This window comes from Agelaius tricolor, unplaced genomic scaffold (genome assembly GCF_023055355.1).
Source record: "Agelaius tricolor isolate 1412-34295 unplaced genomic scaffold, bAgeTri1.0.p SCAF_3, whole genome shotgun sequence".
Classification (NCBI taxonomy): Eukaryota; Metazoa; Chordata; class Aves; order Passeriformes; family Icteridae; genus Agelaius; species Agelaius tricolor.
In genome coordinates, this window is record NW_027269263.1 from 14,726,515 (window position 1) to 14,959,453 (window position 232,939).

The following is a 232,939-nucleotide window of genomic DNA, read 5'->3' on the forward strand; positions in this document are numbered from 1 at the left end:
GTACATGCACAGGGTTATGAGTGGTTTTATCTAGCCCTCTCAAGCATCAGGTTCCTCCTTTTTTTGAAATGTCCTAAAGCTGTGAAATATTTCAGTGTTGTGGTAATGAATGAGTGGTAAAACTGATGTGGCCAAGAACTGAAATGTCTCCAGTTCATCATTGCTCCAAGTCTGATGAGCCCACATGTCCCTAAATGACAAAAGATTTACCTTCACCTGATGCACCCGGGAGTAGAATTTCCCTTGAAGGGTTTCTGTGAAATCCCTATTTATTTTAATGTTACAAATGAAGTGTCTTGTCTAAGTTTATGGCTATTTAATAAAGACAGCCTGCAAAATGTTGGATGCAGCATGAGTGCTCAGAGTGTTTGGGAAGTTAGGGCCCCTTGGTGTCTGGATGCTGAGAATTTAGGAACCTCATCCTGGGCTTCTGTGTAGTTCTAATGAAACTCAATTGCAGGATTGTCTCAGTCTCTCTGCGAGCCTCTCAGGAGCCCTGGGCCAGTCCCGAGTCGGCAGACACGGGGGGGCAGCCCCGACACAGCCACAGCGGGGAGACACTCTCTGTGTGTGCCCCGAGGGTACTGAGGGCACCTGGGCTGGCAGGGAGACACTGTCTGTGTGTGCCCCGAGGGTACTGAGGGCACCTGGGCTGACAGGGAGACACTGTCTGTGTGTGCCCCGAGGGTACTGAGGGCACCTGGGCTGGCAGGGAGACACTGTCTGTGTGTGCCCCGAGGGTACTGAGGGCACCTGGGCTGGCAGGGAGACACTGTCTGTGTGTGCCCCGAGGGTACTGAGGGCACCTGGGCTGGGAGGGAGACACTCTCTGTGTGTGCCCCGAGGGTACTGAGGGCACCTGGGCTGGGGGGAGACACTGTCTGTGTGTGCCCCGAGGGTACTGAGGGCACCTGGGCTGGCAGGGAGACACTCTCTGTGTGTGCCCCGAGGGTACTGAGGGCACCTGGGCTGGCAGGGAGACACTCTCTGTGTGTGCCCCGAGGGTACTGAGGGCACCTGGGCTGACAGCGGGGAGACACTCTCTGTGTGTGCCCCGAGGGTACTGAGGGCACCTGGGCTGGCAGGGAGACACTCTCTGTGCCCCGAGGGTGCTGAGGACACCTGGGCTGGCAGGGAGACACTGTCTGTGTGTGCCCCGAGGGTGCTGAGGGCACCTGGGCTGACAGCAGGGAGACACTCTCTGTGTGTGCCCCGAGGGTACTGAGGGCACCTGGGCTGACAGCAGGGAGACACTCTCTGTGTGTGCCCCGAGGGTGCTGAGGGCACCTGGCCTGGCAGGGAGACACTCTCTGTGTGTGCCCCGAGGGTGCTGAGGGCACCTGGGCTGGCAGGGAGACACTCTCTGTGCCCCGAGGGTGCTGAGGGCACCTGGGCTGGGCGCCTTTGCAGCACAAGAGACACCAGAGACATCGGTAGAAGATAAAGGCCGACTCTTAGCAGGGGTTAATCCAAGGTTTTATTAGGAGTCCCAAAGGAGCTCCTGCACCTCAGGGGCCTCCTGCCGAGAGCCCCGGGAGATGTGCCAAGGTCACATTTAAAGGGAGGTGGAAACCAAAAGTAGATAACATTTTACCAACCAATGAGTGACCCTAAGGGATGGGTACTGGGGGATAGACATATAGGACAGCGTATGGGGCAAGGCTTGGGGGGCTGACCCCTGGCCTCTGGCTCATCACTCGACGACTTGGACCGAAACTTCTGGATGGAGGGATGGGATGCTGAGTGATTGACAGAGAGCCAGGGTGGGGGTTTGGGGATGATCTCATCCCGGGAGAGGGATAACACAGGTAAAGGGAGGGGGGTACAGTTTGGGATAAACCATTTGGGAAAAACATGGGGATACAAAACAAAACTACTTCAAAGTATTACAAAGTATAAAAACGCACTACAACACAGGATGGGTGTAGGGCTGCCCACAACACATCAAGACTCTGCCTCAGTGTACTCTGAGCTGGTCCCAGCTATCAGGGTGTGTGACTTAGCCAAGGCTGCTTTACTGGAATGGGCTGACTGGATCCCTGTACAACTTCCAACTTCCAACAGCAGTTCTCTTCCTGGTAGAGCTTCCCTGCAGCGTCTGAGTGCTCTCAGCAAAGCCTCTCCTCATTAACTTGTATCTCAGCCCTAATCAAGAGCTATGAGTTGACAGCTCTGATTTCAGAAGTCTCTGACTCCACAGGTACTGCTGTCTGAGGCTCTGGAGGAAGTCAGCCCTGTGTGCCGGCAGTGTTTATGGCATGGCAGATGATAAAGTTCCCTGACCTCCCTCCATCCCTCTTAGCACAAAGGGTTGCCCGTGGACATTTCATGCCTCATGCACAGCTGATACAGCTAATTAGAGTGAATGACAACAGTGCCACTGCTGCCAGCAGAGCCCTGCCTTGGCAGAGGGTGGCAGGTCAGTGCCACCTCTGAGCTCACTGCTGTCTCCCCAGCTCCTGCCCTGCAACTGCACATGAGCACACCTCTGGGGGGTGAGCACACACAGAATGAGCACATGAAGGGGAGGCAGGGGGACAAGAGGCCAGAAAAGGAAATCAAATGAGGATTTTAACCTACCCTGGTCCAAAAAATAATGATGCTGTGTGCATGCAGGGGGCCTAAACCAGGTAAGCCCTCTCCCTTGTCTGTCAGGGTGGGGTTGCCTAGTGGCATTCCTGGGAATCCAGAGAGAGAGGACAGGCCATGGAGGCCTAATTAATTTTCTGCTTATCTTTATCGGCTAATTGGCACAGGAATTAATTACAAAAACTAATGGGTCGCCTTGTAATTGCTGGTGCACAAGCACTTAAAATGGCTCTAGGAACTTCACTGGTGACTTGAAATGGTTTCAACTTCTTCTGATTTGTTAGTGTAACTGGATAGAAATATTTTGAAGCACATAAGCAATAATAGGCTAAAGTATTCTATGGGGAGCCAGAAAAATTCCAGAAAGAAAAGCCTTTGATGTGTGTGTTTTTCAGAGATCTACGCCATGTGGACCCTCACTGCACACAACAAAAAGGTCTGATAGCAAATGCTATCCTGATGGTCCACACACTGCCTTTAAATTCAGCATCTAGCTGGACACAGCTACATCTTTATATTATCCCTGATTTCAAGGTTCTTTAAGGTCTCTCAGTCCCAAGTTATTAGACATGAGCTGTAAAATGCTACAGGAAAATCAGGAGGTGATAGAGAGGAGCTGGGAAGCACCGGGAAGAAAGTTGACTTTTTCCCAGACAGCACCAGTACAGCTCAATCTTGTCCAAAACTGTTAGTCACTCCTGGACTGTCAAATTAATTCCAAAGTCTAAAAGGAAGTTATTTGGCCAGTATTTATAGCAGCTTTCTGTGATTTGTGATGGGAACAGCAATCAAAACTCAGGCCAGATCCAGACTGGATAAGTGAAACATAAATTTCCTATCAATTCTCTGCCTTTGTGTCATTCAGTGGCTGGGTAATATTCTGCAAAGTTTATATTTCTTCTCTCTTGTTATGAGTTGGGGTTTCTTTCATACATTCCTGTGTTGCATGAACTCCTTAGGCATAGATGTCTTTAACAGGAAAGAGAATTCCTACTGCACACTTGTCCTCTCTGGCAGAGCTGGGATGTAGCTCAGAACAAGGCAAGAACAAATCAGGATTCTCTGCCACACAGTATTTTAGTCTTAATATTGGATAGAGTGAAAAAAAAACCTCAGCTTTTTTATGGTTCTAAAGGAAGCTTTCAAACAGATGTTGTACAGCTGTCCAGCCCTTTTCCTGGGATGGAGCACAGCTCATAACTCCTCCCATCATTGGAGATAGAATTTTGGTTTAGACTAAAAGGTACAAATGGCTCCATAGCCCCTGGAGTGGAACCACAAGTCTAACACAAACTGTAATTTCATGCAGTTGCACCTGATCAGATATCAACAGCCTGTTGCACAGAGCTGTATTTTTCATCTAGTCATGTTTGAAGTCGTCATTCAAAAGGACAAGGAAGTCACTTGGGCCATTCCCTTCCTGGTAGCTAATTATTGTCAGTTATACTCTGTGTCTCACTGCTAATTTAGAAAAGAGATTTTTCCAAATGGCAACAGTCATGAATCAACCTACCTTGTTTTTTCTGTGCCTTTCTGGGAGGTGCTGAAATGTAAATGGCTTAAAAGCCATCATTTGTCTTACCTGGACTTTCTGTGCACACTCATCCTAAGAGAAAGTATGACAAGATTTACAACATACAGAGTAGAAGACTCAGTGGGTCCCAGTCTCTTTGGAATTTGTTTCCACTATAACTCTTGCAACAAGCTGGGACAAAGGGGGAGGATGACTGTGGGTTTGGGCAGCAGAATGACATGAGGAGTGGGCTGCTGGCTGTCCAGCTCCAGGGGCTAAATACCTGCTGCTTTCAGAGACCCCAGGTGTGATCAGGATCCTGCTGGGCTAACACAGCACACAAGCCAAGACTGGCACAGTCTGTCTGTGCACTGTCCATGACAGAATTACACTGGGAATTACTGCCTGGAATGTGTCCAAAGAGGCTGGAAGATGTCCAAAGAAGGGCAATGAAGCTGCTGAAGAGCACAAGTCCCATGAAAAGGAGGGAATAGCCTTTTCTCTTTTAGTCTGGAGAAAAGGAAGCTCAGGGCGACCTTGCTCTCTAAACACCCATAAAAGGAGGTTGTAGCCAGGTGGGGATCGGTCTCTTCTCCCAGGTAAGAAGTGTCAGGACAAGAGGAAGTGGCTTCAATTTGCAGCAGGGGTGATTTAGATTAGATAATAGGCAAATTTTTTTCATGGAACAGCTTATTGAGTACTAGAAGAAGAACAGACTGCCAAAGGAGATGGTGGAGTCAGCATCCTGGAGTGCTCAAAAAACGTGGATATGGCACTTGAGGACATGGTCACTGACAAACATGGTGGTGGTGCTGGGTTGATGGCTGGACTTGATGATGCTAGAGGTCCTTTCCATGAGTCCAGGAACCAGGCTGATTTTAGGCCAGCTCAGCTCCTCTCTGAGTTGACACGTTCATGGTTGTAATCTGCAGGTTTAACAGCCCTTTTTCTCTAACAGGTGTCTGAAATTGGGAAGGAACATTAAGTTGAATCCAACTAATTAACCCCTTCTGTCTGGTTATTAGATACTGTTTCCATTTATGAATCTATATTTATATAATATATAAATTCATTTAAACACCAAGTCCAGTAGCTATTTTGTGCATTTGAGTTTTTCCCTCAAAAGAGACACCCCAACAATCCCACCCATCCTGTGCATCTCCTGGAGCTCTGGCAGCCTTGGGGCTGTGACCATTCCTGGGGAGCCTGCTCAGTGCCCCAGCACCCTCTGGGGAAAGAACCTTTTCCTGATATCCACCCTAACCCTCCCCTGACACAGCTCCAGCCATTCCCTCAGGTCCTGTCCCTGGTCACCAGAGAGAAGAAATCAGTGACAACTTCAGTAAAATAAATGGAGATAAAATATTGGTGGGGTAACAGCCACTGCAAGTGGTGTTTCTGAGTGGGTGTTAAGTGTAAAATTTCCACCCAAATAAGAAATAAGAGAACAATCACTCCAAAACCAACTACTGCTCCACCTAGGTAATTTTTTTTCATTAACAATTCCATTTTTCTTCTGCAGAGTATACAAGAAAATGCCAAAAGTTAACTGATGCAGAGTGGAGTGTCTTCCCTGTTACCACTAATGAATTATTTCAGCCCTGAAAGTCTTGGATAAGGCCTCCAACACCTTTGTAACTTTTAGAATATAATTAAGGAGCAATGTCTTGTATGCAACCACATCACAAATGTCATGATGTAACTCAGCTGAAATAATGATCCTTGTTTTACATTATTGAGAAAGCAGGATCCCATCGAGATTAACAAGGCTAAAAGCCTTTAAAGACTGCTGGGCCAACATCCACATCAACCTTTAAATTCATGGATTTACATTTGGATGTTCTAGATGTCATCCAGGTCCCCAAGATTAATATTTCACATTGGCTGTCTCTGTTTTTCCAGAGTTATCTTGCTGTAATAAATTGTCTGATTAAGGTGTAATACGGGATTATCTGTGTTTTCTTCTTTTTTTTTTTCAACTTGTTGACTCACTGGCTTTCATGCAGCCAGTTCCAGGAACTTCCATTCACAACAGAAACACCTCATTTACCTGCCTGAGTGCATAATTTCTTCAGATGCACTTCAACCAGCAAACTTCTGCAAAATTCTCTCTTGCTGTCAGCTCAGTAACAACTTCATGAGTTTGTTGTTTAGGGTTATTTTCCCTGAAGAAATGAAAATGCTTCTGAAGACCAACAGGTTAAATGCAAAATTGAGCTAGTTAGTGCCAGCATTAGAAATCTGGAATTCTGGCTGCTTTTCACAAAATTGTCCTCAATTTTCTGCATTTTCAGATCCTTATTTCTTATACTCGTACCATTCTGTTATCATTATTGTACAAAGAGAAAGAAAATGGAGCTGGCTGAGGGATAAAAAGAAAAGTTAATGGAAGAGAAAGAACATGTAGTTCATTTCTGCATATTGGATTGCAGTCAGATTCCTAAAATTATCCTTACGATAAAATAAAATACAGACAGCAAATATAAATACCAAAATACAGCCTCATATTTCTTCAGAGTTTCAAGTGTATCCAGCATTTTCCCTCAAATCCTTACACCTAATTAAAAAAAGATTTCTTCCTTTCTTGCATGAATGTAACTCTAGGCTCAGTCCTGTGTTTTGTCCTTAGAAAATTGGAAATAACACTGAATTTATTGGGAGTAGTGTGTTTAGCATGGATGGCAGGGTCTGGATTTTTCTTTACTATGTCTGACTGATAGAAAAATAGGTGGGTTTTATGATAGGAATAAAAATATTAAATGTTACCAGTTGCAGTAATGTCACTTTGCAACAATTGTTGATGGCTGAATAGAACATGAAATAATTATGTGCAAGACTTCTTTAAATGTGTATGCAGAAGTCACAAACATCAATGAAGACATGACTTTAGAATGGGGAAATGAACATATGAATATATGAAATGAATCGATGTAAATGTAATCTGGATTTTCTTTTATTCTGAAAATCAGAGAGATGGTCAAATAAATATTTATGATTTGTGCAAACACCTTACAGAGTTAGTAGGTCTATTTCCTTTATTTAAGCTTGTAAAATGATTTATCCTGATGACAGTGAAGGATCTGGCAGGACAGCTCTGCCCTCGTTATCTGGAAGCACAAGCAGTGGCTACATCACTCAACTGATGAAGATGGATTCAAATCTCCAAGATATTTTTCAATTCTTTTTGATGAAATGTAAAAGAGAAGTGCAGCAGAAAAATGGTGCAGCCAGCCAGTATCATGCACCTTCATGCAAAATAAATGCTTAATAATTTTTGAGACATAAATCTAGAGGTGTGCCTTTTGTGCTGGACATTTTGCCACTGTTTGGCTTTAAGTGAGTAGATAACACTTTGATTGACTTCAATTAATTTCTAAATAGCCCCTAAGGTATATGTATGGTATTTATTTGCTTAGTGAACAGAGGCCAGTTCTATCATAAAGGCATATTTCTGCTGACCAGCAACAAATAGTATAACAGACATTCCTTCTTTAATAAATGTATAAAATGTGGTGTGGCAAACATTAGGGTTGAATGCAATTCCTAATCTCTCCATTTCGAGCTCTGGAATGTGATGATCCTGGGTTTAGATAACAATAGAAATACCAAGTAATATGAATAAGAAAGTCAATTTAAATTCTTGAACATGTGTTTGTCTTCTGAAGCTGAGGAAGTGAAGTTCTGCCTCTGACTGACACTTCCTGCTGCTGTAGAGGCAGATCAGAGCCAGAGGGTTGTTAGATGATGCAAAATCAGGCACTTCAGCTGCTACATCTCTCCTCTTTCACTCAGCACCTCTGAAAGTCCTTGTGCTCTTTCATGTGAGGAAAGGAATGAGAGCTGCAAGCCCCAGGGATGTACAAGACGATTATAACTTGTCTGGAGGTCTTGGAGAAGTGTCCAAGGCCCCAAGGATAAGTCCCTTTATCTATTTACAGATGAGCAGGTGCAGAGTCAGTGAGATCTCCGTGGACATACACAGCACAAGCAGGCTGTGAATTTCTCCAGAGAGCAGCTCGTGTGCAGTGGGCAGTGAAAGTGGATCAGCCCATCCTCTTGTTAGCCAGGAGAACTCCAGATTTCAGATCAGCAGAGAGAGAGAGAAGGATGGTTCAGCCATAGTCCTGCTTTGGAGAGATGCTTCCATTCCCTTCCTTACACTTGAGACCTTCCCCACCAGTGTATGCAGGATTCCGGTTTCAGATCCATCAGTAGTTTTCCCCTGTCACTCTCCTGTCCACACCAACCTCAGCCACACCTCTGCTATTCTCCCCTCTCTTTCTGATTAGCTGCAGTCCTCATAATCCTCAGCTCTTCTTTTTCCTGAACCGTTTGCCAATAAATGTACACTGGTATGAATTCCATTATTTAAAAGCTACTTCAAGTTTTGCATAATTGAAGGAATCTGGACCTGACAGCATTTATGACCCTCTCAAACAATACTGACAGAGGCAGCCTGTGGCTTCCTCTGTCAGGTTCCTACTTATCACCTCAGTGTTCCCTATGTGCAATTTAGATTTGATAACACGACATAGTCCTTTACACTATTCAAATCATAGGAAAAAAAGCCTTACCAAAAGCATCTTAAAATGTCTTCCTGCACACATTCAGTGTGGGCATTTTGAACAGAATGTGTCTGTCTTGGTTTTGAAAGACCAGTATCTGCTAAGGAAGGTAGAAACCTCCCTCAAAATGGAAAATGTAAACCTCCTCCTTCCAAATTGTTATAAATTTTAAATTAAGGGGCTCTCAGGCAAAAAATATGGGAGCAGAAAATAACAGTTCTTTAATAGGGAAGAAAATAAAAAGATAAAATAAAAAATGCAGTAAACCAAAACAACACTGACAGAATCAGAACACAACCTGACACCCTGTTGGTCAGGGTGTTGGTAGCAGTCCAATTGGAATTGTGGCTGCAGCCCTCCTGGAGTGTCAGGTATGGTTCCGTTGGAGCAGGGATCCTGTAGAAAGGTGTAGTCTTCCTCTGAAGATCCAGTGGAAGGGGCAGCTGTTCCTCTGGGAAAATCCAGTGGAGAAGCAGTGCTGGTGTTCCAGAACCTCAAGATTATATCCAGTTAGGAATGCTTGGCTCTTCCCTCTGGGTGGAGCATCTCCCAGTGGGATGCTGTAGTTCTTATCAGTCATGCAGTGACATTCAATAGCCTGTTATCAGCAGATGTCTCCCCAGAGGGAGGAGTGGTTGTGGAAGAGATAAGGAAAACTGCCCACTGAACAGAAGACAACTTGTTTGCCATACAAATGGCAAATGGAATACAATTGGCTTGGATATCCAGGACAGTGTCCAGACAGCTTCAGACTTTTTTAGTGTCACTATGTTGGTACTGCCCTGAATGTGAAGGGTTAACTATGCAGCAAATGAGAAAATTGTGACTGTCTTAGATTTGGGGATCATTATTAAAACTCTAGAGAATGAGAAACATTGACAAATGCTTTGTTTCATTTTTCAACCCAGTAAAAACCCTAATTTAAATGACACCATTTTTAGCTTTACTCTATAATCCATTATTATGCAAGCAAACTTCAAGAGAATGAAGGATTTAAAACACTTGGAATCAATATTTAAATTGTATTTTTGTCATACACTGAAAATATAAATGATGGTGCCCTGTAGTACAGGATCATAGGCAGGATGATTTTGTGCTTGAAAAGAGGAAGAAGCTTTTAGGACCTAAGTCCTGTATCATCTTCTGGAGTATGCTGCAGCTGCTAGCTAGAAGATCAATCACTTGACTTGTATTTGATTTGACAGCTATGAATGCTTTTAGAAGCGGAGTCTGGTGGGCTTAGAATGGTATCCTTAAAAGTGAAACATCAAACATCAGTGTAAGCTTAGGATAATTGCATGAATCAGAATTTACAGGGAACTAAAAGAAAAATGTTTCATACTGGGTAAGTGGGTTTATTTGAAAAAATGAGAAAAAAAACCAAAGTTAAATGTTGCAGACATCTTTTATGGAAAATCCTTTCCTTAGGATTTTTCCTCCTGAGAAGCTGAGAGGCCTCAGGAACAAAATGTAAATATTGATTATCTGCTGCTGTGGAATGCAGCAGGTGGATCTTTGATTGGCCCATGTTGGATGTTTGTAATTACTGGCCAATCACAGCACAGCTGGCTCGGACAGAGGGCCTGAGCCACAAACCTTTGTTATCATTCTTTCTTATTCTATTCTTAGCCAGCCTTCTGATGAAATCCTTTCTTCTATTCTTTTAGTATAGTTTTAATGTAATATATATGATAAAATAATAAATCAAGCCTTCTGAAACATGGAGTCAGATCTTCCCTCATCGTAAGACCCCTGTGAACACTGTCACAGTTAAATATTGAAGAGTAGAAATACCAATACCTGAGTTACTACTTCTTTCAAATTAGAGCAAAAGGCACCACGGTGAGATCAGACTCAGCAATCCAAATTCCTTGCTCTGGAAGGTTGTTTTGCTATTAATGTTTGTTTGTTTGTTTTCAGGGGGCTCCATTTGTTTTCTTGCTTGTCTGAAATGCAATAAAAGCTTTTTGAAAAGCTGACTGGTGACCTGCACTAGGCAGATCTCCAAAGCAGATGCATCTTCTAAAGCCTACTGAAATGAAAAAAAAAAAAAACGCCCTCATATTCATTTGATTCATTGGAAATATAGATCTGTTTCTCTTTTATTTGGAGATCACCCCCTATAATTCACTGACTCAGGCTGACCAGTCCTTTAAGTGCTCAGTCCAAATAACCTTAATTCTCTTCCCACACAATCTGAATAGTGGTCTCCCTTCATCCATCCATGGCAGGCCTATCTCTGCCTCCAGAAAGAAAGTAAATCTCCTTTTCACTGACATCAGTTCAGGCACCAAGAGATGTCCAGCTAGCCACCAGGGTAACTGAGCCAGCTGTCTGACATATTATTGACATAACATATATTTTAGTCATCAGTTATCTTGAATTATTTCTACCTGAATGTCTAACTTCAGGCATGTCTTGTGCAAAGCTTCTTTCTGAGCTAACTGGCATTGGGCTGATGGCATTGACTGATGCCATTAGCACATGAGCCAAATGAGCACCAGGCCAGTTGAATTATTCAGCCTGGCATCCAAAGGCATACACATGGATAAAACAAGCTGCTGGCTGCCCAATGCTCTGCCTGGCATCCTTGTTTCCCGAGCTACCTGTCTCTGAGAAGTGCTTCTCAGAAAGCAGCTCAGCTGAGGGGATAGGTGAGAAAGACAATCAGTTTTCTTCCACTTGAGCCCATTGGGGGAAATCATGGAGGCTGGGCCTTTGCAAACACTTTGTTTGCCATGGTTACTCCCTAGACTAAAGCTTATAGATTTTCTGAGATATCTGCTTTACCCCTTCAAAATATTCCCTGGCTGCCCACACAGCAGATTGTGCTTTGAGGCATCCAGCAAGTGCCAAAGAAGCTGGGAAATTTTTATTTCCCATCTATCCATCTCCTGCAGAAACAAAGGTTTTAGCAGGAAAACCACTTAGCATTTAAAATATTAATTCAGATTCTCTTCTGTGTGAGCCTGAAGCATTTTGCAGGCTGTGGATTTTACTGGACTCATGCTCAGGGCTCTCAGGTTCAGTCCTTGACTCAGGAGAAGCTGGATCTTTGTGGCCTTTTCCCCTGTTTGCACAGCAGAGGTGACACAGGGATATCAGCACAGAACTTCTCAGTCAAAAGATCTCAAGTCAGAAGGATCAGGTGTTATTCACTTCAAAGCAGTGGTTCATGGCACCTTATTATGGCCTTTCACAGACAAAGCTGAATTTGGGGAGTTTATTTGGCAGGTGGATGTTTATTTCCATAACACTAGTTGGAGAGCTTTGAAGTCCTCGCTCTCTTCCCCTTTCCCTACTCCTACTTTTAGAAGGCTGTGTGTATTTTAACTAGATGTGGTATTGATCTGGTAAGATACAGAATAAAACCCTAGCAAAACAATCAAGTGGAGAGAAGAAAAAGGAAAAAAAGAAGTGGTCTGAAATTGCTTATAAGTGCTTGTCATATTTCTAATGCTTTTCAGTAACCCAAAGGACAATCTTGTCTTTTTTTTTTCTCTTGCATTTTTTTTCAATGTGCAGGAAAGGATGCATGTATTTGGCATAAATCAGTTATCTAAATATCATTTTTAGCTAAAGCCAGGCCAAGGTGAGAAGAAGCCAAAGCATTTCTGAAAAGCAAACAAGGCAGTTTGCAAACACTCCTTAAAACAGGAACAAACAGCCAGACACACTGAGTTCATCTTGCCCAACTTTAGTGTCCAAGGGGACACTAAAGCTCCCTCTGTGATAACTGGGAACAGCCTGCAAGGTGTGTACAGAGGAGATCCAGCAGGGTCACTCTCAGCAGACTTTGACCAGTAATGACAAAGGCTTTAAGGATACAGCTCACTTAACTTAGAAATCAACAAAAGACTGAGATATATTGTGCTCTATAAATGCTAATTTCTTTTTGCTGACCACAACTTGGGGAATAGTTCAAATAAGGACTGAGTTTAGATTAGATATTTGCAAGAAATTATTCAGTTTAAAGAGTGTGGAGGCCCTGGCACAGGTTGCCCAGAGCAGGTGTGACTGCCTTATCCCTGGAAGTGTCCAAGGCCAGGCTGGATGGGGCTCTGAGCATTCCCCACTCCATCTGCTCCACATCTTTAGTAAAACAGGGCATATCTATCCTAAAGGCAGGTAAGACATGTACTCCATAGTCCCTGATTGCCCATCTGGAAACATATTTGTATTTACAGATTTTCGGGACATCAGACTTGTTGCACACCCTTGTTCCCAGAAGGGATGGGACTACCTGTGTAGCTGAGGAGATAGATAGATTATTTTAATCTATAGGTGTAAATACAGAGGGAAAGTCTGCAGTTTGTGCTGTCCAAGAGTCTCAGCTATTATTTGTCCAGAAACTCCAAGCCTTCTCCCTATGAAATCACATAGGATACCAGTACTTTGCCTCCTGCTCTTCTCCTGCAGAGGAGGGAGGGGTAAATTCAAATCTGCATCCATATGAGGGCATGGAAAACCAGACTGGAGTCTGGTTTTAGATGCTACAAAAGTCCCAGACAGGGTAGTCACCTCAGACTAGAAAGTTGCTAATTTTCCTCTGTGCTTAGAAATCTCTGGGAGCAGTTTCCCTGAAGAAGCAAGATCAGCTTCCTGCTATCAGCAGAGGGGACCTTGACCACTCTGCATGAAACAACCACATCACAACCCAGATAGGCAAGACAGTGCATTTTCAGTTAATTCCTTTCCTTCAGGAGGCCCTTTACGTTTTGTGTTGTTCACCTTGTACAAACAGAATGAAGTAAAACCCTGTGTCCTAAATAGGGGTGGATTTCAGAGGCATCACATTTACTGAAGCTCAAAAGGAGAATCACAAATCAAGGGGGCTGTGCTGACCTGTGGGTGCTCTATAGTTATGAAAGCATTGTCCTTGCATCACCAGAGAAATGAACTGTGTCTTTACCTGTTGCCATCTGACACATATAGCTCAACCATAAATAACTAACTGATGCACCCATTGAACTGCTGGTTTCAGGTCAGAGTTTCTTTCTGTGCCCCCAAGAAAAGCAACATCAGCATCATTTCCCAGACTCACGGGAAAAGTTAATCGACTGTACCCCATAGTTGTTCTCCTGTATCTTTATTTCTTCATTTCACTCGGTGTGTGGACCCTCCTGTGGTCTGAATTGCAGTAGAAAGCACAGGAGTGACACCACTGAAGCTGTAACATGAGCCTGGATAGGGACAGTATATTTTTCCCCTTGTGATGGCCTTCATGGATGAGCTTGCAGTGAATTTGTTTGACCCTGAGCTCTGACTTTTCAGGATTCATGGACACTGGCATATGCAGTCATTTCAAATTGGCTGGTCGGCTTAAAGCTCACTTCATTCATCTCTAGCTATATAAAACTGCACTTTTTTTCATTATTTTGCACTAACTGCTGTCTTGCTTTTTGGGGACTATCCCAGGCAACTCTAGTTCTTGCTTTCCTTTGTGTTATGTGGCTGAATCAAGGGAATTAGCACAACTTGTGGAATTAGCACAACATGCGGCACTGCTTCAGTATCAGTCACTGAAAGGAAAAGCTTGGTTTCTTCAACAGCCTGTGTTCTCTGCAGCTTTTAGGAGGAGCATTTAAAAACAGGGTTTGCCAAAGCCTTTCTGGTCTCACTCACACCATGTGTCTGCAAGGGTGGTTGGGGGAAAATTTTATTTAAAAGTTCAAGCTAAAGCAGTGGAGAAAAGGAAAGAAGGCAGAAAGCAAGGGACTGTCCTTGTCCTAACATATGGAAAAATCTAAAAGTAATTTGGTGAGGTTGGAGTGGAAGGAACTGTCCAGGAAGGTGATGGAGTCACTGTCTCAGGAGGTGTTTAAAGAAAGACTGGACACGGCACTTACTGCCATGGTCTGGTTGATAGGGTGGTGATCAGTCACAGGTTGGACTGGATGGTCTCAGAGGCCCTTTCCAACCAAATGATCCTGTAACTGCTAAACTAGGGCTGACCCAAACAACTGGAATTACACCAGGACCCATAAGTAGGACTCAAGACCCTGACTGAAATTATATACATGTGATGATTTATTAGTTATCATTGGTTAGTATAGAAAAAAAAGATGGTGTAGAAAGCAGGTGGAGGAGGCACATGCTCATGGAGACTTAGAAGCAACTGTAGATCAAAATTTTCCTTCAGCAGACCCAAGGTGGGACCCTAATTTACCTGGGCTGGAGAGCACTTAGCAAGGTACCACTGATGGGTATCATTTGGTGTGAAGCATGCTAGACTGAAAGCCATGAACTGCTCAAAACTGTGTGAGATAAAACAGGACAGGACTGCGACTTTCATCAAATGATGGAAGGTAACTGCCAGAAAATACACTAATCTGGATCCTGAGAATCTAGAGGAGGCTGTGCAGTTAGAAACTATCTTTATAGTTCTATAAAGATTGAAATAGTTTCTATATATAGAAATATAATTTATTTATAGCACAGTCGGCCGGAGATATTAGAAGCAAACTCCAGAAAATGGAAGGACTGGAGTGGTGTGACTCAGGAAAGTTGATAGATGAAGCTTGGAAAGCATATTAAAACAGGGATAGGTCGGGAAAAGGAAATGTGACAGGCTGGAAAGGAAAAGTAGAGACACAAAAACCTACTTGGAACTCTAGAGGGTGCTAAGGGACCGCCCAACAGGGCAGGAGAAAGAGGAAGGCGAGGCCGAAGAAGGGGAAGGGGAGGCGGGAGGCTCCCATCGCCTCCCGGCCAACGATTAGAGGAAAACCAGAGCGCACTTGTAAGGAAAAGGGGCCTTGGAAGCGGGAATGACCGCAGGCTGGGGACCCTGCCTTACAGGCTGTTGACAAAGAAGATGAAGATTGAGGGGAAACGAGGGTTTCTACCCCAGCTGAACCCCTGTGGCTGGGGAAAGAAGAAGTGGAATTTTGGATAAGCACAGGGGCAACTTATTCTGTATTGAATGCATGTAAAGGAAAGCTTAGTAAGGATGTGGTAAATGTAAATTGGTAAATTGTAAATTGAAAATTGCTGATAGTTAAATGTAAATTGGTACATGTGGTAAATATAACTGGTGCTACAGAGAAAAGTGAAACTTGGTCATTTTTACAGCCCATGAAATTTAAATTAGGAAAGAACTGCACTATTCATCAGTTTCTATGCATGCTTTAATGCCCAGTCCCCTTGTTGGGGAGAGAGTTATGGGGAAAACTGGATGCTCAGATAACCTGAGGGGACCTGGGGGATCCTGATGCAGAAGTTGGGAACCTGGAGCTGTGGGCTATTTCTCCAAACAGCTGGACAACGTGAGCAGAGGATGGCCGGGATGCTTGCAAGAGATTGCTTCAACTGTTCTGCTGATCCAAGGGGCCAGGAAGCTCAGGGCTGGACAGCACATCACTGCTTTTATCCCTCACATGGTGACATCCATATTGGAGCAAAAGGAGGGGCATTGGCTGTCCCAGCAGGATGCTCAGATACCAAGTTGTGCTCTTGGAACAGAATGACGCGGAGTTAAAGATGACAGCAGCCACAAATCCAGCAGTTTTCCTTGATCCAAAGGCAGTGGGTGAGGGAGCCCTGACACAGGATAGTCTCCAAACCATGGAACAGGTATATTCCAGCAGAACCCATTTGCAGAATGAACCAATAAAGACTCCTGATTTAGAATTATTTACAGATCACAGGAGTTTCTTAAAATTGGGAAATGGATGGCAAGATAGACAGTGGTGACTGCCACTAAGCTATTAGAAGCTCAGTCTTCACCAATTAATACACCAGACCGAAAAGCAGAGATAATAGTACCAAAACAAGCATTGAACTTGGAAGTGGGCAAAAGAGTGAATATCTGGATTGATTCTAGATATGCATTTGTTGTGATTCATGCCCATTGAGCCATAAGCAAAGGAAGAGGACTGCTATTGGCTCAAGGATCATCTATTCAACACAGAGAAGAAATTTTACAACTTCTGAAAGAAGTTAAAAAAACAATGCAGTGATGCATTGTAAAGCACTTTAATCTGGACAAACTAATGTTAGATTGGGAAACCGATTGGCAGACACATCAGCTTGAGGAGCAGCTGAAAAAGGCATCCCAACCTTCTTTTTGTGTTAGCGCCACAAAAATAAATTGACATAATTGAAGGCTAATTCTGATAGTGAAGATCAATATTTAGAAAATATATAAAAGCCACTAAGATCCAAGAGGGATGGTGGGTAACAAACAGCCAGCAGGTTATAGTTGCACTTCCTGTAAGGAGGAAAGTAATGAAAAAAGAACACAACAAATCCCTCAGGGGAACTCAGTCCCTGACATCTAGTCTCCAAAACTCTGTACTTAGTGTGGGAATGACTGAAATAGAAAAATCTGCAACAGTGCAATGTCCAATTTGTTTAAAAAACAATTCCATAAGCAAGAAAAGGCCACCTCCTGGAACACTTAAAGACAAGCTTCCCAAGGCTTAAGGGGAGAATGTTGCCAGATGAAGAATTGTTTGCACCTGGTGGGTTAAGACAATGATCATTCCTGAAAAACCACTGGCCCATGGAACTGCACCATGCCCATTCTGTAGGAAGAAGAACTGGAGAGGAGCCAGCCCAGTTGTGCCAACTTTTATCCGTTCACCAGGCAGTCAGGTTTGACTTTGGGATCACCAGCCACCAGGGACCACCAGAAAGACCCCTCAGGACAGAAAAACACATCTGCAGAGAGGAGGGAAAATATGTTAATGATTTTGGGGAAATGATTATCAAATGTATGTTTATTCCAGGAAAATCAATAAATACGTGTGTAAAATAAAGCCTCTAAATAGGAGCTTTTTCTGTACTCAGCATGCACAATATTCCAGAGGATATCCCCACATGCATCCAGCCAAATAAAGAATGCCTGCTTCTTAATGCTACAGTGGGGTTAAAGAGTTTGTATTTTTACCTATTTTTGGTAACACTGGAAGCAGAGTGTTAATAGCAATGCCATAGAAATTGAAGAAGAGTAATCAATAAGTTTCAGTAAGAATTAATTATGATATCCTTTTGGAGGGGTCACTGTTTCATGTCACATGCAGCTTTTTCTTTAGGGAATTTTTTGTCACTTTTCTTGCTGTTTCTGCATTTGGATCATCCCGGAATTTGAGATTATCATATGACTGAATTTCAGCTAAAATCAAGTGATGATCTATTGAATTATCACACTGATAATAAAAAGCCCTGGAAACACTGGTGGTTTGTACTTCTTTTACACATTGAATCCCACCAGTTTCAAAAGCCATGCATACAAGAAAAGCTATTTTACAGTTCTGCTGGGACTTTTCTTCTAAGACTTCTATAATACACCAAAGAATTTAGGAGAAGGAGACCAAAAGACTGTTGGTCAATTCCTATATAAATACAATGTCAGTAGGTCATGTTTCTTTCTTTGTTATTTGTACATTAGAAACCTCCTTTCAGCAGACATACATGGATGGATGGATGGATGGATGGATGGATGGATGGATGGATGGACGGATGGATGGATAAACTACTGCTAAGGCATATTTATACTGCACCAGTACTTTTATAATTAGAGAATGGCAAATGGGTTTTAGCCTGCCTTGGGAGAAAACATTGAGTTCATGAATCCATTGGTTCTGCTCTGCAACTCTAAAATGCACGACCAGAGCTAATGATTAACCAGTTTAATGTGAAAGGGCTGTGATTGCAACAAGGGGCACCATGTCTCACTAGGTGCTGTCCTGCCTTCAACAAACATTTATGCACCAGTCCTAGGTGGTTCCCAAACACAAATAGTTACACATTACTGCAGAGTATTTTTTTCTGTCCCAGCTATTCAAAAGAGAAAGATTAGGAGAACCCAATTACATGACTGTAATAACACTGTGCACAGCCATGAGCACTAACAGAAATTTTAAGCAATTCTACAAGACAGAGAAAATTAATGGGTCATTGAATGAAGCATGTGAATATAACCAGCTGTAGGATTAATAGTATCCAGGACAGGAGAATCAACGTGTAATCCCTCTGCTGCAAGGGATTGAGGGAGATTTATCTGGCCTTGCAGGAAGTTTGGGAGTGGGACCTGTGAGTGAACAGGGACCTGTGAGTGAACAGACTCTCAGCTGCAGGAATGACATAGCAGGACATGAACAGGACATGAACAGGTAAGAGGGATGATGGCAGAGCCTTAAAATGGGAAGTACAAGAGTTGCTGCATATGAATATATATATATATATATATATGCATACATGTTGCATATATATACACATATATATGTTTATATACATGTAACTGCATATTTATTTATTTATTTATTTATTGCTGGATATAGTTATTATATGGCAAATTCTTTCACTTCCAAGTCAGTAGATTGGATGGTCAGAGGTAGGACAATGTGAGTGCAGGAGCAGAAAAGGTACTGGAGGATGGAGAGGAATCTGAACTCCAATTAAACAGGTCAGTAACATGACCTTCAACCCACACCCCTCAGGGTAGGGGCGGGGAGAGAAATAATTGGGAATGAACAAATTCAGAGACCCTTTCTGCTCATAGAAGGGAAGGGTCAGGCCCGCAGAGATCTCATGATGCCCTTCAGTGAACAAGTTAAACATCTAAAGTAAGAACTTGTAGCCACTGCTCTTCTCCTGATCTGACTGGAAGGTTTTAGAAATCCCTTCAAAAGAGGAAGAGAACTGGGCCAATAGAATAACAAAGAAAGGCAGAAAAAATCAGGAATTGCCAGTGATAAAAAGGAAAAAAGGGAAATCAAAAACCTGAAGGACAGAAAGAAGCAGAGTAGGATTCAATACAGAGCACAGAAGCTGCTCCTTCTCCTGGCCACTGGACTGGTGAGGTTGAACTGAAAGTAGAAAGGACAAGAAGACTCCAAGCAGCTTGAAACACCAAGAGGCCATAAAACTACCTTACAGGGATGCATAACTCAGACGTGATCTGCTTTGTTGTAGGGAGTTTCTTTTGGGTAAGTCATCTTTGACTTTCCTCTTCATGGGGTCTCTGCTTGGCTATGGAGTTACCTTGGAAAGATGGAGGGCCATTAGGAATAATAATTTCCCAGATATTAGAAAGAGCTGGACATTTAAAAGGCACACACAGTGAAGATAATATTTGCTACTATTGCAGGGATGGTAACTCAGACATCAGGGTACCCAAGGAAAAGGAATGAAAAGGGTAGGAGTGCTGGAGGGACAGAGCAGTTTTCAAGCCAGCGTGGGTATAATAGGAAGCAGGGTATTTCAATGTTCTTAATATTTGAGCATGGAGAAGGATCTACAGCTGGAGAATGACATGGCTTGTAGTGGAGGAAGGGAAGGTTGTGGTAATAATGAAGTTCAGAACAGTACTAAGTAAGATTTTAAGGACCACAGGAAGTTAATATATGAAACAATGCTGTTGGTAAGAGTAACTTCAAATCTACAGCAAAATATACAATAGAAACAATGGAAAACAGATAACAGTGCATCCTTACCATAGGAGATCCAGACTCATAATATGAAAGATATACAAGATGCATTTGACAAAGATTTAATTCACTCTAGCTGTGTCTTTGCTGCTTTTTTCCTTCTAGCTCCCCCATGTGAGAGGTGAGGAAGGCTGCCTTAACACTGAACTGTTAAGTATTTGTCAATCTTGCTCTTCTTTAGAGAAAAGGCAATACTGGACATGGGCATTATGACCTGATGGTTGACATTTTCCAGAAAATCTTATTTAGTTGTATTAAAAATTCATATAAAATCACCATTACTGTCACTATGAACTGTATCAATTACTATTTTTATTGATCAACATGCTGATTGTGTGGTACTGCTCCTGCTGCCTATTTGCATTACTGCAATAGTTAAGAGCCTTTTGTAATTTCAATTGACTGGGATTATGAATTTAGAATCAAACTTTCCTTGAAAAAATGGTTTGAAATATACCACTTTGCTGAATATTACTATCAGTGATATCATTTTTAAGAATAAACAAAATTATATATTGACAAAAAAGAAAAACAAACATGAATGCAGATCTCTAAAGTTTGCAAAGGGAATTGGCAAGGATAAATATCAGGAAAACAGTCAAGATATAAATCCAAGAGAAGGGGTGACCCAACAGGGATATTGATGAGGTTGGACAGCTGTGTCCTCTACAAAGCACAATGAGTATTTCATCATTGTGGCATCTGGAATCTGGACAGTAAGTGAGGAGCATGAGGGGAGAGGGAGGAGGGTACCGTAGGGATCTTTGCCTTTATTTGGTGTTCTGTGGATAACTATTTCTTGTACCCTCTTCTCTTCAGCTGTTCAGGTACAGAATGGGACCGTCTGTGGTATATCTGGTAAGATAACATGTTTACTCTAAATATCTGCATCTCTAGACAATTCCAGTAGCAAAGGATGGGATTAAATGTGACCTGCTCAAGAGTGATGCCACCCCCTCCTTTTTCCTGGAATTCTCTAAATCTCTACAAGACCAAGGCAACCCCTCAGATAGCTCACTGCCTTTAACAAAAGTTGACCCACCAGCCTCCTTTTTTATTCCACATATTTAGTCATATGAACACTATTAGTAAAGTATTCATGGCACAATATGCCTTTCAAAAGACTGATTTTTAAAGTAAATTCTGTCTGATTTCTTAGTTATTCCCACCAGGATGAGATTAAGAAGGATGGTAGTTGCTGAAAATCTGGAAGGCTGAATTGATAAGGGTATGCCAGAAGATTGCAAGATCCAATTTTTCCTCTCTGCTTGTCACTCATGACGAGATGTCTGGCATTCCTAGTTTTGGTCCCCTAGTACAAAACAGATGTTGGCAAACTGAAGCCAGTCCCCTGGAAAGCCAATAAAAAGAACCAGGTTTCTTCAGCCTGGAGGAAGCTAAGGGGATAAAGTAATTGCAGTTTTCCACTACCCAGGGGGGATCTTGAGAGAAAATAAAGACAGAGACTTCTCAGCGGTGCTCAGTAGAAGCACATGAGGCAGCTGACCAAACTGCAGACAGGAAAATTCTGATTAGACAGGAGAAAAGATGCTTCCCCTGACGATGGTGCAGCACTTGAACAGGTGCCTGGAGGGAATGATGGATCTGCATCCCTGGATACTGTCCAAACTCAGCTGGACAAAGCCCCAGGTGACTTTGTTCAGCTTTGAGGTTAGCCATGCTGCAAGCAATCAGAGATATTAGGAGGTGTCCTGTAAACAAAACCTTTCTGTCCTAATTCTGTGTGCCTTCCCGTTGCAGGCTGGTGCTGGTGCTCGGGGGGCTCCTGCTGCTGTGTGGCCTGGTCTCCGTCTGCGTCAGGTGCTGCTTCCAGTGCCAGCAGGCAGGGGACGAGGCAGGCCCCCAGCCCTACGAGGTCACCGTCATTGCCTTTGACCATGACAGCACCCTCCAGAGCACCATCACTTGTGAGTTGGCCTTGCCCCATCCTGGGGACTTCAGCACCCTGCGAAGGGAGGGGCTGCACTGTAAAGCCCAGCTGGTGACACCCCGGGGCTGGCAGAGGGAGGGAAGTTCATGGCGGGATGGAAGGGAAGCGACCTCTGTGCGTGCTGCAAGCTAAGGTGTCAGCTGTGAGACATGTTTGGGTGGAATAAGAGTTCAGTGGCATTTCAGGAGAGAGGAACTGTGGGATGCTGCTGGCGGGATTTCACACACATACTCTTTTAGGGAAAACTGAAGGAGCAGGAAAAGGAAACATTCTGGCTGTGGGAAGAGAAGATCCTATGCCCTGTGGGTATCCTTGCCCTCCTCTAACCACGTGATGCCTTCAGGGTGAGGCAAACAGCTTTGGTCTCCTCTCTTCCAGCTCTCCACTCGGTGTTCGGGCCTGCTGCCAGGAGGATTTTAGCCGTGGCACGCTCCCACAGCGCTGCCCAGGGCACCCCTCCCCTCTCTACCCCTGACACCCCTCCCGTGTACGAAGAAGCTCTGCACATGAGCAGGTTCACCGTGGCCAAGGCGGGGCAGAAGGTGCCAGACCTGGACCCCGTGCCGGAGGAAAAGCCGCAGGCGCCCGCTGAGGGCAAGGACGCCCAGCCAGCCCTCCCAGGACACTGATGGATGTCTGGTTTTACCTGATAGCAAAAAATACAGGATAGCTGCATGCAGAGACTAATTCAAGTGGGCAGGGCTTTAAGAATTTCAGATTAACTCCCTTAGTCAATTGAGAAGTGGGGGGGGGGGGGGGGGGGGGGCGGAAGAAGCAACTAAAATTCAAAATATTTTCGGATCTAGCATAGTCTAATGGCTCTCTTTGACACCTCCTAAAGATAATTTGCATTCTCCAAGCCCATTCATTACATGCACACAACACTAGAATCACACTTTGCACAAATAAGCAGGCAGCAGGATCAAGGTGTTGAGCCATTTTGTAGGCTATTGATCTGCAGGGTGCCTGCAGATGCAGTCCCATTCCTCTTGCCTTTAGCCTAAGTTTCCTCAGGATGGCAAGAGGTCTTCAAAACAGAAAAGAAAAAAAAGAAAAAATGAAAAAAAAAGACATTTGCAAAGGTCTGTTGCAACCCAATATTAACATCAAACTTCTGGGAAGTGACAATCATTTATAGTAAATTTTAAAAAAAGGAAACAATCTGCTTGTAAATGAAAGACAGCATAGATACAGACAGTATGTACACAGTGTGCTCTTAATGCCCTGCAGGATACACAGAATAAACAGAGTCTGGTTCTGAATGGGATATATAGCAATTCTGAAATGGTAGTCACAAGCTCTTATATTTGAATTTAAAAATATTATATATGTACCAACAGATTAAACAAGGGGAGGAGCAAGAACACTACCTCTGAAATAAAGCTCAATCATCTTTTCAATGCATTCATATAGTATCATTTATTAATTCCTAATGTTGGTGTCAAAACCAGATCAATTGAAATAAGACCATTTAAAACATGCAAAACATTTCTCAGACTGAATAATTTGTGAGTCTCTCCTAGTCAATACAAATATGCTGAACCATCCAGAAATATTAATGAAACTGGATGAACATAGGTATGGCCCATCTGTAAAACCTTGGACTAGGCTGTCAGGAGAAGGTGAGTGTTGAACCACATCAGTGTTGTCTCTACCCTGGATTCAGCACCTGAAAACATTAAAGCAGCACAACATTAAATATCACATGATGATTCATTCAGCCATGAATAAATTGCATGTATATGTTTATGTTGATATGAAGTTACAGGTCACATCTTTTTGAAATGCCTGCATGGCCCTTCCCACTGAAGTACCCAAATTCCCACTTTAGTTAATATGCTGGTCTCTTTTCCTGTGAAATACAGAAAATACAGTTATTTTGTAGATAAGAAGAACAAGGACAATGTTGAACAAGGTCCAACTACTAGGACTAGGTCCCAAACATGTTTAGGAACTGAACTGCTGTTGAGATTACAACCACAGAAAATTTTAGAGAAGATAGAATAAAGCTAAATTAAACAACCAAAACATCTTTGATGATGCCCTAGACCTTGTCCAGTCACTGGAATTTTGTATTTAAAGGAATTTAATGAGGGTCTTGATTTTGAGGTCACAAACTTCTTCCTTAGTTGTCTAGTCATTATTAACTGTATCAGTAGCAAGTGATAAACTGGAATGGAATAAGTAAAGAAGTGACATACAAGTTTATGTCCCTTCTGCTATTACACCTTTCTTCAGTCTTAGAATTGTAGAATGGTTTGGATTGGAGTGGACCTTAAAAATCATCGGGTTCCAACCCCCCTGCCATGGCCAGGGACACCTTTGGCTAGACCAGGTTGCTCAGAGGCCTGTCCAGCCTGGTCTTGAAATAATAATAATTAAAACTGCTTGTGGAACACCTGTTGGAGTGACCTCTTTTATTAGCTGCTCTCTGAAGTGCTGTTCAGGCCTGGCTGCACCAAGCTGCAGAACATTTCCTGGAAGGCTCTTGTTTACTCCACAGTAAAAGCCTGAAGCAAGCCGAGACATTTGAGTCTGCTGAACATATGTCAAGTACTGTCAAGCCCAGAAACTCCCTGGAAATCTTCACAGTGCTTTCCAGGGGGAACATCCAGCTCATCCTGCCTGCAAACCCGAAGCTGTCCTGGCATTTAACATGTGATGGTGACTCTGCTCTACAGGGCAGCAATTCTGCCTAGAAAGCCCAGTAGTCCCAGTGCAGGAGCAGACATTAAAGCATCTTTCAATTCCTGAAAACCTTTCCTGCAGTCAGGCTCAGCTCTCTCTTAGAAAGGGGCTCAGGATTGGACAGACAGCCTCTTTTCCTTCCTGGACTGAACTCCTTTGTCCTTGTGAAACAGTAAATATCCTGAAGCGCAAGTCCAGGTCTGAGGTGAAGCCTTTCCACATTATGTTCCCTGAGCAGCCCCAGTGCTGAGCTGCACCAGTGCCTCAGCTGCAGGACAAACTCACCCAGCTCATTGTGCCACAGGAGCCCGCAGCCACACGCTTGACACTGGGGATTCAGCCTGGACTGCAGCCAGAGCAGCACCTTTCGAGTGGCTTCCCATCCCTTCTCTTCTAATGCTAACACCATCAGATCTCTAGGCACATGCATACATTCCTTCCACTAGTCAGGAACTAATCAGGATTATTCCACAAATCAAAAAATTAAAAAAAAACCAAAAAACAACACAAACCAAAAAACCTCCCCCCCCCCAAAAAAACAACCAAAAAACCAAAGCAGCATAAGGCAGGTGGTCCATTGCCTTCCTTTTACAAAACAGCATTCTTTGCAAAATGGTATTTGTAATTTGCAGTCCCATTAACTGGTCACTTTTCACAACCATTAAGTTTATGTATTGGCCACCAATGATTACAATATTCAACAAGTTGTTTTCGTGTCAGGGGTTCATCCCTCCCAAACCCCCAACCTCTTCCAGTTCCTTAGGATACAGCCCAAAGGGGAACCTTTGGGGGGAACCTTCATAGCTCTCATGGGAGCTATGAAGATAGCCCCACTCCCATACTTACCATCTTAAGAAAAAACTTTTAAACACCTTTAAAACCTTTTACAAGCTTTCTATAACTTCTTACAATCTTTTACAACTTTTTAGAACCTTTCCCAAAAACCTCTGAGCCTCACACTGCAAACTTTCTATTAGTGAAACTTATGGGCAGGAAAAATACCTTCAAATAAATTACCTTAAGTAATGTTGTATTCTTTTTCCCAGAAAGGGTAGAGTGATCTACTCACCAGAGCAGGAAACAGGAAATTCTCCCTGAAAGTATTTTGGTGTGCACTGGAGTGCTGATGATTCCTCTGGTCCACTGAGCTGGCACCTCTTTGTCCCATCTGGGGTACCAGAAACTGGGCACCAAAAGCTGGGAAATAAACTCTTTAACCAATTTGTTAGAGTAGAAAGTCAACATAACTTTATTCAGTGTTCGGGTACATGGGGATATCTCCACAGAACATGCCAGTTATCAAACCTTTAACGATTTATACATTTGAGCAAACAAAGAAATTAGTGTTCATTGGCTTACAAGCTACAGAGTTCTTTTCATTAAGTATTCTATCACCTATTGTTATTTATTTATTGCTTCTAATGCAAATTAATCCATATTTTTAGTCTTTTTATTATTTATTTCTTTTTCCCAGATAAAGAGAATCTCAGTAATTGTCTTTGTTAGTTTCTCCCTCATCTCCAGTTTCTGTATGTGTCTTTGATTATAAATTCTGCATTCCTTGTGTCCAGGTCTCAACAACAAATTTCTCTCTCTGGTCAAAGAGCATTGAAGCACGTCAGTCCCTAAATTTGTAATTCGTTTTTCTAACACATGGGCATCACCCATAGCTTGCCTGTCATCTGTTACTCAATTCATGGATTAAATCTCCTTAAAGCAATTCCCTCCCCACACTGCTGCACAGGCTCATTTTAAAAGAAATATTAACTTGTTTGGTAACAGTGCCACCCTTAGGTTCCCCTAAAACACAGAGTACTTGAGAAAAACCGGTTTTCAGAAACATCCCACTGGCCCCACTGTTGCTGTCGCTCCTTTGTTTTCACAGGAACAATGATGCTCCTCCCCAACAGGCCACTCCCAGTCACTGGCTGGAACAAATGGATCTCAAACTCTTCTTTGCGTGTCTGGGCTGTTGTCTTTTGCTGCTGCATTTGATCATGCAGCAATTGTGATCGTGCCCCTTAATCTCCTCAGAACATCATTTGTATGCCTTTAAGCAACTTCAGCTGAAGCTGGACCATACAAGAAGTATGGTAAGAAAGAGCATCTTTTTTAATTAAAAATAATTTAAGAAATTGTAGAAAATAGAGCAGCAAGACAGCAGCCCAGCATGGACAATACTGAGTGCTTTCCTAGAGGAAAGGAAAACATTTACACAATTAGACATTGTTTACTGGGAGTGACTAACCCTGTGCCCTCATCCAAGACCAATGTGCCAATACTGGCTCTGAAGGTGCTACAGATCCAGTGCCAAGAGAAACTGGTGACCAGTCATGAGGGATACAGCAGGAACACCAGGCAAGGACTGTGCCATGGGTGGCAAGCAAGCAAATCAGAAGCATGAGTACCCTCAGGTATGCCATCTGTGATTTAATCACCATTCAGACCACAAAGCACAAATTTTCTGACAAAAGAGACTTTGATATGCAGAGTCCATAGTTAAGATTTAAAAAAAAAATTAAAAAAAAAATTAAAAAACAGTCTGTAGAGGCATAAATTACCCAGGGGGAGGTAATAATGAAATAAATATGCAAGGGAGTCCAGAGTTATAATTAGGAGGACTGTATAGTATGGCACAGGCTGCAAACCCTGCCCCCAGGTTCTGTGCAAATATTTTTGTCTCCTGCTCCTATGGCTGCAGCATTGGCAACACTTGGGAAATCCCTTGTAGAATGTACCCACATGACCTGCAGACACAGCAGTACAGTACGTGCTCAGAGCTGTGCTGATACTCTAAGTTAAGAAAAAAATATATTGTTTTGACAGTCCTTGAAGGAGCACTTTGTGCTGGCAGTCCAGGGGAGGAAAATTAGCCAACACCATTTCCAGTTCCTCCCTCTGGCAAACGAATCCAGAACGTGGGGTTTGTCACATGCCCATGGGCTGACATTTTAACAACCCTAAGTCAGATGTTTAGGTGTTTGTCACTGCTTCTGCATGTATCATCTTCCTGCCTGCTTTGCCAGTGACGTTATTGTTATTATTGAGGCTGAAGGAGAGAGCTGGGAATTCAGTGCCTGACAAAGTGGGGAAGCAGGAGGAGCGAGTCTTGGGGCTGCACATCCAGGGCTGCACATCAGGGCAGGGAGAGACTTCAGTGAGGAGAAGTCATCCAGCAATCTGCTCACAGGACCATGTCTTTGCATCAGAACAGGAAAAAAAACTGAAAAAAAAAACTTCTCTCTGATTTGTCATGAGAAACTAAAACCAGGTGTTACCTTAGCTGCCTTGGGAGCAGTCCTGGGGATAAAAACAGCAATTCACAGGAAAAGAGGAGTTTGAGATCAGTCTGTTTAAATTGCCAGAATATGTTGGTGGCTTAGGTGAAACAGGCTAGAAAACTTTCTCTCTTTTGTGCTTGAGGAAGAGGCATCACTACAGACCTTCAGTACACCTCAGCAGCTGCTGTGCTGCAGGCAGTTAGGAAGCAAGGAGGCCAACCACAGGCCTTATATAAAAGTTTAATGCCATGAAACCAGAATTTTCCTTGGATCTAGACCCTTCAATCCAAGCTATTTGCTATGGGACTGCAAATAGTTCCTTCTGACTTCCTTCTGACTCACCCCTGTGATCTCCTCTGACCTGGCAACCACAGGAGAATGTTTACATGTCCTAGGACAGACAGAAACGTGTTGATGGTGCTTCCTGTACAAACCTGAGGCACACAAATAGTGAGGGCTGGGACACACTGACTGGTGGCATTCCCGTTGAGAGCTGCTTGATCCTTAGGAGATTTGGGCATGCACCTGCTGGAACTGACCATTAGCAGGAGGTCACACTACCCCGTACTAAATAAAAGTATTTGGTATAAAAAAGGTACCAGTAATAAAAGCTTAGAATGTAAAGGACCTGCCAGAGTTTATTGCAGACACACTTCAGCCATCAAAAAGTAGGTGTCATGATTCGGGTGAGAAAAATCACACCCCAACACACCTTTTTCTACCCCTGTTCATCCTCAGGCAAGACACTGGGTTGAATTAGGAAATCTGTGTCTTTTACCTCTGCCTTTGGTGTGGCCATGGAGAATCACCTGGCTCATATTCTGCTACAACTAAAACACCTGCACAGAGAGAAGATCAGCCTTGGCAAAATTCTGCTTCCTGTAGGTAAAGGATGCAAAGAAGAAGTAATTTAACACAATCCAACTCATTGTCCCTAGGGTACCAGCAATTGATTTTTATCCTGATTTCAGCATGCTGAGCCATTCATTAATACCTGCTCTTCTGCTGATCAGTGAATAATTGTGAGTGATCTACTCCTAGGGGAAAAAAACCCGGATATTTTACACATAAAAACAGTACGTGCCAGCTGAGTAACTGGGCCGAAATTGGCTCGCTGTTTCGGCTTGTCTGCAGACCTTTGGGTGTCTGTTGTTTGCAACACGCATCTGGTGTGACACATCACATGGCACGCTTTCTGCCACCGACATGCCACTAACAAGGCAACAGCCCCGATCCAGCAGCCACGGGGACGAGAACAAGCAATTATTTTTGTGTGTGCGTGTCACACCTCGCAGCCGCGGAGAGCGCAGGTGACATTCACTCGGACCAGCGGGGGCATTCGGGCCTCGCCCGGGGAGCCCCGAGCCGCGTCCCCCAGGGCGGGTGCGGTGCCCCGGTACGGCTGGGGCCGTGTTCATAACCCTGAGTCACGCTGCGGAGGGCGGGCGGCGCTCTGCTGCCTTTAAGCTAAAAAAAAAATTAGTTTTTAAATATTTATTTGTTTGTTTGTTTGTTTACGCATTGCCGGGCAATAAATCTCTGCCCGAACGGGACCCGCCCTCCCCTGTCCCCTCACCTCTCCCCATCCCGGGCACCGCGGCGCCTCCCCATGACGTCAGAGCGCGGCTCGGCTCGGGGGGCACCTCCCCGTGACGTCAGAGCGCGGCTCGGCTCGGGGGGCATCTCCCCGTGACGTCACGGCTCGGCTCGGCGGCGGGGCCCCTCCGCGTGACGTCACCCCGCGAGGGGTCGGGGCGGTGCCTGTCCGTGACGTCAGAGCGGCGCTGTGTCGGGCGGCTCCGCGCGGGGCGGGAACGGCCGGAGCGCGGCGGGCGGCGGGGCCGGGCGGAGCTCTGTGCGCAGCGCGGCCGGGGCGGAGGCAGCGCCACAGCAGCAACCGCAGCCGCGAGCGGAGGGACAGCCCGGCGCCATGAAGTTCCAGTATAAGGAAGACCACCCGTTCGAGTACAGGAAAAAAGAAGGGGAGAAGATCCGGAAGAAATACCCCGACAGAGTCCCCGTGAGTGCGCGCTGCCAGGGCGGCCATGGCTGCGAGCCCGGGCTCGGCCGCCTTTGTTTTCCGTGCTGGCCGTCGGCTGCTGCTCGCCTTCTTTTGAAGGCGAAAGAAATGAGTTTAGTGCAGATGATGGTGATCTCGCTGCTCTGATTCAAATCCCCGGCTGCTTTTCTCCTTAGTGCGAAGCTGGGGCTATTTATGATGCGCGAAGGGCTGCAGTGTGGGTGGGGGGTGGAATACACCTTTTCCCCTGGGATCCGCAGTTCCAGTGGGAACGCTGCTGATCTTTTTCTGGCATGCGTGGGGGTGAGTGGGGAAGGAGCTCACCCTTGTTTCTGTGAAAATGGAGATCCGTGAGTGGGCTAACCGGGTACTCTTCATACTAAACATGGTCTGCATCCGGGTCATCTCATACGTCCCTGTTATTTTTATTTTTACTTCAGTTTGGCATGTCTTTTCGATATAGCCTTGCTCTTTTCCTTTGCATGAGCAAAAACATGATACTTCTCAACCCTTTCGCCCTCCTGTTTAATCATTCTGTGGAGAAAATGTCACTTGGAATGCAAGGTCATCTAGCTAAATTTTGCTTCCTCATTCTTAGGCCCCTTTGGAGTGCCTGTGGGAAACTTCTGGCTTCGTAATTCCGAATAATTATTGGGATGAAAACAAAAAGAAATGACAAATCTAATTAAGTGTAGAGTGTTTTTTCCTTTTTAATAAACATTTTGCAAGTATTCTTTTTTCCTATCCCCACTGGAGAGGTCTGCCCTAGATTTACTGCACAGGTGTACTGCATTTAAAAAAACTGGGATCGCCCTGTAAAACTAATGACAGAGGGGGAACAGTTATACTCCATGTTTTCCCTGCAGGCCAACAGCATGTTTTATCTTGGGAGGGACCCTCAAATAGACTTGAAAAAGTGTTTGGAAGTCAGTATTTGGGTGTCTTTGTTCTCTCTGTTTTTGGGAGGCCTGGCATAGCATAGGTTGAGCATGCAGCTTGAAGTGTGTGGGGTTGGGCATTTATGATGAGGGCTCTGTAGGTCGGCCGAGAGAGAAGGTGTAAATTGAGGATTAACGTGGCAGATTGCACAGCAGGCCATGACAAATGTGTCAGGAAGAACCCTGTGGGGAGCCCAGGACGAGGCCCAGTCTGGGAGGAGATAAAGGAGGTCAAGATAGGGGGGGGCATCAGCAGAACTTTGTGAAGAAAACTAGGACCAGAATAACAGGGTGTGCTGGAGCAAAGGATCATTGGAATGGTGCATGGCAAGGCCCAGATGTGAATTATTAGGGATAGCCTCTTGACAGAGCTGCATACAAAGAAATGAATGCAGCACTCTGTTCTTCACATCACTTCTGTGTCTGCCCTTCCTGACAGCAGGATCCTTGAAGATGTCATCCTTTTGGCTGCCTACACTGCAGTACCGTGATACATCTCAGCATTTTGATGAGATTTCACTGCCCTGCATTGTCACAGTCACCACTCAGCAGCAGCTCAAATGTAGATAGTCTGTATTCTGCCCTTAGGATTTTCCTAGAAGGCTTTTTTAGGTATGTGAAGGGTTTAGTGCTTCAGAAGAGACAACCTGCATTATCCAGCAAACTGACTGCAGTTGCCAGTCAGATTAGTGGAGCACCTCCATTCCTTCTGTGCGTCTTTGCAGGAAGGAGATGTTTCTTAACATCTCTTAAATCAGTGGTCATCTGATTTAAATCTTTCCTAGGGGATTATAAGCCCCAACACTCACCTTGTTCTCATAGGCATGACTTCTTTTCCTTTATTATCTAATGATCAATCTACAAGCCCTCTCCTTCCCCCCCATCTCCAGTTAGGGTAGTCACAGCAAGCAGTTTGGCTTGTCAGTAGGACTTTTTAATTGGAGGCAAGAACTAAAGGTTTCTCCCACTGCAGTTTACTGTGTTAGATACTGCTTTGTTTGGCTGTGCTGGTAAAAAGTGTGAGAAGTGCTGTTGCTGTTCAGTAAGATTGTGGTACTGTCCTTCCCTCACAGCATTTACCAGCTGCATCTTGTACAGAAATGCATGTCCTACCTCAAACTGCCTGAAGGAGCTTGAGTGTCTTGTGCTAACTCAGGTACTTGAAAATCTTGAAGTAGCTGAGGCAACCATGTTTCTATTTTAAAATCAAACCTGGAAATTTCAGGGGATTTGGCTGTGCTGGCCACATTGAAATGGAGCACGGGGAAAATGTGTCCTACTTGGTACCTCTCTGGTGTGAGATATTTTGCAGACACTCACTTGGCTCTAGAAGGATTCAGGTTAGCACAGCACCATGTCCAGGCTAAAATACTCACAATAACATTTTGTTCTGGTGTGGTGTCTCACTGGTGGGGCAACATCGTTTTGCTTCCAAAGAAGGCTTAGTCCACAGCAGTTCAACCTTTTCTCTTACACAACAGCTGTATTTGCTAATTGGGGTTGCCAAAGAACAATGGGAGCATGGAACCCTTAGAAATTAGTCCCACGGTGTTTCAGGTGGAGTATTTACTAGTATAGGGCCTAAGGGAATTAAAAAGTTTAGAAAGTTCAGAAAATCCAGGTTTAGATTTAGTGTGGGTGGTCAGAATGGCTTCTGCAGAACAGCAAGCCACATAAATTGAAACGTGATGGATCTTTTACCAGTTCAAAAATACATATCACAAAAAAACCTGCATTTTTTTTTCTGCACAAACACAGTAGTTCCAAAGGTTTCAATGGAAAAGGAGATCAGGTCACTTTGGAATAATTCCTGTTTCTGAGGTAAATATTTTGCCTAGCTCTGCTAACAAAAATTATCTTTTAGCAAAAGACCTCTTGGTCTGTTTGATCTTAAAGCTGCTGTGCTTTGTATATTTCTGTGTTGGAAGGAAACTGGTATTTTTGTCAAGAGATCTCAGTGGGTCCAGTTGCCCAGATGGTAGGCTGGTTTTAATTATTGTATGTTTACTTGACTAAGGAAATTTCCATAGCTATGTGAAATATGGATAATAAACTTAAAGGATATGAATTTCAGAGTAGATGATAACTTCTGAAGAACTGGAGATTAAAAAAAAAATCCCCAAGGAGCTGTAGTTTCTCTTTAATTCTTTGCTTCATTCTAGAGCACTTGGTGTTGGTGAAAGTAGAAATTAGGATGTGGGACTACTGGGAGTAGGGCTGATTTTGTGCAAGGCAGTTTGGAACTGTAACCTGGAAACAGTTTAACTTACTTGTGTTTGTGTATTAGCCTCCTGACAGCTTCTTCACACAAAATTAACCTGAATTGGGAACATCAAGGTGTCCTAATTATTTTTTTTCCTCAGCCATTATGGTTTATTTTTATGTCTGTTCTGGACTCTTTTTTTCACTCACCATGCTCGCTACTGCAGGCCTGGGTTCCTAGCACAGCTATTGGGAGTGATTTTAGGTTGTCTCCTGTTCCTCTTCTTTGAGTCATCTCACCTGTGTGTTCTTTAATGTTGTGTATTTGTTACAGATTACCTAAAGGCCTGGTATGAGATGGTAATATCCACTGATGCTTTTTGGACCATTTTGGTTTATGATACTCATCATCCGTTTCTTACATTCTCTCTCTCTCTTTCCAGGTAATCGTGGAAAAAGCACCCAAAGCCAGAGTACCTGACTTAGACAAAAGAAAGTATCTCGTGCCTTCTGACCTCACAGGTAACAATGCCTACCTCCTTTCTTCCTGATTTTCAGTGAGAGAGTACATAGTACTCTTGTTCTGAGGGTATTGTGTTTCCCATCATTTCCATCAGTATTAGAAGGGCTTACTCTGAGGGCTGGGAACTCCTCAGCAGTGAGACATGAAGGTTGGGGAAAGGAAGGAAAAGAAGCGCAAAGAAAATATCCAGACAGGCTCAACATCTCATTTATCTGCTGTCCTTGTTATAGTTACACGTTATAGCCTGGATGACAACATGCAGAATTCTCTGAGATCTTTTGAGGTATCTCACTGGCTTAGCTAGCGTGTCATAGCTGAGTTCTAACCATGACAACAGTGACTAACTAAATTGTGTATCATGGGCAGTGTCATGGCCAGTCAATGATGACCTAGCTGCAGAGTTGCCAGAGGCTGTACTCTTGTTGCAGGAAGAGACAAGTTCTTGCAATAGTCCCATCCTTTTTCCACCGCTGTAGTCATAGCTACAGAATTCTTTTTTCTGAATGGTCATGGTGATCTTGAGTGTGATTACATCTGTTTTTGTTTAAGAACATGCAGAAGAACAAGAACATGAGTTAAAGGAACAGCATTTCTTCTTCTTGCAGTATTTAATGGACTGTGAAAAACTTTCTTGTGCAATATAGTTCAAGTAAATAATAAGGATTTTTTTTTTCCAGGAATGATATAACCATTTACACCAAGGCTAAATTCTCTAAGGTGTATTTGATCTGTAGGATGTAAAGGTTAAGCTAGTTAAAGGTCTTCTCACCAATTCCCCTCAGTAGAGCATTTCATACATAGTAAGTGGAGTGTGGCATAGTAGTTGGAGAGGGGACGTGGCATAGGATGTGTACCTGAGAAACTACCAGCTCTGAGTGGATTGGCTGCTCATGTGGTTACAGTCATGAAGTTACTGCTTTCTTCTCTTGCTTTTTTCCTGCATTGTTCATGTTCCCCTACTTTTTATATACAGCATGTGACTTCCACCATCAAAAGAAAACAGTCATGGTTAGGGTTAAAATACAGAAATAAACAGCAACAACAACAAAAAAAACCCCCTCCAACATTCCTTCTGCATCTAAAGGCATTCTTTGTTCCTCTTCAGTTGGTCAATTCTACTTCTTAATCCGAAAGCGGATCCACCTGAGGCCGGAAGATGCTTTGTTCTTCTTCGTCAATAACACCATCCCTCCCACCAGTGCTACCATGGGCCAGCTGTATGAGGTAAGCCTGGCCCTTTTCTCTTGCCTTTCATTGGCAGGAGCAATGTCTAGAAGTGTCAGTGGTTTCAGCTTGGTCACAGATGCCTGAACACGGGCACCCTCTTGCCCTGAGCTGTATCCCATCACCTGGTCAGGGGAGTTCCATCCCCCACTTAGGAGCCTGGGGAGCCTTATCAATTCAGCTGGTTGTTTGCTGTTGAAAGGGTTGTGGCAAATACTTGCCCCAGCAATGATCTATTGTTCCTACTACTTTAACAAAGTATTGAAATAAACCACTTCCTTTTCACAGATTGGGGCTGGGGAGGGTGGCGAACATAAGTTTTGCTGTGTATACAAAAGAGATTTCCTTTTAGCCAGTAAAAGTAAGTAAAAAGCCAGTAAAAGGGCCAGTATCACTGGACATCCGTCTATGAATACTTTCTCAAGGAACACTTATTCTTTGCCTAGAATTACTTTTTCCTCGCTTGTACTGTGTAAGTGAGGATTACATAGGATGCTGCGAGCATTGCTGCCCACTATTTCTACTCAGCAGTGTTATTTGATCAATCTTAAAGGCATATTGGATGCCCATATTTCTCAGCTCTATAGCCATTATATCATGGGTGGCTTGCAGCCTGGATTGATTTCTCCTTCTGCTGGGTGTTTTAATAAAAGAGCTCTGGCGTGGTGCTGTGAGCCTTGTTTGGCCTGTCACTTTTTGACAGTAACTGGATACTTCATCAGTCTGTGTACAGATGAGGATAATAAAAGATAACACAGGCAGGGTGCTTTTCAAATCTGAACATGTCAAAGGAAAGTGTCTGACTGTCCAGAGCTGAGGTCAGATCTCTGTTGCTGGCATTCCACAGAACTTTTGTGTCAGTGTAATCACTTAACATATCAGCTCTACTGCTCATATGTAAAACAGGACTTAGAAATACAGTCACTTGTCAGAGTGTTCTGAAAAATTAAAAATACCATCTAGAGGTGACTTTTGACTTGTTAAATCCTTCCAATTCTCTCTCTCAGTCTTAAGACCACACCACTGCTGACATACTGGTGAACAGTCAGAGCTGTTTCTGTTGCATGCTTGCAACACAGCCTGGCTGTGGCTCTTCAAGTAAATTCCCTGTGTACAGAAATGTGTCCTGCCTGTGGGTAGAAGCAGAGCTTGTGGCCAGAGTTCTCTTTGGTCTTGGGAAGCAAAGCCTTCAATGTAAATGGAGAAGAGCAGTGAAAGAGAAGTTACTTGCTCATGTTACAATGATCTCTGGGTTGAGCTTTCTCACATGCAGTGAGTTCCCAGCTTTGCCTCCTCACTTTGTCCCTTTGTCCCTGGCAGGATAACCACGAGGAGGACTATTTTCTCTATGTGGCCTACAGCGACGAGAGCGTCTATGGCAAGTGAGCAGCAGCCCCCCCAGGCATGCAGGCTGGATGGACTGATGGAATGGATTGGCGGGGAGGGGGTTGCTGGAGAGGCAGGAGGAGAATGCATGAGAAGAGAAAAAGAGAACTGGAAGTGAACCACATGCACAATGTCATCAGCTTCCACGCATTAATTATCACCATTATTTTTTAAATTGAGGGGGAGTCAGGGTAGGGGGACAGGGTGAACTTGAAGACTAAGGAGAGGTTCCACACTGGGGGGTGGGGAAACTCCACTGTTCACAATTCTTCTCTTGCCACAGCTGGAAGTAGTTAGTGCTGGAGGCTGCTAGACAAGCCAGTGTAGTGAATCTCCAGGAGAGTGACTGGGCAGGATGGCCATTTTCATGTAACCCTTTCATTGGATGAAGAAGGCATGCCACGTATTGTCACTGACCTTGTCCTGTCTTGTCCATGGCCCCCATTCAGTGAGCTGTGAAATACTTCACTCTGCCCACATGAGGCTGTCCTGTGCTGACAGTCCTCCCTCCAGGTACTACCTGTGAATTGTTCTGAGGGTATTGTGTTTCCCATCATTTCCATCAGTATTAGAAGGGCTGGTAGCTCTGTCCATCAGTATTAGAAGGGCTTACTCTGAGGGCTGGGAACTCCTCAGCAGTGAGACATGAAGGTTGGGGAAAGGAAGGAAAAATTCTGCAATTTTTCTTTCCTTTGTTGCTTTAATTGCAACTGCTGGACAGAAAAATGACCCTTTTGTTCTTTTCAGTGTAGTCAACTGATAAACTCGTAAGCACAGGGCTAGAAAGGACCTCAAGAGCCCACACCAGTATCCCAAACATGCCCACCATGGCTGCTCATCAAACTTGTTCTTACTGAACTTCACTGAGGAAGATCCTGGAGGCTGCTGAGATTGTCTGTTCAGTTCCTAGCTAGCCTACAAGTGAGATTGCTTTTCCTGATACCTAACTTTAGCCACCCTTGCTGTGAATTAAGGCAACTAACTACTAGTGGTCTTGTTTTTGGTGAACACAGAAAATTATCTATCAGTGTTGTCCTTGTACCAGTCTTCTGCAGATTTGAAGATGGCAGAGTTCCTGTGGGTTTAACCTTCCCTTCCATGTCTCATCCCTGTACAGCCCTTGCACCACGTGCACAAGTGTAGGAAATCAGTCACTGCCACGTGTGTTCTGCTGGCTTTTTGTGATTGGGTAACAGTGCCTCTCTGTGCCACAGGAGAGCTTCTTTTAGACTTGAAGGGAAAAGGGAATAGATTATCTGTAGATTTTTTTTCTTATTTTCTTTTAAGCCAGTGTTGTTCTTAGGAGGGTGTCAGATGCTGTGCAAGCCTTATGCTGTCATGCCAAAGCAGTTTCCTCTCAGTGGCAGGAACAGCAGATTTTCCCGTTACTGCCGTAACTATGATGAAGGAATAGGTCTTGGAGAGTGAGCTGACTTTCAGGAAAATTCTGGGGTCTTATCTAAAAATCAGAGGAGTAGGCCTGAATTACTGTAAACATTCCTGCATTTAAAAGAGGGACCAAGAGGGAGGAAAAGAGAAGAAGGATGGAGAATACAGGTGAACTCCAAATTAAGTTGAAGGCATTTGCTCAATTTACTTACTTGTAAAGTTAGATCACCATCCCCTGTGTTCCTCAGGAATGAGAAATCAAGATGGGTGCTCCTCTGAGTGTGGGGAACAGGAAATCAGGTTTCAGTTTCTCTGACTGTTGTTACATGGAGGTGCATGAGGCAGGAGAGCTGATGTCAGGTGGGAGTTACTGGCAGAACTGTGTGAAGGTCAGGGAGGGCAGCGTGGTGGGGTGGGAGGGTTACTGCCTGTGTGGGTGGGAAGTACCAGAAGAATGGGAGAGAAGGGAGGAACCACAGAGGATGCAGACAGAGTAGTCAGAATAGGCAGACAGAAAATGAGGGTGCAGATGATGAAGTGGTTGGCATAATATCCCCAGTATTACATCCTGAACTTCAGGTTTGCTGTTCCATCCTGTGTTCATCTGGAATAAATGTGTTTGGATGAGTTGTACCTACTGCCAACTTGGATAACTGCACTGCCTGCACTGCTCAGTCCTCTCTTTTAGACTCACTCTCCTTCCACTACCAGGCTTTCTTCACATCCTTTGGGTGCAAATCTGCATCAATCTCTTATTTTAGGAAGCTCTGAATATTGTGAAGCAGAGGACAGACCCGGGAGGCTTTCTAGGATAAAAGAGAAGACACAGGCAGATGGTGTGCATCTCTCTGCTGCTGTCCCACTTGTTTATGCCAAGCACGTGGTTAAGCACACTCAGGGGAGAAAGAGTTGGCATCTGGGGTGCTTGGTTTTGTGTTCAGTCCTCCCCTCCCGCTGCTGGGTTTAAATGACACGTGGGACTAATCACAACTGTTTGTTAAGTGTAGAGTTTACAATTTAATTTAGTTCTTTTACAGTTCTTTCAACTGAATTGTGGCATTTCTGTTTTTGTGCTAGTATTGTACAAGGTAATGATGGTAATTTTTTTGTGTTGGTTAGCTGCAGGTTCTTGTAAAATAAAGTTCAGACTAGAGCTTAATCAACTTATCAATAAAGATGCATTTGAAAATCACAGATTGGTCCAAAATGGGTGACTAGCATTTCTTCCCGATGTGGGCTTGTAAATGAAGGGATGACTTTGCCAGAACTTTTGCTGCTACTTTTTCCCACAACCCCAGGTTTACTCTCTCCTGGCTACCAGGACAAGTCCCATCTCTCCTATTTTTGGTGGTATTGTCACATACACACCTATCTGTGTCTTGCTATGCCACTAGTGGGACTTTTAATTAGACCTGGATGATGTAAGAAAGTCTTAAGATACATAATGAATACACTGATGTATTTTCTGCCATTTTAAGGCCTTGATGGGCCAGTGATGGGGCCTCTGGGGCATCACCAGCCCTGCCTGTCCCTGCCAGGCACCTTGGGCCACCTGTCCCGATGCCCATGGCCAGGACTGTTTGTATCTGTCCTGGTGCTGTCCCTGTTAGCCCCTCAGGATTGTGGCCAGCTCTCCTGGCACTGTCCCTGTCAGCCCCTCAGGATTGTGGTCACCTCTCCTGGCACTGTCCCTGTCAGCCCCTCAGGATTGTGGCCACCTGTGTTGGTGCTGCTGCAGCAGGGCTGGCCTGCAGCTGCCCTCAGCCCCACACAGCCATGAGCACCCTGAGGCCCTGCCCTCAGCCCAACACAGCCATGAGCCTGCTGAGACCCTGCCCTCAGCCCTGCACAGCCATGAGCGCCCTGAGGCTGTGCCCTCAGCCCTGCACAGCCATGAGCACCCCGAGGCCATACCTTTGCCAGGCCCTGGCAGGCAGGTGGGATTCCTGCCTCATCACCAATGAATGGGGCTGGTCACCACCTCTGGCTGTGCTCCACTGCCTCTGGTGGGTGCAGTAGGATAAGTCCCATGTGCTGTGCCAGCCAAGTCCCTCATGGAGCCAGGCGTCCATCCTGTGTCACCACAGCCCAGGAGGCTGAGGTGGAACTTGCCATGGGAAGAAGTGAGAGAGGCCCAGGGTGCCTGCTATGCATCCTCTAAATGTAGGAGAGCAAAGATAAGGAAATCTGGGATTCCTTGAAAAAGAACCCTGCAGTAGTGACAAATGAGGTTGCTTCTCCTTGCGGATATCTGTGCATGAGGGGGAAGGAGTCCTGCTGGGAGCTGGCAAAACCAGCGGGTGCCATTTGTTCAGCACCATGACTCCAAGCCAGGCTCTGGCAGTGCGTGAAGAGGAAAGGGATGCATGCTGTCATCTGGAGAAGCAGTGACAGACGTGCCACTTCCTACCCCTCCCTCCCTTCTTCCATGTCACCTGTGGTTTGTGTGGATCCCTCTGGCTGAGGGGGCAGGAATGGGCCATGGCGATGCTCCAGGGGCACCATTGGCTCCAGCCCTGTGCATTGAGCGAGGGAGTTGCTTGGAGTGATAAAGTCAAGAATTACAACACTGAAATCCACAGGCATAAAACTTGCTATGCTTAATAGGACCTTCTCTTCCTGCTGCATACAGAGGGGAGCCACTGTGAGAGCTTCTGTTGCTGCTACTGAGGGAGAGAGTAATTCATCCTGCATTGGAGCCTACCCACAGCAGCAATTTCTGAGCTCATATCCACCACTGTGACTGAAACAAGCTGCCCCTGTATGGCAGAAGGGTGCTGTGACTACAGCCAGATGGGCACAGATGCAGCTAAAAGCATACGCTATTAGCTGAAATAATTAGAATTTCAGATTCAAATACAGTAAAGATTTTTCTGTGTGGATTGTGGTATTGTCTGCTGGCTCAGGTAGAAAAGTGGTATAAAGTATATCTAAGTAGTCATCTCCCACTCCCTCTCTCACCCCTTTCCAAGGAAAATGGTGCCACAGATGTTTGTACCTGCCATGCTGCTTTGCATGTTTGTATCAGTGCCATTGCTGAGAGGCACTAACACAAAATATGCAGGCCAGTACATTGCTGAATGTAATTTACCTGGTCCAAATGTGGAATATCAGCTTGTGCTCCAAGGCTGTTTTATTTATAACCTTTGTTTTGTGGGTTATAGAAATGATATTAAAGCAAGGCCTGGGGGAAATTATGAGCTCAGCTGGCTTAGAGAGGTTGAATAATTAATACTCTGCCTTGGTCACTATTGCTGCACCTGGGATCCTTTCTCCAGTCATCCTGATGCTTTCCTTTGAAGAAAATATTTTCCTGAAGCAGAGACTAACAAGTTAAGAGATCACTTATTTTGAGGCCTTACAAAATCACCATGAAGGCCATATCTGGACTAATATAAAATGTTCCAAGTTATGCTAGACACTGATGTTTTCATTTCCATAAAACAGTCATGTCTGAGATGAAATAAACACTGATTAAAACAGAAATAAGACTACCAGAGGGAGAAAGTCCAGCTCATTGTTGTCATTCAGTCTCAGATGAGTGCTTCCCCAGGGTGAGGCACAGAGAGTGACTGGAGAGCTCATTGCTGACATGGCACTTCCAGGACTGACCCAAGCACAGCACAGCTGACCACAAGCAGCAGCTGCCCCAGCCCCTGTTGCCAATCTTTAGGAGGTGTTTGTGTTCCTGGAAGCTTGCAGGCATCCCAAAGTACAGCTCAGGCCTGGATATAGATGTGTTACAGGAATTAGTTAATATTCTACTGAAAAAGCTGGATCTTGCAGCACCTTTCCCTAAAGGAAGGGTCTGATTCACCCTGATTTTGCACTCTGGCCAATGCCATCTGCATATTGTACTGTTCTTTGGGAATCAAAAGATTGTTAATGAATGCTAAAAACAGTGCTACATGGAAGCAGGGGGAGAACATAAAGGTCCTAACTTTCAAGTGAGGACATTGCTAGAACTGCAATAAGGTTGAATGTACTGAATTATTAGCTGAAGGAAAAACTGATCTGATTAATTTCCTGACCACTCTTTATTCCCCCCATATCTGGGAGGAGTCTTTGTCAGAGCTCAGGACCCTGTTTTGGCTTTTTGTCACAACCCTCTCTTTATCATTTGAGCTGCCTCCTGCAGTGTCCACACACCTTTCAGAAACCTAGAGGGCTTTCAGGAGGTTGCAGTGTTTGTGCCTCACCATCCTTGAGCCAATGGATATAACCTTTTCAGGCTGATAAAACCTTGGGTTTGATAGCTCGCTACTTGACCCCTTTACCATTTTCCATGTAGCAGCAGACCTTAAGGTCAGTGAATGTAAATTCTTACATTAATAAATCCCTACTGTTTGCAGAGGATTTAACTCTCTGCTGTTTGCTAGGGCAAAAGCATTCCCACTCAGTGTTGCCAGCACATGTGGCAAGTGTCACAGCTGCCACCAAATCTGCAGACTGTTTCCTTGCTGCTGAAAATCTGGCTTTGCTCTCCCAAATAGGATCCCTTCTGCTAGTGCTCAGCAGATATGGCTGCTGTTCCCAAGGGACTGATGGAGCACAAAGGGTGACAAGAGGGTGGCAACTGCCTGCAGAACTTGAGAGCGTTTCCTAATGTGTCAGGGAGATCAGGAGTTCATGGTGTATACACTTGTACAAAAACCCTTTACCTTTTCCTTGCCTCTTTTGTCCTCCAGTATCCTGCTATTCCTCCAGCAGCACCTGCCCTTTTCCCAGCAAGATTAGCAGGAACAGAAAGCTTTCCCCACCCTCTGGTGACCCTCCAGCCACCTTTTCTCTCAGAGATGACAGAAGGCTGAGATGTTCTCTCACGCAGCAGCCATCCCCTATCTCCATGACCTGGAGTTCAAAGACATTTTGCAGCCAGTGAGCAGGGCTGAAAATGCCTCAGATCCCACATCATTCCCACAGTGGATACACACCTGTGAACACACCCCCTCACCCACACACCAGAAGTGTGGCTGCTTCCTGTACCTTATTTCCTGTACACCACACCATGCTCATCCCAAACACACCTGGAACACAAACACATCCACCTTTTCCGCCATATTTCCCACCACAGAGTGGAAATGAACAGTGAAACACAGGGTGGAAAAAATGCATGGAGTAATACACAGTCATGGGCTTCAGGTGATTACAGAAAAACTTGCAAGTGAAAATGGAGGGAGAAAAGAACCTGTAGCTCTCAGAAAAGTCTACAGCCACTGAAGTGTCTCTCATCTGTGGAGTGCAAAGGATGCCAAGAAAGCATTGTGTCACAGGAAACCCTGAAAGAAGGAAGCCCACTACACACAGACATATTTCAGAGGTGAAGAAATATGAAATTCCGCTCTTTCCCTTTGCAACTGAAGGTGAAAATCAGAGTCTGAAAAGGCAGGACCCTTCTGACTAGGACTGAATTGTGTTGGGATGAAAAGAGGGAGGCAAAGCTGGTGTATTTTCAGTTTGTGGAGTGCAGATGGAGGTAGTAGCATGGTGCAACAAGGTGTGGGAGGGCACTGAAGACCCCTCCCAGATGAGTAAGGAGACTGCAGGATATAGATGAACCTGGCAGAATTGCATGGGAAGCCCAGCTCTGGAGTAACATATTGATTTCCAAGGCAGGAGTGAAAAGGACTTAAACTAATGCCAAAGGTATTGCAGAAAAAGCTCCTCCTGTGGTTTCTCCAACAGGCATTCAGGCTGCAGGTAAAGGACATCCTAAATGCTTTTGCCTGTTGTCACATAGAAAACTCATGGCAGGGCAAGGGAGGGAACAGCTCACACAGGGAGAACCCTTCTTTTTCTTTAGAGATGTTCTGAGCCCAAGAGCAAAATGACCATATGATTGAAGGAGTGGTATCATTATGCAGATATGCTGGCACTCTAATAAAATATTTAGGAAAGAAAAAGTAGAAAACAATGGGTAAAACAAGCTTTTTAGAATGGTAACCAAGAAAAGGCAGGAATGAAGCTGCAATTCACTATGTAAAAATGTATATAATAATGATGGAGAAGGTGATAATACAAATTACTATCTGAAATAAGTATTGCTTCACTTTCCAGTTGCTGTTCAGATGTAACATTGGAAAATTTCAGATCTCACTCACTCAGTGCATTTTTTCCAAGAAGCATACAGCAGAAAATGAGCAGTGACAGGTCTGATCGTATTTCATTAGTTTGCACGCTATTACTTCACACTTATATACAAAGTTCCATATGCCAGTCTCAGTTCTTTCAGAAATGATCTATTCAGACTCTCAGTGGCCCCATGGGGCAGCTCTCTGTCTCAGCCTGCTGCTGGGGAAATGGAGGTGCAGACATGTGGACTGGCTTGCCTCAAGGCCATACAGTGAAACAGAGTCAGAGAAAAAGCCTTGTCTCCCTGATCTCTAGAACTTCTAATAACAAGCTTCTGCTCTTTACACAGCACAATTTGAAATGTGGATTCTGTACATTCATAGATCTTTCATTAATGAAAGAAACCCCTCATTAGCTCTAGGAACACAGTGTTGTACCATTTTGATGTTCTGCCATTTGTGGACTGAAAAAGCTCTGATTTCTTTGCCAGAAGCAGCAACAATAAGGTAGTTCCTCCTCTTGACATACTGCCAAGGAAACACTGCTGAATTGTCTTTGAGCAACAGCTCTCTGCAAAGCTCATTGATACATTTATCTGTGCCTTCTTTCTCTGGAACAAAATAGAAATCACAGTGCAGGCCTGGGGAAAAAAAGGCTCATTTTCTTCTTGTAATTTAAATTTTGTTGGATTTTTGGCAACTTAAAAGTATTTGGTATCTGGTCCCCTATTTTACTATGAACATGTTTTATAAACTTTGTAAATTTTGACAGTTCCAGAAGGCAGAATGAAGTGGGTATTTGGGGCAATTTCTGAGCTCTTGAAAAATCACAAAGCCTCTGAGACAGGTTCATATTTCAGCATCTTCTTTTATTGTAATAATCTCATATTTTTCCAGAAAGCAGAGCTGTAATTTGACATGGTGCACTCACACTTCTCTTGACTCATTTGTTGTAGGCCAGTTGCTCCCATAGCTTGGACATTTTCTCTGCTTTCTGCAGTTGGTGTTGGGCTGTCCAAGCTACAAAATTACAAAAATCTCCTTTGCAAAGAATTCTGGGTCAGAGCCTGCTCCCCAGGGAGAATCTGAACATGCCACCTGGTCTAGCAGCCTATGCTTGAATAAGATAATAAAGAAACAATTCTAAAAGGAAAGTAAGCTATGTTGGACAAGTTAGATTGAGATAGAAATAAGAAAAGAACACCACTCAGTGACTTAAAATCTAAGCTTTGCTTGCTGAGGGAGATGATTTGGCTGGCAATTTCTAGCTGTGAAACACAAACACACACACAGAAATAATCCAACTCAATACTCCATTTGTGTCTGTGAGGGGTACCAGGGCAACAAGTCTGTACTGAGCAGGGTTTCTGTAGCAAGGCTGCCAGAGTGCCATGAGCAGGAGCTGCCTCAGAGTTACTTCCAGATAACTTTGGTATGGATGTGAACAGCCCAGGATGCTTCAGAAACCTCAGCCTGTCAAGGCCAGTCAGAAGATCCCCAAGAGAGAGTGTGACAGCCCTGCTCAAACAGATTTAAGAAAGAGCAACACCCAGAGCAGGGACACGCCTGAGGTACTGTGGTTTGTGGAAAACCCATATCAGAGTGGAGGAAAATGAGCCAAATGCATGGATTGGCAGAGAGAAATGACTGCATTCCAGCTCAGCCTTCTGCACTGCCCACCACATTGAAGGGACTGGGAAAGATTGAGTGTAATGCATGGGAAAAACAAGGTAAGTGGGACCAACAAGGTCTCAACCTTCTTGGGAGTGGTGTTGGACTGAAATTGAATTGGAAGGAAGAGGAAAAAAAAGGTATTTACCTAAATAATTGTTTAATATTTTAGTTTTTCTTTTTTTTCTCAAAGACCAAGTCAGTAATCAAAAATTTGCTCTAGTTGGTGATAAATTAAATTAAATTCTCCAAGTCAAGACTGCTTTGGCCATGACACGTTTCCTTACTCCACCTGGTAAAACTGTCCAAGAGCAGCCTGCTGGCACAGCTTGTTCATGTACCAGTTCCAGCTCAAGTTTAGCCTTTTGTGTGATGGGGTTCCTGACCTCAACAGCAATTGTTTTACTGCCTAATGTAGGTGGCCAGAAAGTCACCAATTTCATTATTTTCAGGCAAGGCTGCTTTAGATTTCTCCACATGTTAATTAATGGTCATTTCTGGTGTCACTAATATGTTACAGTGATGTAAGGTTGTTACCAGTTCCTCTGTGTTTCTTTCTGATCTGTACCTGAGTTATATGGAACAGCAAGGATGTAGTTCAGAGCCTTGACTGAGCTTTCCCCCCACAGCTGTTTGTGCTTTCCTTCTTTTCCCTAGGACTTACCAGATTCAGGTGTCATTTTGTCTGAGTGATAGTTCTGGGCAAGTTGCATCACATGACGAGCCTAACTTCCATTTCCAAAGGATCTCAAAGCAATCTACAGAGATTGATACTAAAATGATCGTCCTGGTTATGGAAAGGCAGCTGTTCTTCAAGCTGCAGAAAACAATCACAGATCAGCTACCTACAGGGTAGAAAAAGCATTAAAACCTCAGGGCTCTGAAGCAGGAGAGAGGGAATACTGTCTGCTGGAACTGGATCAATATTTGCAGAAATACTGAAGATAATTCATTCATGAGCATAGTTTGAAAATAATATTCTGTTTCCAAATGGCATGGTTTTGATTGGAAAAATGAAAGATGTAAGCCATGCATAATGTGAGAGTTTTGAAAGCAGTAAAAATGAAAGACTAACTTGCATAAGAAAATAGCAGAGAAAAAATATATAGGGTGGCTACAATTTGGTGATTGTGTGTTTTCTGTGGAGTTTTGTACTTCCTCTTAAAAAGTACAGAAAAAGAGATGGGTTGAACTAGTCTAACCTAGCGTGAGACAGAAAACCCCCAGTTATCCTGGTTTTCTACTTTCAACAACTATCATAAGCTTTTTTCTATTAAGAATTCATGCCTTAGTCAAAGGACTCAAATAACCAGTGCTAATGTAAATGTAATAAAGATATTTATTTGTCTGCCTGGTGGGGTGTAGGAGCTGTGAATCTTCAGAGTGTGGAGCAGAGATTTAAAAGTCATCAGATGAGACAGATTCAATAATGTTAGTGCAGGATCCAAGACCACAGCATTAAGTAGGATTCACTGCTATGAAATTTAGACAAAAGATTGTCAATCCTGTCAATTCTGTGAAAGTATTTACAGTGTAAAGGAGAATAACCATATCCTTCCAGCTAGATAACAATGACAAAGTAACTAATACACTTCTCTGGAGCAAGAAATACCAAGAGCCTTTAAAGGTTAGGAAAGAGCATCAATGGAGCCTTAAGCATTTACACTGGAAGAAAAATATTAACTGCTTGTTTCTGCTTTCATTGACATTACAGAAAAGCTCCAGTTTGGGTTTTATCAGAGCATGCTCTGCATCTAGAATCTGAGACAAGATTCTGTTCTAGGCTACATTCCTGGCACTGAGATTGGTACAGTTGCACAGTAACATTTTGCCTAGTCTATAAACACCAGCTTAAAATCTCTCCTTTCCTGGCATCAAAACAAGTAATTTGATAAAAGCAGCTTTCCTTCAAGCAATTTTTTTCCTGATGAATGTAACACTAATCAAATGCATTTCACCAAAATACTTGGGAATTTGAAAGAAAAAACAGAGCAACAAAATTAATTAGCAGGTCTGACTCACCTACATGCTTTATTGATGTCAACTGACAAGACTCCGGTCCAGAAGTAAAGAAATAAAAATTAAAAAGGAATTTAAATTAATTGAAAATATTAAAATGCACGTCTGCAGAAACATTACGTATAATTGGAAGTTTATTTCAAACATATTACTTGCTGCTAGTTAATTACTGTTGCAAAGCATATTTTAAAGGTTCAAAGTGCTAAGAACTGCCAGAACTGGCAGCATCTGCTCCTGTAGGAAGTTGATAAGACAGGGTTTTTTTACACACATGATATTTTCTTCTGCTTTCCAAACTAGCTGCATAAAATAGGACCTATTCTTAGAAGCTCTCATCTGAAAATCAGCTGAAAGTTCCACCCCAAACCACAATAGTGGAATTAATGGATATTTCACCCCTCTAATACCTAAAATACTGGCAATACAAAAGAAGTCAGATCACAGTGAAAAATTCCCTTATTCCTCCATAATTAATATTACTAAACAAAATAAACTAGAGATACAATTTTTTTTAAAAGTGCTGATTATCTAAACTTGTTTTTTTCTCCAGTTTTTTTTTTTTTATCTGACACTGTGTACACAGCAGAATTGCTTTCAATTTGCATAAAATACCATAAGAAAAAGCTTAGTCATTTAACACCCTGAAGGCAGCATAGAACAGAAAACCAACAGGGTTTTCACCAAGACAAAAAGCAAGGCAGATATATTTAATATTCTCCCTCATTTTTTCTGATGAGCAGCTCAGCAGTGTACAGTGCCTTTAAATGAAAGCTGTGCTGTAATATTTATTTTTTCTTTAAAATGTGTACACACTGATTTCATTCCATAGCCCAAATAATTTCCCACATCTCTAGTGCTGTCAGTATATTTATAAATCTAATAGTTGATTATGGAAAAGTCACAAACTTCCAGAAGTAACACAATCCTATTTCTTTCATGCCTCAGACTCTATAGGGAGAGTGGGACAAAAATTGCATGTGCACAGAAAAGACTTGTATATTCATGAGGAGCTATCATACATATTAAACAGGAGAGTGCTCCTCAGAGGCTGAAACACCCCAGGTGAGAGGAATTTAAAAACCAAGGATCCTGCCTGGTTTGCTTTACATTTTGCTAGGAAGAAATATAGAAAATAACAGAGTTTATTAAAGTATTTGGAGCACCCCTCTCCTGTTTTTCTCACATGCTCTGTTGGGTTTTGTAATTCAAAGTAATAGCTCTCATAGAAAACTAAAGAGCATAAAGAAGAAACTTTCCAAATTGTTTCTGAAGGAGTAACAATTTTAAAATAACTATGGTATTATGAGAATTAAACGTTCCTTAAGATACCTATGAAGAATGCAGGAAAGCAATAAGTTACTATTGCATAACTTTAATTAACCTTACTTTTTTTTAATACCAAAAGGGTACTAAAGATGAGATTTTCAGAAATATTCTTTAGGCAACAACTGTTTTGTCATCTAAAACATTCTGGGTGTTACACTAGCATTTAAATTTTCTTGGTAAAAACAGCTTTATTTCTGTAACAAACATACTTTTTCCATCTAATTCTAATAATTTATTTTGTGACTGCTTAGAGCAATGAACCTAACAACATAATTCACAGTATTTTAAGAAATACTGTCATAAAATACCACCAGATTGTCCCTAAAAAGTCATCACAGTCATCCTATGATGTAGTCAAGGTGCTGTTGCACAGTGCAGGACATTTTGTGATTGTGGCCTACTTGTCACTAAAATTGGAACTATATTTATCTGTCTGCTGAATCCCATGGGAAGAAGTGCTGGATGAGGGGTCTGGCAGGACTTCTTTAAGGAGAGACCTGTTCTGGAGGAAACTGAGCAGGGGACAAACAGACCCCTCAGGGGTGGTGCAGGGCACTTGAACCATGGCCAAGGTGGGCCTAAGGACAAAGGGACTGGAAGATGAAGGGCTGCACTCATTTGGCTACAGAAAAAGGTAAATTTGCCAGTCCTTAATCCCTTGGGGTAGGAGACTGTTCAGTGGCTGTGGCTGCATTTCTGCTGCAGTGTTGTTGCAAAGTATTTTACCCCACTCTCCTGATTCTGTTCCTGCCACCATTTTGCCTTTTTATAAATCAACGGATGCACTAGGCAATAATCCTGGGGAGGAAAACAGAAAAAGTGACTACTGAAGAAATTGTTAGAAGCAATTCACGTTTATTTTCAGCTCAGCAGGGTAGCAGGTTCACTCCTTGGCAGCTATTTACGCAGCAACATAACACTAGGAGCCGTGCTCCAGTTTTCTCCAGGTACAAACATAAACCACAGAAGAATTTAGGTTAGAAAGGTCCTATGGACATCATCTGATCACTTGCAAAAATAGGCCAGCTTCAAACTTCAGGCTAGCTTTCAGCCTTGGTGCATGTCACCAGTGTCACAAAAGAGGGAAATAAACTCAGAGCTTGTGTGAGCTCACAGATTACAAGCTCACCTCTCCCTAGGACTTCAGAACAGCAGTGCTCAAGTACCTCTGAAAACGACTGAGAGACTCCAAGAAATCTCTCCTCCCCCTTCTCCTCACTTTGAAGACTGTCCGTCTCTAGGGGAGGGCTATGAATGTGAACATCACCAGACTGATCCTGAATGGAGCCAGGAGCAGCACTCAGACCTCCTGTGGAAGCTGCGTTCATTCCTTGCAGTGCAGCAGGTGGCACAGGAGCAAGGAGCACAGCACTTCTCAGAGAAACTTCACAGGAATCAGACCTTAGCACAGCTGTCCAAAGAATACTTCCTCAGACAAGGTCCACAGAGGTCACTGAGCAGATTTCTCACAGATCCATGGGGCAGGGACTTGAAAGCTGGAAGCATGGATGGCACCATTCAGCAGAACAGCACGGTTCTGTACAGGGCTGGTGGACTCGACCCTGTGGGAGACAGAGCACACAAGCAGGGCAACACCACAGAGGGATACCCACTTTGGCAGGGGGAAGAACATCTCACATCTTTGGAGGGAAGAGACCAGCTGCAGTTAGACTTCATGAGCTGATGTCAGGGAGGATCCATCCTGGGACACTTGTGATGCCTGGAGCTCAATGTGAGACTGCAGTTCACCAGTCTCACACTGGGCTCTCCATTTCCTATCACTACAGAGATAAATGTTCTGTTCCACGAGGGACTTTTTGCTGTTCTACTAAAGGCATTTGGGACAGAAAGTATAAAGTATCTCAGTTAAAGTATTCAGTTAAAATCATCTCTATGCATGTGTGAAAGGTGGAAGCCTCTGCTTCATTAAGGTTATCCAATCAAGGTCTCGTTCAGTGCAAAAGAGCATAATGAGGACAAAATTATGAAAGAGAAATCCACAGACACAAACATTCAAGAAATAACAGACAAAACTGCAAAGACCAAAAGTCTTCAGCTACTAATTGATGGGCCATCAAAAGCCTCCAGGCACAGCTTTGGACAGGAGCACTCTGGGCTTTGTGATAGATAAGAAAGTTGGGATGAAAGTGAAGCAGGAGGATTTGAGTACATTCAAAGAGGGCCTCTGTAAAACTTGTTGAGGAACTTTTAGGGGACAAGGAGGAAAGAGAGGTGAGGAGGTGAAGCAAGGGATGGGTTTGAGCCTCTGGAAGCAGGTGATGATTGCAGGCACAATCACTGTGTCACAATCCTTTGCTTGCATGTATGCTGTCTCCTGTGGGACCTACAGACAGGAATGTAGCAGCTGTGTCCATTAGCCTGGGACAGAGACTCCCAGGCCTACGTGCACCTCACTGGGCTCTGGCAGATGGGCAGGAGGAAGCCCTTAACTGCATGGCCCTTAGCCATGGCCACTCTGAACATCCCTTAGCAGCCGTGTTCATTGCTGGCTGACTTCTGTTGAATACCAGGAGACTTTTCATGGCAGAGGGGGAAATAATCTAAAATTCAGGTGTTTTATCTAAGAGTACAAAGGAAGCACCATACTCTCTTTTCATCACTCACTTCTGAGCTGTCTTCCCAGGCCCAGTCCCCATGGGTCTCCCTCTGTAAACCAATCCAGTGGGATTTGGTGTGTAGTACCTGGAAGAAGTCCTAGGAGGGATGGAAAGGCAGAGAGATCAGTAGACTCAGAGAAACCAGGTCAAGTCATGGGTTTTGAAGGGTAAAGAAAGAAGCACTGTGTGAGAGACAAAACTTTGGGTCTATTTTTGAATGTGAGCACCTATTCCCTTCCTTCCTACAGGGACCTGCTTTGTGAGACTTGGCATTTCAGAGTGCCAGGCAGCTTCCCCAGCTGTGGGTTCTGAGGGCTGAACTCATGACAAACAAAACTCAGCTGAGTCAGTCAGAAACAAACAAATCTCTCTTGCAAAGTATCTAAGGGAAAGCCTTGTCTTTGCCAATGCAAAGGAGGTGGCGGGTGGGTTCCAGGAGCCTTTTACACTCTCCCTTCCTCCCAGAGGGAAGGAGCTGCCAGAACTGTGCCTGGAACTTGCTCCCACTTTGTCCTGCCCTTGCCCCTGCAAAGGCAGCCACCGTTTCACTGGTATTGCTGGTCACCAGGAGATGAGCTCCCTGTGCCCAGCAGGATTCCTGGCTGGAATTCCAGCCCTTCTTCTCCTTGGAGAAGGAGTAACACCTGCCTCTGTAGGTCACCCACTGCTCAGGGCAGCATGGACATGGGCAGCCTGAAAAAGAATCATACATGTCTCTTCCCACTCAGAGTCATGCCTAGTTCCTTACAAACACTTTTCACAAAGGCGTTCTTTCAGAAGATTATTCTCCCCAGTTACAATGATGCCATCCCTGGAGCTCTTCTGAGACTGGGAAAGAATCAGAGTCTCTGAAGGAATCTGTGAAGGGCATCCATTATCCAAATGGAAATAGGCATGAGAGCAAGTCTTTTTTTAAAGATAAGAGGTCCACGTTCTTCTTGGACCAATGAGCAGATTTCAAGAGCTCTGCTGTGCTCCCTGACAAAGTTCTACAGACAAATGAAGTATTTTCAGTGAAGGAGATTTATTTACCCTTGGTAATAAAATGCCCTGTTATTCCCAGCAATGCCATGAAGAGGATCCCTTCTGCAAAGAATCACTGCAACAATCCAGCAGGTAGTAGATTGTTGCAGCCTGAATTGCTGCTAGTAAAGTCCAGGGTAAAGAAGCAAAAAGGGCCTTTGCATAATATCCACAGATGTTTAATTCAGCCACACAGGGTGAGATGTTCAGAGTCCCAGAGCACCCACATGTTGAGAGTCCAGGTTCCTCTCTGTCCCCAGAGGGCCAGGCTGACCCATGCTCTCAGGCAGTACCAGGATGATGGCCAACAGGGGAATAGGAGGGAGTGGCTCAGGAACATAGGAACAGACATAGGAACAGGGGAGGGAGGCAGTGGGGTCTTAACAGCTTTTTGAGACGAGATTCTTGTGCCTCCTTAATTTTGGGGATGCTCCCCAGGACCTCCACAGTAGATGAAACAGAAGAACCTAACAAGAAGAAAAAGAACATAAATGTGAGAAAGGTAAGGTTTTCTTTAATGGGACCAGCTCTAAAAATACAATTCATGTCAAACTGCAGTGTCAGTTTACCTCAAGCCTGCGCTCATGTCAGAGTCCAACAATGTCTGACAGGGATCTTTTTGATATTCCACACATCGATAATTTAACCTTTAATTACAAATTTGCTTATTTGAAGATGTGATGTTTTGTGAGATTCTGATTTAGCAGAATCAACCACAGCTATGTGTTGGAAGTACAATAAAAGAGCAAACTAACAGAATGTAGCAATTTCAATAAAGACATGAATCACCATACAAATGTGATTCTTACTGACAGAATTTATATGTTCACCATTGCAACACTGGCTAGCACCAGGAAGAAATATGTATCAGGCTAATCAAGCTATATATATGTATACACACTGCCCCATTGCTGGTCTGGTTAACTTAGAAAGACATTCACACTTTTTTATTAACTCATGAATAAAAATTCACACAGCCAGCTGATATAATCAGCTGATCCACTCAACTGATACAAATGTTAATCAAAAAAATTCAGTCACAGCATATTTCATCAGTACATTGCACTTTCCTTTGAGAGTTCCTCCCTTGAGACTTACCCCATTATAGGGGCTTATTGATCAATCACAACTCAGCTTTCCATCTGAAGGGAAGTCCAAATACCATGAGTGTTTTGATATAGCACCAACAGAAGTTCTCAGATCACTCTGTTGGAGCTGCAAATCTGCAGCTTTAACCTGCCTTCAACTGCCCATCCTGCCCAATCTCAAACAGCAGGACAGAAAGGAAAACTTAGCATATAAATGCACATCTCTAATTCAGATACGAAATCTGCTAGACTGCTTATTTACTAATGCATGTATCTTTTCCATTATTAACAGACTTTACCTTTACTCTTGATGTCCCTATTCCCCTCTGTTCTTTGTATTCACTGTTGCTTGGCACTTCTGTGTTTCACATTCAGAGAGAAGTGCTCCTTTTTATCCGTCACATGCTTTTAAGTGTTGCTTTTTTAAACTTTGCTTTACTTGGAATTTAGAAGTCCCAGCTGCCACAAAGCCTGTGGATGTGGATCTGGATTTCCCTGAGTGTCGATTGAGCTTTCCTCACAGCACTTTGGAATAATTTCTAATGACAGAGCATATTATTAGCAGAAAAGTAATATACATAAGGAATGATGTCATACATCAGCTTTTTGGAATACAAAATGGTTTAAGCAATGACAATAGCTCACAAAGAGGTCGATCTTTGGTGATTAAACTGCTGCTCTGATGGATGCTCCATAAATCATTGAGGGAAACTTGCTTTGAAGGGGAGTAAAGTCATCTAGCATTCTTCACATCCCATAAATAAGCAATTAGGCTTGACCAAGATGAAAAAGGTGAGAAATTAAATTTCCTTACTTAGCAAACAGGTAATTCTAGTGGGATAATTTACAGATTACATTTCTCTTTCACTGCAAGCACCATCAATGAAAGCAATGCAGGTACGTTTCATCTGTATCAACATCCTTAATTATATCCATTTATTTATTTATATTAACAACACAGCAAAACACAAGAGTTTGTGAACTGGGACAAGAAAATTGAGGGGGGTTACCTTAACTCCACAGGAGGAAGCTGAAATGTAACAGTAGAACAGGTGGTGCCTGTGTCCTATTCTCCATATGTGACTCTGCGGGGTGGCAAAGCAACCATTCTGCCTGAAACAGGGCAACTGCAAGATGAGAAATAATTATTGTGGTGACCCACACAGGAAACTTGAATTCTTCCACTCCAGAACAAAGCTCTACCATTTCAGACTTGTAGTGACAACCATGGCAACCTGTTCCTGACATGGTTGCACCAAACTCTGAGGTATTTCTAATATCACGTTCATGGAGCAAGAGAATATATTGAAAAAGTTCAATTTGTGGAATCCATTACTAAAATCATATGCTTGTACTGCCAGCCCTTTTCCGCAACAACAGTTTCACTGACCTCTCTACCAGTATCAGCCTTTCCAATCAACTCTTTGATTTGTGTAGAAAAAAGTTGCTCACATTTGCTTAAGGCTAGGTCAGGACTTCAGACAGAAAACAGAAACTATAGTATCTTCAGAACAGAAGACTTCATGAAAAATTAATTTTGTTAATTCTGAGAATTATTAAAATCTGAAAATATAATTCTATTAAAATTTGTGTGATTATTTTTACTTTATAGGCTACCAGGAACATACATGCTTAATTTTCAAACATATAAATATTTTCTACCCCTTTGTTTAAGTTCCTTTACCTTATTTTTCTTCTTATACTCCATTTGTTTTTAAAAACACAGAGAAGAACTGGCAGTAATCATGAGATGCTGGAGTTCCTGAAAAGAAGGGAAAGATACAAAAACAAAATCACAATCAAGCCTGATCTTTAAGAGAAAAGACTTAGGTCTGCTCAGGAGTCTGTGTTCACGGGAAAAATCCCATGGCAGAGAGTCCAGTAGAGAAGATGGGACTGGTTTTCAAGGATCTGCTCCACTGAACTCAACAATGGTCTGTCCTAAAAAAGCAGGATACAAAACAAACGTGGCAGCAAATGTCTTCAAGAAGACAGGGAACTACAGGACTGTCAGCCTGACATGAGGAACTGACATTTTAAAATAAATCGTTACAATAAACCTTTAGCTACTGAAAGGAACTCCTTGGCCTTGGACAGGTTGCTCTGTCTTGTGCTGTGTGGCCTAATAAGGTCTGAAGGAGATTTTTCACATCCCAAGACCTCCTCCTCCCTCCCTCACTCCACTTTGTGTGGTGAGTGGTTTAAGGGGCTGGCAGGTCCACACCAGCTTCAGGGACAGTCCTGTAGGAGTGAGCTGCAGGATGCTGTTGACCCATTTTCATAGAATAATTCTGTGACTTTTGATATTTCAAACTCATCCAGACAGGGTAGTGATTCATGGGGCAAAACAAGCTAGTACAGTTCTTCCTAGAATCAATTGTGCACACAGCAGAAATCATACAAAGGATGAGCACTGACTGAACACAGAACTTTAGCCCTGTTTTACAAGTTTGTGGCTCGTTGTAGGCAGACTTTTGATGTAAACATCAGACTTTTCCCACTTGCCAGCAAGCTGGATCTAAATTCTGCCCCTACATTCCTGATTTCTTCCCTGTGCTGCTGCAACTGATTGTATATTCTATAAAAAAATTTAAATACAGAATGCAGGATTTAATTCAATAATATCAATAAAATGAATAATTCAGTGTAAGAGATTAAGCAACTACACTTATTAAACCTAACTCATCAAACTAAATGCTCTTCTCCAGCCTGGAGCTGAAGTACATTTATTCCAAAAATACACATTCAAAAAAAACCCTTTGATCACAGACAATTCAACTTGTATCTAGCTCATCTTTTTTTCCCACAAATTGTAAACCACAGTAAATCCACACTTTGAAAAGGTAACAGCAGCTCACAGAAAATGCTTTTTCTGAGGATATTCATTTAAACCAGGCAGGAAACATCAGCTTGTCTTGAAGACGGGCTGAAGTCAAGAGTTGAGAGCTGCAGCTCAGCTGTGGACATGCTATTGGTGTAAAGAAAAAAGCAACAATTGACCATGACCAGGCTCAGGCATAAATATCTAATTGCTCTCATTCTTGTTGCAATGATTCAGGTGGAAAGTTAAGAGATTTCTCCAGTGGCAACAGCTCTGCTATAGCCTTTCCACATCAAAATATTTTCTTCTTACCTATCCAAGCATCGTCCTTCACCTCCATGTACTGAATTTTGAAGAACTAATCACAGGAAGCTGATCAAATAAAAAAATATTTCTGCAAGGTCATATGGGAGTTGAGCACCTCCACTTCATTACAGTCACCCAATCAAGGTCCATTTAAATGCATAAGAGCATAATAAGCTACAGAGACAGAAACCTGGTGCACATAAAATAACAGAGGGAGTATTTTCCACATAATATCAGAGGATGGATGTGAAATTCTGCATTGTTTTATTTCTGAAACTGTTGTACATGAAAAGATTAGCAAAATGAAAAATCAAAACAGGCAATTTGTCTTTCATCCCTTCATGATTTATTTTGGGTTTAACATCAGCATGAACAATTCCTCTCGATGATCCTCGTGGATCCCTTCCAACTCAGGGGCACTCTATGACTCCGTGATTCCATGAAGGAAAATGCCCCTTGCAGAAGCGGGGGGGGGAGGCTGTTCAAAAAGAAGGCAAGAGGAAAACGCTAACTCACCTCCTCCTTTTATCATAGATAGAAAGACCTGTTAAACCATCCAAAAATATGAGAGTAACATGAAACTTATGTGAAAAAAGTGGCCTTTTTATATGTCTTGGACAGTTGGGGGGGATGTGTGTGGATTATTGCTATTTCTTGATGGTGCAGCACCTGCTATAAATGAAACCACAAGCTGTAGGAGGTAGCACATAAACCAGTGCACTCTCACATTCTCATGACTAAACCAAAGCCCTCACCAAAAATACAATTCTGTGAATTCAGAAAAGCAAGAGTACTGCAGTACTTCTCTTCCATGTGGCTGAAGAAGAGTCCTTTGCAACATGCCCACTGTAGCACAAAGATTTTGCAGTTCAAAGACTTTCAAAGTTCATATTGCTCATATGTGGTTTAAAAAATTCCAAGCATGGTGAAGCCAAATCATACCAGGAAAAGTTAATATCTGTGCCTCTTGTCTGTTGTCACTTTTTTCACTCTCTGCCTGGTCTGGACAGGATTTCCTCATCCTTAGGAGATCCATTGGATCTTATTCAGTCTCTCACTGAAAAGGTGATCAGATGCCTGAAGAAGACAGGTAGGAGATAAAGCTTTATGTGCAATGAAAGGTAAGCTACATTTAAGAAGAACAGAGAAACAATCCACCAGAAACTAATTAAATTATGCAGATGGCCCGGTCATCTTTGAGAAAATTAAATATAATAATAAAAAGGAAACATTTTTGATGGGAACAAAATATTCAAATTAAACAACTAAAACACTAAAAACTGAAAATCCATGATTCTCCACAAACCAACTAAAAAATTTCCACCAAGTCCTCAGTGGGTTCACTAAGGAGAAATTGATGCATGAGTCTACACTGATCCTAAAATGGAGACTGCTATGTGGAAAAGATTTCTGTATAGGCTATTTTAAAAAGCAGGGAGAGCAGTTAAATTAGGGTAACTTCACGTGAACAATTACATGATGCCAGTATAAAATTTACTATAATTTAGATTCAGTTACTTCCAAACCAACATAAATTAACCAGGGGAAGACAAATCAGAGTAAGAATGCTTACATTCTTAGAATGAATAAGGCCACATTATTGAAGGGAAATGAAATCACATCTTATCATACAGCAGGAAAAGCCTTTCTGTGGGCAAATTCATAAGCAGGGTCTTGGCACAGATTTGCTTGCAGGGGAAACCAAAGTAGACCTTTTGTTGGAGGCTGTGAGGTGCTCAGCATCTGAATTCCCATGGATTGCCTTGATCAGAGCTTTCACAACAGAAATAAAATATGAGCATTTGTGTAAAGCAGAGCATTGCTTTCTGTGCTCTGAGAACAGTGCTGCATTTGTTACCTTTAGCTCTCTGTTTAACAAGGCTCCCTATGCATTATTTGTCAGGTCTGCAGCAGCACTGGGGATGCTTTCACAGCTCTGGGATTGTATTACCTGCCACACACCCACCTTTCGCAGGCAAGACCTTTCTGAATACCCACTCTTCAGTGGGAGGTTTGAACCATTCAAATGCTTTTTTAAATGAAAAGTTTATTCACCAAAGATAACTGTGAATTTGACCTAATTTACCAGGCAGCTTTGAACCTGTTCTCAAGTGAGGGAGAGAAAAAAGGATGTTATTATTTTACCGTTTGGAAAAGAAACTATCTCAATTCTCCAGGTCAGATTTACACCAACTGGTTTATGAAGATCCAAGTGGCAATTAGCCAACACTATGGGAAAAGTCAGAAAGCTGACTGCTTCCTCCTGAATGAACTTTGCAATGTCCCAGTGTATAGTGGTGACACATGTACTGTATGAACTCATATTACATTTATTTATGGAAGCAAACATCATTTCCTACAAAGCCTAAGTGACATAGAAAGAACAACTATTTCATTCATGTCATTTTACATTAAAAATAGAAAACTTCTTACCATTGTCTTTGGAAGAAGACCAACAAGTTTTGATGGAAACGAGAATGGAAAGAGTCATGCTAAGTGGGGGGATACTGAGTGAACACTGAATCCACTCTTCACACAGAATGGTAAAATTATTCCTTTAATGTGTATTTAGTCTTTTTTCACAAGGACCTTTAATGCTCAAAGTGCCAAAATAGTAAGAGAAAAAAAACTCTAAGATACTGTCAACTTTAGAAATAGAAGTGAGAAAATTTGTTTCACAGATTGATTCTGCTTCTTTTTAAATGAAAGTAAAATAGCCACAACTTCCAGTGCATAATTTTTTATGATGTCTGTATGTCCATTAAAATCAATGATCAAAAAATTTCATATAAGCTTTGGAGTACTCACCTGACCTGCACAGAAAGCACATTCTCCATGAAGATGTATGACATTTGTGTGACAGCTTCTTGCATCTACAGACATTAAGGGTTTTGCTTGGTTTTGTTGTTGTTGGGCAGGGAGGCGTGGGGATTGGTTTTTTGTGGGTTTGTGTGTTTGAATACAGTGTCCATGCTCCCAAGGGAATCTAGAGTATAAAGCGCTGGAGAAATCCCAGAGAATTATTGAACACCATCCCAGCATGTTCCCCAGGACATCTCCTCTTTCAAATACCCAACTGATGCCAACAGATCCAACTGATCCCAAATGGTCCCATTTTCCTGGGATAGAAAAGATGGGGAAAAATTTCCAGAACCCTCATGGTGGGTTGACTGGCTGAATGGTAGGTACCCATCCAGCCACTCAGTAATTTCCTCTTCTTAACTGGACAGGGGAGAGAAAATATAACAAAAGGCCCCCAGGTCAAGATAAGGACAGTGAGAGATTGTTCACCAATTACTGCTATGGGCAAAAGAAACTCAACTTGAGAAAAATTAGTTTATTGCTAATCAAATTAGGAAGTATAATGAGAAATAAAACCAAGTTTTTCAGCACCTTCCTCCACCCTTCCCTTCTTCCCAGGCTCAGCTTCACTCCCAATTTCTCTACCTCTTCTCATCCAGCAGGGAGAATGGGGGTTGTGGTGAGTTCATCTCACATTGTCTCTGCTGCTCCTTCCTCCTCAGGGGGAGAACTCCTCACATGCTTTTCCTGCTCCAGTGTGGGCTCCCTCCAAAGAAAAGTAGGTCCTTCAAGAATTTCTCCAACATAAGTTCTTTGCAAGGGTTGTTTTAATGAAGTGCTCCAGCACGCATCCCTTTCCATGAGGTGCAGTCCTTCTCCAATGAGGGCTTCTCTCTCCACAGATTCTGCCAGGACAGTTCTGCTCCAGCACAGGCTTCCCTTGGAGTCACAGCCTCCAGACATCCCCCTGCTCTGGCATGGGCTCCTTTGGGGGCTGCAGGTGGATCTCTGCACCCTTCCTGCCCTCCAGGGACTGTACAGGCTCAGCCACCTCTCTGTGGGCTGCGCCCGGAATCTCAGGGGAATCCCAGCTCTGGAGCAACTCCTGCTCCTCCTTCTGCCCTTCCCTGGATGTTTGCAGAGCTGTTCCTCTCACATTCACACTCCTCTCTTTCACCTGCTGTTGTGCAGTATCTTTTACACTTTCTTGAATATGTAATCACTGAGGTGCTACCAGTGTTGCTGAAGGGCTCAGCCTTGACCAGCAGCAGGTCCATCGTGGAGCTGGGGGAAGCTTCTGGCATCTTCTCAGAGAAGTCACCTCTGCAGTCCACCCCATCACCAAAACCTTGCCACACAAACCTAACACTCCTTTAACTCAAGTTTCTCATTACATTTTCTACAGCTTCCTGAACACACTTTACTCCCAAATGACCACTGGCAAAATGATACCAACAGGTTGATTTAAAAATAATGATAACAGTTTCTTGTGTCTGGCATGGAGATTTTATAGATGTTTGAAGAACAAAGGGATTCCAACATATGCACCTCGTTCTGAGCTTGCAAAATACTTAGAAAGGGAAAACTCTGAGACTTTTTTCTCTTTTACCAAAACATGAAAGGACCCTTCAGAGGATTGTGTATTCCCTCACCAGGCTGTGCACATCAACACCAGCAACATCAGCATAGAGTTCAGGCACCACTGGCTCAGGCACCTGCAGCACTGTGTGCCCATTGCTGGTCTTCATGGCTGTTTTCAGGGAGCACAAGAGCTGTGCTGGGGAAGGCCGGTCAGCTGCACTCCACTGCCAGCAGGACTTCATGATGCAGTACCTGTAAATCATGAAATGATGAAATTATGCCTTCATGCAAAGAAATGTACCTTAGGTCTTCCCTTTGGATACTTTGTTCACTTCAGAGTATATCCTATCACTTAGAAGAGAAAAATTATTCCCCAGCAGTGCTGTACCTTGCAAGAAAACACTGGAGCAGCAAATGGCAAGGGCACTTAAGCAAACAGAAACAAGTGTCATTTTCAACAGAAGGGAATGGAAACAAGTGTCATTTTCAAGAGGAGGACAGAAAGGTTTTGGCCACAGAGGTTTTATGCAGCAGAACTCAGTAAGGAGATGTGGCAGACACAAATCTCCTCAGCTAACAGATTATTCTCAGTATAGTCTAGACTCAGAAATCTTGTGTAAAATCTCATTTTCTATGTCTCATTTCCATTTAGCTCTGCCAACCTCATGTTCAATTGTCCATAAAGAGAGTGGCTTACATGGCTTGCTGGCAGCTCGAGGGCTGCTTCATAATGTTCTGTTTCTGCAGGTATGATAAGATGTCAGAAGGTGGCACCTCAGGATATGGTGGAGCACCTGGAAGGGCAAAAGGAGCAATAGTAGAAAACTCTATGGCAGTGGTTACAGAGAGCAGCTTCTGTGCAAGGTTGTCTTCCTTCCCTATCAAAATCTGTTTTTTTTTCTACACAATTCACAATAACAGAAGGTCTAAAAGGAATTGACGAGACTTTGCAAATTGGAAAAAAAGAGGGTGCTTATTTAAATGGCCCAACTTTACATTCTAAAATTAGAGATTTTGGGTTTTGTTAATTTGCTGCTTCTTTATGTATTTTTTTTATTAGCATTAAATCTTCTTACCTAATGTAATCATTTCATACAGTAGAATTCCAAAAGACCATCTGCAAGAAAAGAAAACAAAGTGATGTTTTTTGCTGGCTTAAATACATTAAAACTAGGCATGGCCTGCAGACAGGAGAAAGAATGAGCTGTAAAAGTGGAGTGTTATGCTGAAACTAGATCTGCCTTCCTGTGAATTTCAGGACATGAAATGATACATAAAGGAGTAAAAGAGACAGGTGAACTTCTAGTCCCAAAATGAAGCCATACATGTCTGCCTTGATGGTAGGGGATTTGCTCAGGAGCCTCTCTGGTGCCTGCCACTTGACGGGCACTTTCCGTGTGACTGAGCTGGCACCGTGTGTGTGAGTTTCGTAGGCCAGGCCCAAACCACAGAGCTTGGCAGTGAAGTTGTGATGGAGAAGGACATTCCTGGCAGCAATGTCACCATGGAACAAGTTCTTTTCTTCGAGATAAGCCTGGGAAATTGGAAAAGAAAAAAAACAGGAAATTTAATTGATACAAATTTTCACTGAGTTTATGCTTGTCTTCAGCACTGTGGAGTTACATGTGCTCACCAACATAAAGGAAGCATATTTTCACAAAGCCTTTATTCTCAGTGCTTAGGCCAAGAAGACTTAAGCCACCACACAAACTTGTGTTGCAATCAAGTAAGAAGGAAAAAATGCAACCAACCTGAGCAGACTTACCAGAGCTGCTGCAACCTGCTGTCCAACCTCATACACCTGCTTCTCAGTGAGGTCATAGGGGACACCATCCATTGCCATTACATCCTAGATACAAAATAAGAGACATTGGTTCAAACAAATGCCACAGCAGTAGGATTGTGGGGAATGTTTCCTTCTAATCTATCTAATCTTATGCTCCTCCTTCTCACAATTGCTCATAAATTGACTGAAATGTAGGAGGACGTGGATGGGTGATGCTGAGGGTATGTTGAGTAAGATAAATATATTAGAGACACTAGTGGGCAAATTGACACATGGGGAAAAAATTAATGTTAGACAGAAATTGTCAGAATGACAGTGAAGAATGACAATCCACACAGATGAAAGATATATTATAAATTAGAATGATGAGTAGAAAACCGCATTTCTAACACATTAATTGGGCACCTGGTATGAGACTAACTGTCTATCTCTCCTACCACCCTGCCTATAACAGTGAGAGATGAGAGAGAGAATAAGGTAAACACACAATGTTCTTCCTGTGCCATTTTACAGCCCACAGATACATTCTACTTAAAAACTTCCTTAGATGGTTATGGTTTCCACATGTTCAGTAACCTTTGAAAGGTTACCTTCCATAACTGACCTAATATGAACTGTCAGTATCCACACCAGTCAGTGGCAAGACATTCCATTAGTCAAATCCTCAGATCATGAAGAATCACCTCCATTTGTTTGTTTTGAACATGACATGTACTGGCTTTATTTCCTACCACCTGGACCTTCTGCTGAACAGGACAGGAAGCAATCCTCTATTTAGAGTTTCAGATGTAGGAGAGTGATGGATTTAGACAGTAATAGCAGAGTTTTGTTTCTGTGCCTTTTGTAACAATGAGTCATAGAATCAGAATATGCTGAAGTGGAAGCGATCCACAAGGACCACTGAGTCCAACTCCTGACCCTGCACAGGACATCCCAACAACCCCACCCTGATCCCGACAGTGTTGTCCAAACACTCTTGGAGCTCAGACAGCCTTGGAGCTGTGACCATTCCCTGGAGCACCTCTTCAGTGCCCCAGCACGCTCTGTGGGAAGAATATCCTCCTGCTATCCAATCTAAACCTCCCCTGATATTTAGGCTCTTTTTTAGCTTGAGTTAACATTTTCACTGGACTCATACTATCAGACCTCATCCCACCAGATTTTACCACTCATCAGCAATGGGCAGACATGAAGCCATCATTCATATATAAGAAACTTCTTCCTGTGCATTATTTCATTTTTAACTATGCTGAATTTTATCTGTTCTTTTTATTGGCAAGTCTCTCAATCTTGGAAGATCCTTCTGCAATTCCTTTGGGTCTGCCCTTGGCTTTACTGGCTGGAATCATCAGCAAATATCCTCACGTCATTGTCATCCCATTTTTAGGTTATTAATACACGGAATGAACAGCACCATGTCCTAGATAGCTGACCTCCCTTCAGTGCAAGTGCCAACCTTTCATTCTTATATTCTATTTCCTGTCTTTACCAATTAGTTATCATCCCATGACCTTCCCCTGCGTTGTAACTGCTCTGCTTTCTTAAAAGCATTTGGAGTGAGACATGATTCAGATGGCTTTATGAATTCATTCTAATTCCAGTGCCTGTAATGCCCTTCAATGATCTGCCAAGTTGGACCTGTGTAGAACTTCTTTGGAGCATGGAAATAATTTTGATTGATATAGAGGGATGCATGGATAGATGAAAAGAAATTATAACTTATGGATAGATATGTACCTAAGGAATTTAAGAAGCTGTTCTATTATCATTTCTTTTGACTCACCTTCCGACATGTCCATAGAAATGTCAGCAGGTCACCAAGAGACACATCTTCCATGATCATATAAAGTGGGAGCTGGTCTACACAACATCCAAACAATTCAACCAAGTTCTCATGATGGCCAAGATTTTGATGGAATTTAATCCTTCCCAAGAAATCCTTTACTTTCTGGGGACTAGTTGGATCTGAGACAACAAAAGAAAACAAATTGAAAACAAAACAATAACAAATGGAAGCAGCAAAGAACAGGTTGACAGCTAAAACCAACATGGTCAGCAATCTTTAATCCTACCAAGACATTCCTACAAGAACATCTTGGACTTTCTGTACTGAACATAGCTTGTTCTTGCCCAGTATTGATGGCAACGCTCTGCCCAGCACCATGTCTGGGATACAGAGACTGTACCAAAGTGGATGCTGACCACGGCCCATACCTTGCAAGGCTTTCAACACCACAGCCTTAGTCTTCCCAGAGCTCCCAGTTTCCAACTGTGCTCTGTAGATGCTCCCATAGGCACCAAGTTTTATCAGCTGCAAGCTGTGTGGTAAGAGTTTCTCTCGTGGTATCTCTAATTCTTTCAGAGTCAAGGATGCAGAATTTAGGAGGCTCTCCACAGAGCTCTCACTCAGCTGGATGTAGCGGTTCTCTGTTGAGCAGGGTTCCTGCTGATTCTTTCTTGTCACTGACAAAAGCAAACACATATGATGCATAAAAGCAGACAGATGAACTCTTGTAATAGATGCCAGTGCTCATCCTTCCATGCTCTTTAATTTTTGCTCCACAGTGTTTCAGAAATCAGGGCAAAAAAAGGGACTGTTATTTTATCCTACTTATCCTGGCCCTTGAAGAGGACAAAGAATTTATCTCCCACTCTATTTGATGAAAAGACAGAATCAGTCTAGAAATTTCTCCCAGAGTTAACTACATAACCTTTATGGATAAGACACATTTGGACTTCATTCCAAAGTGCTCAAGCAATGAACATTTTCTTTTATTACCAGTTCTCAATTGTTTCTCTTAATATAGGCACAAGTTCTGTTTCCCTCTACATACACAAAATTAGCTCAGAACTGTATTTTCATTTCCACACAGCCACATGTGTACCAACAAACCTTTCCCTACCCCCTCACCAGTTCTACTTCACCCTGTTCTACTACCTACTACCCCCTCACCCTGTTCTACTTCATGTTATCTCCATAGGAAGAGGGTGACAGCAGCTCGAAATTAAATTTCTTAAATGGCAGTATAGAAAATGCATTAACTAGGTGTAATCTACACCAAAATTACTATCAATCATAATTACCCCCGTAAAACTCTCCTTGCAGCAGCCTCCAGGAACTGTTACATAAATACACTTTGCAGCTCTTGTGATGTTACCACAGCATGTTAAACAGCCCACATGGCATGATGCTTTAGATTTTCTCAGGTCCATCTATACTACAGCTTCCACCACTGCTGCTGCAAAATGAAGTAAATCAGTGTTCACAATTTTTCTAATGTTTACTGGATTGCTGAATACCACTCAGGATCCTCATAAATGGTTTTGCCTAACAGCTCAAGTGATGGGGAAATGGAATTGGCTTCTGGCTGTATTGGCCATATTGTATTGGCCAATACTCTTTCCTCTGGTTGAAAAGCATTTTTTTACCTGGGGTTGTGGCTGGTGCTGATTGCTCCCGCTTTGCTCGCAGGCCGCGGCAGTGGAGCCAGAGGATCACAGTGAGCACAATGACAAAAACTCCCACCAGGAGAACTGGGACAACGATCACTTCTGTTTGATGTTCACGCACAACTGCCAGCAGAGAAAGAAAATGGAAAACCAAGGAGTTGCTACATGGTTATACAGAAACAGTGTGCTGTAGCAACAATCCATTTCAGTAACTTCCAACCTCAAAAGTGTGTGTTCCATCCTCTGGAACAGCTGAACACTGTTAGTGCTGCCACCTTATTTTTCAAAGGTGCTGAGTACCTAAACAGTATGAAACCACTAAGATTCCCACACCTAACATCACTTATTTAGATGCTTTAATATGCAGGCCAGGAATTGTAGCCATTTGAAGTCACATCCACCAGTGAAACAGAAACATCACTGGCAGCAGGACAGCAGGGAGATGGGACGGGCTGGATATTGCTGTGTCATCATGTGCAACTACAGCTCCAGCTCCTTCCAGTAAAATTACAAAGAGCATTTTAAAGGAAACTAGGTGTGGTCACCTTTGGAATCTGACTGGAAGACATTGCAATTAGCAAGGCTTGTGAAGGTAACTATCTTTCTCATGTCTCCAGATTTGGAGGTGGTTGAGACCATTTTTTCTGTTCCCAAAGATGGCAGAAAGTCATGAAATCAAAATTCCACAAAACTGGTCCTTTGGGACCTCATTCGAAGTAGTAATTCACTAAAATGGCTGAAATTATGTGAGATTTATCCAGCCACAGAGGCTTCATCCCCATAAACATTTCTTCCCTGAAACACAACACAGGGAAAGCTCCATCAAATCTTTCTGTGTGGGCTGGGATGCAGTGGAGGAGAAGAAAGGGCTTGGCACACTTTTTAGTGAACCTGGCCTTCCTGCAAGCATGTGAAATCCTATTAAAGGAATGTGTGAATCTTACCACATAGCTTGTCATTGCTATTGCACTCCAGCAGCATCCGTGAGAATCTTTTCACATCCCCTGCCATGTTCAGTTACAAGCAAGCAGGCCTCCAGCCCAGACTTTCTGCACAGACATAGAGAATAATAACAAAGTTTATTGGGAGAAAGGATGATGATAAATCAAGAAGTGAAGTGAATAGGGAGCTTTCTACCCCTTACAATCAGTGGCTGCAGGGAGCAGCACTGGGATTTGAAGGCTTGCAGAATGACACAGGACATCCACTATCATATCCTATGGATGATGCACTGCATGACCAGAGAGAATTTAGGGTTAAGCTTGTTCTACAGTGCTCCACAAGCAAATGAGGACCCCCTAGTCCTGAAGGCTGGCATATGTACAAAAATCCATAGATATGAACCTAATTATATTTACAGAACATATAATACCTTCCTAGCTAACACATTTCTAAGATGCCAGAATGGCTCAGCATTTTATCTTCTGGTCTATTACAAGTGAACAGATCAGCAGCATGCAGAGAAAATGCCATTCCCGACTACAGTCCTTGCCACAACTCCTACCGTTGCTGTACAAAGATAAGGAGAAAAAAGAGTTGTCATTAGGGCTCTCTGGTACCAACTCCTGAGCACTGCCAAGTCTGTAGGTATTCTGAAGCACAACAGCTGCATCTCTTCTGCATTTGTAGCTGAAAATCCACAGCCTGTACAAGCATCCACCTTGTTTAGTCACTGCTTCTTATAAACATTGCCAAAATGTAAGACTTAACAGCTTTGCAAACAGTATTATCTAGAACATTTTATAGGAATTGTAACTTCTATCCTGTAAGCGCCTACTGTGCTTTCAGATATGAGTTTTAGGCAATTAACCTCAATGGCAAATATAGGGCATTGAGTTTATGGAATTTAGTGATGAAATATTTAACAGTTTGTTCTCATGCTTAAAATTAATAAGTGAAATTATTTGTTACCAGTTGCACGTCAGAGACAGCAGAGAGAGGCAAATGGAATATACCTGTGCTTTAAGGTATCACAAAAAGTCTGTTTCCTTTTTTTATTTAATTTCATTCTTAATGTGCTAGCAGATTTACCTGGTTCCAAGGTTGGCTATACCAGGAATCCAGTCAAAGGAGTAATAACACAGCAATAATACCAAGCTTTTCAGGTACACTCTGAAAGCAAGCATACTGAAACAACCCACCTCAGCTCTAATACACACACACACACACACACACACACACACACACACACACAAAAATAAACAGGACCAGTCCTGGCTTCCTTCATTCTCAGATACACACAGACTTCAGGACCATTAGTCAGCAATCATATTGTATAAGTCATGAACAGTCCAAGCTCCATCTTAAAACTTGCCAATGGCTCTGCACAGGTGCTTACTAGAAATGCACACTGACATTTACACACCATGCATGCACAGGCACACAAAAGCACATACACCCCCATTGGTGCTTACAAAGAGTGCAGCAAAGATCCATGGAAAAAGCTCTGACACAGCAGCCATTTCTACACTGGTCCCTCTCTGTAAAAAAGATTCCTCCCTACTCTTTATGCACCTCCCAGCAGTGATGCCAGTGGGTGGCACTCATGTTTTCCAGCCACACTCAGGGCAGAACCGTGGGATCCAGGAATGAAAACACTGGCAGTCACTGGCACTTTATTTGCCCTGGCACTCCCATGCGCTGCGGTTTCTTATGGAGGTGTAAGCACTGGAAAAGATTGATTACAGAAGCCCACTTACACTCTTTCTCTCTATCCTCTCACAATACTCACCAAGCAGAAAAAGAAGTTTTGCTCACTATGGTAATTCTGAAGTGCCTTTCAGTGCTACTTTTCAGGCCAAGACTAAATAAATTCCTGTACTAGTCTGTTTCCGCAGCTTACTTGTCTAGCAGTAACATCACTGCAGTTCTTACATTCCTATCCTCACAAGGAGAATGGTAACTCAGAAATACACAGAACTCACATTATACATTTAATATTTTTTGCAATGGGAGATACACAAAAGTTATGTGGAACTAATGTGTTCATGTGCATACTCAACACAGAACAGGACTTATTTTATTAGATGAAGACATTTTTCCAGTACCAAGACAGGATAAAGGAAACAAAATATTTTAAAAGGTTCAAAATCTGCACCTCACTGGCATTCTGATTTTCCTTGCCTGTGGGTTAACACTGTACCAAGATCAGTGCTGTCTAGATCATGTGCACATATACACTGTGTTACTTCAATTTAGAATGTGCATTAGAGAATTTGTGCAATTTTAACTAAATGTCAGCTTGTTTATTCCACTGGATTTCTTAATATTCTTTTACACAGACTGAATTCCACTCACTGAAATTCACAGAATCATAGAGATTGGAAAAGATCATTAAAATCATCAAATCAAACAGCCCAGCACCACCACCATGTTCACCACTAAAACATGCCCTCATGTGCCACACCCACAGGCTTTTTGTACATTTCCAGGCATGGTGACTCCACCAACTTCACTGGGTAGCCTATCCCAATATTTAATGAATCTCAGCAAAGAAATTTTTCCTGATCTAATATAAACATCCTCTGACACAACTTGAGGCTGTTTCCTCTCGTCCTGTCCCTTGTTCCCCGGGAGCAGAGCCCAATCCCCCCCAGCTGTCCCCTCCTGTCAGGGAGTTGTGCAGAGCCAGAAGGGCCCCCCTGAGCCTCCTTTTCTCCAGGCTGAGCCCCCCCAGCTCCCTCAGCCCCTCCTGGTGCTCCAGACCCTTCCCCAGTTCTGTTCCATTCTCTGGACACGTTCCAGCCCCTCAATGTCCATTTCTTGTCCTGAGGTTCCCAGAAGTGCCCCAGGATCTGAGGTGTGGCCCCAGCAGTGCCAGCCCAGGGGACAGTCACTGCCCTGGCCCTGCTGCCACACCATGGCTGGCACAGCCCAGGTGCCATTGGCCTCCTGCCCCCCTGGGCACACCTGGCTCCTGTCCAGCCGCTGTCCCCAGCACCCCCAGGGCCTTTCCCAGCTTTCCAGTCCCTCTGCCCCAGACTGGAGCTGCAGAGGGTTGGTGTGACCTAAGGCAGGACCCACGACCTGGCCTTGTTGAACCTCACACAACTGGCCTAAGCCCATGGATCCAGCCTGTCCAGATCCCTCTGCAGAGCCTTCTGACCCTTCTGAACCCAAATCCTGATGTCAAAGCTAAATATACAATGAAGACCACAGTACCTAAAAATAGCAGAAGCAGCTGCTCTTAGACAATGGGAAATACAAGGCAAAACCTTAGCAGAAGTTGAACTACAGTCACCTGCACTTGCAAACTGCTCCTAGCAGGCTACTTGGTGCGCGCTACACGTGGCACAGCAGTTCCACAGCCTGGCAGCAGTGACAGATTAATTAGCCCCCATCCTACACCAACACTGCCCCTCTGTGCACATTTGCCAACAGGATGAACATTTGGGGAAAAGGCAGCATTTTGTTTCCAGCTGTGTTTGCTTGCCAAGCTGTTTTGCTGCCCTGGCAATTTAGACAAAGCACAGAGGGCAACACAGCGACAGGAATAAGCAGCTAGAAGGTGGCAGGTGTGGGAGCTGCTTAAACCAGTTCAGGAAACCCAAATAGTTAATGTGAATGTAGCTGAGCTGAACTAAGTGTTCACCAATGCCAAAAGAAGGGATTATCTCCTGTCTTTGCTGTCTTCTTATTGCTTGTTTTGCTCTCAAATGTGCAATTGATCACATGGTAAATTGATTCAAACCACTAACCAAGCAGGAAAAATCCACTGCTCTTTTGCCATGGTGATTTCCTGCCATTTTAGTGGCAGGTATTAGTCAGGGGTGAATGGCTAATTCATCTAAAGCTGCAGTGTGAAACCACTCCCTGTGCCAGCACAGATCCACAAGCACTGTGTGCCAGCAGAAACCTTACCATGATTTTTCCAGTCCCCTGTCATTCATTCTCAGATGGATATTGTCCCCATAGCAATAGCAGAAGCATTCACATAATTGTAAAACCCTATAGTAATCAATCCTCTCTGACATTTTATGGCCTTGAAGTTCTCATTATGTTATTTAAAATGCCAGAACGAAGACTTAAGAAGCCTGAGTGACAAACTTTGTGGTGAAGACTGAAAAGAAATATCAAGACTTAAGACGCCCATGGAATATATGGGAACAGACAGCTTGAATACTGCCCACACAGAAGCTGCCTGCTGCTTGCTCCTGCCATGTTCAGGAGAGTTAAGTTGTCCATATTCACAGCAAATATACAGTTTTGCCCCTGAATATGTCTAATTTGTAAGCAGTTCCCATCATCAGTGCAAACATTCAAATCCTTGTGTAATGATTAGCTAAAGGTCTAAAGAAACAGCTGATTAATTAAATACAACAAAAACAAAGACTAAGATTCATCTAGATCTTTATTAGACCCTGTAAAAAATGCTATGAGCTGACATGGACTTAATGCAGTTATTTCTCCAGACATCCTGTCCCATGTTAACTGCATACCACTTTATTATAAAAATAATAATAATAATAATTGTTTTTTAATAATTGTTGTAAAAATAATAATTGTTTTTCATGCACTAGTTGGGAGGACCAGCTGTAATGTGACTACAGGCACATAAAGAACAGCTGAGTAATTCAGTAATTTTCGTCCAGCCCACTGCCTGACTGATAAAAGACAAATCCTTAAATGTTATGTCTTCTACTCAATTTCTTGCAGGGGCAAAACCTTGCTCTCCAGCTTTGACCATTACTATTTCACTGCTGCTTTTATTATTTCCTTCCTCTTTTATCTGACCTTTAAACATGGTCAACAGTCAAGGCTTTGGCAACTGCTCTGCACAAGCGCACTGTGCTGGCTGTGCAGCAGGAAGGGAGAGGAGTTACCAGGGAACTGCAGGAACCAAAACAGCAGGAAACCACAGGTGTGAGCAGTTGTGGACATTGAATGTCAGAGAAGAGGGAGGAATAAAGCACCACTGTAAAGCAAACAGTGAAAAAGAGAGGTTTTTTTCCCTGCCATGTCCACCATTTACTAAAAGCAGCATCCAAAACAAATAAAAAATGAGCCCGACAGGTTTCAGCCATCCATTTGTTAGACTGCATATTCTGTCTCTTCTGCCAGCAGAAGACCTTATAGAGACTATTTCCAACAGCCTGGCAGACCATGTCACTTTTGCAAGTTTTCCCTGGCCCACGGAGTCACCTCATCTCTCACTGCAAGGCAGCTGTGGGTCACCAAGCAGCATCTTCACCTCTGCTGAATGGGAAATTCTGACCAGCCACACCAGAGTCCCTTCTGTCCTTGAGATCAAGGACTAAAAATAATATCCTGTTGCTTGCTGTAGCAATGTCTCAGCTGTAAAGATTTAGTATTATAACTCACTTTTGAAACAGCTGGTATAACTCACTTTTGAAACACTTTTGTAACACCCTGTAAGAAAACAGTGTTTCAAAAATCAGATACAGAAACACAAGATTTTCTCTTGGTCCAAAATTAAAAGCAATACTGGAATATCAAACTTAGGCTAGCTGCTACAGAAGCATATTAAGAGAGTGGAAGAAAATTAGGCTGACCACTTTTGAAGAGCTAGATCACAGAGAAAACAGCAAATAATGAGGCCCATGCTGCTATTTGAGCAGGTGGTTACTTAGAGGAAACTTGGCTCCCTTTCAATAGAGCAGGAAAAACAGGCAAAGTTAACAGTCACTACTGCACTGAAAAATGAGTCAGGAGGACTCACTGCTGCTGTGCTTTATGCTAAAAATGTTAGCTCTAACTGGCACCATTTCAGTGGAGATATGCAAGTTCTTACGGTGCTAGGTTTTGCTTAGATCATCTACAAAAAATAATTTATTTGTGCTGCATAAGGAAATCTAAGTACAGAAGTGTGAAATGGTACAGAACCTGAATGAGGATTAAGACAAAGATATTTTTTTCTAATGCAGACATGGACTACTATAATTTCTGGAAAATTAACATATCTTGAACATTCCCAATGAACTAAGGCCACCCAAAGTAATTCCTCACAGGTAATCTGAAGAATGAGTTAAAATAATAAAAAAAACCCCATGGAGTACATTACACCGAAGCCTTTAATGAGCAGGCTATTAAAAGTCTAGAGGCCAAACTTTCAACAGTACACTATTATCTATGGCTTCCTTTTATGAAAGCAAAAATCATATACTACTTTTGAAAATCTCTCCCTGCTGACTGCGCTCTGATTTTGCTGGTAGCTGTCTGTATTAAGCCTGTATCAAACCCCAGCACAAATACAAAAATTCTGAAAAACCGTGACAGCAAAAGCTATGACAGAACATGAGAAGAATGAAGGATTTTTGTTTCAAAGGACCATGCATACATATAGCTCTTGTTGTGAAAAATCAACTGTGGGATAAAAACACTGTATGACATCACATTGCTGCTTAATGGTTTCAGAAATCCAACATAAATCTGGTTTCATAAATTCACAGCCACCTGAAGCTGTGTAGGTAACTTTAGTTTTAGTTTTCCAAGTTCTGGATGTTTCTTGGTGGATCTAACACAGATTTTGTTTGTAATTTAATCAGTAGCTCATGCACACACAGGTAAACACATAAAAATCTAGATATCTGCACCACTTTGGGTTAGAGATCACTGCATTACAATCAAGCAACAGTGATGGGAGTAAAATGGTAATTAGTTCTGAATTCAGCCCGAGGCATGTATTACTTAACTAAAGACTGGACATATTTATACACACATGCATAGCATCACCCTGTTTCAGTGAACTGAGGCTAATTTTATACAAAACTTAATTACTTTATTAATTTCTTCCTCTTTAAAAAAGGCCTATGAGCCATTTCATTCAAATCAGACAGAGTGTAGAGGACATCCCTCTTTTATTTTTTCCTCAAACCCCAACACCATTACGATCACAGAAATGGCTGTAAGTAGCTTCACTACCAGCAGTAAGCACATGCACATATGCACATGCACACACACAGACATATAGATTTTACAGTACAGCCACCTTCTAATTCAGGTCACATTTATGTTATTAAAAGTCTTTTAAGAAATTAATATTCATGGGCTGATCTTCCAGAAGTTCTTTCTCTCACTTACCTGAGTGACACCACGTCCTTTGCCCTGCGGTTGTCTTTTCCTGAAGCTCTCCGGCTGCCGGTTCCCAGTTTGTGAGGCCACTCCCAGTAACTCTGATGATTACCTTGGTAGGGTTGTAATTCTTATGATTAAGTTCCTCCTCACTGATTTTTCTACTCCAGTCCCGCCCAGGTTCAGCTCCTTGCTGCTCTAGGTCTCCCCAGCTGTCTCCCCAGGGATGTCCAACACGCAGCTGACAGGAAGGCACACACTTGCAGAACAGGTCTGTCTGGCTTCCACACACCAGCTGCTCATGGGCTGACGACAGAGACAGGCACAGCAAAGAGCCCCCCGGGCAGGCACCTGCAGTGGGGTTTGAAAGGCACACCAACACAGATCAAGAGGGACAGGTTATGTAATAAAAAGAATTCATACACTTCTGGCTACAGGTTCACATTTAAAAAGAATGGGCTCTTGGAACAGAAAATCTGTACAAAACCCCCAGGACTCCAGAGGCTGAAAAACCATTCCATCAGGAACACAGTCTGCAAATGAAGAAAGAGATAAAAGACTAATGATATCAAAATATGCTACAGCAGACAGCAGAAACACAGGGTTTTTCACATTCTGCCTTGCCCCTTGGTGTCCCTCCTGCTTGGGCTGTGCATGCATTCTGCCAGAACTTTGGAAAGGTCTGGCAGAATGCATGGACAAACAATATTCCTGAACTTCCCTGTGACCTTTTCCTGCCATGATGCCCTGGGGGTCTCCATTGTGCTCCCTGGTGTCCTCAGCAGCCGTGGGGTCTAATCTTCATCACACCTCTGCATTTTAGTTCTGGGGACTTTCTTCCCAACCAATCCATGTATGCAAGCCCCAGCTGTTGGTCTGCCCTCCCCTGTCACTGATAAATCTTGTGTTAAGAGTTTCAGATTCCTGAGTCCTGCCTATGTGAGTCTACACAAGATTATTTGCTTACCTACTTCACAGGAGTGAGAGGCAGTTGCATTTCAAGAGTAAACAACAGTTCTTGTTGAGAGACAAACTTCATTTCACACTCAGCAACTCGATGCAGGGGTGGCTTGGGGAAGATGAAGCAGATGATGTGATCTCTGCCAACTGTTTTGGCCAAACTCATCTACTCCTATTAACATTTTGTCACTGCATATAATTATGTTGTTGTGGGGAAAACTCTAGTTGTGGCACAATCAATACCTTTAGCTATCAAAAGACAATAGTTAATTTAAGAGAGACTTCTCCTTAGCATTATTCTTCCAGCTGTCATTAACCCATGTGTGCAAAATGGTGAAAAGCAGGAGTGATTTTTTCATTGCTTGATCTCTCTACAGACACTGGCAGGAGTGGGCAAAGTAGTATCAGTAAAACAGTCCTGTGATATGGATTTTTATCCCCTGAGAAACCAGGAGAGACATCTTCTAGATTGAAAATTTTCTTGAAATAGAAAGATCACTACAGCTGTAGAATGTAGGCCTAGACTCTTATTTCAGCTTTCCTCTCATTCTGGTACTAATTTGCATTGACTCTCTGTAGTGTTTTCTCCATGAAGGAGCAGGGGATCTGTCTTATACCTCATTCTCCATTAAATAGTACTAAAATGCAAATAACAGTTCCTCATTTTAATGAGTTCCTTACTGAAATGAGTTACATTCCACAGGCACCCTCCTCAAGGGCACCTATGGGAAAACCTATTCAGATTCCTGTTTAAAAATATGACAACTGAAAATCTTCCTCCTTTCAGTTTCTACACCTCTCTACTGTGGAAGAGAGTGTGAAAGGCAAAGGGTTAAATATTCAGGGTAAGCATGTGCAAAAGCAGCAATGGCTGCAGCTTTTAATTTTCCCCACCAGTGTCCCTGTTGTGCTCCCAGTCTGACTGGTTGGATAAGATATTTTAATGGTTCAGAGTTCAGGCTTCAGCCTATATAATCCTCCTCATTCATCAACAAGCCTTTCCCCCTGCTTAGTGAAGTGACAGAAGTCATTTATTGTCCTGCGAAAAACAGACTTTTCCTGCTATGTCTTGTATTGTATGTGAATCCACAAAGAAAACATTGCCTGTTTAACATCCTCTATCCTTCTCTGTTTTTTCCTTATGATTAAGCACACTGAAAGGCAGCAGACTGGCAGTTTTATTAACATAACCATCCTCTTTATCTCCAAGACAGCCGGAGCACACGTAGAAACCATCCTAACCACACACGGCTGCAGCACCATAGCCTCAAGATGGGTTCTGGGACTAAGCAGTGAACTTCTTATTTTCACTTTCTAATATAAGACGTAAAAATGTGGCTTATAGCTGACAGGCTGTGACTGATCTTTTGGTAAACATGAGCCCACAGAGGTATAGAAACTCAGAAGCTAAGGGGCTAATGTCTAAGTCTCAAACAACAACAGCCAGGCAGCTGCAGAGCCAAGCAAGGATCATTGGTAACAACACACTGTGAGAAAGAACAAGATGTGGCTGGGGAAGGGGCCATGCAGAGGAAGGACAGCACCTTTCTGGGACACACACCCTTGATGGAGTTTCTGCAGATAAGCACAACATGGCACAGCACAGGAATTATCTTAAAGCGAAAGAAAACCTCCCATCATTATCCCAAGCGTCTGCTCTGCTTCATGAGCTTTGCCTCTCAAAGTAGCAGGTTTCCTTAATCAAGAAAAATTACAAGCCTTTTTTGTTTAATGGCAATTCTGTTGTGATTTTCAGTTCAGCCCTGCAGTATTTGTTATTTGAAATTTCCAAAGGTTGCACCATATGAAAATAAATAAAGTAGAAAACTGAAATGACCTAATGATTAGGAATCAATATTCATCAGCCAGCTGAAGGTCCAGTAATTTGCTAGCACTTTCTTTATTCAGGGATTTTACTCAGCTGCTTTTGAACCCCTGCAAAACTTTAGCAACACAATGCTCTGTGATAAATTTGCATTCATGCAACTTAGGTGAATAAATACTTAATTTTACTTTGAAGATAGAGTCTCAGCTTCAAACCAGCTATTCAGCTGGCAGTGAAATGAGCGGTGATGGCAAGAGATGAGCAAGTCTGCTGCATAATGAGAACACTAATATACCAAATAATTTAAAAACAGAACTAAGTTTGTGTTTGTGAGGATGAAAAAGGATAACAAGAGACAGCCCAAACCATTAAACGTTTGGATATTGATCTGGAATGGGACATGACTTGGACCATGGACAATTCAGAAATGGGACTCTGCTATAAACCAGATAATTCCTATCTATTAACTCTTGACAAACCTTGAGTCTTGTTGCTCTTTCTCCAGAAAAAATCTAACCTGATTTTGCCTAGTTTTGCAAACACATTCTCCAGCTTTTTTGGTTTCAATGATGCAAAGATCATAGAATCACAGAACAGTTTAGAAAGGACCTTCATAGACCATGCAGTTCCAATCCCCCTGCCGTGGGCAGAGACACTTTCCACTAGTCCCTACAGCCTGACCCTGAACACTTCCAGGGATGGGCATCCACAACTTTCTCAAGACAGCCTGTTCCAACTTCTCACCACCCTCACTGGCAAGTATTTTTTCCTTATATCCAATATAAACCTACTCTCCTTAGCCGTAAACCTGCTGCTCGTTGAGCTGTCATTGCCGGCCCTGATCTGACGTCTCCCTCCATCCCGCAGGCAGGGAGAGACTCCCTGAGGAAAGCAGCAGAAGCTCCACGCAGCTTTAAACTCAGGAGTTAAGAAGTTAAGAAGTTAAGAAGTTAAGAAGTAACTTTTGCGTTACTATCAGGAGAGCCCCTGAAACCACCGCAGCCCGTTTGGCACGGCAGCTCCTGCGGCCCGCCGCGCCCGGGGGCGGGGCAGGGCCGGGCACGGGTCGGAGGGCGGCCCTGCTGCGCCGGGGCTGTGGGCACGGAGGGCGGCCCTGCTGCGCCGGGGCTGTGGACGCGGAGGGCCGCACCTCCGCTGCTCCGGGCCCGGGGATGGCACCGCGCCGGGCACGGGGCGGAGGGAGGCCGCGCGGCCCAGCACGCCCAGCCCGGTCCCGTTTGACATCCTCTGTCCTTCTCTGCTTTTTCTTTATGGTTAAGCACATTGAAAGGCAGCAGACTGGCAGTTTTATTAACATAACCATCCTCTATCTGCAGGACAGCTGTAGCACACGTAGAAACCACCCAGACCACACACCCGGCTCGGTTGGATGGATGGGCAGAGCCCAATAAGATGATATTTAATAAGTCCAAGTGCCGAGTCCTGCATTTTAGCTACAGTAACCCCCTGAAACGCCATAGGCTGGGGACAGTGTGAATGGACAGTGCCCAGGCAGAAGGGGACCTGGGGGCACTGGTCAATAGCCACCTGAACACGAGCCAGCAGTGGTGGCCAAGAAGGCCAGTGGCATCCTGGCCTGTATCGGGAATAGTGTGGCCAGCAGGAGCAGGGAGGTCATTGTTCCACTGTACTCGGCACTGGTGAGGTCACACCTTGTGTGCTGTGTCCAGTTCTGGCCACTCAGTTTAGGAAGGACGTTGGGAGGCTTGAGCACACCCAGAGAAGGGAATGAGGCTGGTGAGGGGCTTGGAACACAAGCCCTGTGAGGAACGACTGAGGAAGCTGGGGGTGTTTAGCCCGGAGAAAAGGAGACTCAGGGGGGACCTTATCACTCTCTACAGCTACTTGAAAGGTGGGTGTAGTCAGGTGGGGTTGGTCTCTTTCTCCAGGCAGCAACTGACAGAACCAGAGGACACAGGCTGTGCCAAGGGAAATATAGGTTGGATATTAGGGAAAAGTTTTTTATGGAAAGAGTGATAAAGTACTGTCATTGTCTGCTTGGGGAGGTGGTGGAGTCACCATTCCTGGACGTGTTTAAAAAAAGACTGGATGTGGCACTCGGTGTCATGGTTTACTTGAGGCGTTACGGTATGGGTTGCACTCGATGATCTTGAAGGTCTCTTCCAGCCTAGTGATTCTGTGATTCTGTCTGTGATGCCGTACAGAGCCGGCCGCGGCGGCGCTGGAAGCGATGGGCAGGCGGGACACGGAGCTGGGACACGGAGCCGGGACACTGTGCCAGGCCACAGCCACAGCCACAGCCCGGCGCCGCGGAGCGCCAACCGCGCCGCCCTCCCGGCCGCCGAGCTATCCCAAGCGATTGTGTTCGTGAAACACAGAATCAACCGAGCTCGTGCGCCCGGGCAATGAGCGGGCGGGAGGGGCGGGCACGGCTGCCGGGGGGTGTTTGGTGTCCCGTTACCGCCCGCCCCGTCCCTGAGGGCGGTAGGCGGCGCGGCCCCGGCGCACCGGGGGACGCGGCCGTGGCGGCGGCCGAAAGGTGCCCGTGGTGTGGGACAGCACCCCGGCTTGGGCTCTAAAGGGGGATGGCCGGTTAACTTCAGTTTTACTTCGTTGTACGAAGAGACACTTGGAACACTTAGCGTCCGAGGTTTGCCGCCGATTTACAATGCTGTAAGGCCACTACAAACCACCGATCGCGTTCCTTCCGCACATACCGGCAATAAACCCCGGAAAATAGATACCTACTGAGTCTGAGAAATCATGGGATAAAAACTCTGCAGTGTGATGTATAAAGTCACTACACTGAAGCTCTTCCGTCTCTTTCTTCAAAGTTCCGTCCTATCCATTGATGGTTTTCAGAAAAGGAAATTAAAGGCAATACTTTCTGTTACATTTTCGGTGAAGGTTCTAAAGGTTCTAAAACTCTATTTTTGCCCCAAGCACTTTTACATCCTAGAATTTCATTCCCTACAACTAATCAGAACTTAGGGAATCATAATCACTTATCTGCCTCTATGGTGACAGAACTTTGTGATTGTACTTAACCTGTCTGGCGCCTGCAATTGTGAAATAAATACTGGTTACAAATGGGGATTTTACAACTAACTTTGAAAATAAGGAATTGCCCTGGATCAGAGTATTTGGGAGAGAAGCTGGAAGACAACTGTAACAGGGTAATGAAGTTTGCTAGTGAAGAGTTTGACACAATGATCTTTTATTACTCATACCAAAAATCTTTATTTTGCACAAGCACAGCATATTTTAGCTTATTCTTTCTACTAATTTCAAAATGAGTCACAAGTAATATGCAGCATACAGATGACCAGTAACCTTAAAGTCAGATTCTTACTGAATTCACATGTAATCTAAAAAGTATATGCTTTTATTTTTTTATTGCTGTGTTACTTGGTCTCAACTATGAAAATCAACTCACTTTAGAGTAAAATAAAGTAGGAAATTCCTGATTTCCTTATAGATGGCTGAATCAGAATCTCAGGAAGGAAACTATTATAACTGGGGAAAGATGGTGGAGAACATTAAAACAGATATGGAGGAACTTCTGGAGGAAATGGAAAAACTAACAGGTACAGGTCTTTGTTAGGAATGATATGGATTTTTGTACTAAAAACACTGAAGATTTATTTTTATATTCATTCTGTAAACTTCTGTGTGATAGAAATGTAATTAAAACAATCACCATCAACTAATGCCCTCGTGTTCTTAATTGTGAAAAAGCATACAAATAATTTAGGTGGTTCAGATGGCTCAGAATTAAAAATCAATAGGTGATGACGCATGCTTGGTTCAGAGTGTTGGTTAAAAAAAGAAATATTACTAAGGTCTTTAATGTACAATTGTTAAAATATAGTCTATAAAATGAGACTTAATTCTAAAACATGGATACATATCACCTCTCAGATCAGTGTACTATAGTGAATTCTTGGTAAAATAAAAGGGGAAGTAAGTAAGTGTACATTAGTGCATAAGTGCTAAAACTATTTGCTCAGTTTTATCAGATACTCATTATTTCAAAATCAATTCCATTATTTAAGGTACTGATTATTTCAAGATTAATTTCATTACTTAAGTTGTCCTTAAAATATTTCATCTCTGTTGCAATCTCCTTGATCTTATTCTTCCTCACCTAACACAAGCTGTAACCGGTCTGGAGGGAGGACTCCTTATATAATATTCATATATTTTAAAACACTCTCTTGACGCTTCCCATTTGATTACCTGTTTTGTTGTCATTTTTAGATGAAGTGTCCATCCTTGTTTCATAATTTACATCAGTGTACTTTCATTATGAACTATTTTGAGACATTTATAAGAAGTAATACTGAACACTCTGTTTAATCTAGTATTACTGTAGGCAGTTTCCGTTTTATTTTCCAGCCTTCTCTGAGATCCCAACTGATAATAATTCATTTTATTAATTGAATTTGCTTATTGAATTTATTTATTGAATCAGTCATTGCTTTTTCCTGGCCAGAAAATAGTAATACGTGTTGTGTTTGCAGTGCGTGCAACCTGGATGACTTTCGACTACACGGCCATCCAGACCAACCCAGACCTGTCCAACGCCATGCAGCACTCGGAAGATGTCTTCCTGATGTGCAAAGAGCAGATGGAGAAGAAATGGCAAGAGGTGCTACTGGAATCTAGAGGTGAAGGGGAAAAAAAGGAATAAATTGAACTTGGTCATGCTGCCAGAATGACATTCCTTGGAAAATCACTTAAGTCCTTTTTTCTCCCAGCTGTGGAGGTTTCACAGGCACTGTGGGAAATGGGCTTTCCTCTTGCTAAGAACTACTTATTTGTGAATGTCTGTGGAATTATTTTAATGAGATTACACATATAGCTTCATATAGTTGAGAGTAAAAGGCAGCAATGTGTGTATTTGCATAATGCCCATCAGTAGTCCCTGTAGAGTTTGCACACACAACTGACACACCCTCTGACCTTTTCCCTGGAAGATCATACTCCATGGTCAGCATAACTGAAATTCTTAGAAACCTGAACAAACTGGGGGGATGGTGAAGCTGCTGTAGAGGACCAGCCTAATGGCATTGCACTAGCCCATGCCTTTCAAAAACTGAAGAATTGCTTACTTTCCCAAATGAAACACAGGTTAAATTCTAGATCTGCAGATAGATTTAGATGGTTTTATTTAGTATTATCATCTAGGTGTTCAATTACATAGTTTTATTATTTAGATAGATCATCTACAGTTGTTGCATCTTCTTCCATTAGATTTTAACCATTTCTTTGAACTCATTTCCACAGAAAGATTGTTCCTCTCAAACCCTCTGAAGATGGCATGAAATAAATTTTTTTACCATTATAGACTGCAGTGAGTGTGGTGGCATTGCTGCAGAAAATACTAATCATGTTATAAAAGATGCTTTTCTCCATACATTCTTACTGTAAAATATTAGAAAAGGACTAAAAAATGTCTTCTTTAGTCAGGATGTGGATTAAGAGCAGCACCTCATGGTTTCTGGTTTTACATAAATGAGTAATTTATCAGAGATGGAATTCACTGCACTAAGTTTTAAGGACCTTCCCTTTTATTAAAATCAGTCTCTTTTAACTAGAAAGTAACCATCATGCAGCAAGTGAGAGCACCTCCATCTCCTCTGAAGAGGTAATGATTTAAATCACATCTAAATATTCCCTGAAGTTTGCCAATGTTTAGGCTGTGTATTTCTTTGAGAGTGGTTGATCTAAATTCAGACAAAATGTTTATCCACTGAAGTAAAAAATATGCAGGCAATTTAACTTTGGGTGTTTGCTTTTTTTTTAATACCAAGTATTTCTAGAGATACAAATGGTAAGAACAAACTTTGAACTCTACACTTGACATTCCCATGGGTAGATCTTCACTTCTCCCCAAGATTTTCTTTGCATTTATGCGATGATTATGAGAGGAAAGGTAGGGATAGGCAGCAATGCTTATTTCTAGAAAAACTATACAGCAAGATATTTATATTTTTACTTTGCTATTTTTATCCTTTATTTATTTACTGGGTTGTTACCATCTACCCTATTTCAGCCCTCCTCGAGCCTGCAGCAGAACCCAGATAGCCCACATTGCAACACCTTTATTTCTTGTCAGAGGGGTGTGTCCATGAATTTCCAGAAAAAATTAAGTGGAGTAACAGCCCCATCTAGTGCTCACATAACTGTACCAGTAAACTAGATTGCTGTCATCTCTTAACTCCCCAGCACCCATTTTCTGTGATGTGAAGTGTCAGCAGTTGTGTGGGGTGTAACACTGCAATGCTTTCACCGTTCATGACACAGCAAAATTTACTGATCTTAGTTATGCACTGCACCTGTTGGCAGGTCAAGAGGCTGATGTCCAAGACTAACCTATCCAGGAGCCATCAAGTGGAGCCATAAATATTCTCAATACTCTGCGTTAGAGTATTGAGAATATTTTAGAGTATTGTTTCCATTAACAGTTTCTTACCAAGAAACAGATGAGACTTATACAAAGCTTCCTGTATAATTCTGATGGAAATTCTTCTGGTTCAAACTGTGCCCTTCTTTCCAGTGTAAAACAACTGAAAGAGTGCTGAAAGGAGAACATTTCACACTCAGGCATCTTGACCTTGTCAGAACGTGTCCTAAAGCTCTGTTTCGAATATTTATTTCATTTACTACTACTGCCCCCCAGATCTTTATTATAGCCCAAATTACCTCAGAAAGGCTCAAGAATACATATGAGCTGTTTTACGTTTTAGCATATGTTCAAAATTTCAGTCCACATTCTTGCAGCAATTTTTCCTGAAATTGAATCTGTAACAGATTTATTATATATATTATATATAAATATATATATAAAATTATATGTAAATATATCTATTTACACATACTATTAAAATAATCTTTTTTTTTTTCTGAACAAGAACTGTACCACAGGCACTACTGGCATGAAAATGGCAGTGTATAATTGATTAATTCTAAGGACATTCGTGGTCCTACTCAAGTCACTATTTACAAGTCAAAACTTACAGCCAAACATTGAACAATAATGTATTTTGACACTAGTCAGAAAATATCATGAAGCTCTGAGTCTTTTCTATCACATTTTAAAACCTTAAGATATCAATTACTCATCAGCTGGTGGTACTAAGTCATCAAGATCTATTTTCTGCTCAGTACATCGTTGTCCTGCTCTAGGACTCAAAATTCAGTCATAGCAGCCTTGCTCCATTATTGCAAACAGCACAAAACAGAAAGTTTAAGCTACCATTTATTTGACATGGCCTCCAAAATCTTCTCATCCCATTTACACCTGTGGAAGGATCCCACTGCCACTTGGCTCCAGCAGATGATTTTCCCTACAGCTCTGAGGACTTCAGAGCATGGACTTTCTCTCTACAGATTCTCTGCAGAACCACAGCAGTGCTGAAGGCTCATTGGTTCTCCAAAAAGCCAAACCAGCAGAAAGCAGAATGATGTCTAAGGCCATGGCTTTAAACTCGGGATCTGCAAAGAGACTCTGTTACTTGTGGATTTTTTACAGAGTCAGACATCCACAGCTGATTTCATAGGCCTCATAGCAAACTATGTAGCACAGGCTTGATTTCCAGAGCTTTTTCCAACAGAAAGTGTTTCACTTCCAAGGCACTTGTTGCACCTGTATAGTTCTCCCATGGCAGCAACACTGTCTGAGACAGAAGCTTACAGTACACCTATTTCTCTCACCAGGCTGTGAATGCCTTGTATTGCAATTATGTTCAAATGAAACCATGCACAAAGGAAGGCCTACAGAACTGTCTTCTTCCTTTCTTTATCCTCCTCAAAAGTTCACAAGCCACAGGGAATGTTTTTGCAGCACATTAGCTACTCCGCAAATTCAAAATCCTTGGAGCTAAATGTTTTTTAAAAAAATCAAACCAACACAACACAAACTTAGCTCTCATCTGAAATTCTGCTCGAGGCAAATAACCCATAGCCTTATTTACAGCACAAGCACCAGCTGCCAAGAGATATGACCCTCATTATTAAGCACCAGGTTTATATTTTTTTTTCTGGGAAATTCAGCTAAGAAGAGCCTAAGAGGCTTAGTAAAGGAACAACTTATGTACAGCCCAAGACATCTAAGATGTAAGTGCTTTAAACTTTGCTAGAGTTAAGCTTACATTTTCATAACCAGGTAACCGAGAGGGATGAAGTAGGTTATGTCAGTCACTGGCTTCTGTTTTATGCAAACATTCTTACTAGAGGCAGGAAAGAAATAACAAATAGAACTCAATGCCAGGACATTACTTGCCTCTCTCTCTCACTTTCTCCATTCATTAAAAAAAAAAAAAAAAAAGGCTAGTTAGGTACTTTTGTTAACCTGATTCAATCTGATCTACATTTTTGCAGAGATTAAGAAAATTGTCTTTAGCCTGTCAAATCTCTCAAGGAAAAACACCTATTGAAGGCAGTTAAAGTAGTTTTTATGACAAGTTCTGCAGTAACACTTCAGTATTTATGAATATCTTGCATCTCCTTATTATGGTGAAATTATCAACATCTCCCCAGTATGTCTGCACATTTAGTTTGGAGCAAAATTTAAGCCTAAAAAATTTATCCTGCTTAAGAATTTTTTTAAGGTACCATTACTTATATTTTCCTCACCTTATTGCATTTTGTGTCAAAACAGACATATTTCTTGATCTTCCAAGTGAAGATTTCTTCCTCAACCAAGCCTATGGCTTTCACTTCACAACCATTAAAAGGTTCCTAATCCCTTGCAATTCAGGCAGCTGTAAGCTTTGCAGCTCAGGCACCACTCAGCCTCTTCCCACCCTCCTTGTCCCCAAGGCAAAGGCAATAGGGTGCAAGGGCCCTTCCTCACCTCCCAGAAGCTGGAAGCAAAAACCTTTTGAGTGCAATTATGCCCTGCACTCTCCACTCAATTCCTGAAGAATAACAGGATTATTTGTTTGAGAAACAAATATGCTTATCTAGGATTTGGGCAACAGCAACTGCGAGACAGTGAGAAATGCTGGACTAGACAATGAAGGACACAAGATACGCACCCAGATTCAACACCTGGAAGACAGCCAAATTTTAGGGAGAAACATTAAAACACCACTGACATTATAAGATAGCTGAGTACTTTGCCCATTAACACAAATGTCACAGGTACAGAGATTTTACTGGCTTGAAATAGAGTGGAGAAGCCAGTCAAACATTATTCAAAACAGAAGCTTAGATAAAGTGGTAGTTACTACACAAGTGTCCTTGAGCAGAGTCTCAAAACTTGGATTCTACTGTTTACACAACACAAAAACCTAGCAAAACAGATGAGAAAAAAACATTCCAGGAACTCACTCCACATCCCCCAAACTCCTGCCACAAGACAGTAACAGGAAAACCCAACTATTAAACATCATTAGAGCGAAAGGAACAGAGGGAACACTGTAAATTATAGCTGTTTAGTACAAACTTCTGCAAAGAAATCAATATACAAAAGTATATCCACATAACCATGCTCAGGTATCATCCACCAAGACACACCAAAGAGGAAGCTCTCTTTCACATATAAGCGCTGAAGGAACAAGAACAAGATTAAAATAATGAATTATTTTATAAACAAACATGAAAAAATACTCTAAACCAGATTTTTTTTTTGGTAGTTGAAATCACTTTTATTTGTGAGGAACGTCACCCATGCTGCACAGTTTCAAATAGATCTTAACAAGGAAAGCGGAAGTTTGTCCTCCCCATGTCCTGCAGTGAACAGGACTGGCACAGAAAAAAAACTCACACTTGGGAGGTTTAGCACCAGCATCCAATACAAAAAGCATTTTATTTCAATTTTAGTTCTTTGGTTGTTTTTTGTTTTTTTTTTTTCCCTTTTCAGTTTGATACCAAAAGAAAAATTGAAAAAAATCAATACTAGCAAAACAGTGAAATTCTAGGGAAAAAAACCCCCAAAACCAAATAGCTCCACAGTTGCTGTTAAAACTAGGGAGGTGGTTCTTTCTGAATCGCTCTCTCTTTCTCTCTTCATGCATCTATCTTGTAGGCGTTCCCTGGATCTCAGCTGCTGGTAAATTTTCTTTTACATTTTGGTATTTCAAAACTTTGCTTTCGTCGTCACTGTTGACAATTTATTGCTTGTGTGTTTCTTTGGTGTTACTTTTGAGTGATACTTTAGGACACCTGTTGAAGAGCCACATGTTAAAAAAATGCAGTTTAAGTTTCACTGTCTCAATAAATAGACAAGATGTCAAATGAAAAGAATTATAACAGGCAGGATAAGCACAACTGGCTTATCCTGTCCATAATCAGGATCTTCCTAAAATAAAATAACTCATCAGCAGATGCTGTTACTATACAGACCAGAGAGCTTCCTGGAAAAAAAGAAATCAATTATAAAGTAAAACTTACTTTGTGACAAATACAGAGGCAGAGGGAAGAAAGAAGAGAAAAGCAGTATCTTGGTTTGCCTATACAGCGTTCTCAGAGCTTATCACAAATATCAAGCTCTACACAAGGCGATGTGGCCAGAATCCTAGAAACATACACACTCTGCTTTCATTGGGAAACAGAACTGTCCATATTCCTTACCTGAGCGATGGTAAAGGTGCCTGGGGAGCCGGACATTACTCAGCGCCACTCTGCTCTGTCACTGGAGCAGGATTTTCAGCAGGTGTTTCAGTTGTCTTTGCCTGAGACACAACAAACTCTTATTATAGGCAAAGGCTGACCTCCACACCCTTCCTCTCTTCAGCAGTACAGCCAGCATAATGCAGGTTTTAAAACAATCAAGAAAAATGCATCTCCAGAAAATATTTAATTTTAGTGTATTTCTTGTAATTGAGTATTACACAGCAGATTCTGTCAAGGGAATACCTGAAGTAGAGACTGAATGAGAAAATCTTTCCTCATTAAAGTAGAATCTCTGTTTGCAAACAGTTTCCTGAAATTGTCTGGTTCAAACAATTCAGGAAATGGATCTAGAGTTTTCAAATCCATCTCTCATGCTACATACAGAGTTAAGGTTTATGGAAGCAGGAAAACACAACTGTTTGCACTTCAAAAATAATTGTTACAGTCTGACCCCAATTAAGAACTATCCAGAAGCACTCCCTATCCTACTGCCTTTTAAGTTCCTTTTAAGATCAGGCACTTATTCTCAAAGAGGGTCAGAAGAAGCAGGCAAGGAAATCAGCATGTCAGATTTGGTCATCAGACTTATCCAGCACATGAATACATTTATTAAAAACTCACACAGGGCAGATCTTGGGCATTCACCCCATTAAAACCTCTGCTACATACAATCATTAAATCATTTGGGTTGGAAGGGGACCCTGAAGATCACCTCATTCCAACCCCCTGCCATGGGCAGGGACACCTTCCACTATCCCAGGCTGCTCAGAGTCCCATCCAACCTGGCCTTGAACTCTTCCAGGGATTGGGCAGCCACAGCTTACCTGGGCAACCTGTGCCAGGGCCTCACCATCCTCATGAGGGAAAAGTTTTTTCCCTCATATCCAATCTAAACCTACTCTCTTTCAGTTTTAACTCATTCCCCCTTGTCCTGTCATTTCAGACCCTTGCAACTGTCTTACCTCATCTTTCCCTTCAGGCCCTGCAAGGCCACAATGAGGTCCCCCAAAAAGCCTTCTCTTGCCCAGGCTGAGGCAGCCCAATTCCCCCAGGGTTCCCTGGCAGGGGAGTGCTCGTGCCTCTGAGCAGCACGCTGTCCATACCTCCTTGCCCTCCTGTGCCGGGGCGCTGGCTGGGCGCGGCCGGCGCCGGTAGTTGTAGGGGCGCCGGTAGCCACGGCGCAGCGGCTGCTGGCTCATGGCACTGGCCTCGTGATGGTTCTCCTTGTTTTCAGCCTCTCCAGTCGCCGGGGCAGGGCGTGGGCGAGGGGGCCCTCTGAGAGGGACAGAAAGAGGTGGTAAGAATGAAATCAAGAAAGGTTAAACTACAATAATTTTAGCCTAGCAAAACCTCCCAAAACCAAGAATCATCCTCAACTAGCAAACCATCCCTTCAGGGTTTGGCTGACGTATGGTTGGAAAGAAAAGACAAGGAAAGTGGGTGTCTCTTCACTGCTGAAGCTACATCACCATATTCTGCTGTCTATCCCACAATGAAGATGCAACTAGCCCCTCTGAATTGCAACTAGCAGAAGAAACAAGCCAGTAGTGGCCACACAGGCTGATTGCACTGAGTTAGCTTTGGCATGGCTAATTACCAGCCTAGTTCTGTTCCTAATTAATGGTGGAGTCCTTGCAATCCTCCCCACTTCTACCTGAAAACCATTCCTGGATCTTGGCTCTTTGCCTCATGTTGCCCTCTTAACCAATTAGGAAAAGCACCTATCACAGGTGAGCTGGACCTGATTAACACTAAGCTATCAAGTCCATGTTCTTGATGTATACAAGAGCATTTCACCTGATTTCTAGTATAAACAATGTTTATAAACTGTCAAAACACAGCCAAAATCCAGTTCCCATTAGCTAATCCACAGCCACCTAGTCCCAAAAGCCAATTTAACTTTTCCAAAGGAACATAACAAAAGTGCCAGTCACTGGATTGAGTGCCTGTAAACAAAAGCAATATCTGTGAACTCAAACAGAAGCATTGTGCACTGATAGGCTGTATCATTCCTCTCATAGGAAAATTGCATCAGAAAATAACAAGTTTCCATTAGTCATGGACAAGTTACTCAGCCTGTGATTCAACCCCATGACATGCAAAAGCCTCACTGGGCTTGCTATGGCACTATCTCTGACTGCCCAAAACTAATGAAGACTTTCAGGAATTAAATTTATTCAGCTTGGATGCCAACAAGCAGCAAGCATCAGTAGTATCCCATTTCCCACAGTCCTAGATAAAAGAGCCAAATTGAACATGAATATGCATAAACAGAAGAGCCCAAACTAGAGGTGGAAGGCTTGTGGTTTTATACCCAGATTCCAAAAGGATGGATCCATTGTGCATTGAACAGGCAAGTCATTACAATTAAGAACAATCTTGTTATCCCTATCAAATTGAGCATGATGCTGCTCTTGCACTGTTACGCGCCTCCTACTTTTTGTTTTTGAACAGACATGCACATGAAAAAATGGGGATTATATCATTTTTATAGTTCATCTCTAAATTCTGTATTGGAATTTGACTTCATAAGCTACTTGATAAACAAGGACAATATGATGAGGGGCAACTGAGTGAATGGCAGACAAACCAGTCTCTTGAGGACCTTTAAAGGCCATTTGTCCAACCCCCTTCAACTAGATCAGATTGCTCAGAGCACTCTCCAACCTGACCTTGTAAGGGGCTTCTATCACCTCTCTGGGCAACGTTTTCAGTAGAACACTATTTCAGTGTTCTACCACACTCATAGTAAAAAAGTATTCCTTCCATTTATACTAAATCTCTTAGTTTAAAACCATTACCCCTCATGCTAATACAACAGGCCCTCTTAAGAAGTTAATCTCCATCTTTCTTATAAGCCCCATTCAAGTACTGGGCAGTCAGCTCCCTCAGCCTGCTGGCCATGCTGCTCCTGCTGCACCCCAGGATATGGGTGGCTTTCTGGGCTGCAACTCCACATTTACCAGCTTACTCACACGAGTTTTCACCCAACAGCACCCCCAGCAGGGTCCCAGATAAAGTATAAGTTATTACTTATCCAGAAAAGTATGAGTGTTCATCTGGGAGGACATGGACACTGCAGCTCACTTCAATATGCTGCTCAGTTGTGAGAAATAATGGGATGCTAAGAATTCTTTGCCCTTTCTAGGCCATTATGGTTCCGAACATACAAGCACATGAAACAAATTTCTCCAAGTAATTAAAATGCTTCCCACTGTGCCTACCATTTGCATAAGTGCTCCCCCACTTGGAAGCCTGTAGAGAGCAGAAAAGCACCTGAATGACCGAGCAGAGGAATTGTACCCACCTGCGATAGCGGGGACGGTAGGTAGGATTCCTGTGCACTTGCTGAAGTTGTCCTCCTTCTGTGACCCCATCCTTGATTTCTCCCTCACCACCCTGCTACCAAAAGAAAACAAGTGTTGTATTTGACAGGCAGTATATTAACCATAACACTGAATGCAAGCTCAAAACAAATATATCAGTACAGAAATCCCAGCATATTGGGTAAAAAGAAGCAGCAGATTCTCAAAAGGCTTAAATTTTAGGCAAATTTAAGATGAGGACAAAACAAGAGCCATCAATGCTGCTCCTGCTCCTCAGACTAAGAAGCTGTTCTTAGAAACATTCTCTCTGAACATATTAACTGCATTTCACTACGTGGCAAGGAAGCTATTGATCAGGACAATTCTTTATTTGAAAAGCTAACAAAGACATCACACAGAAATTTGCCACAGACCACTTCACATTCTACACAGGGAACCCCACACAACAATATCAAGATGTTTTAATATAGAGTGTTTGATGTGATGTAATACAGTTTATCTTTCTACACAGTCCTTTCAATCTTTCAGAGATGCAGTGGTTATCTTCCCCTTTAGTTGTTAATTGATAAAGGTGCACATTGGTTTGGGTGTTTGTTCTGGTTTGATTTTTGTTTGTAATTTGTGTTTTAAATGCCAGCCATTGGTAATGTCTGTTTTAGAAAATGTTACATGAGTTAGAGTTTCTTGTGTATTATTCTTCCCCTCAAAAGAAGGAATTTAACAAGATACCTAGAAACAGAGGTGCACCTTCTGCATCTGATCCAGCAGGAAGCAAAAGCTGTGGCGTCCTAACAGCCCTTAGTAGTCTACCTTAAGTTTGACAGGTATCCTTGCCATTTTGCACAACCACCATGACCATACACAATTAAAAACCCTGCAATCATCTGTGATGTTCTCTCTCATGTATAAAAATGATCAGGATAACTAAGTATCCAAAAGAACTAGGATAGATAGTAGGAACAGTTAGTATCTGAGAGCAGTTGAGGTATAATTGAGAGACTAAGAACTCAAAAAAATAACACTTCTCAGTTTACAACAGCTTTATCCACTTTGCAATACCAAACTGTTCTGGTTTTGTCAAGATGCCTTGTACACCATAACTTGAAAGTTTATTAGACCTATAGACCTTTGTTGCATGATCAGAAGCGCCTCGGACAGTCAAGTAAGAAACAGCCCTGTCAGTACCGTGTGTGGCAGCAGCAATGCAGGGAAATGGAACTCACACTCCGAGGTGGGCCCCGGCGCCGGCCAAAGTAGCCCCGTCGATAGCGGCGCCGGTCTGCAGCGTAGCGGCTGCCTTCCACAGGGACTCCATCTGGACCAGTGACATTAGCTGCTTCTGCCCCCTGTAAGGGCAAAGGAAAGGTAGCCAGGGTGGTGTGAGAAAAGAACAACCAGCTACAGGGAGAAGATGAAACAGGAAAGAGGCTTATTTGCATAAGGAATCACTGTAACTTGGAACTTTCTCCTGCACAAGGCAAAAGGAGGTTTGTTATTCCCAACCCCTTAAACAAGAAAGTTATCATGAGTTAAGAGACTGAAATCCTATCCAACAGCCTGAGTTCAGAGGAGGAAGCAAGAAGGAACTGACAGTCAAAAATAAACCTCAAAAAATGTTCAGGAAAGTAGAAGCATAAGGAAATTGAAAGTTCTTCAGTTATTAAGCTATCAGACTCTAAGACAAATTGTTCAGGGCAATATAGGCCTCAGTTCATAATTACTGGGCAGGCTGTAGGCTTCCCATGTTCTCTCAAGGAACAACTGCAGATTCCAGAAGCACTAGGATGCAGTTTCCTAGTAGCTTTGATACATATCTAGAAATATGCCTTAATGACACCTTTAAAAAACAGATTTCCCCCAGAAAAGCTATATGAATGCCACCAACCCAGTGGTTAACACATCAGACAGAGACATCAAAGACACAGCTAAAGTTGTGCGATATTATCTCTGTTGGACCACACCCTGCAGCTCATGATCTCTCACCTTCTCTCCCTCAACCACATCAAATTCTACAGTCTCTCCATCACCAACGCTGCGCAGGTACTTCCGTGGATTGTTTTTCTTTATCGCCGTCTTGAAAGGAAATGCATAAAAATATATTATTTTATGTTACTTATGTTACACATTCTTAGCCCCACAGATGAGGGAAGGGCAGTATTTATCTGCTACAATTCCAACTCTACACACTAGAGCACTCACTGCACTAAGGTATTTCAAATAGACTGATGTCTCTTATTTCACAGGCCCACCAATACTCACTTCAAGGTCTCCTCTCACTATCTATAAGTTCATAAATCACCTGCTGCTCCAGGATCCGCTCTGTGCAGCACACTGGATATGGACATTATTGCAAATCTCTGCATGAACAGAGTTCATACTCAGTGCCTGATTTCCTCCAAGCTGTACCAAGGCAGCACTAGCAGCAAGTGTGATCCCTGCCTTCTCATTAGGAGAGCAGTAGACCATCTAAAGAGAACTCAAGACCCAGAGCATTTCTGTAGAGGTATTAACTATATGGTATCATGGCAAGTCACAGCAACTTAGTCATAGCAAGAAAAGAATTACTGTAACTCTGGTGTAACAAATTAGCATTTTATCTAAGCACTGTCAATGAGACCACAAATATTAGGTGAGTCTGTAATAACACAGAATAGTACCAGAACAGACAGATGGAATCTTAGCCATCTCTGCAACAGAAACCCCAAAGTAGGACAATAATAGCTATTAATGATAATACTATTATTGTTACATAAAAATAACAACATGGGTTTGGATCAAAGCCAGTTATACACCTCCTCAGACTCACAGGAAACACTCAAAACTCCTGGAGCAATTTTCAGTCAACAAATACCTTGCTTGTACTCTGTGGAGTACTTCTAGGACTCCACAAAAGGCTTTTATCAAGACAAGCCTGTGGTCTGCTCATTAGGCAAGGCTTTGCAAACTGGAAGATGCCAGGGAGAAAAGACCAAGACGTGTGCTGAACAAGCTAATCCAGTCGCTATTTTCTCACTGAAAGATTATTATCTTGCACTAGATTATTAAAGACCAATTCGCATTCCTGATGTGGGAACCTTTAGTTAGCATGAAGGAGGGAGGTGCAGAGCCAGCAAAGAGAAACACACATGGAAACACAGGGCATAAACCTGGCTTAAGAAATTGGATGTGCGGCAGAAACAGGAGAGCCAGTTGTCCTGTTCTGTCTGCAGTTCAATAAAAGCTGCAGAATGACCATCAGTGGAGCTGTTACCTTTGCATAGCAACAATATTTAGTCAACAACAGCCCCAAAATATTTCCAACTGAAGGAAAAATTTATTCAGTTTAAAGCTCATCTTGACTACTCTAGGAAACTTACTTTCCTTGCTGCTCAATACAGTCTCCTTTGTGTTTCAGGCCACAGACCAGCATGTCCTTCTGGCCATACCCTTCCCTATATCTTGAAGCATCCCTGAACAGCCTAAGGAAGGATGCAAGAGTGTACATACTATAATTGTCAAAGCAAAAATATTCCAAGAGGTTTGGAGTTTTTTAATACAGAAACAGAATGACCTGTTCAAGTCAATTCCTTTGGGAATTACTTTAGCAAGCAGAGACTCCACAATTATCCCAAACAACTTTGTTTGCTTTCTCCTGACTTTTTAGTGTAACTGTCCCACTTCTAAAAATCAGATCAAAGTGTTTGCTTTTCCATAAATTTTATTTACTACTACTAAAACCCTTAATCTGCACTGAACTTATTGATTTAGTACTATTTGTACTGAAACAAATACTATTTGACTAAAACTTCTGAACTTGTGCTTTGCATGTGACAGAGATGTCAATAACCTGTACTTCAAACTCTTCCCCCTTCTCTGTAAGTGCAGAAGAAGAAAGGACTAAAAAAAATTTCTTTTCAGCAGAGGGTATACATAAGATAGATGAAGCTCCTCAAATACCCTTCAAAAAGCATAATGAAAATAAAAGCAACAGTATTCCACATGTTTTGTTCCCAGCTTTATGGGCAGAAACTTCAAGAATCCAGATCTGCAACTGCCAGCAGAAGGTAGAGGCTGCAGTAGGCTGGAGCTTGTTTTATAAAGGCAATCAGGACAACTTTAAGTAAATCCTAGAAATCCAAGCAGAAACTCTAAAGCTTTACTACTTCAGCTGCAGATAAACATCACTGAAATAAGCCTCTAACAAGCCTAAGCTCTAAGCTTGATGAAAAGACTTTTACTCTGTGTATCCAGAGGGAAGAGAGCACTCTTCTCCCTTTTACTGTTTACCAGCATGCTGCAGGCTCCAGCTTCTCTGATTCAGAAGACAGATGTTTCATATTAACAGAAAACACTCAACAACAAAGCCTTTCCTTTCCCATGGGGACCGCTGATGAACAGGCAACCAGAAGAGCCTCCAGAGCTAGTTCAGATTCTTGTTTGAAAGAGTTCTTTCCATATGCTCATACCACCACATCATCAGCACATCCAGCCTTGTCCCAGTAACAGCCAAAATTTGTTACACTGATTCCTAGCACAGGTACTTCAGGCTGTGCATGATCAACATAATCCAGTGAAGTGAAGAGAAAGATTAACTCCTCACAGCTCATTGATTTCAACTCTACCTAATTAAATGTAACTACTCTGGCTGCTGACACTTTTCCTGTTGTTAAATTGTGAGACACACTGCAGCCCATGAGGCAGATGGATTCCTTCTGCTCACAGCACCTGTAGCTGACTGACACAGTGCCCTGGGCAGCACCTTGCACCAACCAACCAGACAGGGATGCAAAGTGAAGAGCTGCCCTTCCCAAAAACACTGCCTGGGGCCCCTGCAAGACAAAGGGTTAACTCAAAGCAAGCCATGCATGCCCTAAAAAGAAAAGCATTTTAATCTGTACTAGTTATAAATAGCATCCAATAGCCAGACACCAAGCACTAACCCCCCATTCCAATCATGAGATCGGCCGTTCCATGCAGGGGAGGCAGGGAGAAGCTGTATCTATTCAACTAGGTCAGCCTTATTCTGAAGGGATTAGGAGTGTAATCCAGCCCCTCCCAGGCACGAGGGCACTATCAGCACAGAGAGAGCTTGAAGCAGGATGTTTGCTCACAGCATGGATTTGCCTCCCTCCTCAGCCAACCTCATCAGGAGCTCTGGCCAGAATGTCCCAGGTCTGGGAGCGAGCACATCCATGTACAGGATGAGGAATATCTGACTGCTGCCAAGCCAGAGCAGCACTAGAAGCCTCTACTCTGCCATGCGCAGCCTGCCAGGAGGGTTAATCTGATGCAGGCCTGCACATGATGTGGCATTTCTGAAACAAAGCCAGTTTTGTTCACACCAAAAGGACTTCAGCCACAGGAGATGGGAAGTGCCCACCCCTCTCCAGACACTCACCAGTTTACATTTAGGGTAATAATCTCCTCTACAGGTGAACGAGACAAAACAGCACAGATAACACTACCTTTCTGTTTGGGTCTCAGCTGGCAGCCCTCCCAAGCAGAATAACACTGATCCATGTTATCTGTCATCAGCACAACAGCCATTTTCCAGGATATTGTCTCACAAGTATCAAGGAAACCTCATTTGTCTTTAAGGCAGCGCTGCCTATCCAGAAGAACACGTTTCTCTTCCAGAACTGTTCCCACCCTCCTCTGGACACAATCCCACCAGACCACAGATGTGTCAGCATGCCCACAGCACAGGCTGCTAAGGAAGGAAAATGACCATCAAAAATCCGTATATGCACTGACAGCTCTTGCTCTCAAGCCCACCTGCTGAACCAAGAACATGTACTGTGCACACTTCCCAACATCATTTTCTCTCATAACAGGCACTAGATTTATCCCCTTCCAGCTTCAGCCAGGTTCAGAAAATGGGTGTACACCCTATGACCCAGAGAAACAGTTACCACTGTTACCACAGTTACCACTATTTAGTCATCAAGACGCATGAACTAAACTAACTCTCAGTGTTGACTCACCAGCTAAGGATATATGCACATATCCTCATTCTCAGTGACCAGCTCTGGGAACAAACTTCCTGGTTACATTTGATAGAAATACTGTCACACCACAGAGAAAGCTCATGCTCTCAAAGATCACATGAGCCTGCAGACATTTTATATGGGACAAACTCCTAGGGGCAAGATTGCACTTTCCGGTGAATGATGCAAAACCAGATCTAAGCCAACTAATCATTTGACATCAGCATGGAGACAGCATCCTCTGTCTTGCCATTATTTGCCTGCAACCTGAGAGTCACAGTATAAACTTAGAACAGCCTCCTGACAGCTCAAGGAAAGTTAACCAATAATGAGCTGCTGGGCAAGCTCTCTCTGCTTGGGCATACTTGGCACACAGCCTTCCTCCTCTTCTGCTTAAGAGCAGCTGCCTTGTGCAGAAACAGCTGATGGCAACCCAGGCTGGTTAAGAGCCAGACTAGATCACTTTCTCTCCAATACCAGGGAGGGCAGACAGAACAGACCTGCAAGTGAAGAGAGTAGGAAGAAACAAAAGGCACAAGGAGCATGAGGAAACAGGGGAAGGACAGACAACAGCAGCAAGGTATTCACAGAGGAATCATCTCACCAAGAGGAGACAACCAAACAAAAAACACACCAAAAAACACCTTTAGTGTTCAAATTAGAGCAGACAAAAAGGGTTAAGAAGGGTTAAAATACCTAGCCCTTCATAGAGAAGGAAAACAACCCAACATTTCTCCCTGAAAATTTCAACATACACATCCACTCTAGTTATCTGCAGAAAATACTCTAAGGAGAAGCCAGGACAAGGTTGTGTAGCTGTTGCAGGAAGCTACATTAGAAACCTACTGTAGCACACATGTCTAAGCACAACTCCTGCTGTCTTACCTGATGAACAAACACATCTTCTTTGGTATCGTTTCTGTGAAAAGAAAATGAGAAGTCATGAGAGTTTAGACTTAAGAGACTTTAATAGAAATTCCTGGCTTTTCAAGTGAAAGCCTCCTTCTCCCAGCCTGTAGCACATGCCCTGAATTCCATACATTCTGTCTAAGCCTATGCTACCAAAACCCTGCTCTGAACTTCTATGGTCATTTGCTTGAGAACAGAAAGGGTTCCCAGGCCTTCAAAAGGGTGAGAAGACGGGGGAGGTTCGCTGTAATCTTCTGGCAAATATTCCATGTTTTCTTTTATGCAGGGTGAGCTGATGACTGGACTACTTGTTTTTCACTACTCTAACTCCCCAAAAACATTTCCAGAGGGACTGCAACCTGAGCTGTTACCCCAGAGGTCAAACAAGACTATCAACAGGACTGGCCACAGCTGTTAACAGAGATCTCCTTTCAGTGAAATTCAAAGCAAAGAGGCACAAGAGGTGTTCGGAGAGTCCACAGGAGGAGGACCCAGATATGAACGTGAGGTTTTCTGGATTAGGCCAGACACTTCAGGCTTCCACATACAAAACACAGAGATAAGTCTGAGACCTTGAATCTGTGTTCCCATACAACAAAAAAGAGCCTAAGCCCTGCCATCTGTTCCCTCAATTCCTTCTCAACAAACACAACAGGTGGGTCGAAGAGTTTGTGAAGATAATGCATAACCCCAAATTTGTTGTCCTGAATTGAAGCAATAGTAGATTTCACATTAGGAAGAAAGCTAACAAGTTGTTACACCACAACCAGGCTCTTAGATCAACTGCTATTACAGATTTTAAGAGGACTTCCTAATTAAAACTCTTCTTCTAAGCTTATGTAACACTGGATAATAACCTCCAGAGACTGAGATTAATACCACACCACGACTGGCTTCAGATCCACGAACGTGGGGTCTTCTACCCCTTTCTGCACTGTCCAACTCACCCAAATCTGCCTGATGTGTAACAGCTCAAGGACTTGCAAAGTGAAGTAACTTGTCAGGTATGTTTTTTGGAAGACAAGTGTTCAACATGCAGCAGTTTCATTCCTCAAAAAAGCACACAAAACATTTAAGCCTCTCAACCACAAAGATATTTCAGCCTTAAAAGTCAGAGTTTCCTCCAGTAAACTGGAAGCATGAGTCTTCTGCACCTAAGGTTACATATGTTCACCTAGAAATGGCCAACCTCACCTACAGCTGTTTGGATTCTCAATGCTATTAAGAGGTTTGTTTGTGCCCAGAGAAGAGGGAAAAAAACAAAAGATACAAAGAGAAAATTTCTATGAAACCCAGGCCTGGCATACTTTCAGTGAGATACTATCAGGGAATCTCAATGAGTATCCACTGGATGTATTCTGACCAAGCAGTTAACACTTAAAGTTTACCCAAAAGTACTTCCCCTCATCCTCCTACCTTTCTCAGGCCTTTGAAAAAAGCCAGGCAGTCACTAAAGAGTATGTAGCTCATTAAGAGTGTAGTGGAAGTAAACATGAGAAACAGGTAACAGACCAAATTTGTAGAGTTTGACCCTTTCTGTTTTCTCCCCATACACATAACCTTTTATTGGGGGCTGAGGTGCTTAAGAAAGTTTGCTGAGTGCCTGGCTTAAGCTGACTATCAACTGCATGAGCTTCTAGTCAGGTCCTGAGGTCTCTGTTGCAATCAGTAACACGTGGCCTATCTTGTGTACTACGAGTCTTAGTACAGCATAAATACAACTATCAGAATTTAAACATACCTGTTGATAAAGCCATATCCATTTCTGACATTGAACCACTTGACTGTGCCAAGAACTTTGGTGGCTGGAAAGAAAATTAAAGAAGTTAATCTAAAATATAAGGAAGTACAATAACGTTACATAAATACTTTTATAATTGCATATGAAGTTGCAACCAGACTTATTCTGTTCCCTTAACACTCAAAGTGTGCCTTCATCTCCCAGTTCAGCTCATTCTAATGGAGTAACAAGACACAGTACTTTAACACACTATTCTTCACTCAAGGGTTTACCACACACCACAAAACCTAGCCCTATTTTCAGAATAGAACATCTATTCCTTTTTTTTTATTCTCTATCCCAGAAATGGCCAGCAAAGCTGAAAATCCCACTGCAGTTCATCAGTTCTCTTCAGATTAGTAGCTAGACATGAAATACACCTGAAGGAAACTGTCTACAATTCCTCTCTTTTACTTACAGTTACCCTTCTTTCTTCCTTGGAAACCGGAACTGCCCAAAGTAGCAGTATCAAATACTGTGCAACCCTCTCAAGTGGAAAGGCAGCACATCCTTATTCTGGAAAAACTCCTTCTTGCATTGTCAGCATCACACTAACCAAGTAAGACCCCACAAGACTTGTTTGTTTTTTTTTTTTTATTACTCCTATTGCTAAGATGATCTGTGATTATGATGCCTTAAGTTGTAGCTTTCATCTTTTTCAGATTCCGTACTGTCTTAGTAACTCTGAAGTTCATATAAAAATGTTAGCAGCTTCTCTTCACAGCTGAATTAGACAAAACAATCCTTTTCCAGCCTGAGGACCAAGCTTCAGGTTACAGCTTCAGGCCCAAAAAGAACAAACAACAGCAAATTGATGAGAGCAGTGTGAGAGGATGGGACCTCATAACCTGAAGCTGTAATTGGACAATTAATCCCAATATGTAAATAAGACCAAAACTTATTAAAGTGTGAAAACTCGTGACCAGTCATACATCTTGGGTAGAGCCACAGCAGGATTCTTGTACTGCCCAAGGTGCATCCCTTGAAGGACTTTTAATAAATACCTGCTTTATTCCTTTAAAACTGTTTAGCCTCTGCTCCAGGTTAGCCTCTCTAGGCATCAACTGTTTAGTTACAAAGTGACCGACTTCATGTTCCATGACTTTCAGTATCAAGGCAAGCTCCTGTCTCCCCAGTAAAACAGCATTTACTTAGAAGCCACACTACAGTGTCTTATAGGACCTGGCAAAACCTGTTTCTCCAACTTGTAGGAATGTGTAGGAGGAACTCGACAGTGATGGAGGCAGTTCAACCTCTCCTTACCTCACAGCAAATGGATGGACACCACCAACTTGTACTTTTCAAACCCCTAGTTAAAGGGGAGTTCTAGCCTCTATAATTTAAGAGCTGTTACTTGTTAACACAGCTCAATTACAGCTACTTAAGCAACCCGTATACTTACTTGAAAAGGGTCTAGTCACCTACAGACAACTGCTTGCTAAAAACCTCACATACATGTTTTGGGGGTGGCAGGAACTCAAGAGGCAATAAAGGAAAACAGGCTAGAGAATCTCCAGTTTAGAAGTCCACACCACTCTGCTAGAGGCAAGAAGACACTGTAAATTGTTACCTTCATCCACTATACACCTGTATTCTTCTCTAAATATTCACAAGGAGATGACGGAGCCAGCCAGACCTTTGGTCTCACGACCCCTCAAGTAAGAGCATCTGACAACAGCAGTGCATTGTAGCACTGCTGCTGTTATTACTGTCAATAACAGGCCCTTTCTGATTGCCCTTTTAGAAGTGAAGTTTTTGGTCTTCTTTAATATACTTTTTAGTAGAAAATGTTCTTATTCAGAAGCAGTGAAGTCTTCACATGACTGAGATATCACCTAGCAAAAAAGACTCTGCCTAGTATAACATGCATTCCCAAGAATTCTTGTTTACTGGAACAGAAAAACATTCCTTCAGTGCCAAACTAGTTCAGTAAACAGTGTTCAGCACCAGTATTTATAGCTGTGCTTTTAGGTTTAGTTTCATAGGGACATCACCACATACAGACACCTCCTGCTACCACAATGGCATTGGCTACAAGAGCTCCCTGCACTCACACAAATCAACAGGAGGGGACAGGGGAACACAGAAATAGTGCCAACAGTACCTGCAGGTTTCAGCCTGCTTTGAGAAACAATGCCACTACCACTGCTTCTCTCAACATCATCCCTTCCCTCCTCTGCAAAACAGCTTTGGAATCTGTCAGCCTACTTGAACCAGATTAGGAAGAAGTCTAGGAAGCATGACAAAAACCCTCAGAGGGGTCAAGAGGCTGGGGAAGGAGAGGCTGTCAAAACTCACTCTGTGGCCAGCTAGCTGCTGCTAAGTGGAGGAGTATGCACACAGTTTAAAAGCAACATTGTTCCATGGGGGAGACTCCAATATATTCCCCCTAAAACAGTGTGCTAGCAAAATTAGACATTTACAGTCTCCCCTAAGTATCACTGTGGGCCAAAAAAACTTCAGACAAAAGCATGACACCAAACATCCATGGCACAGTCACTGGTAAGCCTGAGCAGGGAAGTCTGGCAAGGAGGAGGAGAAGCCCAGAGGAAAACACAGTAACCAGCTAAACTGATGAGTCACAGAAGGCAGTTGATGTGCTGACGTACATCCCACCAGCAAGTGGAAGCTCACATACTTCTACAAGATGCTGTCCTCTGACTCTATCAGAGGAAACAATCACCAGCCACTCCTACCCATAACAAAATAGCCTTTTAACAAGGAGAGCCAAAGCTTCCTGTGACCGAGCAAAAAGAGAAAGTTGAGTAACCTTTACCCAGATTCCTAGAAGCCAGACATTTGGATGCCTCAAGCAAGCAAAACATTTTGCTTCTAATGGGATCTTTGTAAAAGAAGGTTTAAGGGAACATAACTATACAGGTGACCATTAACAGAGACATTTGAGGTGGACTTTATTTATAAGTCAATTTTCAATTAGCATTTACAGTGATCATTTTCCTCATCATTCCTAATAAAAAGCTTGCCTAGCAATAAGGCCATTTTACAAAGCCATCACTACGGTGGTTTTCATTTTCCTACTAGTTCAGGAAAGGTACTTCTACCTTCACTTCCACTCACCCCTTCTCTCCAAGCAATAGGAATAAGTGAACAAGGTAAAAGCATTACCAGGAATGAAATAAGCCACATTAAGGCAAGAAGCAGCCAGATATACCAGCAGATATGGATGTGCTGATTCTTGTGTACTAATTACTGACAAATGAGGTAACGGGAAAAAAAAAAAAAAAATTACACAAGCTATGCCTCCAAGCTCTGCTTTGCTAGAATTCTTTTTAACTCCACTCCAGAGAAATCCTTTACCTGACTTCACTTTCTTGCAGCAAGACCTCAGTTCTCCCCTTCAGAAGAGAAGGTCCCGTGTATCCTTAAGCAAATCTGGGACTCTACACTGTAAGTCAGCTTCAACTTTGCCTTTACCAAACCCTCAGAAGTTACACAGTTAGAAACATAGTACACCCCTATCGGCAGCAGCCTACAGATTTGAAGTCCTGTCCTTTTCAACAGGTTGATCCTATTTAATCGCAATGAAAACGAGTCACACTTGCTACGCACTGGGCTTGAGCAGAGAGATGGCAAAATGACATTTCGTTTGTCTTCTCACTGATAGTAAAGTAGAAACCAAACCCCGCCCCTCCAAAAAAAGCCTCAAAACAAACAAACCCCACTAAACTTGGAAGCATTACTAAAGCAAGATTCTTTATGGATAAAAAAGTTGTTCCAGGACCTTAACATTAAGGAGAGGCACACAGAGTTTCGAGCAGCCTTTCTCGGGGGAGACGCCGCCGGCAGGTGCCGGGAAGGGGCTGAGCCGGCCGTGCCGCGCTCGCTGTCCCGCACGCTCCGGGCCGATGAGGCACACACGGGCTCCCGCCCAGCTCCCGAGCGCGTCACGGCCGGCGCCGCGCGGCTCCCCCGGCCCGCGGGGAGGAGGCGGCCCGGCCTGACTCACGGCGTGGGGCGGGGGGCAGCGCGCCGGCCCGGGCTGCGGCCGCCGGCGGACCCCGTGGCCCGCTGCAGGTGCGCCGCGAAGTTGCGAGCAGGGCCCGGTACTCACCCAGCACTTTCTTCGCCGACACGGCCGCCGCGGTTGTGGCTGCGGCGGCGGCACCGGGGGCCGCCTCAGCAACAGCCGCACTCGGCGCGGCGGCGCTGGCGGGGCTCTTGGGAGCGGCGTCCGGGACGGCGGGCGCGGGCGGCGCGGCAGCCGCGGCCGGGACGGGCGGCGCGGCGGGCGCGGGGCTGGCGGCGCTGGTCTCCGGCGCCTCGCTCATGGTGCCGGGCGGAGGTGTTGGGTGCTCGGCCGCGCTCGGTCTTACTGCCCCCAAAATGGCCCCGCCGAAGTTTTAACACAGTCAGCGGGGGCCGGCGCGGCACGCGCGCTGCCTCATTAGCATTTAAAGGGGCCGCGCCGGCAGCCAGCGGGCGGTGTTGGGTGTGCGTCCCGTGGCGGTGCGGGCATGGGCATGGGCATGGGCATGGGCATGGGCATGGGCATGGGCATGGGCATGGGCATGGGCATGGGCATGGGCATGGGCATGGGCATGGGGTGGAATAGCACTGCAGGGCACGAGGAGAGAATCTACAATCTACAGCTCATCGCGTGCAATCTACAACTTCTTCGTGAGGGGAAGCGGAGGGGCAGGCTCTGATCTCCGCTCTCTGGTGACCAGGGACAGGACCGAGGGAACGGCTGGAGCTGTGTCAGGGCAGAGTTAGGGTGGATATCAGGAAAAGGTTCTTCCCCAGAGCGTGCTGGGGCACTGAACAGGCTCCCCAGGGATGGTCACGGCCCGAAGGCTGCCAGAAGAGCTCAAGGAGCGTTTGGATAGCGCTCTCAGGGATGCACAGGGTGGGATTGTTGGGAGCGGTCTCGCGCAGAGCCGGGAGCTGGACTCGACGATCCTTGTGGGTCGTTTCCAGCGCAGGGCGTATTCCGTGATTCGGGGACATGGCATTGCACGGCGTGGGTAGGCGCTCTCCGGCCGCTTGTCCGTGCCTGTCTGTGGCCACACATAGGTGTGTGTGTCCGTGTGTCCGTGTGCGCGGTCCCTGAGGCCGCCCCGCTCGGAGCGCTGCGCGGGCGCGGCGCTGGAGGGAGATAGCGCGGGGGCGGCAGCGGGCGGGTTTGGGGTGCGGCTGCTCCGTGCGAGGTAGAGCGCGCTGCTGAGGGGCTGCGGGGCTCGCTGGGGGCTGCGAGGGGTGTGTGCATTGCCGCGGTCACCCCTATTTCTTCCCACTTTTCTCCCGTCTGCACTTTCATTCCCCCGGGTGTTCTCCAGTTCCCACCCTCCCAGGGCATTTCGTTTTCACCGCTGCTGTCCCGCTGCTGCCTCGTTTCGCTGCCACTGCCCGTATCTCTCTCTCGGCTTCTTGCCTGTGTCTTCTTCCTTTTCCCTGTCCTTCTCCCAATTTTTGTACAGCCTTCACGAGTGTAGCTTTGGTGATGTTTCTACTCTCTTTTGCAGTTTGCACTCAGCAGCACCCCATTTTAATTCCACATTCTCCCCATTTAGTCCATAATTTTCTCTCAGATGGATGCCTGAACTGGAGCATCGGGGACATGGCCTTCTCCATTTCCTCCACAGGCAAGGAAATAACGTGTTCCTGTACACACAAAGTTTTTCCTTACTTCTCTGATACCTGAACACTCAAGGGCACGGTCCTGTTTGTTTTCTCCTTTATCTGCCCTCCTGATCTCCACTTCTCAATAATTCCTTGATAGTTCTTGCAGCTAAAGAGAAGGTCTTTGGAGAGCATCCTTTGCTGAACATGCCTGAGACAGCAAAGCCCGCTGCTACTACAGTTCTCACTGCATCCCTCTGTATACATAAGAGACAAAAAATATTTTTTATCCCAATGTTGTGTTCATTACATTACTTTAAGAATATGTCACTCTGTTTCCTTTTTCATTTTTCAGGATGAAAATTTCTAAGAAGGTGCTCATTGGAATCAATTTCAAGAGGATAGTTTAATTATGTTATGGAAAATGTGTAATCAAGACACTGATGTGCACTTGATACATCAAATTTATTTTCAGTGATGTTGTTAGTTGATTTTTTCTTCCTCAAGTTAATTTTAGAGTTTACTGAAAAACCCATTCAACAAAAAAACCTACAGTATACAAGCTGTGAAATATACTGTGACAGAAAATTGACAATGTTTTCCCCTGGGTTTTTTATTTTAATATGGAAAAAAAATAGGGTAATCTTATTTTTCCTTTTCTAGCTGCCAATATATAATACATTTCCTCTGCTTCAGTATTCAAAGTCATTTCAAGAATTATATTAGAAGAAATCAATACACCAACTTAGGTAACAAAAACTTTTGCATGAGCTAAGTAATTTCTGCCTCTCTACATTCTCTGAATATTTCCCATCAACTTGTTGTAAATTACTATTTCATAGAACTTAGAGCAATACAGAATCATAGATTGGTCAAGATTGGCTTGTCCTTCATGTGTCTGGAAATCCAGGATTAGTTGCTCCATACCTTTCCCATGGATCTAGGTGAGGCTGACTTTCTTCCTAAGTAAACTGGAGGCTCAGACCCCTTGAAGTGTAGGGAAAATTACATATTTCTTAATTAGATGATCACAATGAGCTGGTTTGCCTCCTCACTTGGTATGCAATTATTCACCATCTCATGTAGCCCTCAGACTGGATGCAGAATTATTCGTTCCCTTCTTTCCCCAGAATCCTGTGGGGATTAAACCAACCCCAGTGGATTTGGAGTGCTGAGAACTGGCAAAAGCATCCCATAAGATTTCTGGATCCTGTAGGTACAGTTTATTTGAGGATTTATGGATATGAATTACTTTTTCTATTTATAAGGTGTCTCTTCAGGGGCCTCAGGCTCAGCTGAGAAATCTGAAGGGAAAAACAGGATTATGAAGGTTTTACATGGTAGGGGATATGCAAGGTGCCAGCAGGTCTGGAGCAAGACACACGGATCCCATAAGGTAATGGAAAGACAGATTGAACTTCCAGATTCTGCAATTACAAAATGTAGTGTTGATCAAAACATAAACATTTTGCAGATACAAATCAATTTCTGTAATTGTATTTCTTGGGGAAAACAAACTAACTAACAAAAGACCCCTTTCAATAAAGAAGAAAGGTTCTGTTTCAACAATTGCAAAAACTAACATTTAGAACAGCATTTCCAAATAATTTCATGTACCAAAATTTTTTCAAATAATATACAAATATTTGTATATATAATATATGTGTAATGTGTATATAATATACTAATACAAAAATAACGCCGAATTCTTTTTCTTTTCCTTTACAGTATAGTGTGTAATACATATTAATTTTATATTGTCAAGAGCTGTTTCTCAAAGAACATCTTAAATATTGGAATGGAGGCAGTTTTACAAAATCTACTGAACTGTTTAAATGTTGGTTTGGTTTTTTTTTTTTTTTTTTTGAAGACTTTCATTAAGGGGGAAAACCCCAAACCTGACACTGACTTTATTGGGAAGTATTGTGAATTCTTTAATCTAAAAAGAATCAAAATGGTTTCTAGATTAAGTATCTGCAGGGTCCAGCAGTCAAATGCAAAATGCTGCTCCACCAAGCTGAATGCTTCAGAGTAAAACATAAGGTGTAGGTAAAGGATAAAAAACATTTCCCATGAAAGCCGTGGGAGGTGATGTGGGACAAGGTAACAAAGTTACTGGCAGAGGAGCTGACAGTTACTGTCACTGTTCCTTGATTTCCATGGTGTTCTGCAAGCACCTCCCAGCCCTCTCTGAGAAACACCAAGGTGAGCCTGGGAAATAAAACTTCCAGTGGACAATTTATGAGAGAAGTCTGTGAAATGAGATCACACTAGTCGAGCATTTGAAGCGAAATAAATTAACAAAATACTTCAAAATTTGTCAAAGGATCCATTTGGATATGTTAAGTGGGTCTTCATGGTGGTCTACATACACCTGCTCCATTGTGGGAAATGAAGAACAATTCATCCCAAAATAACCCAGAGCGTGGCAGTGACCTGGGAATTGTCAGATTGAATTCACTCTAGACACAAAGGATATGTTTCAAACTTGAGGTACCCAAGAATTATTGTTCATAAACAATTTTGGATCCTTTCAGATCGAAGAATTTAAAGGAGTGCCACAAGGATTTGTGTGTTGCAAAACACAGGAAAAGCTTCTGAGCAAATTAATGCTGAGTAGCTGGCTGGCTGTGATATATGAAAAACCTGATTCCAGGCCAGAGCTGAAAGATATTAAATTGGAAAAGAAAGGTGATGATGATGATGATGATGATCCTGTTCCCTGCCTGCTGCTTTGTGTCCCTGCTCCTGCCAAGGCTCCTGGTGTCATCTGAGGGGTTAAGATGACATAAGGCAAGTGCACAGGAGGTTGTTCTAGCAGAGTGCAAGGTATAGTTGGAAGGACCTGATGAAGACAATTAGCTCTCCGGAGCGCTGAATTGTGTGGTGGGAACACACTGGCTTCCTGCCGGACCTTTGTTTATTTACCATTTTAAAGATACTGGATGTCAGCCAGCTGCTGGCTCTGTGAGAAGGCAAAGGAACGGGATGAATGTGTTTGCAAAGGGCTTTGCAAGTGGTAATTTAGGGGATAGTCACAAACAAGTGTAGTACCTAAATTTCACCTCAGAAATCCTTTCCCCAGCCGCTCACGCTGACCACAAACCACATCTTTACCAACGACTCGAATAGCACAGAGACCACACACAGAGCTGCACTGAACGTGCGCCTGCACTGTAGAACAAAAACGGAGACTGGCAGAGCCCCCTCACCTCCCTGCTCAGTCAGGGCAGACAAGGTGAGCTGCGAGCAGCCACCAGAGATCTGCGGGGAGTCTTGGTGGGAGCTGAGCAGCTGTACGTCAGAGCCCAGGCAGGGGCTTGGCGTGAGCAGCTCGGCCCAGAACCGCACACGCTGCCTTCGCCCCTCCAGCACCTCTCTTGGAAATGGCCTTTCCCTTAAATTTCATGGCTCTTTCTGAAGCCATTGCTGGGCTGTGCAATCCTTTCCAAAGTGACGGTCTGTGTGTCACTACGGGAGGCGGGACGGCGGGAAGGGGCAGGGCCAGGATGGACACTGGGGCCAGGTCGGCATCGCAGGGCGGTCAGCGTCAGGCAGCCGAGTAGACACCTTTGTAAGGAACGAAGGCCTTAGTGGTACCACACCAAAGATGGCGGCCCAGCCGGAAGCGGCTTCTGCCAGCACCCAAGATGGCGGCGAAGGGATGTGGGTACTTGATGCCACACCAAAGATGGCATCTCACTTAGCAGTTACTTCCACCAGTGCCAAAGATGGCGGAACAACCCGGTGATCATGTGATGCCGCACTAAAGATGGTGTCTCATCCGGAAGCGACTTCTGCCAGTATCCAATGTGGTGGCACGAGCAGGAAGTCACGTGATACCACACAAAAGAGGGAGTATTAACAGGATGTGACTTCTGCCAGCGCCCAAGGTAGCGGACTGCACCGGAAGTCACGTGACGGCACGCCGAAGATGGCTGTCGGCACTAGGCCTATTTGACCTTCCAAAGATGGTGGTATTTTGCGCATGCGCTTTGGGTAGGGGAGGAAATCGGGTCCTAGAAGGAGCGCGCGCCTCTCGGAGATAGGTGTTCGATCACCTGAACCCCACCCCGCGCTTCCAGCGCGATTTTCCACGGCGTTTCCCGGTGTGAGGACACGGGCTGTGGGCCAGCAGCGTGCGAGGACACGGGCTCTGTAGGGACACGGGCTGTGGGCCAGCGGCGCCGGGAGCTGGCAGCAGGATGCAGCTCCTCTCTCGCAGGAGGTGCGAGGTGGCGGCCGGAGCTGGAGGCAGGGTTTGCCAGGCAGGGCCAGCAGAGAGAATTCCCGCTGCCAGCCTCTCCCTGGGAGTGCTGGGCGGACTCGGGCCGGGGAGCTGGGAGGTGTGGGGGGTGTTCATGTTCCCAGGAGCTGCTGTAATGGCAGCTGGCAGCAGCCTCGTGTGTCTGTGTGGAACCAGCCACAGCGCTGGCAGCCGGGTGAGAGCTGGGAAATGAACATCAGCGGGCTGGAAACAAGACACAGAAATGGGTTAAAATGGGATGGACTTCTCCCACGCATCTAAAAATAAAAATCCTTTTGGTTTTGCTTTAGGAATTCAACACTGGAGTGACTCCCGAGGTGTTGGCATTTGTTTTACTGTAGTTTTGATGAGGTGCTGCCTCCGTGCCTTTCTCACAGCTGCTGTTGGCTCAGCAGGTGCCCCTGGTGTCCCTGGGAGCTGCTGGTCTGTTCTCCCAGCCCAGTGGTACACTGGAGACAGCTCATGCTGCTCCCAAGGGGGAATTCTGCCTGCAGGGACAGTTCTGGTGCCATTGGAGCCCTGGTGAGAAGGGAGGGCTGGCAGTGACAGGTTTGGGATGCTCTTCCTGGGGCACGCACGTCCCTCCCTCCCAGGCAGGCTCTTGGATTCTTCGGCTGACACTTGCCAAGCACTGGAAGGGCCTTGGCTGTGCAGGGAACAAAACATTTGAGGGGAAAGCAAAGCTGGGGATGTTCTGGCTTCAGAAAGAGGCTGCAGAAAGATCCTTTTGGAAGGGACAGTGAACTTTTCCAGCTGTGCCAAAACGAGCCAGTGGGATGTGAAGGTGTGGGACAGTCTGGAAGGTTCCTTGTGCCCAAAGGATCATGGCAAGAGCAGCACTAAAAAAGTCTGCAGTAAATCTTGGAGTGCCTTTTGGTGCCTGTTGAGCTTGGAAGAGATATTGAGTGTGGAATTGCAGGGAAGCTGCCCTTGCTGCAGTGGTCGGAGGGAGAAGCAGTGGCAGCTGTTTGCTAGCAGCTGTTTGCCCACCTTCCCCTCAGTCCCCTGGAGCTCCAGGTCACCACACCACCTTTGCTTTTCCAAGGGGTTTTTTGCTAAAGGGTTTCTAAATGAGGCCGTGGGCTTTGCCACCGTTGGATTTTAATTCTGCTTGAGGAAGTGTTTCATTGTAGGGTCTGTGATTTACCGGTCCCCATGCCAGGTTCACTGCAGTAGAAGCAGGCACATAAAGCCCAGGGCCTGGACTGGGATGCTCCAGTCCCCTGCCAGGCACAGGGGTCGTTGCTTGGTGTTAATTCTCCAGTCCTGTCTGCTCAGGCCTTGTTCTGACCTGCTCAGCCATAAATGCCATTGCAGGAGGAGCAGAACATCCCACAGCTCCTGTGGATCACTTGTTGCACTGACTTTGTGCTGCAGCCTAAGCTGTGGGGCCTGAATTGCCTCCAGGCAGCCAGGATTGTTCCCAAATGCCACCCTCTGACTCCATAGGGTTGTTTTCCTCCAAGCCCAGGGGCTGTTTCAGTGGTGCTGTGTGCTGCTCTTGCCTTTGCCTGCTGTAAGCAGCTTTGTGCTGCAGCTCAGTGAAGTCCAGTTCGGTGCTTATGGTGTGGGATTTTTGTGTGTGATAAAAGTCCCTGTCAATTCCCTCTGGAATGGCTGCATCCCTGGATTGGGACTAACTCAGCTCTTCCCCTGCAGCAGTTCTCTGCTGCTCTCAGGAGAGGATGGAGCTGAGGGTCCTGAGCAAAAATGATCCATCAAAGCCAGGGCAGTGCTCACAGCCTGGATCTGTCCCTGCTTTCAGAGTTCCCATGACTGAGAAGCAGAAACAAGGAAAACAGGCTCTGTTTCTTTGCTCTCTCCACCTCAGTCCTCACAACTTCCCCCATGTGCTCCATGTCTCTGAGCAGCATTTCTGGACAGCTGCCACCCCTTCTTTACAAAGAAAGGGCAAAGGTGCAGAGGGGGCTTTAGGAAGTGCCAATCCCTGATTGTGTCTGCCTGTGCTTGCTGTAGTTCTCCTGCCTGGAGAGACCTCCATGGCCTGGGGTTTGTCTAGGAAAGTGATCTTATTAAATTTGTTACAAACTGATGTTTGTAGACACCAATTTCTGATGGGAAACGTCATTTTACTTTTGCCTTTTCCAAGTTTTTTCCAGGTGCTGCAGAGGATGAGCATCTGTGTGCTCAAACTGAGCCAGGAGTCTGTGACTTCCACAGGGGACTTAATTTTCTTTTCTTCCTCTCTTTTAAGACAGGAAAAATCACTAATTGCCCCAGCAATGCTGAAAGTTTTGGTGTTGAGCAGCCAAACCCAGCAGCTTCTGACCCTGCTGGCCTGCCTCTGCTCCTGCCCATTCTGTGGGGTGGGTCAGAGGGACACAGGGTTCCTCTTCTCCTCTCTGCTGGGTTTAACTCCCTAGGGCTCACTGAGGCTGGGAATTGCATCCAGAGCATGTTGAAGCTCCTGGTGCCTGGGACTGTGGTGTTTGGTGTGCAGAAAGCATCCCAGGCTGACTTGGGTCTGGATGTGCATTGCCACAGTTTCTCGGAGTGGGAAAAGGCCAGGAGGGTGCTGGGAAGGGCTTTCTCCCAGGCCTGAGCATCCTCAAAACACCTCAGGGATGTTTTTTAAATGTTTTTTGTCTCTCGTTTCCCAGCCCAGGGCTAAGCTGGAGAAAAGGTAGAGAGTGGCAAGCAGGAGTCCCATGTTTGGATCCACCCTTGAATTCCAGTTCCTCCTGGTGGGTCTGTGCTGCCCAAAGTACAGAGAAAGGAGATGTTGGAGTTCCTGTTTGTTCACCTGCTGAGCTTGGAAGAGACTCTGAGTGTGAAATTCCAGGGAAGCTGTGCTTGCTGTAGTGACTGGAGAGAGAAGCAGTGGCAGCTGTTTGCTGTGTGCTGGTTTCCCACCTTGGCTTCCGCTCCCTGGCACTCCAGGTAATCCCACACCACCTTTGCTTTTCCAGTGCTTTGCTGAAGGGTTTCTGAATGTGGCAGTGAGCTTTTCTGTACTCCCCATTGTTGTTATAGAGCACGACACAGCACAAAGTACCACGACTTCATCAGAAGGGTGCAAGAGAGATATATTATAGCAACATGTTGCTTTTATACTCTTGCAAGATATTTACATTTACTCAACATACACAGTCACTGCCCATTGGTTATAAGAAAGAAACAAAGTTCTCAGTAGGTGAACAAGGAGCCATGTCATTCTGTGAGCCAGCTAGAGTCCGTATCTTTTCACTTTCTCTCCTTCATCACGTCTGCATGGTGACAACCATGGTGTCTTCCTCAGGAGAGATACGGGGCTTTCCTTATCATCAGGAAGCTTTTGCTGGCTCAAAAGAACAGCACAAAGTGTCTTTTCTATACCCCATTTATATGGAGGATCCGTTTCAGGAAATGTCTCAGTGTCTGGATGGATTCAGAAGTCCCCCTGCCAAGTTAATTGCAACAAAAAAAAGGGAAAAGAAGCCCAGAGCCTGGACTGGGATGCTCCAGTCCCCTGCCAAGCACAGGGGTCATTGCTTGGTGTTGATTCTCCAGTCCTGTCTTCTCAGGCCTTGTTCTGACCTGCTCAGCCATAAATGCCATTACAGGAGGAGCAGAACATCCCACAGCTCCTGTGGATCACTTGTTGCACTGGGGACATCATCAATCAGCAGTGTTAAAGTCAAGGGAATCTTCTCTCACAGAAATGAAACCCCAAGCAATGCCCTTGAAATAAAAGGTCAGAGTCGGATGAAGTTTTGTTTGCATGAAGTTTGGAGTTTTTCAGGGAGCCAGCTGGAACCACAGAAGTGATGGAAAGCTTTCCTCTTGGGGTCTCTAGCTGGTCAGAGTGACCGGGAGATGTGTTAGAAAGTCTCTTTTCCCAGCCCAGCTCAAAGAAGGAGTCAGAGCTCTTCATTTCTCAGTCTCAAGGTTGTTTATTGTCCGGTCAGCTGTCTGTCTCTGCCCAGACATGCGTAGGGTGGTTCTGGGGCCGCCCGCGCTTCAAAGGACAAGTCTGGACTCTTCAGTTTTTTGGTCTTCAGATTGTTTATTATTTCTTGTCTACAGAATTTTCTTTCTGCCCAGCCGAAGTCTGACCTGCAAGGCAGCCAAGGGCACTCTGACCACCCACAGGGCGGTCGTGTCTTTTTACACTAAAAACTACGTACATGATATTTACCTTTATTTCCCAATACCTTTCACCCATATTAGCAAGTGCACCTTCACCATGGACCAATCCCCAAGTGCCAACATCACCACAGAAAATGGATGACAAGAAGAAGAAAGAAGAAGGACAAGACACACCCTGATCCCTCCATCTTGTCTCCATAACCCTCCTGTACCAAAAACCCTAAAATCTATATCTCACCCTGTAAATATATCCTTCTTGCACCATTCACTCCCAAGTGACTCTCATGTCCTCAAACAGGTGGCACATCCCTAGAGGGATTGAAGTCAAGCCACCAGGTGCTCCTGGCAACATTCCAGGATTTACGAGCCCCCCAAGGGTTCTCTCAGCAACTCTGGACATCTGAAGTGATGTGCTGAGTTCCCACAGTTTATTGTATCTTATCTATAAAATTCTTTCTCCTGTCCCACCGAGGTCCGCTCAGCAGGACAGTCTGGGGCACTCTGCCTGCCTGTGTTATGACTTTATACTAAAAACTACATGTACAATATTTACAATTACTTTCCAATACCTATCACCTATGTTAGACAGTGAGCTTCTACTCTAAACCAATCTAAAAGTGCCAACATCACAGCAGAAGATGGAAGCTAGGAAGAAGAAGGAGGAGAAAGGCTGGACACGTGCAGATTCCTCCATCTTGCCCCCTGAACCCCCATTCTAAAAACCCCAAAATCTACTTTTTCACCCCGTGATAAATTCACTATCCTTCTACTTAAACTGCCATGGCTTGTAATCCTTCATGTAAAGGTTGGTAATTGTTTTTTCCAAGGGCTAAATCAAAGGCACAGAGGTCTCGGGCTCTGTGCCAAGGTCTCTGAGCCCCCTGAGCAGGGGCTCGAGTCCTCCAGGGCAGCCAGAGGAATTTCCTGGGCTCCCAGACTTTCCCACTGAAGGTGTGCTGAAAGCAGGAATGTGCATCCCTTTCCTGAGGGAAAAGAACTTGCAGAGGCATTGCTGAGGCTCTGAAATAAACTCAGCTTCTGCAGGGAGAGATGTCCTCTCCTGGGCACGGGAGCTGCCTCAGCACGGGCAAGGAGTGCTCCTGGCCACTGCCTTCTTCTCCTGCCTTAAAATATCAACTGGATCCTGACCTCAGGGGGGATGAAATCAGCTGAATTCCAGGGAACTCTGCCAAGTGTCCCCCAGGGACATCAGTGGGGCTGGGGGATGAGGGTTATAAATAGCAAATTCTATGGAATATAAACCTGTCCTTGTCCTGATCTCAATGACCTTCCCTGGAACCTCTCCTGGTTCCTGCCACAGCTGGTGTTGAAGTGGCAGCTCTGCATGGGAATGTCCACACTCCACAAGGCACGGTCAGGTTATTCCAGCAGGAATTCAGGAGGGAATGTGGGGCTGTGGGTATAATTCCTGTGAAGTAGCAAAGCTGATCCTGAACCCCAAATCTGGCACCACACAGAGAACAATCTTTGTGCTGCCCTGTCAGCTAAAGTGCCTGGGCTGGGAAATTTCAGCAGCTAAATGTATGGAATGATGTAAGTAAATCCCAGCATCCCCCAGAGGGACAATCCGAGTGCCAGGGTGGGAGCTCATGTCCTTCCCCTGCTGTTGGCTGGACAAATTCCCCTCAGCACAGCTGGCCGGGCTGGGAGCAGGAGGGGCGGGAGAGCGGAGCAGCTGCCCAGGGAGCGCCGGGACATGAGGCTGCTGGAATCTCGTCTGAATCACTGAAAATATTCTTGCCCTGCATAAACCAAAGCAGATCCCTCCTGGCCAGGCTGGTAGGCAGCAGCTCTAGGGGAAAACACCCTGGCCTTGCCAGGAGCTCTAACTCTGCTTTTCTCCCAGCTGCTGAGCAGTGTCAGGGCCACTGTGAGGAAGTTAAAACCCAAAAAAAGCTCATAGCCCATGGAGTGAGTGATCCCAACAGAAAAATGCAGTGTTGTCATAAAAAACTTAAAGATCTGTGAAAAAGGGTATGACAACACTCTAATGGGATTCCCAGGAACCTTCTGGTTTGCTCTTGGAATGCTCCTGCTTCTGTTTTTATATATTTTTAGACCCTCCATGTGCAGCTTGCAGAATTTATTCTGGGACTTAAAGGTTGAGCAGGGTTGGCTTTGGGCTGACCTTCACCTCTGGTCCCACTTTGTGCAAACACAGCTTGGGCCAAGCTGGGTGAACTCATCACCTCAGCTTTTCTCTCCAAAATATCCCCTGCTTATTTCCCTGAAGATGAACTCAGATTTTGCCCCAAACTGTCCATTCCTCACCTCCACTTGGCCTCACAGTGTCCCTTCTGTTCCCACAGATGCCCTGGTGACACCAGGGTGGTGCCTCTGCCTTTTTCCTGCCCCTCTCCAGCCTCGTCCCACACGGGGCCTCTTCTCCATTCCCTGCCGCTGCTGCCAAAGAAGGAGGACACAGCATGTCCTGAATTCACCTCCCAACAGCCATTCCCTCACCTGAGATAGCCTTGGATTTTACCTCCAACATTTTCCCTTCCTGTGCACTACTGATTGCCTCAGTTTGCCTCAAAAACACTCATTCTTTCACCTGCAAGTTAACTCTGATTTTATGACCAAAAAGTCCATTTTATCCCCAATGTATTACTGAGATTTTTAAAACCAAACAACATACTGGTTCTGTTTTATCCTCAAAATCTTTGTGTGTCCCCTAGAAATTATGTCAGATTTTTTTCTCTAAAATACTTCTCACCCTTACACATTATTGCCCAAATTTTCCCTTGATGTCCACTACTGATCAACTCATTTTACCTCAAAACGTTCCTTCTTTCACCTAAAGATTACCTAAAGGTTTACCCCCAGTTTTCCCTTTTCTGTCCACTACAGATTATCTCATTTTTCCCTCAAGATGTTAATTCTCTGCCTTACAGATTGTTGCAAGTTTTACCCCCAATGTTTTCCCTCCCTGTCCACTACTAGTTGTTGCCTGTTCACCTCAAAATATTAATTCTCCATCCTGGAGAAAATATCACTTTCTACACCCAAAATTTTCATTATGTGTCCACAAGTGATTACCTCTGCTTTCATTCTCTTCCCTGGGGATTATTTCACGTTTCCCCTCCAGATTTTCCCTGTCTGTCCACTTCTGCTTCCCTCATTTTTTACAAGCAAGTATTCATTCTCTACTCTGGACATTACCTCACTATGTCTCCCCAGTATTTTCCCTATCTGCCCAATTCTGTTTACCTCCTTTTTACCTCAAAATATGCGTTCTTTGCTCTACAGGATAACTCAGATTTTATGACCAAAATATCCATTTTGTACCCTATATACTAACTAGATTTTAAAACCAAACCCACACAAGTTATGTCTGCCTTATCCCCAAGATGTTCATTCTGCCCCCTACACATCACATCAGAGTTTTTCTTAAAAACATTTATTGTTCTGACATATTATCTCAGGGTTTGCCTGCCAAATTCTCCCCAATCATCTCCTTTTTACCTCAATATGTTCATTCTCTGCCCTAGAGATTTTCCTAAGTTTTACCCCCCAAAATTTCCTTGCCTGCACCCAGTGCCTGCCTCAGTTTGTCAGTGTTCACTCTCTCCCCAGAGGTTTACTCAAGTTTTACCCCCAAAATTTTCTTTACCTATCTACAACATATTACCTCATTTTTAACTAAAAATATTCATTGTAAACATTTAAATTATTTCAAACTTAGCCCCCAGAATTCCCCTACCTATCCACCATGGATTCCCTCAATTTTACTTCAATACTGATTTTCTACCATGTAGCTTTTCTCAGTATTTACCCACCAATTTTCCATCTGCCTACGACTGATGACCTCATTTTTACCTCAAAATGTTCATTCTCTGCCCTACAGATAATTTCTTATTATTTTACCCCCCAAAATTTCCCTACCTGCCCATAACTGATTCCCTCATGTTACCTTACTCTGTTTGTGCTCTCCCCTAGAGATTATCTCAGATTTAACCCCCAAATTTTTCTTACACACACACTACTCATGACCTCATTTTTGCCTCAAAGTGTTCATTCTCTGCTCTAGAGGTTTGGTCAGGTTGTGCCTCCAAAATTTTCCCCATCTGTCCACTTCTGAGTACCTCATTTCTACCCCAAAATATTCATTTTGTCCCCTACAGATTACATCAAGTTTTACCCCCAAAATTTTCCTTCCTGTAAAATATTGACTCCTTCTCTTCCCTAAACATCACCTCAGCTTTTCCTCAAAATGATCCCCATTCTTGGTCCCTGTAGAATGAACTCAGGTCTTCCCCCAACTCTGCCATGAATTACCTCCATTTTGCCTCCAAAGTGTCCCTTCTGTTCCCCACAGGTGCCCTGGTGACACCAGGGAAGTCCCTTTGCCTTCCTCCTGCCCCTCTCCAGCCCGAGGTCACTCCTCTGCTTGCTCTCTCTGCCCTTGATCCACACAGAGGGGCACAAAAGGGGAAAGGTTTCAGAAAACTTTTCTGCTATTAATTGATAATTATTTCCAATTCCCCAGTGAGAAGAACATGAACTCACAGCCATCAAGGCCTAACAGTGCAGAGCTCAGTACATGTCAGTACAGAGACAAGTCCAGCATCTGAAAGAAAGAAAGAAGAAAAAGGTGATTTATTGTGTTCTCAAACTTAGACCAACCTTTGCTCTTGATTTTGGCTGGGTGAATCCTGAGCAGTGGGCACAAGTCATGTCATTCATGATGATGTGAGTGATGCTTTCTGGGGGAACTCTGCTGATTTCCAAAGTTTACTTCCTGCCCCATGCCTGATCTGCCTAGGAGAAAACCCCTTCCAGGAAGGGATTTTGCTCCATCTAATCCCATCTGCCCAGGCTGTCCCATGAGGATGTTGCCAGGCGGGGGCAGCACAGGCAGACGCAGCTCTCAGCACTCTCTGCTCCAAACACAACTCTGGGCTGCTTTGCAAGCAGCTTCTGCCATGAGGTTTTCTCCAGGAGAAATCAAGGAATTGCTCATGGCAGGGTGTAGATGAAGTTGTCACAAAGGGAAGTAAAGGATAAATATTCCTGTAAGAGCCCTTGGATCTGCTGGGCTGAATTGGGAAGGGGACATTCATTCCCTGCATTGCAAATGCACAACAACCTCACACACCAAGCACAGACTGTCAGGTGGGGTCTGACAGCACCACTCTGACAAACCTCCTTGTCCTTCTCCCTTTCAGTGACTTCTGCCTTCAAACTGAAGCTGACAAGCCCAAAAGCTCTGTCTGGCCACCCAGGAACAAAAGGATCCTCCCAGGGATGAGGCACATTCCCAGCAAACACTCCCAACATGGCATAGAGGCACCTCTGGAGCTTGTGTTGGGGCTGGCAAGGGCTGCAGGAGGACACAGTCCCCAGCTAGGGTGGCAGTGACAGCAGCAAATTCCCATGGTTTGATGGCACAGCAGGGAGACAAAGGCCAGCAATGCCCATGGGAGCTGCAGGTTTAATTCTGCTCCCTGCACTGCCACAACCCAGCAGGAAATCTCCAGCGGAGACAGAAAATCCCAGGATGCACAAAATGCAGCATCTGTGACCCTGATCCTGCTGAAACTCAGTGTGTGGGGCCAAACCCCTCCAGATAAACACTGCCCTGCCCTGGATCAGTCCCAGACACTGCCCCAGTCCTCACCTCCCACCTGCTCCCGGGGCTGCCACCACATTCCTGACAAGGAGCCAAAGGCCCCTTTGGACAGGGCTCTCTCTGTGTCCCAGGTGTTGGGGACTGCAGGGAGCAGGGCAAGGACAGCCTGAAACCAGGGCAGATTCCTCTGCCTTTGGGACACTCTGGGGACAAATGGGGACTCACCCCACACCACAGGCAGGACCTGGGCCCTCCAGTACAGGCCAGCTGTTCTAGAGCCTTTTGGGTTTGGCTGCTCAAACAGCAAAGCTCTTGGCAAAGATGGGATGAGTTAAGTCATTTTCCCTGTCCTGAAAGAGAAGAGAAAATGGAAATTAAGTCCACTGTGAAAAGCAAAGGCTCCTGGCTTTCCCACTTCTGTTCTGTTTGCTCACTATGGGGTTTTATCCATAAAAAATGAGAGGTGGCACCAAATAAAAGTGCCCTTTTTTCAAAATTTTTCCCTACATTTCTTTCATATACAAAAAGGATGCCCATTTTTTCTTATTGCATTCTTTGCCTAATTTTAACAGAACCATTTTCATTCCAGGCCCTGTCTGTGAGTTATTCCATGCTTTGCCATTGGACTTTGGACAAAGGAGGGGGAGGATCTGTTCCACATGGGTGTCATCCAATGCTCAGCTCTGCTCCAGTGCTTTCCTTGGGAAAGGATGTACTGGAATAAAAGCAATAATCCTGGCCCACATGGTACCTGCCCATGGGAGGTCGTTCCTGGCAGAAGGGACCTGCTGACTGCTGTGATTCAATACTTGGCTGTGTTGCAGCAACAGGAAGGGCTGCACTTGGAGCGTTCCCTCCTCTCCTGTTCTGGGAGCAGGAGCATTGGTGTATGCAGGTGGGTTTGCCCAGAAGCTGTGTGTAAGAGGAGAGGACATTTGTCAAGGCCCAGCCATGATAAACATCCTTCTCATATCAACAGCAAAATCAAAGATTTTGAGGAATGATTGATTTTTGAATGAATGAATGAATGAATGAATGAATTAATTAATTAATTAATTAATTTTGCCTGACTCAATACCCATCTGACCCTTTTCAGGACACTGATAGTTATAATATTACCTGCAGTTTCCTGGAGCCATGAAACAGCCAATACCTGCAGCACATTTGGAGAGAAACAAACTGCAGGATACTCTTGTCCAAGCAAGAGGTTACTTTCCTTCCCCAGAGAGCTTTGAGGTGCTTCTTGGAGTCATTCTGCTAATCCTGGCTGCAGGTAAGGCCACAAAAATGTAATTGACTCTCAAGATGCATTTTGTCCCCTTTTATGTAGACCTGTTTAAAATGAAACATTGGGAGGGTTCTGGGGGGATGTTTTCCAAACAAAAGCTTTCCTTCAAAATAAATACACAAACAAACCCGAAATTACTTGTTTTCAAAATGCTGAAATGCAATACTTAAGGGCTGACTTTTCAGAATTGTCTTCTCATTTCTTTGTCCATTATTTCTTCCCAATTATGGTCTGAGCTTACTATTCCACAAGTGTTATGTTTCTCAGTTAATTATGTTTCTCAGTAAATTCATCCCCAAAGCCCTCTCTGAGGGTCCCTTGTCAAAACTTGTAGCTCTTAAGTGAATAGAGTACACCAAAGGTATTTATTCCAGGGCCAACGAAGAAGCTCTTCAGTCAGAGCCAGTAGATGGCACTAAAGGATAGGGAATAAGGAAAAAAATCCAACCTGTAATTGGCAAACAGCCGGTGGGTTCTCGTTTCACTGCCGAGGCTTCCCCATGCTGGTGCCGTGCCCTGTTTCCAGGCACAAAGGAATGGTTTCTTGGAGAGCCCTTTTTGTTTTGTCTCATGCCTGTGTCCCTGGGTGCTTTGGGCACACAGGAAACACCAGCACTTCTGCCCAGTAAATTCATATTTTCACTATTTGACCGCACGAAGAAGATTCCCCAAAGAGGAGTTGCAAGCACAGCACCCAATCCACAGGCAGGATCACACATGAGCTGCCGGAGGTCAACTCCTCAGCAGCAACTGTTGGGGGTGATCCAGAAGCTGCACAACAGCTGATGGGGAAAGGGAAGAGTGGAATGAGCACAGCCAGCTAAGGAACTGAGCACCTACTCATCCCCAGTAATGTCTGGGCAGCATTTGGATTAATAAATTGAATTTTACAGAGAAAATAATCCCGGGACCTTGAGCCAGTGTGGTGGTCAAAACCCAAATTGTGCACTTTGATACAAAGCCAAACCTTGGGGAGCAGAACTCTCTGATCCACCTTTCACCTTATAAATGCCCTCTGATTATCCCATGTAGCATCATGCTCCAGCCATGGCATAGATCACAGTTTTATAAAGTGCAAGGAAAATTATCACAATTATTATATAATAAACAGAGAATCAATATAGTTACTGGAATTAAAATATATTAGAAGTCTAAATATATCCTGTTGATCCTTTTCCTCTCCTTTTCACAACCATCACCACTTGAGAGCCTCAGAAAAATTTGCAGGGGAAAGTCAACAAGTTCCACTCCCTGCTTAGAGCTGAGCTAACTTCAAACTCGAATAAAATCACTCCATTTTCTTTTAGGGCTGAGAAATCTGATAAAACCCTGTAACTGGGCCAATAAAAAACTCTTGAATGGCAGGGAAAGTCTCAGTCATGGCAGCTCTTTAAGCCACTCACTGACAACCATCACTCACACAGTTCTGTGCCCATCCCAGGCTCAGTAAAAATCTAATATCTGCTGCTCATGTGATGTCTGACCTGCACTTTGCATTGTGCCTGTTTAAAACATGAATTACAGTGAGTAAAGCAGGAATGCACTGGCATTCCCAGACAGATATTTAATACCAGCAGTGTCCTGTCTCCTGTCACCAGGTTCTGTTTGCTCTCTGCTGGGGAGGTGGCTTTGTTTGCCAGGTGCTTTCTGAAGTTTGGGGATCAGCAGGGCTCTGGAGGAGTGTTAAAAGTGAATACCAGGCTAAGGTGTGGATCACAGGAGATCCTCGTGGGGCTGGGCTCGAGGTTTGCATTTGAACTGGATCTGCCTGAGGTTAAGTGACAGTGCAGGAACAAGGGCTGTGGCTGAATGGCAAATCCTACCCTGAAGCTTGTGTAAGTGCCTGGACAGCTGCAGGGAAATATCAAAGCCATTTGGTTTTGGTCTCCATTTCTGTACATTTATGTTTTTGTTATGTACAGACAGAGCCATTCAAGCCTTCCCAACAGGCAAAGTCAGTTTTGTGTCCCATCATAAGGTGCAAGGTCCTTATAGACTCATTCCTGACTTGGGAAGTGCAACGAGGAGGGCAAGGAGCAGAGATGGAATGGAAAAGTGGAAGAGAGAGCCCAGCAGGTCTGGGTTTCCTCGTCTTGCTGTCCGTGAGGAGGATGGCATTTGCTTCCCTCTGGCACAATCCTCCAGGAGGTGGCTCCCAAGCTCTCCCTCAAGTACAGAGTGGCAAACCTGGACTTCCCATGCTACAGCAGGGGCAGGGGCCTTGGCTGTTGCTGCTCAGGTGCACACAGGAAATGTCTTGTTAGCATCTGAATATTGTAAATGCTTCATTTTCTTATGAGCTTTAGTGAATAATAAGAATTTAAAAAGCACATTTCCTTATGAGCACTTTAGTGTTTATCTACCCTAAAGATGTGGCTGGTGAGGTGGAAACAAAAAGAAAAACCAAACTCAAACCCAGCTGAAAACAAAGCACTCTCAGTCAGTGGAAAGCATTTTCAGAATTGTATTTGTGTGTTCTGGTCCTGTGACCAATTTTCCCACCTCATCTCAGAGTCCAAAAAGCTCAGCTACAGTTAAAGCAGAGTTGTGCCTGATTCAGAAACTTGGAGCAGTGCCTGCTCTCAGGGGGGGTGGGTGGCAGTGCCACAGGGCCACAGATCACTCTTAGCACTGTGCAGGACAGGACTATAACCTGCTCTCCAAGATTACTCTGAGGCAAATAATCTCTCAAGGCTTTTCCTACTACATGCAAAAGATAAACAACCAAAAATGATGAACTCTATCAAAAAGGTTACAAGCCCACCTCACCATTCAGGAATGAACACAATCATTAAGTTAGGCAAGGAATTTTTTAACATGCCACAGGAGAGGGGACACTTGGTACTAAGTCCAATTAGCAGAATGATTTAATTCAGCAATTTAGATACCACACAATCACTTAAGCTTGCAGTATGTAACTAAAATGTATCTTTACTAAAATTTTAAAATTATTGACAATCCATATCAAAATTTGGATGGAATGTGTAAGTGAGGCAAGATAATCTCAGTTCTTCAAAGTGCCAGTTGGGGAACTTACCATCAACTTAAATGCACATGATATATTGTATTTACTTAAATGTGTCTTATCCTTAAAGATGCTTAACAAGTCAAAAGAAATATTCCCTGAAGTTGGTGATGTGAGCTATATTGTCTGTAACATGAATAATACAGAATTAATTCATTCATGTGAGAGTTGTGAGATCAAAGCTGCTGATGTTTCTGACTCTCCTTCCTCTCTGTCTTTGCAGCCCAGCAAGGCTTCCCTGCAGTGTAATGGAGTTCTCTGTGCCTGAGCAGGTTCCGTCCCACCGACTCCCTGAGAGTGGCAGTGCACAATGTGCTGATGTGGTTTTGTTGATATCAGCACTAAATTCCTGAGTGACATCTGCTGTGACAAGAGACAGACCTGCTTGAGCAACCACAGGTACCAACCCACCTTGCAGAGTCCTGCATGGGGGTGAGTTCAGTACAGGGGAACTGTCTGAGGCACTCAATCCTCAGGCTTCCCACCCTCACCAGGTGTGGGAGACACTTTCTAATTCTTTTCTGATACCAATACAGAAAAAGCATCACAATGGCCTTACAGAACTACTTGGTCTCTTCACTGAATTTCAGGAGCTTGCAAAATATCTTCTCTGTGATAGGCCCTTTCCTTGTTACACCTTCTACCCCATTGCAAGCACAAGTTTTGGGTTCCCCCCCCTCCACAGACTGGGCCATCCAGCTGTCTAAGTAATCAGTTCCAAAGCTTTGCCCCCGACCTCCACTCTGCAGCACCTTCCTTGCCTTACATCAGCAGATTCCTGGTCTCCCCCAGCAGCTCAGAAGCCCCAGTTCTTGCTGGTCTCTGGGGAAGTTGTTTGGGGTCACTGCCAGTCCTGGCCACGCTGCTCAGGGCAGCCCCAAAGGGGCACTGGGACAGTCCCCAGCACTGGACAGGGATCTCTGCAGGAGCGTTTGCCAAGTGCTGACCCCACACTGGCCCCACACTGGCAACCCAGAGCTGTGCCCTGACCCTGCAGCTCCTGGCTTATCCACAGGAGTCAGGCACTAGTTACCCTGGCAAGGATTTAAAAATATAACAAAAACCAAGACCAACCAACCAACCAATCAAAAAAAAAAAAAAACACAAAAGAAAAGAAAGGAGTGGTACAATCTTGCCATTTAACTGGGACTTTTAACATAAAAAAACCAAGGTGCTGCCACTGCAGTGTCCTGAGACCCCAAAATGCATCTCTGGGAGCCAAAGGCAAGTAACACCACAGGGGGGTTGTCCCTATATCTCTGATGACCTGTCTCAGGAAGTGGCACCTCTCTGTCCCAAGCTGGGGTGTCAAAAAGCTGCTGCTGTTCAAAGCCACGTTGTGCAGGCAGCCCACAGGTCTCCATGCAGGCAGCCAGAGGGGAATGAGCCTATGGCAGCGCTCAGAAACACTCAGCACCTCTGTCCCAAGGTTTGCAGTTCACTCTGTGGCAGATTCCTGCTGCAGACTGCAAGCTCAGCTGATTGCCAGGAGATGAGTTCTGGACAAGATGGAATAAAAGCATCTCTGTCTGTGAACTAGAAGGAGGTCAGCAAGTCCTGCAATCACAGAGCAGCCTCCAGGTTGTGGAAGACAGGTAACATAGAGAATGGAGAACATGAAGGAGGGGATGAGCTGGCCCATCTCCAGCAAGGAAAAGGCACTACTTACAATTCACTGGCTGCTCTGCACATTGAGTAAATAGAAAAAAAGCCCAAAGTAAATCCAAACAACCAAACCACAAAAAACTCCCAAACCAGACAACTTACCTTCAAGGGTGGCTGTGGATTAGGCACTGAGTGTTCTCTAATTTGGTGAGCAATGCAGATTCTTACTCAGACCCAGTAGCAGACCAGCACTTTGAGCATCACTGGCTCCCCTGGCCTGATACCGTTTATGTCCTAAACTCTCAGCAGTTTCATCTTGACAAAATCAATCCAAGGCCCACAGATTCCTTCCCAGGTACTATCCATGGTATGTTGTGCTGTTATTTCCTTGCCATGAGAATGAACACCAATTTGTTCAAGACATTTTGGAAATACCCCCAATATCCTGTTCTTCCCCAAATGGTGATTGTCCAGGCCCAGGGGAGAAGCAAACTGATCTAAAGGAAGCCAACAGAATAAACCCTCAAAAGTGATTAATTTTTCTAGGGAATAGAGGTGGGTGTCTCATTCTTCAGCAAGTTTGTGATTTGAGTGGAGTGCAGAAAGAGGGAAGGCACAGAGAGAGAGAGAGCAGCTGAAGTGGTGGGAAAGTGGCCCACAAGAGCTACTTTGCCAATTGTACCTCAGTGTGGCAATATCACATCTTGCTGGTGGTTTCCAAGAATGGCCAGAACACATATTTGTATTCCCAGAGCACAAGGGAATTGCTTCCATGCCAGCTGGTCTGACAAACAGATATATGGAGGAACACTGTTAAATGTGTATGCTCAGAAATACACACCTGGGAAGTGCAGCCTGCCCTGCATTAGGAGCCCTCTAATCACGTGTAAATGAGAGAAATTCACTGCCAGAGTGTGATGGGGGTGTGCTGGTTTGCAAATCAAAAGCCAAGGGCTCTGAATTCACACTAACCCAGAACACAGTTCCAATCTGATACGAAGAGGAGTCGGTTTCATGATGAGGACAGTCACATATTGGAGCAGTTTGCCCACAGCAGCTGGGCTGTGCAAACTCTCTCCTGGGAGGTTGTCAGCAATGTTCAGCAACCTGTCCCAAGTTCAGTGTTGAGCCAGAGATGGGACTGAAGACATTTGGAAGCCCTTCCTCCCTGAATGATCGTGTGCTAATCCCCCCTTTTCTGCACAGCCATTCAGATATGGAGGGGTTCTTCCTATATTATTTGGGCACGTTTTGGGCACAAGGACTGCTCCATGAGCTGATGAAGCACAGGAAAAGTAACCTTCTCCTACTCTCACCTATCCAACTGCCACAGCAAGGCTTGGGCTCCTGCAGCTGGCCAGACAGCCCTGTCAGGGTATCTAAATACAAGGGAGAACTATTTGGGATTATCTCCTGAGAAGAGTCTGTTCTTTGGCTGATTTAGTAACCAGAAATTGGCACTTGCATCTGCCTGGAGTTGTGTGCTATTACAGCTTCAGTGAACACCTACTTTCTCAAAGCTCCAAAACATTTGCTGCTATTTCCAATACTCAAAGCTTTTAGTTCTGTAAAATTCTATCAGTGCTGTTTGCCAGTTATTATCAAGCCTCCCTCCTTGTTTGGTTTCTCCTCATGGTGCTGCTGAGAAATAGTGGAATATAGGTACAGTCCCAGGCCATGCCAGCTACATCTTCACTGCTTTTCAGTGCCAAAGGGTCCCTTAGGTAAGTACAAATTCTGCTTGATGCCCCTTGATGCTCAGTCACACTAAGCAAAGTTTGTCCCTGCTCACAGCTATGCTGTAAATGTTGCCTCATGACAACTGCAGTTCAGCAGGTTTCAGGCCAGCCCTCTGCAAATGGTAACCTCAAAGGGACAGCAGCCACAGATGTATCACTGCAGTATAAATAATTCATACAGAAAAAGCCTTCACTAGAAGAGAAGGATCAAGCATTCAAGTGTTTCTCCCAGCACATGGAAATGAAATTAAAAACCAGTTGATGAAAACAGTTCAACTTTTTTATTTAGTACTAATGCAGTGTTTTTCCTGATAATATCATGAAGCATAACCACTTCAAACAGGTGAGGTTTCATGGAGCTCTCCACTCTTGGAAGTGTCTACATCCTAACACCGTGCCCAGTGCATAGCCGAACTCTTGCTATTTACTGGGATTTAAAAGGGACTCACAAAGCTCCAGCTGCACGTAGCACCCCACTGCAAAACCCACCTGCCTTTGCCATGTTTTATCTCTGCCAGGGCAGTCAGATTTCAGTGTTTTCTGCATACACATTGTAGAAATGTCTATCACCACAATGCTTCACAATTGATCTGTGTTCTACCTTGCAGGCTTGGAGATTTCATGTGTCAAGATGATCTAGCTGAAGTAACAAGTGACTTGGATGTTCAAAGAGTTCTTGCTAATGTCCGTCATAAAAGCTGAAGTAAACTGCTATGAAATAAATGAACATTTAATCACGTAGTGACTACAGTAATAAAAAGTGGGAGGATACCTGTGTGTCCTCCAGAGGGATTCCTGAATGGACTTGTAGATTTATTAAGCTTAAGTAGAAGGGTGGCAGTTGATTATTTATTATTTAGTAAGTTACTTAGGATCACAGAAGTGTGAAACACCTGCAGAAGTCCCTTACAGAGTTCTGACTGGTGTCTTGCCCTCTGGGACAGCTCACTGCCCACCAGGACCCCCAGGCCCTTCTCCTCAGAGCTGCTCTCCAGCAGGTGACCCCCAGCCTGTCCTGGTGCCCGGGTTTATTCTTCCCCAGGTGCAGGACCCTGCATTTCCTTTTCTGGATTTCACACAGCTCCTCTGCCCATCTCTCCACCCTGCTGAGGTCCTTGGGAAGGGCTGTGCAGCCCCAGGGGGACTGGCTGCTCCTCCCAGCTCTGTGCCACCCCAAGGCACTGATGAATATATTAAACAGTTAATCCTGGGGGACACCACTGGTGACAGGCCTCCAAACAGACCCTGTGCCAGTGTTTATGAACCCCTGAGATCTGCTGTTCAGCAGGTGTTGATGGGGGAGATGACAGAAAACCTTCAGCCAGCTGTCACAAACAGCATTACATTAATCACTGCCAGTCAACAAGAAAACTCAAAGGCAGAAAATATTCAGATACTTTATTTAAGAAGAAATAAAAAGCTTAGCTGCTCACCCATGCTATCTGAGGCTTGACAACACCACAGAAAGCAGCATCACAGTGGACTCTGTAACCCATAAAAGACAGTTTCCTCTTCTTCCATGAAGATTTTGCTGGAATGTTTTGCCAAGAATTCCTCCCTTTTTTGTAAACGGCACAATGTCACCCACGTCACACTCCTGCTTGTGGCTCTTTTACACAATGCAGGTTTTGTCACTATGAATTGCAATGAAATGCAGAGATTATTTGTGCTTTGACACACACTGAAATAGTAAAAGGTGCATTCTGTGTATTTAAGAGATTAACAGACTTTATTGTTTTCTAAAATATTTTACAACACAGAGACCCAAACCAGTAATTCCTGACAATTTTAGCAACTGTCCTGTGGATGAACAAATATGTTGGTAAGTTTTTGTTGACAGACATATACATACATCCACTTTCTAAGCTTGCACATTTGGATTCACTGAAAATGATGACTAAATATATCTATAAGCTCAAAAATGATAGGGTCCAAGATTACCAACAGTGTTTTATAGTTACCTCAAAAAAGATTTGTTAACTTCATTACAGTGTAGCTTCCTAACATGGCATTATCTACTTACCTGATACTTAGTTTTAACACAGATCTGCTGTAGTTTTACAACCCAGTTTTCAATGTCACAAGTGCATATTTGACACGACTACAGCTGGCCAAGTTGCAACTGCAAACAAATGTAGATTTTACAGTGTTCTGCTACAATAATCCATGTTTGGACTAAAGCTAGTTTATACTTTGACTCATTAATTTATCCACAAATACTGATTTTGAGTATATTAGTGTATTTACTGTACTTCTGAAAAATCTTATCACAGAATACTTTGTCTATGGTACAGTAATGAATATGGCAGGAAAGCAGATTTAAATATACCGATAATTTAAACTCTTAAAATAGTCTAAATCTTATTGACACCAAAAGGCTTGATAACTAATAGCCATGCTCTTCATATTTTGGAATATCAAATTATATGTACATATACACAACATAGATAGGCTATTAATAAAAGCATTTAGTCTATTTTACAGTCTTCTCTGTTCAGGATAATCAGCTTTCAAAGACTGAACATTTCAAATCACCCAAAAATCATTAGCAGTTAAAAGGAGATTTTTTTTTCCCTGCAAACATGTGCTGGAAATAGCCACTCTTCTGGGGCTTATGCATAATTCATATTTCTCTCGAATGCCACTTAAGATCTAGATGAAAAACTCTTAGTTCAAGTGTCAACCCACATAAAGAACATTTGTAATAGAATCCCAACCCATGACACCTGCAGATATCTCTGCTACAAATAACCTTCTGTAACAGATATTTATTAAATACAGTATTTTGTTTTACAACTCCATTTACAACTTCAAGCCATGCTGACAACACAGAAAGATTACTACAACATGGAAAAAGCTTTCATTCAGTCAAGTGGTAACTAAATCTATGTCATAATTTAAGTATTAATTGATAAAGCATAAAAAAAGGTGCTTAACTACATAGCATTTAAATAAAAAAATACTGCATCTTTCAGACATTATTATAGTTAATTCTTTATTTGTTCTTATCAATCTTTAAAATTCAAGTTGCAAGTTACTGAAAGGTCACTTAAAATAACTGATTAAACAAAAGTGAGCGTAAGCCGCATACCTGGGGTAGGATGAGGCATAAGCATAGAAAATGCAAAAATGTTTAGGATCCACAATAACAGACCATGTGGGAAGAAAAAGTTTAAAAAGTATTTTTCCTATCATACTATTTTTTCAGCCTTACTCCTTTCCTTTGCATTGGGTACAAGTTGTGAGAACAATGTCAAGCTTTTGTCTTTCATTCAGCCTTATTTGGGTATCAAGCTCTCACCTTATCATTAAAATATATACACTCTATACATCCATTCAGTTTCCTCTCACTTCACCTAAATACACTGTACAGGCCTACAGAGCTCTTGTGACACTTTTGTGTTTATTTTGTCCTTTGTCACTGGATTGGTTCCACATAGTTTGCTGGGTATAAACCAACTTGTCCATTGTCCAGGCGTCCTTTGCACCAGCCCTGCTCATCCTCATTCTCTATTTTGGTTAACTCATCCCCTGAAGAAAAGAAGGAACATTTGCCCCAACTCAGTGAAAGTCAAATAGATGTTTCATTAGGCTTATTGTATTAAGGTTTTAAGGGAATCATGGAAGAAAATGCTACAAAGATTAAATAGCTCAGAATTTGCTTGCTAACTTCCAGATTATGCATTCATGAATGTCTGAACTATAAGTTAACTTCATTTTGACTGCAACGCACATCTGATATTCCACATCCTCAGGGAATACTTTGACTTTTGAGACAAAAGTCTCAAAAGTCTTGGAGTCTGCAGACTCCAAGATGCTCCATAGGAGCAAAGGAAGTTCCACCTCAGCCAGGCAAAAAAGGCCACATTGAGTAACAATTATTTCCTCCTGTGCAACTAATTTGTGTCAAATGTTTTCCCTAGATAAAACTGATGTGTGTTTTATCTTAGCAATAGGAACTAGGTGATGAAGATATTAATCACTTATTACAGTCTAAAATAGTAGAGAGTCTTGGTGTCATTCAGGAGAATATAAACTAGCTAAGGAATGTAATTTTTTTGGTAGAAATAGACAAGCTTCATATTAAATCTTCTCAAGATACTTATCTTTATAGCTTTTCTCTTCCATAAAAAAGTTAAAGTTTCATCTCTTCTAGTTTTTATCAGAAAACTAATAAATACCCATTGTGAACAAATGTTTGGCACTTCAGAATCTATTTGGTTTATGGAAATATGTTACAACTTTTCCACTTTTTCTAGTGCTGCAGAATGGAAGTGAACAATTTCAAACCTTCCATGAAGTCTGTGTTAATAAAGAGTAGAAACAAAGAGTATTCAAATTTCACATTTCAATGACAGTATGCCCTAACAAATGCATTTGTATCAAAGCTTGGGCTTGGAAACTTGGTGATCCTGGAGGTCTAAGAAAATATTAACACTTTTAAGTGTCATCTGCACAGCAGTTACAATGAAACCACTGTGATGATAAAACAAGAACACACAATAACATACTCTGACAACATTGCAGGGACAACCTTTACTATGACTATTCTCAGGCACTGAAGGCTACAGGAGGGCGAGACAGACATATTGTTAATAATTATGTCCCATCCTCCTACGTGCTTATAAAACCTCTCATAGGATATGAATAAAGTTATCCTTGCTCCTTGGAAGCCTCCAAGGAGTTTGCCAAGAGAAAAAACAAAACAAAAAGCAACAGATGTAAAGGTACTCTACTAAAAAAACGAGTTTTGTGTATTAAAGTACATTTAATGGACACAGTGCAAAGCATATGTCCTGGTTTGAAAAGGAAGTGAGTTTTTTGGGATGCTGTGGTCAAACCAATAGGTGCTCAGATTTGAATATTGGCACCTGGTGTGGCCACTGAGGACATGGATACGCCTCTGAGAACACAGGGAGTTAAAAGCAGAGAACTCCCGGGGGAAGCTCTCTTGGGTTCTCTTGGTGAAAGAGGTCAGAGCTCCCCTGCCCGGCTGCGGGCTGGGCGGGGGAGAGGAGGCCATGCGGCCGGGTGAGGTAGGCCGGGCTTTGGGCAGAGAGGGGAGGTGAAGGCCCCCCGCAGGATGGAAGGGTAGAGGAACATTGGAGAGGCATCAGGCAGCCACCCCCCCCCTCCCCCGCAGGGTGGGGGAGAGAGAGAGAGAGAGACAGAGAGAGAGAGAGAGACACAGAGAGAGAGAGACAGAGAGAGAGATATGGTGCTTGTGCCACCTTGAAATTTGATAGCACAGCCGGCCAAGGAGGAGAAGGGGGGGGGGGGGTGCGGCAAGAAGGTGCCCCGCAGGGCAGCGTGGGAGTTCTGGACAGGCAGAGCCTGAGATTTTTAACCCTTTTCTTGAATGATGGAAACCTTACAAATGAGGATCCTCCTGGAGTTGAATGAGAAGAGAGACAGAGATAAGAGGAAATGGGCCACAAGAGAAGTTGAGAAGAATCTTAGGTGGGAGGGATGATGGAATGGCCTTTGGCTGGACTTTTCTTGTATAGCCAAGGACAGAACCATTTTTCCTGTGACACAGAGACTGGATTTAGGGGGAGGCAATGGCTTGGAGCCAAGAGAGTGCAGTGATGTTATGTGAAGGAGTGCGTGAACAGAGACAACGGGTGAGGAGGGCGGTGGTGCCCTCCATCTTCAGGGAAGAAGAAGATCTCTGTTCTTGAGACCCCTTGGCCCCAGGGGGTGAATTTGGGGGGGGGGACTGGTGTCCCAAAAGTGAGAGACTGTGCTTTTTTTGGAACTGGGCAAAGCATCCTTAAAAGGGGAACCCTAGAAGCAGCTCTGGTCCATGTGCAGTGGTGAGAGCACTGGGCATGGAAGGAAGATGTCACCGTGGCAAATGATCTCTGGGCAGTGCCATGTGTGACATGGAAACACAAGAGGTTTCAACTGTGTTTCCAGGGGAAGCCTATGGCACAAGAGGGACTCCTCTCTCCTTGATGAACTGAGGATTATCTAAGGGGTGGTGATGGACTGAGAGTTGATCTGAGGGGTATTGGAAATTTGGTGGGGGGAGGAGGAATGTTTTTGGAAGATTTTCATTCTGAGTTCTGTGTGTGTTTCTTTTTATATATAGTTGTAGGTTAATAAAGTTTTTCTTCTTTATTTCTAAGTTGGAGCCTGCTTTGCTCTATTCCTGGTCACATCTCACAGCAGACACCAGGGAGCATGTATTTTCATGGGGGCACTGGCATTGCGCCAGAGTCAAACCGTGACAGCATATATTCTGTAAGATGTATTTAGAAGCATTTTGTAGGTAAATTCTTTAAATACCCAAGGAAATCCTATCTGAGAATATCCATGTACATTTGAACAAATCCTTAAAATGTATTAATCCTCTGTTGACAGCTGCTTAGGAGCCTAGGGATATCTACAGAGGAACATAGGATTGAGTACATTTTAAATAGGCTCCCACCTGACCTAGTAAGTTCTTTTCCTTAGTTTTTTTGTATGTTCAATGTAAAGCTAGTCACACTAACACTTCTGCCTAATAACTAAGTAGCCATCCTATTAATTCAGCATCTCTAAGAGAATTCATAGTCTAGCACATCATCCCTTTCCTACAATTGTATCAATGACATAATTTGGTGTTGTAATATTCTTTAATGCTCTTCCTTCAAAGTACTGAACTCTTTTTAAGTGAAGTCTGCATATATCTCACAGTTCATACCTCCTCTGCTTTATTTCTACAGACCTCACACAGTGAGAGCCACTTGGTTCAATGGTTCAATGCAAGTGACACAGCTGATACTCCAGCACACACCACCTAACTTTGTATTTAACCGTTACATCTGTGTATATAAACCATTATATCTGTGTATATAAACACTGCATGGTTTTGCCAAGGAAAGACTCATTACTGTAAACCCTTGCTGCTTTCACAGGTACCAGAGATATATTTCAAGAGGATTAGCATGCTTCCATCCCCTGCTGAAAAAAACAGAGCAGGTGAAGTCTATAGAATGAAAAGTAACTTTTGGCTTGTGTGCATTCCACAGAAGTACCAGATGTTTTGTTACTACTGAACTTCTGTCAAGGCACAATTTAGCAAAGTTCATGGACAAGTAACCCATTCTTCCACTCTGGAAGCCTACAATACTTGTCTACAAAGAAGAAAAGTCAGATGTTCAATGGTTTCACTAACAAAAAAGGAAGGTGGTGAGTTAATGGCACAGTACCACCACCTGAGCTGGGGGGTGTTTTGGTTCAGAAAGCACAAACTGCATTTAGAATATGACACACTATTCTGAGCAGCCCCTTCATTAGCAGAACAGACATCCTGCAGTTCCCTGATTAGCTACAACATGGTCTGGTTTCCTAACTTTAAGCCCTAACATCCACCTAGAACCACAGCAGGTGGTATAGAAGTAGCACTAACTTTAAGTAACCCTAGTTGAAAGGGAGGCAGACAAAAGCTTTCTGGAGTTTCTTTTCAACACTTGAATCCTGTTTTTCTATTACAGGAGATGGGAATAAATGACAAGCAAATAGGAAAAGAGACAAACTCAAAGAGTGTCTATCTCTCTCATTTGCACAAAGTGAAGTTCTGCTTGCTTTTGCTAAACTACTCCTGCAATCTTGTTCTTGAATTGGAAAAATTGGTTGGAAAATGTCTCCTGCAATTCTGGGCAAGACAGCTGAACAATTGACTTGAAAGTCATGAACAGGGGGTAGATTTCAGCTGGAGGCAGCAGCACCTGTGGTGTGCAGCCATCACACCCTGATGTCACTTTCCTGTGTGTGGAAACTGTGTGTGATGGGTCTCCCCCATCAGCTGCATCCATTCTGTTCTCTCAACTCCTGTAACAGTGAGGGGAAAAAAGGGTTTAGGGCTCAAGGGAGATACAACACCTTAAGAAGGAAGAGGTGTACTAAGTGTACCCTAATACAACACAAGACTGAAAAAACTCAGGTAAAGATAATACCTGTGCTTAACATACAATGAAGAGGGGTGAACAGAGACAGTTTAAAAGGTATCTGTCCATGGCTGAATTTTCAATCCTAAAAAGTTAGCAGGGCAGAAAGTTGGATGCCAAAAATTGGATGCTTTCTATTTAAACAGAGAAGGTATCAGTTGATTTAATACAAGAATAGCTGCTGCGGTATTTTCCTTTAAAAAACAACTCTGTAGGGTTGGCATTTCCAGACAGCTAAAAGCAGCAGCTGTTACTGTCATCAAGGAAGAAAAGGGAGAGAGAGGATTTTCAGTTCTGCAGATAGATTTGTTTCACTTAAGATAGGAAGAAAGGAGCATCTCAGAGGCAACCCAACACATTTCAAAGAGTTTAGGAGTCAGTGTTGCCAAACAGGGGAGACCAAAAAGGATTGTTAGGAGGGATGATGGTTAGATAGGATCCTGCATGTGGAATTGTACATCCAGAGAAAATAAAAGGTGAAGAGAGAAAAAATCGCCCGCCTTTCTCCTTTTTGATAAATATTTTAAAGTGAACATTGCAAACTTACCAGCCTTAAAGCTGAGCTCGTCTTGCTCCTGGCCCTCATAGTCATAGAGTGCACGTACTCTCACCTCCATGGCAGGAGGGGTGTCTTCATCAAAGGGATTGGTGTCTCCATTTGCATCAGTGGAGGAGAAGGGGTTGTTGGACTCTTCATCAGACCAATCTGTAGGGTAGCTTTGGTTTTTCTCATAGCTGCTAACACTGAAAATCAAATTTGAAATTATTATTTTTCACTTTTAAAATAGGAATCTAGAAATACCATTAAGACAACCCTGAATATGATTAAACTCCACTCTAAAGCCCAGCTTTCAAACTTTCCTTCTGGTATCTTCTCATCTATCTTTAACTGACAATGCCCCATTAAAAAATAAAAACATTCTTGCAAAGCATTTAAAAAGTTACAAAAAGGAAAAACTAATACACATGTCAATCTCCCCACAAACTCAAAGGACTTCTCTCTCAAAAAAATCCACATAATCCATGGGATTATTTACTCTGGAAAGGTAAAAGGGATGCCACAGTCAATGAGAGGGATTACCTGGTTTAGGAAAGACATTTAAATTGCTTTGCAGAACCTTCCTCCCAAACCACTGTGCACCTCTACAATAGCTTCCAACACTTTTTCTATATTGTAATCCACCAATAAAAAACTTCATTATACTGCAACAACTTAATCATTTAAAGGGAAGTTCACTGTTCAGCATGCACATGCCAGTTAATAGAGTGGAATATCCCTAGAGTGTACACTGAAGCAACAGGCAGCTGCTCGAGAAGGTCCTAAACAAAAAAAGAAAGCATCTTAAAAGCAGATTTATTCAGTGAGAAGACACAGAGCAGTAAAGCTCCAGAAGCAGTTTTACTAGAAAAACACATCAGTTTTAACATTTTATAGGACTGGGAAAGGAAGGAAAAAAAAGCAACAGCAGTTCTGTTAGCAACTGCCAATAACCACAGTGGTTTGAAACCAAAGATCAAGCAACAGATATGGCATCTGTTAGGAAAGACAAGTTAGGTTACAGTGTTGCTTACACAACTGCTTAAAAACTCATCATGCACTGACCAGCGTAGTGTTATAGAAACCGAAAATAGAAAACCCTGGATAGAGACAGTGCAAATGTGAAAACAATTAAAAAACAACATTTCACCAACTTTTTGATCTTATTGTCCTCCTTTTCACTGACAGTACTCCCAGTATCTTCTTCATCTTCAAAGGGATTGTAACTTGATTGTACTGACTGCACTGTGTTACTCTGGACACTAAGACTGCTAATTTGGAAAAGAAAAAGCATTATGGTGACCCTATCTGTATAAGAGAACACTGTCACTGGTGTCCCACTAAGCAGTTTCTTAGCAGACCCCTCCTTCAGTCAAAAAAAATTTAAATAAACAACTAAACAAAACCAAAACATCTATCAAATACAGCAAAAGACTCAAGAAAGCTTGGAAAGTCTCACATATGGAACATTCCTCCACAATTAGAATATCTTTTGTGGACCACAATTTCTTTTTTCCTACTGACTGCAATAAAAGGCAATGCAATTTTTCTGGCCAGCTTCATTCCTTTTTAAAGCAGTTGATGTTAACAGTTTTGTATTAATCACATCCAGAATTCTGATGTGACTAAATGTTTTGCAAACTAAGACCTCAAAGTATTATTGTCATTTCTAGAGATGGGAAGGTAGGAAGAGACCACCATATCAAGTACAGAAAGTTCAGTTTCTCATGAAGCTTGGTTTCTTTCAGCTCCCAATGGAAAGAGAACTATATATGAAGAATAATTTCCAAATTAATTTGTGAAATGCAGTGACATCACTAAAAATGCTCGCAGATAATTATCATTTATCATTTGATTGGACAGTGACTTTTTGATCCTGTAGAGCTTAGTGCATTTGAAGGCAACAATCTTCCAATTAGTGTTTTTAGGCATAAAAAAAGCTACCTGCTATGTTTGTTAGGCTGTGAAACTTGGTCTCCTGTCTGATTGATGCCAGTCAGAGTCACTCCATCAGAAGCCTTCTTCTTTTCTCTTCTACTGAGAGTGCGATTCAGGTCTGCAGACCACTCCTACCAACGAATGCAAAACGTGATTGAGAAATTAAATTGAACAAGTAATTATCGCATTTCATTTCCAGACTGACTTATGGAACATATACATCTATATATACAACACTATCAATAATTATTAACGACAAGTCACTCCAAACATTTCATGTACAATTCTCATCTAGTTCCTACTCCAGTAACGCAAACAGGTGTCTGTGCTACTCACAAAATCCCAGTTACCTGCACTTCCCTGTTTAGTATTCTGAACCCATTGAAAAGACTTAAAATACCAGACGTGTAGCACACAACTGGAGCAATCAAAAGAGCTGGCCAGTAAAGATATTTAAAAGATGTGCTGTGAGGGCTCACAGTTTCACATAATGCCAAGACATCTGGCCTTAAAAGATAACTCTAACATTCAATTAAAAAAGGCACTGTAAGACAGGGCTTACTTCTCAAGAACTCTCAGATGACTTACAAAGAAGAAGCTAATTTAAATCTGTTCCTAAGATTTAAGCCCTAAAAGTACTTCATTCTGGATTTAGTGAAATTCATTGTCCTAAAAAGCCATATATAGGAGTTAAGGCTCAAATCAACACAAGTATTGACTAGACTAATGATGCCCCTTGCAGACCCTTCCTGATGTTTTGAACCATTCAGAGGCAGATGGGACAGGCATGGTGAGACCTAAACACAGCTCCTGCATCAAGTCAAAGTTAAGCTTTGATATCCTGTTATACTATATATGCTATACTGATACAAAGCGGGAACCAACAGAAAACAAACTGGATGCAAGTAAACATCCTATGCTGAGACATGTTTCCTCAGAAGTCTAAAAGAAGTCAGGAGAGAGTTTGCTATACAAAAGATGACATTTGAGATACATATTTTTATCAGGAAATGGAAGTTTTCAGAGTTGCTATTACTCCCATGTAGCAGAGTCAGTCCAGTGCATTCTGCACAGTTCTTCAAATACCTCATTATTTTAACTTTGTAAAATACATATTGGATTTCTGAGTTACCACAGTTAAAAGACCACTGACCTATGCATATTTGCAGTTTACAATGCAATTTCAGAGTCATTTGATCATGACTTTTTTACTTACGTCATCCTTGTAGCATGTAAACAAGAAAAAACTTGATTAGGAAAACAGAAACAGGAGCATTTAATTTGTTAATTATAATGTTTAAGAAAAAGGATAGTAATTTCCCCACACAGAAGTAACTGCACTTCAGTGTTTCAGGCAAAGAAATTCTACAGGACTGTTATGAATTTTCTTCCTCAAACCTCCAATCTAAAGTTACTCAGTATTTTCAAAACAAGTGCTATTTTCCTTTATGGTTAATAAGAGAACAGTGAAACACTCCAGAGTTTATACTTCCACTCCATTAATTTAATCTCTAGAACTTATTTTAACTAAACCCATGATTCTGGTCCAACTCATTCCACTTCTAGCTATCATACATGAGTAGTATGATCTGCACTGACACATTTTTGTACGTATTTCTTGTAGGCTATGGTAACAGACCACCACTTAGAAAAACTTCTTTCTTTCAAAAATGGCATCCAGCAATAAAATGACTAACTGGGTAAAAGTGGAACTTTTTTTTTTAATAGAGCAGTATTGAATTTTAAGTATCAAATTTCAAATTTTGAACTGTTTAGTTCAGACTTTTCAGAGTCTTTGCAGCAGACGCTACAATTACCTGCTAACAGTAAGGAAATTCAAACTGAAGTCTTCTACCAAAGAGGAAAAGTAAAAGATAAAGGATAACATATGCAGGTGTCAGAGAGGTATCAACTGAACAATGGCTAAGAACTTCAGTAATCACTTAAGCTTAGAAAAAGGCACTGTAGTTTTCTGGTTTAGCCATTTTCTCTTTAAATAGCGCTCAATATAATCACCCCCAAAAGTTGTGGCCCAGTGGAAACGGAGATAAGAAAACACTATGACTTGCAAAACAAAAAGACTCAGTGTTGGAAGCTTGAAGTTAAGAATTACACCAGAATGATATATTACAAAAAGCAAAGAGGAAAAAAACTAGACAACACAATTCAGTGGTTTAAGTACTGTGACCTTACCTCAAACTGAGGCCAATTCATTGACATCCCTGGACCTTGATTAGCTCTGAACCACCGCAAGTCTTCAACAGCATCTGCTGTTTTGATATTCTGTTCCAGCTCACGGTAGATATTTTTGTAACTGAAAAAAAACAAATTTGTCTTCTAATTTAGTATCACATTTAGAATCATGGCAAATCCCTAAGCAGTTTTTAAAAAAATCTATCTTAAAGTTCACAATAGTATTGAAGAAACTTATAGCAAGATAGACTTTTAAAAACTCACAGACCTGTTAACTGCCTGTAAAAAGGGAAGAGTAGTCCAACAAGTAAACTTGCTCAAAGTTCATGACACCATAAAATCCTTGTTTACCAGATTTTAAAACTATGACTCTTGTGTAATTTAATTGGCTGTCATTAAAATATATATATACATAGGACTATATTTAAACAACTGAAATGCAGTCTTGGAAGTTTCTTGAATTTCAAAGCTTATCTACAAGACAGTAGAAACTGGTTTAGTGCTAAGTCCACAAACTTCTGTTTTAATCCAGTCAGGATTGTAAGCAATTATAAAAATAAAGCCCCCAAACCTGCAGCAGAGGTAAATGGGTTAAACATTTTCCTATGCAGGTATAATATCTGAAAGCTGCTTTTACTGGTTTGGGTACTGTCTGATTTTACTAACTGTACTATTTGAATCAAACACTGTGAAAAAGAACCTTACTACTTTTTCTTATCTCTCACCCTGGCTGTTTTTCATTAACAGAACAGAAGTCATGTTGCAGATACAGCTCTGATCCTAGACCATGCACATGCTAATGTGCATGACAATACATTTATATCAAAGCCACCAATATGGTGCAGTATGGAACTCAGAGTTTAAAAAAAATCTCAACACAACAGTCACAAGGCTTAAAATAAGAGACACAGAACTGCTATTATATGATTTTATATATAGTTAAGATGCTATTATACTCAATATAGAGTACTTGTGAAAATCCTTCCAGACCAGATCACACAAAATTTAGAATTAGAATTCATTAGTGCTACATTGTCAAGGAGTCAAACTTTCTCAAAATACACTTCCACATTTCTCAATTTCTATACAATACTTGACTGCTTTAACATATACACAGTATGGGTTTTTTCCTACATCAGCAGTCATTTCAATGTATTTAAGCAATAGAGAGGCATGTATTTTGAGAAAGGGAATACATCATTACCAGCCATCAGTTAAATCAACAACAAACTTTAGGTCTCCATCTCTGAAAAGCATGGCAGGATATCTTCTGGACTGTGCTCTTTAGCATCATTACAGTTAAAAATCAAACTTTCTTTTCATGACTAATTCTACATCTTTTTTCTCTGTACTAAAGAGGCAAAGATAAGGAAACAGATCAACAGTTACAGCTGCTTTTTCCCCGGTTTCACCCTAATAGTTCTGTTCTTTCTTTGATGTTTATTATGACCACTCCTGGAATTCTAAGGATCTTAAAAGGAAATCATTGCCTCTCCACTTGGTCATTTTCTGTGGTCTTCCCCCAACCTTGTCCATTCAGTCAACTACTTCTCATTTATTTCTGATTTGTAGTTTCATTTAACCTGATGAAACTGAATCAAATGGGCAGCAATTCTATCTCTATCCACTCTGACAGTAAAATGAATCTATCTCCCACATCAGGTCCATAAGAACTTTGAAGCCACCCAAAATGGTAACGATGCCAAAATAAGTGGTTTTGCCCTTACCTATTCCTTACTCTGTTTTTGTTCTTGCCTCTGTGCCACCCTCTTTCCTTATGTCAGCATTAATATTTGTGTGACAGTATAGCAAGCCTGTTTGGGACACTGCTCAGGTTAAAATCAGTTCTTCCTTTTCTCCATGCACTTGAAGTGCTAAGCAGAGTGCACATGACCTCTGCTGTTAGAAGTGGGATGTAAAATACTGCCATGGTTACAGCACTCATTGCAAGTGTTCCTGTGTCTGGAGCTCCCTAGCAAAAGTTTAGCTTTCTTGGAATACAGTGAGGGCTCAGGCAGAAAGAACAAAATACAAGACATTCTTGATAAAAAGCAGACTTAGAAATTAAGGTGGACAAGAGTTCAGCAGTGCTTAACTTAAGGATCTTAAATTCATCCCCAGATCAAGGTAATTTCATTACTGAGCTCTAATATTTTAACAATAAATGTATTGACTACAAATTTCATGCTGTCTTACACTAATAAATTTCAGTTTGTTCTCTAATAAACATGTAAGACACATAATAAACTGAGACCTTCTTTTCCCAAGTTTTGATCCAGCGTTTTTTGGTTCTAAATGCTGAATCCCTTCTAATTCAACCATATTTGATTATAAAACACCATAAGAATGAGGGTCTGTTGTTTCTGGCAAGCGTTAGAGATAGGTGCTAATCTCATTTTAGACAAAACAAAGAATTAATCTCTTTCACTTACACTTTTAAACTGAAGCAACACATTAGAAAGAAATCAGAACTCTGAACTTTGATCTACTTGAAGCATTTATTACTTTCCACAGAAAAGTATATTAAGCATTAATTTTGAAGTCTAGCAGTTTTACCTTGCAACGTTGGACAAGTCAAGGTGTTTCTGGACTTCCAGTAACACTTCTCGGAAGAAACGCAACCGCTTTTCCTCAAACTGCTGGCACTGCTCAAATACCTGCTCCATGTTCTCCATATACTGAGGAGTGGCATTATCTAATTCTTTCAGTGACTTTTCATACTTCTCTTTTGTCTGGGAGTACAAAACCAAACTGTTAGCAATATTTTGTATTAGTGCCCTGCAACACAGACCTATCAATGCAGTAATGGCTGAGGTTTAGACCACAAGTTGCCAGGCTGCAAACTTTTCTCATGACTACTGTACCCATTTTAGGGCACAAAGAGAATTATCTAAGTAAACTGCAGAAACAGTTACAATACACCTCCAAGCCTCTTCTCTGGCTTTTTAACAGAAACCATGACAAATGTTAATGTAACTCTAAAGTTAAAAACTAAAGGAATTACAGAGTAAATCAGAGCAGGAAGTCTTTCAAGTTATTGAAAGTATTTGGAGATCTTTTAAAGTGCTGTCTTTTCTCCTTTAGTAATTTACGTAGTGTACTGTGAGTTATGATCAAAACCCCAAACATTATGTTCAGATCCTTGTGAACATCAATTGCATGCACTGTGAGCTCAGCTAACAGATACAACCTCAGACTCTGCACTAATTTACAGAAGTAGTCCACAGGCAGGAATTAGAAGATCCCAACTGATGGAACAAAACATTCCAGATCCCAGAAAAGCATTCTTAAGGGAAAAAGACATCCCTGAGGAATCACACATTAAAAGCCTCTCAGTAGCAGCACACTGAAGAGATAAAGCAAACTGTGTAACAGGACAGCATTTACTTAAGTGGATTATATCAGCTTCATTTTTTATAAATGCATTCTGCAGTCAAGAATGATGACATACTTAGCTGTCAGCAAGTTTTAGGCATCTGTCTCTCAGCTTCTTGAGTGAAATAGCTCAGCCCTCACTAGTAAATAAGTAGAACTCTGCCCTAGAAGTTTGCTGGCTTACTGTGCTTAGCTCCCTGCTGAAAGTACTTAAATGAAATAGAGGCCATACATTATTCATCTTCAGAGAAGAAAAATTTGGCAAGAACACATTCTTGGGAGAAAATTAAACTTTGGTACAGAACTGGAACTGACTATGCTATGTGAACTGGTGTTCACAACACATTCGGGAGGAAAAAGAGCTTAAACACGTACAAGCTATAGGTGTGCATAAAAAAAACAAAACCAAAAAAACATTCAGTATACCTTTAGTACATCTTGTTTGCTTCTCTCCACTTTGTCTTGTAATTTCTTGAGTTGTTCAGGATTCAGTGCTGGATCAGCTTTGCTGTTTGTTTCTCTGGATATAGCCAGTTTCTCCTCCTTGCAGGCAGCATGGTAAGCTTTCTTAGCAGCTTCCACCTACAAAAGGGGTTTGAGTCTTTGCATCTGGAACAGTCTATAGCAACCATAAAAACTTAGCCATAAAATCATGTTGCAATGAAGAAAAGGTCAGATTTTGTTTTCAGGATGATTTTTCTTTTTGGGGGGAGAGGGGGAAATTGTTTTCATTTAGGCCAAAGAATGAACAACACATAAGAATCAACATAAGGAAATCATTGGAGCATTCTTTCACCATACAAGAAATGTCACTCATACAGCTTAGAGAAGTGTTGAATAGACTCAACAAAAGCTTTACAGAAAGTCCCCAACTAAACACTTCTCACTCATGCCCATGCTCACCTGCTCCCCCTTTTTCTACCAACCTCTTATTTAAGAATAATGTTATATGAGAGGAGGGAAAAACCCACAAACACATTTTCCCTCATTTATTTGAGCAATTCATAACTTTCATTGCATGAAGTAAGACAGTGTTAAAATGATAGTTTAAATTTCACTTTTCCCAGATTTTCACTGAATTCACCAAGATTAAGAGAGACCAAGAGAAAAATATTTATTTTCAGAAGAGGACAGAAAGCAAGAGATCTTTAAGAGAAAGGAGGGTCCAGCAGAAAGAATAGGGAGTTTACTCCCGTATAGAGATTTGAAACATTAGTATATTATAACACAGGATATCTAATACATAATCTACTGCTGTACCTCTTTCAGCTTTTTTGCCCAGGGTTTCTGAGCTTTCCTAAATCCATCTTCTGCTTCTTTGGTTTCCTTAAATCCTCCCATCATTTGCTTATGAAAGGCTTCCTTCTGCCAGTTCTTGATTTTTTCAAAATCTTCATTCATCAGTGAACCTTTTACTTCTAGATGTAGTTCACTCACTTTTTCAGCTTCTGACATAAAAGCACACCAAGCCCTTTCTACTGTTCCATACTGTGGGCCTAAACACAACAAAAAGTGTCATTCTCAGTAACCATCACCCACATGGAACTTATATTCCCAAGAAACTACCTGAAACTATTGACTTATATTCACTTGTAAACAATGTTGATGCAAACCTAGAAAAGGGAACAATTTCTTTTCATATAAATGTAGAGTATTACAAACTTTTAAGCCAGAAAACAATAATATTCATTTAGTCTGGAGTCCTTAGCCCTGTACCACAATTCTCAGTATTCCACATGTGAGCTCCCCTTTGAACTGCCTTCTGTTTCTCAACATACTTTTTGAAGGGTGAATAACCATGGAAGGATAAACTATTCCAGAATATATCAAATAGCATCACCTTAGCCTTCCATTAGAGCAATGCCTAGGTCCTTAATTACCAGTTTTTCCCCCACAGTCACTGCCCCCTTGTTATTCAGGATCCCTTTTCAAACTGTACTGGTAATTATCGAGAAACAGACAGTTCTCTAGAATATAACTCGGTACTGGAGGCAAGATTCATCTGCTTCAGCAAGAAGCACGTGAACTTGCAAAAGAGCAGGGCTTTGCTTGGTTGAATTTTTATCCAAAAAAGCTTGGTCATTTGTCACATTACTGAGCCTCTTGCAAAAACTCCATTATAAGCTAAAACATACAGTATTTCTACTTTGTACTTACCAAAACAAAGTTATACAAAAACATTTTCTTTCCATTTGAGAAAGTTGTCAGAGTTCAAACTCAGCATTACCTTTCTCCACGAGTTGCTTCCACCTTTTAGCCCATTCTGTGAGCTGCTGAGCATAGACCTTCTCTATCCGTGCCCGTTCATGAATACAGTTCATGAGATCATTGCAAAGTCTGTGGCCATCATCAATTCGTTTTACTGTCCTCTTGTAATTTCCAACCTACCAAGAGACAAAGACTTAATTTCTGCTTGAAAGCTCTGAAAACAAGATAAATCTTTAATTAACAGAAATACTGTAAACTAAGAGTAAGATAATACAGCAGGAAATAATCAATTATGGAATCAGGTTCATTCATCTTAAATCAATTAATCATAAAACCTAACTGAAACATTAAAATTAATCATAAATTAATCATAAAACCTAACTGCAACAATGCAGTAAAGTTGCCCTGTAAAGTACAAGTTGCCCTGTAAAAGAAAGTTCTTAATTTTAAAAGTGAAAGCTTTATTACATTTTATTAAGTCTGCAATGTAATTTTGGGCACTCACCTCAATTGTTCTGCATTATTATTTCTTAGTAATGCTCTAGGATAGTGAAGAAAATTAAGAGAAATAATAGAGTATTCTTTCCCTCTTCAATATTCATTATCAAGTACCTAATACTTTAATTTTATGCTGTGTTTAATCTTTCAGGATTAATAAAACTGCAGAGACATGCAAAGGAGCATTGCAACATATTTATCAACCATAATAATAGTTTTTAAGAATGCAGTCACTGCTGAAAAACCAGATAGCAATTATTTCCAAAGTGTTCTCTAGAATTTAATGTGGGAAGACACTGACAGCAAGGATGTGGAGTTACCATACTTAGAATTGTAAATACTAAAGAAAAAAAAAAAACCACAGTTGCTCAATGTACAACCTATAATAAAATGAGGACATGGAGCAAAATGTACACCATATAATGAACATCCATTATATAATTAACACTCCCCTTTCACTCTTGTGCACACAGCAACGTGGAATAACAAATCTAAATGTCTGAAAGGGAAGAAAGCCTTACACTACTCCCAGAGTAACATTTCCACTGAATTCAAGGTCACTCAGGCTGGCTTTTGTAAACATTAAACAAGACCTAAGAACTCTGTTAAGAGAACTTGCACAGGCTATTAAATATCACAGCCAGTTTCTTATCTGCCCAAACCACCTGACTGAAAAACAAAGATTAGCAGCAAGGCTAGTTGATTAAATATTCAAATACTCAAAGTGTGCTAGTCATTTTTACATTTGAATCATATCTGCTTCACATCTGACAGAGAAAAACATCCAACTTTCAAGTTCACATTTATTCAGAATTTTGTCAGCAGATGCACATGCAAGCCATTTGCTTGAGAAAAATGGTATACAGGGGAATACTCTTAAAAGTGAAAAAAAATCCCTATACTAAGTGCTGGATGAATAAATGACTATACTATAAAAACAGACATATGCTAGGTCTTCTCATCAAATCCAAGGAAAAAAATAAAATCAAAACCATCAATGATATGACAAAACCATTTCTCTTAGTGGCTCCAAAGAATTCATCTGAGCATGTTTTTTGGTTTGGACTAGATCCATTTCAACAGATCAAAGGAATTTAGTTAACATCTAAGTAAGGCATTAGTTAGCAGTCACTGATTTGTCTAAATCACGTAAACAAATGCATACACACACCCCCTGCCCATTTAAACGTAAGCCATACTATAACTGAAGATAAGAAGCTACCATAGAGAGTCAATGCATCCATGTCAACTGATTGCATCTATTACCAAGAAAGCATGAAAAATAACCTTCTATTTTCAGGATAAATGGAAATGGAGAAGTAGGCAGTTATACATATGTAATCAAAGTGTTAAGGGAATTAAATACCTCCAACAGTCTTTGTAATGAAAGACAAATCATTCATCTGCTCAGAATTACTCCAGCTGTAGGTTCACAATCAAGCAGACTTTCAAAACAGGTTATGTTAGCTTGGCACAACTACTGAAGCCTTATATAAGCATCAATTTGTGTCTCCAGTTATGTGCCCAGGGATTTATGTCTATAGCACAAACATTTCCTTTCATAAATTCTCACTACTAAATTAGCATTTTAAATGGTAATATTGAATGAGAGCTGGCTGCCTTGTGCTATATTTAATCCTTTCATTCTGAGCAAACTCTAACTCATGGTAACATCGAGCAGTTGCCAAATTTCAGGCAGGTATTCAGAGAACTGAACTAAGTTTACCTGTGACCATTCACTGTTATCACATAAGGGCACCTTTAAAGAGCTGCACGCACACCACACATAATTCACCCACCACCTCCTCCTCCTCACAGAAGGACTGAAGGAACTCAGCATCACAGTTTAAAATCAGTATAAAGAGGAACCAGGCCCACAATACTAGAAAATAACCTGGTATCGCAAAGAAAGCCTTTTACACTGAAATTTGCCCTATCAGGAATGCTAGAATTTTGAAAATAAGGCTTTTTTCTGTGTTCCATGATAGAGAACATAAGTTATATAACTTGGCACATAATATTTTGAAAACCTAGTGGCTTCTTTTAAGAATTACATTTTAAGTTAGGGACACTGCAATGAGGCATTTTAGAGATGTGGAATGTGCAGGTTGTCACTGTAGGACATAAGATTTGAGACACAAGGTCCTTAGACCATAGAGCCAAGTAAAGGGAAAATAACTTCAGTCTTGAGGTTGTCAAGAAACTACTAGATTAACTGTAGAGAAGTTAAAACAATAATTAAAAACCTAGAAACACATTCAAGACACTCTGAACTCTGAAAAACATGATCTTATACATTGTTTATTCAAGACTCTTTTCTCCAATTTCCGAGGTAAATGGTAAATTCTGCAAGACTTCCCTCTTCCCCTTCACAAGAAGTATTTGAGCAAATTAAAAATGAAGAATTCTTTTATTTGTAGGAACTGACCAGGAACAACACAAACAAAAAAATCCTGTGCTTTGTTTCAGCCAGAGCCATTTTACATAATGCCTGGCAATTTTCAGACTTCTCAATTAGCCCTGTACAGTACACGAACATACATGATTTTGCTAGTTAGAATAATTTCCTGATCATTCTGAGCATTGCACTATTTCTTGCTAAACAGACAGCAGACAACTGTCTAAGATAAGAATGAAGTTATGACATGAAGTTCTAAGTCTTCATGTCCTACACATAAAATATTTGTTTCAGAAAAGTAACTTGTAAGACTACAACTTTCTTACAATTTCAAGTAGAAAAATAGATATTTAAAAACTATACCCCACTTTCATTTTAGCATCAACAATACATCCATCTGAAAGAGATAGTTTATGACATGATATCAAATTCACTTGCTGTTTACCCTTAGTTGTCAGAAACACTTCAAAAGGAAATAATCAAGAGTTTATTTCTTAAAAATACCATTATAATGATCACTTTTTGGATGCAATCAGTTCATTCTGGGAAAATTGTGATTCATAGTTTTGTGTCACTCTTTCTACCTGTTCTAATTTGAATTAGCCATCAGTTTTAACCCTTTTCCACTGAAAAAAAAACCCAAACCAATAACTGAGTTTTGCTGCTAATAAATCTCAGTTGATCCTATTTTGCCCCATTTATCTCTTACAGGCACTATAGATGCTGTCAGGTCTCCATGTAGCTTAACCAAGAAAGCATTCCTTCTGATTTTATAACTTCCTCTCAGGCATGAGCACAGCAATGTCACCTCAAATCCTCTGCCAAATCTAAGATTTAGGGAATCTGCAAGGTCCAGAAAAAACCCCAGAGGCACCCTCTGATGAGGCATTGATCATCCTATACTTGGCAGTGCAGGCAGCTTGCCTTTTACCAAGGGAGCCAAGCACTGCCACTGATAGGATCTTGAGTGGGAATTTATCTAAGAGTTTGCAACTTCATTATTCTACAATTTCACAGCACTAAACACAAAAGGAGTGTCTTAAATTATGTAGGCTCCTTCACCTCAACTGTTAGACTCTTTTTTTATTTTAAAGCATATTCATAGAGCAGCAAAAAAGCCTAGAGTGTTAAACACACCTTGCAGGTTTTTCTGGTACACTGAGAGAAAAAAAGAAGAGTATTTTCATTTGTTAGCAGCCCAGAAGGTGGCAAACATTCAGCTATTGCTAAACTCCTGTTAGGTAATTTCAGCACACCATGACAAACATTATACCACAAACACTTCAGGAGTTTCAAATGCCTGAAGATAGATTTGTCAACTCTTTTTCCAAGCTTGCAGAGCTTATTCATAACAAATCAGCCTTTATGAACTGGAACCATTCAAAAGAAACTCAGCAAGGTATTTTTAGGGACAAATACTCCTAGGTATGAAACAGAATAATAAGCTTTCAAGGTTCATAGTCAAACCCACACATACCAATTGCCAACACAGGGACACACACTATTTCCAGCATTCCATTTAACCACGAGGAAAATTTCTTTCCAGCTACGTCAAACGGGAAGTTTCCAAACATTTCAACCAGCTTAAACATCTACAACCACTGTGTGGTTTTTATAAATAAGAATAATTATCTTGGTGCATAATTAGCACACACAGTCCAAGCACCTATGAGCATTATCTCTGAGTAAGTTTAAGTTTATGCATACAAATTCACCCCTGGTTACAAGAAAAATCCTGAGGAAGCCCTTAAACACAGAAAATCTTTAGCCAAATACACCAGTAAAGCAAACACTGGCAATATAAATGAAAAATATTCCATTCCTCAAAGTTAGGAGGAGATTTAAAAAACAGCTATGTGACAGGAATCTACTATTGCAGAATCCAAATATTTTTATCCAGAATGTTGCATTTGGGTCCTGCTTTGGTTGGTTGGGGTTTTTGTTTTGGGAAAGAGTTTTTTAGTTGTTTGTTTTGTTGGTTTTTTATGTAGTTAGGAGGGGGCAGGGGACAATGGCAATGCAAACAGAGGCTAAATTTAATTCATCCATACTACACAGGGGATCAACTTCCAGTTTGAGAGGTTGAAAGTCTTATATTGCTAATGGATTGTCAGCAAATCCTTCAGAATGCAATAAAAGCCTTGTGTTCAGCTCTTCAGAATGCACACCAGGTCCTGTCCTCCAAGGGAATCACTCACAGGGCTAAAATAATCCCAGCTGCAGGTTTAGCAGCTGTTCAGTGACTATTTCTGTTTGGGTAAGTAGGTGTTTGAAACACCCCTGCAATAAATGGGCTCCATGCTGCTGATGTTAGCAGAAAGTCAGGGAGATAAGGAAGCACACAGTCTCTGAGGGACCTAGAGCTCATTTAAAGTAAGTGCCTCCACAGGCAGGGGAGCTGCTCCTTTTGATGTCTTACCTTGCAAGATATGCATACACTTCCACTTTGATCTCTAGGAACACTCTCTCATTGGCTTCTTACCTTCACAGGTATGTAACTGAACAAGAGCATTGGTCTCATCTTGCCCAAGGCATTTTTCTTTTAATAGATCCCTGATAGTGATTACCAGCATAAGGCTGGAGCTTAATAAACAGAAAGCAAACTTTATGATGCATTTTGTTAATTATTAATATACCAAATTCTTTCATAGACATTCCAAACTACTCCAGCAGGACAAGGCGAATAGGTCTCATGCCCACTTTTCATGTTTAACTAAAGCAACACAATGTTGGAACTAACCAGTTTTTGGACTGGTCTATTTTTGGATGCAGAAAGTGCCCTAGATGATTATGATGCATTTACAGCAGTCATGCAAATGCTTAAACTCCATATGATAGCTCATAAAGAAATAGAAAGGCTTTCAAACTGTATCTTTTCCACTTTCCCTTGGAAAACCTGCTACCACCCCGCTTCAGGCAATCAGCAACAATCTTTGATTACCCAGAGCACATGATCCTTGTCATCCAATCAAAACAGATGAAGGAATCCCTTCTTGGAGCATATCAACAAGATTCCTCAGTCTCTAGGATTTCCACACTCAGAAAGAGTCATGAGCTTAACCTGACACATCAAGGTACATTGAGGCTTGACAGAAAAATAAATTAGGAGAGGGAAATTTCCATCTCTTAGGCAATTTAAGACACTACTACAACTGAAACTTTGATGAAATTCTTCAGTGCTATTGTGGGAATTACCCTTCAGAAAGTCTTTTCTTAGTATTTTGCAATTCTTTGTTCTCTAAGCAAGCTATATTAAAACACATACAAAATTCTCTGACTCCTAAAGTACTTTTATTGACTAAACACCTAAAGAAATTAGAGGAGAAGAAAAGGATTTGTTCTACTGAAAAGGATTTGTCATCCTGCTAGAAGACAAAAAGCCTTAAAGTAGCATCTTGGTTTTACGAAATATGAAAAAACCACTTCCATTTAATTAAGAAAGCTGCTGCTTTTCTTTGGCACACTTAACAAACATGTATGATTCTGAAAGCCTGGTTTTTTTCACTCATATCAGCTGTTCTGATACAAGATACTACCCCTGCCTAAGCCTTGACCTACCCACATTTTTAGACTGCCAGATCTACAGTAAGCCATCACCATGAACACAAGTTCAAACAGCAACTTCTCCAATTCCCTTTCAACAAGACAGCAATTTCCCAACCATAAATCAGAACCTGATAACAATATCTATGTTGTAATAAAAACTACTAACCTTTAGAGGAAACAAGTCACTATTTGTATTGTATTTCCAGCATTGAAGTTAACTCTAAGTGCCAGAACTGGAAATTTCCATGAACAGTACTGAAATAGCAACTTAATAAAAGAAGTTTAACAGATGAAGTAACCTGCATTGAACTGCTCCATGGACAGTCTGAGCATATGCAACCAGACAATGTTAGAGTAGTAAATCTACTACCAGGCAACTACAGACTCCTGATTTACATTTTTTAGTAAGAAACCATAGCAAAGGCAGTGACATTTCAAAAAGAAACCAAAGCCTTCTAGAGTCAGCAAACTGATAGAGAACACAGTGTTTCACGTCCTAAAGACAATGAAATTTCTGACAACAGCAATGGCAAAAGCTTTGAAGGTCACTTATCAACATTTTATTAGGTACAGTTCTCATCAGCTCAACAGCACAACCAACTTTCTACAACTAAAAATGTTTTAGTTTCAACAGATATACAGTGAGCAAAAACCAGCTTTGACAGTCAGTTTTTCAGCTAGGTCCCACAGCCAGCCACCTCACTCTTTCCCAAATACCTTTAAGACAAAAATGGGTTTTGCAGCACAGTTCAAAGGTAAATAAATCTGAACTATTTTGGAGTGTGAGGGAACAAACTCGAAAGCTCACCCTGCCAGACTGACACTTCTGTGCCACAGCCAAGTTCAACTACATTTACTGCTTGCAGCTGTGGCACTAAAAAATATCAAGGTGGCTTTTAACAAACTACAAGCTGACTTTAAAAACAAAGAAAAAACGTGCTGTGTCAAAAATCTTGAAAAACCTCTAACAAGAGTATAAATGTCAGAATCTGTAGTAACAAAACAACTTCCAAACTGATTAGGAGTTATTTACTTCCTGTGACCTGAGGCATGAAGCACTCAGCTGGCACTCCACAGGCACCACAGCTTTTCTAATCAAATCAAACAAAACACATTGATCAAGGCTGTTTAACCCTTTTGAGAAAGATTAAGACCAGAATTCAAAGTTGCAGTCTTCAGAAACAAACCAAGCAATTCAGAACATATAAAAAAGGATGGGTTTTAGACTAAATAGCAGTCAAATTTAGTTTGGATAGATGACTCCAAACCAGAAGTATCATGGGATGGCTTGGGTTGGAAGGGCTGTTAAAGATCATCCATGGATGATCTACCCCCCTGCCCCCCTTCTACCCCCCTGCCATGGGCAGGGACACCATCCACTATCCCAGGTTGCTCAGAGCCCCATCCAACCTGGCCTTGGACACTGCCAGGGGTGAGACACAGCTTCTCTGGACAACCTGTGCCAGGGCCTCACCATCCTCAAAGGGAAGAATTTCTTCCTGATATCCAATCTAAACCTGCTCTCTATCAGTGTGAAGCCATTCCCCCTTGTCCTGTCACTCCAGGCCCTTGTCAGGAGTCTCTCTCCCTTTTTCCTGTAGGTTCCCTTCAGGCACCGGAAGACCACAATGAGGTCACTCCAAAGCCTTCTCTTCTCCAGGCTGAACAATCCCAATTCCCTCCGCCTTTCCTCCCAGCAGAGCTGCTCCATCCCTCTGATCCCCTTGGTGTCCCTGCTCTGGCCTGGCTCCAGCAGCTCCCTGTGCTTCCTGTGCTGGGCCCAGGGCTGGATGCAGCCCTGCAGGGGGGGCTCAGCAGAGAGGGGCAGAGGGGCAGAATCCCCCCTGCCCTGCTGCCCTGGGGCTCTGGGTGCAGCCCAGCACAGGGGGGCTCTGGGTTGGGGCAGCGTCAGCTCTCACCCACAGCAGCCCCAAGTCCTTCAGCCAGGGCTGCTCCCTCTGCTCATGCCCTGCCTGGATTCATCACACACAGGGATGTGCCCAAGACAGGGGCAGCACCAGCCCTTGGTCTGGTTAAACCTCATGAGATTCCCATGGGCCACTGCTCGAGCTTGTCCAGATCCCTCTGGATTGTCACTGCACCCTCAGCTTGGTGCCATCTGCAAAGCTGCTGAAGGTGCCCTTGATCCCTCTATGCCATTAATGAAGATATTAGATACTGGTCCCGGTATGGACCCCTGAGGGACACCACTTGTAACCAATGTCCCTTGGGATTCTGAGCCACTGATTGCTTCCCTCTGGATGCAACCACCCAACTAATTCCTTTTCCATCCAGCAATCTACTTACAGAATCCATGTCTCCCCAACTTGGAGAGAAAGATGTTGTGGGTGACCATGTCAAAGGCTTTACAGCAATCCACATAAATGACACCTGTACCCTTTCTCTTGCCCACTGATGGAGCTGCTCCACTGGAAAAGGCCACAAGGTTGGTCATGCAAGATTTGCCCTTGGTTGTCTCCAATCACCTCCCTGTCCTCCTTGTGCCTTACCAGAGCTTCTAAGAGAGTCTGTCCTATGATCTTCCCAGCACAGAGGTGAGTTTGACAGGTCAGTAGTTACCAGAGTCCTCTTTCTTACCCCTTTTAAAGCCAGGTACAATGTTTCACTCCTTCCTGTCACCTGGAATTTCACCTGATTGCCACAGCTTTCCAAGCACCATTTTAACAAGAACAATCTTTGCGGTTATACATCAAAAGAGAGAAAGCACAGAAAAATCTATAAAGAAACTAACTGATTGCTATACAGAAGTCCAAAATTTTCTTATCCAAGGATAAAGAAAGGTATGCTCATGCACTATACATTAGTCTACTCACATTGCTTATGAAACAGACTGCAATCCTGACCTTTTGGAAAGAATATACAGACAAATCCAAGGAAACAGACTTAAGTAGTAGTATTTACAAAATAATGTAAAATAGGTCACCAATAGCACAAACACAAATAAGCTACCTATAATAAGCATCACATACATTTAAACAAACCTTCATGAAGGACCTCATTTAAGGTAATTGCCATTTCTGATCATCCTTTATTGGATTTAATTCCTCGAGTTCAAATTTGTCCAAACATAACCATCCTAGTTTACAGAAAATTTCATTCTTATTCACTCAGCTTTTATTCTTCCAGACATGATTATTTGATGGAAGACAACAGCTTGGTACAGAACAGCCAGCCAGAAATCATGTTCTACTGCCAAGTATACGATGCACAACGCACATCAAAATATCTCAACACACATCAAAATATCCCTCCAGAATTCTTTTTTCCTGCCTGCCTCCTCATTTTATTTTGAAACACTTCTAGCAAGCAAGCCTGCTCAGAAAGTTGCCTCAGCATAAAACAAACCACACAGTAAAACTGAGGTTGGAAGGACCCTCTGGAGATAAGGTAGCCCAATCCCCTGCTCAAAGCAGGTGTGATAGCTCAGATTGTTCAGGATCACAGCCAGTTGAGAGTCACCTCCAAGAGCAGTAGTTCTCAGGGTTCTTCTTTCTACCCCTTTTAAAGCCAGGTACAATGTTTCACTCTTTCCTGTCACCTGGAATTTCACCTGATTGCCATGACTTTCCAATTATCGTTTCAACAAGAACAATCTTTGTGGTTATACATCAAATGGTCCCACAGCCTGTCTGCAGTCATCCTACAGAGCACCCCTACAACAAAAAGGGTCAAGGCTTAAAATACACTGACTTGAAAAGAATTTCTTTATAAATAAGACAGATATATTTAACATAATAGTAATCATCTCCTCAAAAAACTGTACTCAACAGATCCTCACTAGCATTAGGCCTTTTAGAGAATATACTGAAAAAACATGGGAGATCTGCACCAAAATGTAATATGCTGTCACCACAAACAGCACAGTTCAGCAGTCTAGAAAAGCTTACATTTCAAAGGAAGTACAGTATCAGGTCACCAAAATCAAGCTGTGTAACATAGGTCTCTAGTAAATTCAGACAGGTTCCCCCAAGCCATTTTCATGTTTGCTCTAGTTCAAGCTCAAAAGACCTCCCTCTCAAATGGCAAAAGTTTGTCCTACTGATTACAGCTAATTTGGACAGTGTACTTACCTCCAATTGTGTCAGTATTGACACTGCCAAACCTTTCTCTTTACTCAAAGAAAAAGACTTGTTTTTGTAAAAGTATTTCTGCTTTATGAATTTTCCTTTCTTCAGGGCTTAAATTATCACAGCATCTGAAAGTCTCCGTCAGATCGGGGCAGTACAAATTGCTGATATTACAAAGTACTTCATATTCTCTTTCTGTATGTATGCTTTTACACTGAGATAAGAATATCTTGTCTCAAGAAAGTTTATACTTTTATCTAGATACAAAGAGGAGACAGGCAGTACATCCACACAGTATCTTACTTTTGTAATTTATATACATTTACAGTAGCTTGGAACAGTTACTTCAGATTTAACTGATCATTTTAAAAGCTACTCACATAAGGCCTTCCTTGACAATAAAAATTGACAAAGGTTCAATTCTGAATTCCATACCATACCTAAGTGGATGATCCTCAAGTTTGTGCCCATTAAAGCCCTCAAAAGAAATAGGTCAAAATCCAAAAGGTAATTTTTACCCTGAAGGCTATTTCTGCAGATCACAATAACCAATGTGTCTTGTATTGCAGCTCTCTCCACAACTTACACTGCACAAAAATCAGATTTTCTACAACAGAAGTAAAAAATAAAATCAAAATATTGAACAGAACATTTTGATTACCTCCCAGAAGCTATCACTAGAAACTTCTACTCCAACGGAATCATCATATGAGCCAGACATTGTTATATATGAAGAGCTTGTAAGTATTCAGAGCTTAAACACCTTCAGAATCTGTAAAAAAAAAAAAATTATGAGCATTAATAATGGAGTTTTGAAGTTATGAAAAAAAAATTATCTTAAGCAACTTCATTCAGTATTTTGATATCTAGAGATGCCAAATAAAAAGAGGTAACCACACAGGGCATTTTGGAACAGAAAACTTCTACCCCACAGTTTGTAGCTCTTATCCTGACATTGGTTGTCCAGAAAACACTCAATACATCTGCTTTTATCACATTTCACTAGACTCTTGAGTTCATTTAATGATAATTTAATGACAAAATATCATTTAATGATAAAATTTCCTATCATAACCAAAAGAAAAGATTGAGCAGTGAGATGCTTACTCATTAACTACTCCACTTTCAAAGTATTCCTACAAGACAATCAGGTGACCTTTGCTTCTGCAACAGTAACCTGCACTGAGTCCTACTCCTTTTCCACTGGAAATCTGTTATACAATGAAACCCACCAAAAATATTTAAGGCTAAAATTTGATGATTTAAAGAAAAATAAATGTCTTCTTGTCATTGTTCTATTTTAGCAAAACAAACAAACAGAAAACCCATCAGCTCCAAATTCTGAGCTTTATTAGAAATAAGTCATTGTTTTAACAATTCAGGCATTTTCACTTTTATAGACACAGCTGCAGTGAAGAAAAATATAATCTATCTTCATCGAAGCAGATGACTTTATGAATGACTAGGTATGAAAAAGGTTAGGGTTGTAACAAGCTTGTAACCCTTGTTACAAGCTAACATGTAAGATTAACATCAAAAACATAACTGAGACAAAAATCCAGACACTTGCATCCACAAAGGCAGTTTGTGGGCTGGAGACCAAGAGGTAGGAGAGAAAGGAAACAGCTGCCTCCCAAAACACACACACAAATCCCTGTCTGATCTCAGCAGATATTTCACCAGGTTCCCCTGTTTGGATGTCTCCTGACAAGTTTATCTCTAACCACTATGAGGGATATATACAGGTAAATAGATTTTATCCACTCCTTGGTGGATAAATACTTTTATCAGTAGTCTGTAAGTTGAAGCCCTCTCTCTTTTTTTTCGTCTTGTCAATCTTGCTTCCCCTAAAATACCATGGCCCTTCCAAAAGGGGGCTGAAAACCTCTCCAAATCTGACCTTCCTGCCCAGTGGTTATGACAAGCTGCTGAGAGAAACAGCACTGAAAGCCTCCCAGGCAAGGAAAATTCAACACTAAATTAGCATTTCTGGGATACACTGAGAATAACCGTGCCATAAGGGTAGGCACTTGTTCACAACAAAACCCAGCTACTGAAACAAAATAGTTCTTTGGACAGTTGCAGCACAAACATAACAAAATTACTCTGGCTGGGAAGACAAGATGTTTCTCCTTATCAGTTTTTCACCCAATTCATTTACGTAATGCAATTCACAAAAAGCTTACATAACCTTACACTGAATATGGAACTAAAAACCATAACAGGAACATCAATTGTTAGAATTCTATTTTTAAAGAAAGCCAAAATATATTAAGGGTTCTACAAAATGACAAACTAGAAAGGAAAATCATTTAGAGGCAAATTATTTTTACGTATTAGTGTAACAATCTTTAATTATGTTATTAGTAATTACCAAAGAAAACAGCTTTTCTACCTTGCTTTTACTGAGTCAAGAGGGAAAAGTTTAAACATTATGCAATTGTCAGTTTCTCTAGCAGCACACCTTTACATGGAATGTGTTCTTTCCAGATATATTTTATCCCTTGCAATTTTTACAATACATTGAGGAAAGCAAAGATTACATCTGTGATAACACAAGTGTATTTTTCCTCATCCTTTTTAGACAGCTATAAAGGAGGAAACCAGACAGTATAAGGAGGAAACCAAACTGCAGTAAGCTTGCAACTAGCTGGACCAATTCATAAGAATAGTTTAAAATTAAACAGCCAGGCATGCCATGCAGAACGAGGCAGGAATGAGGTTCCGAAGGTTGTCAGGAAGGGTGAGGGAAGTTTTTTCTCCTCTACAGCAAGATCTTTCAACCAAAGTGTTCACTGCCTTTTGGAAGAGATCTGTCAAACAGCTGCAGAGTTCAGCAACTTGGAAAAAGAAACTCTGAAGTATAAACTTAAAGTTTCAGCCCATCCCATGCAGTCATCCATCCCACTCTCCTGAACCACACTAGCAGTATTTTTTCCCTCCAATTACAGATAAAAAAAAGACAATGAAAATGTTCTGAAGTAATAATACAGCGTCCACTTACCTTTAACAAAATAGCTTAAACTATATCATTCCTATAAATTTACTCTGAAAAGTTACATGGAAGGACTGAAAAGGAACATTTTCTTAAATGAAGGAACAGGTTGTGGTGACTGGGTTTTAAAAAAACCCTTTTATTCCTCCTCAACTAGAACTACATAATACATGGAGTTATCCTTTTTTTCCATAGAAGCATTAAAACGATCAGCACTCAGGAAATACTGATGGAATTAAGGTTTTAATATGCCAAATACTATGCTGTGAGAAAGTATGAGCAAGCGTATTTAGGGAAACATTGTGAAGTCATAGCAACAACTGGTACAGAAAAACAGTTTTTACAGCCCTATTTAAAAATAAACTGTATACTGAGATAGGAACATTAAGTGGTGTGAGTCATGCTATCTTCACAAAACAGAATTATTACAGAAGCCAGGCCTTTAGCACATTTTTCGTCAGGGTTTGGTCCTCCTATCCTCCAAGTGAGTTTGCAGAGGTTTCACAAGTAAAGTTCACTGCACTTTTTTTTTGTTTTGCAGGGTCTTCCATTTTACTATAAAAGAAAACCTATGAACAACTACAGATGTCACATAAAATCTAAAAAATTTAGATGGATACACCAAGAAAGATGAGTTCTGCACAGATTCTCCACAAGATTCACCTGCACAGACAGAGCTGGGGGTTCTTTGGTCAGCTGGATTGCAGCAGAACCAATAACTCCATAGAAAGCACAGTGCCCGCACCCACTTCCTATATTCTCACAACAGTTTGGCTTCATCCACTCTTTTTCTCCTCATTCCACAACTCCAGGCACATCTCTTTAGCGCCTTTTCCTTGTCCCCAGCTGCTAAGCAAACAGTAGCACAGTGCTGCAGCCATCAAAAAAAGCAGCCCAGAGAAAGCCTTACCAGTTCAGAGCCCCTGCTGCCTTTTGTCACAAACACACTTTAGTCACAAGAGCTTATACAGGCTAAAAATAAGTCACAAAGTCCAAGTGCAGAAAGTAACTCCATCCTAAACAGCACATACTGTAATAGCTACGGAAATGATGCAAACAAACAAGGCTCCAGTTTCTTGGCCCTGACTTTTAAGCAATTCTTGTAAATTAGGATACATTGATCTTTGCCACAAGGAAATGGACCTCAATAAATGAATGTGGCTTTTTTTTTTAAGCTTCCTCTTAGGGAACATTCTAACCATGCTTTACGCTACAGACCTTGAATTTCTTCCTCACTGCCAGTGCCCCACTGTGTGAAAAGAAGTGCTATAAACATCCTGAGGGCTTAACACACAAGGAGGATTTTAGAAAATATTAACTAATAACGAGCAAGCAGACCTTCAGATACCACACACAAAAGCAGCTGAACACAAGATGCTGCCTCTGCTCTCAAGAAGTTGGTTTTTGATATTACTTTGAAAGCAATTTGCAAAATTCCTAGCTTTGTTCTTGTTAAAGTAATTGGGTTTTTTTTTTTGATGCAACAAATGCATGCTGTTAAGAAGCTAAAATAATGCAGTGAATCTCAAAATCTCTCTTAAGGCATTTTTCAACAGGAAGATGGGAAAAAGCTTTTAAAGAAATCCTTCAGTTAAAATCCCTCAGGCTTTTAATAACAAGTAACTTTGATGAACTCTTACTGTGAAACAGGTAGGGTTATTTAAAGTGAGATTTTAACATCCTGACTTCTTTTGGAAGATGATGTTTATTTTGAAAATATATTTCACTATACTCAAAAAGACAGCATTACAAAAAAATAAATCTAATTACAGTCCCATGTAAAATAGGCTGCTTTAAAGCATCACTAAACTGTGGCCCTAGGTGACAAACTGGTCCACAACAGGGAAACATCTCAGAGTGACACAATCTTCCAAGCACGATCAGCACAGGTTGCTCACAGCTTTCATACAGATGGATCTTGAAAACCACCAGGGATGGAGATGGCACAACCTCTCTATGCAACCTATTCCAGTGATTAACTATCCTCGAGATACAGAAGGAAAAAAAAAAATCCATACTTAGAAAACCAAATGGTGTTGCCATGCATGTTCTCCAAGGACTCTAGAGATGCAAGCTGAGACAGAGATGGTCTATTGGCCTCTAGAAAGGAAAAGCACCTGGTCACATTACCTTTTAAACTTATTTTTGGAATGACAGCATTTGTCGCCATGGATCTGATTCATCAAGAGTCCAAGTTTCATGACTAAGGGGTATTACTTATGTATAAGGACATGCCTCAACTTCCAATTAGCTGCTCCTAAGAACTTTCAGCTATAATATTTTTCGTTATTATTCACTGAAGTCTCAGGTTTTGTTCCACACAGAAGGAAACAAGACTTCCTTGTACAGAAATAAATACAATCTATGCTTTAAGTGTGAACTACTGTGGTTTGCTACCAAGTGTACCTGCCATGAATATGCCCAATTGCATTCTCTGGTTAAATAAAGCAATTTAGATCTTACTTTCTTTTCTATTTTGTCCAAAGAACTTGCTCTATAAGAGTTCTCAGTTTCTTCAGGGTTGGAATCTGTTTACTGTTTACATAGAAAAAAAGTGACATAACTTTAGCAATATTGTGAAATCATGTAACAAAAGCTGTTATTCATAGCTACTGACACTGTAAAGTCCATGAATTAATATGAAAAGTAAATACAGGAAAAAAAGAACAGTTTGGTTTACACATTCAAGTGACACCAAAAAACCTCCAGCCCCTGGGTGAAGGGAAGAAATGCATCAATGATTAATCACTGCTACTCAATGCTGTGAAGTCTTCTAATTGCAATCAGTACACATGACTGCATTTTATTAACAGAAGTTAGGCTTTAGATTTTTAAAGGTAGAGTCTCAAATTGATGGCTTGGGCCTAGCTCTTCTTCAATCTATAAAATAGGCAGAATAGCACCCTCCTCCACAGGGATTTAAGATAATCCCTTAGTCTCCATCAGAGACAAACACAAGAGAAAACAACTACAGCAACAAACACTAGAGAAAAGTCCATAAAAGGAAATTGAAACACTGTTTCTCGGGGAATTCAGCCACTATGTTATAGTTGGCAGAGCCACACACCAACTGATTTTTGGAAAGAAGTTGACAGCAACCTATTTGGTGAACCGTGAGCACTAAAGGAAGGAATCTAGGAAATGCATGCTGTTACAGACTCTGCAAACTTATTTCCTACCAGGCACACTCCTCTGAGACTGAGAGCAATGCTTATTCCTAGATTTTCTAGTTTGGGTAACTGAATAATTTGCCACCTAGACATTTTTCAATTAGCAAATAACATAAAATGACATTAAATAACAAAAAGCTATCAGTTCATAGTTGTCGTTCATAACCCTGAGTAACATAACCCTCTGCACTTCTCAGTTAAGGAAACCCTGAGTTTTAGGTTGCTTGGTCCACAACAACCTCCTTGGTATTGGATTATATTTCCCCATGCCCACGTCTGTTAAATGCTGAACGTGAAACCACTGAAAGTAGCACACATTCACTGCCCCAAATATACAAGCCATGAACACACATTCAAGCCATAGTTTCAGCACACATCAGAAGATCACTGAAGAGATTAAACTTCTATGATAATTACCACATGTAAAAAAATCCCCCACAACTCTAGAGAGGAGACAGCCTCTAAAATTAAACTCTTCAGGCACATTAACACTGTGAGATGAAATCTTACAGCAGATACATTTCACGATGCATAATAAAAGGAGTAAAAAAAAACATTTTGGTCATTATGGATTATTTTATTAAATAAATGAAACTTGAAATTACTGATCAAACAATTGGAGTAACACACAGCACAGAAGTGTATCTGAAACATGAGGCAACAACTCAACATTCTCAAGAAGACTCTTAGCCTGCACAATTTGTTTCACCCATGTAAAACAAAACCTCGTTCTCACACTCCAAAGCAGACTGGCAGAGCCCAGGAGTTAGCAGCTCTTATCTCCTGTCCTCCCTCCCCATAATTAGTGGCCAGACATGCTGGTTAGACATGCTGCTGTTACACATGCTGGTTTTTTGCACATTCATGACCTAACCATCCCTAAGAGCTCCCACATGCTGCCAGCAGAGCCTCCCTCTGCATTTTTCCAATTAACCAGGAGATACTTGAAATAGCAACACTGACTTTGGGGAAAAATTATTTTTTATTCTCAGCTTGACAAGCCAATGCATGTAGGTGTATTATTTTAATTGTGCAATTTTTGTTCTAACCAGGGAAGCTATTAATTGCCTTCAGAGGCTTTGCAGAGGTTTTTATTTAAAGTTAGACACTGACCACAGAAATTATTAACACTGCAAAATACATGCTTTAAATGGCATAGATATACCAGCTAAGATGCAACGTTGATGAAGTGATGTGGGGAGCTTTAAAATATTTGCATCTCTTTAAAACAATTCTTAACATTTTCAGACTATACTTTTTTTTAATCTGGAGGTATGAGGGAAGAATCCACATTAATGTTTTCTTCACTGCAAGGAAAAAAGTGCATAAAATTTGGCTTTGAGTAAATTTTACTGCCAGAAAACCAGCAGAAGAACTCAGGATTATTTGTCAATTAAAATAATATTAAAAAGTATTCTTTGATTTTTCAAATCAGAGGTTTCCTACTGTTTAGGATCAAGTGATTAAAATGATAACATGCAGAAAGAATTTTAATTTAATTACAGGTCTTCACCCTTTCAGAATGTTCACTTTTGTAACGCCCGTGATATCACAAACTAATTTATATGTCCTGTCAGTCTCCCAAAATGAAATTAACCATAATATCTTGCCATCCCTCCTAAATAAATAAAATTGATATAAATGCTTTTGCATTTGTTTCAAAAAAAGCATGAAGGCAGCAAAAGACCACGTCTTCAACTTGCAAATTACATTTTGTAAGCATTTCGTTAGCAAGAAATCTTTAACTGTCCAGATACTTTTAAAAATAAATAATTGACTCTTTAACTGACCCTTTAATTCCCTAATCTAGTAGAATTAGATGGCTTGCTATATACACTCATAATGAAAACTTATTTTTGTAAAATGTCAAGGGAAATGTCTAAAGCATATATATTTCATATTTAGTTTCAGTAGAATTTTACAACAGTGCAAAAACGAGGAGAGTGCAGATCAGGATATTGATGGATTCTCCAGGAGAGGAAACATGAAACAGCATTTCCAGCTGCACTGACAAAACAGTTGCAGAGAGCAGTGACACACACACAACTGCTCTAAAATGACCTATAATTAAGAAGCAAAATAGGACATTAAAAGAAGCACTGCCTCAGACATCAAAACTTACTTATGTGACCACCCAGCATGAACACTGCTCTACTTCAAAACAGAAACCTCACAAAAGGACATAAATAAAAAGCAATACAATAACCATTCTAGAAATGGATGTGTGTTGTGGACAGCAGGCTGTATGAGCCCAGAGCCATCAGTTCAAACATGATTAACACACTCTCTTACATTCAAACAAACATTACAAATCATCACACTCAGCCAAAAATACTTTTGTATCAGCTGTGACACAGTAGAGTACATTTTGGTAGGAAAAAGCAACTATGGCAGTTGTTTGAAAAGTCATTCCACATTCTGTTTACAAGCTATTTACCTGAAAAGACATGCCTTAATTCACTTGTATTTTTTCCAGCTATGGAGCTGGGCAGCATAACTGCATAAATAACCACAGTACCTGCACAGCACTGCCCAACCTCCATTTCCACAAACACAATTCTCTCATCAGCGTGTACTTTAGCACTTCCTGTGGGCTGATGAAAACCTTGTAGCTCAAGTTAATGTCTTTCCTCCCCCCTCCACACTGCAGCACTCAAAATAACACAGGGTTTTCAGTCATCATATGGTTCTGTGTAGCTGCAAAGCTGAATATTTGGTGTACTATAACCTTTAGGTAAGATCATGGGTGGTCCATTTTAAGGGGAAGTATTTTTAATCATACAACTGGCTTCAGTGGAAGAGAGTGTTTTTAAATATTTCAGTGAAACACGTAGGCACACTTTGCAGATGCGTCACTTAGGAAACAGATGTGTCGTTTCAGTGTTTCATAGTCAAAAGCTGTACTTTTCCATCTCAGGAAATACAGAGCTGTAGTATTAATTAATGAAATACTGACATGCATTGAATAGAAGTATATCTAAACCCCTAAATGAAGGGGAAACAGGGCAGTCTTCTTGAATCTGAAGGTTGCACTGAGGAGATAAGTTTCTTTACTTGAGGAAAGAACCAATTCAGATACCTCACCTGAACCAAATTCAGCCTAGTCTTTAACACAGACTTGTTTCCAAAGCCTAAATCACTGTTAGAAACTAAATCTGTGCATTAACAGCATGCCAGAATACCCTATTTTCTGCTTATCTTAGAGAGATACAGATGACTATGATTGGCAAAAACTAGGAAGGCTGACTGGGGCAGGAGAACCTGCATGGATGAACCCATGAAAATCTGTGAACTCTTCAAGTACTAGTGAATTTTTCTGTCACTTTTTGGAGATATAAATAAAAGGAAAAGGGGAAGTGATGATTTCCTTACCATGGATAAAGAGAAAACACAAAGAATAACAGACCTTCCTATGGAGTGTTTCAGAAAGACATTGCTGGAAGTGAAAGAGAAGACCCCCAGACAGTAAAATAACAGACCACAATGTGCTCATGTTGTATTTGATATAAACAATACATCACATTTCCACACAAAACTCCTTGGAGCTGAATGGATTGTTCTTTAGTAAGCAAACCCAGCAATTTTCTAAGCTAGATCCTCAACACAAGTAGCCTATAACATCAGAAATTAATTGCTAGTATATCTTTTGCTCAAGGGACAGCCAAAGCTGGCAAAGAACTGTACCCCAGGACTTGTAGCCTAAAGCAGAAATTAAATGACCACTTCCGTAACTGTTGGCTCACATCAAAGCTGGGAAAAGGCTTTAAACAGTAGTTTCCATAATTACCAATTTTTTCTGCGGCATTATCCCCTCACTGCCACAGCCACGCTGACAAAAAGCAGGTCAAATCATCATGCAACATTCTTTGACTCTCAAAATACATTAAAGGGTAGTTCAGCATTTGGGGAAAACACTATCAATGTTCAACTGCTAAACAAGATGGCCTTACAACTTAAAAGCAACATTTTCAGCTATGACAGTCATCAGATTATGCACCATTTCATCAATTTCATTTTTGGAACTGATACAAAATATACAGATCTCTTCAGAATACAACTCGTAAATGAAGAAAGAAAACCACAGGCACATTTAACTTCAGCTATCCTTCTTTACAGTAAGTTAAATAAGTAATTATTCATTTAGGAACAATAAAAGATCTATTCAAGTGTTTAAAATCAATGCTATACTGTAACAGCACAAAAGAGCATGTGACTGTATTTCATATTTAAGATTAAATAAGATTAATTCAGATTTTAAAGCAAACTGAATGCAGCTTCGAAAGAACTATTAGGAGAATTTAAATTGCTTGGTGTGGATGCCATGGGACAGAGAGAGAGAAACAGCAAGCGTTTCTCACAGCGGCTTGTGAGAAGTTCTAGGGAGCTGAAAAGATGTCATAACTTGTTGACTATAAACAATTTGCAGGTGCTGTTTTTCTACTTTATTTTTCTGTTCCTCTCAAGGACAGTGCATGAGAAAGATGTTTCTGTTAGCCAGCCAATAGAACAGAACCTATCGTACCACTCTATAAAAACTGCGCGGTTCTTTGGAATAAAGCCTTCTTTGCCTTTGCTGTGATCCTGCTCTCGCCCGTTCCTGCCCCGACCCCGGCGCACGAGTGACAGCTTGGCTGTGTTAAAGTTGGAGAGAAGGTTACTCAATACTTAGTTTCATTAACATGGTCACTGACAAAAGAAACTCTTGAATTCTATTTAAACAGATTTTCAGCTCAGTGAATCTGAGGTAAACTTTAGGCAGGTCTTCTCATGTTTCTAGGCAATTAAATTTTCTGGTCCTGAAATGGTAATTACTGTAACAAGGTCAGAAGACCTCTACTTACAACTTAGTAATCTATAAAACATGAGCTGCTGACTTAGTAGAATTAAACATTCCCTAAAACATGTAATTTTTTTTTTTGTAATAAATATAATGAACTGGCTCCTTACCATGTACTAAATTCATTGGTCTAAGCTACCTGGAAGTATCATACTTAAATATTAGGATCAGAGATCATCTTTTTGGCCTTCCCTGTACATGCAATCTGACAAGCAAAGAGAGAAAGAGGGAGTTGTTTGTTTTGGTTTGTTTGGGGTTTTTTAAAAACACATACAGTACACTTTCCACCTACTTTAACCCTAATGCAACTGAAAAATCAAGAGTTTTCAGTGTGCAAAACAAGGAGCTGCTTTAAAAGAGGCACATGAGATCCAGGTTAGGCAAGGGACAAGGTGAGAGTTTTTCTTTGGTTCACAAAGGTTTCACTAATCTTATTAAGGGTTTAGAAAAGAAAGCACAGCAGAGCAGCCAGGCTTCCCCATGATTTTCAGCAATCTGGATACATGTTATGTGACCTTACACAGCTCTCATACACACAAATCACTCAAATGTAGAATCCCTAAACATAAGAATGTGAAATGAATGCTTAAATTTGGTCAACAACCTCACAAACTGTAGGCTTTCCTACCCTGCTGCCACTTTTCAGGAAAAGGAAAGCTTTTTATGCCATTTTATTTTAATGCTTGACCAAAGTACAAGTAGGTAACCCATCGACTCTGCAACCTAAATTGGACTGAAGTTCAAGGAAAGTGGGACAAGAGGCCCCACGAGCTGACAGTCCTTGCTCACACCATCACCATTGTGTTTTTGCAGTTAATAAAGCTGTGCCATCACTGAGTGTGGAGCACTGAAACAGCAGCATGTTACCTGCATATGGGAAACAATCAGAAGACAGAAAAAAGAAAGGTAGATAACCCCAACCAAGTTCAATTTAGTGCTCTCTCAAGGCCAGAGTCTGAAAAACCCAGCTGTTGAAAATTCAAGCACACAAGACTAATATCAAATAAGACTAAAGTTGATCACAGTATTGAAACAAAGTCTTAGTAAAAGCAGGAATTGCACAACTGCCTTTTTTGTCATATATGCTGCTAACTTCAGCATTTTAAATGGTTACACAAGGATTCTCAATCAATTGCTACTAAAGGTACAATAACACACCTTTTTTTCTTTTTGAATTTAACTCATACGTCAGTAACACCCACACTCACAGCTGAGAAAGCAGGCACAAATAGCTTAAGAATAAAGTGATCAAATTTCTTAAGCTATTTAGTTTACTGCAAATCATTCTACACATGATCACAAAACTGCTTAATGTTAGACTCCAGAAAGTCTGGAGTCATTATATTCAAATGCAACATCATCTTTTAAGTGAAAATAGAATTCAGATGATATTTTTGCATGATGCATAATATCATGAAGCAATCTCAATAGACCAAAGTCAGTATCATGTAATAAAATAATTCTGAATTACAATATCCAACTTGTACATGCTCAAAAGGAAGAGCTTGAGCTGGATTTCTAATATGTACTTTGTGCATAAACCATATATGTAATGGTCTATATGCACACAAATATATAAATCCATACATAAACTAGAGTTTTAGCTTAAACTGTTTAACACATTGAGATTTTCAGCCATCTTATAAAAGGCACTACCAGGGTCCATCTCCAAGGGATTTCACTATCACTAGCAAGTGATCTCGTGCTTCTGAGTTCAGCTTGAATGTCTCACTAGATTCCATCCCACATTTGCCTCCCAAGGTTTGTATTTGAGCTGACAGCTGGGATATCCCCAGGGCCTGTCCAAGGCCAGGGTGGAGTGACAGTGCAGACAGACAGAACTGCACCATGACACTGTGGGCAGGGCTCTGTGTCCCTGCTAACAATAATATCTCAGCCAGTGCTCTATAAAATAGTTTGTGGTTACTGAAATGAGTCACCTGTCCATGTATGACTGCCATTATAAAGCCGTATCTCCACATGGCTCGTAACTTAAGAGGCTGAGCAGCAAAGGAATCAGAAAAAGGATTAAATGATTCAACAGCGGAAACAGCTGCAAGATGAAAGCTTCAATTATAGAAAAATACCTTTCAAGTTTAACTGAAAATAAGATTTCTATTTCCCCAAGAATAAGAAAACCAAGTGATGTGCTTATTCAATGAATAATAAATTCCACATTGAACTATATCTTATGGTAGAATAAAATAGATATATAAGACTTGGAAATACTGCAGGGAAAAGCATTAGACAATTAAGAGAACATGACTGAAATTGCATACAGAAAGATATTATTGATAATATTTTACAAGCAGCACATATGATGCTTTTCATAATCACACTCTTTAGCGTTAAAATTCAAGTCAAGAGCATTTCAGCTGAGAACACCTGTGAAACTCAAGTACAGACACTTCTCACTTCTGGTTCTGAAGGCTTAAAGCCTCTATATATAAACATTGTGAGAAAAAGTAGGCCCACCTCCAGGAAATCTCCTAAACCCACAAAGCTAATGCCCCCTCTAGTAATAAACAGTACCCATGGCAACTCCTTGGTCACTTCAAGCTTTCTGGAGAAGGTGAGAAGTTTCTCAAACCCACAGAGACTCCCTCCAGTAACTCCAGCCATGAGCTCATTAACACTCGTTCCTAATAAAGGCAGCACAACAGCTGAAGAGTCAGGGTCACAAAGGACCGTCACACAATCATGGCTTAGACCACAGCTGTTTCAAAGTTGTTTTGTCCTTACTCCTAAAGCTTAAGGGTAGAGAGCACATGAAAGAACAACTGTAAAAAATATTTTTAAAATATACTTTGGAGTATCTACTACGGTTATCTCAGAACAGGCAAAGTCATGTTTAAGACAGTTGTGTAATTTAAAAAGAGAAGACTAAAGGCACAAAAGAGAGATGGTGAGTGTAGCTGTAAGGGTTTTCTTGTCATTAAATATTATTAACCTGTGGTACAATATCTGAAGGATAAACAGACAAATACTCCTACAGAGGTTTCTTTTTCTCCTTTTGTGTTTAACTTGAAATTCATTTTATACTGAAAAAAATCTGTGCAACTGTCCATATCTGAAGGATCAAAGAGCTCCTTCACCAAGGCAAAATATCTAGTTGATGCATCAGTCACCCAAAATTATAAAAATAGATAATACACTTTAAAACCAGTTATATTTTACTTCTAAAAAATAGCATTGGTAAAGAATGTGCTATGTAGAGTATTCAAGAGCTTAATAACATTGATTCATTAGACAACATGCATTTATTCTCTATCCTGTGATTTATGAAACTGAAAATGAAATGTCCAACTCTTGGCACCTTCCAACAAATTGCCTACCTTTTCCCCTTGTAAGAGCTACGAAGAATTTGAATATTCAGTATATTTCATGGGAAAACCCCTTCATATCTACTTTGTATTTATCACACTACCTTAAGAAGCCTGTAGCCATAATTCCAGCTGAAAATGCCAATTTCAAACCAAGGAAGGCTAAAGTTTATTGATCCTGTCATGGACCAGTGACACTTTAGCATTGGAAATTCTGCTCATTTGAGTCTGATAATTGATGATCTAGTTAACTGTGACAGAGGACAGTCTAGCAGACTTTGTTTTCATCAGGAAAAAAATCCATTACTTTTCAGGCCCACAGAAGATAAACATTAGATCTGTTTGCATTTTTAATGCCAGATTTTAATTGGGAGTTCGACACAATAACTGATGAAAGTGGGAAAAGATGAGGATTATGGTGAGGGTCACAGGATCCTGAAAAGTAGTCCTGGGAGCAGATGAGGCTGGATTACTCAATATCTCTTCAAAGAGTGTTCAAAAGCCACACTTCTCTACAGTAATCAGATCTCACAAGAAATATTTCAGCAGAGTATTTGTCCAGTTATAATGATCACAGAACTGTGCAGCAGCCTGACCTGTCTAGTCCAGTCTTTCATGGGAAAGGGAGCCTTGCTGAGATCACCCAGCACCCTGTCCAGTCACAGCTTCAAAGTGTTCAGTGGTGAGGACTCTACAATCAATTATCTACCAATTCACAAGACATTACTCCTGAAAGACAAAACCTAGAGGGTCATTCTCATGGCCAGTTACATTTCATTTGCTTTTTTACCTTCTGCACACACACAACTGTAGTCCATTTTTCTTTTTTCTTATGCTGAAGTACAAGGCTACACAGATGAATGCTGCAGCCAAAGCCATTCACTAATCCTTTAACTATGAATTCTAACATGCGAAGAAAAATTTTATGGTACTGGTACAACACAAAGTTCACACTATACTTAATTCATGTAATGACATAGGTCTTTCACTGTGGTCCATTCTGCATGACCACAGATAAACTGCAGATACTCAGGTAATTAGGCTAGAAAAAACACTCATTTGGTACACACATACTCAACAATTAGTCTTTGTCCTGGCCATGGTACATCCTGGTATAACTATCTGCTCCTTATCACATGAACATATTTTTATTGTAACATCCACTGGCATGAGATAAAGCTCTAAATCCAAACTATTTCAGACTTGCATTTCTACCACTGACACCTAAAACTCCTTTCAAAAGAAGGCAGCTGTTCTTTCAGAAATACTTGTGTGCCTATTCTTATTGATACACAAATTGAAGAATTTTAACACCACCAAACCAGTCTAGCCAACATTTTGTTAGAACTAACATCCACCTGCAGTTCAGCTGTAAGAACTTTTTCTAAAAGAAGATACAGTAGTTGCCACACAAATCTTCTGTTGGTCTTCACTCTGAGGCTCTCAGTAAAGATGCCTGGTACCAACTGGAACAATTTAGAACTGCAGCATGACTGTTATGCAATATCAGAAGAGTCCTACAGTTTTTTCAAAGTTCTCCCTGGATGCTTGTGGGAGAGTATGTGAACTATATCCCTACAACATTCACCAAATAAAGACGTTTCTAAAGATAGCCTTTTCAACCTAAAAATAGTGCAGCAATAAAGAAGGCCATTTGAACAGGTTTAGCGCTGGCTCACAGCTGTGACTAAGTCCTAGCAAAATTAGCTTTAAAATTACTTTTACTAACTCCCCCATGGTTCCAACTAACAATCAAAATGCATCACCACTGCCCATTTTCTGGTGTCTGGAAACGTGAAAGTCAAAGGAAGACAGCACCAGCACAGACAGGTTGAAAAAAGTTCCTCCTAATGTCACTGATACAAAGTAATCATGACACAATTACACAGGAAGGGTCCTTTAAGCTATGAGAAAAACTTCAGGCTCAAGGGATCCAATATATCCAAGTACAAAGCCAGAACTTTTGCCTATAAGATAAAGGCACTGAAAGCTTATCCAAATTTTGGAAACCTCGAAATTCATATTTTACATTCCTCTAGTTAAGGCATTTCAGCAGTAATATTCCAGAATATATTCAATGATTTCAGGATTTGGAGGCAAGTTACTTCCATAAGGCTTACTCAGCCTAACACAGATAACAAGTAATTCTGTATCACATTCTGAATTCCAGAGAAAACCAGAAGGAATCCAATAACAAATTCTTAAATGAATTTTCAAATACCTAAGTTCTTGCTTGAATATTTAAGTTTCAGCAGCCTAGCTTTAGACAAAACTCCATTGCATTTTCATTTTATATATTTGACATATATATGCCAAATCCCTACTTGTACTTGTCTTTCACCTGAGATGATCTTCCCACCCCCCCTTAGGACAGAAAACCAACTGGGAAACAAGCTATAAATGTCTTTTCAAGCTTATGTGGTTGGACTTCCAGGAGCTCTTTCAGTATTCACAGCAACATAAATTCTATTGTCGAAGCCTAGGTGCAATATGCTATTCTTTGCATATTCCAATAGTTCTCTTGAGCCGCTTCAGCTGCATAACTAGAAAAAGTAGCTCAAATTTAATTCATTCTGGGAAGCAATGTGGAGATTCCTGGAGGATTGCAACAACAGTTGACAAAGCAATTTAACAAGAGCTATAAGTTCTACATTGCTTATTTCTCCCCATTTGCAGGGTTGAACACTGCACAAGTTAATTGGTATTGCATTACAAAGAGTGTTTCATAAGATTTTCATAAAAGCTTTTTTTTCCCTGAAATGAGATTACATAACTTTGTTCTCTAACTATTCACTGCAATAAAAAAAATTGAAGGATTAATGTGATACATTTTTCCTTGGCAAATTCAAAACATATTTTGAGAAGTGTGTTTATAAAATCTTCAGCTTTAAAGAGCCAATTTGTACAACAGATTTTGATGGTATTTTTCCTACCTAATAAATTGCATCCCAGTGAGTATAGATAAATTAGATGCTTTACACAACCCTGAAAATTACAAAAAACCCAAACACACTATGAACTTCAAAACTGAAATACTAACATGATTCACAACTCATATCAAATAACATCAAAAGATATTTTAACATCAAAAGATATTTTACTGGGATAGCAATAATCACTCAGAAAACATAGTATTTTATCTGTATGTATGAAATAACCCATATGTGAAATAAATACTGCAAATACAAAAAAACCCCACAAACCAAATAAAATACCTTTAGATGTACTTTGAAAGTTCCAAACCTGTTCATTTCTTTCTTGATGTGCAATAAGACACCTTTGCAGTGACATAAAAGTTTCTAAAATTATTACTGTAAAACTAGTAATTTTGTTCAGCAACACATTAATTACATGCTAAATTTAGTACTACTTTTCCTTAATTACAAAAGTGTTTCTGCAATGCCTAACAACAAGTAGAAACAAAGGTGCTTCCTATCCAGCCTCTTTTGCAAGAAAGGGGAGGAGGGATAAAGGGGAGATCTCCAATCAGAGTTTTAGTTTCTGTACAGGGCTAGTAAAAAAATCCCAGCAAAGTGTATCTCTCTAGAAACAGAAACCACATCATGTTTTATCAGACTAATCAAAGTACAAAGCATAGAAACTACAGGTTATCTTGCACAGCCCAAAATAAATTCAGAATCACTGTATGATACTTGTTTCATCTATTTGTGTTTATCAGTTATGGATCTGTTTGGGACTGACCTGACAAGGATTAACATTGCACAGCACAGATTTTACTCATGGCACCACACACCATGGGATTTACATTCTACCAAAAACTATGGAATAGCCTATTCTAAACCAAGAGCTAAAAATGGAGTCAATTGATACAGACTAAACCACATGTTGCTCTCTGATCTAGGGATGCAACAAGCCAAAGCAGAAGCAGCTGCACATATACTATTTTGGACAAAGAATTTCTTAGCCAAATTCAAACCAATTTTATGATCAAATCTCATTTCAAATAAATTTTAAGGTTCACATACAGAGCACCTAAAACTATATGGACTGTCCTTTAATTTCTTCAAATTTTTGTGTACGAACATAACTAATAAATTTGGTTCTAGCTCAATGAAGAGACAAGACATTCATGGATATCCCAGGCACCTTTACCAGTGCAGACAACAATTAAACAAAGAAAACCACAAAATGTTCTGCAATACTGTTCTAAGATGTTCTCTGCTGGCCAATCTAAGCACCTGCTGAAAGAAAAATAAATCTGGTGGTGTAGTAGTGCACTCAGAATAGCCAAGAAAGTAGATTGGACAGTATCGCAGAACAAAGTAACCTAACTAAATCTACTTCTCAAATTCCAATAATTCTAAAAAAAAACAAAACCAAACCCAACCAATCAATCAACCCAAAAAAGACCTCCAAACCAACAAGACCCAAACAAAATCCACCAAATTACAAAAACACCTCACAAAACCAAAAAGCACAAAAAACAAACACCCAAAAACACAAACCCAAAGAGGTTTTAATAGGGTATAGAAGCAGCAGTTTTTCAGTCCAGGAAATGATAGCAATGGCATGGGGTTTTTGTACACCCAGATTTTACCCTAGGAGAATGAAAAAAAAAAAAAAAAAGGAAAGAAGATATTAACATTATAAAAACACACTTGATTCTTTCCACAAAATTACATCAATTTTGGAAATTAAATATTGAATTGAAATTCAAAGCTATTTCTTCAACACTTGGTTTAACAATAATGTGCCAACAGATTAATCTAAATCATCTCCTAGGAGTTTCAAAACAATTATTAAGCATTCACTTTTTTTTCTGTAAATACTATATTTCATTACATAAGAATAAAATATCAGCATTAAACTTTAGAAACATCTACATTATTTACAAGTGAATATTCTAAAGGTAAAAAGGCAAGGACTCTTGGCTTCTTTCCACTTGGAACTTGTTTAAGTTTAAAATGTATTTCAATTGTCTTCTTCCACTCCAAAATATTTTAAGCAAAAAAATCCAGAAAACACCCACAAGTTTACCTTTAAATTGATTAATTTAATATAACTTTATACTTATTTTCTATTCACATGCATTTAAAATTGGTAAAATTCAAGAAACAAGGTAAAGCATATCTGCAATTCTCTTAACTGTAGACAGTGTAAGGGTAGAGTGTGAGTGAAGAAGAGTCACATCTTTCTGGGCTGTATTTCAGCAGTTCAGGTAGCACAGCGTCAGCTGCCAGGGCAAACAGCAATATTGCATTTATATCCATTCCATTCCCTTCCTTTATTACACCTGACCACCTTTGGCATGCATCTGATTATAAAAGCATTTGTTTACATTCAACATTCACTTTACAGGTCAACTTTACAGAAATCCTTCATTGCACTCCATAGTTCAATACGTAGCTATTCACTTTGTTCTGGCACAAATTCATTCCACTGACAGTGACTGATATTGTTTGTGCCACATCCCCAGTCATCCCTCCTGACCTATCCCTATGCCATCGATTCTTTTTGGGAAGTCAGGTGCTAAGCTTTATCCAGCTGAAAATGACTCTGCAAAAATAAAAAGTTTCTTGCTGGACCAAAGAATTGACCCCAAACACAGCACAGCCAGATAAACACCACCACCACGAGGCACATAGCAAGAATAAATAGCTGAATAACAGTGAAAAACTGATTTCCTGTTTTAGTCACAACACAGACTATCACTGGTTTTGAAGTAACTTATCACTGCGAGTAGAAGCAGCAACAAACTTTGGAGCCAGTCTAACAAGCCACAAGACATTATGCTAACACAAAGAATATGTAAGTACACAGACCACACACAAGATACCCTTCAGAAAAGGCTGGCACCCTGAAAGAAAGGCAAAAAGATTTTTTCATTGTTTATGTGTAAGCAGCAGGCATACAAGAGATTATTGCCTTTGGGAACATAAATCAAGCCCATTTAAAAACACTGAAACTTCACTGTACATATCACACAGCTGAAAAGCTTGTATGTGGTTATGTAGGAAGAGAGGACTGGTCAAGAAAGGAGTGGTGACACTTCTGCAATAATATTCAGTATTCATTTTAAATATTAGCAACTTTAAAGAACACTTAACACTCCACAGAGTCTCTGCACCACACCAGCACTAAGTGGTATCCACCAGAGGCCACTAATGCACACTACACAACACAACATACACACAGCTCCTTCTGCAATGAGCTGCTGTGGGAAGGAGAATGGCACGTGCTTGTGGGGCCCCCTGGTCCCACTCACGTATGTTGCATGTTTCACCTTCCCAACTGCTAAATTTGTATGGGATTTGATAGGTGACAGTGTCCTAACTCCAACAGCACATTGCATTCCCCATGAAGGAACTCCATGCATCCATACCCCCAAAAGAGAATGGATGACAGAACTAGAAGTCATCCTGTCCTGAGAAGCTCAGCTTCGGCAACCTGATAAAACAATATTACTTCAGCATTATTTTAATATTACTATATGAGAATAACAGATAATTACACAAAACTTTTTTTAATAGCTGTCCCCAAAGCCACATTAGAAGAAGAAAACCACACTACCGGCAGAAACACCTCTATGTGAAGTGGAAAAGAGGGGAAGTTCAGAATGAACACATATATAGTTGTATTGGTATGAATGAACACATATATAGTTGTATTGGTAGACTGCAAACATATTTAAAGCTTCTTTATTATCCTTACTGTAACAACCTTCACAACAATGCTATCACTCACTTTAATGTAGTAACAAGGCAGAAGATGAATGCTGTCAAATAATCTTATCTGAGTGGTATGATTATCAGCCTTCAAATTAGAAATTAAAAGGACTTAGGAGCCCAAACTAGGTTTTGTTCAAGAATTTTAAAATACAATTTGGGATGCTCTAGCAGGCTCAGAACAAAGAAACACCCCAGCAATGCCCGGACACTCCCTCCTTCATGCTCCTGAAGGGAGCCTTCACCCCCATCCCTGGGAAATTACCTGATGTGATACAGAATAACCTCCAGGTCCTGGCCATGCCCCTCCTGCCTACTGCATAAATTAACCTGTCCTGGCCAGAACCAGGATAAATCAATTAAAATAGAACAAGTGAGATTCCATCTGAGCATACCAAGTTGATAATTATTATTGCATAGTAAAAAGAAAAATACTATACAACCAAACCCTTAGCATCACTTTCTTTTTTATGAGGACACCATCCTGAGTGATGGTTTAGTTATTCTGATCAAGACACAGAACAATACAAGCTCAGTCTGATGTTACATTTGTTTTAAGCCCTGAAAAGACAGAGTCAAGAAATATTACAAAGCTGGATGTGTTAATCAAGCTACTGCTAAGCTATTTACCATTATTATTGATGACCTGTGAACAGATCAGGAATCGTGACTGATCTACTGCCCAGACAGATTTAAAAAAAGCCTGAGGAAATATAAAATAAGAACAAAAATCAGTGCTGATAAACCTTTCTAGACTGTTTGCTGAAATGAGTACAACCTAAAGATCCTAATTTGCAATTCACATTGGGCTGTACCAAGACAAAATTCAATTTCCCTATCTCATAAATATGAACTAATATTTTAAGCAACAAGTTTGAGGAATTCTGAAATGGAGCAGAACACTCAGCTGAACATCCTCAATGAATTTTAGGATATAAATAAACTGCTGTTAGGTAGGCAGCTAGAAGTATATATTATCTGACTATAAATCAGAGAGATTACCCTGTTAGGGGCAGCAGGACTAATTAGCTAACTGGGCACCTAACAGGGTTGTGGTAGACTCTACACCCATTTTACCTAAAGGGGAAATTTTCTCTGTGGATGTATCAAATTCATTCACACAAGTCCTAGGGATGGTGTTTTTCAGAAAAGATCAGATGATTACAAATGCTTCTTTCCTGGATTAAGTTTATTAATCATTCCTTTGCATTTCTTCTGCATACTATTAGCAACTGGATAATCAACCTAATTACATCTTTTAAGAGAAGCAGCAATTAAAATCTGTTTAATCAAATAATATCATCTTAAAATGTCTATAGAATGCTAATGCACGATCCACATACCAAAACTGCCTATTCATTAAAGCCATCTCCAAAACATGCTCCTGAGGATACAGCCAAATTTGCAGCCCATGGAGGACCCCACAGTGGAGCCATGAAAACCCAAGGGGGACTGTGACCCCCCATGGGTAGCCCAGGCTGGAACAGGCTCCTGGCAGGACCTGTGACCCTGTGGGGGACCCACACTGGAGTAGGCTGTTCCTGAAGGACTGACTCCCTGCAAAGGACCTACTCCAGAGCAGTTTGTGAAGAACTGCAGCTTGACAGAACTCATGTTGGAGAAGTTTGTGGAGAGCTGTCTCCTGTGGGAGGAGAGAAAGAGTGTGAGGAGCAAAGAGTAGCTGAGATAAACGTGTGAAGAACTGACTGCAACCCCCATTCCTTATCACCCTGTGCCAATCAGGCAGAAAAATCAGGAGTGAAGCTGAGCCTGTGAAAAAGGGGAGGATTGGTTGAAGGTGTTTTAAGATTTGGGTTTATTCCTCATTATCCTACTCTGATTTGATTTAAAATGAGGTTTTTTTCCCTGAATCAAGTATGTTTTGCCCATTATTGTAACTGGAGCATGATCTCTCTCTGTCCTTATCTCAACTTGTGAGCCTTTTGTTATAGTTTCTCTGCCCTATCCAGTTAAAGAGAGTGACAGAGTTGTTTGGTGGGCAGCTGGCATCCAACCGTGGTCATCTCACCATAGGCCATCAATGGCACAGGAACAGAATAAAACTTTTTTTCATTTAACTTCCCCTTTAGAACTCTGTTTGCTTAAGACAGCATGGAAGTGTGCTTTGGGAAGTGGCACTACAAATCAAAAGTTATTTGGTTGATCATTCTTTATCCGTATGTGCTGGTTGTTACTACTTTCAGTTGCACCAGCTTTTGAAAACAACGAAAAACTCAACTCTCAGAGCACTAACATAATAATCAGTGAGAAGGCAATACTCCCAGGTGTGAGTGTAACAGTTTCTAAGAATTTAATTGCACAAAAGAGGGAAAGCTAACCACTCAATTTATTTCTATCTGTATCTGAATGACACTAGACTGACAGCATTCTTTATATGAAGCTCTCTAACACACAAAAACTAATGAAAAGTTGTGTAAAGGAAATGGTTACCCAGTTTCTCCTACACAAAACAGCATGAACAGTGTTCACATTTTGGAATGGAACCGTAACCTCACTCAACACATCAAGAACTTAGGAGTAATTTCCTTCAAATGAATTCCCTCTGGACCTTAAAGCAAGCTGTTCAGCAGCACCTAGAAATTAAGCACAATTATATGTTGACCAGATGTCAGATTACTTTGAGTACTTAGATTATTGCAGGTAATTGAAAAATGAGTTTTGAAGCTTTTATCTCTAGCTATTAAGGGATGAAGAGAACCTGAACACTTTGGAAAAACTGTTTTTGAGAATATTATTAAGGGATGAAGAGAACCTGAATACTTTGGAAAAAATGTTTTTGAGAATATTATTCAAGAACTGTGGAAGTAAGCATGCCTACAAGTTGATGTTGCATACATGTGGTTCCATTAAATACAGAGTTCATTTAACAGATCTTCACCTGTTTACTATCCATTTATCATTTCTCCCAAAAAGAAAGCAGCATTGTTCCACTCAGCAGGGAGGGAGGTATCTGTCAAATTGCCAAGAAAGCCTTAATTAAGGGAAAGGATGAGAGGTTTAAGTCAAACCAAAACCACGTCCCATTTGTCCTTTGACTCACTGCAGATTATTTATTGAAATCTGTACTTCACATTATCCCTTTTAAAAAGGGCATATTAAGCATATTCACCCTGCACCTTTTATTTAACCTATTAAGTTAGAAATTAGAAAAAAAACCCAGCTCATTATATTCTTTGTCATATTACTTTAAAGTTAATCAAGTATGGCTGCTCTTCTGCTATCGAGAATAAAAAAAATATTTTAAAAAAACCTCTTATTTTGATATTCACCTGCTATTGCTATGCCAGGTAAGAAGTTCTGTGCAAGCTTGTTTTGTAACCCAAAACCCTGGCTGTGAGATGCCAGGCACAAAAACTCTGCTAGGCCTTCTGGAGCCCAGTCAACATACATATTTTGTTGCTACAATCACCAGGTGGCAATAGATCTACCTGGTATGTGGGAGAGATTAATGTACAATCATACATGAAAGTCAGACTTATGAGCCTTGTTTGTGCTACTCATGCATAAAGACACAGTAAAATAAGACAGAAAGAATATCACACTTCTGCAACAAGGACTTCAGGATGAACAGTACAGTAACACCAAGGGCAGCCAGTTTTATTAGTAGCAAATGACTTATTACTTTATATCAAAAGCTAAGAGCTTGCAAGTACAGCAGGATTCCATGATGCATTAATCACAACAGGCATAAGAAGATACTTAGAACATACTTTCATATCCACAGTGTCACTTAAAGTCTGAGTGGTGCCCATTTTCAGGGCATGTACTAGGTTACATTTATGTCAAAAGATGACATAAAATCCATCCTTTTTGGTTTCAGTAAAACTCTGTCAAAGAAATATTTAATAATACCATAGAGATTTCTCATTCACACCATTTCAGCTGTTCATACTGTAGTCTGTCATTCACTGCTCTAGGGTATGTGATAAAAGGCAAAGAATGTTGTTTAAAATTTTTGGTCTTTAGATGCCTTGGAATTAGTTCTTTAAAGCAGAGTCCTACTCAAGCAGAAAAGATTAACAATAAGCACTGGCCCAAAGCCAAACAGTTTGAGATACAGGTTTCCAATACTATCAAAATGTTTACAATACCTTGTGTAAGCCAGAACAGTTTTAAAATATTTGCATAATCTAAAAACTTGAGCCAAACCACCTTACTTAAAGCCTGAGAGACATTTTCTTTTTGCCTTGGAGCTCATTACTGTGCAGCGTTACAATAGCCATGTTAGTTCTACCCTTATTTACTAATTAGGGCTGGGAACCTCCTCAAATATTGACACATCCTGTCCACCAAGATCCACAGGACTCTAAGCAAGTGCACCAGTGGCTTAAGCAGAATCCCTCACACTCCAAGGAGCACTCATCAAGACAGATTCTAGACCAATACCATTAGAGAAATTTGGATTATTCCCCTTCCCTAAGCAAGGCACCTTAAAGGATAACACATAAAGGAACAACATTCAAGTCTTGTGACATATTGGACTATGGAGATTGTGAACCAACCACAGGGTACAGCAGCTCCAGGTTATTCTTCTCAACCCCAGTGAGCCACATAACATTCATATTAAACATAGCATTCTATTCAATCACAGAACACTTAGCTCAGTTTACCTCAGCACAGTTACATCACTCTTGTAGTTCCTACTTCTTCCTTTTCATCTCCTGGGAATAGTTCATCGTTTCATTAAGTCAAAAATCAATAACTGGGTTTAGCTGAAAAGAACGGTGTCACCTCCTGAAGTTCTGGGGATTATGACAGAGTTTGAATTAAATCCCATGTTACAAAGAAGTTGTTAATCTCACAGACTAGTCTTAAATTCAGGCATTAGACATTTCATTCCAGGCCTCAGGCAACAAGAAAGTCATTAAATCATAGTATTTTTTTTTAAAAGCAGAGATTCTAAGAACTAAAAAGGCACTCATGTATTAGTTTATATGGATGTTTAAAACATATATTAAAAAAAAACCAAACCAAACCAAAAACCACCTTCAGTCTGCATCTACTCTTCTGGCTTAATGCATGAGAAGATGCAGTTTTTCCAGGAGCTGCTACAGTAAGAAAACCAGACACCAAGTCTGAAACAGAAAGCTACCTTTTAGCTACTTTTCATTACAACACAGATTTGTACAAGCACAGGCAATTTTTGACTGGCAGCACTACTAAGCATTTCATCCAATTCCTGCAATGAACACAGAATTTTCTTAGCCTTCATTTATAGGCTACCCACTCAACCCACAGTCACCTCCAGGCTCATTTTAACCACCATCAGGGAAGCACAGAATTGACATGTGGATATCTTTAAGCACATAGCCCACTCAGCTCTAGAGCAGGAAAAGGTGTCCATATGCTCCACAAACAGACCACGAGAACAAAACTTCTCATTCCCGACACTAAATCATCCAAACATGTCACCTGGTAAAAATAACAGGTTCACTGATTCCAGACCAACATTCAAGTGGCTTGTCACAAAAAAAGAAAGCAGACATCTACCCACTAGAAAGATATATCATCCAGGTATTTTCTGAAGGCACTGTTTAAAAACATTCATAGACCATGATGATCTAGACCACAATCAAAAAGCCATTTTATTATGATGGTATTTCAAAGGCATAAAAAAGGAAAAAATTGATCCAGATTTGTAAACTACTTCCCAAAGGGAGTTTGGAGCACTTCAGCACAGAACAGTCACAGCAAGGTGGCACCTGCACACCTCTTCTGCTCACCACACTGAAGCTGTGGTGAACAGAGCTCAGGGATCTCTAAAATGATGCTGCACTGTGCTCAGCAGACATGCTCCTTATGCTAATATGTGCTCCTGTTTAAGCTGATTCAGCCATAATTGGCAGAATATAACTACTATCTTTGAAGGCAAATTGCAAGTTTGACAAAATATAATTTCAGGCAGGTACAGGTATAAAACAGAGAGCACATGAGCGTTCAGTGTTAATAACCTTAATAGTAAAGAATGCAATTAACAAGTTTTGACCAACTGAAACACAGCTTCAAACTCTTTTAGTTTGAGAATGATCCTTTTATCACACTAAAACCAGAATGAAAACTCAGTTGCTTACATAATGCAGCCTTCACACTGGCTCTTATAATAATGCACTACTATCGTTTTAACTTTTAAAAGGGAAAGGTTTTCGGCTTTAAAGAAGAGCTGAACAGATGCTGGCATTAAATCCCAATTAGCAGAAGGGAATCCCTCACCCATTCCCCAATAGCAAGAGAGAACAGTCTCGTGACAGCCTTTTCAGCAGGAGGTTGTGGAGCACAACAGAAACAAAAGTGCCTTGCACATCCATGGCTTGTTTTTTTTACCCCAGTGTGTATCAAATGATCAAACTTACACAAACAGGTACAGGAAACGTGAACTAGCTTTAAATTATCCTAGCTAATCTACGATTTTAATAAAGTAGTTCAAGCATTTAAAACTGCAAGATTGCGTTTAGTTTAAAAAATGTTCAGTTTACAAAGGACAGCGTATGGCACTTGCGTCTTTCTGGCTTCCTTTAGTGCTCAGGCAAAAGGATGACTAAATCTATCAGCTTCTGAGTCACTCGCAGCAGAGACAGCTGAGAAGGACAGATACAGCGAGCCAGGCAGACACTGTACCCATCCTGTTCTTCTCTAACCAGGTAGCCTCAGTGCACATAAAGAGATGTCTGTCTCTCACACACACATTTCGCTCTGGGACATGAGGAGATTCTTTCCATAAGCCAAAAAAGGCAAAGTCAAGATAGAAGGCGGCAACGGCAAGACCAAGAAGCTTGACTGAGCTGGGTCATTACCAGCACTCAGGAGGGACTGAGCTGCCTAAAAGCTCACTCTCCCCCGTAAAACATCTCCTCCCACCAAACCAGCATCGTTACCTGCCACCATCCGGGGCGCCGGGATTTCAAAGCCTCGAGTCAAAACCCAGCTGCTCAAGTTTAGGACTCCATCCTCGCCTTTCTTTTCTCCCCGAACCAAAGCCGCCACCAAGTGGGTCACTAAACTTCCCCGAGCAGGGAGCTCTCCCCTCCTACAGGAACCGAGCCAGTGTCGTCATCCCTCGCAAGCCCCGGCCCTGCCCTTCCCCGCCTGGCGCCGTGCAAGGAGAGCTTCACCTTCCCCGCGCCCGCCGCAGCGCCGTGGGGTGGGCGACCCGCACCCAGCGGGCTCCCCGGGGGTCGTGCCCCGGCCCGGCCCGCTCGGCCCGACCCCAGCACGGGCAGCGCCGCCGGCGCGGCCGCGGCACCGGCGACTCCCCCCGCCCGGACCCACCGCCCGCCATTGCCCAACGGCTCCGACGGGGATCCCAACCCGGCCGCCAGCTCGAGTCTCTCCCGAAGGCGGGGCCCCGGGGCGCGGAGCGTCCCTCACCTGCAGCGCCGGGACCTGCCCGTCGCCCGTGCCCGGCGGGGGTGGGGGTGACGAGACGGCGAGAGCGCGGCGGAACCGACCCGACCCCTGCGCTCCGCTCGGCGCCGCCGCCCCCGCCCGCCCCCTGGCGCCCGCCCAGCCGCCTTCCCATTGGCCGAGAGCGCGGGCAAACTCCCGCTCCACCGCCGTCTATTGGCTCCTCGCGACTGCCAATCAACGCCGCTTCCCCGTCGGGGGCGGTGAGGGCCGGTGCGCGCGCCCGCGGCCAGCGCGCGCTCCCCGGTGGCCGTCGGGGATAACCGGAGCCACACGCGCAGCCCCGCCCCCCAGCCCTCACCCCGGGGGGCTCCGACCGCCCCCGGCCCGGGCTCACCCCGGGGGGCTCCGACCGCCCCGCACCCCGCCCGGGCTCACCCCCGGGGCAGCGCCTGCCCGGCCCGCCCGGCCGCAGCGTCAGCCAGGTGTCCGAGTGTAGGAAACCGTGACAGGAGCACTGCGGAACGTGGCAGGGCGCGGCGGGAATAACACTGCGTCCGTGTCCCGTTTCCACTGCGGGGCACCGTGAATAAGCAGATGTTGTTTCCCGAAGCGAAATGGGAGAGAGTTGACAGATCCCGGGAAGTGTCCGGGACTTTTCCGCGCCCGGCAGCGCTGCAGGCGCTGATTCGGCTCCGCACAGCGCGGTGCGCTCCGCCGGCACTGCGGCACCGGGAGCGCCCGCTCGGGGCCGGGCTCGCAGCTGCCCCGGGCACGGGCTCAAGGACAGGGGCCACCTCTGACATGGCACTGCTGGTTTGGGTACACCGCTCTCCGCGGAGCTACGCGGTTCTCGCCCAGTATCAGAACTGGTACTCACGCCTTCGCCTATCTTTCGGATTTATTTGTTTTAGACAGAGAACTATGTCAAGTTCCAGGCAGCAGCCACCACGGTGACCTTCCTTCGTCCCTTCAGCCTTTGCCTTCGCCGCTAGTTTCTGCATTTCCCTCCCATCTGCCCTTCTCATCACTGCTGTGCCTCCAGCGCTGTCCCCGGGGACAGCCTGGTTCGAGGACAGCAAGGGCTCTGGATCACTGGGTAGGGCTGCAAAACAGTACTTTCCTCTTGGCCGTGTTTCTTATGCAAGTCCGCATATAATCAGATCGACGCCAAGTCTTCCTGTACTCTTTCACTCAGTCTGTGACTCATTAACTTTAGTTCACTTAGATTAGTTGAGTAGGATTGTAAGACCATAACACCGGTATAAACTTTATCTTCTGAATGTCCTTGACAAATGGATTTGAATTAATTGCTGTTAACATTACTGTGAAATTTGGCCAGGTTGTTAAGCTTCCTAAGATTGAACATGATTTCTCCCTTCCCTAGTCTCCCTCTCCTCATTCTCCTGTGTTGAAAGTTAACAGTTCATATTTGAGAGGAGGAATCTCGTAATTTATTGTTTCTTACACTTCTGACCAGAGCTGCACTTTAGTTTTCTACAGTCTCTCTCATTAATGTGAGATCAAGCTTTCTTTACAGCACACTACAGGGGACATACACAATCATAAATACAGCTCTTTCTGTAAGGAATTAAGCTCCTGTTTTGCCTAGAGCATTGTCAAAACTGGAAATTCTCCATGCCAGAACACTTAGACTTTCTTCAACCTAACATCAAAACAGTCATTCATCTCTTTGTTTGCTTGAATAATGCTCAAACTTGTTCAAAGATGGAAGAAACAGACCAGGAATTCAGCGTAAATCATAGGACAGAGCTCATACTGTGATGAAAGGGAATTCCAGTTTGGCAGAGGACAGAACCTGCAGCCTGGGGTGGACTGGCATAGAAAATCCCCAACTATTCCACACAGAGTTCATTGAGTGCTACCACCTTGTGCCCCCAAACCACTCCACTGTGCACAAACCCTGTGCTGATTGCATCTATGCTACTCACTGTGAAAACCAGGGCCCATGTTCTTATCTTGGGCCAGTTTGGGCATAATTACTGTAAAAGGAGTAAGAAATGTATCTTCAAGTCCTGAGTCTGGTGACACAAACTATCAGACAGTCTGTTAACAATGAAGAAAATATTCTTCAAATCAGCTATTCCCATGTATTGACTTAGGTAGGCTGATGTACTACTTATACATTATATATATATATATATGTATAACATATAATTATATATATTACATTGTAATATGTACATGGAAATTGTATACAATGTATTACTCTATTTACATATATTTTACTGTATTTCCATATACACTTACTATACTTTTTATATAGATAATATATAATATATAGAGAATATACACACACACATATAGGTACAATAAATTTAGCCCTTGTGTCATAGTAGAAAGGCAGTGTGTTATTTGGGAGTCACCTTCATTTGGAATTTCAATTGGTTCTGGCTTCCAAGGGAATGGAGATTGATCAGAAATGAGGAATTTATACATTTTTGTACAAACAACTGGACTCAGATTTGTTTTTCAGTGTTTCACTTAAACATCTGTATGATTCAACTAGCATCTTTATAACTGCTATGAAATATATTTATAAATGCTATTAAATAATAATTTTGGAGATAAAAAAATCAAGACTATTAGCTGGAAAAAATAAAGCTTACCAAAAGGCAATTTTTTATAAACATCTTAATTTAATATTTGGAAGTTTCTCAAGGCGCCACTTTAGGGAATAGTATTTTTGAGCCTGCTGAATATTCTTTTCTGCTTGCAAGATGTTTTCTATCCTCTTGACACTTAAATGAAAAATGCCTAGACACCTTTGGAAGCAGTAAGACAATAATGTTGCCAGAGTTTTGAAAATACATTTTTAACTGCCAAGTTTTTACCCCATTCCAAGTGTAGTATTTGAAACAATTTGGAAGCAACATTATTAGAGTCACCTTAATGTACTTTTGGAATCAATACTATTGCTCTTCCTGTGAAGAAAGCAGAATTTGTCTGCACTGGGGTTAATACACATGCAGGTATAGTAATTTCACTGCATTACTCATAGTAATACAGTTTAATGTCTTTATAAATATATACAGGGCTTGAGGCTACATGCACTGAATAAATACATATATGCACTTGAAAAACTGCTTGGGGAAATACACCTCAAAGGTTAATAAAGTGCAATTTCTTTCAATTTATCTAATGTAAATTGGCTTTATGTATAATCAAAGATTAAGTTTTTCTCAGTGAATTAAAAGAGATTAGTGGCCTAATTATATCTATCATCAGTGATGCAAGATCCCAGCAAGATGACACTATTATGATGGCATGAATAATTTACTTATGTAAAGAATCACACTCCACCATATTCATAATTTTGATTTTGGTACTTTGATGTTTTTTTCCTAAGTATTAAAAAGCAGTTGTTCTCTGTACATTATCAGTTATCATAAAAATGTGACATCCAGTGAAAGATTACCTTAATCTTTTTCCTTAGAAGAACAGCTGACAGTCTCTCCAGCCCCACTGGTGAGCATTTGATTCAGACTGTTAATAACAGGACAGGAAGTTTCTGGGGGAAAAAAAATCCTCTCATTTTAGATAAGTATCCCACGGTTATTTTTACTTTTAACACAATCTATTTTTAAATATGCTTCTTGTTTCTTCTGCTGTCCTCAGAAATTCCATGTGTCCTTTTAGGCACTAGTACTTTCTCTGCAAAGAAATTCTGTCTCTTGCCTTCACTCAGAACAAATTTTGTGTTTCTCGACTGCTGCCATAACATTTCAGAATTCTCTTCAAACTCCTTCTCTCTTGCTAAGAAACTCCATGGGTTATAACCTTTATTTACACTTCAAATGTAAATTTAAATCCTATATTTAAAAACCAAAACCCATATTTTGCTTGCAAATATAATGCCATTACTGACTATATATGCCAACCAATGACAATAAATTTCAGATTATTAAATTTAATTCCACTCAAAACAATGAATTTCACTGTTTCACTCCCCAGCTTTCACTGGGAAAGAACCTCTCAAATAAAAGTTATGTTCTCATCTGAAGTACTTTTTATCGTCTCCTTGTTTTTCATGAGTGTTTTAATTACTGTTTCATACTGTCCAAACTTTTCTACTTTACAGCAATTGTCTGTGACTACCTCAGATGTGAATTATTTACTTTTAATAGGTACAAAATTGCAGAATAATTAAGGCATACAAGACTTTCTGTCAATAGCAAAGGTATCAATGTGATTGTCATTACTGGGAAAGTTCAAGTATTGAGAGCTTGCCTAGGCAACTTAAAAAAGGTGGAGAAACATAAGAGTCTAGCCCACACAACTTCCTACAATTCAGTATAAAACAACCAATTTTTCCAAGATATTCATTTATGCTCCTATTTCCTCTTAATAATGGAATTTTAAACAAAATTGTGGCTAAAGTCAGCTTTTCCCAGCTATCCGCATTTGTTTTCTGCAGAGAAGACAGGAATAAAGTTTCTGTTTGTTTTGTTGGCTTTTTTTTTAAGAAGCCACACAGGTCAGCATAAATGGATACCTCTGCGCCACAGGGCACAGAGTCCTTCCCACTGACCCAAAGGCTGGAGTGAACTCCTGTCTCAAAGCAGGCACAGAATATCAGCTCCCTTCTATAATTTCCATCCAAGTCAACTGAACAGCAACTGCTTGAGCAACAGCACCAGTTTAGAGTGCCACAGTAAAGCCCTTCCTCTACCACAGATAAACGAGCTCTGCCTGACATGTTCTGCTGATGAAATGCAGGGTTATATATCTTCTGTGAATTGTCTATTGTTTTGCTGAGTTTATAGCAGGAAGTGAATCAGGAGACAGGGACATTTTAGGCAGAAGTCCTATTGTAAAGCCAACAGTAGTGAAGTAGCTTTAGGAATAATACTGTTTTTTTATATTAATTAAGTTCCTCAAGCCATGTACAGAAGCTATTCTCTGGGAATCTTATTAATTCCTTCCATGTCAAAGAATTAATAGGGAGAAAGGTTAGTGCCCAGGAAGCAAGCCCCACTATTCAACTCTAACAATAAACTCCTTCTACACTGATGCCATTATAACAATTCCCGTAGCTGTTTAGAGCTTGTCCATTTAATTCTTCATACAATACTGTCCTTATGCCAGGGAGCACTGGAGCATATGAAGAACAGTATTTTAGGACTGAGACACACATCTATTATCAGCTCTGCCTGGCAAGTTATTATACTAGCTAAAGTCAGAACTTTTGAGAACTGTTATTTCCGATTTATTTTGCTGCCCAGAAAGCCGAAACGGTTTCTCTGTGAGATACATTTGGAGGATGACTGGCCCAAGGCCACAGTTAGTTACTCAGAACTAAGAGCTTGTCTGCTTACAGTCACTCAGATTTAAGTCCTCTCAGTCAGAGCTGAAACAGGCTTTAACCTTTTGGAGAATCAGAGTCCAGCAAAAAGAGCTACCTTACCTCTGAATGAGAGCATCCACATGAGGTTTGTCAACTTTTATTACACGTCAGTATCACTCCTGTAGTCAATTCCCCTGAATTCCTGCAGCAGACACCTGCCTCAAGCAGGGAACACATCTCCCTCATCACCTCAGTTCCAGCTCTTAGCAGAGCCTGCTCCAGGCTCCCACCAGCCTGGGCACCACTTGGTACCATTAGTTCTGTCCTACTACAGCAAGAGATTTAGTTGAAGATGCAGAAGTGAAAAGGTGAAGATTCTATCTCTGAGTAAGCAGTTAAAGTTTTCCCTTTCAGTTTCTCTTCCTCCTAACTCGATTTTCACCTTTACCTTTCAAGACCAGGCATGAACCAGCATCTCACAGCATAATATCCGCATATCATCCTCTTCCTCCTCCCACAGAACTATTAGCTATGACTGATTTTGTTTCCTTGGCATCCTTCAAGTCTGCAGAAAAGCTGCTTTATGCACACTCATTCCAGCTAACACAGATTCTTTCCTTACTCAAATTCCTTCTGAGAATTTCTCAACGAGCCTTAAAAACAGACATTACATAGCAACAGAGCTTCCTAATTTTGAGTTTCTCAAGAACATTTCACTGACGTACACGAGGCCTCAAGTTCTGCATAGAAAAGGAAGAATTGCTACTCACTTACAGATTTTTTTCCTGGGCTTTCTGTTGTGGTTTTAAGCCCAGCTGGAGATGAAACACCACCCAGCCACTCACTTAGCTCCCTCTCTTCCCCTTCCCACACTGGTGGAGTGAGGAGGAGAAGTGAAGTAGAACTTGCATGTTGAGATAAGAACAGTTTAATAATTGGAAGTAAAATTAAATGAAGTAATATTGGCTAGCAGTAGTAGTAGTAGTAGTAATAATAATAATACTAATGAAAAAATCACAAGTGATGCACAATACAACTGCTCACCATCTGCAGACCCCCCTTCCCAAACCCCAATCAGACCTGTTGAGTAACTCCCCCAGTTTAGAGACCGGCCATGACATTCCATGGTGTGGAATATCCTGGCCAGTTCAGGTCACCTCTCCCAGCTGTGCTCCTTCTCTCTTCCTTTTGTGCACCTCCTCACCGGCAGAGCATGAGACAAGACAGAAAAATAATCCTGGACTTAGGATAAACACAACTTAGTAAAAACCCAAAACATCAGTGACTTATCAACACCATTCTTATTCCAAACTCAAAACATAGCACTGCAACAGGTACTGAGAAGAAATTAACTCTATCCCAATTGAAACCAGTACAGTTTAGTACCGATAACCAGAAAACCAATCTTTGTATATTAGAATTCCATGTTATTTCAGTTTTATTCCTTAAAACTCCTTTTACATACATACACTTTTCATGTTAGAAGTGAAAATATAACTAGGCTTCGAACTTCAACCTCTGCAAAAAGCCTGTGAAGAAAATTAAATGAGGAGAAAGCAGTCTGATGTATATAATCACTAGACAATTGTTTTTTAAAAAAAATGGAATGAGATCAGGAAGAGAGGGTCACTGCATTTGCAGTGTCTTTGAATTCCTGTTCTTTAAAGAGAACACTGCATGACTAAATTCATGTTTGGGTGAGCAAGATAAATTACTAGTAAGACATGGGTTGGAGATATAACTAAAATGTGGTATCAACATTTGAAATCTTAATTGTAGTTCTGAGATTATTTACTACATAGTCAAAGATCCCTATCAGGTTTTTATTTTCCTTTTTCCCCCCTAGTTAGTAATATTTCAATGCTTTTATTTTGAGGTAGTACTGAAAATTTACTAGATATTTTACAAAGATGTTTCATCCTTAAGGGTTTGAAATATGCTTTCCCAATACTACAGTGGGCCAGAGAGAAGGATTTACATGTTTAGAACTGACAAGTCTGCTACAAAAACATTTTCCAAATAAAAAACTTCTTTACAAATACTTTATTTTGTTTAATGTATCTGCTGTACACTGGGACAGAAATCTTTGAAAGCAACAGCAAGACTTCCAGTCCTGACTTTTCAAATATTGAATACTGAAAATGCAAGCTTAAATGAGCCAACCCTTTCTAAGCCAGCAGAAACCCCCTAAACAATTACATAAGAATATCCAGTATATTACATACTAATATATTCAGTATATTAGTATATTACATGTATATTAGTAATATTACAGAAAGCGCCATTACTATTTTGTGTTGTTAGTGTCTGTGCTGTAATAACACCACTGCCTATACAGAGTACCACCAACAAACCAGTTTGGAAAACAAACATTATTTAGATGCTATTATCAGTATTGGGTCATTGTGAAATTACACCTAAAAGTATCCCCTGGATTCAGTCTCCATAGCCTTCCACAGCAATAAATCCTAAAATCCCAGACCTGGTTTTGCTGTCATGTTAAGCCTTCCCAGAAAGGAATGCTCCTGTTGCAATACAAGAATACCACAACAACACATCCTCTGTCCCAGCCACTACAGAAAATAATCACAAGCAGTGAGAGAAAGCTTCATTTTCCTTCTATCACAGTACCCTTGTTATGTTACCCATCTGTCAAAAATATAATCATACTACAAAATACTATTTACTACAGGCCCAGAGTCCCTAGGGCTGTTACTACTTCCCACTTTATCCCTAATAGGAACTTAGGGGTAAAACCGGAAACATCTGCCCACTAAATATCAGTAATTAAAACACTAGGATGATTAACATATCTGACTACACCTCTACTTAGGAGCAGCTTGCCTGTCAACGCTCAAATATATAAGGAAGACTCACAGTTAGGAATTAAGAAAAACCAAATCAACCCTCCACCACCACCACCAATAAACCCCACACCAAAAAACCCAAGCAGAAAACCCCAACCACAAAATATGAGACCTGGAATTTAGGTGAGCTTTACAATCCTCCAGTGATCCTCTTACCTTACACTTATTTATTTCAAGAGTCAACTAGAATAGGCTTTTGTAGAGGCCAATGAGAAGATTCAAAGCTGATGAAGAGAGCATCAGTTAGATTTTATTTTAGTGGAATATACAAGATTAATGAAGACTGCTTGGAGTTACTCAGCCTACAGATTTCATTCTTTACTGCCAGGATAAACCCCAGATTCTGTGTCAGCCCAGCCCACACCTGCCCTTCCTCCCCAACACAAGCTGCTCTGGCCAGACTGTGTTCAGCTGTCCTGGAGACCACGGTTTGTGGTCTGGTTTAGATGTTCAAGAAACTAAAAACTTTGGGAGAGTTAAACTTTACCAAAAAAAAAAAAAAAAAAAAAAAAAAAAAAAAAAAAAAAAAAGAAGAAGGGGCTGGGAGGGAGAGAGAAGGAGAATAAAACCAACCAACCAATGCATGTTACCATTTATAAATAACCACCCAATATCTTGTTTGAAGTCAAGTGGAAGCAACAGCCAATCACAGACCCCACTAGTTTATTCATATGCCTTGCTGTTAGAAGACTGAAATACCCATTTTTATGTTTTGCTCCTAAGTTTTGGTATCTAAGTTTTGCATCTTAGTTTTGCTAGCTAATCATCACGACTGTTATCATAGCGACCAGAAATAAATTGCCATGTGCAACAATATCTTTGTAAATTAAATATACAAAAATATACAGATATTTGGCTTATATACATGCATAAATACACTGAGAGATTCTGGTGTAAATAAAAAACTATCATTAGCTTCAAGCAATGAAATTTATCACAGTATCTTTGTTCTGTCTGTTTTTCACAGACATGCACTATCTCAAAATAAAAATTAATGGCTAGTGAAACAGTCCATCAATATACTATTGAAATACTCCCTCAGTTCATAAAACTTCCTACTTTTAAAGAGTTAGGAGCTCAGAACACTTAAAGGAAATAAAAACCCCCAACCCTCAGCATATAAGGACTTGCTTTTCAATTTTTTAATACTGGTTATAAATCAATAGCTGCATTAACTGGCAACAGCCTCACGTACATGTACTGCTATTTTTTTCTAGTTGCTTTTCTTTTACTACAAGAATATGAACCATCACTGTGAAAAATTAATGTTTACCACCAACATCCTTTTATAGAATCCACAGCTCATTTATTATAGGCAGGAAGGGATAGGCTACTAGAGGAAATAAATACTATCCAGAACAGCAAGGAGTTTCTTTCAGAAAATGCATTTGAGTTGCCACTTTATAAATTAAATTCTTGATCATTATTGAGAATTCGTTTATACAAATCATATAAACAGAACTGTATATACATACACACTCTATATCTATTGTTGTAATAATTATCAGGTCAGTATATGTCTAGTACAGTTCCTGGGTTTTGAGCGTTTGTTTCACTTTTCAAAGGCTGTTTTGTCTTCGTTAGTATTTCCTACATGCAATGTAGCAAAACATAGGAATCTGTTCCAAAACTTCAAGTTATTCTTGATGTCTTCCTACCAAGAGTGCAGCTGTTTTTTCGGTCATCACTTCCAGGTGGTCAGGACAGGCTTTCCTGAATCTCTTGCACGGCTTCCTTTGACCCCCGTGGGCTGCCCAGGACGACCCCGCAGGTCGCGGTCAGTCCCGTCGCTCTGCGCCATCTCTTCATCGTATCTGTAGGAAAGGAAACCCCTTCAGTGTCTTGTGCTGCTACACAAACAGCTGTGGGCCCTGTACATTCTACTTCTATATTCTATTCTGCTTACTGTCTAGAACTGGAGTTTGATACAAGCTGCTTTGCATACGGCTTCATGCAGGCATAGCATGACATGCAGCTATGAGTCTATGAATCTATAATTTTACAATACAGATCATCCTGAAATATCTTCAGAGCCAGTTTGAAAGAAACTGGCAGCTGGCAGCTTTAGTTAAACTCCCAAGTTTGTGAAATTTTGTGCTTGTGAAGTTCCCCATGTACTTCTGCAGGTCTGTGGTTAAGCAGAATATCAGCCTGCTGCCAGTTCAAATAACTCCTGAGCTATTGCTTCAAAGGGAGGATTGTTACCTGCAGTGGTAAAACTCCCCTGTTGCATTACAAAGAGAGAAGGGAAAGAATGAGGTGAACTAAACAGCCATGTGATCAAACAAAATGCATCTGATGATATGGATTTGTAACACTTAAGCACAGTGATGAGTGGTTCTATAGATATCTAAATCCATTATAGCCTCAGATAACCTCAGAATAAACTGACATTTCAACTGCTATGCAAATTCCAAGCAGAATTTGGTTATAAATAGGTAATTGTAATTAACAGAAGACAATACTAAAGAATTTTGTAGGAAAATCATAAAATATACTTAGTTATACTGTTTTATAGGTATTCATAGCTACCATGTGTATAACATTCATTAAATCTTAAATCCTAATTCAGACCACTTACATTTAACTGCTTTTACTAGTAGAGAAAAAGTATTTAAGATGAGCAAGAACTAGTGGATCAGCTGTGTACATAAAGGGCATTCTTGACATACTGAGCAACTGCACCACTAGTGCCAGAGAAACTATCCAAACACGTTCTCAAAAAAGATAAGAAACTGTGTCAGCAATATGGTATTCAAATCAGTGTTCTTCTGCATAAAACCAATCCATACTAGATAAATCTTACAGACATTCCTATATAAAAAGTCTCAGTTTCCTTCATTTCTCTCCTTATAATACCGATCAAGGAAATGAAAAAATATCTGACAATTCTATGATTTATTATTACATTCATTATTCACAGGACTCAAGAGGCATTATTTCCATGAACTGAGAGAAAATTTGCATCAAATAACTTTTAAACCAGAACTAACTATTTTAACTGTTTAAGTACCATGTATATATTATCCTCCACAAAATTGAAGTTCTGCACATGTAGAAGACAAACATTCTCTTTGCTTCTGACCCTCAGTTCTAGCTGCTAGAAGCTCAGAAGGTGCAAGCAGGAGCTTATCAGACAACATTGTCTCTGGACATGAGGCAAGGGAACTCTGCTTTAATGCACTCCCACCTCCAATGCAGCTCCAAAGAAATGAAGTGGTACTTTGTGCCCATTTTTCATATCAGAATGAAGTTTACTTTATCTTTTTGGTCTACATTACACATCAAAAAAAGTGAGGGGAAAGAAAAACATTGGCCTTTCTATGAAACACTGATAAAACTTACAAGACTTCATAATTGCCCAGAACCTCTTTTGGTGGAGATTTATTCCATTTGCAGTCAGGAATTTCCCCGTTAGGCACAGCAATGTTAAGCGTGTCATTAATAAGATTATACTTCAAGATGCGATCATTAGCGGTGCTGGAAGTAAGAGAAGGGGAAGCATTAACCTACAAAAGAGAAAAAAAACCCAGTCAGTATCAGTTTTTGGAGTGTTCTCCAAACAGCATGTGTGATGTCTGTGTGTACCATTTGGGAAATTGAGCCTTGGTGGCTCAAAGCACATCTTTCAGTTCCTCAGGCACTGGAAGGAATTCCCCACTGAGCATTTTTCGTTCTACTTAGACAGGAAAGTACCACTCTGTTAAGCGTCTGCAGTGTCAGCCTGAAGATTTCTGTTGGGATGAGATTCACCAGGATCAATCAGACAAGGCAGAATTTTTATTTAATTTTCTGTTTACATGGTTACAAACCCCATACATTTGAGTCCTTAAAAATTGCCCAGTTTACATGAGCCACTGTTGCCCACAGAAATCTGCGGCTCTCTTCTGGTAAACAACTTTTCTTACCTGAGTTCTCTCATTATATTGTGAGCTGGAGAGTGCTCTCTATTCAAAGCACTACATTGTATCTTGTTTTAATTAAACAGGGATTCATTTAACATATCTTTGTTCCACATTTATTTTGGAGACGTAGTATCAGAGCGATAAACAGATTTTTTTTTATGAAGTTCACTTCAACTTAGATTGAGAAGGAAGAGGGATGGAAAAAATTTATATTGAACATACAGAGCTAAAGTATACATACGAAAGAGAAAATTATGTAAAAACTAAAAATCTTTCCAAATATCCTAATTATACTTTGCATGCCCCTTTTGTTTCCTCTTAATCTGTAACATTAAGACCATGAGCATTTAAAAATTAAATTTGATGTTTTGCTTCATCAAGTCAATGCCCATTTTTCAGATACTGATCCAGTATTTAACAGGGCTGCTAACATTCAGACTGCCTCTGAAGTGCAGTTGCATGGATGCACTGGATTTAGAAACCAAAACAGAAAGCCACAAACAAATAGAAAAACCAAAAAAAAAAAAAGGAAGAAAAGCACATGCTAGCTTGGTCATCACATGAGCTATGTCACTTTCCAGTATTTTTCTTAATCCTCTTACCCGATAAACAAACAATATTATCTAAAAAGAGGAAAGACTACATTGAAATCTACTTAGTTTTATTCCGTGAAATGAGAAGGAAGTTTTTTCCCTGTATTTTATAGAACTTTACCTCAATTAGCCAGGGTTTAAGCTTGTCATCAATGATAATGTCATATCCATAACACTCAAAGCAGTGTTTATCATTATTCATTACAGGCTGGGGAAAAAGAAAAGACAGTAATATGTATTAAAATCTACTCTTCAGTAAGTAACCCAATTACCTACTTTCTTTGCTAGAAATCACATGTAATGACATTACAAATCTTCTACAACACTTTTCAGTATTGTAACTCAAATATAAGCTTGCCAACTAGTAGGTTCAGCATTGCTTCTTTTTCTGAGGCTGGATGTAAATATTTCAATACTAATGATTGCACTGATGCCAAGTATTGAGTTATGTTATGTTAATTTTCCATTATGTTTCCATAGTGAAAATAAGTGGTTTTATACTTTACAAAAGTAATAACTATATTTAAAGCCTGCATGCATCAGGAGAAAACAGAAAATTTGAAAATTTACAGCTTCATATAATTGTGAATTCTTTAAACTTTAGAAAAGCAATTCAAAGACATTTCTTTTATTCTGTTGCCGTAACTATGCAGAAATTTTAGGTCAAACAATTACAAAATGCATTTAAAAATTTTAATTACTCAAGGTAACTATAACCCCAAAGCCAAGAGAGAGCAGGAATCAAGTTTGCTTAGACGCACATCCCCTAGAGAACCAGGAGCTTTCCAGCATCTGCATTATGCATTATATATGCATTATATAAACATTTGCAGTATGCATGGTATAATACTTTCTTCTACGTGAAGCTCATCAGATCTTTTAGAGAAAACTTTGTAAAGGTTTCTGAGATGTTTTCCCCATAACTAATAATGAAGCTTTTCATTTCTTCAGGGACTGAAAGAGGAGAGGAGGAATAAGAATCTAATTACATGTGCCATTGTCAGAAGGACAGAGAACAACAGATTTCATGCTCCATAATTTTTACCACTTCTCCTCTTCTAAGGTTCAGCTAGCATTTGATTATATCCCTTTTCTTCCCCCAAGTACTTTCAGATATGATTGCACAGCAGAGGCCAGGTTAAGGCATGCTTCCCCAGCTCCCACTGATCTTAGCTGCACGACCTTGTCCCTGTTTCTCGGGCTGATTCTGGTGTTCATCTGCTCCTTCCATGACTCAGCTTATTCCCCTGGCAGAACACCAAGCCATCAATAAAGCAAGGTTGTAATTGTCAGTGCACAAGTGAGCTGATTCAGCTCTAAATAGTGCCAGGACCAACCCAAAAGAGAGGACAAGACAATGTACTTGGGACCAGGAGAGTCCTTGTCAACTCAGTTGCCCCAGCTGATTCCCAGAGTGGTACCTGCCCTGTAATGTGATCACAGAATATTACCCCAACACTAGAAAGTCACTCAAGCAGAGAACTGGCTGCTGCTTCTTTTTTTTTTTTTAATAAATTCATAACTCTGTGACTTCTGCATAAAAGTAGTGAAAGTACATTATGTAACTCTGATGAACTAATAGCCTTAGGTTTGCTTTGATAAACTGTCCTCCAGAGGTGTTTTTTCTTTGACACATTTGTTATTGCTGGAATGACGTCACACATTTTGGCAGAACTTAATACTATTCACAAGGGCAGTATCAACTCATATTAAATAGTTCACAAATCCCTCAAGGAAAGAGATTTATTCACTCCTTCAAATATCCACAGACATCTCAACCCACTCACCCACCCAAGATTCAGTTCCCTCATCTCAAGAGATATCAAGAAATCAAGAGATAAGAGAGCTGCAGAAATCAGCATCAACACCATCACTCAAAGAGCAGAAAAGAGATGCAGGGGTTTGAAGGGCAAGCTCACTTCCATGGTTATGGTAAGCCTGCAGCTGGAATGGCTATGGGAAGCCTGCAGCTGGAATGCTATTGCTGGGCAGCACTCACCGCAACAGCCTTCAGGGACTGCACAATGATCCAGTGGATTTCATCAAATAATTTGTTGGTGACTTCCTTTCCACGGGTGCTCTCCAGGTACAAGCGTAAGTTACTCACTGTCCACTTGCCTCCATGGATATGGTTGTAATCATCCTGAAGAGTTAAGGAGTTCACTCAGTCTAAGATTTCGAAGTTGTTCAGCAGGTTTTTTCTCATCCCCACAAAAAGTCCCCTTATATTTACAAGTACTGCTCTAAAAATAAACTTGGCTAATTGCTCTTGCAGCTTCATGAACACCTCAACTTTGAACTGCCCTCTACATAAACAATTGCTTTTATTATAGCTTTAATATGCTTGTATCACACATCGTAAATAAAGTAATAAATCTTTGTCAGGAGAAAAAAAACTGGGTACTTGGACAGTTTTATAATAAAGTATGAGTTATGATTTGGAAATAGAAGTTTTAAAATGTGAAAGGAAAGAACTGAACGTTTTGCTCCTCTGGGGATAAGGAAAAAACAATTAATGAGCAACAGCAGAATTTCACTGAAGGTAGCTGTTGTAAAATGCAGCACTTGAAAGTGTTTGTCTGTATTTATTTATTTAAAGTACAACTTGTCTGTTCCCTGGTATCTTCTTAATGGTGCTACTGATAACAGCTAATTCAAGAACATAGTGAAATGACACCTGAATTGTTTTTAAAAGTTAAAATTTTCAAGTAATTCAGTACAAAACCCCACTAAGCATTACTGAAAATGAACAGGGGAAAACAAGAGGTTACCTTATGTTGTCTTTTCAGAGGCTATCAAGGCTGTGCATTATTTCTCTTTAAATGAAAAGACAGGAGCAAAGCGAGGGGTGTTCATAGATGGAAAGGCACATGTTCAGCCCTCAAGGAACTCTCAGGACACATGCTTTGTCCCTTTATAAAGTGTTCTCCTCAGAGCATTTCTGAGAATTAATGATTGTATGCCTGCTGAATTACAAAACACAGAATGCATAGAGCAGAAAAAAAGCTCTCAGAAGAACAAATTCTGTCGTCCTCTAGGACAAGGTCAGAGAAGCACCTATCTTATTATTAGGCTTTCTCCTATAGCTCTCCCATTCGTAAATTTGGAGAACTGGACAGTACAAATAAAGACCTGAAACATGGTTCTCAGGATTTGCTCCATGATAAAAATGTCATGACACCAGATTCCAGGAAGGGAACAGAGATCAAAGTTTCAGCCCTCTTTGCCCTTCAGAACAAGTACTCAAATCAAAACAGATTGCAACTGGGTAGAGCTTTACATAATTACAGTTGTTTCATTAAAGACATTAAAACAAAGTGAAAATAATTATGTATAAGAATTATTGTTTTTTTGTTTGTATTACACACACAAACAGCACCTCATCATAATTTTTATAAATTACTGACAGCTCAAATTAGGTACAGTTTTAGAAGACTAAAGCTGTACAGTCTAAAAGCCTCCAAAGTTACAGGCACATTTAAAACAGAACAAATAGAATGGGTAGCATTGCTTTACAATAAACTTCCTTTCTGCCTTTCTGCAAAACTGAACAGATATCAGTGGTTTACAATTTTTAAAAAGCTTTTCAAATATTCTAGTAATAATTCCACATTCTTAGGCTGCTACTTCTATACCCATTTCTGTTGACCTTTATTCTAAGTGACGCCACCACCACAGTCACTTCTCTTATCTGGGAAAAATCTTGAAGGCCATTCTATAACTGGTAGATGTCATTTTGGGTTTTTAAGATTTTCTAAGCTTTTTGATGTTGACATTCTTGTAGTGAATTTTTTCACACACTTTCTGTAAATAATTCATTGTTTTGCATTCTTTTATAGAAGAAGAGAGAGTTAATAGACTGTTAGTTTAACCAGTGGCATTGGAGAGATGCCACTGTCACCCTCCAATCCACTGTCACTTTTGGAAAACTATAAATGTTGGAGTCAGAAAATAAACGGCCCTTTTTCCTCTTTCACCTTGAGAACAGTGTGAGCGTGTGTTCTTTTGTGTCCTATAGCGACAGTAGAGAAGATGGAAAGGGTGCATAATAACAAGGCAGGCAATGTACCACGTGCCTCACATCTTCTCTGCTACTGGCAACACCACCAGGAGTTTTTCTAAAAGTTGTATGGGACCAGCTTTCACCATAAGTAATTCTCACTGTGCCCTGTCAAACCAAAACATGTTTGAAGCACTTCACAAATCAGCAACTGAACAATAAAATGTTTGTAGTACTGAAAAATGGCATATTTGACCACTTACCCTGATTAAGAACTATCAATATTATCATTTACATTGTTGTTGCAGCAATATCCAGACAAAGACAGTTCTGCTATGCTGCACATCTTATGGAACAGCAGCAGAGAAGGCATATTAAGCAAGGTTTCAATTTAAGATACATTGCATATCTTGTGTATGAGTGCATGTGTATACCTACATTAATATAATCAGGAGCATGTGTGTGTGTCTGTGTCCATACATATTATTTTCCATACCATTAAAATAAAGCTTCTGGCATTAGGAAGTGCAACAATAGAGTTTTAATGACTGTACCAGAGGCATGGTTTCTAAATCACAGACATCCACTAAAAACACCAAAGGGACAATCATTATCAAGTCATTCCCTGAAGGAACAAGGCTTGGGAAGTGACACTTTAACCCCATCTATGTCACCCCTGCCCCACTAACCTTCCCTCCCCACTGCTGAATTTCCGCCTACTTTGACATAAGGATAGGCTGTCAAAGCTCTCATGTTTCCACATGAATATCAATGGCAAATTACAGGACAGAACTGTTCTGCAGGCAGAGCTCCAGCTTTGTCCATGCAAGAGGAAGCCACCAGATGGCCAGGCAGCGCTTATTTATCTCAAGTTTGCAACTGCACATTCCCTTTGTTTCCCACAGAAGGAAGGCAGGGGCAGGAGGCTGGGGAAATACTGGAAGAAGCTGGAAAATCCTGTGATGAATAAGTGCTGGAAAGAAGAAATTAAATTAACTGCCAGAGAGAGAGAGAGGGAGGGAAGGGGAAATGAAGACAGGGATATTAAACCACTATTATACAGTACATAACCACATGATCCAAGCTCATAAATTTCATTGTTCAATTCATAAGTGAGTATGTTGCCTTCTAAATTAAAGGAGACCCCTGCTCTCAACTACTGTGAGTCAATACTGAAAATATCACACCTATTACAGAGCTGCAAGTCATTATCTTGACTTCTGTTTTGTGGTTTTCTAAAATGTCTACATTCTAAAATGTATTTATTTGTAAGTGCAAGGTGAAGTATTTTAATTGCAAGATGATGAGGAGTATGACAAAACCTTTTGATTCCAAGTTTCTGGGATAATTAAAGAAAATCAGTCTTGCTACAAAAGAGCATCTAAGAAATCAGCACACTTACCCCATGTTTCTGAATGGCAACGTTTGTAAGATGTACAAACATGTTATCCAGTTCACTTGTACTTGGTGTGTATTTCACTGTGCAAAATCGGCAAAACCCAAGCTTGTACCTTAAATGCAAAAAGTCATTAAAATGTGTTAAATCCCTGTGAGAAGCAAGGAAGTGAGCATCCTAGGATACCAGTTACTGGTTAAACTTCCTTGTGCAACATGTACAACATTATTTTGACTACACTGGACATTATCTCTAAACAAAACACAAAGACATGCAACCTTACATGTAACATCTCAGTGGACGATAGGTAGACACCAAAACATAGAGACGAAGATCAAATTTCTTTCCACCAATTAGTAAGGGATTGTTGATGTAGAGTGAAATCACATAGGCTTCTTTGGAAGATTGAGACACAAACCTGAAAGACACAAAACATGTCTCATAGTATGATATTTGCAACAATACAATCCCTGAAGTCTTTTGCTTCTTTAGAAGTGTTCTGTAAATTTTGAGTCGACTGAAATCTTGCATCTTTTGGCAAGACGCTGTATAAAGTTGTAGAGGTTAATAATACACACTTGGCATCAGGCCTTATGTATAAAAAAAAAAGCTGAAAATACTGTAGAGATGACCAAGATCAATTACCCATTTAAACTCACACAGTAGCTGACCAAGCCATTCACAATGCCACTCTACAAGCCAGCCTTTTTCCCTTGAAGAGAATTTAGAGCTTGGCAAAGTCCAGACAAGCAAAAAGAATGTAGTGCATTACCTTCACTATTCAAGGTCTTGTACTACTGGAATATTTGCATTTCTGCTTGGTGTGCAACTGCAAACCACTGTGAAAAGTTAATATAACTTTCAGATTGTGACATTCTTCAGTTTCCAATCAGACAGGGGGAAAAATTCTCAAATGATATTTAGCCAGTCACTTGGTCACAGGAAAAACCATTAGTTGTGTGATCAAAACTTCTAGTCAGAGAAAAACATAAAATTGCTAACCTATTTCACCCATTTGGAAGGAGATCATCAACATGAGGTGTATTATTTTGTGTTCCAAAAGGAAAATACATTTATTTCATAAAAATGCATTCTTCTTTGGACCAATTTAGAAAGTGATTTAATATATATTAAACAATTATTGAAATTGCTGAGGGGAAGATTTCTCTCTTGCTTCCTGTTATTTAATACTGTGATGCAGAACAATTTCTTTCTGTGCAAGTTTTTCTCCAACAACACCGAAAGTAATTTTATAAAGAATATTATTTGAACAGTTCTGTGTACCTCCTCATACCAAAACAAGCTGTATTATAACCTGTTGAAGGAGGAAGCCAGATAACAACTGAGATTAAATGCAAACCTAACTATGAAATGACACAGCAATCATAATAATAATGGCATACTTTTCCCATGCATCAGACAATCAGCATGTTGATGCAGTTCACCTAATTACAGAAAGTACAATAAAGGGTTTGGTTTCAAGAACTTACGAAGATGTTTTGCTGTCTCGAGACCATTTTTTTATTTGGGAGAGTTTGTTGATTAGAAATATTCCTTTTCCTTGAGCTTTGCCACAAGGTTTCATAATCCATGTGCTGGAGGGATTCTTTCTGAATTCTTCAACAAAGAGATTATAATCGGCAGGAAGCATAAAAGTCACAGGAACAAAATCTGAATTAAGGGGGAAAAAAGGGTGCACAATTAAAGACACTCTATCTGATAAGGCTACTGACACATAAAGACTAAAAAAGAAAAGTTCTGTATTTTCAGTTTTCCAGTCTGGCATGGTCCACCTTCATTAAGAGTCATGTTGCTTTTTATCTCATTTACATACTAGTTTTTACTTAAACAATTGCAAAATGCTGCACGATGCTAGCTTCAAAGTAATAGAGTCTAATTCATGTGAATAGATTTTCTTCTTCCATTTATATGCTGTGCCATTGCAGTATTAGATACCATTTCAACAAAACAATTAAAATTTCTCAATTTCCTCAAACAGCTTCCACCATTCTTTATCATGCTCTGTGCAGGCAAAACCCCCCTTTGGCTGTGTAATTTTTATTTCCACGTAACTCCCATTATTCTTATTTATTATATCTTACTCTGAACTTCTTTTATTTTTCTTTGCTCCCACACACTCAGTTTTACCATGATTACTGAAACCTAAAGAAAAGCATTTTTCACTTTTTGCTATTAAATCTCCAATTCCATTCTTGAAGACCTGCCTTCTTACATGGATGAAGTGTTTTCATTTCACTTTTCCAAGATGTAATGCAACTCCACATATCTCACTCTGTTTCACTTCAATGCTTTCTGACCTCCAAACCAACTCTGCTTTCCTCATTCCTGATCTATTCTTGGTTTAGTTTTGGGATTTGAGTTTCTTGGGTATTTTTTTTTATCTGGTTTGCTTTTTATTTTTTAGCAGTCCTTATTAGTTCCCCAACTTCTCCCAAATTTCCCCTCTGAGGTGTTTGTTCATTCAGTTCTGTCTAGAGCCTTCCTTCAAAAAGGTTTAGTTGTTGCTCCATTGTAAGATTTTCAAGTAATAGTTTTTCACTTTTGAATTAAAGAAACTGTAACCCTCTCTTATGTGAAGTAGCAGAGCCCTTTGGTTTCACCACTAACCTAACTGCACAGTATCTTAAATCCACAATTTTCCCTCTCCAAAACAATTTTTGAGAAACCCCAAATGAATCAAACCCAAAAGAGGAACAGAGCACTTCAAGGTAGCCACTTTAATGTCATAACACTCCAGAGGTTCAGTGCTTCACACACAAAAAAGCTGTCTCTCTTCCAATTATTGACTCTCTAAGAAAAAAGCTGAATGCTTAAAATAAGAACATACCCAAATAAATATATTTCCCATTTTCATCCTTTTCTGCAAGAGGACTTCCTTCTTTCTCAAGTTCTTTTCTGTATCTCTTGATATTCTTTACCATCAAATCTTTTCTGGTCAGTTCATAGTGGTTTGGGAAATGATTGACAATTTGGTCATCAGAGAGACGGTAACCAGCTTCCACACTGAACACATTTCTGATTGTTTGGACGCTCATCCTGAAACCAAAGACAGACACCAAGTGATTTCTTTTAAGAAACACACTTCAGGACGACAAATTAGAGATCTTTTCCCTCCAATTTCTTCATCTTTTCTCTCTCTCATTTCTCTTTATATTTAATATTTTGCTGCAGTGAGAATCCAACACATCCTGAAGTTCTATTAACAAAGCAAATGAAATCCTGCTGAAGGTTTAATCAGTCCCTCCACTACCACTGAAACTGGTGCAGGAAGTGAGGACAGAAAGATGACAAGTGGGTCCTACTGGACTCTCTCTTGTAGATAGGTCAATCCCCAGCAGGGCCTAAAAATGACTGAAGTGCACCCAAATGCTACAGAATCCTCTTTCTAAATCTATTACTTCACACTCTTGAAACTCACCTTTTCTCATCAGAAAAACCACAAACCCAACCTCTTACTGACTGCCTTGCTACTTGGATTACAAAAAGAATTCAAACATATGACTTGAAAACTGGTTAAGAGATCTTGCTAAAAACACCTGTGTCGTTGAGTTATATACCAGATGAAAGTGCTGCAGTGACAGAGTCATTAAATCAGTCATCAACTACGATTTTCACAGAAGATAAGAGCGGGGACATAAATGCAAAGAATTTTCCATATTAGATGTCTCAATGCAAAAATTTAAGAATATTTCCTGAATACTACCAATCTGCTACATTATCATTTCAGAAAGAAAAAAAACTAACCCAAAACAATACAACACAGCAATTTCCATGAGTGTTTCCCCACTCTCCCAACTGCATTCCAAAAGCATGAGCAGATTCCTGCCCATTTAGATTCCTGTCCATTTAAATAAGTGGTTCACAAAGGGTACATTTGGCAGCACAAACTGCCATTCTGATGTATTTGAAAGGAACATCACAAATTGTTTCATTTCTTTAAAGAGCACTGTTTCTGCCTGTTAATAGATTACTGCATTCTAGGACAGCATTTCATGGGCTTATATTAGACAAACACCAAATGCGAAGATAATTTACTCTCCTCCTTTTACCACAATCTTGGTCTAATTTCTCATTCACTCTCAGTATTGAAATGTTGAATAGTTAGCCTGAATATAAATTATTATCATGAAGAGAAGGAAAGTACAGTTTATTACAGAAGTTTGGTCTCGAGTAACAGGGCAAGCCTCCATAACATTGATAAAAGAAACTGGGAATTGTAGCATACTTACCAATAAAAATTCCAGTCTTCATTTTCTGCCACCTGAATCCACCCTCTTTTTTCAAAGTTGTTTATTAGAACAGATTTTTCTATGTCAGTTACCCACTTTACTTTTCCTGCCATTATTCCGAAGTGGAATCAACCTGTTCAGACAGAAAATTTTAAAGTTGAAAATAGGGGAAGATACAGGGAAGTAAAAGCAGAAGAAAAGTGGCACCTAGAAAACACTTTCACATAAGTATTATTAGCTTAAAACCCAAGGGAAAGAGCACCTAAGCTCAGACTGAAACCCTGCACTTCTCAGCTGGAGAACTGCACACAAGGACACTGGTTACAGGGAGGGTTTTCACACTCCCCACCTTTTATAAATAGGCACAAAACCTTCCCTTAAATATATTACTGGCAGAACCCCCCTATTCTACATTGAGTAATGTTTAAAGAACCAATACAGACATTGCATTGTTTCTAACTTAGGAACATATATTTTTGCTGTCTTTTGAAACAGGAAAGTTCATCTGGATCATGTGGTGCCTGTAGAATAAAAACTCGTGATTCCAAGAGAAATACCTTACATGCTCTATCAACAATCAAGACTTGCAGTACCTCAGGGGAGGGAACCAAAGCTACTGATCTTGCAACTGATATCCTCCTTACAGGAGGATTTCCCTAAACGTCAGGCTGTTAGAAGAGTGCTTACAAACTGCAGTTCAACTCCTGACACCAGATGTCACTTTCTACATTAGATCTCTCACTTGCCCAGGTCAGCCTTTTGTTCGGATCACTCAACCATTCTGGCAGGAAGGGACCCCAGCAAGTCCCCTGGTCCAGCCTCCTGCTCAGTGCAGGGTTAGCTACGAGGTGTGGACAGTTTGCTCAGAGCTTTTACCCATTTATGCTTTGAAAAGCCCCAAAGACACAGCACACCTTCTCTGGGCATCCCATCCCACTTCCTCACTAACCTAATGGGGGTAGGGGGTGGTTCTCTCTATATTTTTATTATTTTCCCTATATTTGTTATTATTACTTACATTACTTTTCCAAGAACAAAACTCACTGTGCAAAGGAGTAGGAGGGAGCTGGGTTATCACACACCCACAAGCAACACCATCTACTGCCCCTTCTACGCACAACTTTCCATTGAAAAGTAAATTTAAACATAAAAGCACCTTTACTAAATGTAGTAATGTAATTAATGAATGTTAATTCAATTTAATAATAATGCCATTTCTGCAAGTAACATGTTGGACTGGAATTCAAGGGGTCTTCATTTTCCAGGGCAAGATATGGGAATGTACATTTGCCACCAAGCTCAGGCCCCTATTGTTTCTTTCTGGGAGGTATAACCCATATAATCCCACACAGACTATTTATCCTGTCAAATCCTACAAAGCCAAAATGTTTACTAACAAACTTCAATTTGAGAAAGTTTAGGACACATATATTTTTATTCATGTTGGTAAGCAATCTGAAATCAAGCTTAGATAGAAAAGAGTATACACAGGCTCAGGGTCTGTCTTCTTGTGTGTAGAACTTAGTTATACAAGGTCATGATCTTTGGGCCTTCCAGATATTACCAGAACAAAAGTAAATGAAACAATTAATTTATTTGTACTGAAGTTGGCATAACCCATCATCAGTGACTCAGTAATACCGCACAGCACCTTGTTGTGGTTTTAAAAGTTCAGGGATTAGTCTGCTCGCAATACAATTGTCCCTTCAAAAGGAAATGCAGTAAAGGCTACAATGGTATTAACCAACCGCAATGTAAACTTTTCAAAGGGCTTTAAACCAACATTCTTCACATCTCCAAGATACCCCAAGAGGTTCACCAAAATTCAAACCAAACATTATACCTGTTTCTCTGACTCCTTGAGCAATTCACACACAGGAAGGTGAGCTAAAATTAGGCCAGAGCTAAACACTGGAGACAGCTTCTACCAAAAATCAAAACAAAAATTACAAGAGCACAATTCTTTTCCTGTTTTGGGATCTTGGTGCCTCACCTATCCCTCCTGCTATAGAGGGACTGAAGGCAGACTGAAAATTCATCCTTGGTTTCCGCAGAATTTAATCAATCTCAGATGATGTTTAAGTGGCCTGTAAACAAAATCTTCCAATTTTGTACAAATTGATCGCCGAAACCCACAAACAAGAATGCACAACAAATAATATAATTTTAATATAATGTACTTTTCTAGAGGAATCCTCTAATCTGGAAATAGGTATTCTAGATAATCCGATGAGAACGCACAAGATAGATGCACACATTCACACATTCAAATCACAAAAGATGCACGCATTCAAACTTCTGGTCAGCTGAGACCCTTAGTTTACAAAACATCAAAGAGCTGCATAACACAGCCGTAGCCTGCATATTTGTAGTAAGTCAAATCCTTCGCAAAACACCAGAGCTCCTACTCAAGAGACAGCAGGCATGTGACAGAGACCCAGCAGGCCTGTCACTTCTCCAAAACAGGGCCTTTCCTGCCCAGACTGATCCCACGGGCAGCAAGGAAGCCTGGTAGCAGCCTAACCCCCAGGTGAGACCTCTGGCTCTGGGACAAACTGATGAACTGAGATCCAAAAGAAGCCTGGTTGGCATCACCGCCACTCTAAGGAGCCAGTGGTGCTGATGATGGCAGACTTCACACCACAAAATAGGGGTGAAGTTGCACCTCCGGCACCGGACCCAGCAACCGCTGATTCCTTCCAACAGTACAATATGTAACTGTGCTTCATTATTAAGTTTACTACTGGAAAATCCACTTTGGCTGTGCCATCAGAGGAGGCCAGGAGGGCCTGCTGCGAGATTCCCGAAGAGTTAGGGAGGAGAAGGAGCCCAAGACTGAAAGAGCCACACGGCTGTGTGTGCGCGGGTGTGTTTGGGGTGATGGAGGGGTGTGCATTTCTGTGCGTGCGGTGGTGTGTTTGTGTGCATGTGTGGTGTGTGTACGTGTGGGGATGTGTGTGGGTGTCTGTGCGTGGGGGTGTGTGTTATGTGTGTGGGGTGTGTATGTAGGACAGGTACGGGGCTGTGGAGGAAGGGGATGGGACTGGGGATGTGTAGAGGCGCTGTGGGTGTATAGGGGGGATGTCGGGGAGGGGACGGACACCCACGACCCGCCCCAGCCCCGCGCTCACCTGAGGCGGGAGCGCGGCCGCCGCTCCCCTCAGCCCGGGCCGTCCCCGCCGGCCGCCGCCATCGCCCCGCCCGTTCCGGCCGCCGCCCCGGGGCGGGGCTGTGGGGCCGCCGCCGGCCATGTTGTGTGCGGGGCGGGCCGCGGAGCACGGCGAGGCCGGGGCCGGCCCTCCCCCGAGGGGCAGGAACGTGCTGCAGTCTCCGACGGGGAATCCCCGAACCCCGCCCAGCCACCTCAGGGTTGTCCCTGCTGTGTGGGGCTGTTTTAGTCTAAGCGTGTGCGACTTGGGCCTGCCCCATCCTCAGGAAACAAGTCCCTAACAAACATCAGTCCATGAATAAATGGGGTTTTGTTGAAGGCCATCGCGTGACAAAACCTTCTCGGATGTTACCAGAATATAAAACCCCCAGGGACACTCAGATGCCAAAGCTCAGGTCCGCGTTTGAGCCTATCAGGTGCTAAAATATTCATCACCCTACAGCTGCAGGAATAGCTGCTTTTGTACGGATACTGTTCAGAGGAAGCAGGCAAATTTTCACCCAAAAATTTAATCACAGAACCCCAGACTGGTTTGGGTTGGAGGGATCTTAAAGCCCATCCCGTTCCACTCCCTTCCAGGGACTGGACACCTTCCAGTATCCCAGGTTGCTCAGAGCCCCATCCAGCCTGGCTTTGGACACTGCCTGGGATGGGGCAGCCACAGCTGCTCTGGGCACCCTGTGCCGATGAAAACAACACTGTGGTCAACAGCTCTAATTCACTCAGTGGGAGCTAAGTGAGAAAAATAGTGCCTAAGAAGATATGTTTTAGTTCCTGTGCAGAGAAGCCTGATCTCTGCATACAAAAATCCTTTCAAAAAGAGATTATTAAGACACCTGCCATATATGAAGGTCACCAACATTCTGTGATGGGCTTGATACAAAACAATAAGATACTACAGAGTGAGCTCCAGGGATCTGAAAAGTCTTTGAGGGAGACTCCATAAAACAAATTACATCTAATACTTATTTTGTCTCTGTAAGACAAAATTACTCATTAAAAAATAGATACATTAAGACAGTAGCTGATATAAACAGTTTGCAGTGTGTTGGAGTATATAAGAGCCTTAACTCATAAGAGCCTTAATTCCCCAAATAATCTGAGTGGAATAAATATACATTATGATTTCCTGGGTAATGCTACAGTAATAGGCTGTTTCAAGGATGCAACTACAAGGAAAGAGTTAATTTAATAATTCATATAAGCAGAGCTATTAAATATTCCTTAGCTTAGCTATGAAAGCAGCTGCAAAATGCAGTGTCACGTGCAAGGCCACGTGCAATGGAAATTTCCTAGCACAACAATACCTCTGGCAGCAGAAGAGAGCAGCCTTCACAGCCTTCTTTCTATCGAGAAGGTATGTCTGCTGTGGCAGCTGACAGCTAGAAAAGTGAGCCTGCATCTTCATGCTGGTCAATCCTTTTTGTTCCTGCATCCATCATACTTCAGAGGAAAGCTGAAAGAAGTTCACTTTTTAAGTGTATTAAATATTTCATTAAGGACAGAAACAGTTGTTCTGTTGGTAGTGGTTTGGTTTTTTGGGGTTTTTTTGTTTGTTTGTTTTTTGTTTGTTTTTGTTGTTGTTTGGATTTCTTAATTATAAGAAATTTTCAGCTTAATTCAGCAATTTTAATTGATGTTACAGTTCCATTGTATTAGATGTTGTTTTGCTGTCTCTCTGAAATTTACACTAACAGTATTACATCACAGCTAATAATAGATGCTGTGGTTTTCAATATTAAGGCATCTCCACTTTTTAACATTATTGTAAAAAAAAGGGAAGTGGGGTATAACTTGAGAGCAGCTCAGTGGTGCTTACTATTATTGTATCAGGAAATGCAGTGGCAGCCCTGGTGTGCTATCTTTGTGATGGAAATGACTCCTATGATGACATTTGGGTATTTTATTTTAAGCTTGAGGCAACTCACAAGGTTACCTGCATGTTCAAAATTCGCAAGTGTCAAGAGAGGAACTATTATTGATTTGAAGTGGTAAATACAAGAATGGAAATATCAGAACTGGTGAATAGAAGGAAGTCGTGGCAAGCAGTGACAGTGCAGAGGTTAATTTACCTTTTATTATATTGTACCTTCGAGGCAATTTTCTTCCAGCATGTGCAAATGTAAACACTGCACAGTCCTTGGCATGAGTTGGAAGATAAGCTTTGTAATGTTCATTTTACAGATGAATAAACCTCTTGTACGGTGCTTGGAGGGGAGAAACAAGGGGGGGTTCTACTGCACAGTGCTGAAAGAAGTGGTTTGCATAAGACACACGGACACAACACAGGTAAACACTTTTATACATTGAAAAACTTAGCCAGGAAAGTCTTAAGGGCATCCCAGGTCCAGGTGGAGTGATGCATCTATGTTGCTGTTCTGCTTCTCCTGGTGTTTACCTTCACTCAGAAAGATGAAATCATACTATAAATAGAGGGCAAAGTCCGCTCTCAAACATTACCTGGTGTAGTCTGCTGTTTGACATGACAATAAAGTGTGGAGCAATAGCGGGGTTGGCTCTTTAGAGCTCTTTTGCAGTACACTGTGCTCTCTAGTGATGGGTGATACTGACTGAATCACAACACTGCTATCACCAGCACAAAAGAAAAACACCGAAAGTCCCATGACCTCACTAAACCTTTTGGGCAAGGTGTTAGTAGCGTTTCTCTCTCTCTTTAACCTCTCAGTAACTCTGCATTGGCTGTGCTGCCAGGGCTTCTGTTCTCTGCTCCACGCCCTTTTCCTCAGGTGCCCTCGAGACAGCTGGGGATGCAAGTGTATTTTTGTTGCTAAGCTGAACCAAGAGGAAAGCCTGCTCCTCCCTGTTTAAAAGTGAACACCACCACATTCCCAAACCAAAGCCCTGCGCGGGTTCTAGCATGCTCAGCGTACTGAAAAAAAAAAAAACCCCACGTGGGCCCACTGAGAGACAAGGGCAGCCATTTCGAACAGGGCTCCTTCTGCAAAAGGTGTCCGCAGGGCCTGCTCACGCCACTTGGCATCTCCATCGGTGCGGCAATGCTCACGCACGCCGTGGCGGCCAAGGGGCCGTGGTGACCAAGTGCCGCGACGGCCACGCAGGGGTCCATCCCACCACGGCCGCTGTCCCACCGCGGGGCGGCTCTCGCCCGGGGCCATCCCGGCCCACGGGCTCCCCCCGGGGCGCAGGGCGCAGTCAGCCCCGCTGCCCCGCGGCGCTTCCCGTAGCGCCGGCAGCGCCGGGGCTGGCGGGCGGAGGTGGCGGTGGCGGCGGTGGTGTCCCGGCGGGGCGGGGCGGTGTGGTGCGGTGCGGCCGGGCCGGGGCGGGGCGCGGGCGGACAAAAGGGGCCGTCGGGCAGGATCACCGCCGAGAGCGGCCGGCGCGGGGGGCGCGGGGAGCCCCCTCTGCTGACGCTGCCGTGTGCCCGCGACGCGGCGGGGACTGCGGGCCCAGGTGAGCGGCGGGGGCCCGGCGGGACACGGGCGGCGCCTTTCCGCGGGGGGAGCGGGGGGAACCCGGCCGCGCTCTCCGGGCAGACCCAGGCTGCGTTCCCGGGGCGCTGCGGGGTGCCGAGGGCTGCCGGCGGTGCCGGGACCCGCCGCCTCACCTGTTCCCCGGCCCCGCGGCGTGCCCCGGGACGTTCACGGGCAGTTCCTCCGCATCTGCGGCTCCGAGAGGCGGGATCGATGCCGTGTAACAAACGCGGCGGGCGGGGATGGACGCTGTGCCCGCGGGCGGGAAAGCGTCCGGCCCCGGCTGCTCAGCCCCGGCAGGGACCTGCGTCCCTCCGAAGGATGCTGCGAGCACCCGTGCGCTTTGTACTCCGGTGTTCTAAGCAAATGAAGAGCGGAATGCGTGTACTTTCACTCTTAGCAAAGCAGGAAATAAGCCCTCAAAATAAGTCCAAGATATGTAGCAAAATATGCCAGAGTTAAACATAAAATATCCCTGAATAACTCGTTTACCATATCTGTGTACGTTTAAAACGGTGCTGTTGATGACAGAAATGATCTGCAACAGCAGAGATAGATGCAGAAATCTGTACAGCAGCATATACTCAGTCATATTTAAGTCATTTCACAAGGAGTGATTTCATCAGCGTGGTGAGTTTTGTGATTAAACAGATTTTGAGGTGTTTAATTGGAAAGTATTAGCCTGAGGTTGCTTCTCAAGGCCATAGCAGAAAGACAGACACATGTATAACAGGAAGACAGAGTAGATTCCATTGTCATTTTCTGTCACAGATACATGGACAAAGTTATTTTGAATTAAAATATTGTGGACACATTAATTTTTTTTTCATTTAATGCATGTCAGCTGAATGAGAGTTGGCAGTGAGTATAATGAAGAAGAAAATCAGTCTTTATGCAAGGTGTTTGATATCTTCTGATGTAAAAATGTCACCTCTGTAGGGACACAATCTCCCTGAAAAAAGAAATTTAACAAAATTGCTGACTTCTCTTGTTTAGTAGGTGTCTGTGGTAGTTCTTTTTAATGATTTCTGTATCAATAGGCTATTGACCATAAGACCATTTAGAGCAGACAAAAAAAAATTGAATGTACTCAGCTTCTGCAGGGTAACAGCCTCCTGGGCAAAACAAGAGCTGGTGGGAGTAGAATAGGAACTGTGAGCTTGACACAATACAGGAAATCTAAGTAAAACTGCAAACAGCATGGCATTTGAATTCTCTATACTGGTGTTCAGAACAAGGACAGCATCAATACTGAGATAAATTTGAGTTCTTTGACTCACAGTCACACTGTTCTTGCATACCAACAGTTTCTCTCACCTTCCCAACGTGGCAGCAGCAACTGGGATTCCAGAGGCACCTGTAGAAGATGCCACCAAAGGTCTTAGAAGATGATGAGTTTTCTGACCACAAGTCCAGTAGTGTCCCTAAATGGGACAGGCTGGAGGTGCAAGGTGACAGTGTGGGTACTGTGCTGTGCAGTGCTCAGGGGACCAGGGATGGAAAATGCAGCCCATGGCTCTCCCAAGTGTGCCAGCTTTTTAATATTATGAATTATCAGGTTTAAATTAAAAATGTTATTTGGTCCATTGAAACTCAGCATCTGCCCCAGTATTTTTATAGGTTATGACCTTGGTGGCCAGCATCCTTGAATTCTACATTTAATATCAAGGCATGAATCCCATAATCTATCTGCTGAGGATGCAAGCAGGTTCACTGCAGGTACTTCACCCTCCAAGTGAATGGAGTGGTTGAACAAGGTCTCAAAAATACATCAGATTTTAATTTTTAATGTGAACACATCTTAAAATTAAGACTCAGGTTTTACTATGCAACTGTATTAATAATTATGAGTTTTCCACAAACTTTTTTGAACACCAATAATAACTTTTCTGCCTGAATAGTTTATTTTAGGAACTTTCAAAATTAAAAAAATCTAAGACACAAAATTTTGGAGTAAATGTGAACAAAGAAACATTTTTCCATTCACAGATTATTGAACCATATATATTGTCATACTTACCTCCAACAACTTGGCCATACAATTCAATAATCAATTTTAAGCAAGTTCTTATTTATTATATAAGAATCTTGACCTTTTGGTGAGACAGAGAAGTACAAAGGGCAGAAGATGTTTTGAAAAGAAAATGTCAATGTTAGGGCAAAATCTGAATAAATCTAAACCTTAAGTCCTTATCAGCAAGTAGATATCCCTGAGATGGGTGGTGGTGTTACAAAAAACCCCAGAACAGAGCCTGGCAGAATATGTGTGTGGTTTTGGGTTTTTTTACTAGAATAGTTTCACTGTGGTATCAATATATTCTTATTGTCAAGGTTCTTAGCTCTTCCCATGAAACCTCTTGGGAACTCAATGTGTTCATTTTGATAGAAGCAGACACTCCTTGTTTCTTTTTGAGTTTAGAAGCCATTGAAATAGGTTTGTGAGAACTGAAGGAATCCATAGACTCTTTAAGGAAAATGATACTTATTAAAATGATGGCTTTTTAATGCAGACATACCTGTGCTATCTACTCTTTAAGGTGGAAATCTCTTGTTCTCTACAGTCACTATCTCTGTCCCAATAAGTCCCAGTAAGGACTGGGGCTCTCTGAGTGCTCTAACAGACAACATGGAAATGCTGATGATACATAAAAATCTTGAAGTTCTTGAAGTCTTGACTCAATCAGAGCCCCTTAAACATTTTCAGTAGAGACTGAAATACAAAATATCTGTATGTGCTCTTTGCTGTAAAAGGTTTCCTCCATTTAAAGTCTGCTGTATGCATTTCTCTTGCTCCTGAGATTACACAACTTGCTTAGGAACATGTTTTTTTTTATGTTTAAATGTAATCAAATGCTCAATTCCTATTCTCTTTTGAGGTAAGAGAATGTATGTTACATTCCCAGTGGAGGCATGTTATCATACTAACTTACTGAGCATAAAACCAGAAATGAAGTAAAATGTAAGTACAGTGTGTATTTTTTAGATTTACAAAGTGTCCCTTAATAGCTGTTTGAGGCAATATTAAGAAGTGTTTTGTGTAAACAGTCTCCAAGGTCATGTTAAGCTGACTGAGAACATGGTAGGAGACAAAGAATTAATTTATCTTTGCTCCTTGACCTAATACTGATTCAAGAGTTCATCTAGCACCCTGGGTTAACTAACCTGCACAAAATGAGTAATGATAACTTAACCTCTCATCTTTCTAAGAGAAACTCAGGTTGCTGATGGTTACATTACAACGTTTTGCCCTGAGCTGTGGTGGTTCCCAAGGCAGATGTCCCTGTGAGGGAGGGGCAGGGATCTCTTGGTGCCCACGGGCTGTGTGCTGCCCATGGCTCACAGTGTCTGGCCTGCAAGGGAAGAGGGCCAGAAGTCGAGGGCAACTGCTGCTCATTGACAGAGGTCACAGGAGAGCCTACAGAAAACCAAACAAAAAAATGCCTGAGATTTTAAAGTGTATATTCCTGCCAGCCAAATATGGCTGTTTCTCTGAAACCTTAACTAGCTCTTAATCTTCAGTCGCTATGTCAGAGACTTGTCCTTGTAAAATAGCACAGAGATTTGTGCTTGCAGCCGTGAGGATGATGTCATGTTTTGAAAGAGGTGGCTATGGATTGAAGATATATATGCAAACAACCAAGCCTCTATTTGTTTTTCATTTAAATTTAGTTTGCATGGGCAGCTGGTAGAATCTGAAGCAGTTTGAGATAGGCTTTGATACAGTGGGGGTAAAGGATGAGGGTCCTGTCTGTCAATCCATATTTATGTAGGCAGGCACTGGGAATTTTGAGCCTGAAGACTGGAATTAGATTATCAGTAGTGTTTTCTGTTTTCATAACCAGTTTTAAAATATAGTAAATCATATATTGGTATATTTATAGCTTTACGGTGTCACATCTGCATAAAATATGTCAGGTTGTATGTGTAAGACAAAAAGTGCACATAAACTGCATTGATAAGTTGTGAAATACATAAGGATAATGTATAAACTATAACTAATGCATTCAGTGCATTGTACTAAAGAATCATTGTGCCTGACTTAAAATGTTAACACAGCAAATCTAATTGAACTGACTACAAGTAAATTTCAGATCCTTTTGTTTTCCCCAACTCACCTGCTGGCTTGCCTGGTTTAGCAATGTTCCTTTTTCAAGAAGATTTTCTGTTCTCTTTTGCTAGATTAAAAAACACCCTCACAAATAAAACCAACCTGACTATGCAAAGTAAAGACATCATCAACATAATCTTTCTACTGAAGATGCTTCATTATTCAATCAGTCTTGTGTTCATAAATTGCCATAATTTCCATCATATAATTAGGCATTTGGAGAGCTGTTTTTAAAATTTGATCTAGACCTCTTTTCATCGGAACATTAAGTATGTATTTGACTTGAAATACATTATTTATTCTGCTGAAGGCATTTTACCATTGAAACTAAGCTTTAAGCATGCTCAGTCAAAGCTTTACAGGGAAGTTTGAGCTTTTTTGATCGGGTTGCTTGTTTGGAAATGATCTCTGTTGCTGTCATGGGGTCATGCCAATGCCTCCTCAGAGGTGTTGTGAGGTGTATACTTAATCTCTGAATCACAAGCAATTACTCACATACATGTAGAACCTCTTTGGTTTCTGTAAACCAAAATCAGTTTGCTTTTTCTTCCTCTATAAATGAGAGAAAGAAGGGAAGGGTGAGATGGGGTGGTAGAAGATTAACACATCCTGCTGTGGAGAAGGATACACACTCCTCTTGATCAGCTCTGCACAGATCCAGACCTGAGGAACACAACAGGTCCATATTAATGTAGCTTTTGTGTGCGTTTCTATATTACACCTCTACATCCAGATTTTTTAACTGATGACAGAAATCAGTAAATGGCTTGAAGACAGCTAATTCTCAAGAAGATAGTTGCTAAGATTTGCTCTGAATCTAAATTAGACCCATCCTGTACACCTTCAAGACAGTGACCCTCCCAGACTACCTTTGCCTCAATACTGCCCATCCTGTAAAATACATTTGAGCACCCCTGCTTGCTGGATGGGCCTTGCATTGAGGCAGCTTGGTGGGCAAAGCCAACATACAAGGCTGCAGCTGAGCTGTGGAGAGCATGACCCAACAACTCTTTTTTAGCCTGTGGGAGGAAGGTATTATCATGGTAACAGGTGTGAGGTAGCATATGTTGCACTTTGGGCTTTTGTTGTGGTACTGTATGGTTTGTTTACATGTCTGAGTTCTGTACTGTGTTGACTTATTATAGGTCTTTTTCAGGACACAGTTTTCGTCTCACACAGATATAGACATTTCCGTTGTATGGCCCCGTGAATGTGAAACTAGCATTGAGTCTAGAAATGAAGAAAAAAAAGAGAAAAAGAAAATACTTTTTTTAGTATTTTTTCCCCCTCGCTATGTTGTTGTGAAAGCTAAAAATAGTAATACATGTGCAAGAGACAGCTGACCTTTTATGCTTGGTCTTAATACATTTTATGCACTATAGCACTTGCTTTACTAGATAACTTTTAACAACTTTCTGAACTGTGAAGAAACACAATTAATACATTTCCATTGGTACCCACAGGCTACTGGAGTACACCATTACATCCCTAGATGTTTACTTTGTACGTGTGAGCCAAGCAGTTGGCTTGTTAAACCTCCAAAAGTCCAGCACTGCGTGCTTTGACTGTTTCTCTATGCAGCCTACTGAGATTAACTGCATCCAGAGAACTCACACTTTAATTGTCTAAGGGAGTACTTCAGCATCCCTGGGATCCTCCAAACCCTGCTCTGCCATTCCCAGTTTCCCATTCATGGATCTACAGGACGCCTCGGAGCTCCTGCCCAAGCTCTGGTGGAGTTCTCAAACCAGGGGCTGCCCTGGGTCACCCAGGCCATACTGCTAATGTCACATTGGACCTTGCACCAGAAAGGGACAGGGATGCAGTTGTGGGAACGTGATCAGCCCTTGGCCACCACTACGCCCAGTAACCCACTGGTCTAGATGTTGCCCTGGGAAATGGAAGATCCGTTCAAGTATCTGCTGCAGTGAATATGGAATGATTTAATGTGACACAGCTTCACTTCGGTGTTTGTATGAAGCCTTGGCACCTGATTCAGAGCTACAAAGCCCTTGGGGTGACTGGGTATCTGGAAATCAGGTATGGTGCTGGAATGCACAGAGTTCCTCTATGGACATCACCCTTTTTTTCCCTGATTTTTTTGGATGTAAGAGAGAGACACACAGCAATACATAAAGGAAGCATTTAAAATGGGACAGGGCATCTTTTGAAGCAAATACATTACCTAAAACTACTGTCTCTTTTAAAAAAATATTATCTGAATTAAAAGAGCCTTTTAGCTCACCTGTAAAATACATTCATATGGGTGCTCTCTTGAAAGGAAGGCTGTGATATTTCCCCTTAGAAAGAGGGTTGGGTCACACAACTCCTCTCAAAGCCAGTGCAATATAATTCAGAGGACCTGATCCCAGCTTCTCTTTGTCATGGCTAAACCACACAGCTTTTCAGAACTTTCAGAACTCTGGATATATTTAAAACCCTAGATTCTAAACATCTTTGTAAGTAAAGCAAAAATGCTACAAATAGAAGGAAAAAAAATCCAGAAGATGAAACTACAAACTGTATAAAACACATAATATCTGCCAGCTGACACTGGTCTGTAACATGCTTTTCTCCAGCCACATGAAACACCACTGTCTGCTGTAAGAGGATTCTACGCTTCTGTAAACCAAGCCTATTTTCATTTATTTAGTATCATATTTTTGTGAGTTTGCTTATGCAGTAATGTATACACATTAGTTATGAATAATTTTGCTTTGTTGAAAATGTAAATGTCATTAAATATTGAAAGAAGATCACAAAGGCCCTAACCTCATCCCAAGTGAAAAATTTAGTTTTTACAAGACTGCAGCAATGTAGCAAACCAAATTCATACCAAGCAGCATTATGACATTACCTTCTGCTTGGTTTAGTTTAATTTCTGAGAATATTTTATTTGCATTTTATTCATTTGACCTGCTTGAGAGTGTGTTTAAAATGAGAAAGAAATCGAGCCAGCAGAGCTTCCCTTTGTTGCTGTCCAGGATCACTCCATCAACAAAAGGGATCAGTTTTTTAACGATGGAGCCAGGAAGCAAAGAAACCATGAAAAAGCTGGCCAAACCCAATGCCAGATAAAACCAGAGCATCTCCAGAAGGTTGCAATTAAGTTCCTCATCAGGCAGAGCCTTCCACTACAGCAAGTGTCCAAGGACGTGTGTAATTGGAATAATCCCCATCTGCAGCTCTGATGTTGTTTCCCTTGATAAACCAAATAAAACAATCCTAATGACTACAAAAACATCAGCTCTACTCTCCAAACACTGCTCTCTGTGTTACACAAATGCTTCCAATATTAGACACAAGCCACGTGTGCTGAAGCCTGTTAAATTTTGACATTGATTTTGTGGTACTGGTTGTGAATAACTTTCCCATTGTACAAGCAGGCAGCTCTACTGATTTTACTGGTTCCTACTGTCTGCTCCTTCATGTGGAAAGCTATTAATGGGTTTAAATCTTTCTTATATTCTATTTCTATGGTGAGTTGCTTGTAATTTCCATGTTGGTAGCCTCCAGCTGAACATGTGTAAATTTGGACCTGAATTAGACTTAGGAAAACCTGTTCAAGTTTGTTTTAGGTACTTTGCTGCCTGGGGTTCTCCATGGGTTAGAGTGATTTAATGCCAGGCAGGTTGTTGCAAACAGCGTAGGAAAGCATCTTGTACTAAGTGAAACTACTGAGAAACTATACTTGTCTACACTAGTTATATTTATCAAGATTTTCCAATTCCTGGGTCGTTTTGAGCCAGTATAAAGTAGCAGCCATCTAAATGCTGCATGTTTGAATTGCTGGACATCTGCTGGGTCATTGAAACTTTCCTTTGACTACTCTTAAAATAGGAATCTTAGAAACACTCGTGTTCTGACTGGAGAAGTAAAAAGAGTAACTTTAAGAGCACTTTAAACAATTTCCACCTAAACTGAAAAGACCTTGCATAACATGAAGCCCTGAGGTTGTCTTTCATGACTTGTTGCAGAGTAAGATGTCTCAAATCAGGAGAACCCCCAGGCACTTTGTCCTCTCCAGCTACCCCAATGGAGCACCAGAAGAGGAAACCTACAGTAACCTCCAGACAATTCCAGACATCACAGAGCAAATGGAGTTTGATATCAGGTATCACACTATATTAATACTCCTTCTGTCCTCCCCAAGTACAAAGTGCCAGACTTTCCAGAAAACTGCTAAGCCAAGTAATCATAGTGCATACTACTGGAAGTGGAATAGATGCAAGTGTAGATAACCTGTGGTGCTTAACACTGACTGTGCAAGATTATGCTGCATTAAATGTCTCTAAGTTTTTATCTTGCACAGGGGCACAGATATGGCTCTTTATTAGAGACCCACCTGTTACAGCAAGCAGCTGAAGAAGTCATTTTTACATAATTCTCCAGGCGCCAGTTAAAACAAACTAGTAGTGCTGCCTTGGGTTTTTCTTAATCCCATACATACATTTTTTCCAGTACAAGAATCAGGGGTTGCCTTTCTCCCCCATCTGTGAAAATTCCTTTATGTGGTTTTTCTGGTGGTTTTTTGTAGGTGGACCGCCAAGCCCAAGGGGTTTTTTTCAGCAGACTCTAGAATTAAGCTCTTAAGCCTACTTACTATTTAGCAGATCTAGTGAGCAGATCTCGGCAGAAATGCAAATTAAAATAAAAATGTATATTCATATTATTTGTCTACCAGAACAAAATCATGTGTCTAAGAGAAGCTAAATCTAATGGAAAATTTTCATCAGGAAAGCATAACCAGTGTTTAGCATCAACATGTGCCACAGATGTTGTTCAAGTTTCTGTATATCCCAGGACCTCCTTAAAAGCCTTAAGGTTTTGGTCAGTTTGTACCTGGGCACCACCCAGTAGCTGGAGACCCACACTGCACAGTGGAACTCATTGGAGTAAATCTGTTGGATGACAAAGCCAACACTTTTGTAAGAAGAAATTTCTTGCAAGGTTTGAAGTGAAGGCAGTTTCAATATTTTGACTTGGTGAGGAAGGGAGCAGGACAATCAAAAACCTCAAACCAGAATCTCATTGTCTTATATAAAGAAATGAAACACCTAAAAAATCAGCATGTTTTTTCAAAAGTGCCAAATATGCAGCTTCTTATGAAAGCATCAAAACACTTCATGTATGGGGCTAAAATACTTAATCAATAAACCCATAAGTGATGGGAAACAAACCTCCTGCAACATTTCAGTTTTACATTGCCAGTTTAGCCCAGCTGTTGGGGGAATTACATTACCTGACTTTTTCAGAGTGCTTTTAGAGAATTGCTGTTGCAGGGTTCCCCTCTAACGTGCACATCCTGCCTGCCTTGCAGCTCAGCTACTCAGGTTGGCCGTCAGCTGGCCCTGATTGGAGATGAATTTAACAGGCAGCACCACAGGACATTAGAAGAAACACTGCTTCACCTGGCACGAGTGTAAGTTACCTTATTGGCAGATCCTTTTAATAATCATGTTAGACAAACAAGAATGTTTCTGTACACAAAATAAAAAATTTATTGCTGCTACTGCTGCCTCATATAGAACATAGAAAAGCAAAGCAGCTTGTTTTACAACGAAAAGTTATGTAATAATGTAAAGTGTAAGTTGTTTCAACAGACTACAGCCATTTAAAGTTGAAAGACTTAAATAGTGTCTTGCTATTTCAAATTCCTCAGAGGCACAGTAACTTTAGACACAATTTTAAGCACAACTGAGTGATGAGAGACTTGCAGCCCAGTGTGGGATTAACATGTTACTGCATGTGCAATAACTTACCCATGCACATCCAAGAAAACATGGCTAGAACTAGTTTGAACTGCCTTTTATCTGCTGTGAGCTGAAGGCTTGTCCTGCATAGTTATTAACTGACATGCAGCAATGTCCTGACATGAGATACTCAGCTGTGTCTGAAGCCCCAGGTACTCTACCTTATTTTCTCCTTGCTTCTGGGAGGGGAAGGTCACTCATTGCAGACCTACCAGAATGCAGTTCAATTACAGCCATGTAACATAACCTATAAATATATCTGTATATAACATTTGTATACACCTTCCACCTCAGCAAAGCTGGATTCACACTCCAGAGAGAGCCTATGACACTGCTGTGTCAGTCTTGTATTGCTGTCCTGATTTATCAAACATGAACATCTCTTATTGGGTTATGCTCTATGCTCTTCCAAGTTTGAAACAACCACAAAGATTGTCACTTTATCACTTAATTCTGAACCTAAATTATCTTTAGATTTCAAGGGTCTTCTTCCTAAATATTTAGAGAAATGTATATGTACACATACACTTTTAGGAAGGAATATACTAAAGGTTTTTGTTTGGGTTTTGTTTTGTTGGTTTTTGTTTCCTAAACATTGGTATTTTATTTGCCACTTTTTAGAATAATTGTTATATCCTCATGCTTTGTTTTGTTTAAATCATCAGGGTTGCTATCAGTGTTTTCCAGACATGGAATGTTATTAAAAGTGTTATAAGAAGCTGTGGAGATGTGAGCAGTAAGTGGACAAAGCGGATCACTGGCTATGGAGGCTGGGTACGCTCTCTCCCTTTTCTCCCACCTTTTTGTTGGCATGTAGGCAACAGGAACACCTGACCCCCTTGTAATGTCAGGGAGTGAAGTATATCATATGGCTTCAGGCTGGGCTTTATCCCTTAGTTTGTTGGTACCCCCTCGGTGCCCTGTTTTTTTTCTCTTTAGGCTGAAATTTCTCATTTAAAGACTACCCAAATCCCACACAACTCGTGGGGTTCTGTTCAGAGGGGAGGCACCTGCCACTATCAGATGCTGGAAGGGTCTCCCTGGGGAGATGAGCAGAGCTGCTGCCAGCAGTACTTACCCAGAGAAGAGAGGAGGATTCTTTAGTGGCTGGAGCCCCCAGTAAAATTGACCCCCTTCTGCATTTCTGCAGCAGAACCAGACCGTGCTCTCGGGCCCACACTGACCTCCCACATGGGCACTCTTTTAGTTTCCTTGCACCTTCTTTTTGCTTCTTGTTATTTCTAATTACCAACCCCTTTCCTCCCACAGACTTGCAGGCTTCCTGTCAGGTGCCTCTGCCAGAAGCTGGTGCCTGCAGCCTTGCTTGTTGCTGCCTTTTGGTGGGCCATGAATTATGGACTGTAGAATTAGCACACAGAATTACCACAGGAGGTCATTGCTGGACACTGACCAACATCACTAACACCCCAGTGGTGGCAGCTGGTTTGTTTTTCAAATTTACACTGATAAAAATCTCTTTAATATTTAAACCTAGGCGAGTGCTGGGTCACTGCTTTTTCGTATCTTTTTTAAAGAAAAAACTTTTAAAATAAGGAGGTTGTTGCTGGATAACTGCCTGACTTGCTAGTTTTGAAATGTGACTCCAAGCAATTAGAAAGTCTGTCTTTTTTATGTTTATTTTAATGCAGTATAAAGTGTCTATTTCCTATAAATGAGTTTGTTAAAGAGATTCTGGATGTGAAGAAAACTGAAGGCATGCTGGCCATCCTTTAAATTTTAATACTGTAAAAGCAATAGTAAAGATTAAAACCATGATACTTTTTTAAAATTAAATTGTTGCTTCAAACCTTTTGCAGTGTTGTCTGCTTTATTTTCCAAGACTCTGCTGTCACACATTAATGGCAGTACCTTCTGCTCCTTTTCAAAGTAAAACTAGGAGCTGCCCAGAACAAAAGCCCAAGAGCTGATGGATTCTGAGAAGGGATTTTCTCAGAGGATGCATGTCTTTTCACAAGGCATGTGCTTGGGGGGACTGGAAGCCTGAGGGGAACATGAGCACAACTTAGAGGATGGAGATGGTCGAGGTGTCACCCTCCTGGACTCCATGGGTGGCCATTAGGGCATAGCTGAGTTTTTCCTCTCTCAACATCTCCCATTTGTGCCTGGTGTTCTCTCTGTATCTGAGTGCATCTTCTCTTTTTGCTCTTGAAGCTGGTTTGCAGTATCCAGCTATAGACTCTCAGTGAGAGAAAACGAAAGTGCAGCTCTGTGGTTTGGATATTCCCCTCGGCATAGGGGATGCCTGCTTTTTGCCCAGACAAGCAACTCCTACCTTTAGTGTATTTTTAAAACAGGAAAATACAATATTCAATGGATTTGTGAGCTAAGCATTTATCAGAGAAGTTGGAGTTTCAAGTTTGAGTCTCTGTTTTAAATGAGACAAGGAATTTAAACCCCTCTTTAGTGAAGACAAATGCCAAATCAAGCCAAATTTAAGCATGTTGAGGAACATGCTTCCTCTCTTTAATGAATGGTGCCTAAATCCCATTGTGATGCTAACTGCCCATCTCAAAAAATGTTTCTGGGAAAAAAAAATGAAGCTTCACTAGACTATTTCATTTGACCGTTTCATGCAAAGGATTTTGAAATTTCTTTGAATGACTTGAAATACAGAGCAAAAGGAAAGCAGGCAAAGAAGGAATATAAAGTGTGATGGCTCCAGCATACCCCAGAAATTCAAGCAGCAGCATATATTTCAGTGTCATGTTTTTTCAAAATGCTCTCAAGCTGATGTGCCCTTCAGCAGCAGGTAGGCAAGTTTTTTCTAGAAAAGCACAGTTCACACACCTGGAACTGGAGTCACACACAGGCCAGAAACTGGCCCACATAGCCAAAAAAACATACTGAAGTTTTATCAGTGAATTAACTGCTCTATTGAGCTGTATTAGCAATGTGATAGAAAAATATTTAAAAGTTATTATTTAGTAAAGGGTAAAATTTAACATCAGGAGGGTCTAATAAATGAGCTATTTGTATGTAATAAAAGTACCAGCTGTGAAAAAATTGACTCTTCCCAGCTGAATCAATTTAATACTATCAAATAATTCTTTCTAGATAAATAACCTTTATGCACAGGGGAGCAATGAAGAACAGGAGACTCTTCACTGCCTATTTTATCCAAGAGCTGTGTGGGGTGATTCTGCTTTTTTCCCACTCTTGTGTTGAATTACAAGAGAGGGGAATTTCATCATCCAGCATGCATGGAGCATAACACAGTCTCAAGGAATACAAAATTCAATCCCAGCAAAGAAACAAGTGAAACACAAAGCAAATGGCATCCAAAGCCACAGCAATCAGCACTAACTGGAGTAGCTGGGAGCAATTGGTGCCAAGCTCCTGTTTCACCTGTGGAGCACAGTTAGTTAATCCTTTAGTCACAGCCCCACAGTGACTCAGGGGACCCAACGTTAATTCTGTTTTTTTCGCTGCACACTTCCTGATACGTGACAGCATTTACGGCACTTGATTTGCTTCCACATCCTGTTATGCTTGTTCATAGGTGAAGGAGCCACGCTGGTTTCTCACCTCTCAAATATTCAGTTTCCAGAAGCAGAGGGGATAGAGGAGCAAGAGCATTAAAGAAATGCTCTGAGATCCAGGATTTGTAATTATTTGGGCGTTTTCTGCCCAGGCACAGGCAATATTATTGCACATGTGAGGTGAGGCTGTGCTGACGGGCACCACACAAAATCAAGCCCTGAACACTCTCCATACAGAGGTACAACACCTCCATCACACTTCCTCTGCTCCTAGGAATTGCAACATCAGCACAAAAGCATGATTCCCTCTGGCTTCTGGTTCGGGAGACACAAAGCTCACTGAGGAGCAGCCTTGGCTCAACCACTGCACAGAAGAAAAGCAAACACCCAACAGTGGTGACAGGTCCTTCTTCCCACTAATTAAACAAGACCCACAGCATTGGAATGCTCTTATGATACAGATTTCCCTTCAGCATTCTTCAGCTGACAAAAGTGCAAAGGTTATCAATGGTTTGCAAACAGGAGATTTCTAGCATGGATTTCCCAAAGAGCTTTAATTCCCAGCAAAGTGTACAACAAAGTGAAATGAGGGGGAAAAAAAAGGAAAAAAATCATGGCAAGAACACTACAAATAGAAAACAGGTCTCCAACATTTCCTCAGAAAGGTTAAATAATTAAAAAGAAAGTCCAGAACTTTCAAAGCACACACTCAGTTTCACCTATCATAAAAGCTGGTTTGAAAGTCATCAACCTTGCATTTAGTCCTACAAGGTGTGGTCAGAAACTTCTAACACAGGATAATCCAGTGTTTAATAATATGAATGGGATTTAGTTGCAATATTCTAACCAATACTTCTAACTGAAGATTTTGGTATGCTTTTCTGAATAATTAACACCTTACCTGTAACACAGGAACCTTCACTGAAATAATTTTCTTTACAGTTTTTCCAAACTTTAATCTTCAGCCTCTAGTAGTTGAATGGTGAAGCTGGAAGACTCTGTAGTACTTTACTAATTGTTAATGTTTACACATGCTAAAAGTGGAATTTGTACTGTGAGGGCAGGCACAGCTGCCAGCTGCAGTCCACAAAAGAACTGTTTAATAATACAGCCCTCTTAGCAATGGTAATAAGGGCCAGTGTTTTTAATTCACTCTCCCTGTCATAAATGTGAAGTTACAGAATGATTGGTACTGTAATTGGAAGTTCTCCAGCATTTCATAATACATTATTGAAGATACTGTCAGTCATTTGATTTAAGTAATATATCCTAATTTTTTTCTATATATCTGTTAAATACAGCATAAAAATACCAAAATAAAAAATAAAACTGGGTAATGGAAAGCTCTTTCCAGAAGGGTTTGGGACAACCTGCTGATCTCCAGTTCATCATTTCCTGCTGCCAGGAAATGTACATAATATTTTTGTAAAGCTTTTTTTCCCAGTGAACATTTCTTGTGTAATTTAGCACAACCAGTGTAGCATTGGACAACTGGAGGGAAAGTTACTTCCATCCACATGTGGACAGAGCCAATAATGATGCACCCCAAAGCATTAAAAATAGCAAGAAAAGCTTCAGTTTATTTATAGTTTAACCTTAAGAAAATAATGTTTCTAGTAACATCATCTGCCCCACTCAGCTGCTACCTGGCAATGTTGACACAAAGTAAGAGAACTTTACATAGATGAATACCCCACAAGCCAGCTGAGTAAGAAAACAAGAACATCAGAACACTGAAAGCCCTCCCAACAAATGGCTCCTCTAAATGCACCCTCCAGCCCAGAGCAGGGCCTTCCACAACCTGAAGCCAAAACCCCTGCATTCCTGCAGATCCCTGCACTGGACAGCCAAGGCTACCAACTGGAACCTGAATCCACACCCAAAAAACTCCCCCAAAAAACAACCAAACAAAACAACAAAAAAAGAAAACCACCCAAGAGGGAAAGTTGCTTGCAGGATTGAGGCCAAACTGTGCTACTTGGCCTGTTCATTGACAGCTTTGCAGTCCCGACACAGACGGAAGAGCCAAACTTTGCTCTCCCCTTTCCACACCTGAGGAATTCAAAGGAAAATGTTCATTGCAATTATGCACATAGTGAGTGCTCTTTACATCATGAGAAGCCATGAATGTTTAAGGCTTCCTCTTTTGGGAGCACAAAGTTTTAAATGAGAAAAAAACTGAGTTGTGTGGATTTTTCTCAAAAGGTTATTTAGGTCTCTGCTGCTTCCTCATCTTCCAGAGCATCTACATGTTTATATTGTTTCCAGGCCTTTAAATTACATTGTTTGAGAATGGCTCCCAGTTGATTCCCAGGCCCCACTTCATACGTGTAAGGAAATTCTGTTCCTTGCTTTCTTTCGTACACTGAGTGCATGGTCTGCTCCCACAGAACAGGTGACACCACCTGCTTCACTAACAGCTTCTGAATGTGCTTTGAGTGCATGTACTTTTTGCCATCGACATTGGAATACACACAGAGCAGCGGTTTCTGAATTTCAATTGATTTTAGAACTTCAGCCAGTGGCTCTACTGCTGGTTCCATAAGTCTGGTATGAAAAGCCCCACTGACTGGAAGCATTTTTGTACGTTTAAAATAATATTTTCGGGCATTCTCCTGCAAAAACTCCAAAGCCTATAAAAGAGAGAGAGAAGTGAGTCTTGCACAACAAAGGTTTTCTCAGTTACCCCACAAGAATCACCTCATCAGACTTACTGTGATAAAGGAATTCCTTTCACTACCCAACAACTGACCACATGCCGGGGAAAAAAAAAACCCCACAGATCAAATACTTTTCTTTGGACAAACTAAGGCCATACATAACATCCACAGATAAGCGCAAAGTAAGAGCTTTTAAAAAGTGAAATGCTCAGTTCAAAGGAAGAGATAGTTACTCTGAAGCAATACCTGTAAGTGTCCTGCAATGACTCTGCTGTCTGGAAACAAATAGTTTGAAACTGTGCACACGGGGTTCTCTATACCCAGCGATTCACAGTGTTTACGGGCTTCCAGGCAGGCAAATTTGTAATTTGCCTCTCGCCGGCCGACAACCGAGAGCATTCCACTGGGGACAGCTTCCGACGCCCTTTGCATGGCTTCGGCGCGCACTTTCACCGCGTACAGCGCTACGGAGAGAAACAGAGATGCGGCGTAAATGTGAGCGCGGGCACCTGCGCGCAAGAAAGGGCAGTTGTTCACTCGTCGTGAAACGTCAATGCTTTTAATGCCGTGTTACACGCGTTAAAGCGAACAGTCGAAGTAGAAAGTAAAATTTCTCCTCTAATTAAAAATAAAAAGCGGGAAGGACACAGTGATAACAGGCAACGCTTTGGAAACAGCACGGGCCCGGGCTGGGAGATCCTAGCAGGGAGTTCCGCACGTCCCCCAGGCACCTTCAGCAAAGCCCAGGGCTCCAGCGAAGACCAGCGCCGCGAACTCCCCCACGCTGTAGCCGGCGGCCGCCACGCAGCGCTCCACGACCTGCGGGAACAGAGAGCCGAGCGCCGCCTCAGCCGCACCGCGGGGCAGGCCCGAGGCGCCGCCGCCCCGACCCCTCGCGCCCTCCGCGGCCCCTCACTTCAGGCTGCAGGTGGTTGAGCTTCTCCACGGCGGCCAGGGAGGCGACGAACACGGCGGGCTGGCAGTGCTGGGTGCGGTCCAGCGCGTCCTGCGGCCCCTCCAGGCAGAGGGAGAGCAGGTCGTAGCCCAGCACCTTCTCGGCCAGGCGGTACATGTCCCGCACGCCGGGGTACTGCTGCAGCCCGCGGCACATGCCCACGAACTGGCTGCCCTGCCCCGGGAAGAGCAGCACCGTGCCCTCCCGGGGGCACCGCCGCTCCCGCCTCGCCGCTGCCGCGCCCGGTTCCTCGGCCTCCACCGAGCTCTGCAGGAGGTCGCTCAGGGTCGCCGCCCGGTCCCCAGCGCCGGGGCGGGAGCTGCCCCACCGCCGCGCAGCGCCGCGGAGGCCGCCGCGCCCGCTGCAGCCACCAAGCCGCCATGGCGCCGCGGCCCAGCCGCCCATGGCCGCCGCCCGGGAACGGGCGTTGCCACGGGAACGGGGCGGCCCCCGCCGGCAGCCGCTGCCGGGCCGGGCTCCGGCAAAGGGGACGGGAAGGGAGGGGGGAAGGGAGGGAGGAAAGGAGGGAGGGAGCGAAGGAGACCGGTCGGGCCGCCCCGGCGCCCGCCGCCCTCAGCCCCGCGCGCCGCCCTGGGCCCGGCCCGCGCCAGGCGCCTCCGCCCGCCCAGCGCCGAGAGCCCGCCCCGGGGCGGGGGAGCCCGGCCGGCCGGCCCCGGGGGCGGCGCTTGGCTGCCCGGGCAGAGCAGGCGCGACCGGCGGCAGCAGCAGCGCGGCACGGAAGGAGGTAATGCCGGCGCTGCTCGCGGCACGGCTCGGGGTCGGACGGGACGGAGAGCCCGAGGGGCGGTGCAGCCCCGCGGCGGGGCCCGGCTGCTCGCCGGAGGGGCCGCCCGACTCCGCCCCGCCCGGGTCCCGGCGCTCCCACAGCGCTGCCGCCGCCGGGACCCCGCCGCACCCCGGGCGCCCTCGGCTCCCCCTCGGGTCGGCGGAGAGGGTTGAGGGAGCGATCCCGCACTCTGCTGCTGGCGACAGCCCCGTGCCGGCCAGCCGGGATCCCCGGGCAGGACGGGACCTGCGGTGCCGGCTGGAGACGGGCGGGGCAGGCCCCGCTCACGGGCGGACAGGACTTGGGCAAACATTCATGGCTTTTCCGTGCCGGCGTTTAGCATGGAAAGTGCTTTAAAATAAACAAACCAAACCACCAAGCTGTGAAGCTTGCTCTTAATTTCGATCCGGCACACGAGGTTTTCAGCGGCTGGCAGCTGTGCGCGCACCGCAGAAGGGCAGAGCCCGTTCCTCCGGTCCCACCGGGCCGGCGGCTCTGCCGCGCACACCGGGCACATTCGCTCTCGGCACTCAGGAGAAGTTTTCACGCTGTTGTTTAACTAAAGGTCTCTTCCTTCAGTGTCGCCGAGGAACGTTTCTTTAAGGGTGAAAGAAATGACTTTGATTTTCAATTCCAAATTTTTGGTTGATACTTATAAATCAAAGCCCCAAAAGCACTGTGATGTAATTGGAGCATTCAACTCTAAGATTATTTTTTTTTTGAAAGCGAAAGTTGGCGTGCCGGAGTTGCAATTGTGTAACGACTTTGCATGAAGTAAGGTTGTGAAACAGTATCAAACATTGAGTCAGAGCAGCTCAGTAAAACAGACTCTAAGTACGGCTTGGGAGAAGGAAAATGCGTCATAATAGCAGAAAATTATGTTGATTTTTTATTTTTCTCACTTTTCTGTTCTCTGTGCTATTTTGTAAGATGATTTCTTCCATTTGCATCAGCCTCCAGGTAAAATACCTGGAAGCGAGCTGCTCAAGTGTACGGGCAGTAACATAGGAGATATCTGACATACATGTGACCATATCCCAGCCCGTGGCTGCCTCTACCTGTAACATAAGCATCAATGAGAAGAGGTTGAGAGTAAATGGCAAATTCTCCCAGCAAAAATCTTGCTCCAGTTTGCATTTCAGTTCCCTGTATGTGAATAAATCATAGATTTATTTGCACAACTTGTGCTCTGCCATGTTGAAATCTCACTGGAGAGGGAGATTTTTTGTTTCCATCTGTACACCTTACATTATAGTCTTCAATAAATACTGTATTTTTAAAAATTCTAAATATGTATTATAAACACATATTATACACTTATTAGATATTTATATTCTATTTGTATCCTATAACATTTATTGTTTGAAGTGTCTCTACTTGAGATTAGATAGCCTGCTTTTTTTTTTTTTATTTTGTGGTAGCTGTATTTTTTGTCATAGGCTGTGATATAAATTTGATTTTAGTGTTGCAGCTTCCCAGGAATTAAACCCACAACACGCATAAATAGTTTGTCAATATAAATTAAGTATGTTGTCTTTAATTTTTCAGACAGCTGTCTTGGGAAGAAGCCTTCTTCCTGGGGAAAATTTGCATGCTGCCTCTCAGACCTGGGCAGAGCCTTATTTGCCCTTAAAAAAAAGTATGGTAGAGGATGAGAGGGAGAGTATGTGTCTTGGGGACCCCCCTCCATGGTATGGTCCCAGCTTTGTCAGTCCATCTCCAAACACTGGGCACTGGGAACCCCAGGGCTGCCAGGGTGATTTAGCCCTGCTGGGAGTTTTTTGTTTGTGTTTTTAATGCAATTTTAAGCCCCATGTGATTGGGTAGCCAGCCCTAAGCTGCACATGAATGGAACTAATCAGAAGTTTTATCAGCACAGGGGTGTAAGAAAATGGGATGAAAGCAGTTCTCCTTTCCTACCTTCCTTCTCCTTCCTGCTGACAGAATGCCCCAAGGAGGGAAAGACACCTATCCTTCAGAGACCTCCTCAAGGCAAAGAAGTGTTTCAGTTCATTTTTCATCAGGCTGAAGCAACTCAGCTGCTCTGTCATGATATATCTAATCCCACCTACAGAGCAGCCCATCCCTTTCTTTGGGTGCACAGTGATTTTCCAGAAAGAGGACCCAGAAAGCTTCCGGGAGTTTTTTCTTCATGTTATGCCACCATAGAAAAACAGCAGAAAGAAGCCCATTAGGCAGCAAGTTTAACTACTGCAGTTTTTTCCCCTTTATTTCTCCTTTTACTTATGTAGCTGGAACTAACTTTGGATAAGTCAGATATTTTGAATGCTTA

The 232,939-nt window shown here is 42.0% G+C and overlaps 9 protein-coding genes, 1 long non-coding RNA gene and 1 pseudogene across 21 annotated transcripts in view; 5 read left to right on the top strand and 6 right to left on the bottom strand.

Annotated features, from left to right (window-relative positions):
* Positions 1 to 19,553: 19,553 nt before the first annotated feature.
* On the top strand, positions 19,554 to 22,682 carry TMEM52B (transmembrane protein 52B). Its single transcript, XM_071424273.1, has 5 exons — positions 19,554 to 19,601; positions 20,208 to 20,251; positions 20,922 to 20,960; positions 21,864 to 22,030; positions 22,432 to 22,682. The coding sequence occupies exons 1-5, from the start codon at positions 19,554 to 19,556 to the stop codon at positions 22,680 to 22,682; spliced, it is 549 nt and encodes a 182-aa protein (XP_071280374.1).
* Positions 22,683 to 29,800: 7,118 nt separating this feature from the next.
* GABARAPL1 (GABA type A receptor associated protein like 1) lies at positions 29,801 to 38,896 on the top strand. Its single transcript, XM_071422605.1, has 4 exons — positions 29,801 to 30,042; positions 33,626 to 33,704; positions 34,811 to 34,929; positions 36,250 to 38,896. The coding sequence occupies exons 1-4, from the start codon at positions 29,953 to 29,955 to the stop codon at positions 36,313 to 36,315; spliced, it is 354 nt and encodes a 117-aa protein (XP_071278706.1). The 5' UTR covers positions 29,801 to 29,952; the 3' UTR covers positions 36,316 to 38,896.
* An 11,297-nt stretch (positions 38,897 to 50,193) lies between these two features.
* Positions 50,194 to 54,440, bottom strand: LOC139587626 (killer cell lectin-like receptor subfamily G member 1; annotated as a pseudogene).
* A 5,529-nt stretch (positions 54,441 to 59,969) lies between these two features.
* Positions 59,970 to 74,580, bottom strand: STYK1 (serine/threonine/tyrosine kinase 1). Of its 2 annotated transcripts, none has more exons than XM_071422604.1 (10): positions 74,307 to 74,580; positions 67,211 to 67,315; positions 66,246 to 66,389; positions 65,031 to 65,279; positions 64,600 to 64,781; positions 62,796 to 62,879; positions 62,356 to 62,564; positions 62,107 to 62,147; positions 61,728 to 61,824; positions 59,970 to 61,282 (listed from the first exon to the last, which is right to left on the bottom strand). In XM_071422604.1, exons 2-10 carry the CDS (start codon positions 67,275 to 67,277, stop codon positions 61,078 to 61,080), a joined length of 1,278 nt encoding a protein of 425 aa, XP_071278705.1. In that variant the 5' UTR covers positions 67,278 to 67,315; positions 74,307 to 74,580; the 3' UTR covers positions 59,970 to 61,077. The 2 variants fall into 2 exon arrangements, with proteins under 2 accessions (XP_071278705.1, XP_071278704.1); XM_071422603.1 differs by lacking the exon at positions 74,307 to 74,580 and adding an exon at positions 68,681 to 68,856.
* Positions 74,581 to 79,539: 4,959 nt separating this feature from the next.
* SYCE3 (synaptonemal complex central element protein 3) lies at positions 79,540 to 82,848 on the top strand. Of its 2 annotated transcripts, none has more exons than XM_071422609.1 (3): positions 79,540 to 80,240; positions 80,543 to 80,651; positions 81,588 to 82,848. In XM_071422609.1, exons 1-3 carry the CDS (start codon positions 80,154 to 80,156, stop codon positions 81,755 to 81,757), a joined length of 366 nt encoding a protein of 121 aa, XP_071278710.1. In that variant the 5' UTR covers positions 79,540 to 80,153; the 3' UTR covers positions 81,758 to 82,848. The 2 variants fall into 2 exon arrangements, with proteins under 2 accessions (XP_071278710.1, XP_071278711.1); XM_071422610.1 differs by having other exon boundaries at positions 79,540 to 79,737.
* Positions 82,849 to 86,693: 3,845 nt separating this feature from the next.
* On the bottom strand, positions 86,694 to 104,067 carry YBX3 (Y-box binding protein 3). Of its 3 annotated transcripts, none has more exons than XM_071422606.1 (9): positions 103,741 to 104,058; positions 99,630 to 99,693; positions 97,865 to 97,898; positions 92,997 to 93,086; positions 92,237 to 92,359; positions 90,995 to 91,089; positions 88,791 to 88,962; positions 87,646 to 87,746; positions 86,694 to 87,237 (listed from the first exon to the last, which is right to left on the bottom strand). In XM_071422606.1, the coding sequence occupies exons 1-8, from the start codon at positions 103,955 to 103,957 to the stop codon at positions 87,681 to 87,683; spliced, it is 861 nt and encodes a 286-aa protein (XP_071278707.1). In that variant the 5' UTR covers positions 103,958 to 104,058; the 3' UTR covers positions 86,694 to 87,237; positions 87,646 to 87,680. The 3 variants fall into 3 exon arrangements, with proteins under 3 accessions (XP_071278707.1, XP_071278708.1, XP_071278709.1); XM_071422607.1 differs by having other exon boundaries at positions 90,995 to 91,086; positions 103,741 to 104,055; XM_071422608.1 differs by lacking the exon at positions 92,997 to 93,086 and having other exon boundaries at positions 103,741 to 104,067.
* A 5,167-nt stretch (positions 104,068 to 109,234) lies between these two features.
* On the top strand, positions 109,235 to 127,654 carry LOC139587906 (uncharacterized). Of its 4 annotated transcripts, none has more exons than XR_011678528.1 (6): positions 109,235 to 112,416; positions 118,115 to 118,219; positions 118,794 to 120,092; positions 120,294 to 120,470; positions 123,734 to 123,909; positions 127,463 to 127,654. It is a non-coding gene; the product is annotated as an uncharacterized lncRNA (long non-coding RNA). The 4 variants fall into 4 exon arrangements; XR_011678529.1 differs by lacking the exon at positions 127,463 to 127,654 and having other exon boundaries at positions 109,235 to 109,476; positions 112,137 to 112,416; positions 123,734 to 124,624; XR_011678527.1 differs by lacking the exon at positions 127,463 to 127,654 and having other exon boundaries at positions 123,734 to 124,624.
* Positions 127,655 to 128,226: 572 nt separating this feature from the next.
* On the bottom strand, positions 128,227 to 184,108 carry PACSIN2 (protein kinase C and casein kinase substrate in neurons 2). 5 transcript variants are annotated; one of them, XM_071422611.1, is made up of 11 exons: positions 183,968 to 184,108; positions 156,232 to 156,342; positions 145,060 to 145,216; positions 144,093 to 144,328; positions 143,259 to 143,414; positions 142,014 to 142,189; positions 139,458 to 139,578; positions 137,271 to 137,395; positions 136,481 to 136,597; positions 135,336 to 135,532; positions 128,227 to 130,385 (listed from the first exon to the last, which is right to left on the bottom strand). In XM_071422611.1, the coding sequence occupies exons 2-11, from the start codon at positions 156,289 to 156,291 to the stop codon at positions 130,273 to 130,275; spliced, it is 1,458 nt and encodes a 485-aa protein (XP_071278712.1). In that variant the 5' UTR covers positions 156,292 to 156,342; positions 183,968 to 184,108; the 3' UTR covers positions 128,227 to 130,272. The 5 variants fall into 5 exon arrangements, with proteins under 5 accessions (XP_071278712.1, XP_071278713.1, XP_071278716.1 ...); XM_071422612.1 differs by lacking the exon at positions 183,968 to 184,108 and adding an exon at positions 183,475 to 183,614; XM_071422615.1 differs by lacking the exon at positions 183,968 to 184,108 and adding an exon at positions 181,213 to 181,235.
* A 7,171-nt stretch (positions 184,109 to 191,279) lies between these two features.
* TTLL1 (TTL family tubulin polyglutamylase complex subunit L1) lies at positions 191,280 to 209,537 on the bottom strand. The gene is made up of 10 exons (XM_071422617.1): positions 209,394 to 209,537; positions 206,263 to 206,395; positions 204,861 to 205,069; positions 203,503 to 203,683; positions 202,296 to 202,430; positions 202,019 to 202,127; positions 198,616 to 198,759; positions 196,738 to 196,824; positions 195,464 to 195,627; positions 191,280 to 193,932 (listed from the first exon to the last, which is right to left on the bottom strand). Exons 2-10 carry the CDS (start codon positions 206,373 to 206,375, stop codon positions 193,803 to 193,805), a joined length of 1,272 nt encoding a protein of 423 aa, XP_071278718.1. The 5' UTR covers positions 206,376 to 206,395; positions 209,394 to 209,537; the 3' UTR covers positions 191,280 to 193,802.
* Positions 209,538 to 227,804: 18,267 nt separating this feature from the next.
* On the bottom strand, positions 227,805 to 230,264 carry MCAT (malonyl-CoA-acyl carrier protein transacylase). The gene is made up of 4 exons (XM_071422619.1): positions 229,821 to 230,264; positions 229,636 to 229,723; positions 229,151 to 229,368; positions 227,805 to 228,877 (listed from the first exon to the last, which is right to left on the bottom strand). The coding sequence occupies exons 1-4, from the start codon at positions 230,262 to 230,264 to the stop codon at positions 228,455 to 228,457; spliced, it is 1,173 nt and encodes a 390-aa protein (XP_071278720.1). The 3' UTR covers positions 227,805 to 228,454.
* The window catches only part of TSPO (translocator protein), a 9,713-nt gene continuing 7,013 nt past the window's right edge, over positions 230,240 to 232,939 (top strand). Inside the window, exon 1 of the mRNA XM_071422620.1 lies at positions 230,240 to 230,604. Within this exon, the coding sequence (XP_071278721.1) occupies positions 230,240 to 230,604 (365 nt within the window). The remainder of the gene's footprint in view (positions 230,605 to 232,939) is intronic.

Coding starts and splice junctions, on each gene's coding strand:
- TMEM52B (XM_071424273.1), top strand. CDS start 19,554: ATGCATAACTCAGACGTGATCTGCTTTGTTGTAGGGAGTTTCTTTTGG. Junction 19,602..20,207: donor TTGTAGGGAGTTTCTTTTGG/GTAAGTCATCTT, acceptor TTTTCCTTCTAG/CTCCCCCATGTGAGAGGTGA. Junction 20,961..21,863: donor GACCGTCTGTGGTATATCTG/GTAAGATAACAT, acceptor TTCCCGTTGCAG/GCTGGTGCTGGTGCTCGGGG.
- GABARAPL1 (XM_071422605.1), top strand. CDS start 29,953: ATGAAGTTCCAGTATAAGGAAGACCACCCGTTCGAGTACAGGAAAAAA. Junction 30,043..33,625: donor AATACCCCGACAGAGTCCCC/GTGAGTGCGCGC, acceptor CTCTCTTTCCAG/GTAATCGTGGAAAAAGCACC. Junction 34,930..36,249: donor CCATGGGCCAGCTGTATGAG/GTAAGCCTGGCC, acceptor TGTCCCTGGCAG/GATAACCACGAGGAGGACTA.
- STYK1 (XM_071422604.1), bottom strand. CDS start 67,277: ATGGCAGGGGATGTGAAAAGATTCTCACGGATGCTGCTGGAGTGCAAT. Junction 66,390..67,210: donor TAGCAATGACAAGCTATGTG/GTAAGATTCACA, acceptor CTCTGCTGGCAG/TTGTGCGTGAACATCAAACA. Junction 65,280..66,245: donor AGCACCAGCCACAACCCCAG/GTAAAAAAATGC, acceptor TGCTTTTGTCAG/TGACAAGAAAGAATCAGCAG.
- SYCE3 (XM_071422609.1), top strand. CDS start 80,154: ATGGGGATTTTACAACTAACTTTGAAAATAAGGAATTGCCCTGGATCA. Junction 80,241..80,542: donor TGGAAGACAACTGTAACAGG/GTAATGAAGTTT, acceptor ATTTCCTTATAG/ATGGCTGAATCAGAATCTCA. Junction 80,652..81,587: donor GGAAATGGAAAAACTAACAG/GTACAGGTCTTT, acceptor TTGTGTTTGCAG/TGCGTGCAACCTGGATGACT.
- YBX3 (XM_071422606.1), bottom strand. CDS start 103,957: ATGAGCGAGGCGCCGGAGACCAGCGCCGCCAGCCCCGCGCCCGCCGCG. Junction 92,360..92,996: donor ATGTGGTTGAGGGAGAGAAG/GTGAGAGATCAT, acceptor TTGCCCTTACAG/GGGGCAGAAGCAGCTAATGT. Junction 88,963..90,994: donor TACCGTCCCCGCTATCGCAG/GTGGGTACAATT, acceptor TGTCCCTCTCAG/AGGGCCCCCTCGCCCACGCC.
- PACSIN2 (XM_071422611.1), bottom strand. CDS start 156,291: ATGTCTGGCTCATATGATGATTCCGTTGGAGTAGAAGTTTCTAGTGAT. Junction 136,598..137,270: donor CAGCCTAACAAACATAGCAG/GTAGCTTTTTTT, acceptor TTTCCAAATTAG/CAGTCTTAGTGTCCAGAGTA. Junction 135,533..136,480: donor GAGGACAATAAGATCAAAAA/GTTGGTGAAATG, acceptor TTTGATTTTCAG/TGTTAGCAGCTATGAGAAAA.
- TTLL1 (XM_071422617.1), bottom strand. CDS start 206,375: ATGGCAGGAAAAGTAAAGTGGGTAACTGACATAGAAAAATCTGTTCTA. Junction 205,070..206,262: donor GAAGACTGGAATTTTTATTG/GTAAGTATGCTA, acceptor CTTTGGTTTCAG/GATGAGCGTCCAAACAATCA. Junction 196,825..198,615: donor AGTCCCTGAAGGCTGTTGCG/GTGAGTGCTGCC, acceptor CTTTTTCCCCAG/CCTGTAATGAATAATGATAA.
- MCAT (XM_071422619.1), bottom strand. CDS start 230,264: ATGGGCGGCTGGGCCGCGGCGCCATGGCGGCTTGGTGGCTGCAGCGGG. Junction 229,369..229,635: donor AGCCCTGGGCTTTGCTGAAG/GTGCCTGGGGGA, acceptor TTCTCTCCGTAG/CGCTGTACGCGGTGAAAGTG. Junction 228,878..229,150: donor TCATTGCAGGACACTTACAG/GTATTGCTTCAG, acceptor TCTCTTTTATAG/GCTTTGGAGTTTTTGCAGGA.